At 43.0% G+C, this 288,358-nt stretch overlaps 1 protein-coding gene across 1 annotated transcript; it reads left to right on the top strand.

Annotated features, from left to right (window-relative positions):
* The first annotated feature begins 145,137 nt into the window (after window positions 1–145,137).
* LOC126298400 (regucalcin-like) lies at window positions 145,138–283,352 on the top strand. Its single transcript, XM_049989713.1, has 6 exons — window positions 145,138–145,206; window positions 208,328–208,527; window positions 212,561–212,764; window positions 257,828–258,049; window positions 269,076–269,188; window positions 283,091–283,352. Exons 1-6 carry the CDS (start codon window positions 145,154–145,156, stop codon window positions 283,331–283,333), a joined length of 1,035 nt encoding a protein of 344 aa, XP_049845670.1. The 5' UTR covers window positions 145,138–145,153; the 3' UTR covers window positions 283,334–283,352.
* The last annotated feature ends 5,006 nt before the right edge of the window (window positions 283,353–288,358 follow it).

Here is a 288,358-nt window from a genome sequence, read left to right as displayed (position 1 = left end):
AGGCACGTTCTTTAAACATACTTAGTTAGTACCTTAATATTTGAGGCACAAAAATGTTTTAGAGCGGTGTAATCCTTAACAGTAATATTACGACAAATGATATCGTAACTGAACTTATTATAAAATGTCTTGTATTAAATATAACAGTAGAATTGCTAATATGTTATGGGTAACTAAAACATCAAAACATATTTCGTTTACTAGACGCATATCGAATATAAAATTCAGAATATTAATAAAAATATCCGAGGTTACTGACCAGCTGCCCACTAAGGCGAAAGTCCGCCTAAAATCCCTGAAAATATTTAGAATGTTAAAAATGTTGAGTCAACTGGAATCTGGAAATAATCTGTTGGCGGTCTTCACTGAAATGTATAATTAAGATTTATCTCAAGCAGTCTGTAAGTGTCACAGATGTACAAGCGTGAAGGGAAAATAGCTGAAACCAATTAATCCCAAATAAATCAAACAGCATTACAAAAATTATTGTTATTGCCAGTCGATTAAATCTGGAGTTGCCTTATCTGCAACTACAGCAAACAACAGGCTGTATCGATCATACGACTTCTCAATAGCTCTGAACAACATTTCAAGGACAGCTGTCTTTTCCACGTGCAGAACAGTGGGCAAAAACTGTTTGCATTATGTGCAACATATGACTACAGGACAGTGTGCACTAGTATCCGAAGTTCAGCATAATCGGGAAAAGAGGTAAACACGAAAAAAAATCTGTGCCGTTACTCTAAACAACTGTCGAGATTTCGTTATCTATAAAGAAGATGATACTTTCAGCTGAGAATAGGTACGTTCTCTACGGGTTAAAAGAAATGGTAAGTTGCACAAGTCACACCAATATTCTAGAAAGGTAATAGGAGTAATCCGCTAAATTACAGGCCCATATCATTCGATTCGATATGCAGGAGGATTTTGGAACATTATGCATTACCTCGAAGAGAACAGTCTATTGACACATAATCAACACGGATTTAGAAAACATCGTTATTGTGTAACACAACTAGCTCTTTACTCACAAGAAATGTTGAGTGCTATTGACAAGGGATTTCAAATTGATTCCATATTTCTAGATTTCCAAAAGGCTTTTGACACCGTACTACACAAGCGGCTTGCAGTGAAATTACGTGCTTATGGAATATCGTCTCAGTTATGTGACTGAATTTGCGATTTTCCGTCATAGAGATCACAGTTCGTAGTAACTGACGGAAAGTTATAGAGTAAAACAGAAGTGATTTCTGGTGTTCCCCAAGGTAGTGTTATAGGCCCTCTGCTGCTCCTTGCGTATATAAATGATTTAGGAGACGACCTGAGCAGTCGTCTTAGGTTGTCTGCAGATGATACTGTCGTTTATCGTGTAGTAAACTTATCAGAAGAGCAAAACAAACTGAAAAATGACTTAGAAAAGATACTTGAATGATGCGATAATTGGCAATTGACCCTAAGTAATGAAAAATGTGAGATCATCCATATGAGTGCTAAAAGGACTCCCTTAAACTTCGGTTACGCGATAAATCAGTCTAAACTAAAGGCCATAAATTCAACTAAATGCCTAGAAATTACAGCTACGAACAGTTTAAATTGGAAAGAACACATAGAAAATTTTGTGGCGGAAGGCAAAGCAAAGACTGAGTTTTATTGGCAGAACATTTAGAAAATGTAACAGATCTACTAAAGAGACTGCGTACATTACGCTTGTCCCTCATCTTTTCGAATACTGCTTCGCGGTCTGGAATCATTACCAGATAGGATTAACGGAGTACATCGGGAAAGTGCAACGAAGAGCAACACGTTCTGTATTATCGCGGAGTAGGGGAGAGTGTGTCAGGGACATGACACGGGATTTGGGACGGACACCATTAAAACAAAGACGTTTTTCGTTGTGGCGGAATCTTCTCACGAACTTTAAATCAACAGTTTTCTTCTCCGAATGTGAATATATTTTGTTGACGCCGGCCTATATAGGGAGGAACGATGATAATAATAAAATAAGGGAAATCTGAGCTCTCACGGAAAGATGCAGGTGTTTGTAGATATAAATGCAAAAATGTAATACGACAAAATGAAACGCACGTCTCCGCGCTTTCGTTGTGAACGAAGTGTATTCTCTTGGTGAAGTTACAATGCGTATCATAACCACAACATTTGGACCTTCTTTTACTGGGGTATCATGTAGATGGTATATGCTCCACAGATAGTTGCAATTTGTCCACATAGTCTTGCATTGGATCGACGTCGGCAGCTGGCAGAGGTTCAGCAGAAGGCAGATGGGAGAAGTAATCAACTGAGCGCTTGGAGAGCAGTGTGAGAAGAGCGCAAGCGGTGTGATGCAGTCAGCGGTATGGTGGCTAACCTACGTGATGTCGATGACTAACGAGGGAACGCTTCAGACACGGCCAACTGATTCGGCTAATGTTTGGCAGGTCGCTTTCGTACCACCTAAAATGAAGCACTCTGAAAAAATCATCCCCGAAGTTCATGACCCGCAACCAATTCCAAACTCACAGGGTCGATATAATTGAAAACTGAGCATTTTTCGTCATCATACAGGGTGTTACAAAAAGGTGCTGCCAAACTTTCAGGAAACATTTCTCACACACAAATAAAGAAAAGATGTTATGTGGACATGTGTCCGGAAACGCTTGATTTCCATGTTGGAGCTCATTTTAGTTTCGTCCACCTACGCTCAATGGAGCACTTTATCATGATTTCATACGGGATCTGCTAGAACATATGCCTTTACAAGTACGACACAACTTGTGGTTCATGTACGATGGAGCTCCTGCACATTTCAGTCGAAGTGTTCGTACACTTCTCAACAACAGATCCGGTGACCGATGGATTGGTAGAGGCGGACCAATGCCATGGCCTCCATGCTCTCCTGACCTCAACCCTCTTGACTTTCATTTATGGGGGCGTTTGAAAGCTCTTGTCTACGCAACCCCGGTACCAAATGTAGACGGCTGTGATACAATACGCCATTCTCCAGGGCTGCATCAGCGCATCAGGGATTCCATGCGACGGAGGGTCGTTGCATGTATCCTCGCTAACGGAGGACATTTTGAACATTTCCTGTAACAAAGTGTTTGAAGTCACGCTGGTACGTTTTGTTGCTGTGTGTTTCCATTCCATGATTAATGTGATTTGAAGAGAAGTAATAAAATGAGCTCTAACATGGAAAGTATGCGTTTCCGGACACATGTCAACATAACATATTTCTTTCTTTGTGTGTGAGGATTGATTGCTGAAAGTTTGGCCGTACCTTTTTGTAACACCCTGTATATGGGGGCCAAAAACACGTTTTCCGAGAAATCGGAAAGAGGACCATTCACGAGTCTTGCTTGTATACCCATCTTGTTAACGTCTTTCAACGATAGCGGTTCTAACCGAGTGACCATCCAATAGGTTGGAAAGCAGAGGACCTGTGTTCAATTCCTACATGCAGTCTACAATTACTTTTTCATTTGTGTTTTTCTCCGTATCTAAATTGATAGGAATATGTGGCTAATAAATTAAATAAATCAATAAGCAGGTGAACAAATATCTCAAACAAACTGGATTACAGAAGAAATAATTTTTACCCTTGGTCGTTTTACAGTCGTTATTATACTCGTTCTGAAACATATCGTCTTACTTCTCAGAACACAGAACAACTAGATGTACAGTACTTATCATATAAAAATTCGAAGGAAATCCAGAGCCTGACAATAAGTGAAACGCGCGGAAGGGCAGTAGGAAACTTCACAAGCATAGAGGGCGTGTGGTGTTATTTCAGTAAATTCAAGAACGAGTCAAATTTACAAAGAACTCAGGAGTATGAGGACACTTATCAGGATGACATTACACCCCATCTGGCCAGGATGTAAGCACTTTTTCTCTTGGGAAGAGTGTCACGGATCCGTTGCATCATCTCCTGAGGCAAGCTGTCCTGCAACTGTCGTAACTGATCCATGATATCTTCGATATTGGCACTGAAAAAGTTGATGACAGAGTTGGTATCGCAGATGTTCTATTTCGCACAGATCTGAGAATCTTACTGTCCAAGGGAGTACTTCGTCATCCACTCAGTTTACAGAGACACATGCCGTGTGTGGACGAGCAGTGTCCTGTTGAAATATTACACCACGATACTGTTGCATGTGGGGTAACACACGAGGACGCAGAATGTCCGTGACGTACTGTTATGCCGGCAGATTTCCCTCAGTAACTGTCACCCGTGACCTGAAGTAACACTCGATGGATACTAAAACCATGAACTAGGCAAGGGACAGTTTAGTTTCCTTCATTGTCATCGGAGCTTTATTAACATACTAGCTGAGTACCTGGCGTTACTCAGATACGTATTTATTCTGTTCTTTCATTAGACCATCTCAACCTTCTCCTCTTTCTGTCCATCTCCCCCTTCACCTCTTCTCTGTCGAACACCACCCCTCTCTCTGTCCGCCAACTTCACCCCCATTCTCTGTCTGTCTTCTCCTGCCACTGTCTCCGTTCATCACCTCCTCCCCTAATTTCTGTCAATGCACTCCTCCCAGCTCTGTTCATCTGCTCTTCTTCCCCTCTGTCTGTCTCCTCCTCCACCTCCACCTCCTCCTCCTCCTCCCTCTAATTCTACCTCCTCCTCCCCCTCTCTCTGTCCATCTCCTCTTCCCCCCTCTCTGTCCTTCTCCTACCACCATCTCTCCCTGTTCATCTCCTCCCCTTTCCTTTCTGTATCCATATCCTCCTCTTCCCTCTCTATGTCCATTTCCTCCTCTTCCCTTCCTCTGTCCATTTCCTTCTCCTACTCTGTCTGTTCATCTCCTCCTACCCCCTCTCTGTACATATCTGTTCCTCCCCATGTCTCTCTCGATCTCTTCCTCTTCCCTTCCTCTGCCAATCTCCTTCTGTTTCCAATTTTTCCGTCTTCTCCTCTCCTGTCTCTCCGTCCTTTTTCTCTTTCCCTATCTGTCCATCTCCTCCTCCTCCTTCGTTGTCTATCCATCTTCTCCTTCCTCCTTCTCTCTCCACATTATCACGCTTACCTCGATAGGAGGCTGGTGGTTCCTACCCCTATAGTATTTCTTTCCAGCTTGTAACTAAAATGTGTACCAAATTTGACTGAAATCGTTCCAGGAGCTTGAGCATTTTACCCGTGGTTTGCCCACGCACAAACATGTCAAATATATTTCACATATATTTAACATATTTCATACATATTTTATAAGTTCCCTGTTCGGTGCGTTTTTCCTTTCGTGTTAGTGAGTGGTCTGGGGTTCGGCAGTGGTAAGTGCTAGTTGCTTGCCATACTTGCCATCTCCTCACATCGTGGTTAATATTAAGCCTATAACACCATGAAACACACTGGCAATGAAAGATCACTCACTCTACTCTGTGCATTTGCAGGTGACGATAAATTACCCAACATAAAATAATTATTATGTCAAACTCCTCCCACGCGGGAATGTTGCTAATTACGGCATCCGTTTTACAAGGAAAAACATCGCCAAAGTAAGACCTGAGTTGAAATAACAGAAATGTACTGACGTTACTTTTTAGTTACCCGGTCACCTCACCAGTTAGTAGCAAGGGAGAAAAGATGAAACTAAAGCCATTCATATTTAATTAAAATATTTAAGCCCTCAACGCACGTAAGTTGGCTACGAGATAAACATTAATAGACACACATGTATGAAAGAATTGTTGACGCCTGTTAGTAGTATGAGGTTATTCAGGGCTACTGATTATCTTTATGTATTCTGAAGGCACCTGATTTCCATGTGGAAGACTGGTGCAGGATAAATCAAACGAGTAGTGTAAGTCTGAACAGATCACAAATGCTACTAAACGGGGGGAAGATTGATTCCCAATTCCTCTATTAAAATTTCTCTACGATGAATAAGAAAACAACTCCAGTTGCTAAATAATTACGCAATCTGTGATCTGTGCAGAACATAAACCAGCGCAAAGCATAAATGCCACACTTACTCAAAATAACCACACCGAAAGTACTCCAGGCTGCAGCTGAACGCCTCTGGATCTCTGTGTGTTAACTCAGCACAACGTCCTGCAGTGGCGACCACTGAAGCTAAGTGCTAGGCACTGAGTGTGTCGCACACTTAAGTTCAATACCAAAGACAGGCAAATACATACGTCCGTACGCCTCGTACGTCGAATGTCAAAGACACATGTCTCTCTCACTCCGTTCCACTCGTAAACGCTATACCACAGAGGGCAGGACTTGCAAGTTTTGCCTCACTGACAATTAAGAATTTCTCCGTTCCCTTCCAAATACTGGGAAAATAACGCAGAATTTTCTCAATAAGTTTCTGTATTTTATTCGTAAACTCACTAGGGTTTGACACTGTACAAGACTTTAGCCATCACTGGCTAATAATTTTTATGAGATAGGAGGCAGTTACACTGAAGAGCCGAAGAAACCGGCACACCTGCCTAATATCGTGTAGGGCCCCCGCAACCACGCAGAAGCGCCGCAACACGACGTGGCATGGACTAGAAATTGAAATTTGTGGTAAGTTTTTATGGGACAAAACTGCTCAGGTCATCGGTCCCTAGGCTTACACGCTAACTTAAACTAACTTACGCTATGGACAACAAACACACACCCATTCCCGAGGGAGGACTCGAACCTCCGACGGGAGCGAGCCACGCGAACCATGGCGAGGCACCCATAGATGGCGCGACTACCCCGCGTGGCCGCATGGACTCGACTGATGTCTAAACTAGTGCTGGAGGGAATTAACACCGTGAATCCTGCAGGGTGTGCATAAATCCGTAAGAGTACGAGGGGGTGGAGATCTCTTCTCATCAGAACGTTGCAATGTATCCCAGATATGCTCAATAATGGTCATGTCTGGGGAGTTTGGTGGCCAGCGGAAGTGTTTACACTCAGAAGAGTGTTCCTGGAGCCACCCTGTAGCAATTCTGGACCTGTGGGGCTTCGCATCGTCATTCTGGAATTGTCCAAGTCCATCGGAATGCACAATGGACCTGAATCGATGCAGGCAATCAGACAGGATGCTTACGTACGCATTACCTGTCAGATACGTATCTAGACGTGTCAGGGATCCAATATCACCCCAACTACGCACGCCCCATAGCATTACAGAGACTCCACCGGCTTGAACAGTACCCTGCTCACATGCAGGTCCATGGATTCATGAGGCTGTTTCCATACCCGTACTCGTCCATCCTCCCTATAAAATTTGAAACGAGACACGCCCGACCAGGCAACATGTTTTCAGTCATCAACAGTCCAATGTCGGTCTTGACGGGCCCAGGCGAAGCGTAAAGCTTTGTGTCGTGCAGTCACCAAGGGTACACGAGTGGGCCTTCGGCTCCGAAAGCCAATATCGATGATGTTTCGTTGTTGACGGCCCAGCATTAGAATATGCAGCAATTTGCGGAAGGGTTGCGCTTCTGTCACTTTGAACGATTCCCTTTAGTCTTCGTTGGTCCCGTTCTTGCAGGATCTTTCTCTTGACACAGCCATGTCGGAAATTTGGTGTTATACCGGATTCCAGATATTCAAGGTACACTCGTGAAGTGGTCGTACGGGAAAATCCCCATTTCATCTCTACCACGGAGATGCTGTTTCCCATCGCTCGTGCGCCGACTATAACACCACGTTCAAACTCATTTAACTGTTGATAAACTGCCTTTGTTGCTGTAGTAACCGCTCTAACAACTGTGCCAGACACTTGTTGTCTTATATAGGCGTTGTCGACCGCAGCGCCGTGTTCTACCTCTTTAAATATCTCTGTAATTGAACACGCATCCCTATACCAGTTTCTTTGGCGCATCAGTGTATTTTCCCAAGCTGTTTACGGAAAATGGACGGAGTTTCTAATATGCGTGCTCCAGAGGGGAAGTCTGTGGGCTATTCCAGCTTCACTCAGGGCCCCTTCATACCTCATTACTTATGAACGCCGCCACCTGAAAAATGCCCATTCAGGTTTTGCGGCCACGGAAACACGGGTGTCCTTTCTCTTAATCCTTACTGTGTGCGCGCACTGCCCACAGGCCTGCTGCCAGCTATTTCAACGTCGCGCCAAAAGCGGAAAAAATATTCTCTCTCTTCCAAGCTTCACAGACAGTGTGCCTTTCCTCAGGAAAGTTACACATAATACTACAGCACTCAATTTACATGCTGTCACTGTCGCTAAACGCATTCTCTGAAAATTATTTCGATTTCATGAGCCGACTCGAATAGTAAACGGTTGTGAAAAAACACTTGACTTCTTAACAACAAATATTGCTGAGCTAATAACGAGCATGAAAAGCATACAGGTGTTACTGAACACAGGATTGTCGTAGCGAGACTGAATACGGCAGCTCACAAATCCACCAAAAAATAATCGAAATCTATATCTGCTCAAAACAGCAGATCAAAATTCGCTTGATGCCTTCCTGAGAGACAGTTGCCACTCCTTCCACATAAACAATGTACGTGTAGACGAGATGTGGCTTTGAATTCAAAGAAACAGCATCGACAGAAATTGAAAGATTTGTACCAAATAAACTAACAAACGCCAGCAAACAAAAGACGTCCGACCACTGTCGTAGAAACAACGAAAAAAACATGTCAAATTTAAACGAACACATAATCGACAGGATTGGCGAGCTTTTGCAGAAGCTCGAAATTTTGCGTGGACTTCAACGCGTGACGCTTATAATACGCACATCAAAAACAATTTTGCATCACCCTTGTTCCCAGAACTCCTGAAGATAGACGATATCTGCGGATATTGCATCGCAGACACAGTCCTTTTGACTGTTCAGAGATGTCACTAAACACACCCAAAGATGTAAACAACCATACATGAGCAACGCCTATTAGACGGAGGGGGTCTGACAGCTGATCAGTTGCACTCATTCCACCAGGAAGGAGGTACACGGCTCGTGTTGTCTGTAGTTCAACCATGCCTAGACGGACAATACCGCGGTCCGACCGCGTCCGCATTGTAACTTTGTGCCAAGAAGGGCTTTCAACAAGGGAAGTGTCCAGGCGTCTCGGAGTGAACCAAAGCGATGTTGTTCGGACATGGAGATACAGAGAGACAGGAACTATCGATGACATGGCTCGCTCAGGCCGCCCAAGGGCTACTACTGCAGTGGATGACTGCCACCTACGGATTATGACTCAGAGGAACCCTGACAGCAACGCCAACATGTTGAATAATGCTTATCGTGCAGCCACTGGACGCCGTGTTACGACTCAAACTGTGCGCAATAGGCTGCAGGACGCGCAACTTCACTCACGACGTCCATGGCGAGGTCCATCTTTGCAACCACGACCCCTTGCAACGCAGTACATATGGGCCCAACAACATGCCGAATGAACCGCTCAGGATTGGCATCACGTTCTCTTCACCGATGAGTGTCACATATGCCTTCCACCAGACAAGGCAACCCGGTCAGGCTGAACGCCTTACACACACTTTCCAGCGAGTGTAGCAAGGTAGCGGTTCCCTGCTGATTTGGGGTGGCATTATATGGGGCCGACGTACGCTGCTGGTGGTCATGGAAGGCGCCATAACGGCTGTATGATACGTGAACGTCATCCCCCGACCGACAGGGCAACCATATCGACAGCATATTGGCCAGGCATTCGTCTTCATGGAGGACAATTCGCACCCACATCGTGCACATCTTGTAAATGTCTTCCTTAGGATAAACGACATCGCTCGACTAGAGTTGCCAGCATGTTCTCCAGACATGAACGCTATCGAAAATGCCTGGGATAAATTGAAAAGGGCTGTTTATGGACGACATGACCCACCAACCACTCTGAGGGATCTACGCCGAATCGCCATTGAAGAGTGGGACAATTTGGACTAACAGTGCCTTGGTGAACTCGTGGATAGTAGGACACGACGAATACAGGCTTGCATCAATGCAAGAGGACATGCTACTGCGGTATTAGAGGTACCGGTGTGTACAGCAATGTGGAACACCACCTCTGAAGGTCTCGCTGTATGGTGATACAACATGCAATATGTGACTTTCATGAGCAATAAAAAGCGTGGAAATGCTGTTTATGTTGATCTCTATTCCAGTTTTCTGTACAGGTTCCGGAACTCTCGGAAGCGAGATGATGCAAAACTTTTTTTGGTGTGTGTAGTTCCCACATCCAAACTTTGTCTCGAAACCTGGCAGAAAATCCAACGGAATTCTAGTCCTACATACAGTATGCTAGTGGCAAGTCACAATCAATGCCTTATCTGCGCAATGTCTATGGAAATACTATCGATGACCATGCTGCTGAAGCAGAGTTACTAAACATAGCCTTCCGATATTACCTCACCAAAGAAGACGTATTAAATATTCCAGAATTCGATTCAGGAACAGCTGCCAACGTGAGTAACTCAGACGCAGATATCCTAGATGTCGTGAAGCAACCTAAATCACTTAATAGAAGCTATCTTCCAGTACAGATTGTATATCAATTAGGTTCCTTTCAGAATATGCTGATACAATAGCTTCGCTCGCTCGACGAGAGATGTATACCCAACGCCTCGGAAATTGCACAGGTTACACCAATATTCAAGAACGATAGTAGGAATAGTTCACCAACTTACGGACCCATCTCATTAGCGTTGATATGCAGCAGGATTTTGTAACATATATTGTGCTCAAAAATTATTAATTACCTAGAAGAGAACGATCTATTGACACATAGTCGACACGGGTTTAGAAAACGTCGTTCTTGTGAAATACAGCTAGCTCTTTACCTACACGAAGTACTGAGTGCTATCGACAAAGGATTTCAAATTGATGCCGTATTTCTAGATTTCCAGAAGGCTTTTGGCACAATACGTCATACGCGACTTCTAATCAAATTGCGTGCTTATGGAAAATCGTCTCAGTTATTTCACTGGATTTCATGTGAGAAAGGTCACAGTTCGTAGTAATTGCCGGAAAGTCATCGCGTAAATCAGAATTGATTTCTGGCGTTCCTCATGGCGGTGTCAAAGGCTCTGCTGTTCCTTATCTATATAAACGATTTAGGAGTCAATGTGAGCAGCTGTCTTACGTTATTTGCAGATGATCCTGCAGTTTATCGTCTAGTAAAGTCATCAGAAGATCAAAACCGATTGCAAAACGATTTAGATAAGATATCTGTATGCTGCGAAAACTGCCAGCTGACCGTAAATAACGAAAAGTGTGAGGTCATACACATGATTGCTAAAAAGAATCCGTTGAACTTCGGTTACGTTATAAATCAATCAAATCTGAAGGCCGTAGATTCAGCTAAATACCTACAATTACGAGCAACTTAAATTGGAAAGAACACTCAGCAGATGTGGGGAAGGCGAATCAAAGACTGCGTTTTATTGGCAGAACACTTAGAAAATGCAGCATCTACTAAAGAGACTGTCTACGCTACGCTTGTCCGTCCTCTTTTTGAGTACTGCTGCTCGGTGTGGGATGCTTAACAGATAGGATTAACGAAGTAGAGAGAGGTCAAAGAGGGCAGCACGTTTTGTATTATCGAGAAATAGTGGAGAGAGTGTCACGGACGTGATACAGGATTTGGGGTGGACACCATCAAAACATAGACGTTTCTAGTTGCGGCGGTCTCTTCTCACGAAATTTCAATCACAACCTTCCTTCTTCAAATGCGAAAATATTTTGTTGACGCCGACCTACATAGAGAGAAACGATCATCATAATAAAATATGGGAAATCAGAGCTCTCACGGAAAGATATATGTGTTCGTTTTTTGTCGCATGCCGTTCGAGAGTGGAATAATAGAGAATTAGTGTGAAGGCGATTCGATGAACCCTCTGCCAGGCACTTAAGTGTGATTTGCAGAGTAGCCTTGTATATTTAGCTGTAGATGTGACTAAACAGTCATGGCACAATTTCACCTGCATGTCTAGCGAATTTTGCCCTGCAGTTTCATTTTCGCGCTGCAAACGTCGTACATGATGCTATAATTTTTTACGTGGGTCAGTATTTGACCTCATATCTCCTGAACTATGTGTCATGCAATGACGTATTTGTGTCTGTACAATCAGCAACATTTGAAGACACTGTCTGCGAAATGTTTTGCATACATGATGACACAATTTTTCATGCATATCAGTATTTAACCTTAAATCTCCTGAACTATGTGTAGTACAATAATATGTTTTTATAGGTACATTCAGCGGCAGCTGTGGATACTTTCTGCTAAAAGTGTTGTGAACAGAGTTTGTAGCAACGAAGTAATAAATTTAAACGTGTGCCTTGATGCGGTAATTTTGCACGCATCCCAGTGTTTATGACGTATCTCCTGAACTATGTCCTGTACAATACTATAATTTTGCAGGCGAATCCAGTGATATATGCATTTACTGTCTACAAAATGTGTTGTGAATAGAGATTGTAGTAAACAAGTAATAAATTAAAACGTCATGCTTCACACGGCAGTTTTACTGCATAAAGATCGAAAATGTAGTAAGCGATAAACTTTCTCCTTTCATAATTTTGTTGGGGTCGTAGCGATAAGAGCTTTGTTCAAGGTTTAAAGCTATGTGTAAAGTTTGTCGTAAGTCTCTAAGTTTTCTCATTATTAAATACTGACTGAATAAGCTATAGATATTCGCACGTCGTGGGCTACACTTCTTTTTTACCCCCACCCCTTTCACAAGTGGGGTGTCCTCACCTCACAGCGATTCTTTCCAGACAATAAGTGAAATGTGTAACAAGTTTGACAGAAATCGGTCCCGTGATGTAGAAGGAGATATACGTACATACGCATGTACATACATACTTTTTTATAATTTGTATGGATTCTCCAGACGACGATACATTTCGCACTTTTCGTACGTAAGTGAACGTCCGCAGGTCCCTGTGTTCCTGATTTTGTGGCGAGTCCACTGCAGTATCATACATTCTCAAGAGGCCGAATCAACACTGATAGCTACGTCATTCGCGGACTTGGAATGTAATGTTTTTTTTACGATTTAGATCAAATCTGTTTCTCTGCTGATAAGCATTTGTGTCGGACGTGCTTGTAAGTTACTGAAACTGCTTCCAAGCCGAGACTGTTAAGAAAGAGCGAAGTATTCGGCATATGAAATGAAATAATTGTTCCGAACAACTTACATATCATTGTCAGGCACTAGTCAAAGTTTTGTGCTTGACGACCTGCGTTTGCGTCGTTGTCATTAGGCAGTCCGAAAGTGTAATTCTTAATAACAATGGGCTATTAGTGGATAAAGGTTACGAAAACAGGAAGATGTTGGGTATTACTACCTAAAGAGTAACTCTGTATATTCCAAATCGAGCGTTCAGCATCTTTCGAAGTGGTGCATTATCAATTAAAGAACAGTATTAATTTACGAATGACATAACTGAATTATTAAAAGTTCATGAAAATATTGCTTTGTGTGCAAAGCTCTTTGTGCAAAAAACAGATAAATGAATACATGTGACCCCCTTTTATCATTACTTGCATACCAAACGTGAGGATTAGTTGTGATAGTCGAAACTCTACTTAATACACTAACATTTTTCCATATATTATATATCAAGAAAGAATGTCCAAAGAGAATGTAATCCTGTCATATATATATATATATATATATATATATATATATATATATATATACTCCTGGAAATGGAAAAAAAGAACACATTGCCACCGGTGTGTCAGACCCACCATACTCGCTCCGGACACTGCGAGAGGGCTGTACAAGCAATGATCACACGCACGGCACAGCGGTCACACCAGGAACCGCGGTGTTGGCCGTCGAATGGCGCTAGCTGCGCAGCATTTGTGCACCGCCGCCGTCAGTGTCAGCCAGTTTGCCGTGGCATACGGAGCTCCATCGCAGTCTTTAACACTGGTAGCATGCCGCGACAGCGTGGACGTGAACCGTATGTGCAGTTGACGGACTTTGAGCGAGGGCGTATAGTGGGCATGCGGGAGGCCGGGTGGACGTACCGCCGAATTGCTCAACACATGGGGCGTGAGGTCTCCTCAGTACATCTATGTTGTCGCCAGTGGTCGGCGGAAGGTGCACGTGCCCGTCGACCTGGGACCAGACCGCAGCGATGCACGGATGCACGCCAAGACCCATAGGATCCTACGCAGTGCTGTAGGGGACCGCACCGCCACTTCCCAGCAAATTAGGGACGCTGTTGCTCCTGGGGTATCGGCGAGGACCATTCGCAACCGTCTCCATGAAGCTGGGCTACGGTCCCGCTCACCGTTAGGCCGTCTTCCGCTCACGCCCCAACATCGTGCAGCCCGCCTCCAGTGGTGTCGCGACAGGCGTGAATGGAGGGACGAATGGAGACGTGTCGTCTTCAGAGATGAGAGTCGCTTTTGCCTTGGTGCCAATGATGGTCGTATGCGTGTTTGGCGCCGTGCAGGTGAGCGCCACAATCAGGACTGCATACGACCGAGGCACACAGGGCCAACACCCGGCATCATGGTGTGGGGAGCGATCTCCTACACTGGCCGTACACCTCTGGTGATCGTCGAGGGGACACTGAATAGTGCACGGTACATCCAAACCGTCATCGAACCCATCGTTCTACCATTCCTAGACCGGCAAGGGAAGTTGCTGTTCCAACAGGACAATGCACGTCCGCATGTATCCCGTGCCACCCAACGTGCTCTAGAAGGTGTAAGTCAACTACCCTGGCCAGCAAGATCTCCGGATCTGTCCCCCATTGAGCATGTTTGGGACTGGATGAAGCATCGTCTCACGCGGTCTGCACGTCCAGCACGAACGCTGGTCCAACTGATGCGCCAGGTGGAAATGGCATGGCATGACAAGCCGTTCCACAGGACTACGTCCAGCATCTCTACGATCGTCTCCATGGGAGAATAGCAGCCTGCATTGCTGCGAAAGGTGGATATACACTGTACTAGTGCCGACATTGTGCATGCTCTGTTGCCTGTGTCTATGTGCCTGTGGTTCTGTCAGTGTGATCATGTGATGTATCTGACCCCAGGAATTTGTCAATAAAGTTTCCCCTTCCTGGGACAATGAATTCACGGTGTTCTTTTTTCAATTTCCAGGAATATATATATATATATATATATATATATATATATATATATATATATATATATATAACAGTCTACCAATAATTAACATTCCAAGAAACGACGTACATGGAGGTACAGAAATCATCACCGAAAAGATCAGAGTTACGTCTAACACAGCCTGTGAATTGTCGAAGAGGAAACATGAAAGGAAGCGTCGGAATACCTTGTCGACAGGAAGTAACGAACAGCAAAAGAATCTGGAAGGATTTGGTTAAGACGGATAGACGTTTACAGTTAGCCTTCTGCCTCTGATCAGTGTGTCAGCAGTACGCAAGTAGCAGCATTACTGCATTTAATAGGCAAACTTGTATTGTAATAACCGTTTAAATTTTGTGTTGAATTGTTTTTGCTCTCTGTACATTAGTTCAGACGTTCTTTGCATAACAGTATTTAGCATGGATAGGGACTGCGACTACTGTGTTCGGATGAGGACTGAGTTGGCATCCCATCGCTCCCAGCTTCAGGCAGTGTTGGCTGCAGTCACACAGCTTGAGGCTGTTGCCAATAGGCATCACTATGGGGGTCCAGACTGGGGTTTGTTGGGGACGGCCAGCTCTTCCCACGCATCCCCCGATCGGACTACAGCTGTGGCTGCCCGGGATACTGCCCACATTAAGGCTGACCCCTCACCTGTTGTAGAGTGGGAGGTTGTCTCGAGGTGTGGCAGGGGGCGAAAGACATTCCGGAGGGCTGAACGGAAGGCCTCCCCAGTTTAAGTTTGTCTGACGAACCGGTTTCAGGCTCTGTCTCCGGCTGATACTGATCTTCGGCCGGACATGGCTGCTTATCCTGTTCCAGAGGTTATCCCTCAGTCTGCAAGATCCGGGCAGTCGCAGAGCGTCGGCTTACTCGTAGATGGGAGCTTCAACGTCAGGCGCGTAATGGGGTCCCTTAGGGATATGCCTGTAAGGGAGGGTAAGAAAACTAGTGTGCACTACGTATGCATACTGGGGGAGCCATTCTAGATGTGGAAAGGGTCCTTCTGGATGCCATGAAGGGTACAGGGTGCACCCATCTGCAGGTGGTCGCTCATGTCGGCACCAATGATGTGTGTCGCTATGGGTCGGAGGAAATCCTCTCTGACTTCCGGCGGCTATCTCATTAGGTGAAGACTGCCAGTCTCGCTAGCGGAATGGAAGCAGAGCTCACCATTTGCAACGTCGTCGACAGGACCGACTGCGGACCTTTGGTACAGAGCCGAGTGGAGGGTCTGAATCAGAGGCTGAGACGGTTCTGCGACAGTGTGGGCTGCAGATTCCTTGACTTGCGCCATATGGTGGTGGGGTTTCGAGTTTCGCTGGATAGGTCAGGTGTCCACTACACACAGCAGGTGGCTACACGGGTAGCAGGGGTTGTGTGGCGTGGAATGGGCGGTTTTTTTTAGGTTGGATGGCCTCGGATAGGCACAGAAAGGGCAACAGCCTCTAAGCGTGCCGAGCAACGTCAGGACATGCGGGGACCAAGCAGCAATCGGTATTGTAATTGTAAACTGTCGAAGCTGCGTTGGTAAAGTACCGGAACATCAAGCGCTGATAGGAAGCACCAAAGCAGAAATCGTTATAGGTACGGAAAGCTGGCTGAAGCCAGAGATAAATTCTTCCGGAATTTTTGCAAAGGTACAGACGGAGTTTAGAAAGGATAGATTGCATGCAACCGGTGGTGGCGTGTTTGTCGCTGTTAGTAGTAGTTTATCCTGTAGTGAAATAGAAGTGGATAGTTCCTGTGAATTATTATGGGTGGAGGTTATACTCGTCAACCGAGCTAGGTTAATAATTGGCTCCTTTTACCGACCTCCCGACTCAGCAACATTAGTGGCAGAACAACTGAGAGAAAATCTGGAATACATTTCACATAGATTTCCTCAGCATGTTATAGTCCATGTTATAGTCTTAGGTGGAGATTTGAATTCACCAGATGCAGACTGGGACACTCAGATGTTTAGGACAGGTGGTAGGGGCAGAGCATTGAATGACATCTTACTGAGTGCACTATCCGAAAATTACCTCGAGCAATTAAACAGAGAACGGTCTCGTGGAGATAACGTCTTGGACCTACTGATAACAAACAGACTCGAACTTTTCGACTATGTAAGCGCAGAACAGGGAATCAATGATCATAAGGCCGTTGCAGCATCCCTGAATATGAAAGTAAATAGGAATATAAAAAAAGGGAGGAAGGTTTATCTGTTTAACAAGAGTAATAGGAGGCAGATTTCAGACTACCTAACAGCTCAAAACGAAAATTTCTGTTCCGACACTGACAATGTTGAGTGTTTATGGAAAAAGTTGAAGGTAATCGTAAAATGCGTTATAGACAGGTACGTGCCGAGTAAAGCTGTGAGGGACGAGAAAACCCACCGTGGTTCAACAACAAAGTTAGGAAACTACTGCGAAAGTAAAGAGAGCTTCACTGCAAGTTTAAACGCAGCCAAAACCTCTCAGACAGAAGCTAAACGATGTCAATGTTAGCGTAAGGAGGGCTATGCGTGAAGCGCTCAGGGAATTCGAAAGTAAAATTCTATGTACCGACTTGACAGAAAATCCTAGGAAGGTATGGCCTTACGTTAAATCCGTAAGTGGCTCGAAACAGCATATCCAGACACTCCGGGATGATGATGGCATTGAAACAGAAGAAGACACGCTTAAAGCTGAAATACTGAACACCTTTTTCCAAAGCTGTTTCACAGAGGAAGACCGCACTGCAGTTCCTTCTCTAAATCCTCGCACAAACGAAAAAATTGCTCACATCGAAATAAGTGTCCAAGGAATAGAAAAGCAACTGAAATCACTCAACAGAGGAAAGTCCACTGGACCTGACGGAATACCAATTCGATTCTACACAGAGTACGTAAAGAACTTGCCCCCCCTTTTAACAGCCGTGTACCGCAAGTCTCTAGAGGGACGGAAGGTTCCAAATGATTGGAAAAGAGCACAGGTAGTCCCAGTCTTCAAGAAGGGTCGTCGGGCAGATGCGCAAAACTGTAGACCTATATCTCTGATGTCGATCTGTTGTAGAATTTTTTGCTCGCGTATCATGTCATTTTTGGAAACCCAGAATCTACTCTGTAGGAACAACATGGATTCCGGAAACAGCGGTCGTGTGAGACCCAACTCGCTTTATTTGTTCATGAGAACCAGAAAATATTATATACAGGCTCCCAGGTAGATGCCATTTTGCTTGACTTCCGGAAGGCGTTCGATACAGTCCCACACTGTCGCCTGATAAACAAAGTAAGAGCCTACGGAATATCAGACCAGCTGTGTGGCTGGATTGAAGAGTTTTTGGCAAAGAGAACACAGCATGTTGTTCTCAATGGAGAGACATCTACAGACGTTAAAGTGACCTCTGGCGTGCCACAGGGGAGTGTTATGGGACCATTGCTTTTCACAATATATAAAAATGACCTAGCATATAGTGTCGGAAGTTCCGTGCTGCTTTTCGTGGATGATGCTGCGGTATACAGAGAAGTTGCAGCATTAGAAAATTGCAGCGAAATGCAGGAAGGTACAAATGGCTCTGAGCACTATGGGACTGAGGTCATCAGTCCCCTAGAACTTAGATCTACTTAAACCTGTGGACATCACACACATCTATGCCCGAGGCAGGGGTCGATCCTGCGACCGTAGCGGTCGCGCGGTTCCAGACTGAAGCGCCTAGAACCGCTAGGCCACTTCCGCCGGCAATGCAGGAAGGTCTGCAGCGGATAGGCACTTGGTGCACGGAGTGGCAACTAACCCTTAAATAGACAAATGTAATGTGTTGCAAATACATAGAAAGAAGGATCCTTTATTGTATGATCATATGATAGCGGAAAAAAACACTGGCAGCAGTTACTTCTGTAAAATATCTGGGAGCACGCGTACGGAACGATTTGAAGTGGAATGATCATATAAAATTAATTGTTGGTAAAGCGGGTGCCAGGTTGAGATTCATTGGAAGAGTCCTTAGAAAATGTAGTCCAGCAACAAAGGAGGTGGCTTACAAAACCCTCGTTCGACCTATACTTGAGTATTGCTCACCAGTGTGGGATCCGTAGCAGGTCGGGTTGACAGAGGAGATAGAGAAGATCCAAAGAAGAGCTGCCCGTTTCGTCACAGGGTTATTTGGTAAGCATGATAGCGTTACGGAGATGTTTAGCAAACTCAAGTGGCAGACTCTGCAAGAGAGGCTCTCTGCATCGCGGTGTAGCCTGCTGTCCAGGCATCGAGAGGGTGCGTTTTTGGATGAGGTAGCGAATATATTGCTTCCCCCTACTTATACCTCCCGAGGAGATCACGAATGTAAAGTTAGAGAGATTCGAGCACGCACGGAGGCTTTCCGGCAGTCGTTCTTCCCGCGAACCAAACGCGACTGGAACAGGAAAGAGAGGTAATGGCAGTGGCACGTAAAGTGCCCTCCGCACACACCGTTGCGTGGCTTGCGGAGTATAAATGTAGATGTAGATATACTGACTGGAAAAATATCGCAGCACCAAAATATAATTAATGTAGAGAAATGAAATTCCGCGAATACATTGCCCAGATAACATATTTAAATGATTAACATTGCAAGGTCACAGGTTGATGTAAGTGCTAGATAATCCATTGCAAATTTGAAATAATGGTACATTAATTACCGATATTACCGCCAGAATGTTTAATTCAAGCACTCAAAAGTGCTGTACAGCTGCTGGATGTCATTTTAAAGATCTGTTGATTGAGCAGGGCTTGCCAACGTGTCGACAATCTATACAGCATGCTGGGTTAGAACAGCAGTATGTGGATGAGCGTTATCCTGCTAGAAAACGACCCCTGGATTGGTGTTCATGAATGGCAGCACAACACCAGACTGACGTACAGATTTTTAGTCAGTGTGCGTGGAATAACTACGAGAGTGCTCCCACTATCTTACGAAATCGCCCTCTTGACCATAACTCCAGGTATGGGTCCAGCGCATGCAGAAAGGTTGGTTGCTGGCCATCGACTAGCCTCCTCCTAATTAACAAACGGCCATCACCGGTGCCGAGACAGAATCACCGCCGGCAGGTGTGGCCGAGCGGTTCTAGGCGCTTCAGTCTGGAACCGCGCGACCGCTACGGTCGCAGTTTCGAATCCTCCCGTGGGCATGAATGTGTGTGATGTCCTTAGGTTAGTTAGGTTTAAGTAGTTCTAAGTTCTAGGGGACTGATGACCTCAGGTGTTAAGTCCCATTGTGCTCAGAGCCATTTGAACCATTTGAATAGAATCACCTTTCATCAGAAACACAACATAACTCCACCCTGCCGTCCAATGAGCTCACGCTTGACATCAGTGAAGTGGAAATTACAGTGATTGGTATCAGTGGAATTCACGCTACAGGATATCTGGTTCGGAGCTGTCCTTGAAATAACCGATTAGTAACAGTTCATTGTGTCACTGTGATGACAATTTCTGCTCAGACTGCTGCTGCAAATGAAGTACGATTCGCCAGAGCCACACGCCGAACACGATGATCTACCTTCTTTGTACTGCTACGTGTCCATTCGGAGTCCAGTCTTCTTGCGACAGTACGTTCTAGTGACCACCGCTGCCAGCAATCATGCACAGTGACTACATTCCTGCCAATATTTCTGCAGTGTCGCAGAAGGAACATCCAGTTTCTCATAGCCCTCGTACACGACCTCTTTCAAACTCAGTGAGGTGTTGATACTGTCGCCTTTGTCGCCTTAAAGGCATTCTTGACTAACATCAACTCTCCACGACCAATCTCAACAACGCTCTCGACCGTTACAGCACTTATGTAAAGCAAAACACACACAGTGACACTACTAGAGCCATTTTTATGCGACTGGTGCGAAAACTGAATAGACATCGTTTCTTAGATGTTGAAGTACGCCTACTCTTTGTTGGTGTTGCGATTCTTTTTTCCATCAGTGTATATTGAGCGTTTGTACCGCTCCCTGAAACTGATCAATTGCACTAGGCATCCAAAATCGCATTCGACTAATGCAGGTTAACACTACAAAGAGTAGACCTACGATAGGTATTTTTGGAAATAGTCAGGAAGCTGACATTGGACGTGGTATACATACAGGAGCTGCGCATGAGGAATAGAGTAATTTATTACTCCCCTGTAACAGCTACTTTGGTCCATGGGCAAGGTGATATTAAGATCGTGACAGTTGCGCTCAGCAGGAAAATAGTTACTGTAAATGTGACAAACATGTAATTATTATGGAGTAATAAGCACTAATTGTAAGGTGGGCAGTTATATTTATTTATAGGTAATTTTCATTTAGTGTCTTCATATAATTAAATAAACTGAACGGAATCGCCGCAATATTTGGAGTTGGCCATGTAATACATAACTTGAAGGCTATTCTACGGCATAAACGAGTGGCGAAGTTCAAATGTTCAAATGGCTCTGAGCACTATGCGACTTAACCTCCGAGGTTATCAGTCGCCTAGAACTTAGAACTAATGAAACCTAACTAACCTAAGGACATTACACACATCCATGCCCAGGCAGGATTCGAACCTACGACCGTAGCGGTCGCTCGGTTCCAGACTGTAGCGCCTAGAACCGCACGGCCACTCCGGCCGGCGAGTGACGAAGTACATGGCCTGATGTCACAAGATGTGATAGCAGTACTAGGCCACCACTATCGTAACACAGGCAAATATATCGGCCATGGAGAAGGTTCATTGATGAAATGTAAACCAGAATGTCACCGCAAGTGATCACAGTGCTATTACATTTGATGTAGGAATTTGTTACGTTAATAGCACCGAACACACATCAGGGGCAGGTCTTTTTTGTCTGAGATCTGCTTGTTGTTCGCGTAATAAAGGCATTTTTATTGCATTTCGACGAAAACAGTATCTGTTGCAGAGGTTATGCATTATGCGTAAAAAGTAGGAGCACTTATTAAGAGGTATTCAGGTATTTTAGAAAGATCGCTAAAAAAGTAACTATTCTATTTAACAGCGCCGGCCTCTGTGGCCGAGCGGTTCTAGGCGCTTCAGTCCGGAACCGCGCTGCTGCTACGGTCGCAGGTTAGAATCCTGCCTCGTGCATGGATGTGTGTGATGTCCTTAGGTTAGTTAGGTTTAAGTAGTTCTAAGTCAAGGTAATTGATGACCTCAGATGTTAAGTCCCATAGTGCTTAGAGCCATGTGCCATGTTTGACAACGATGCGTTCCGCGCTGAAAATTTGAAGGTGAACATTTGTTAGTGGAGACGTTCGGTTAAGTGAATAACAGTCGCTTAAATGAGGAGTGTGAAGAAGGAATTATCCTTGTCAACAAAGGTTACCACTACAAATTAGCATATGAGGACAGACACAAAGAGTGCTTTTAAAAAAGAATCATAAGAATCATCAGTAGTTATTTCAATTCTACGAAGAGTTGACGGAGACATGAATAGGGGCTCAAGGGGGACAGCGAAGAACATTATCTGTAACATCACTGCTGAAGTTGTCTTAGCCATCTCTGAGTTGAAAAATGGGAGATTTCCATGTCCTGACAATCTTTATCGAAATGTGTTACTGAAGTTCGCTCCGAACTCATTTTAGATAACGTTCTGGAATTCTCGAAAACAGCAAAACCTGTTATTATTAGAGATGGCGACAGAAAGACTTCAGATTCAAAGAGGCAGAGGATCGCATTATCATCAATACTCAGGCCAAAGTACACAAGAGGTTTTCCCTTTGACTGGTGAAATCAGCCATTTATAACGTGTGCGACCATTCGGACTTAGTACGAACGTCTTGACCATTAAGTATTTTATTTACGACTCGTTTCGAGTAATCATCGTCAAATAGCTGTAGGAAAATCTGTACAAAAGACAACTTGGAAAACCTTGTATATAAATATTACAAGGTCAGTGTGACATCAGGAATGAAAGTGTAAATTGAGTACAAATACGAGGGTTGGAACTTAAACAGTGCAACTATTTATTCACAACCGATACACAAGAGTTACATGTTAGCACCTGTTACTGTCCTTCAAGGTAGTCACCAGTGTTGTGTAAAACCTGTTGCCAGCGATGTGGAAGGCGTAGTATACCGTTAGCAGAGCCAGTTCTGTTGATGGTGCAAATGGAGCGGTCTACTACCTCTCGAATCTCTGGAACAGTTCTGAAGCGAATGCCACGAAGTCGTTACCTCAACTTCGGAATCAAGTCAAAGTCACAAGAACTTAAGTACGGGGAGTACGTCGCAGTCCCATCGACCGAACACAGCAGCCACAGCTTGCGCTGTATGCGCCCTCGCATTGTCGTGCAAAATGATGGGTTGGGTTGCGCAGAAACTGTGGCCGCTTCTTTCACAAAGGTGGCTGCAGGTGATGCTCCAAAAACGAACAGTAATACGACTTAAGCTATCACTGAACGTAATGAAAACAAACAGCATGAACTTCTATTTGAAGAGGGGGAATATAATAATGTTACATTAAATGTCGATAATAATTCCATAAATTGTGCTACAAACACTATTTTTCTAGGGATGAATACTAATTGTCAGTTGAAGTGGAATGAGTACACGAATAAACTAGCAAAGTGAATGCCATCACATATTATACCCTGAGAGACCTGTCATCAATGTATCACAGCAAGTGCATTGTAGTTACATATTATGCATATACACACTCAGTCTTTATTGGTGATCAAATGCACAAAAATATAGATACAATATTGAGACGTGGAAGTGATATGGGTGTCCACTGTACCCTCTCATTGTACTCCTCGTCTCATTACTGGCTAAACTACGATAATTGAAGAAGAACTAAGCAAATATAACTGTATCTGGCTGAATAGAGAATTTTATTAGAATAACGGTGTTGAAAACCGCAACGTAATCACAACGTGATCACGAGAGCTGGTCGATCTTCACGAATGGCCGATGCGAGCAGGCTCCGCCATGGCCGCAGAGTGGGGCGGTACTGGTCGGAAAACGGAACTCATCGAGGCGACGGTGAAGGTACGTCTTCTAGAAGTTTCGAAGGCTGGTTGATGGATGCAAAATCTGTTTTAAACAAAAGTACTGCGTAGTTTGCAGCAGCGGACAAGTAACTTATTTTGCGTATCAGTAGTTTCGAATCGAGAGGCAACAGTTACATTTGAGAGTGTACTGTGAATTCTGATCGAAGCACCTGGAAACGTTGTGCCAATGCTGTACTCTGTCGTAAGGAGAAGTGGTTTCACAAACATTTTCTGCTCGTTATCAAATTTAAGTGAACACGTAACTCAGATGTGATTTGTGAGTTTATCAGTGCGATTGAAGTCTATTGGTCTGCACTATGCTTTTGTAGCGAACAGATAACTTGTTCGTGAAGTTATTCGAGCTTAAACAGTGTATACTAGAGATGAAAAAGTGGACTGGATTTTAATTGTGGCGGTTTCCGTCCAACTTTTAGAATAGCACTGCGGGTGCATGCTGAAAGGTATGCTGATCGTACCAAGCCTTTGCATCCAGCTTTTAAAACATAGAGGAATTGGAATTGTGAAGAATAAAATACGTCAGCAGAAAGGAACTGAGAGAAATGCAACTAATATTTTAGGAACGATAACACATAACCCACATGTAAGTACGAAGCAGCTTGTATGTGGGAGTGGAATCAGCCAACGGAGTGTTCTGTGTATGCTACATTCTGAGGAATTTCATTCTTTCCTCATTTAGAGGCATTGACAACTTCATAACAATGACTCACAAAATCAGTTTGCAAGTCACCGAATGATATCTACGAAAACTGCGAAGTAATGGGTTTCTATCCAGATTTTCTTTACGAATGGGGCGTTGTTTACATCGTGGTTAGTTAGAAATACGCGCTTGGTAAGAGAAGCGGATATACAATTTCGTTGGTGAATCGACGAGTGCTGCGAGTTTTTCAAGTATCGCGTCGTTGGTCTCTGGCTTATTGATGGAACCGTAATTTGCCACAAGTATCTAAAGTTTCTAACAGATATCCTTCCACACTACTGGAAGAAATCATACCGGACACATGGCAGTTAATTTAGTGCCAGCATAGTGGATGTCGCACTCATTACACGCAGTTAATTACAGACCATCTTACATAACATTTGGAGATCGATGGACCGGTCGTTCGTGAAACACAGTCTGGGCTGCAGGCTCACAGGGTATTACATCTCTGCATTTTTATCTGTGAGCGAAAATAAAAACAAGACATCTACTACGGAACACCGACGACTCTTGAAGACATGAAACACCGTGTAAAGCGAGTTCGTTCTGCGGTAAGTCCAGATGGAATTCAACGTCCGCTTCGAGTATATGTGCTCAAGGTCAACATATTGAAGACTTGATATGAAAATTATAATAATAAAAACACGAAGCTTATCTGCGATACTTGTTTGCTTACATAAGGTGCAGGAGAGTATATGTTTTCGGGATCTGTTCCACTGACGGCAAGACAGTGTTTTTCGTCGCCGTTATCTTGTTACTAAAGTATTTAAGTAAGTTGTACGTATATTGTGTAATTGAATTCATCTTTGAAGGCTCTTTCCAATGCCACAGAAGAAGTATATAGTTCTGTTAAAAAAAGAAACGATATTGGTTTCATAAGACGCCTATTACAAATTTAATAAGCTACTAGCATTTATCGGAAAATTCGTCGCATGGTCCGCTATAATTTAGAGAAAAACCGCATCACGATATATTTTACTCAGTCTGGACAAAATCTGAGTGGCCCGTCTCCCCTTCTCTCTAAATCGCACTACCACAAATGAAATAGTGAAATTCAGATTTGTTGTAAGGAGTAATTACATTATTAATTAACAAAATTTATGAATTTTAACTTTCTTTACTCACTGCATAATATCAGTTTCATTCAAAAGTTGGCACTTAAAATTCAGCTGGACCACAAATTTTATGATCACTGGCAATTTTTTTTTGTTACAGTACATGAAAATATGTTTGTGTTTGACTTAATATATGAAAATTTATATTACAGGAGATAATGGAAACACATGGAATTATAAGAGCTTATCAGTTAATACTGCAAAATACCACATTATTAGCCTACATAATTTCCATAAAGGAATAGGCATCAAACAACAGAAACCAGAGTTAAACCACTTCCAACGATCTTCATAACCGTTGCACTTATATATCAGTATTACTTATAGTGCTTTTGAGTAATTCAAATTACTTGACACTCGTGTGTTTGTGCGTGTGTGTGTGTGTGTGTGTGTGTGTGAGAGAGAGAGAGAGAGAGAGAGAGAGAGAGAGAGAGAGAGATAGAGAGAGAGAGAGATAGAGAGAGAGAGAGAGGGAGAGAGGGAGAGAGGGAGAGATTTCTCATATAGCGTAGTATAAATCGCCTTAATTAAAAATGAAAGATAGATCTAAAGAAAATCATGAAAATGGTCCAAATGTTACCATATTTTTAGCTGCGAGGGTGTATTGTGTATTACATTTGTAAGCTAACTACAATAAGAGATCGCAATTATGGTCGATGTAACATGCAAATAATCAAAACTAAATTAACGTATAGCATGAGTGTAGCAAACCTATAATTGCTATTAGGCTTACAGACCAGGATGGTGGCTTACTAAAAAAGAGGTGGAAAAAAACTGTAAAGCGTGTTGTGAATTATGCAGTGATGAAACACAAGCAAACTCACCTACCTCATGCTGAGTCAAAACAAAGTTTGTGGATACACACTTTAAATTTGACATGATATACATTTACAAGAACGTCGTTTACTTCATTTCTTCAGATTCGTGGTATTTTTGTACTCTGATTATCACTAAAACTATATGTCACATAACCAAAGACTGAGGTTAGTAAAGTGCTTGCTTTCGCACCATACAGTAGGCTTCTGAGGGATATAATGCTAATTACTGATACACATTACCTCCAGCCGTGTCTCTCCAATATGATGTCCATAATTTGGTCACATTCCCCTACATTCGAACCATCGGCCGCGGTGCAATCTGCGGTACCTTTATGTCAGTTTCCATCTTGACAACGTAGCTTTTCGCGTCGATATTCCTGAATGAATGCTTCACGGATCTCTTGCCACGTCAGATTTGTAAGAATCAAACGGACAACTGAAATCTCCTGACGATGACGAAAGGGTAAGTCGTCGAAAGCTTGAGACTGAATACAAATTTGACCCGGTAATTATTCTGTGAGACATTTATTCTTCAATTTCCATCTTGCCTTTATAGCAACTGTTCTTTATAGATAACGATCATTATGACAACTATTATAGCACTGAGATGTGATCGGACATCTACTAACGTCTATAACGCAGTGCAATTGGCTTATAATATACCGCGATCTTAAGGGATCAGTAGCTTATTTCTTGGATTTCCTGCATACTCTTTATAGGGTTTATTACATCAAAGTTGACAAAATGAAGCTATTTTTACAACATATTCTCATTTTGCATCGTAGGCCTTACTTTGAGCTTGATTTGTAACAAAGAAGTTTTTGTGGTACTTTAAGACATGTTATTTAGTATTATGTATATACTAGCAAAATGTCATTCATCTGCGCTCAGCGCCCGTCATTCAAACACAATTGTATTTCCCTGGGTGACTTTCGAACGTGCGGGATATGGTATGTCGACTCTCGTATTTTCGGCTCAGAAGTGGAGAGCAGTTGAGTTAAACTTCGTATTTGATTTGAACGTTAGTGAAGGCTTATAAATATGCTATAAATAAGTTCTATTTCATAAAATGTATTGTTTTCCTTTACATTTAGCTAGACAACATCATGAAAATAAAGAAAAAACTGGGTACATGATGGTTGGCCATATGAAGCAGCAATGGATGAGAAGGGCCTGAATATAGGGTTTGATGTTATGTGGACGGCTTGTTGTTTGCAAAACTATGAGAATAGGGCATTGGTCAGGTAGAACACAAGAAAACTAAATTGTAATGCTATACTCACTCAGTTCACTCAGCTAGTAATGAGAGACCTGAAAATTTCGTTGACTAGGAATCACGGTGCGATTTTTGAAGAACATGTCTCGTGTCATTGTTTGTGGAAACCAATTTCACTTGTCCTTGCAGCCAGCCATAACATCTGATAAGCTGGATGAAGGCAACAGAGTAAATCTTGATAATTTATGATTGTGTGCGGCATTTAATTACCGTTATCGTGTTTCAAATCACACCATATCATATTATTTCGGTACACTTGACCGTACACCACTTCAGATGAGGACAATGTACGCATGAACCGTGATGGGGTGCATCCTAACAAAACAATGCACATCGAATGACATTTCTAATTAACTAAAAGTAACCACTAATGTGGTATTTCAGTATAATCATTGTCTTAATTTTCCTTCCCCTAATCCCCATAATTTTTGTCGCTTAGTTCCCGTAATTTTTGCCAGGTCTGCGAAGACTTCCACATTGCAGAGACACAGTATCAACTACGGTTATGTTGATATGACCTTGTCTCTTGTACTTTCCGGTCAATCAGTATTTTCTGTTTACATACGCTTGAAGCGTGAACCTGAAGCAGCCGTGGAACATCAACTCAGTTTGACCATTAGTGGTTAAGGGAAACTACTTAAAACGATATTCAATGTGACACACATGACGTGGCGTCGGCCATTACTTCATATTGAATCCCCTACAAATCATAATTTGAACACCTTCATGATGCATCCGCTCCAGTCCAGAAAATACACTCCTGGAAATTGAAATAAGAACACCGTGAATTCATTGTCCCAGGAAGGGGAAACTTTATTGACACATTCCTGGGGTCAGATACATCACATGATCACACTGACAGAACCACAGGCACATAGACACAGGCAACAGAGCATGCACAATGTCGGCACTAGTACAGTGTATATCCACCTTTCGCAGCAATGCAGGCTGCTATTCTCCCATGGAGACGATCGTAGAGATGCTGGATGTAGTCCTGTGGAACGGCTTGCCATGCCATTTCCACATGGCGCCTCAGTTGGACCAGCGTTCGTGCTGGACGTGCAAACCGCGTGAGACGACGCTTCATCCAGTCCCAAACATGCTCAATGGGGGACAGATCCGGAGATCTTGCTGGCCAGGGTAGTTGACTTACACCTTCTAGAGCACGTTGGGTGGCACGGGATACATGCGGACGTGCATTGTCCTGTTGGAACAGCAAGTTCCCTTGCCGGTCTAGGAATAGTAGAACGATGGGTTCGATGACGGTTTGGATGTACCGTGCACTATTCAGTGTCCCCTCGACGATCACCATAGGTGTACGGCCAGTGTAGGAGATCGCTCCCCACACCATGATGCCGGGTGTTGGCCCTGTGTGCCTCGGTCGTATGCAGTCCTGATTGTGGCGCTCACCTGCACGGCGCCAAACACGCGTACGACCATCATTGGCACCAAGGCAGAAGCGACTCTCATCGCTGAAGACGACACGTCTCCATTCGTCCCTCCATTCACGCCTGTCGCGACACCACTGGAGGCGGGCTGCACGATGTTGGGGCGTGAGCGGAAGACGGCCTAACGGTGTGCGGGACCGTAGCCCAGCTTCATGGAGACGGTTGCGAATGGTCCTCGCCGATACCCCACGAGCAACAGTGTCCCTAATTTGCTGGGAAGTGGCGGTGCGGTCCCCTACGGCACTGCGTAGGATCCTATCGTCTTGGTGTGCATCCGTGCGTCGCTGCGGTCCGGTCCCAGGTCGACGGGCACGTGCACCTTCCGCCGACCACTGGCGACAACATCGATGTAATGTGGAGACCTCACGCCCCAAGTGTTGAGCAATTCGGCGGTACGTCCACCCGGCCTCCCGCATGCCCACTATACGCCCTCGCTCAAAGTCCGTCAACTGCACATACGGTTCACGTCCACGCTGTCGCGGCATGCTACCAGTGTTAAAGACTGCGATGGAGCTCCGTATGCCACGGCAAACTGGCTGACACTGACGGCGGCGGTGCACAAATGCTGCTCAGCTAGCGCCATTCGACGGCCAACACCGCGGTTCCTGGTATGTCCGCTGTGCCGTGCGTGTGATCATTGCTTGTACAGCCCTCTCGCAGTGTCCAGAGCAAGTATGGTGGGTCTGACACACCGGTGTCAATGTGTTCTTTTTTCCATTTCCAGGAGTGTACGTGACAAACTTTACTCAAACTTCTCAACCAGCACAGTGAGGGTGCCAGAAAACGGTACCGCAAAACATGATCACAGAGCACTCTTGCCTCTAGCCTCGTGAGAACTGGCCAAGAGGAAACCACAACTATAGATCCCTGCTGATAATGATAATACGTTTGACCGGCCGCATGACTGCTAGGTCCTTAGCGACAGAACATTATTGTTATGAAACGAATGTGACTCAGAGAGATAAACCCATAATATTTTAACAAGAAGTAAAATGTTTTTTGGCCTCTAAAAGCAAATAGCATAAAAAGCACAAAATAAAACATCAACGCATCCGGTTTCATCAGTATGTGAAATGGAAAACTGCTGCCAGACCTTTATGGAGACTGAAGCCAATCCCATAGCTTCCCATATGTCGTATCTCGTAATATTGGTCCGCCCCCGGTAGCTGAGTGGTCAGCGTGACAGACTGTCAATCCTAAGGGCCCGGGTTTGATTCCCGGCTGGGTCGGAGATTTTCTCCCCTCAGAAACTGGATGTTGTGTTGTCCTAATCATCATAATTTCATCCCCATCGACGCACAGGTCGCCGAAGTGGCGTCAAATCGAAAGACCTGCACCACGCGAACGGTCTACCCGACGGGAGGCCCTAGCCACACGACATTTCATTTCATCTCGTTATTTTTAAACTAATAAGCAAATGAATTAGAGACACACATCTCCATTTAGATCTGATGACACGTGGTGGCATACACTCCACAATACGCCGAAAGCACTGGAATCTTCCTGATCAATGACCGTAAAAATGATACGCACAACTCAAGGAGACTAGTTGAAATTTGATCCAAGTTTCGTATATCTTGATTGGTGTCGTCCTAGATGTGCTCAGTGGGATTTGGGGAAGAGGTATAAAAAATTCTCGTGTATGTTGAACATTCTACAAACAAACGGGGTACAATTACGATGCAGTAGGTTGGTACACGGTCATGGTGAAATTACAGTTCACCTGCGGGTGCTGAAGGCGTACGAAGGATCCAGTAGTAGGATTCTCTACCATTAGCTAGTCACAGATGGTAGTAGACGTAAAGGGGCCATTCCATCATATATAAACTCTCCATACACAATGGGAATTATTCTGTTAGCTGACAGAATGTATTATTTCATAGTTATTTCGACGAAAACATACCGTGCCATGAACATATACCAACGTGTATCGTGGATTACCAGTCCACGCTACCTTTCTTATGCCTCGACAGCCTAGTTATGTTGGGAATCCTGCACCCATGTTAACGTAGACTGATGAACCAAAACATTATACCACTGCCCACCACAAGACTGAATGTCGCCAAGTGATGATACTGGCACGTGCCCCGGTAAGTAAAGTATATAAGCGGAACATAGAAGAGTTGAGAAATCATTCTAGCGACGCTGCGGGCCGCTCATGAGGAAATCCACCGACGTAAGTGACTTTGACAAAGGACATATTGTTATAGCACGTCGCTTGGAAGTGGCGCACCTGTTCGTCTGTGAGCATCTGTGGAAAGTGGTTGAAGGACTGTGAAGCAACGAGTAGGAAACAAGCTGTTACACGTCCACGACTCATCACACAATGTGGAGATAAGAGGCTGGCTCATTCTTTAAAGTAGGATAGGCGGAAATCTGTGGCAGATATGAAGACTGTTGGTGCAGGCCCGAGTGTTTTGGACGGTGCCGTTGAGTGCACATTTACATGTCCACGACAATTCTACAATTCACACTTAAGTGCCTAGAGGAGATTTCATGGTGCCACTTTCACTCCATTTCTCAACCGGTCCACTCACGAACAGGCAAACTCTGATTTCTCTTACTTTTTTTACAATGATTACTATTGATAATAGGGTCCTGCAGCAGACGACTTTTACACGTTCTCGTGTTGACCCAACAGGATCATTGAGATTGGGCTGTGTATCAATTGAAATTTGTTACCTCGTCGGATGAATATTTGTTACCTCGTCGGATGAATCACTTTTCTCGTTACAACATATACATGGTCGTGTTCACATACACCATCATCCATGCGATCGACTGCTCGAAACAAGCAGTGCGCTACGGACGCAGGCCTGTGGGGGCAGTTTTATTCTACTGAGGGCAGTGTTATTCTCTTGGGGACATTCATCTGTGCTTCTATGGGTCCTGTGATATAAACGAAAACACGATGGTAGCTGTGGACTACGTCAAAGTTAATGCGGATCACCTGCATTCCTTCATGCTTGACGTCTTTCCAGATGATGACAGCATCATCTATCAAGATAACTGTCCGTGTCAGGAGACCATAATTTTCTGCAGTAGTTTGAGGAGCATGAAAGTAAACTCACGCTGTTGTCTTAGCCACCAAATTCATATGATCTGAAGCCAATACATCTGGGAAGCTGTCGAACAGTAGCTTCAAGCCCAAAAACCACCTACTCTTAATTTAAGAGAATTGCGTGGCCCGCACGCAGACACCTGGCAACACATACCTTAGAGTATTTACCAAGAATCCATGCCATGCAGAATCGCTGCTGTATTGCGTTCTAAAGCAGACTCTTGCGCCATAATACCCATTCCAACGGTAAACTAAATGAATTTGACGGTGGTATCTTACATTTACATGGTTTTCGCAAAAACTGAAATATATATTAACATAATAAAACATTTTCAAAATGGCACATCGTGAGAGCCCTCTTTTCAGTATTTGCATCCATATACTCTTGTAACCAGCGTGACTGGTTGAAGGGGATGGCCTGGGTGACTGTAATAAGTTTCATCCCCAAATTGAGACATTGCTGGAGGATTCTGAAGTGCAGAATGTATCTCTGTTTATTCCCCAGCGTCGTCCTTAGCTTAGGGTTGGAACCATTTCACGAGGCTCCGAACACAGTGACAAGTCACTACGCGCGTCATGGAAATGGGTAGTATATGCCAGATCTGCGTCCGCGATATATCCTACACCAGAATCCGCAGCCACATTTCGGAACTGATCTAGCCTGGTGATTTCCTTGCCGATGAGCCATCGGAACCCTCCAATCGGTAGAGATTGTTGCATGGCCAGTCCGTGTAATTTTTTTTTTTGTATCAAAGTATAGGATGTAACTCAAATCGTCAGATTTTTGTACTCCTCCTCACTCATTTGCGGGTCCTTGGCGTACCCATGCACACGTTGGTAAAGTCCCCTGCTCACCCCATTTCGAAAAAGAGCAGCACGTCAACATCGGCCAACAGTCTGATACTGACATGCGTTCTTTTTAACACTGCACTGCACGAAAGCCATAGCGTGGTGTAATAGAAAACAGAATCCGGTGTGTATGTGCCCATGCATACACTCCAGAATTTCTCAAAAACATCCGTGAGTAGGCGTACAAAAGTGTTCATGTATAATCTAGCATGTTCCCCAAAACTAATGATGTTGAACTCCTAACATACATTCACCTTATGTCCATACGCCTGATCCGTTATGACAGTGCCTCTAAGTTTAATGGTGAGTGTAGGTCTGCTAGGCAGTGTGGTTTTGTTGAGGCTCTCCTTGAAAACCAGGTATTCATGAGGAAAGACCCCCTTCTTTGTCACAAGCTGAATCTTTGCATCATCGGTGTATGCATCTCTGACGTCAGGCTTATCTTCCTGATGCATTGTGTCAGCAAGTTTTTGAAAAGAAGCTTACATGAAATTTGGCGAATGCACGAAGCGGAGCGTTATTCTTATCTTGATTAGTTCGGAAGATGGTGCAATTTTCAACAGTGTCAGGTATGACACTGACCTGATCACCTCCCAAACCGAAATCACTGAAATGTTTCATAAGAAAGTGAGCATCATCCATGCTCAGATTGTGGTAGAAAACGCGTATGTGTCATGGAATTTGTACACTCCTGGAAATGGAAAAAAGAACACATTGACACCGGTGTGTCAGACCCACCATACTTGCTCCGGACACTGCGAGAGGGCTGTACAAGCAATGATCACACGCACGGCACAACGGACACACCAGGAACCGCAGTGTTGGCCGTCGAATGGCGCTAGCTGCGCAGCATTTGTGCACCGCCGCCGTCAGTGTCAGCCAGTTTGCCGTGGCATTCGGAGCTCCATCGCAGTCTTTAACACTGGTAGCATGCCGCGACAGCGTGGACGTGAACCGTATGTGCAGTTGACGGACTTTGAGCGAGGGCGTATAGTGGGCATGCTGGAGGCCAGGTGGACGTACCGCCGAATTGCTCAACAGGTGGAGCGTGAGGTCTCCACAGTACATCGATGTTGTCGCCAGTGGTCGGCGGAAGGTGCACGTGCCCGTCGACCTGGTACTGGACCGCAGCGACGCACGGATGCACACCAAGACCGTAGGATCCTACGCAGTGCCGTAGGGGACCGCACCGCCACTTCCCAGCAAATTAGGGACACTGTTGCTCCTGTGGTATCGGCGAGGACCATTCGCAACCGTCTCCATGAAGCTGGGCTACGGTCCCGCACACCGTTACGCCGTCTTCCGCTCACGCCCCAACATCGTGCAGCCCGCCTCCAATGGTGTCGCGACAGGCGTGAATGGAGGGACGAATGGAGACGTGTCGTCTTCAGCGATGAGAGTCGCTTCTGCCTTGGTGCCAATGATGGTCGTACGCGTGTTTGGCGCCGTGCAGGCGAGCGCCACAATCAGGACTGCATACGACCGAGGCACACAGGGCCAACACCCGGCATCATGGTGTGGGGAGCGATCTCCTACACTGGCCGTACACTTCTGGTGATCGTCGAGGGGACACTGAATAGTGCACGGTACATCCAAACCGTCATCGAACCCATCGTTCTACCATTCCTAGACCGGCAAGGGAAGTTGCTGTTCCAACAGGACAATGCACGTCCGCATGTATCCCGTGCCACCCAACGTGCTCTAGAAGGTGTAAGTCAACTACCCTGGCCAGCAAGATCTCCGGATGTGTCCCCCATTGAGCATGTTTGGGACTGGATGAAGCGTCGTCTCAGGCGGTCTGCACGTCCAGCACGAACGCTGGTCCAACTGAGGCGCCAGGTGGAAATGGCATGGCAAGCCATTCCACAGGACTACATCCAGCATCTCTACGATCGTATCTATGGGAGAATAGCAGCCTGCATTGCTGCGAAAGGTGGATATACACTGTACTAGTGCCGTTATTGTGCATGCTCTGTTGCCTGTGTCTATGTGCCTGTGGTTCTGTCAGTGTGATCATGTGATGTATCTGACCCAAGGAATGTGTCAATAAAGTTTCCCCTTCCTGGGACAATGAATTCACGGTGTTCTTATTTCAATTTCCAGGAGTGTATTTCAGGATTGTGGGCTGCACCGTGGAACTTCTTCATTAGATGACAGGGGACTCTTTCTGGAGTTTTCGCTTTTCTGTCCATTGGTAGACCAGAAATATAACCGTAAACTGCCTGTAAATGTAAGAGATCATTCTCCTGCAAACTGCTCATGGGAAGGTTGTTGTAATAAATGCGATCAACACACAATGCCACTGAAGTTATAATCCTCGCGAACATTCAATGTTTGGTGTTTACTCGCACGCTGTGCATGTTTTAGATAATTTATTCCACATGCTAGAAGCGACCATGCAAAGCAAAGTTCATCTCCCTCACATAGATTCTGGACATTAATACATGCTTCTTTAGCAGCTGTATCCTCTGGAAGAGGGATGAAACTGGACCGGACATATACTGGGTCAAAAATATTCGAGGACACATCGAGGTAGGACACATGGTTGCGTGCCATACTGAACCCCCTCTCCTCAATTTCAGAAAAATGGCCCAGTATGACACGCATGGTAAAAGTTCTGAATCAATCTGCAATTGATATCACACCATTTTTTCCTTAAATGTAAACAATTGCCTTCTGGTTGGAGATGCGAATGATTGCAGTATAGAAATGCACTGCTCTTACTGGCGGGATACTGTAGGTAAGTGACGAGTCTGAGAAGCTCGATTTCCAAAACGGGTAGGCACACATTAAGGAAAGAGGTACAGTCACGGTAGCCCAATTCAGAGTTGTCTATGTGGGTTTTTGAGGTCCAGTCCTCAAAAGCGCCTGCAACCACATAGTATTTCAATGTGGGTGTGCGATTTACTTGGTGTTCATTAAGAGGGGAGGTTTGATGCTGCTGCTAGGTCCAGGCCATTGTCGGGTGTTGGGATGGTCCAGGATGATGCCGAAGTGGTTCAAGGTGTGGTGAACGCATTGGTCATGGGCCGGTGCGCGGTTTTGGTTGGTGTGGCAAATGTATCGTCGACAGGCCAAGCTGAGGAGACAGTATCATCGTCGGGTCGAGTTGTGGTGTTGTTGAGTGCCGCAAATGCGTCGTCAGCGGGTCCAGTCATGGTTTTGTCGACGCAAGCCCGCCTTCGCATGCTTCCATCACTCCTGCAAAGGAAGACAGACGGGATGTGTGTGTGTAAGAGACATATCCTGACGTCTATAATGATAGTAATAATAATGATAATAATAATTTGTGGTACTTATGTATAAAATCGTTGTCGTCTGAAATATTCTATTGGGATCTCATTATTTCTACATCTACATCCATACTCCGCAAGCCACCAGACGGTGCGTGGCGGTGGGTAATTTGAGTACCTCTATCGGTTCTCCCCTCTGTTCCAGTCTCGTATTGTTCTTGGAAAGAAAGATTGTTGGTATGCCTCCGCGTGGGCTCTAATCTCTCTGATTTTATCCTCATGGTCTCTTCGCGAGACATACGTAGGAGGGAGCAATATACTGCTTGACTCCTCGGTGAAGGTATGTTCTCGAAACTTCAACAAAAGCCCGTACCGAGCTACTGAGAGTCTCTCCTGCAAAGTCTTTCAATGGAGTTTATCTATCATCTCTGTAACGCTTCCGCGATTACTAAATGATCCTGTAACGAAGCGCGCTGCTCTCCGCTCGATTTTCTCTCTCTCTTCTATCAACCCTATCTGGTACGGATCCCACACTGGTGAGCAGTATTCAAGCAGTGGGCGAATAAGTGTACTGTAACCTAATCCCTTTGTTTTCGGATTGCATTTACTTAGGATTCTTCCAATGAATCTCAGTCTGGAATCTGCTTTACCGACGATCAATTTTATATGATCATTCCATTTTAAATCACTCCTGATGCCTACACCCAGATAATTTATGGAATTAACTGCTTCCAGTTGCTGACCTGCTATATTGTAGCTAAAAGACAAAGGATCTTTCTTTCTATGTATTCGCAGCACATTACACTTGTCTACATTGAGATACAATTGCTATTCCCTGCACCATGCGTCAATTCGTTGCAGATCCTCCTGCATTTCAGTACAATTTTCCATTGTTACAACAGAATCATCCGCAAAAAGCCTCAGTGAACTTTCGATGTTATCCCCAAGGTCATTTATGTATATTGTGAATAGCAACGGTCCTACGACACTCCCCTGCGGCACACCTGAAATCACTCTTACTTCGGAAGACTTCTCTCCATTGAGAATGACATGCTGCGTTCTGTTATCTAGGAACACTTCCATCCAATCACACAATTGGTCTCATAGTCCATATGCTGTTACTTTGTCCATTAAACAACTGTGGAGAACAGTATCGAAGACCTTGCGGAAGTCAAGAAACACGGCAACATCATAATTTGTTATATTACTTTTTATTGGTTTATCTAGGTCCATGCGGGGATCTACATGCATTTCACACATTGCTATGTTATTATCGAGTATACCTAGAAACAAACAAAAAAATCTCATGATCACTGTATGCAAGTGTGTAAAAATTATCATTATTAATAGTGCAGATGAGAAAGTGAAGTGCTTACGTATTTGTCCCTAGAAAATTAGTGTCATTCCCTCATGAGTTTACGCTGGAGAGTGGCATCATGGAGTGAGATGAACTATTGAATTATATCTTCACAACTGCTGCGTCAACCCATTCCCCCATAGTCATATTTTCGTCGAGTGCAACTAGAAACAAAAAGCCTCGTAAGTAATACATACAAGTGTAAAAACTATTATTTTAGAAGGAAAAGTGAACTGCTACTAGTTATGAATATGCTCCTTGACTATTGGTGTCATTCCCCTGGTGGTGTCATTCCCCATGAGCCCATTTGGTTCGATCTCTGATGCAGATGGACTGGTTGTTGGGTCAACTTCAGTCATAGGTTTCGGCATTGATATACTCAGGGAATAAACAGTCATAGGACTTCATCCATTCCCACTGCTGCAACCTAGTTGCAAAACTCTACAAGAAAGAGAAAATTTATTATGTTAGATAATCATATAATAATAATAATAATAATAATAATAATTATTATTATTTACACACATGGAGAAACAGAGAGAGAGAGAGAGAGGCGAAAAATATAACACAACTTGTACGTGCGGTCATCAAATTCTGCTGTTAAAGCTTCTGGTCCGCATATTTCGAACCATACACCACCTTTTGCAGTGCCAATTAGCCGCATCTGATTCTTAGTGTACCGTCCAGCATTTAGGGTGATGAAATACTCCCACCTGCAACAAAAGAAATTCATTATCAGATTGCAGTTATATACCCAAAGAATATTTAAAAAAAACATATACATACATGGAAAAGCGTCATCTTACACTCGTACTTGTAGTACCACTAGAACCAAAGCGAGGACAGTTATTAGCCTCTGTCGCACCAACATAACCAATCACAGTACGACCCTTCATTTCTGCTGCTATCACTGCTATTGATGCTCCTACTATCAGGTCTCTGACTGAAGTGATTTTTCGCTGCAAAATGTCTTATTTATAGCCTGGAAACAGCTGAAATCCATATTCTGTGAGGGATTTGAACAAACAGGAAACAAGTAGAGTATTTCCTGTCATGTGACCGTCGGCCAGTTCGATCGTGCAGAACCATGACGTGGCGCATATGCGACGCCCGTTGCTACTGTCTAACCACACTTCAGCTGTTGCCGGCGCTGTTGAAATAATACTATATTTTATTTAGCAAAGCATAGGAGCCTGAGCCGACGCATCATGGATCACAGTTTTCGGCATCCTATGATGCTACTGCCACAATAACCATGAGCAAAGCCTGCATCCTGTACGCACTTGCCGGGAGATATCGCATACAGCCGGCGCTGGCCTGTGGCCTGCCTGCGTGTACTGCTGAGTCTAGCTATGACGAAGCAGTGCATCTCCATTAGTGGAAAAAAGGCTGGGACATGCGTGTTAGGCGGTTTTTTGTCGAAAATATGTGCAGTGATGGAGGAGAAGAAGATAGCGTACTTTCCAGATGAGATATGTATCTTAGTTCGCAAATTAAATGGTTGTCGTTTTTATGTATACAGAGCTGCTTGGATAGGGCCTTGGCAACAGAAAGGCGTGAGTCACTGCCATTTTCATTGCTTTATAGAAGAGGCGTCTAAAATTATATCTCCAACCCTTGACGAACTGCATAGGCAGCATGTGATAAACACTTACCTAAAAACCTTTCAGAGGTAGACTGGTGATGTTGAATTAGTTCCAAGTTTTTAAAAAGACAATATCATTTATTATTAACCCACCTTAAAAGTATTCGTGCATTTTCCAAAGCACACATAAAACCATTTCTGTCTTCATCATACATCTGGTTGAGTCGTTGAATAGCTGGACAATTGCATTCTTCAACATTCCAAATAGAAGTGCTCTTGAAGATTTAGTACAGCGACGACACTTTATCACTGCGTTTGATATAAATGACGTTGTCTGTGTGGTCACAGTTTCGAAGGGATGGTATCATATTTTTGTATGCCATCCCAAAAGCACACTAGCATTTTATGTGATGGGAAGGAATTAACCGTGCTACAGTTTTCGAGTCTTGGTTATACTGTTTTAAATGGTTTTGATGAAGTGATGATTGCTCTGTGTCTGCTCTGCAATCTCGTTGTATCGACCAACAAGGGCTCCCACTGTCACCACCACTCCAAAAGAGTTTCCTCAAGCTTCCCAACCGCCTACTGAAGGAAGAGAGTGTTGGGAATAATGTATTAAACCACTGCAATAACATCTGGAAATCATTTACGGTAAAATGTGGTGATGGCACAGCTTAAAACAGTATAAATCTGAAACCACTTAATGCACTCAAATGGTATATGTTGGTACGATCATTAGAACGCAAGGATGAATGGACATACACAATATCTAGTGTTGAAACGCTAAACTAACAGAAAACGCCCTTTAAGCTGGTGACACCTACAAGTAATCTTTGTTTTTGTTGTAGTCTTCAGCCTGAAGGCAGATTTAATGCAGCTCCTCATGCAAGTCTATCCTCTTCAAGCGTTTTCATCTCTGCATAACTACTGCAACGTACTTCCATTTGAATCTGCTTACTGTATTCAAGGTTTGGTCTCACTTTACAGTTTTTACCCCCCCCCCCCCCCCCATACTTCCTTCTATTATCCAATTAACACTTCCTTGATGCCTCTGGATCTGTCCGATCAACCGAACCTTCTTTTAATCAAGTTGTCTCATAAATTTCTTTTCTTCACAGTTTTATTCATTACCTGATTTGTTTTTCTGTCTATCCGTCCAATCTTCAGCGTTCTGACATAACACCACATTTAAAGATCTTCTGTTCTTTTCTTGTCTGAACTGATTATCGTCCACATTTCACTCCATACCGGGTTACACTCCAAACAAATACCTCCAGAAAATACATCATAACACTAAAGTTTATATTCGATGTTAACAAATTCCTCTTTTTCAGAAATGCTTTTCTTGCTACTGCCAGTCTGCATTTTTTAAATATCTTTCCTACTTCAGCCATCGTTAGTTATTTTGCCGCCCAAATAACAAAAGTCATCTATATTTTTTGGTGTCTTATTTTGTAATATAATTCCCTCAGCAACATCTGATTTACTGCAACTACCTTCCATTACCCGTGTTTTACATTTACTGATGTTAATTTTATCTCTTCTCAACACACCATCCATTCCGTTCAACTGCTGTTCCAAGGCCATAATCGTCTCTGAGAGAATTACAATGTCATTGACAAACCGCAAAGTTTTTATTTCGTCTATCTGAACTTTAATCTCTTTCCAAATTTCTCCTTGGTTTCCTTCACAGCTTGCTCAGTGTAGGAACTGAATAACACTGGGGATAGACTACAACTCTGTCTCACTCCCTCCTTAACCAAGACTTCACTTTCAGGTCATGCGACTCTTACAGCGGTAGTGTGGTTTCCGTGCAACCTGCAAATAACCTTTGGCTTCCTATATTTTTTCCCCTCTACCTTCAAAATTTCAAAGAATGTGGTTCATTCCACACTGACAGAAATTTCCTCTAAAACTACAAGTGCTCTGAACGTAGGATTGCCTTTCTTCAACCAATCTTCCAAGATCAGTCGTAGGGTCAGTACTGCCTCATGTGTTCGCACATAACCCCGGAATCCAAACTTATCTTCCCCAAGGTCGGCCTCTGCTAGTTTTTCATTCTTATGTAAATAGTTCGTGTCAATGATTTTTAATCAAGACTTATTAAACTGATGGTTCGGTGGTATTCACACCTGTCAGTGTCACCCTTGTTTGAAACTGCAGTTGTTACATTGTTCTGGATGTCTGATGGTATTTCTCCCGTCTCATGTCTTTCACACCAGGTGGAATCATTTTATCATGGTTGGCTCTCCCAAGGATCTCCATAATTCTCAGAGAATGTAGTCTAGTCCAGGGTCTTAGTTTCTACGTAGATGATTCACTGTTGTGTCAAATTATTTTCGCAGTATCGTATCGCATATCATGTTCACTTATGTCATCTTCTCTTCCTATAATATTGTTCTCAAGTTTTGTTTCGTTTTCATAGCCCCTCTACCTATTCCTTCCACCTTTCAGCTTTGCCTTCTTTATTTAGGACTGTGTCATATGAGCTCTCGATATTCATACAGTTGCTTCTTTTTCCTCCTCAGTTCCCTTTAATCTTCCTATAGGCAGCTTTCTGCAGGTATGCATGCTTCTACAGCTTTTCGTTTCTTATCTACTCTTTCTTGATCGCCATTTTGTACTTTCTGTCAATCTCATTTATCAGAGGCTTGTATTTCCTTTCCCCTACTTCTTTTGCACAATTTTTATATGTTCTCCTTTTGTCAGTTAAATTCAATGTCCCCTTTATTATCAAAGGAATCTTGTTAGACCTGGCCTTTTTACCACTGTGATCCTCTTGCGTTCCCTATTTCATCTCTCAAAGTAATCCATTCAATTTCTTTTCCATTCCTTTCCCCTGTTTCATTCCAGCGCTGCCTAATGATAGCTTGGCAACTCTCAAAAATCTCTGGTTCCTTCAATTTATCCAGGTACCATCTCCTTAATTTCTTACCTTTCCGCAAGTCCTTCAGTGTTAATGTCTACTGCCTCACAGTTTAAAATCTGATTTAGAAATCTCTGCTACACAGTCCAGCCACATTAATGTGATCAACGCCTATGTTCGGAGTCAACGTGCAATAACCATCACAGACGACAGGTGACAGCACACGCTTGATATTCCCATATAAAGGGTATTAGGGGGACGCGGAAAACAGTGCAGTTGTTGTCGTAATGCGGAAATGCAGCGATTTAGCTGACGTCCAAAAGGACATGCTTATTGGCTTTCGAGCCAAGGGTGGAATCACTTCCGAAACGGCTAAGTAAGTAAACTGTTGGCGTGCCGCCGTGGTCAAAGTGTACTGTGCATACTAAAATGACAATATCCATAACTGGCGCTGAAGCAACTGTCGTGCTCCATGGACCACCGACGACAGAGTTGAACGACAGCTGCGGAGACGTGTGCGGGCGAACAGACGTGCAACTGTTGAGCAAGTGACCGCCCGTATGAAACAATGGGCTACCAACAGTGTCTCATCAGAGGTGCAGGGTTCCATCCAGGCACGTTAGTTTTAATAGCTTTAAACAAACGTTCATATGTTTCTTGCTTTTTATTTGGCAGCAAAGCACAAACAACTGAAATTGTGCTTGTTTTCTCCAAAGATCTGTGACGGCACAGAGTAGTACGGGTTCTAAGTTATAAAATTTTTAACGGAGTTCAACCACCTCGACGTAAGATAGACTGGTTACGCCATGATTAGCGGCGGATTAGGAAGCGCGGTGACGCAAGACAGACTTTGCCGCTCAGCAAATGTTGCTGTATATGGTCCTCCGCAGCAGGTGCCTGGCTCATGCACCCATGCTGAATACTGTTCATCAGCGACGAACCCTGGAATTTGCACGCCAATACCGCATACCACAATTGGACGTTACAGGTGGCCTTTTTAGATGAATCACGTTTTATGCTCCATCGAACAGATGGCCGTTTGCGTGGAGTGTGTAACCCTTGCACGGAGTGACACTTGTACGGAGGAGAAATGTGTTGACATGCGTACGGAGCCCAACACACTGGAGGTAATGGACAGGATGTCACAGAAATAGGATACACCTGCTGTTCGGGATTAGCCGAGCGGTCTGAGGCGCTGCAGTCATGGAGTGTGTGGCTGGTCCCGGTGGAGGTTCGAGTCCTCCCTCGGGCATAGGTGTGTGTGTTTGTCCTTAGGATAATTTAGGTTAAGTAGTGTGTACGCTTAGGGACTAATGACCTTAGCTGTTAAGTCCCATAACATTTCACACACATTTGAACAAATAGGATACACCGAACTGTCCGGCGCTGTCTGCGACGTATTCTGGCCAAGGCGAAAGCTTATTTCGTGCACAAAATTCCCTGGCCCCACACCATTTCGTAGTGTACGTGGCTTTCTCCCAGAGTTCAGTTTTGCAGTTGACCTCTGACTCGCAATCGAACTAGAAGTGACTTACTGGCGTTGTGTAAACTTTAAAAAGAAGAGATGCAAAGGAAGGATATCGACAAACTGTAACACATTTAAGAGAAGGTAGATATGTTTTTATTCCGGATGAAGCAGCAGATGGAATTCGAAAACATTTTGTCAGAACAAAGGAGCGGGCGAAAGAAACAGATGGTACAGTTTCATCAGGGCAGCTCTTCAATCGAGGCTACGACTTAATAATCTTGTTACCATCACACAGAAGTGTGGAACAATCGTTACATCCCATTAAGGGAAAATAAATGGGAACTACACACGAAGCCACCGATTCTGGAGGAATATTCTTCCAAGAAAATAGTTTACTGATGAATGATGGTAGCAATATTTTACTTGCAGATGATGACAGGGAATCGAATGACAGAATACTGGTATTTGCCGGTGAAAAGCGTGTTTATCAAACATTGAATCACTCTTTGTGGATGAAACGTTCAAGAGTTTGAGAAAGCAGTTTCGATAGTTATTTGTTCTCCACGCCAACCTTTATAGTTCTACAGAGCGGCTGAGCGGATGACGCCTCTGCACTATGTCAGGAATCGCCTGGAAGCGCCCGTGGCGCTAATAAAACATGATTATTCAGTGAATCGTTTATTGTGACAACTTTACAAAGGGTGGTGCACTGTTGGCCGTAGTTGCCTCCTGTCCTGGTCACGGATAGACTCTCTGTGTCGGACGCTGCGCCAGTCCTTGCACCTGCGTCCTAGGGAGACGTCGTTCCTCTTGCGTCGATACGGATGCTTAGCCCAGCCTGGTATAGCATGGATATCTGCTACCGGCTGAGGGAATGTACTCGATACCACTCCGTGCCTCTTCTTCCTGGGCCACCCCATCCGCGGTGTGGTGTAGGCGGCAGGCGTTGAACCCAGTACTGTCGGCCTGGTCGTCGTCTTCCGTTCCACATTCAGAGAGTACAGTACCTGATACTGCACTGCAGCTGGTAGTTCATCAGTTCTCCCATCACTAGTGGTTGATGAGACACAGCATGAAGTTCATCAGTGGAATTCAGCTCTGCGTCACTACACGGCTTGCTGGTACTGCTCTGGTTGATCTGAGAAAAGACTTACTAAAACAACATGGTCATGGACCGGAATGTCGTCGACACGTGCTCCATCGTTCCCACTGACCTGAACCGTTCTCTCCTACTTGGAGCTTGGGCTCCGTTATTTAAAGTGCTCTCCGCAGTTCTGTGAGGTGCGGTTTACTAGCGATGACCGCATGTGGCCTCGTTATTCAGCTACCGTTGCTTTAATTCTCCCTTAGCAGCTAGTTAAATTGGTCTATGAGAGTTTTCTGTAGCGATGGCTATTGCTTCTTGCGGCATTCCGCCGCGCGAACGAGCGGGCGTGTTATTTTGGTTAGTCGCTGTCCGTCCTCCGTTTTCCCGCTGCGTGTGCTCTCTCTCTCTCAGCTACTGCGGAGCTGCAGACTGTGCTGCAAGTCTGTCTTGCGTCACCGCGCTTCCTGATTCGCCGCTAATCATGGCGTAACAAGTCTATCTTACGTCGAGGTGGTTGAACTTCGTTAAAAATTTTATAACTTAGAACCCGTACTACTCTGTGCCGTCACAGATCTTTGGAGAAAACAAGCACAATTTCAGTTGTTTGTGCTTTGCTGCCAAATAAAAAGCAAGAAACATATGAACGTTTGTTTAAAGTTATTAAAACTAACGTGCCTGGATGGAACACCTGCACCTCTGATGATGGACTTCGAAATTGCCATCTTGTAAGCAGCTAACAGTTTTTTTCCTGGAACAGAGATTACTGGTTCCAATTATAATTTTAATCAATGTTTGTGGAAAAAAGTTCATTGGTGCCGTCTGTTTCCAGGCTATAAGGAAAACTAGAAAACAGGTTGTCCCATAAAAATGTGTTCTGCTGTAGCACACCTTACCATGGAAATGGTGGATGATGGTTGGCTGTGTACAAGACGTAATTCGAATACAGCTAAATCGTTTTGAGATCTAATAGTAAACACTCCAAGATGTGAAATAGCCACTAATTTTCTTTTTGAATTGGAGTTTTAGGGTGGAGTCTCCTCTTAAAATAGTAGCTGTGTTTAAAGGGACGAAAAATAGCATGATGGTTGGGTTAGGGACTTCAAAGCAGTCGGACACATCAGCATCAATGGATCAGTGTTTGATAGCGATAGAAATAAAAAATTGTCTTTGGTATCTTTTAGTGTGCCGCAGCCCCTTATGTAGACAGTATCCGAAACATTTCTTAGACGCACTTGTAATTCGAATACAGCCAAATCGCTTTGGGGTCTAAGAGTAAACACTCCAATATGTGAAATAGCCATTACATTTTTTTAAAATGAAGTTTTAGGGTGGAATCTTCCTTTAAAATAATAGCTGTTTTTAAAGGGATGAAAAGTAGCATGACGCTCAGGTTAGGGACCTCAAACCGGTCAGACACATCAACATCAACGGGTCAGTGCACGATAACTAGACTATACAGGGTGTTTCAAAAGTGATGGTCAGTAATTCACACATGCAAAGTACAGAGAAAAAGTAGCTGAAAAGCTCCAACAAGTATGGGTCCACAAATCAGCCGTTGCCGAGGTATCACATTAATTTGAGTTGGGAACCAACTGCAAACGCCTATGGATACCGCTGTATTTACGTTGGTATCTCAGGGTTTGGGATCGACTCTGTTCACACATGCGAAAGTACTTCCCTTTCCCCCTCCGTGCACTGTGCCGTACCGGCCTCACAACCAGTTACAAACGTGGAGGTACCATGGACAGAGGTTACACCAACAAAGAGTACGCTGACAAGCACTTTATGTATGGCTATGCGAATGGCAGTGCCCTTGAGGCTGCATGATTGTATGAAGAAGCTTTCTCTCTCCGCAGGCGGCCCGACGGGCGTACATTTATCCGGTTACATCAACGCCTTAGAGAAACCGGGCGTTTCGCACACCATTTACCAAAGGTCGACCCGGATCCATAACACCCGAGGTTGAGGAAAGGACGTTACGTATTATACACGAATGTTCGAGTACTTCAACAAGGATGATTGCTACCCATGAGCGCGTCTTGAGTCATAGCAGTGTGTGGCGGATTTTACATCGGCAACTACTCTATCCAGCGAGTGCAAGCCCTCAACAATGCAGACTTTCTGCCAATGGATGCAACAACAGTGTACCCTGAATCCCCTGTTTGTAAGCAGTATTCTGTTCACGGATGAAGCTGAATTTACCCGTGACGGTATTTCTAACTACCATAACTGTCACATTCAGGCCGATGTCAATTGTAATGCAACACACGTATCACGACATCAGCAGTGTTATTCGTTGAACGCCTGGACTGGACTGATCGAAGACCACATAGCAGTGCAGCAATACAGCGGTAACCGGACAGCATTACATGCTGTTTGTGCGGAGTGGTTTTCCAGATGTACATGATATTGTCCCACTCAACCAACGCCTGAACATGTGGTTCATGAATGATGGTGCTGCAGCACATTTTCATTTACGAGTGCGCCGGCTTCTAACTCGGACGTATGGTCAACACTGAATAGGTAGAAGAGGGCTTGTGTCATGGCATCCAAGGTCTCCGGGTTTAAATCCCATGGATTTCGTGTCAAATGCCTGGTCACGTCAAACGCCGGTCTACGCTACCGAGGTCAGCTCTTTTGAGGAATTAACGTTTGCGGTTTGATGCAGGCTTCCAGCATTTACAGAATTCCCCAGGACTTCCTCAGGGGATTCGCAACTCATTTCAGAGGTGAGTTCAATGTTGCATTCAGACGCTTGGACGACACTTCGAACACCTACTTTAACGTTTAGAGGTGCCATGTCTTCCTAGACTATAGCAAATGCTCCGTATCGACAACGATGACCAAAACGCCACTGTAGATAGTAAAGCATGCGATGACAACTGCAGAGGAGTACCTACTGACACAGAAACATATGCCAGTATTTCCCAAATGAAAATTGACTCCTTTGAGAACAGATTTGTGATTTAAGCTCAAGCATTCATTATTATACATGGTCTACTCACATTTAAGTGACCATCGCCCATGTGAATTACCAAAAGAGATTAAAGAAATTGCAAAATACACTTATTTAGAAAGGCAGCTAAAAAGTTATGCAATGCATTTTATACATTGAAGGATTACATAGATGATTTGTGGACCCATATTTGCTGCTTTTTAGCTACTTTTGGCCTGTACTTTCTATCTGGGTATTATTGACCACCCAAAATATTTTTTTTTCCTATTTTGGTGCATGGTGCTTAGAGAATTCTAAAAAAAGGCAAGGTTTACTGGGAGTCACTTGTACTGTCAAAACACTGAGGATTTTAACTGCCCCATGTGAATACATTAAATAGTACGTTGTACACATCAGAAATATCATTGGTAAGTACTGCACAAACAGCTCTGTCTATGACCATGCAACAAGAGATAGACTCAACTTACATTTACCAAGAAAAAATAAACATGAAATTCAAAACGGCATTTTCTACCAAGGAAAACTATACAATAAAGTCACTGAAAACTTGTGACACGTAACTGAAGAAAATTTTAATTTTAGCTTAACGTAGATTTTCTTGCTGCATACCCAAATATGTTAACCAACAGAATACATATAACTAAGGCTCTTAATATTCTCATGCTGCACCTAAATAAAGCAGTACGTTTAGAAATACATACCAACCAGATGTCGCTCTTCATTTAGGTTGCCTGCAGTTTCGCTATGTTTCTTAAGTTGATGGCCAGGATAATTCCTATGAAACGGCTACAGCTGATATCGTTCCCCAGTCCTGTCCATCTGAGTTAACGCACAGTTTGTGATGACCTTCATATCGAACTTGAACCTTGCTTTAAGAAACTTGACTCCTATTCAGGTGGATGACGGTATAAATCCTCGTCCCGTCATCCAGTTTTTGGTTTTTCCGTGATTCACCAAAATCATTGGCTCCTTTGAAAGGGCACGGCAGATTTCTTCTCCCAGTCTGAGCCTGTGAAACGCCTCTAATGACTTCGTCGTCGTCGGAACGGTACATTCTAATATTCCTTCAGTCCTAAAACTGATTCACATTCCACTTAGTTTGGTACGAACTAAATGAAATGCGTTTGTGACACAGGACGAATTTTCATTTCGAATTTTATGTATCGGTGGTGAGCTCAGCAGTCTAATTTCCTTATTAACACTCGGTCTTGGTAGCAGTGACACTCTAGGAGTTATCTGACTACTGAATGTCTCTGCAAAAGCATCTGTTTATAGTATACAATCATATCTAATGACAGTCTACAAATTCAGAGCGTTGTGTGGTTCATTACATGAGAAAATGGTCATGCAATGTGATTTTAGTTAAACAACTTACTTCTATATAGTTATACTCTTAATGTGGCTTCGTTTTCTCGTGGCTTCATTACGCTGGCTGAGCACGTTTTCAGCTTCACTGCCACATAGTCTGAGCAAGTGTTGGGTATCTGTGGTCAACAAGATGCTGTCAACTAGCCTAAGAACTTATGTGCCATTTTGAAATGTGAATCATCTGCTAATATTTGTGACATTTCAATGAACGATGCATTAATACATGATTGATACAGTCCTTTGCTTAGCATGTGATTTATTGTAATGCAGTCTACAGAACTGTGTTTCGATCCGCAGTGCCATCGGTGGCCAGTGAGCGCCACGGCAGTTCCCCTTTGGCCAGCAACCCCGCACTGTCGCTGGAGGATGGACCGAAGCCACCTGCGACGACCATACCACACTTTCGGAAATACGCGGCTGATGACTTCCAGTTCCTCAAAGTTTTGGGCAAAGGCAGCTTTGGCAAGGCGAGACTTAATGTGTTTCAAATCCTCCTGAAGGTGCACACACAGACATACCAAGCCACATAGCGTTGTTTGAAAGACTCGCATCTTGTAGCACAGCCGTTCAGTTATCTGTGTCTTATACACACTAAACTGCTACATCACTGCATCTGATCATCTTTTACGGACAAATTCATCGTCTTTTATGGAATAATTCAAAATGGTTCAAATGGCTCTGAGCACTATGGGACTTAACATCTATGGTCATCAGTCCCCTAGAACTTAGAACTACTTAAACCTAACTAACCTAAGGACATCACACAACACCCAGTCATCACGAGGCAGAGAAAATCCCTGACCCCGCCGGGAATCGAACTCTAGAACCCGGGCGTGGGAAGCGAGAACGCTACCGCACGACCACGAGCTGCGGACTGGAATAATTCATCTTGAGCTTCAAGAATAACTGAAATTATCCGAATATATAACAAAATGCTACATTTCAAAAAAAGGGGCACATTATCAGGAATTATCCTTGTGGGTATAACTTCCATACAGTTGTCTCTAAGAATCAAGACCTAAGTTTCACTAATTTCCATTTTTGTCACTACTTTCTCCAAGTACGTACGTACAAGTTTCCACATGTCATTAACAGAGAAATGCGCTCTCAGTGAAATATTTTGGCTAACAAATAAGAGTTGGCAATTTTTGCCTTAAAAGTGTAGCACATACTCAAAGAGAGAAGAGAGACACATATTAGGTTATTCCATAGATAATCTTTTCCTAACCATTTTTTTGTTTTTTTTGTTTAGCGTTTACAGTGATATAGACTTGTAAAATCAGAGTAGTTTCTTTTTCCATGGTGGATTCGAGACCCTTCTTACAGTCATTGTTCCAGATGGCATCATTTGCATTCACTTCTGCGTAGATTTTGGATGATGCAATGAAAAGGAAAATTTAAATGAGATTGTAAAATCGCAATAGATAAAATGGCTGACTAGAACTTACCATCAGGACACAAAATTCCAAATAGTATTCCGACAGATATGATTAAAAGTAGAAAAAATGTACTCAACTTTTGGAACTAGTTCGTTCCTTCCTAGGAAAGGAAAATGGATATTTTTTGGATGGTTGAAAAGGAGAGGGACGTCACGCAGATCCCAGCTGGAGATTGACCTACTTGTTTCTAGCAAGATTGATGGTACGGATGGAGGGGAAGGCGTTAGAAAGAATTTAAAGACACTACATTGGTAAACACTGCTCTAGATTCAGTCCATAGATGCCATCAGAGGGTGAGAAATAAAGGATGATTAAAAAGGAAGAAAATGGATTGTCAGTGCAACTAACTAGGAGAAATGTAGAAAATGAGAGGAGTATAAGGAAAATACGAGAGATAGAAACGGTGGTAGAGGGCAGGTTAAGGAAGATAAAAAGTTATAAAATTAAAGGATTAAATAATTGAATAAAGAGTAAAATTCTTCCAATGTTGGCAGAAAAGGGGATGTTTTTAACAGACGTTAAATCCGGAAGGTGCGAGACGACGATACGTTGGAGAGCAAGTTTCCAGCACAGGATTTCAGGGACTGAGATCCAAATGGCCTGTGTTTTGTAGCGGGCACTCAGATCCCTTGAGTCACACTGTAACGCATGTTAGTAACAGAGCACTGGATGTCACAGAGGGACAATTATTATGTGACTGCTCACACTCTCAACCACGTTACTGGTGGTAATTCCTAAAAATGCTGCTAAACAACATGTAGAGGAAGGCAACGGCGTACTGTATCCAACAGGGCCATGCCAATTAAAGCACTGTGGTATTCAAAACAGTCTTCGGCGTGATGGCTACTTTTAATCAACATGTATGGTTTGTTTTGTTACTCTGCTCTTGGTGTTGTGGGAATTACCAATGGTTTGGCAGTGGGAGAGCGATAGAAGACAACATTGGGTGGCGTGGGAAGCATATCAGATAAAGATTATCTCGTTTCTGGCTCTGACCTGAGAAAGTCGTAGCCTTGATGAAATAGTATAATGAGTGGGTGATACTGGAAGAGAGTGGCAGGACGATTCTGCGTTTTTTGGAAATGGGAGCTGTATTCATCGAAGGGTGACAGGAGGAGGCTGACCAGACGCTATAGTGGACAAGATCAATGGTCCTTCTAGCTACTCTAGACTGAAGTTGAGGCACGACTTAAATAATGTGCTATCTTTCATCTCCTACTTTCCCTGAAGCCTTGCTCTTTATCTACGTTTCCCCTTGACCTCGCCACAGGTTGGTCCTTCTGAATCTTGCGTTTGAGTGACTTTCTCCTCCATTCCCACCTTCCCCACTCAATATTTCTTTCTTTTCTGAGGAAGAAAAACATAAGTTCCGAAAGCCGCATATAGTTGTTTTCTACTTTTAAGTGTGTCTCTTGACAAGTATTTGGAATTAGCCTCTTGAAAGTAAGTAGTTGCATCCTTCCTGTCTTTAAAAAAATTCTTGATTGTAGCCATTAGATAATTATTTCTGTGTGATTCAAAATATTTTGTTCATTTATTATCAATAAATGGTTCACATGGCTCTGAGTACTATGGAACTTAACTGCTGAGGTCATCAGTGCCCTAGAACTTAGAACTACTTAAACCTAACTAACCTAAGGACATCACACACATCATTATCATTAAAACACAGTGCTGTAATAGTATGTACAGGATGCTGAGTGGGAGAGGTGATCATCGAAGGGAGGCAGTGAAATAAAAGAGTTAATTAAATTAGGATATCTTCTCAGTGACAGAACACAGAAAGGAAACGAGTTAGGGGCAGAGGTACAGGTTGACTGCTAGTCTAGGAGCCTGGTCAAAGAAATGTAGAGAATATGAAATGGGAGAGGTGGAGGTTCACGTTCATATGGATGGTGGCCGGTCCTGTGAACACAGCCACTCTGGCTGAAGTCTGGAGTAAAAGAAAGCTTCTGCTGTGCCAAAAATTTGGAAACCAAGAGAGCGAAGCAACAGCGCCTTTCCCTCTAACACCTTCCATCGACCACACATCTGACTCATCTCTCACGTTCCCATTGGTTAAAATGGTGCCGTGGGTATGTCAGTCTGTTCAGCAGAGATACCGAAAAGTGGCGTGATGTTGAAATCAGCATCTTATACAGGATTGAACTATCTATTTCCTGAAAGGATGGCTGGGATGACACGTAAGCGTTGGTGCACTTATACTGAGACAGTGTTTTAAGGACTCCACAGGAGATTTTTAAACAAAAATTTTTTAAACCAATTCCCTAAAATATTCTTAACTGACTGGTCACCCTGTACATCCTACCTGTTCCGACAGTGTTCACAAAAGAGCGCCAGAAACAACTTTGGCAGACGCGTTGGCTAGATAGGGGACCTACAAGAGGAAGCCTCTCTTACAATTGATTTTCTGTAGTGTTATTAAGAGAAAATTGCAAAAAATTCCCTGTTAAATCAAACATTTAAAAATGGACTAATCTTTACTGTGTTTATGGATAGTAACAGTGCAGCAATTAGACATTAATCTGGTCGATGTTCAAAAACGGCTCTGAGCACTATGGGACTCAACTGCTGTGGTCATTAGTCCCCTAGAACTTAGAACTACTTAAACCTAACTAACCTAAGGACATCACATACATCCATGCCCGAGGCAGGATTCGAACCTGCGACCGTAGCAGTTGCACGGTTTCGGACTGCGCGCCTAGAAACGCGAGACCACCGCGGCGGCAGGTGGATGTTCACACTGGAAATAACCGCTAACTGTAAGTAACTTCAAAGTTACTGATCAACACAAACTCGAAATTCGCTGATACTTGTATTATCATATACAAAATTTATACATCATTTCGACTAATACAGTTCTTGTTATACGCTGAAGCTAGACGCACTTGTGTGCTTCATGTGCTATCACATGTAACTTCTAGGAAAGTATTTAAAATGGACCAATCATTTTATACCTGACAACCTACAATTACCCAAATTAGACAAACAGAACAAGTAAACGGTACTCCCTGCACAGATTCTAAAATGTAAAATTAGTATGGTGGTAAAAATAGAAACTGGCCATGTACAAAAGAAAAACTCACTTCCCAACGGCAGAAAGAAAGAAAAGACTCAGTAGCATAGTAGAGGGTAAGAAGTAGACAGAAGTGGACTCAAAATAGTCATGTAGTACCCAAGGGCATTGTCTCTCGAAATCGGCAGAATAGACAATGGGTAACCTCACTGCCTTGGGAGTGTAAGAAACTGTGCTACTGGAAAGTTGTCAGAACTAGGCGTTATCTACCATGGGCAGGAGTACAAAAACATCTAATACAAGTACTTAACAGTCCTTATAACTAATTCACGGGTTACACAATTGCTAAGGGATAACCACAAAAATTTATCCTAACTCACACCAGCTACACTTTTGAAAATAAAGTTGTTGTTGTGGTCTTCAGTCCAGAAACTGGTTTGATGCAGCTCCCCATGCTACTCTATCCTGTGCATGCTTCTTCATCTCCAAGTAACTACTGCACCCTACATCCTTCTGAATCTGTTTAGAGTATTCATCATGAAGTAGTGCCTTATAACGCATCACATAATCTCAGTGTGTTCATGGTGCTGAAACTTCACCTGAATATAGGGGTTAAAATTCAAAGAACTACCTTAAGAAAGAACTGTATTATATCTCGCTTGGGTACATTCCAGTGTAAAAGAATAATTGCAGCCAGTTTAAACACTAGTGAGAAAATATTTTGATCTATAGACATCCAATGATCCTGATCAATTAAGCTCTGGTAACCCACTTGCTAAAAATAAATTGTCTTATTTCAGCATAAGGTCCATTTAAATAACACAACCTTTGTGTAAGGAAATGGTTGAGTGGATGATTTGGGGGAGGGGAGCAACGAGCGAGGCCATCGGTCCCATCGGATTAGGGAAGGATGGCGGAGAATGTTGTCTGTGCCGTTTCAAGGGAATCATCCCAGAAATTGCCTCAGGCGCTTTAGGGAAATCATGTTGTTGTTGTTGTTGTCTTCAGTCCTGAGACTGGTTTGATGCAGCTCTCCATGCTACTCTATCCTGTGCAAGCTGCTTCATCTCCCAGTACCTACTGCAACCTACATCCTTCTGAATCTGCTTAGTGTACTCATCTCTCGGTCTCCCTCTACGATTTTTACCCTCCACGCTGCCCTCCCATGCTAAATTTGTGATCCCTTGATGCCTCAAAACATGTCCTACCAACCGATCCCTTCTTCTAGTCAAGTTGTGCCACAAACATCACTTCTCCCCAATTTTATTCAATACCTCCTCATTAGTTATGTGATCCATCCTACTTATCTTCAGCATTCTTCTGTAGCACCACATTTCGAAAGCTTCTATTCTCTTCTTGTCTGAACTAGTTATTGTCCATGTTTCACTTCCATACATGGCTACACTCCAAACAAATACTTTCAGAAACGACTTCCCGATACATAAATCTATATTCGATGTTAACAAATTTTTCTTCTTCAGACGCGCTTTCCTTGCCATTGCCAGTCTACATTTTATATCCTCTCTACTTCGACCATCATCAGTTATTTTACTTCCTAAATAGCAAAACTCCTTTACTACTTTAAGTGTCTCATTTCCTAATCTAATTCCCTCAGCATCACCCGATTTAATTTGACTACATTCCATTATCCTCGTTTTGCTTTTGTTGATGTTCATCTCATATCCTCCTTTCAAGACACTGTCCATTCCTTTCAACTGCTCTTCCAAGTCCTTTGCCGTCTCTGACAAAATTACAATGTCATCGGCGAACCTCAAAGTTTTTACTTCGTCTCCATAAATTTTAATACCTACTCCAAATTTTTCTTTTGTTTCCTTTACTGCTTGCTCAATATACAGATTGAATAACATCGGGGAGAGGCTACAACCCTGTCTCACTCCTTTCCCAACCACTGCTTCCCTTTCATGCCCCTCGACTCTTATGACTGCCATCTGGTTTCTGTACAAATTATAAATAGCCTTTCGCTCCCTGTATTTTACCCCTGCCACCTTTAGAATTTGAAAAAGAGTATTCCAGTCAACATTGTCAAAAGCTTTCTCTAAGTCTACAAATGCTAGAAACGTAGGTTTGCCTTTTCTTAATCTTTCTTCTAAAATAAGTCGTAAGGTCAGTATTGCCTCACGTGTTCCAACATTTCGACGGAATCCAAACTGATCCTCCCCGAGGTCTGCATCTACCAGTTTTTCCATTCGTCTGTAAAGAATTCGCGTTAGTATTTTGCAGCCGTGGCTTATTAAACTGATAGTTCGGTAATTTCCACATCTGTCAGCACCTGATTTCTTTGGGATTGGAATTATTATATTCTTCTTGAAGTCTGAGGGTATTTCGCCTGTCTCATACATCTTGCTCACCAGCTGGTAGAGTTTTGTCAGGACTGGTTGTCCCAAGGCCGTCAGTAGTTCTAATGGAATGTTGTGTACTCCCGGGGCCTTGTTTCGACTCAGGTCTTTCAGGTCTGTCAAACTCTTCACGCAGTATCGTATCTCCCATTTCATCTTCATCTACATCCTCTTCCATTTCCATAATATTGTCCTCAAGAACATTGCCCCTGTATAGACCCTCTATATACCCCTTCCACCTTTCTGCTTTCCCTTCTTTAGTTATAACTGGATTTACATCTGAGCTCTTGATATTCATGCAAGTGGTTCTCTTTTCTCCAAAGGTCTCTTTAATTTTCCTGTAGGCAGTATCTATCTTACCCCTAGTGAGATAAGCTTCTACATCCTTACATTTGTCCTCTAGCCATCCCTGTTTAGCCATTTTGCACTTCCTGTCGATCTCATTTTTGAGACGTTTGTATTCCTTTTTGCCTGCTTCATTTACTGCATTTTTATATTTTCTCCTTTCATCAATTAAATTCAATATTTCTTCTGTTACCCAAGGATTTCTAACAGCCCTTGTCTTTGTACTTATTTTATCCTCTGCTGCCTTCACTACCACATCCCTCAGAGCTACCCATTCTTCTTCTACTGTATTTCTTTCCCCTATTCCTGTCAATTGTTCCCCTATGCTCTCCCTGAAACTCTATACAACCTCTGGTTCTTTCAGTTTATCCAGGTCCCATCTCCTTAATTTCCCACATTTTTGCAGTTTCTTCAGTTTTAATCTACAGGTCAATACCAATAGATTGTGGTCAGAGTCCCCATCTGCCCCTGGAAATGTCTTACAACTTAAAACCTGGTTCCTAAATCTCTGTCTTACCATTATATAATCTATCTGATACCTTTTAGTATCTCCAGGGTTCTTCCACGTATACAACCTTCCTTCATGGTTCTTAAACCAAGTGTTAGCTATGATTAAGTTGTGCTCTGTGCAAAATTCTACTAGGCGGCTTCCTCTTTCATTTCTTAGCCCCAATCCATATTCACCTACTATGTTTCCTTCTCTCCCTTTTCCTACACTCGAATTCCAGTCACCCATTACTATTAAATTTTCGTCTCCCTTCGCTATCTGAATAATTTCTTTTATTTCATCGTACATTTCTTCAATTTCTTCCTCATCTGCAGAGCTAGTTGGCATATAAACTTGTACTACTGTAGTAGGTGTGGGCTTCGTATCTATCTTGGCCACAATAATGCGTTCACTATGCTGTTTGTAGTAGCTTACCCGCATTCCTATTTTCCTATTCATTATTAAACCTACTCCTGCATTACCCCTATTTGATTTTGTGTTTATAACCCTGTAGTCACCTGACCAGAAGTCTTGTTCCTCCTGCCAGCGAACTTCACTAATTCCCACTATATCTAACTTTAACCTATCCATTTCCCTTTTTAAATTTTCTAACCTATCTGCCCGATTAAGGGATCTGACATTCGACGCTCCGATCCGTAGAACGCCAGTTTTCTTTCTCCTGATAACGACATCCTCCTGAGTAGTCCCCGCCCAGAGATCCGAATGGGGGACTATTTTACCTCCGGAATATTTTACCCAAGAGGATGCCATCATCATTTAATCATACAGTAAAGCTGCATGTCCTCGGGAAAAATTACGGCTGTAGTTTCCCCTTGCTTTCAGCCGTTCGCAGTACCAGCACAGCAAGGCCGTTTTGGTTAATGTTGCAAGGCCAGATCAGTCAATCATCCAGACTGTTGCCCCTGCAACTACTGAAAAGGCTGCTGCCCCTCTTCAGGAACCACACGTTTGTCAGGCCTCTCAACAGATACCCCTCCGTTGTGGTTGCACCTACGGTACGGCCATCTGTATCGCTGAGGCACGCAAGCCTCCCCACCAACGGCAAGGTCCATGGTTCATGGGGGGAGGAGGGAAATCATGGAAAACCTAAATCAGGATGGCTGGACGCGGGATTGAACCGTCGTCCTCCCGAATGCGATTCCGGTGTGCTAACCGCTGCGCCACCTCGCTCGGTGTAAGAAAATGGTTGAACACATCTAATGTAAGAGCTTTCAAGACGTAATTCAATTTTAATTTAAGCTTCTCATCAGTCTGTTGAAAACACCATTCAAGAGGGTATGTAGCAGAATAAAAGAGTTAACTAAAGAAAATTTAGGATTTATTCTCAGTGACAGAGCACAAAGAGAGGTTGCTCTGGGGGCCGCAGAGAGTTCAACGGCCAGTCTAGAAGTTTGGTCGAAGAAATGAATGGAATAGAAAACTGTTGAGGTGGTGGTTCACACTCGTGTGACTGGTGGCTGGTCCTAGTGAACAGATCTAGGGCCACAAAATTATGGATGTAAAAATGAGATAAAAAATCGGGACTGCCAGCAGGCTTTAGCCTACATTATCCTCCTTTTCTAGAAGAAGAATGAAAGGATGACTTCAGCAGCACTCAGAATTATCTTAAGAAAGAACTGTACTGTAACTTGCGTGAGTACATTCGAGTGTAAATGAGTAATCACAGCTGGTGGAAACAGTAGTGCGAAAATGTTTTGATCCATACACATCTAATGATCCTGATGAATTAAGCTCTGTTAAGCCATCTACCCTGGCTGAAGTTTGGAGTGTAAGTGAACTTATGCTCATCCTCAAATCTGGAAACCTAGAGAGCGAAGTAGCTGCGCCCTGCCCTTCAAGAACCTACAGCTGCCAGGTACATGACTCGCCTCCCACGTTGTTTGTTGGTTGAAACGGTGGTGTGGATACGCCAGTCAGTTCAGCAAAGAGTCTGGAAAAGTGGCGTGATGTTGAATTCAACAAGTGCATTCAACTGCCTCTGCCGTGAATGGCAGGCTGTGTTGGCACATAGGCACTGATACAGTTATGCTGGGAGAGAATCTGAAAGATTTAGCTGAAATTTTTGAAATAAAAATTCTTAAACCAATTCCCTGAAATCTCCCAACCACCTAGTCACCTTGGTCAGGTACTTGAATTACAAGTATCCTATTCAAATCCCACAGATACTTGAACTACAAGTGTCCTATTCAAATCCCAGTGACGTTAAGAATTTCCTTGCTGGTATTTTGTTGGTCAATGTACAGTTCCTAATCATTCCCTAATGTGGCAATATCAACGTCTCCACACTGACATTTGGAATTTTTAGATAATTTACTGTATAGTGCATGCTGTAGCTAATTCTGATAGTAGTGATGTATTAGATGTTTTGCAGGTAATACTGACTATGTTCTCATATTTCCTTAGTCAGTCTCAGATGACTTTGTACGTACCTGGTATATCAGACTAGCTGTGATATTTAGATATGGCCCATGCTTCTACTCTGTGCAGTCACGTTAATGTGATCCTCTTTTAACAGCCTGAATAACCACCTTTTCCTGTGTGGACTGCTGAGAGACGTGCAGGAAGAGAAGTAGTGTGGTTCTGGAAGGTAGAGACAGGTATGTGGAGCCAGGTCGACTTCAGTGCCGTGGCCAGATGTGCTAGGTTTCTCGGTTGAGGATACATGGCGCGAACAACCCGATCTAGGTGGTCACACATTTTCTCGATTGGGTTTTAATTCGTGCAGTTTGGTAGGCAAGGAAGTGTGGTAGATACATCCTGGTGCTCTTTGAGCCATGACCATACAAAGCGAGCTGTGTGGCACATAGCACTGTCCTTCTGGTAGATGCCATCAAGCTAAGGGAAAACAAACTGTGTGTGGATGTGGACATGAACATGGTCCCCGAGGATAGATGCATACTTGTGTTGATGCATGCTGCCCTCGAGAATGAAGAGATCACCCAAGGATGTCACGAAAACATTCCCTGGACCATAACGCTCCCTTCTCTGGCTTGGACACTTCCGACGATCCAACGGCCATCTAACCGATAGAGCATAAAAGGTGATTCCCCTGAAAAGGCCACATTTTGCCACTTAGTGGACGTCCAGTGGTATTGGCGTTCAAATTCCAGCCTTCGTCGCCAAAGAACAATATTCAGCATGGGTGCATGGACCAGGTGGCAGATGTGACGGCCAGCACGCAGCAACGTCCGCTGAATGGTCGTTGAGGAGACACAGTTGGTAGCGCCTTTGTTCGTCAAGGCGGTCAGCTGCTCAGCAGGTGGACGTCTACCGCCCGCACACATCACTGCAGCCGTCGTTCACCCCTGTGGTCTATGACCCATTTTGCACCACAGTTGCCTCAGCGGCGGTTTCGGATAGCGCCTTTGTGCCAAGCACGGTATACTTCAACCATGGCAGCAGGCGACAGTTTACAAACTTAGCCGTTTCCGAAATACTTCCACCCTTGCCCCGTAAACCAATGATCATCGCCATTTGATCGTCAGATAAATTGCTCCGTTTCCGCATTGTGACAACGACTGCACAGTTTTCCGCGTCCTCCCGATACGCTTTGTGTAACCTCCACTTCTAGTATTGACACCTGCCATCTGTGAGTGGTTATTGTACTTTGACGTCGAACATGAGCGATGGTCACGTAAATGTGAATATACCACTGTTGTAACCCAACATGCTCTACAACATTTCGACGTGTTGCCTTGGCCTGCTCGATCACCAGATCTGTCATGGAGCACATATAGGAAATCGTCGGACGACAACTCCAGCGTTATCCATAAACAGCATTAACCGTCATTGTATTGACCAACCAAATGCAACAGGTATGAAATTCCATCTCACAAAGTGACGTCCATAATCTGTAAAACAAAATGCATGCATATTTGTATGCTTGTATGTAGTATTTTGGCGGCTACACAGCTTATTAATGTAGCAGAATTTCGCAGTAGCAGTGGCTTATCTCGCGCTTACATTAACCAGTGATCTTGCATTGTTGATCACTTAAATATGTTACCTAGGCAAATGTGATCCCGAAATTTCATTACCCTACATTAATTATTTCTTGGCGTTGCGATTTTTTCCCGTCACTGCAGGTAACTGACACTACGGTGTATTTAATAATGTCAACTCTGTCGGGAGTAGAAGTCTTTCACCATAAATATGAAATAGATAAGAAATTTGAAAGATCAGACCAATATGATATGTATTACTGTATTAAATAAATAGCCTTTATCAATCAAAAGGACACCGAAAATACTTTGAAATGAAATACAATGTAGCAATAACAATATTTTATGAAGAACATGTTATTTGTGTATAATTAAAGAAGAAGAATGTTAGATCGCTGGCAGTGGGAACAAGCACCCCACCTTGTTCGTGCTAGAGTGTTCTTAATGGTGTGTAACTGGATAAACTTTCTGGCATGGGAGAAGTCTTCATTTGGCTATGAAACGGCCTACTACACCTTCTAAGGATTTGCTATATTAGCGCCGTCAGTATTCTGTAAAGGTGTAAAACTGTAAAAGTTTGCAGTTTTGTGTGTTTTTAGCTTGTGTGTGATACATTATAATGTTTGGCCGTGAGAACTACTATTGAACAAATACTGGATTGCGTCTTAAGTGTATGATGGAATGAGTATACTGTTGACTTTATACAGGAAATTGGCTAGCATTATATACGAAACACGCGAGTTTATTGTGCTAGTAATATAAGATGTTGGAGTACTAGAGATAAGTTTGGAAGTACTAACTGCAAGTGAGCAAATTTTCAGTTAGTAAGAAACTCACCATGATGAGAACATTTGAAATGGATAACACTTAATTAAGATACAAGATCGCTAATAGCGTCATTCAGTGTGAAATTCGTTTCCTTATTATGGAGCAGACAAAGTACTTACCAGGCTTCTAATATTACGTTCACAGAGTTATGGAAATAGAGCTGCAAATATTCCGGGATTAGTGCCTTACACTTTCTCTCATGAAGAAGTTATTTGTCTTAGTGTTTTGCTATGTTTTTTAAGAGAAGTTACAGCAAAAGACTTGGAGAAAACACCATTTATGTATTGCTACAGTCTGTGCTATAAATTAGAGTTGCCGCGCGCTGTTGCCGCGTCTCGTCACGGTTCGCGCGGCTCCCCCCTTAGGAGGTTCGAATCCTCCCTCGGGCATGTGTGTGTGTGTGTGTGTGTGTGTGTGTGTGTGTGTTGTCCTTAGTGTAAGTTAGGCTAAGTAGTGGGTAAACTTATGGACTGATGACCTCAGCAGTTTGGGCCCATAAGACATTGCCACAAATTTCCAAAAATTTTCTGAGCAATTTTTTCATTAATAGTGAAAGGAATAATAGTGTTTCTAGAACCAAACGGTATATGGTTACTATAATTTCATTGTATTGTATTGATGACATTTCTCAATAACTGTAATTAATTGTACACTGAACATTTATGCAGTAATGAAATCACGTTTGATTCAGATGTGTTAACTTGGTTGAGTATTTCATGACACGTTCATTTACACGATATATAACTGTGGCACTGGGGTAGCATTTAGGACTACCATGCAGGATGAAGAAAAATTCGCGCACTCGGACTTCGCAGCGCGATTCCTCTCATACTGGCAATACAAAAATGTCTCTCATAACATTTAGTCCTGCGGATATTTCGGGCAGTAAATAGACGTTAAGGACTGGCAGTCTGGCAACACTGTAATTGCTTGTACGGTAAGTACAGTAGTAGTGCTGTCACTTGTTCATCATTTCCAGGGTGCGACTGATTGTTTTTCCTCAATCATTCGCAGAGGTTTCTTCCACGTACCCTGTCTTATATATGTACGTAGTGGAGTAATATTTTGGCAACAGGTGGACTACCATCTGAGAGATATTAGCCAAATAAATAATTCGGAAATAATATGGAGGCGTAAGGGATCGCAGCTGACTCTTTGTTGACAGGATATTTAGGTTTCCTCATGAGACAGTAATGGGTACTGATAATCGGTGACATTATAATACGCCAAGCCAGATGGGATATTTTCTCTCATGGTCCAGATAATATATCCTCCAGTTATTACAACAGCTGACTCCAGCAGAAGACCCTGATTCACCGTCATTTGCAAAAATATGTACTTTGGTAATAGTCTGCTATCGTAAAAATTTGCATAGCATGGCTGTTAGGTTGCGATATCACCAGATGCACAAAAGATTAAATCAGTCCTACACCCTTAAGGGGACTCACAACTCTTTTGTATGTGCATAGAGATCACGGAGCCCCAAGCATTTGTGAGATTTCTCCTCTTCCTATGTAAACAGCTCGTGGTTAGTGTTGCTGACTGGCAGTCACGTGGTCCTGGGTTCGATATCCTGCTGCGTCGCGGATTTTCTCGGCTCGGTACTGAGTGTGTGCGTTTTGTTCATCATCATCAACACGAAAGTCGTCGAAGTGGCGTTAAGTATGTAAAGTTACGCTTATTTACGCGCGCTAATCGGCCGTCCAGTATTGGTATGAGCTGAATTTGTTTGTACTGCTGAGCACTGGTGGACAGCCCCAGAGACGTCAAAGCGCCGCAGCCGCTCCAGAGGCAGCGACCATTGCTGGCTAGCCCAGGTGCGGGCACAGAGAGACTACCGGAAATGGTGCAGATCCCGTTTGGACGATACGTCGATCACTTAGTAGGGCCAGCTATGCTCCGAGCAATGGCGGGCATTGAGACAAGCTGAAAGATGCTTTCTTACAGCTCTTTGAGAGTCTATAATAATTTTCTATGAAATATTACTGCAGATCTTAGTACATCGACGATCCCAGAAAAATGAGGCACAACCAATGGCACAACACAATTTCAATATCTTTAAAACTGCAGAAGTTAATATTTCACAGTGAATAAATAGTTACACAAGGAACCTCTGAATTAACAACTTTTAATCGCTTAATCTGATTTCAACAAACGATATCTTAGGTGATAGCGTTGCATTATAGCTATCACCCCTGAAGGTTACGTATCTGTATCTATTTGATTTATTGATTTATGCTGTATTTTATATTTTTTCACAATGGAAATGTTTGTCAGAATATCTTATTCTCCACATCTACACAGCAAATGAACACAGCATCAGTGTCTCATATTTTGTCACATTTGTGCTTTTATTTAACGAACAGTTAACTGTTTTGCCAGAAACTTTATTTAAATGACGACTGCAAGTGCTATTAAAAACTGTTCTAATTTAAAAGTAGTCAATGGTATTTGTTAGTGGACACCAAGATTGAAAAGAGAACCAAAAGACGCTTCTTACAAGCAGGCCTAAATAATCGTTTAAACAATATTTAACGACAATTTGCGGTCATGTATTGTGAGTCCATTTGTGCAAAGATATTGACTTACTTTTTTATAGACAAACCATTACGTATGTTTATTGTAAATGTTCTGAGTGTAACCGAATGTTTATGACATTTCTTCATTTAAATATTGTTTTAATATATTAGTTTAGTCCGGGAAGTGGTCAACTTGAATCAAATCATGACTTATAGCTTAAGGACGATGTATTTTTGGTGAGGATTGCCTTCAGCCAATGGGAAAGCACTTAGTAGCGAAACACTACACGAATCGAGTGGAGACGGGGACTTCTCGAGTGAAGAGCTCAAGGGAGCGGTTCTGGATACTTTATGTCGAGTACTGGAATGAGGCAGACCTGTTTGCGGTAACGTGCGTGATTCGAACGTATAGCTGAGAGATTCTGGGCGGTGAAGACCCCCTATGAGACTTAGCTTTTGAGGACACTTTTCGGTTAGGTCTTGAAGGACATTTAGTGTCGAATTATCGAAGAAGGCAGACGTGCCTGAGGTAATGTGCGTGATTCGGTCGTAGAGGTGTTTAATACTGAGCGGTGAACGGCCGCTACAATGCTTTAACTTCTGAAGGAACTTCATACTTCGAGAGGTCTGAATGTGCTCCAGAACAGGACTCCAACTTATCTCACTTGTATCACGAAACTGAGGATAGACAGATTACGTGTTAACATTCTCTTCATCGCGTGAGTTACTTTGTGAATCATCATGTTGAACTCTGAACTGTTTTGAGCTGGCGAATCTTTCATCTATTGTGATCACGAAATGGAGTTAGTTTTCGGGAGTCTTTGATGACTATTTAGTTTGGGAATGCTCTCAACATAATTTTACTGCATTTGAATAAACATTATTCAGCATAATTCTTTGTCATATTCGTCAATTACTGACGTTAGAATAGAACCTTTTTTATTAAGTTTTTCGTTTATATTTTATTTTATATTTCTGTGTCTTTTATTAACTCGCTATTCTAGTCAATGTACAGACTATTTGACTGCAGGATCACAACTGTAGTTATTATTTTCTGAGGATTAGCTGCAGGGTATGCAATCCTGAGGTGCGTGGCTCAACCCTATGACTACATCGAGCTATTCTTTTGAAACAGAGCCGTGCATAGCACTAGTACGAGCAATATCAAGCATAGTCGCAACTGGTTTGCTCGTAGGGATGCTGTAAGACAGAGCAAATTCTCCGGAGCAACCCTTAGGACTGCTACAAGTAAAAAGAATTGCACCAGGTGGCCGAACACCCAACCTGGGGTTTCCTGGCTAAAAATGTCATCATACATTTCATTTCCTCTTCCTGTGCCACTGTACTGTTCTGTGACTATTTCATTTTCTTCGACTTAACCTTCAGCGGGCTCCTTATTCGATGTAAACGTGCCGTACTTCCGATTTCTGCTTTCACTTTTCCGTTATTCAACTTCGTCTTTTCTTTACAGTAAATCTTACATCCCTTTCTGTCATTTACAGAGGCTCCTATTACCGGGTTTGACCTCCATACCAGCCTCAAAATTTTGCAGTAGTGCAGAGTGTCCGAGGTATATTGTCCAACACGCAGCGTAGTAGTTAGCCTTTGAGGGAGATGGAAGTAACACTCTGAGTATGCAGGCAGGGAAAGCACTGCTGCTGTATGAGTTTAACCTTCCCATGAACACCGTGGCGTAAGTGCAAATCTTACTTTTCACATGGGGACTCCAGGAAACGGCAAGTGGTTACTGCTTCGGCGAGATGGTGCCCGTGGGAGAGCCCATGCTAGGAGTTGGTGGTCCTATGGGGGATCATTTGCAATTAAGAGATTCAAGCTAAACCACACTGGCCTTATCAGATCGAGCGACTTACTTTAACGCAGAGGGACGTTTCCCACATTTGCTAAGTATGGAGATAAAACCGACCTGTCAAACAAGGAGAGATATATGCCTTAACATCTGATTTGTACTAAGACCGAAGATGAATAATTCATTAATTTTTTTTAGAAATATGTATAGAGGTACAGCGAGGTCACGTCAATAAACAAAATGAGGAGCGGATCAGTAGTGATTAAAACAGTCTCCCCTGATCTGTCACTGGCACTGCTATATTGCGACAGCTAGATGACATTTCTGTCACAATTAATCCCAACAAGAACCCAATTATGGTTGAGGGTGTACACAGGGACCTAGTACATCACATGGAAGAGGAATTATGTGCAAATCTGTCAGGTCCAATGAGGGCCTAAAAATAACAATGTAGACATCGGGGCATTTATCTTGCGCTTTGAGGGTGAGTTCTTACCGGCAAAAGTTAAGATTATGGCTACCGTTGCAATGTAAAATTTGGTCTCATCTCATCTGGCTGTAAAAGTGAACTTCCTGTAGAAATTGACGACGCCGAGTTTGTTCTCTGCGTACAACTGCGTCATTATACAAATTGCGGGGAGGATCACTCCCCCTGTCACCGACGTGCCATGTCGAAAGGGGGATAATAATTTCTAGGATTTCAAGAGCTTTCATTATTTATCACATCAGGAACCCAGTAAGAAGTACAATCGTCCTTACCTTGTTCAAATGACAGTAAGCTGTTCCCATAAAACAGTCCACCCACAATGAGGAAGAATGTTCCTTTTCCTTCCTCATCATAGGGCTCTAGTGGTCATATTAATTCATCCATTGATGTTGTAGAAGCAACTCTTCTTCTTCCCTCTTACCACTAAGTTTATGCTGGGGCCCTCAGCTGATAAAGACTTCTGTCTGATCGACACGCCTAGTGGAGGGTTGCTTTCTCCGGGTCCTACTACGCTAACCACCACAACTTGGCACCCTAGTGACAGCTACCGGCTGCAAGATGTGCGAACAGTGGACTGCAAAAAAGCCCGCTCCTCACCTGTACCAAATTCGTATGTGGATCCTCCTTCTACTGAATCCAAATCATTCAAGGAAAAGAATATGTAGAAAAAGAAGGAAAAAGAAACCAAAGGTGAAGGCTGACCTGGCAGCCCCGATAGCTTTTGATCTCCTCTTCCACCGCTATGAAAATCATGTAAGTATATTTGAAACTTTTTAGTAGACTGAAACTGTGTGCCGGACGGGGACTGAAATCCGGAACATGTGCCTGCATAGCGCACTTGGTAGAGCGTTTGCCCGTGGAAGGCATAGCCTCAAGGTTGGAGTCTCGTCACAGATTCTAATCTTTCAGGAAGTTATAAGCCAGGGCATATATCACTGCAGAGTGAAGAAGAATCCTAATGCAAGTTGATGACAAGCAACAGGTGGTACTAAACATTATTCTACACCTCTCTCTCTCTCTCTCTCTCTCTCTCACACACACACACACACACACACACACACACACACACACACAGAAAATTGCACAGACCTGTGATAATTATTCATTCTTCTGCTACTTAGATGAAATGAAACATATGCTCTTACTTTACTCAGTGGTCTGTATGTCGCTTCAGAGAACACAGTTCCCGACAACATATTCACGGACATTCCGTAACTATTCAGTCAAGTATACGAAATGAACCGACACTAAAAAACCTTGTGGCAGTGTGTTAATGCTGGTCCTTGATACTTTCTCTAGTGACCAAATAACCAATTAATAAGTGGCAGCGGAATGCATAAGAAAGATTATAGAATTTGAAAGAAACGATTGTAGCTCGGTCATAAGTTGCTTTCAGAAGTATTTTTTTTTCTTTTTCTTGATGGTGAACAACAGTTGAGGCACCCTTAGTGCTGCTTTGATCATCACTGCAGGGGCAGTTTACATAGGCTATGGCCTGTATTGGTCACATTTACGGTACGGGTGGTTTGAAATGGACACAGGTGTCCGAAACTAGTCACCTTCAAGAAATTAAAAAAAAAAAGATACTTCTCAGTGCAACTTAGGACAGAGCTACTACCATTTATTTCAATTATAAAACAAGATGCGGACCTATTTTAAACCTGCAGCTTGCTACAAGGTCGTAAATTTAGAGTTTAGCATTTACAACGCCTGTTTTTCTCCTAAGGAAGAGGTGAAACACAGTGGGAACATCTATTTTATCTCACCATTACCTACACCCCCTCCCTAAATGCCCAAAACATTTTATTTAGTAGCTCTAAGAGTATTTCGGTGACAACTTATTAGAGCAGTTGTTCTTAAAACTCGATCCCTATGTACTGAATAAGGAGTCGCCTTTCTCCTTTCCAGCCATCGACTTTCCAGTCTGCAGCGCAATTTTTACCTTCTTATTCAGTGGAAGGTACAAAATCACCTCTGTGAACGTGATCAGTGCCTGATCGTTTTATCCGTCCCAGACTCATACTCAACTGGATGATCTCTAAGTTACGCTATTTTGTCATAAACTGACATTTTGAGCCCGTGGACGTGTACAAAGTATATCTCGACTCTCACGTAGAAGATTACAGCAACCAGCCACTTTTTACAATGCTATTTATTTATTTAAACAGCGCCGTTACCGGTTTCGAACCGACAGGTTCGCCTTCAGGCGGCTAGTTCAAGTTTTACACTTAACTTTCTCCTTTTGTTTCCCCAACTGACGAAATTTCCTTGGGGTGGTGGTGCCCTAAAACGGAAACAAGATGTGAGACAGCGTCTTTTGTAATTGTGCCTCACAACGATTTTAAGTGATGTAGACAAATTATTAAAAGGAAGATCTTTAATAATCCGTGCCATTATGTTCCAGTGTAGACTGCTTATCATCTTGCCAAGTTTCATCACTCGGAGATATGTATATAAAGATAGCGACATTACAACCACAACAATACCAATGACTTCCAGTCTCAGAGATATTTCGTTATGTAGATATATGTGACAGCAGAAATTTACAAATTGCTAATGTTATATTACTTACTACTTACAATGAAAGAGAACTGATTCAAATTAAGATAAACAAATAATGCAGTCAGTGCTGCTGCAGGGTTATTACGTAAATATTACGGTATGCATTGGAACCTAAGTAAATTACAAGGGCCAGATATACGTAAATAAATATTACAGCATACTACATACTACAGCACACATTGAAAGCCCAGTAAATGGTTTGGGATGGATGTGCATATACAAATATTGTCCCATAAGAAGCTCAGTAGCACAGTCACCATGGTGTAGTGGTTGCGATACTAGACTGTTGCATGGAGGGTCGTGAGTTCAAAACTCACCTTAACTGTAAAATATTAATTTCTGTATTCGGTTCGAGTACATTCTAAGAGTATCCATAAATCTCAAGGATAATTGTACTGGAATATTCTGTAACTGTATATATACCGACTCTTCTGGGCGGAGGCAGTTCGCTCTGCGCTCTTGTATGTGCAAGTGCAGAATAAACCTTCGTTAAGTGAAGTTTTTGTTCGTCGTTCATCTAATTATACCATCTTCTACGTGACAACATTACAACTGTGGATAATTCATTGGAGTTTCTTTTTTTATTTTAAAGTGAAAATCAGTTTAATGAAATGTTGAAGAAAGGCTGCATTGGCTAACTCGGTTTGTTCACTGAAGAGATTTTGTGGTGATTTGCTTTTATATACATTTATTTCAATCTCCCAAAGCAAATTCGTGAAGCTACCTTTGTCACCCCCCCCCCCCCCCCCATGAACCATGGACCTTGCCGTTGGTGGGGTGGCTTGCGTGCCTCAGCGATACAGATAGCCGTACCATAGGTACAACCACAACGGAGGGGTATCTGTTGAGAGGCCAGACAAACGTGTGGTTCCTGAAGAGGGGCAGCAGCCTTTTCAGTAGTTGCAAGGGCAACAGTCTGGATGATTGACTGATCTGGCCTTGTAACAATAACCAAAACGGCCTTGGTGTGTTGGTACTGCGAACGGCTGAAAGCAAGGGGAAAGTACGGCCGTAATTTTTCCCGAGGGCATGCAGCTTTACTGTATGATTAAATGATGATGGCGTCCTCTTGGGTAAAATATTCCGGAGGTAAAATTGTCCCCCATTCGGATCTCCGGGCGGGGACTACTCAAGAGGATGTCGTTATCAGGAGAAAGAAAACTGGCTTTCTACGGATCGGAGCGTGGAATGTCAGATCCCTTAATCGGGCAGGTAGGTTAGAAAATTTAAAAAGGGAAATGGATAGGTTAAAGTTAGATATAGTGGGAATTAGTGAAGTTCGGTGGCAGGAGGAACAAGACTTTTGGTCAGGTGAATACAGGGTTATAAACACAAAATCAAATAGGGGTAATGGAGGAGTAGGTTTAATAATGAATAGGAAAATAGGAATGCGGGTAAGCTACTACAAACAGCATAGTGAACGCATTATTGTGGCCAAGATAGATACGAAGCCCACACCTACTACAGTAGTACAAGTTTATATGCCAACTAGCTCTGCAGATGAGGAAGAAATTGAAGAAATGTATGATGAAATAAAAGAAATTATTCAGGTAGTGAAGGGAGACGAAAATTTAATAGTCATGGGCGACTGGAATTCGAGTGTAGGAAAAGGGAGAGAAGGAAACGTAGTAGGTGAATATGGATTGGGGCTAAGAAATGAAAGAGGAAGCCGTCTCGTAGAATTTTGCACAGAGCACAACTTAGTCATAGCTAAACTTGGTTTAAGAACCATAAAAGAAGGTTGTATACATGGAAGAAGCCTGGAGATACTAAAAGGTATCAGATAGATAACTTAATGGTAAGACAGAGATTTAGGAACCAGACTTTAAATTGTAGGACATATCCAGGGGCAGATGTGGACTCTGACCACAATCTATTGGTTATGACCCGTAGATTAAAACTGAAGAAACTGCAAAAAGGTGGGAATTTAAGGAGATGGGATCTGGACAAAGTGAAAGAACCAGTGGTTGTACAGAGTTTCAGGGAGAGCATAAGGGAACAACTGACAGGAATGGGGGAAAGAAATACAGTAGAAGAAGAATGGGTAGCTCTGAAGGATGAAGTAGTGAAGGCAGCAGAGGATCAAGTAGGTAAAAAGACGAGGGCTAGTAGAAATCCTTGGGTAACAGAAGAAATACTGAATTTAATTGATGAAAGGAGAAAATATAAAAATGCAGTAAATGAAGCAGGCAAAAAGGAATACAAACGTCTCAAAAATGAGATCGACAGGAAACGCAAAATGGCTAAGCAGGGATGGCTAGAGGACAAATGTAAGGATGTAGAGGCTTATCTCACTAGGGGTAAGATAGATACTGCCTACAGGAAAATTAAAGAGACCTTTGGAGATAAGAGAACCACTTGTATGAACATTCAGAGCTCATATGGAAACCCAGTTCTAAGCAAAGAAGGGAAAGCAGAAAGGTGGAAGGAGTATATAGAGGGTCTATACAAGGGTGATGTACTTGAGGACAATATTATGGAAATGTATGAGAGAGGCGAAACACCCTCAGACTTCAAGAAGAATATAACAATTCCAATCCCAAAGAAAGCAGGTGTTGACATATGTGAAAATTACCGAACTATCAGTTTAATAAGTCACAGCTGCAAAATACTAACACGAATTCTTTACAGACGAATGGAAAAACTGGTAGAAGCCGACATCGGGGAAGATCAGTTTGGATTCCGTAGAAATATTGGAACACTTGAGGCAATACTGACCTTACGACTTATCTTAGAAGAAAGATTAAGAAAAGGCAAACCTACTTTTGTAGCATTTGTAGACTTAGAGAAAGCTTTTGACAATGTTGACTGGAATACCCTCTTCCAAATTCTAAAGGTGGTAGGGGTAAAATACAGGGAACGAAAGGCTGTTTACAATTTGTACAGGAACCAGATGGCCGTTATAAGAGTCGAGGGGCATGAGTGGGAAGCAGTGGTTGGGAAGGGAGTGAGACAGGGTTGTAGCCTATCCCCGATGTTATTCAATCTTTATATTGAGCAAGCAGTGAAAGAAACAAAAGAAAAATTCGGTGTGGGTATTAAATCCATGGAAAAGAAATAAAAACTTTGAGGTTCGCCGATGACATTGTAATTCTGTCAGAGACAGCAAAAGACTTGGAAGAGCAGTTGAAGGGAATGGACAGTGTCTTGAAAGGAGGATATATGACGAACACCAACAAAAGCAAAACAAGGATAATGGAATGTAGTCGAATTAAGTCGGGTGATGCTGAGGGAATTAGATTAGGAAATGAGACAGTTAAAGTAGTAAAAGAGTTGTGCTATTTGGGGAGCAAAATAACTGATGATAGTCGAAGTAGAGAAGATATAAAATGTAGACTGGCAATGGCAAAGAAAGCGTTTCTGAAGAAGAGAAATTTGTTAACATCGAGTATAGATTTATGTGTCAGGAAGTCGTTTCTGAAAGTATTTGTATGGAGTGTAGCCATGTGTGGAAGTGAAACATGGACGATAAATAGTTCGGACAGGAGGAGAATAGAAGCTTTCGAGATGTGGTGCTACAGAAGAATGCTGAAGATTAGATGGGTAGATCACATAACTAATGAGGAGGTATTGAATAGAATTGGGGAGAAGAGGAGTTTGTGGCACAGCTTGACGAGAGAAGGGACCGGTTGGTAGGACATGTTCTGAGTCATCAAGGGATGACAAATTTAGCATTGGAGGGCAGCGTGGAGGGTAAAAATCGTAGAGGGAGACCATGAAATGAATACACTAAGCAGATTCAGAAGGATGTAGGTTGCAGTAGGTACTGGGAGATGAAGAAACTTGCACAGGATAGGGTTGCATAGAGAGCTGCATCAAATCAGCCTCAGGACTGAAGACCACAACAACACCTGTTGCACAAGGTGATCTGAGTAATGAAAGTATGTGTTACTAAAGTTAGTAATGTCTTCAACAAGTTTTTTAGTCATTGCATAATCTATCCTGGTAGAACTAGAATCTAAGACTCTGGTATCTATGCTGATATATTTCTAAGATTGCATGAAGTTAATACATCTACAAGTTTCATGTTAGTAATGCTGTTGGAGTTAGCATCAGTGTTAAGGTCTCCAAGTAGAGCAAGGTCATTGGGACCAGTTTGCCTAATTATGGTACTGAAGCTGTTGAGAAAATGGATTGCATCTTTTACTTTATGTTTCACTACATTGACCTATCCTCCTTTAGTCGAATTGCAATACATCTACATTTACATCTACATCCATACTCCGCAAGTCACCTGACGGTGTGTGGCGGAGGGTACCTTGAGTACCTCTATCGGTTCTCCATTCTTTTCCAGTCTCGTATTGTTCGTGGAAAGAAGGATTGTCGGTATGCCTCTGTGTGGGCTCTAATCTCTCTGATTTTATCCTCATGGTCTCTTCGCGAGATATACGTAGGAGGGAGCAATATACTGCTTGACTCCTCGGTGAAGGTATGTTCTCGAAACTTCAACAAAAGCCCGTACCGAGCTACTGAGCGTCTCTCCTGCAGAGTCTTCCACTGGAGTTTATCTCTCATCTCCGTAACGCTTTCGCGATTACTAAATGATCCTGTAACGAAGCGCGCTGTTCTCCGTTGGATCTTCTCTCTCTCTTCTATCAACCGTATCTGGTACGGATCCTACACTGGTGAGCAGTATTCAAGCAGTGGGCGAACAAGTGTACTGTAACCTACTTCCTTTGTTTTCGGATGGCATTTCCTTAGGATTCTTCCAATGAACCTCAGTCTGGCATCTGCTTTACCGACGATCAGCTTTACATGATCATTCTATTTTAAATCACTCTTAATGCGTACTCCCAGATAATTTATGGAATTAACTGCTTCCAGCGCTGACGTGCTATATTGTAGCTAAATGATAAAGTATCTTTCTTTCTATGTATTAAGAGCACATTACACTTGTCTACCACTTACTATTAATCCCCTCTGTTATGTTCTTCCCACTAGTCTAATTAGGGTGCCTAGGAAAGCTGCTTTCTCGGATCGCTAGACAAAAATTCAAGCAAATCGTATTAATGGAGTTCATTACAAAAGGAAATGACTGCCATGCTTTGAGAGATATGGACGTGTCGCAAGCAAGGAGTGACATACACGAATAAGAAAGCTCTTTAGTATGTACACTTCGTGAAACAATTGAATCATTACAGTTTCTAGGTCACTGCGATAGTGTTCGTAGGTCGGCTCGACTTCTACTCGTGCTGCGGCCAGGCCGTGCGGCGCTTATATTCTCTTCGTGTAGAGGCCTCTCCTGCCTGTCTCGGTGTCGTTCTAAAGAGGAGTCTGTCGGCGTACTACTGGCTGACGTCGTCTCACAGCCCTCTCTGCTCTAACGTTCCTGGCCGACATGCCGGCGGGCGCTTGACGTTACTCCGGAAAATTCCTCCCCCCCCCTCACCCCAAAGCGAGGTACAGTTGTCGTTTAGGGAGCGCGGCAACGGCGGGGGAGACAGGAGTGTGGACATTGCGCTGGACTGGAAGCTGTGGCTGCAGGGGACGTCAGGCTTCCGGTCATACTCCGCCACCCGGCCTTTGTTCTGGCCGAAACGTCCCCCAGAAAACGACCAGAAGGGTATGCGTCCACCTCCTGCCGCCATGAACCAGACGAAGGCGGTGACTGCTGCGGTGTGGACGGGTCCAGCTTCATCGGTAGCACTAGAGAAGGCGGAGGAGGCGAAGGCTCCGTCTCCATGGGGTCGTCTCGCGGTGTCGTGATGACACCTTCTGGCAGCTGCTGTGGCCACGCTGTCTGCTGGACGCGTGAATCTGTAGGAAGAGGTGAAGTTGATTTTGACGGCGGTGCTGCAAGCCATCTGGACCTGAAAGGAGATACATGCAAGCGCCAAGTCGACGGACGATCTCGTCTCGAGCCCACCATCAGCTGCCGCTAAAAACCATGTAAAAGACAATATCATGCGGCGCGAAGCGATACTTGCGGCCTGAGGCGGGTGGAGCAGTGTGCGATGGCGGCGTCCGTGAAGCAATTCCGCCGGCGATGGCCCATCTCGTGGGTGCGAATGATGGAGCGAAGTTTGGCCATCTGCTGCTTGGATTTTCTGACAAAACGGTACATTCGTCGTTTGACTGTGCATGGAACGGTGCACTAGTTAGATGCTGTATGACATTGCGTTCGCAGTATGTTTCAGATTCATTTGACGTGAACTGAGGCCCGTTGTCCGACACTATGACTTCAGGTAGACCTTCGAGGCAAAAAATAAAGGACAACACCTGATTTGTGTTACGTGACGTCGTCGAGTTCATTGTCACAGCAAAAGGAAACATACTACACGAGTCAACCATACTCAGCCAACGAGTGTTCCAAAAAGGTCCCGCAAAGTCTATGTGCACACGTTGCAATGGCGATTGCGGCTTAGGCCAAGCAAAGAATTTTCGTGGCAGAGCGGAAATGACAATGTGAGGTCATCTGTTCTATTTGGGTGTCCATACCCTGCCAAGTACAGTTTCGAAGCGCATACTGTTCCGTAGGAACAATTCCCCAGTGTTCTTAGTGGAGTACTTGCAACACTTCGTTGTGCAAAGCTTTAGGGATCAATACACGTGATTGTCCACTGTCATTTTGAAGAAGAATCACACCTTTCTGTATAGCGAGGCTATGCCGACGTGAAAGTATCGGCGCGCTGCAGAGTTCATTATGCTGTGCAAGAACGAGGCCAAGATGTGCGAATGTACTGTAGAAAAATGTTCAAATCTGAATCAGCTTCCGCGGTCTGTGCAATTTTCCTATAGTTCAGCGGAAAAGATTCAAACAATTCAGAATCCTGAGCACTGATGTGACAACCAGATGTAGCAGAAGCGTCAAAGTTTATATGAAGGCCAAACGGAAGACGTGAAAGGGCGTCCGCATTACCATTTTAAGCCGTCGGACGATACGCAATCTCGTACTGGTACTGAGACAACAACAAAGCCCATCTTTGCAATTTTGGGCAGTTCGTACAGGAACCACTTGATACACCATCTGTTGGGGTATTGAAGAGACCATCAGGCATATAACTACCAAGATCTTACACTCATAAGGGGCACTTTTGACTTCGAACGCTCGGAGCCGCATGAAATCACGCATAGAATAACATTCGATAGTAAAAACAACAGTTGTCTGTGTCGTTTACACGCATATCTCCGTACTTGTCTGGTAGCGCCATCAGACGGCGGCATGTTGTAGCTGCACTGACAGGAGCTCGAGGTGTGTAATTGATGTAGCTGCAGTGCAAATGTGTCGGCTGGAGTGTTCGCATGCGGGTTACTGTATAAACTGTGTACAGTGTTATGATGAAGTGAATTAATCCTACTAACGTGGTCCAAATATTCCTATAGCAAACTAATAAGGCGCTATGAGTGCATTAAAAATAAATTAAATTGCAGATTAATTCTAAATTTCGTTTCTTGCAAAAGGCGAGCAGGAGCTAATTTCGAGGGACTGTCGCAATTACAAACTATAATTGAAGCCACGATTGTAATAGTCTTCATAAATGTCTTTTTCCAAAGCTGTTCCACAGAGGAAGACTGCACTGTAGTTCCTTCTCTATATTGTCGCACAGATGGTAGATATCGAAATAGACGACAGAGAGATAGAGAAACAATTAAAATCGCTCAAAAGAGGAAAAGCCGCTGGACCTGATGGGATACCAGTTCGATTTTAACAGAGTACGCGAAGGATCTGGCCCCCTTTCTTGCAGCGGGTACCGTAGGTCTCTAGAAGAGCGTAGCGTTCCAAAGATTGGAAAAGGGCACAGATCAAAAAATGGTTCAAATGGCTCTGAGCACGAACTACTTAAACCTAACTAACCTAAGGACATCACACACATCCATGCCCGAGGCAGGATTCGAACCTGCGACCGTAGCAGTCGCGCGGTTCCAGACTGTAGCGCCTAGAACCGCTCGCCCACTTCGGCCGGCGGCACAGGTCATCCCCGTTTTCAAGAAGGTACGTCGAACAGATGTGCAGAACTATAGACCTATATCTCTAACGTCGATCAGTTGTAGAATTTTGGAACACGTATTATGTTCGAGTATAATGACTTTTCTGGAGACTAGAAATCTACTCTGTAGGAATCAGCATGGGTTTCGAAATAGACGATCGTGTGAAACCCAGCTCGCGCTATTCGTCCACGAGACTCAGAGGTCCATAGACACGGGTTCCCAGGTACATGCCGTGTTTCTTGACTTCCGCAAGGCGTTCGATTCAGTTCCCCACAGCCGTTTAATGAACAAAGTAACAGCATATGGACTGTGAGACCAATTGTGTGATTGGATTGAAGAGTTACTAGATAACAGAACGCAGCATGTCATTCTCAATGGAGAGAAGTCTTCCGAAGTAAGAGTGATTTCAGGTGTGCCGCAGGGGAGTGTCGTATGACCGTTGCTATTCACAATATACATAAATGACCTTATGGATGACATCGGGTGATCCTGTGGTATATCGAGAGGTTGTAACAATGGAAAGTTGTACTGAAATACAGGAGGATCTGCAGCGAATTGACGCATGGTGCAGGGAATGGCAATTGAATCTCAGTGTAGACAAGTGTAATGTGCTGCGAATACATAGAAAGATAGATCCCTTATCATTTAGCTACAAAATAGCAGGTCAGCAACTGGAAGCAGTTAATTCCATAAATTATCTGGGAGTACGCATTAGGAGTGATTTAAAATGGAATGATCATATAAAGTTGATCGTCGGTAAAGCAGATGCCAGACTGAGATTCATTGGAAGAATCCCAAGGAAATGCCATCCGAAAACAAAGGAAGTAGGTTACAATACGCTTGTTCGCTCACTGCTTGAATACTGCTCAGCAGTGTGGGATCCGTACCAGATACGGTTGATAGAAGAGAGAGAGAAGATCCAACGGAGAGCAGCGCGCTTCGTTACAGGATCATTTAGTATTCGCGAAAGCGTTACGGGGATGATAGATAAACTCCAGTGGAAGAGACTGCAGGAGAGACGCTCAGTAGCTCGGTACGGGCTTCTGTTGAAGTTTCGAGAACATACCTTCACCGAGGAGTCAAGCAGTATATTGCTCCCTCCTACGTGTATCTAACGAAGAGACCATGAGGATAAAATCAGAGAGATTAGAGCCCACACAAAGGCATACCTACAATCCTCCTTTCCACGAACAATACGAGACTGGAATAGAAGGGAGAACCGATAGAGGTACTCAAGGTACCCTCCGCCACGGGTGGCTTGCAGAGTATGGATGTAGATGTAAATGTAGATGTAGAAAAGAGCCATTGTGGGCATCAGCAAATGTTGTCACTAGAAGCATCTAAAATGGTTGACTTGGACAATTTCAAAGTTTCGATTTCTTTTATCATCAATCTTAAGGCCGAATATGACATTTTATCCAAGCGTATTACTACATTTGTCACACGTAAAGAAAGACACAGAAGGCGATAATAGTAGACTATATATCAGAAGGCACAACAGTTTGAGGAGGAAGTGAGCATTTTTATGAGAGATCAGTGTAAGGAGAAAGGAATGTTTGGAACAGTGACCAGAGTCAATTCCAGTATCAAATTTCTTCATAATCAACACTGTCTCACAGAGTAGAGAAAACTACAGCTAGTGTGTTGCAGTTTGTACGTATCTCCATCCAAGGCAACACAGTTCATGTGGCTTTATCGGTGACAGGCAGATTAGCAAACAAGTTGTACATCTTTGAGAAATAAAACCTGTTCTACAGTCAAATGGAGTTTAGATCTCTAAAAAAATTATGACTGTGGCTCCATACAAAAGTAAAATCATTTATTTGTACATCTGTTTTAAAGAGGCACAATGAACCTTCGGCCCAAATATTTCAAAGGAACTTGAAATAACCTGCCCACAAAACATTTATATGGAGGCAAGAAAAAGTGAAAAAAGTGACTAAAGAACACATGAAACGCTTTATAATTTCAGCTCTTGACGAACATGTAACATGTGAAAAGAGCTTATTGCAGTGTGATTCCAGGTCAGGTCATACAGATCGTACCCTTCTAGATGCATGTTTTCCAAAGAAAAGTGTTACACTGAAAATATTGCCACCGAAAACAACATAATGCCAACCCCTTGATATTTACTTCCTTCGGGGATATATCTGAAGGACTGCTGATTTTGTAAGACTACATTGTACCAAACCACAAGTGAAGATACACTGTCGTTATCTCATCATCAAACTTCACTCTGTGATTCGCAATCTGTTATCTGCACCAAAGTATACTCCTATGTTGCAATATGCTTGGCGGGTTATGACATTGACATACCCATGTTATCATGTGAAAATGTAGTATGCGTGGCTTTTGATATTGGACTCCTTGTGCGAAAATGATTTTGAATGTCAAAACATGGCTTTAGTGAGGTGCATTACGTTGTTCTCTTCTACTTTGTTTTAATTACTTTATCGAAATCCCGCCTCTGCAATATGAGGACTAATATAAACACTATCACGTATATAGGATATGTGTGTTTTACACTGATATATATACTTTAGGCAGAGGTTGGATGGTTGGTTGTTTTGGGGAAGGAGACCAGACAGCGAGGTCATCGGTCTCATTGGAGTAGGGAAGGACGGGGAAGGAAGTCGGCCGTGCCCTTTGAAAGGAACCATCCCGGCATTTGCCTGGAGCGATTTAGGGAAATCACGGAAAACGTAAATCAGGATGGCCGGACGCGGGATTGAACCGTCGTCCTCCCGAATGCGAGTCCAGTGTCTAACCACTGCGACACCTCGCTCGGTTTTTGGCAGAGGGTTTTTGGCACTGTTGATTCAAAATAGAAAGATACACTGACGTCATTGAATTGCATATAATATCCATCTTACGGTATTGGTATCTTGTTACTTTGTTTCTCTCTACTAAAATGGAACTTGAGGTAGAATGCAAATTTTTGCATGGAAATGACACAGGCCACTGTTTTTTAATGATCGAGTGTTATTCTAAGCATAGCTCCGTGCGGTTCCAAACTTTCTAAGTCAAAGATGTCCCTCGTCATGAGAACTAGGGATACCGTTTACTTCTCAATCTTCTGGTTGGAGGTCTGTCCCATGTTGGACGCAGGAGATGGTAGAAGAAAGGCACGACAACAATGTAAGCGCTATCCGTCTAAAGACACTTATCAACTTTAAATACCTCCGAGCCACAACCCACTTTCTTACAAAAACACAAAAGAAAGAACATTGGGAAAGATTCGCGTCCACCTTCAGAACTCATAGCTCTCCTTCATATTATGGTGCATTTTCCGGTCAAAAAAAGCGACTGTTATCCCTGGTGTCTGATTGGGTAGCGTTGTGAAATCTGACCGTACTGTATTCAGGGACTATCTGGTGATGCACTTTTGGCCGAGCATCGGCCTGTGACAACTATCTCCAGAGTTTGATCTTCATAAAAGGGGACCAGAGAGTGTCACCTTGTCTTTCATCACATAACGTATGGATCTCTATGACACCGATTTTTCTGAGGTCGAACTCCTCAGCGTACTGAAAATGCTAGTAGTATATCTGTGCGGCTTCTGGCCCAATATTCGTCTCTCAATAGCAGCCCCATACTTTTCCATCTGTTAGAAACGGAACATTAAATCAGTATGTACTCGACTGAGCCGGCGGTCTTGGTCTGTATACCACACTTGGCTCCCAAACACGACTGTGCTTCGATATTTGCCTCCACTATGATGCATTGCGCAATGTATCTTCAATTTAAGTGCCACAATGTTATTTTAAAGTGTAAATCGTCTGTATTGTTGCTCTATAACAATACTAAAAACATTTGGCTCACTGTATTGACACTACAGTTGTAACTTACAGGATAAGGTACATTCGGTGAGGACTGTGGTTCGATTGCTGCACCCCACCTTGTGCAAGACACAATAGATACTCATATTAAGTGCCACAATGTTATTTCCAGATACAAGACCTTGGTGGCTAAGCATACATAGCCTTCTTAGCGCAGTTCCCCTTGTGTCACATGCTCACCCCTTTCACCTCCTTCTTCACTGTATGTGTGTGAAATTAGTGGACTGTACTAAAATGTGTACGAATGCTAAGCCAGTGAGGTCTCAGGAAAGTCGAGACTTGTTGACGTGTTCAGACTTTCCCGTGTCTTATTTCTCATTTTACAGAGTTGCAGACTGGTTGTTACAAGAGGGAGGCATCTGTGTACCAGTGGACTGTCAAGAATATTTAGAGAATGTTAAAGTAAGAAATGTGTGGTATATTTAACTGTTGTATGATTTCTAAATTCTCTTGGACGAACTGCCTGGGATATTGCAGCAAATTCGTTTAGATGATTATTATCTTATGGACCTGGATATAATGAAACATTTTTTGAGATTTTTACCAAATGAAGATAAATGATTATTTAATATCAAACCATGATTTCTGTATGCAAGAACACTAGCAAGAAAAGGCCAATAGTATTGTGAACAACGATAAAACATTGGGAACAGACAGTTTAATGTGGATGACCTCCTGCTGTAGAATTTTTTAATCGTATGGTTTTACAAGTACACAGAAGTGTCTACATTCAAATGAAAATGTCCAAATGTGACAACCAGACCAGAGTACTTGGATCCACTGAGTGTAGAATCCTCAGGTCACCGTCAAATGTTCACACTGGGCACTCCTCAACAACGTGTTCTATTGTTTGCTCCTCCTCTCTGCAGTCACAGTCAGCTCACGAACGAAAACTCTACTTCTTTAAACTGTAACCACATCTCCCTTGTCCCGTCCTAACGCGCTTCAGCCTCGACCAGGTTTGGCGCAGTTGTTGGGATCTCCCAATCTTCCTTGTTGGATCTGGAACCAGATGAGCGTTGCTGGGTGGATATTCATTCCAGCGTTGTCGTCACGTGGAGGTCACGTCGAAAGAACAGATAATTTATGAGTCAATCCAAGGTGGTTTACGTGATTTCAGACGAGTTGTTGGTGGAACTTGTAGGACGCCGTACAAGGGAGATTTCTTATGAGATTTGATCTTCTTGAGCAAGTTTGTCCTAGCCGCTTTCCTCCTCAAATATTGTGGAACAATATTAGGCACGACAGATAACTACTGAATGGGGTTAGATCTAACAGTCCCAACGATAACTCTCATAGCTTCATGAAGCTACACATCGATCTTCGTTGTGTGAGTGCTGTTTTCCCACACAGGAGTGCAATATTCACCAGCAGAATACACAAGAGCGAGTGCAGCAGATCGTTCAGTATTGGCCTCTGCACCAAACTGCATCTGGCAGTAGATCCACTCTTCAGCAGAGTTTCTTAGCTAAGTTGATGCTCTGTTGTTTGAATGTCAAGGACAGATGCAGAGTGATTCCTAGATATATTGGGTTGTAATTATGCGACACTCTGATTCCATCAGAATTCACGTGGAGGTCACGTCGAAGGAACAGATAATTTATGAATCAATCCAAGGTGGTTTACGAGATTTCAGACGAGTTGTTGGTGGAACTTGTAGGACGTCGTACAAGGGAGATTTCTTTGAGCTTCCTTAATATCCTCAGTTTTATTTGGGTTTGGATGATGTCTCCATTTACGGACGTAATCATGCATTTCGTTAAGATCACTTGTCATCACATTCTCACAGTACGTAAGATCTTCACTCTGGATGACTAATGCTAGATCATCTGCTGGATTCACATGGAGTCCATGTCTGTCGTTTCGTGGATATACAAGTTAAACATAATGGTCGTGAAAACCCATCCGTGAGATAGACCATTGTTTAGAGTCCTCCATCTCCTAGATTTTCCATCCCAGAACACCTCGTAATCATCGAATCATAAAAGATCCCCAGGAAAAAAGAAAAAAACGTTTAAATATTAATATTTGCTGTAAGCCCTGTAACTTAGGGTTCGATCAGAGCAATAGTATCTGGTACATTCGTGGTTCGTGGTCTGTAGTACCAGGCATTAATGCTTATACCCGAATCTTAATTAGGTTACAGGCCGGAATGGCCATTTTTTCTGGCAATTGATTGTAAGACTCATCTGTGTTTTACGCTTCCTGAAGTGCTAAAGTAGTGTCAGTGTTCTTCTGCATGTTCCTTTGCAAGCGAGCCAAGAAGCAATAAAAAGCAGAGCAGCAAGCCAGTCCAGAGCCTCGTGTCCCTGTTGTAACGATATCTACCTCCTTAGCCTAGCATCCCAGCCTTTCTGTATTTTCTCCAACCACAGAGACCTGAAAATCCTCAGGCTGACCCGTCGCCGTTTCTCTCTCGAACGCAGCCGCTCGTGTACCAGGGAGCCGATGGCCAAAAATTTCGCTTCACTTCTGATCTGAACGTGAGTTCCTCAGTAAGAATATCGCGACCTACTTCGTGTTAAGAGATATGAAACTGGTGTCAGATGTTGAATCCAGACTTCAATTCCTGGCTGAGTATATTTACTAAGGACTAGCAACCCTCGTCTTAGGATGAACTGGCAAGAGCTCTCGAGGTAGATCAGGTACAGTGCACAGGCACAGCAGTCCTTTTCACTGCACAACAGGAGAGAAGCAATTAGGAAGAAAGAATTCACCGTCCCTTGTCGAAGAACTACGATACTGCAACGAGTAGCCCGCAGCAGCAAATGCCTTCACAGCAGTTACGAGAATCGTGGTCGGGCCACCGACATCCGAGTCAGCTGCACTAGCATGCTGACCACACTGACTTCCATCCTTATGCCTGCACGAGACGTCAACACAACGCCGGTGCCTGACTGACAAACGTCCTGAGTGATTCACAACGTAGCGTGGAAACGAGGTCTGCAGCTATCCGAAAGGATGAAGAAACATCTAATATTAATCTGGAAGGTAGTGAGGTCCCCGCTCATCATTAAGTCTTGTCTGAAGCATTTAAGTTAATTCCGAGAACTTTTGATGGAAATAAAGAAGAACTTACAGAATTCGTAGACACGTTTGAATTATCATTCTAGCTAGCGCCAGTCCATAGTCATAGTTCGCTATTAGAATTTGTTAACGCTAGTATTGTGGTGCAGCTCGATGTAAAATACTCTTACGCCATTTGACAGCAGCTTGGGAAGATGTGAAGGGAATTTTGTTGGAGAACTACGATTCAACACGGACTCTGGGTTACCATGTGTGTTCTTTATTCTCTAGTAAGCACAACGGGGCCGAAAGTGGCCGAAAGGGTGAATAGTGTAGACACACTGCAGCTCTAATTTCGACAAGCTGTCCAGGGAGTGATGGGAGTCCAGGTAGCCATGCTCTAATTGGAAAATTGGCACGAACAATGTTCATAGAGGGAATGGGGTATGAGGGGATTGAAACAGCTATGAGAGCAAGCGGAGAAGATTTAACGTTAACACGAACAGTATGCGACGGGTCAGGCTCTTATCGCGCAGTTTCCTTTCCCTGAAAGAAAATCCACCTACCTCGTTTCTTAGGTAGTTGCTGCACTCGCCTCTCCTGATAGCAGCTACTGGAAAAATTGCAGAAAAGCAGTGTTGAAGAAACTGCAATTTAATAGCCGCTCACCGGAGGCCGCGATACATGTTTGCTGAAATACAATCTATGAGCAATCTTCCTAAATAAATTGAGTTATTGGAATGGTAGTAATTGTTTACTCAAACGAGAACGCGAAGTTGGTAATTCTATTTAAGCTCTTTATTGTCTTTAAGCCTGATCATCAGCCCGCTAATCTACGTTTGAAGAAAGTTCAGTTCACAATTCTATCCACACTCAAACCCCGCCAGAATTAGCTTTCAAAGTTACGGAATTTACTTAACTGCAACACAGACGATTTTCTAACATACACGTTTGCAGTCGATGTTCAATAATAGTTCGTTTTTTAACGTTAATGCTCGCCATAAGCACTTAGTAAAAGTTTACGAAGTACCGCCACGCTTTTAATTATTAAAGTTACTCGCGTCTTTCGCGGAACGAAAAGTCACAACTCGCTCAAACTCACACTACGCGTTACTGGACTCTTCCAGTCTCAAATCGCACAGTACCGAACCGATGAAGCCGTTTTATGACTTCATTTTACACATTATTCGCGAGGACACATCAAGCATGTCTCTTCTCGATCACAGTTCCTTCGCGACTCCTCATCCACTCGCGACTCACTCTCCTAGTCTGCTAACCGTCCTCGCATCTCATTGGCTCACACATCACACAGCCAATCAGAATTCACTCTTTGGGTGCGCCTCGCGCCAAAATCTAGCACGCACCAGTCATGACTTCTGAATCATTTACGTCATGATTTCTTGTTACACAAAATTTACTGTATAATTTAACAAACCGAAAGGAAAACTAGACTTTACTTTATTTCCAGAAATTATTTAAATACTCGCGAACGTTCTGGCTGCTTGTACAATACCATACACTCTTGGACATCCGACATTCACTAAGATGGGGAACCACTGGCGACTCTGTTCCCACGGTTACATCGTCTGAACACTTGCGAGTTCCAACCTAGATTTTATACACTTGCAAAGAATGGCGAATGTCCCTCTTTCATTCACTCAGGCACACTCATTCACTCTCACCTACTCATATAAAATAACTGTTCACAAAAATTCAAAACATTTATGGTTTTAACAAAGTTATAGGTGAATTTCTAAAAGTAAAATTCTCAAAATAAATACAAAAGCACGGAAGGTGATTTTGTTTCATAGTTGGATGGTCACTGAAGGTGATCTATACATAATGGTATTTATTTAGACTCGAAAATTGTAGAAATTTGCGTTTTCTGTAAGATTTTTCTAATTTCCAAAATATGCAGGTTTCAAAGCTCAAATTTGGATGACTTATTTTTATTCATAACAGAAACTAGTATATTAACTTTTAATTTCCTCAGGTTCCTCAGTTAGAAGTTATTAAAGATGAAAGTTCCACGTTATACACGCGGCTAGTTAGCGCACAGGTCTTACATTCTCACGGTACAGACATGCCATATGGTCGTGACGTCAGACGAACGGACACCGGTAATCTGCCCGCTACAGCACATATGCTAATCTGATGGCTACTTTACAGTCTGTCTACATTTCACAGTAAATATTTGATAGAAAACTGTGCGCTCGCACTAGTTGCGACGCCACAAGTAGATCTAGTATTGTGAGAAGAAGAGACCATCGCCTCTTGTAAAGAAAAGTTCGGTGAATCCAGTCGACAGAGAGACTGTCGTCTTAGATGTAAGAGAGGAGGCTGTCATGCAGGGAACTGCACTATGGAAAGTGCGCTCTCTGTCCTCTCCTGGCGTCAACTTCAGGCTGCCTGCTACGAATTAATTACTGGATAAGGACTTACATTTCTCGTATAGCTGTTGCTGTGACCGTGTGTCGCCACGCCACAGGTGCATATCGTAGCATACCAGTATTTACGTCAGCTGTAATCTCGGTCACAGATAACACTCACGTTGGTGATACGAATAACATTTGTTGAAATGTCACTCCGATATCAATTGTAACTGACTTTCAAGTCGACAGAAATCCACCAAAGTGAGAATAAGACCGGATAAATGGATAAAGTCTTCAACAACGCCTAACTGCCGTTAATAATTCTACTCGGTCCACTTGGCGTAACTCACGAGCTCTGAATTCACAATCATTGTAATAACGTTCATTACCTTTCCTCTAATCAGTATTGAACTGGTTAAATAAGCTTATTAGAGTTCAGTAAGTGTTGAATACTGAAGTGCAAAACAATCAGGCTTAATCTTCGCAATTGAACTGTCTTAATATATCTTCGCAGAACTTATGACGTACAAATCAATCACAAACGCGTACAGATCTGATGTATCACAACATTTTAATGTGAACAGTCGGACATCAGATACAGAAGTGAATACAATTTTATGTTCATTTATTAGCAAGACATTTTTAATAATTAAATTCAGTGGCGACAGCGTCTTCCACGTAGTCTGCCGTCCGCTGACCGTCGTTTGGACCCCAATGGCGCCCGGTGCACCCGCCTCCGCGTCGTCAGAACAACACTGGAATATCTTTCCGAACTCGATTTTGAGTCATGAAACAAATACAAAACAAATATCTTCAGTACATTAACTCATAAAAAATCTATAACACAAAACTATAAGATATATTTCTACTTGTCTGGCGTCGCTCAGCGGAACCTAGCAGTGTTTCTGTATGTCCATCATTTTAGCGATGATCGTGGGACTTGGCAGTCCGATTGATTATGTCAAATGAAACACCTTTCAGCCCTCAATTTTCAAACTTATTTTATCAGGCAACCAGTTTCGGTGCTTTATTACGCTATATTCAGGCCCCTGACCGATGTGTAGGAATAATCTACCTCGCTTGTGATCGAAGGGGCCAGCAATACTGATGTTAGTAGGTACACTATGTGATCAAAATTATCCGTACACCCCCCCCCCCCCCAAACATACGTTTTTCATATTTGGTGCATTGTGCTGCCACCTACTGGCAGGTACTCCATACCAGCGACCTCATTTGCACATCGTGAGAGAGCAGACTGAGGCGACCCGCGCAACTTACGGACTTCGAACGTGGCCAGGTGACTCGGTGTCACTTGTGTCATACGTCCGTATGCAAGATTTCCACACTCCTAAGCATTCCTAGTCCACTGTTTCCGATGTGATAGTGAAGTGGAAACAAGAAGGGAGACGTACAGCACAAAAGCGTACAGGCCGACCTCGCCTGTTGGCTGACACAGACAGCCGACAGCTGAAGAGGGTCGTAATGTGTAATAGGCAGACATCCTTCCAGACCATCACACTGGAATTCCAAACTGCATCAGGATCCACTGCAAGTACTGTGACAGTTAGGCTGGAGGTGAGAAAATGTGGATTTTATGGTCGAGTGGCTGCTCATTAGCCACAAATCACGCCTGTAAATGCCAAACGACGCCTCGCTTGGTGTAAGGAGCGTAAGCGTTGGACAATTGAACAGTGGAAAACGTTGTGTGAAGAATCACGGTACACAATGTGACGATCCGTTGGCAGGATGTGGGTATGGCGAATGCCCGGTGAACGTCATCTACCAGTGTGTGTAGTGCCAACAGTAAAATTCGGAGGCGGGGGTGTTATGGTGTGGTCGTGTTTTTCATGGAGGGGGCTTGCACCCATTGTTGGTTTGCGTGGCACTATCACAGCACGGGCCTACACTGATGTTTTAAGCACCTTCTTGGTTCCCACTGTTGAAGAACAATTTGCGGATGGCGACTGCATCTTTCAACACTATCGATCATTTTTTCATAATGCACGAGCTGTGGCGGAGTGGTTAATACTACAATAACACCCCTCTAATGCACTGGCCTGCACAGAGTTCTGACCTGAACCCAGTAGAACACTTTTGGGATGTTTTGGAACGCAGACTTCATGCCACGCCTCACAGACCGACATCGATACCTCTCCTCAGTGCAGCACTCCGTGAAGAATGGGCTGCCATTCCTTAAGAAACCTTCCAGCACCTGATTGAACGTATGCCTGCTAGATTGGAAGCTACCACAAAGGCTAAGGGTGGGCCAACACCATATTGAATTGCAGCATTACCGATGGAGGGTGTCCGGATACTTTTGATCACGTAGTGCATCTGCTTGCTACAGTGACCACTTCAGACATCACCCGCTGACTCACTCGTGGTGTTTGAAGTGGTCACAGTAGCAAGTAGATATCTAATAATACCAGTATTGAAAGATTATTCCTACACGTCAGTCAGGGGCCTGAAGACTGCGTAATAAAGCGCCGAAACTGGTTGCCTAGTAAAATAAGGGTGAAAATTGACGGCTGGAAGGTGTTTAATTTGACATGATCGGTCAGTGTTTGCTCGGTAAATCGAGTAGCCCGAGAAACTACTGTTTACGGTGTAAGAGAGGAGGCCATCTAGAAAGAAATCGCACTATGGAAAGACACGTCAGGAAAATAGACGCCATACAACCGAGTTACAGTGCAGCAGAGAAATAGACACACTATCCTCCACCACCATGAAGAAGGATAGAGGAATCTATATGCAGAGATCGTGATAGGGAAATTGGAAACATGAGCCCGACTCTGTGTCACCGGTGCGATTTTCAATGACTTCCAGGTCTGTGTGACAAGGCGACCCCCGTGATTTGTTACGTTTGTAAAGGACCAGAACATTTAGCCCGACAGTGTAGTGCCGATGCTAGGCTAGCAAATACGGAGACTCGGAAACCGGGAAACGAAAGAAAGGCAAAGTTGTACTCAATAGACTGCACAGACGGAAATGATTTCGTATAATTAAAATGCATGGGAACCACTGTATTCATACTAGATAGTGCCGCCCACGTGAGTTTAACAAAAAAATTAGCACTAAAGGACATGGTGGGCAATAATAATGGCGAAACGTAAAGGGATCACTAAAGAAGTAATGGAGACGCGCGAAGCTACGATGTTAACGCTGAGAACAGATGATGTGTGTGTGTGTGTATGGGGGGGGGGGGGACACTCGTTTCATATAGTGGGGAATGTATTAGATGTCCTGTATAAAGAAATTTTAGAGGTATCAGTAGGAATTCATGTAGGATCGGGCATAGAGCCAAGAGAGAATAGAGACCTCCAAAGCGAGGAGCTAGAAGAGATAAAAAGCGATAGGGCGCTGCATCTAAGGAAAACAAGGAACAAAGATAAGCAGCAGACGGAAAGGAAAGAAAATCTGTGTAACGTTATACGATTAGGCCCACGAGAAGAAAAGATTTTGAGGATTAAACTTCAGAGCACAGATCTGATCGAAGGAATAATGGAGAAGCAGCAGTTGCAAACAAGAGTTTATTAACCTGCAGCCTTGGTGACTGCGCAGAGAGGCACTTGTATCACGAGTATTCTGAATACCACGGAAGAGGAAGTTGTAATGGGATGTCCCAAAGTAAAGACAGAAGCGGTACCCTACATGGAAGGATGTACGGGACGCCACATACCTAGTACAGTTTCAGTGGACCTAGAAGGAAGGTCGCGAATTATCAGATTAAAGGGAAAGGTTCGGGTGGATCACTTAAACAAAGAAGAAATGACTTCGATTATTGAACTGTGTTGTACATATTATGATATATTTCATCTGTCCGGAGATAAAGTACACAAAAACGGTGAAGAATGTAATTAAGTTGGAACGAGAGGCTCAAGGTAAAGTGATAAATATCCGGCTTAACTGACTACCAGAGGCTCAAAAGAAAGCTCTCCGATACCAGATAGATGCGATGTTAAGAGAGGATATCATTACGCCATGCACAAGTGGATGGAATTTCCCGTTATTGATGATTCTGAAGAATATAGACGCTTCAGGAAAACAGAAATGGAGAACAGTGGGGGATTATTGGAGATTAAATGACATCTGCATTAGCACTTAATTTCCTTTATCCAATACTGATGAGACTAGATAGCGTAGGAAAAGCTAAGTGCTTCACCACTTTAGACTGTGGAAAGGATTACCATCAGAGACTGTTGAATGGGGACGATAGAGAAAAAACAAGCCTTCTGTGCTCCAGAAGGACACTATGAATACAAAAGATCATCGGTAGAATAATAGATAGTGGAGCCACTTTTCAGAGTGGCGAACATTGTAATAAACGGACTTCATTGGCAAAAGATGTTCCTGTATTTAGATGATGTGGTCGTGTTCGAAGCTACGTTAGAAGAGCATAATGTCAGACTAGGAGAAATGTTTGAGAGGAACCATCGCACAACTTAAAATTGCAGGCTTACAAGTGTGAGTTCGTAACTTACTAAGGGCACACAATAAAAGAGTATCCGAGACTCAGAACCATGAATGAGCTAAAGAGATTTCTAGGGATTGTGTCATTTAATCGTCCTCTTCTTAAGGACTTCATTGGGATAGAAAAACCATTACATGAATTAGTGAAGAAAGGAACAGAGTGGTCCGCACATCAGGAAGCAGCTTTCCAGGAATTGAAAGACAAAACAGTTAGCCCCCAATCTTACAGTATTCTGATTTTACAAAGCAATTCATTGTTAGAACGGAACGCTAGCAAGCAGACGATCTTGGTAAAGTGCACCGAGAGAGGATATAGTATACAATTGAAAGAAAACAGCCCTCGGTCACTATTTATTAACGAATTATCAGGGTTTCAACACTGCTAGGAGTGTGTTCCACAGAATGGTCTATAACATGGTCACAGAATTATGACTAAAAACGTATGTTACAGAGTATAAGTACAGAATCATCGTGAAAGACTGACAGTACTTATATGTCATTTATAAAATAATAAATATGGCAAAAGGGCATTAGTCACAAAGATATTTAAGATAAAAATTGTGATGGCGAGCCACTAAGGGCTGCTCGTTACTTGCGCTGTTACAGGTTGAAAACGGACAGGCATCTATGTATGTACCTGGAGAACCAATGTAAGCTGTATAAGGAAGATGTTTAAAATTAGTGTTTAAGATTTAAGGGCAAATCTTTCCTCGATAAGGAAGGTGTAATGATGGAATCATGAATTACTCCCAGAAAAGAAAAACAAATTATCTAGGTATTAACACGAAAGGCGTCCAATAAGTAATGCAACAGAAAGCAGATTGGCTTTACTCAGAATCCCAGTACACCATATCATTCCCCACTCTTTTAGCCTTTACACCACTTTGCTGGAAGGGCCTGCACGCTCGCATGGTACCACTGTACTGGACGACGTCGGAGCCAACGTCTTGCTTTATCAATCACCTCCGCATCGTCCAGGTACTGCTTCCCGCAGAGTGTATCCTTCACTGCGCCAAACAGGCGGAAAACGGTAGGTTCAGGATGTAGACTGTAGGATGAACGACGAAGAACAGTCGAAGTGAGCTCCTCTCAGGCGGGCAGACTTGTGGGAACCTTGAATTGTCATGGAGAAGGAGAAGATCATTTGCATTTTCGTGGCGATGAACACTCTGACGTCGTTTATTCCAATTCCCTGGGGTAGCACAACAAACTTCAGAGTTGATCGTTCCATCACAAGAGAGGACATCAAACAAAGTAAGCCTTTCAGGGTCCCAGAATGCCGTAGCCATGACCTTACCACCTGAGGGTGCGGGTTTGAACTTTTTCTTCAGATTAGAGGCGGTGTGGTGCTACTACATGGATTGTCGTTTTTTCCCGGTTCGAAGTGACGAACGTCATGATGAGCCTACCCCCTCAGTGCTCAAGTGGATCCGTACAGATGGTCCGTCGTTGCTCTTTCTGGTCTTCTGTTAGGCGGCGAGGAATCTAGCGGGCACCACACCTTTGAGTACACCAACTGGTGGACCAGTGGTTCAGTAGCACGAACAGATACGTCCAGTTGTGCGGCGATGTGTTTGATCGTGATTCGTCGATTACTTCGAATGAGTGTGTCCGACGTTCCAACATTGCAGGAGTCACTGTTGTATGTGGGCGGCCGCCAGGCGGGAGATCGGACAGATTTTGAACGACCTAGTTGCGATGATAACAGACGCCTTGCCCAACGATTCGCCTGCGACGCCTTCGCTGACATTCTTTAAGCGCTTATGAATATCTTCGGTGCTTTGATTTGTTGCAACAAAGAAACTTAATGACAGCCTTCTGCTTCGAACGCACATCCGTTATAGCCGCCACTTTGAAGGATGCCTACTGGAACTTCAGGAAACTACAGGTGCTGAAGCGGGAACATTCCACGATGTCCCACAACAAATTCTGCATTTTTGCAGCCGAAATTGGCCGAGAAAAAAAGTCTGTATTATTTATTGAACGCCCCTTGTATTAGCTGTAAACGTTGTAACTAATGTAGAGGTGCACTGTGAAAGCCGCTTTCGTCGTTTAAGATGTAATAACATTAAGAAACCGCTGATTTCACTCTCACTGATTGTGAATTGGAGGTAAAAAAACGACGTAGTCGCGTTCAATCTATAAGCAAATAGTTTGAAAGGCCGTGCATAGTGTTTCTTTAACGCCAAGCAAGGCAGAGTTTAAGAGTTCGAGCGAAAAGAGGAGTTCCAGCGACTGTAGCGTCGAATCAACAAACCCACAGCAAGACTATGTGAGTGAGCAATAAACTCTTTTAATCTGTTACACTAAGAAGGACTTGCAAAAGCTTGCCTATACGTACCTCTGGACTAGAATTATCAGTTTCTATCGTACATTTGTCTACAATGTACCTGTGTCTGTATCTACTTGCATTGTGACGAGTACTTGAATCTAAGGGTTCGATTAGAGCTATAGAATCTGGCACTTCCTTGGTTCGTGGTCTGCAGTTCAAGGTGCTACTGCATATACCCGAATCATAATAAAGTTATAGACCGGTTCACTGGCTAATCCTCCCAATCGTTGCTGTAACACAGCAAACGTGGTCACTAAAAACTATTGTCTTTGCTCTTCGGCATGCTCATTGCAAATACTCGAAGAAGCAATAAAAAGCAGACTAGTAAACCAAGCCAGAATCTTATTTCCCCTACTTCCATAATCTAACATCCAAGTCTTTCTGTACTGTCTACAACCACAAAGACCTAAATGATTTCAGCTTGACCCTGTCGCGGTTTCACTCCTGTACGAACCGCTCGTGTACCAAGAAACGGATGACCAAAAATCCCGCTTAACTTCTGATTTGAGCGTGAGCTCCTGAGTAAGTATTTCGCGACCTTCGTCGGGTGACGACAACCTTAAAGCGCCTGTCAGAGAGCATCTTTTTACTAGAAACGACAGTTTTTACATGGAGAGATTTCATGGAACCTTCACATCAATCGCTGCCTCCACACAGTGTCACAAGCTGCGTAAAGTCCACAAAAACTGCTACTGTTGTGAGATCTCGTTGAAATCCAGATTCCACTTGAGTAGTCAATGTTAAGACCTTGTCGCAATATATCCGGTGTTTCCTAAAGTGACCTTGTTCGAGAGGATGACTTCATCAATGGCCTCTTGAATACGATCTACAATAACATTTTCTATTAGCCTATAGGCCAAAGTGAGTAGCAATACAGCTCGATAGTGATAAGCATCGGTTCCGTCTTTGCCAGGTTTGAGGATGGCAATTATCTTAACCTGTTTTAAAAGCTTTGGTAATTTTCCAGTTCTCAGTATCTCCTTGAAAAATTCAATGAGGCACAGCTTTAAGAAACTCTGGATATACGCCATCAAAGCCAATACCTTAATTTACCTGTAGTGTATTCAAGGATATTTCAGGTTCCTTAATGTAAAACTCACATAAGGAGTCTGGATATGATTTTAGATGGGACTTTTTCATGTACGAATCATATTTCACAGTTCGTGTGTGTGCCTTGTCTATTTTACATTTAGAATTCTTCATTAGTCTGGCTGCAACAGAACTGGCACTCATATGTGTGACTGCTTGACAACCTTAGATCTGTACAAGATTTTCTAATAAGATTCTAAGCTTTCCGACTAAAATCTGTAAATTTGAGTGCTGCAGTTGTTTTATGTCATTTTCCTCTACTGTACTTATTGAGAAGTCTCAAGAGGACATCAGCTGTTGTTTCCGTATGAAATTATTGATATTTAGCATATAACTTATCGCATTCTTGACACCATGTAGAACCCATGTGGAATATGTTTCCTGACATTAATTTTAATTTCATCCACAAATCATTCTTAATTGGATGGAACTGGGGGATCCAGTGTGCGGCATTATCAAGACCCTTGTGAAACGGTTTCCAGTTTGCAAGTTGAATATTCCATCGAGGTTGAGGAACGGACATGACTGATAGAATTTCAGTTCCGTAATGAATTATGACTGGCCTATGCTGGCTTTGACGGGAAGTCTTGTTGACCTTTTGTTGTTTCATGTTATCTCTAGAGTTAGATATGATGCCCAAATCAACAGAATAATCCTCTAGTCATCAATCGTATCGAAACATTCCTGGATCCTTAGCGTTATACACAAGCTGAAGACTTCATTTAAAATAGCTCCATTGCTGTCTTCTTCCTGATACCCCCAGACATCACTATGGCTGTTGAAAACGCCAACATACACAACTAGGTGATTGAAGGGCCTTATAGATGGATTGGCTAGCTAACTTACAGAGGTTTGTAAATATTTTCAGTAGTGATGCCAGCAATCTCTACAGCCAAACAAAGAAATCTGCTGTTCTGTCTTGATAAGTTACTTTGTAGTTAGCGTGATGGGATCTGACATATGTTTCAATGCCGTGTTGTTCATCATGTATGGCCTCAACCAGAACATCTATATATACTTTGTCTTGTGAGAAGGTCTGTGTCATCCTTGGTGTGGGTCCAAACACAATCGATTCAGTGTTTAGGTGACATATCCGTATGTTGATACAAATGGGTGCTGATGAGTCCTGCATACTTGGCTGGTCCTGAAAAGGACTATTCATAGATAAAAATCTCTTACTCGTTGCTGTATAGCAACACCTTCATGCAAGAATTAACCGGTATTAAGCTGTTGCCCAGGGATTGCCCAATTTCAATAACCACAATCTTCGGGGAGGCTTCTTCCTTGATCCCTACCTGAAGGACTGACTGGAGAGACGTTCTAAGACCACTGAACAAAATACACTCCTGGAAATGGAAAAAAGAACACATTGACACCGGTGTGTCAGACCCACCATACTTGCTCCGGACACTGCGAGAGGGCTGTACAAGCAATGATCACACGCACGGCACAGCGGACACACCAGGAAACGAGGTGTTGGCCGTCGAATGGCGCTAGCTGCGCAGCATTTGTACACCGCCGCCGTCAGTGTCAGCCAGTTTGCCGTGGCATACGGAGCTCCATCGCAGTCTTTAACACTGGTAGCATGCCGCGACAGCGAGGACGTGAACCGTATGTGCAGTTGACGGACTTTGAGCGAGGGCGTATAGTGGGCACGCGGGAGGCCGGGTTGACGTACCGCCGAATTGCTCAACACGTGGGGCGTGAGGTCTCCACAGTCCATCGATGTTGTCGCCAGTGGTCGGCGGAAGGTGCACGTGCCCGTAGACCTGGGACCGGACCGCAGCGACGCACGGATGCACGCCAAGACCGTAGGATCCTACACAGTGCCGAAGGGGACCGCACCGCCACTTCCTAGCAAATTAGGGACACTGTTGCTCCTGGGGTACCGGCGAGGACCATTCGCAACCGTCTCCATGAAGCTGGGCTACGGTCCCGCACACCGTTAGGCCGTATTCCGCTCACGCCCCAACATCGTGCAGCCCGCCTCCAGTGGTGTAGCGACAGGTGTGAATGGAGGGACGAATGCAGACGTGTCGTCTTCAGCGATGAGAGTCGCTTCTGCCTTGGTGCCAATGATGGTCGTATGCGTGTTTGGCGCCGTGCAGGTGAGCGCCACAATCAGGACTGCATACGACCGAGGCACACAGGGACAACACCCGGCATCATGGTGTGGGGAGCGATCTCCTACACTGGCCGTACACCTCTGGTGATCGTCGAGGGGACACTGAATAGTGTACGGTACATCCAAACCGTCATCGAACCCATCGTTCTACCATTCCTAGACCGGCAAGGGAACTTGCTGTTCCAACAGGACAATGCACGTCCGCATGTATCCCTTGGCACCCAACGTGCTCTAGAAGGTGTAAGTCAACTACCCTGGCCAGCAAGATCTCCGGATCTGTCCTGCATTGCTGCGAAAGGTGGATATACACTGTACTAGTGCCGACATTGTGCATGCTCTGTTGCCTGTGTCTATGTGCCTGTGGTTCTGTCAGTGTGATCATGTGATGTATCTGACCCCAAGAATGTGTCAATAAAGTTTCCCCTTCCTGGGACAATGAATTCACGGTGTTCTTATTTCAATTTCCAGGAGTGTATTTGAGGAGAGGCGAAAAAAGTTATAACTGGAGATGGTTTTGCTGTATCAACGTAATTTTTCTCATCACTTATGAATTGTTCACTTTTATATCCCCTGCACGTTTGATACACTTGGAGTGAATAATTTAAGAGAATATGATTACTATATAGTCATGGGCTTGGGTTGTTTTTCAATGCACGTTAAAAAATAGACATTGGTGAAAGAAAAATTATTTTAATTAGATTTTTTCACATCCTAACACGGTTTATGGCAGGCTCGTCCAACCTGCGCCCCTGGGGCGCTAGCGCCCGCGATAGCCCGCGGCCAGCGCCCCGGGCGAATTCGTATGTTGTCACAGTGACCGAGCCGTGCCGCTTAGCTGGCCGTACGGACCTCCCGAACGCCAGCCGATAGATATATTTGTTCGCCCGTTTTCCCTTCGGACAGAGGACGTCTCACAAGTGCTTCGATTGACCTACAGTGCCATATCCGCCTGAAGGACCGCTGTCTTCCACGAGAGAAATATCCTCTTTTGCACAAGCACGCGGCCAAAGTTCTCTCAATGTTTGGTTCCACTTATATTTGTGAGCGCTTTTTCTCTCTTTTAAAGCTTGCTAAAACTAAGAACCCTTCATTCCTTGGTGATAAAAATTTGACCAATTCTTTGAGGTTAGCAGTCTCACTGAATATTGTACCTAGCCTAGACAAAATCGTTTCCTCGAAGAAGAAAAACGTGTAAAATGTTGTCTTCTTTAACAATGTTGACTGTAAGAATTATATAGCTTTATAACCTTAATTCCATTTTAATACGTTTTCTAAGTTGGTCAGTTAAAAATATAACGTACAAAACAGCAAACTGAGGATCCGATTTCTAAACTCTGAATAGGTATACAAAAAATTGTAGCACGAAGTATAACAAAAAATACTTACTTGTAACTACTAACAGTGAGAATGAGACTCTATATCCGTTACATAAGATTAATTCTAAAATAGAATATTTTGTTTAGGTTAGATCTGACCTCGGAACAGTCCAGCGCAGAGCAGCGCTGTTCGCTCTCACACTCGTTGCGCAGCTCTCTCTCTCTCTCTCTCTCTCTCTCTCTCTCTCTCTCTCCTATGGCGACACTAGCGACACACGGTCGCGGACGGGGCGCTGAACTACACTGCCTTGAGCCCGCGGGGCACGGGCGCGCCCGCCGGGCGCAATTCTTGGATGAGCCTGGTTTAGGGCATTGAATATATGAATAAAACATCATAATCTTTCGAAATAAAAAATGTAATGTCTACATTTTTTTCTATAATGAAAAATAATTTATTTTTCTTTCACCGTGTTGTTTCTTCTTTTTCTCCTGATTTCATTGCTGTTACTTTGGGTTGGGAATATCTTGTCAGTGATGAATAAAAGGCTGTACCCTCTGGTGATGAGTATTTTACCAGACGTCTCAGATCCTCTGGCTTTTCTGGTTTGATGGGCAGTGTATTTGCGTACAATGGTAGAGTGCTAAAGTGATCTGCTGGGAACGATCTTTCAAGGAATTATTATGAAGTCTGTTCCTTCCTCTGTTCCTGCAATTACAATTTTCCCGAATATTTGTGTGTGTATTTAACTATTTTATACGTACCAGGAAAGTACTTGGGCTCGAACAAACACAAATACACCAAAATCGTGTGATAAATAAAGTAAATGTCTCTTATTGCACTAGTGATACTCCCGCATCTGCAAAACTCTGCAGTCGTCCGTTAGAGGCCTCTGCGTATGCCATGCCGCATTGCATACTGACCTGCTGGTACGCCAGTCGGGACCAGTAGGGACGGTGCAGTGTGCCTGTGAAGTTGCGTTTTGTGACATTATTTGTGTATTGAAGCGTCAGATTGCTCGGTGATTGGCAATCAATCCTGCTAATGTATTGCGATTGGTTGAGATGAAGTTACGAAGATCCCTTCTTCGTGAAGATGGTATTGGTGTAGAAGACGAATCATTCGCATGTTTTCTGGTATCTATAAATAGTGCAGAAATATGAGGATAAGTTAGAAAAAGATACTGTTGTAACACTAACACATAATTATGATGACAGGGATGATATTGACGAACAAATCATTGCAAACGGTAGTGCTACGGCAAGTGCGGGAAGAGGCGATGGAAGCAGTGACAGTGAATACCAACCGTCTCCCAAGAAGAAGGTTAAAGCTGTAAGTATCATCACGGCTTTTGATGACAACACACTGGAGAACATGTACGATGATTATTACGTAAGAGGTTTCGACACATACGACAAGCTTCAGAAAAGATACACCAAACTGAAGTCTAAAAGCAATATTAAAAAGATATTGGATTACGTGGCAAAGGAAAGAGAAGGAAATACAGTTTTCAAAGGAAATCGTACACTGCTGTTCAAGACCATCAAGGAGCGTGTAATGGCGAAATCCGCCGAAGCGCGAGAATGCGGTTCCGCCGTACATTATTGGCATTTACAACATTGTGCATTGGACGTAGCCAGAAATCTCGGGTGTACAAACTTTACAGCCTCACTAGAATTTATTACTAATTTGAAAAAGGAGTTTAGGATAACATCACGCCGTATCACTATGCTCCAAGCACGAAAAGATAAGGACAACGAAGAGGAGCTGATTGAAAGAGCTCAAACGTTTGTTGCTGACGTATGAGCATATCATGAGAGAAAACATCGATATTAGTTCTGTATGGAACTGTGATCAGAGTCAGTTCAACTATGAACTTTCTTGTGACAGAACACTATCCATGAAAGGGGAGAGAAACAGTGTCGCGATATTGCAATCAGTTAACTGTGCAACACATAGTTACACGATCGATGTTGCTACTTCAATGGACGGACGATTGGCACACAAACACTATATTTACTTCCAAGAATCCGGTGGAAAACTTGGACCGCGTGTGTCAAGGGAAAAAGAAACGCGGTGCCCTCCAAATGTCGTCGTCGATGCAAGTGTGAGTGTGAAGATGACGAAACAACATCTGAAGACGTTTTTTCTGTCAGTTTTGAATCCACATTTGTCGAGAAAGTCAATAGTAATTTGTGACTCCTGCTCTGGGCATAAGGATGAACGAGTACTACTGGAAGCATCTGACGGAAAGCATGTAGATTTAAAAATCATTCCGCCTAAAACTACAAAATATGCAAAACCTCTGGATGTGTATTTCTTCAGGCAATGTAAAATGTATGCCAAGAGAATAACAGACTTCATTAAACTATGTTCCAGTAATATGCAGCCGGTCCGCAGCTCATGGTCGTGCGGTAGCGTTCTCGCTTCCCAAGCTCGAATTCCCGAGTTCGATTCCCGGCGGGGCCAGGGATTTTTCTATGCCTCCTGATGACTGGGTGTTGTGTGCTGTCCTTAGGTTAGTTAGGTTTAAGTAGTCCTAAGTTCTATGGCACTGATGACCATAGATGTTAAGTCCCATAGTGCTCAGAGCCATTTGAACCAATATGCAGCCCAAATTGCATGACAGATTCTTTATCATGAATATGCATTCTGTCATTTACAATCAGTTATCTGCGGGAGTATACAGACCAATGCTTCGTTACGCGTGGCAGAACGCTGGCTACGATATTGGTGAACCAGTGAACAACTTCAAAAGTGTCATTGACGTGGCGTTCAACATTGATATTATAGAATGTGCAAATACGCTACAGTCCGGAACCGCACGACCGCTACGGTCCCAGGTTCGAATCCTGCCTCGGGCATGGATGTGTGTGATGTCCTTAGGTTAGTTAGGTTTAAGTAGTTCCACGTTCTTGGGGACTGATGACCTCAGAAGTTAAGTCCCATAGTGCTCAGAGACATTTGAACCATTTTTTGCAAATACGCCATGCGATCAACTTACATTTCTTGTTTTGCAGTCATTCGCATTGCTCGGAGCATTTTATTGACATTCCGCATTTACATTTATAGTTAAGATAGTTGCATTGCGTATGGCGTCTACAATTACATCTACAGTGATATCTAGAGCATGACTGCAGAGTTCTGCAGAAAAACGACACCCACCAGCACATTCAGAGGTACATAATGGTCCTGTAACCAAACGTTCATACAGATCTGTTTGTTCGAGCCCAAGTACTTTGCTGGTTAGAAACAGAAAGTTCATGACCTCTGCTTCTTACTGACATTTTGTAATACTGACTTAAACGTCGTTTGTATTCCTGGAAGTCACCCTTGTCAACCATACCAATTGAAATTTGCCTCATTCTTTACAATATCTTCCCATCTCTAGGAGTTTCTACCTTTTCTTTCTTTATTTTGATTTTTTCTATTTTTGTAAAGTTGGCGTTACATGGAAGGAAGCTGTGGTGTCTCGTGGGAAATTCATGACTGATTCAACTGAATCTTCCTGAAGCAACTAAAGTTGTTAGATAATAACCATTGCCATAGTTTTGTTCTGGCCAATGCAGCTGTCGGAGAACAAGTAAAGTATGTCAACTTGTTCTGATAATGTACATGTAACGTTGCTGTTTAACACCCTTATGGCCCTAGGTTTCGTCACACATAAACATATTACTTTTTGTTGTTTTACCATTGTGAATACAAAAGTTGAATTCCCAAAGCTGACGAAGGTAGAATATTTCATTTACGGGGAGTAAAAGGCACGGCAGATTCTTTTGGGAGTTAAAACAGAGAATATTCACACTATCCTTTTTCCTGGCAAGAATTGTGATTTTTTTCTTTTTGTCGTAGAAGACAGAAGCTTTTCGTTTGTGAACTGCGAATTTTAATGTCATTTTAATGTCATTTGCTTGAAATTTCAATTTGTTCTCTAACTCAGAACATGAGTTACATACGTCTTTAGCAGGACGATCAAACCCATGATTAAAACTGTCTTTGTAGTATTTATGAACCACTGGTATTTCACTTCTGCATTCACTTTTTCGGGTGAAGTACCACTTTTGATTTTTAAATAATGTTCCGTTTCTTCAGATAGAGAGAGTATATTTTCGTAATACTCAGCTCTGATGACAAATATAGCTTCTTTCATTCATCCCATAGTGCCTCATTTTATAAGGAAAAGATCGTGTGTGTTCATGAACCTGTTGGATTTGATAAAGGAAAAAAATTACTAGATGCAGACCTGCACTAACTATATGATGAAATCATGAAAATTAATAATCCAAAGAAAAAAATACATAATACTTTACTTATGGTTTCTCGAGTTTTTATATGGGTTCTGTTAAAATGTACACCTCTTTTATCAGTAGGAGATTTCCCCACTGCGGTTAGTGTTGTCAGCTGTTTCACTCTCTCTTCTCCGATGCCATGAAGACTGCAAAATTCCATGCGGCAAACAAGATGACTAGTTGTTGAAATGGTTACCTAAAATAATATGTTCTATTACATGCCTAGTAATGATTAATTTTCCAGAAAAAAGTGGCTAAGAATACAGGAAGGAGAGAAAGAAAAGTGTTTCATAAATCTGCATAATATACGGAACTATTTGAGGCAAGGTTATGTGAAGAGGAAGGTGCTTTACGTCAAAGAACTCGTCTAGAGGTTGCACGTGAACCGGCCAGACTATTTTTACTTGCTGCTAAATGCTGCAAGGCTTGAGATCGCGTGGTCTACGTTTACTGATTTCCCACTTTTTTGACAGAGCAGAATTCTTCCATCACTTGTAAAGAAGCCATTGAATGCAGCATCATATTGTTGTTCGCGAGAGCGAAAATGTGGCTGTATTTCCGGCATTATATAGTGAATTACTTCACTTTAGATACCGTGCTGTATAAATGGTTCAAATGGCTCTGAGCACTATGGGACTCAACTTCTGAGGTCATTAGTCCCCTAGAACTTAGAACTAGTTAAACCTAACTAACCTAAGGACATCACACATATCCATGCCCGAGGCACAGTCTGCTTTGCACATTGCGTCGACCGTCCACATCATAAATGAGGGATTCCGCTTTCAGTTAGCGAGGCAGCACATATAGTGAAGGCCACTCACGAATTATCACATCTACTAATGACGTTCATTCAAACTGCGTACTCATAATGTAGTGGCTAGGAAGCCTGCATACTCTGTTCTCTAGACAAACAATCAAACAAGTCGTATTAATGATTTCTAATTACAATAAGAAAATAACAATACTTTGGCAATTACACAGAAGTGTCGCAAGCAAATGGTAACATGCGAAATGCTGATCTCTAATGCTTATGTCCTGTCCACATAGGGGCCGCTGCTCTCGTGTTGTCATCCTAGAAGGGAGGTCGGACAGCTTAGGATTGGCTGACTTCTTCTCACAGTCTTCTCTTCTCTATCGTTCCCGACTGGAGTGCCGGCGCTTGACTTTACGTCGTAACACGTGATATACACTACCGGCCATTAAAATTGCTACACCAAGAAGAAATGCAGATGATAAACGGGTATTCATTGAACAAATACAGGGTGTTTCAAAAATGACCGGTATATCTGAAACGGCAATACAAACTAAACGAGCAGCGATAGAAATACACCGTTTGTTGCAATATGCTTGGGACAACAGTACTTTTTCAGGCAGGCAAACTTTCGAAATTACAGTAGTTACAATTGTCAACAACAGATGGCGCTGCGGTCTGGGAACTCTATAGTACGATATTTTCCACACATCCACCATGCGTAGCAATAATATGGCGTAGTCTCTGAATGAAATTACCCGAAACCTTTGACAACGTGTCTGGCGGAATGGCTTCACATGCAGATAAGATATACTGCTTCAGCTGTTCAATTGTTTCTGGATTCTGGCAGTACACCTGGTCTTTCAAGTGTCCCCACAGAAAGAAGTCACAGGCGTTCATGTCTGGCGAATAGGGAGGCCAATCCACGCCGCCTCCTGTATGTTTCGGATAGCCCAAAGCAATCACACAATCATCGAAATATTCATTCAGGAAATTAAAGACGTCGGCCGTGCGATGTGGCCGGGCACCATCTTGCATAAACCACGAGGTGTTCGCAGTGTCGTCTAAGGCAGTTTGTACCGCCAAAAATTCACGAAGAATGTCCAGATAGCGTGATGCAGTAATCGTTTCGGATCTGAAAAATGGGCCAATGATTCCTTTGGAAGAAATGGCGGCCCAGACCAGTACTTTTTGAGGATGCAGGGACGATGGGACTGCAACATGGGGCTTTTGGGTTCCCCATATGCGCCAGTTCTGTTTATTGACGAAGCCGTCCAGGTAAAAATAAGCTTCGTCAGTAAACCAAATGCTGCCCACATGCATATCGCCGTCATCAATCCTGTGCACTATATCGTTAGCGAATGTCTCTCGTGCAGCTATGGTAGCGGCGCTGAGGAGTTGCTGTGTTTGAATTTTGTATGGATAAAGGTGTAAACTCTGGCGCATGAGACGATACATGGACGTTGGCGTCATTTGGACCGCAGCTGCAACACGGCGAACGGAAACCCGAGGCCACTGTTGGATCACCTGCTGCACTAGCTGCGCGTTGCCCTCTGTGGTTGCCGTACGCGGTCGCCCTACCTTTCCAGCACGTTCATCCGTCACGTTCCCAGTCCGTTGAAATTTTTCAAACAGATCCTTTATTGTATCGCTTTTCGGTCCTTTGGTTACATTAAACCTCCGTTGAAAACTTCGTCTTGTTGCAACAACACTGTGTTCTAGGTGGTGGAATTCCAACACCAAAAAAATCCTCTGTTCTAAGGAATAAACCATGTTGTCCACAGCACACTTGCACGTTGTGAACAGCACACGCTTACAGCAGAAAGACGACGTACAGAATGGCGCACCCACAGACTGCGTTGTCTTCTATATCTTTCACATCATTTGCAGCGCCATCTGTTGTTGAAAATTGTAACTACTGTAATTTCGAAAGTTTGTCCGCCTGAAAATGTACTGTTGTCCCAAGCATATTGCAACAAACGGTGTATTTCTATCGCTGCAGGTTTAGTTTTTATTGCCGTTTCAAATATACCGGTCATTTATGAAACACCCTGTATATTATACTAGAACTGACATGTGATTACATTTTCAAGCAATTTGGGTGCATAGATCCTGAGAAATCAGTACCCACAACAACCACCTCTAGCCGTAATAACGGCCTTGATACGCCTGGGCATTGAGTCAAACAGAGCTTGGTTGGCGTGTACAGGTACATGTGCCCATGCAGCTTCAACACGATTCCACAGTTCATCAAGAGTAGTGACTGGCGTATTGTGACGAGCCAGTTGCTCGGCCACCATTGACCAGACGTTTTCAATTGGTGAGAGATTTGGAGAATGTGCTGACGAGGGCAACAGTCGAATATTGTCTGTATCCAGAAAGGCCCATACAGGACCTGCAACATGCGGTCGTGCATCATCCTGCTGAAATGAAGGGTTTCGCGGGGATCGAATGAAGGGTAGAACCACGGGTCTTAACACATCTGAAATGTAACGTCCACTGTTCAAAGTGCGAACAAGAGGTGACCGAGACGTGTAACCAAAGGCAACCCATACCACGCCGGGTGATACGCCAGTATGGCGATGACGAATACACGCTTCCAATGTGCGTTCACCACGATGTCGCCAAACACGGATGGACGTTTCTCCATTCGTTCACCCAGGTTTGTCGTTGAGTACACCATCGCAGGTGCTCTTGTCTGTGATGTAGCGTCAAGGGTAACCGCAGCCATGGTCTCCGAGTTGATAGTCCATGCTGCTGCAAACGTCGTCGAACTGTTCGTGCAGATGATTGTTGTCTTGCAAACGTCCCCATCTGTTGACTCAGGGATCGAGACGTGGTTGCACGATCCCTTACAGCCATGCGGGTAAGATGCGTCATCTCGACTGCTAGTGATACGAGGCCGTTGGGATCGAGCACGGTGTTCCGTATTACCCTCTTGAACCCACCGATTCCATATTCTGCTTAAAGTCATTGGATCTCGACCAACGCGAGCAGCAATGTCACGATACGATAAACCGCTATCGCGATGGGCTACAATCCGACCTTTATCAAAGTTGGAAACGTGATGGTACGCATTTCTCCTCCTTACACGAGGCATCACAACAACGTTTAACCATGCAACGCCGGTCAACTGCTGTTTGTGTATGAGAAATCGGTTGGAAACTTTCCTAATGTCAGCACGTTGTTGGGGTCGCCACCGGCACCAACCATGTGTGAATGCTCTGAAAAGCTAATCATTTGCAAATCACAGCATCTTCTTCCTGTCGGTTAAATTTAGCGTCTGTAGCACGTTTTCTTCGTGGTGTAGCAATTTGAATGGCCAGTAGTTGTACAATGCACGAGAGTTATTTTTACATTTAAAAATTATAACAACGAAAAGTGAAAAATTAAGTATTTTAGCTAAATTATTTAAAATGTTTATTTACATAAAGTACTAGAAAAATATGTATTTTTATGTGAAACAGAATTTCATATACACTTTAAGTGTGGTGTTTCGGGAATTTCTGTCTTATTTACAGCTTTTTATCCATATAAAAGAATTATATACATAAAAATCCGTTCTTTACTCATCAGTGTTAAACATCTTATATGCATTCATTAAACTGCAACAAGTGGGGCATGGATGCGCAGAATGCGACTGACACATAGCTCTAAAATTACCTAATCTTTCATTAGAAAAAGAGCCCTGATACGGTACAAGCATCTGAACTCTCTCGAGGAGTCGTAAGCAGACTAGCAGCCAGAAGCAACACAGGTGGGTAGATCACGCGGATCATTATATGATGTATCAAAAGGTAATCATAACAACAGTTTTACTGCTGCTGAGACTAACGAGGAGAGCACGGCAAGTGACGTTACCCGATTTCGCGGGAACTTCCCTCAGTGAAAGAGGGGTCAAAATAAGCGAGCACATGTCTTGGCTTATCAGTCGATAACCTTAGTTTCTGAGAAAACGACATTCAAAGTTCTCGAGGGGATTTATATAGTTTCTAGCGGTTCAAATGGCTCTGAGCACTATGGGACTTAACATATCAGGTCATCAGTTCCATTGAAGTTAGAAGTACTTAAACCTAACTAACCTGAGACATCACACACATCCATGCCCGAGGCAGGATTCGAACGTGCAACCGTAGCAGTCACGCGGTTTCGTACTGAAGCGCCTAGAACCGCTCGGCCAAGCGGCCGGCTAGTTTCTAGCGCCTGAGGAGTTTAACCAAAGCTGTGACACAGTGTATAACGTCGCGGCTTCACACTTTTGTGTTCGGTGTTCGAAACCAGTTCATTGGTTTTATTTTTGTTTTTCATTTATTCATTCAATTCCGATGAAGTGTGCTACACGATTGTTTTTCAGTGTATGCTGAAACAACATTGCCCTTATTTGTCTACTAATTGTTTGTGTGGTGAATCAATTAAAAAACAGCAAATGAATGAGAAAATTATTTGAAATTGTTTTCCGTGAAATTTCTGCTGTGTGTCTTGATTCATAATCAACTGCTAGCGTCAGCTTTCAGAAAAGTGATCCATTATGCGTGGTTTTTCGAAAAATTACTGCCAACACGTAAAATATTCAATAATATTGACGACGTTTGTTTCCCGATTGAGAGTCATACGAAGTGGCAATGTCACTGTGGCAGTATTTCCTACGATCGATATATTCCAAGGAAATACACCAGATCTTTCTCGAGCGTGAATATAAGATTAAAATGTAACAATTAATGTGAGAATTGATATAAGGATGAAATATATGAATGTGAGAATTTAAGAGACTGTAACCCCTCAAAATACTGTACACACAGTATATTGTGAAATAAATGTTTGACAGTTATTGTGAAACGCAGTTGTAAGTTTAAAATTTATATAAAGCCATTGTACCTACTAATGCGATAAGCAACGTTCGTGTAGTAATCTATGGACATGGTTAGCCCGCATCAGGTGGTCGTGCGGTAGCGTTCTCGCTTCCCACGCCCGGGTTCCCGGGTTCGATTCCCGGCGGGGTCAGGGATTTTCTCTACCTCGTGATGACTGGGTGTTGTGTGATGTCCTTAGGTTAGTTAGGTTTAAGTAGTTCTAAGTTCTAGGGGACTGATGACCATAGATGTTAAATCCCATAGTGCTCAGAGCCATTTGGACATGGTTAGATAAACAAAAACAATATAAAAAGTGAAAACAATAATCAGGTTTTGAACACGGGGTGCAAAATTTCCGCTGAACTTATCGCGTGCTAGAAGATATATAAATCACGGCGGAAACTATAACCGTCGTTTTCTCATAAACGGTCGAGTATCTACGGATAATCTGAGACAAGGGTTCGCTTATTTTGACCCCTCTTCCACTGGGCAAAGTTTCTGGAAAATCGAGTGATGCCACTTGCTATGTTCCCCTCGTATGCACAAACCAAAATTAGCGCAGCCGCCACAGCGTCAAACGGCAACACCGCTGCCAGACAGGACGCGCCGAAGGCAGCCAGCGATACCTTCTCTCCATGCGGGACATGCAGTTTCTTCCTACATGCAACGTTTCGTTTCGCACATACATAAACGCTGTAACCAGAAAGTAATCTACCAGTGTTTTAGCAGTAAAGGCCGTTTAGCAGTTGTTTGAAGCAGCAAGCCGACGCAGTCACACTCACAAGGAACCCCTTGAGTGCGAGGTCGTAAAAGGCCAATGATGTTTACTGTATTCGATGCCCCACATAATGTCAACCATGAAACCACAATATTGGCTGCTAGTCGCAACACGGGGCGGGACTGGAGGTGTCCAGTGGTGAGCACAACACGAGGCTGCGGAGCGTATTTGAACTGCTTAGTCCGAGTAACTCACAACAGAGCCACAGTGCTAGTGGTGTTGGTACAAAGCAGAGCAATGGCAACAATAAACAAAGCAAACATTACATTACCTCGATAACAACTGTTACTGAAGATAACATTTCGTCAGAAAGGAAGGCAAGGAACTTCACAGATTGAGAAAGTAGTGGCAGGTGAAATATTAACGTTTAAGCAAGATGTGTCACTGAGAATTTATCGTGTCGTATACGCTCGACTGTGCCAGCAATGTACTTGAGGAGTAGAATGATGGCGATATGTGCTTCACAAGTGAAAGTGATAGTGAAACAGGTGTAGAGCCATTTAGTTCATCATTCCTGTCGGATAGGGAGTCGCAAATTCCGTCTCCAGTGAAACGTAGTAGAGGACGATCGTTGTCCAAGGGGCGTGTACTAAACGCAATTACGTACATGGAAGATCATCCGCAGCATAATAATTAAAACAAAAATGAACAGATTTCGAATAAGTCCGCAGCAATATGGCAGTGTAGTACACAAGAAAAACAACGGATATTCAAGGAAGGACAAGGCGCACTTGTTACAAAAACAGGTGTTTGCGCTTTTCAAGGATGATCGATACAATTCACAGGATGAGCAAGACAGTGACCTACTACGTTATGCGCATTAAATCGCGTGCGAGTTATATTTCAGTGACTTTAAGGGAAGCAGTGGATGGTTGCATAACTTCAAACAGTGCTGCAGAACTGGAAGAGCTACGATAACGAAATCTGAAACAAAACATCAACTTGACGATGCACAGGCCGGCCGGTGTGGCCGAGCGGTTCTACGCGCTTCAGTCAGGAACCGCACGACCGCTACGGTCGCAGGTTCGAATCCTGCCTCGGGCATGAATGTGTGTGATGTCCTTAGGTTAGTTAGGTGTAAGTAGTTCTAAGTTCTAGGGGACTGATGGCCGCAGATGTTAAGTCCCATAGTGCTGAGAGCCATTTGAACCATTTTTGAACGATGCACAGCCGGCCGCGGTGGTCTCGCGGTTCTAGGCGCGCAGTCCGGAACCGTGCGACTGCTACGGTCGCAGGTTCGAATCCTGCCTCGGCCATGGGTGTGTGTGATGTCCTTAGGTTAGTTAGGTTTAAGTCGTTCTAAGTTCTAGGGGACTGATGACCACAGCAGTTGAGTCCCATAGTGCTCAGAGCCATTTTTTGAACGATGCACAGAAAACTTCGGAATTGGCCCGAAGAATTTGTAGATGAGATAGTTAAACTTATCTCATCGTTCAGTAACGAACTTGTTTCCAACTCTGATAAATCTGGATTTGAAGAGGAAATGCATATGAAAGAAACCCTGGAAATTAGGGGTTCCAAGAGAGTTGTATCAAGATCAAGTAACATCAATGCCTTAGCACAAGGCCAGCCATTGCGTGCCAAAATTATGCGTGCAACATGTGCGAGTCAAGTCTCGGCCTGTCACTCGGATTTGCTTGGTCATCCTAGGAAGCACCAGCACTGCGATGCGGCACTTTTCGCTCGGCACAACTCTCTGAGTTCAGCAGCAGCGTGATGTCAACGCTGTTTACTCTTCGCTAGTTTTTCGTGCTACGAAGGACGTTCTCAGGTCCAATGGCATTCTAGCGTTCTATCGTCACAATCCTTTAAAATGAATGCTAATTACAGAATAGAGGGACGAGAATCCTCAGTTTGCGTAAGTGACGGGTACTGCATATTTGCTATGAAACGACATTACAATACGGTAAAAAAATATTTAAAGATTTAGTTGACAATGAAAGAGCAAAAAATTACAACGGGATTCATTGCTCTGTATACCGAGAAGCACTTTGCGCTAAATTTGCAATCGTGTAGCACGTGAAGAAGTTGGTGATACGAATGGGAAAACTTCTGAAACCGCACGAATTATTCCACTGTCAGATGCCACAGTTTTCACTGGAACTGAACGAAGAGTATCAGGGCTTCATATTTCCTGCAAAGTACGTCGGTTAAGTCAAGGAGCATACCTAGAACGATTTTTCGATTTCAAAAAATGGTTGAAATGGCTCTGAGCACTATGGAAGTTAACATCTGTGGTCATCAGTCCCCTAGAACGTAGAACTACTTATACCTAACTAACCTAAGGACATCACACACATCCATGCCCGAGGCAGGATTCGAACCTGCGACCGTAGCAGCCCTGCGGTTTCGGACTGAGCGCCTGAACCGCTAGACCAACGCGGACGGCTTTTTCGATTTAAAACTCGCTATTGTTGAGTTTATGAACGAAAAAGGAATGCAGGAACGAAAATAAGAACATCCAGAATGGATTGCAGACTTCGGGATTTAAAATTGGAATCTACTGTACGCTACCCACAGCAAGACATTGGAAGGTATCTTCTTTGTGCTTTGATGAGGATGCATTTAGAAAGAAAATCGCGTTGTAGAAAGAAAACATTCTGACAAAGACAGTCCAGTTCCCTAAGGTCACTGACGTCAAATAAAACGCAAGGTTTGAGGAATTCATGGTGACTTTGAAAGAAATACAAGGACAGTTTTATAAAGATTTTGAGGACACTGTCGCTCTTGCTCACTCTTGCGTCCGTTTTCGAGCTGTTTTCGAGAGCGTTTGTCGGTTTAGTTGACAGCGCCCCTGTGCATGTGCAGATGCAACTGATGACCTCTAAGGTAATTCTAGTTCACATGACAAATAGTTTTACGTTAAACTGTCCAGGACATCTACTTTGTGTTCCACAGGTAGAGTATCCAAAACTCCATAATAAGGTTGCAAAAGAGCTACAACATTTCGATCGACATATTTGTGTGAAAAACCTATTTTTGATTATGAAACTAAATAAGTCAGGATTACGTGGCACATTAAGTGCGAAAATCTGTGAATTATCCGTGTCTGTCTGTATGCCGACGGTTCTTACCAGATACAAATTATATCATATCTTCAGCGGGCCAAAAATAATTAAATAATACTAAAAATTCGTTTTGTTTGTGATCTATGGCGTTGAGAAATGTGAAATACAAAACCAAGTCCTATGCAGTGCGACTGCACTTCCATTCAAATGATCCTCGTTTGAAGCTTTTCCCTCTTCCACCTCCTCACTCTCAGTGGGGAGTGGCGGTGGAGTAAATGTGCAACTAGGCTGAACTCTTTGGTATTCATGCCCGGGCCTGTCCCACAAGCCGAAATCTTGGCCATCTCTGCTGTAACGTATTCGTATACAACTGTGCCGACGTATAATCTGGATGGTAAATTGGCTGGAAAGTTATTTATTGTGCTGCGAGAAGTTGGAGGTGCTCTGCCCCTACGATTCTTTCTCTTGGGCGTGGCCTTGCAAGGGCGATAGGGAATATGTATGGCACAGCAGGCAAGAGTGGGAAAATAAGCGTAAGAGAACTACAACTATGGTATGAGCACTGCTTTTGGCCAATAGCTAGTCAAAACAACTTGCTTTTTGTTGATTCCTGATCTAAGTATAAATATCGTACTCCTTTCGAGCAATCTATCTCTCCTTAAAACTGTGTGATACTGTAGATCGTATCACCTGGAACCAATGGATAAATTCAGCCTCTGGTTGTTTGCTTATTCTGTGCCTATGAAACATTGTCACACTATCTGCAGTTATGTCTTAAAGGATACCCAGTTCCATGATAAGTGCTATGACAGACTGATTTGCATTCGGTTGCATGCCATCAGATTCCATCAGTTATCATCAATTTATTACACCAATACGATTCTATATGCATTCTTCAAGAGTAGATACCTAGCGGAACGTCCTGCATGGTTTGTAACTTCCAAGGTGTTCGTCTTCGATCTTGATGCTGCGACCCTTTGTGATCACTGTGACGCGCCATTTTTCATTCTGTATTCATGGTGCAAGTTAATGGTTTGTTTTGCACATTTCTTGAATGTCGACGATGTCGATTTGGTGAAGTGTAATACGTACATCCCATAGACGTTTGATTTTCTGTCGCCCTCGTGATGCACATTGTGAGTCATTATTAGTTAATATTGTTCCTGTCATAGTTGTTAACACAAACATTTTCAAATCAGCCTTACTAAAGATTGAACTTGTGCTCTCTCACTCAAGAGGTTCCGTGTCAGAAAATTAGTCTGCCAAAAGCGATGTTAGTTTTAAGTAGTTCTAAGGTCTAGGGGACTGATGACCTCAGAAGTTAAGTCCCATAGTGCTCAGAACCATTTTTTTAGTCCAGCTTTTCTGTCTCTTTAGACAAACAGTTCTCCAAAATTTATGAAAATTATAACATCCAGACTGATATACGTGACTTAAACGAAATTCATACCAGAAATCATATGCGCAAGAATACGCAAGCTATGACCTTTACGAAACTGTTTATGATCTCTGACTTTGAAGATGAAGTATGCTATGCTGTAATCGGAGCATCTAATTTCAGTGGCATGGAATCATTGGTGGCCTGGATCTGTTCCTGCGGAACATCCTCCAAGTAGTCTGTCTGCCAGCTCTCAAAGCTTCAACCGTGAGTGCTGAAGGAGAATGGCGGGTAAGTTCCTGACCTACGTATCTGAAATGTTTGGTGGGCGAAACGTAATGAAAAAAACAACGCAATCGCAGCTGATTGGCTTGGAACCGAGCTCGTGCTACCTTTTTCACGATCAAGGTTGATTGATTAAGGACGGAAGAGGATAGCATAACTACACTGAGATGAGAAAAAAAGACATAGCGCCAACAATGATAAATACACTGAGGTGACAAAACTCATGGGATAGCATTATGCTCTTATACAGATGGCAGTAGTATCACGTATACAAGGTACAGAAGAGCAGTGCATGGCGGAACTGTCCTTTGTTCTCAGGTGATTCATGTGAAAACGGTTCCGTCGTCATTATGGCCGCACGTCGGGAATTAACAGACTTCGATCACGGAATGACAGTTGGAGCTAGACGCGTGGGACATTCCATTTCGCAAATAGTTGCAATATTCAATATTCCGAAGTTCACAGTGTCAGGCGTTACCTCTCACCACAGACAAAACAGGGGCCGACGGACTTCACTTAACGATCAAGAGCAGCGGCGTTTGTGTAGAGCTGTCAGTGCTACTACACAAGCTACACTGCGTGAAATAACTGCAGGAGTCAATGTGGGACGTACGACGAACGTATCCGTTAGCACAGGCGTTAATGGGCTGTGTCAGCAGAGGATCGACGCAAGTGCACGAAATCGCCTGCAGCGCCTCTCTTGGGCTCGTGACAATACTGGTTGAACCCTACACGATTGGGAAACCGTAGTCCAGAGTCCCCATTTCAGTCGCTAAAAACTGATGGTAGGGATCGAGTGCGGCGCAGACCCCACGAAGCCATGGACCTCATTTGTCAACAAAGCATTGTGCAAGCTGGTGGTGGCTCCATAATGGTGTAGACAAGTTTACATGCAATAGACTGGGCCGTCTGGTCCAACTGAAACGATCATTGACTGGAAATCGTTACATTTGGCTACTTCATTTTCAGCCATTCATGCACTTCATGTTCCCAAACAAGGATGGGATTTTCATGGATGACAATGCGCCATGTCACCGGATCACCCAGATTAGAATGTTTGAAGAACATTCTGGAGAAACTGAGTGAATGATTTGACATGAATCCCTTGCAACATTTATGTGTCGTAATCGAGAGGTCAGTTCGTACACTGCATCCTTCATCGGCAGCACTTTCGCTATAATGGACAGCTGTAGAGGCATCACAACGCAGTATTTCTTCAGAGGATTTCCAAAGACTTGTTGAGCCCATGCCACAGCGAGTTACTGCACGTCGCCAGGCAAAAAGAGGTCCTGTATGATATTAGCAGGTATTTCATGACTTTTGTCATATCGACGTATTTCAATAAGTGTCGTCGACTGTCTGGAGTTAAATGTATGTGGTACATAAATATCGACAAAAATTCCAACAACGAAGCGCACAATTTGAGCAGGGTACAAAGTTACTGAAATAGGTGGCAAAAGCGCCTCGACACAGGTAAGTTCTTACTAAACCCGTTGAGAACGCTCGATCAATCAAGAGAAACATCTACGTAAGTAATCAGAGGACACAAAATAAAGAAATAAAGCACTTAGCTGTGGGCGAGCAAGAGAAGTGCCGTCTAACGATGGTAAGAGGCAATACAAGGTGGTAGATATCGGCAGCAGCGGCATTGAGGTGTCAGCGGTCGAGATGTGATCATAACTGCGAGTTACCATCATAAATCCGGATAATCTGATTGCCGCAACTAGCAGTCAAGAAGACCATTTACTGTTTCTCCGACTAATCGGCAATCTCTTAACGACCCTTCCGGAGCCTGTACACTCAGCTAAACTGTCTCAACATCGCGCCGAAACGATATAACCATGTGGGCCGGAAACTGAATCGGCCACAAAAAACGCGTCTTGACGGCAGAAGAACTTCAGTCCCAGTGAGGCAGAGCTCTTGCTGTCGGGCTTACGCAACATCTCGGGTTTCGAAGAAAACAGCTGACTACGCAGACGGTACTAGTTTTTCTTAACCAAATGTGCTCATTGGGTAAGTTGCTAAGTCACGCTGTATTGCCAGGCACTGACTTCTTCTAAAGGACAGAACCGTTTCTCGAACGCCTATCTGGTGTATTCATGCTCGAAGGTCCGTTGAAATCTAGCGCAATGCGCTCCCTTAAAACGGAAAATCCCATCTTATCGAAAACAACTAATTTTGACCTGCACAAGTTATGGGTAATACACTTACACCGGGACACAATTACGGCCTATTTGGTATCTTTCGTTCGCCTTCACGTATACAACATGTAAAACCATGAATGAAACTGTACTAAAAATTAATTAATATCACCTTTCGCATGTTGTAGCTTTTCGTATTTTCGTCCTTGCTACGAAAAACTGGAGAGGAATTACTCCTTAAGCTAGACACGGTTTTATAGTTTTGTTTTTACCCAGACATGTTTTAGCACGTGCTAACTTCAAGGGGATTATTTGTTTATTTTGTTCCTGAAAAATTATTGCTACTTAAAAACCTCTTGTATTATTAGGAGTCAGTTATAACAAATAAACAAACCTATTTCAGATCATTACTACACAGATTGAACAGGTCACCCACAGGCAGACATGACTACACAGAAGAACTAAACACAATAAAGCAAACTGCACAAGAGAATGGGCGCGATGCAAAGATAGTAGATAAAATAAACAAAAAATAAGTACAAAAACAGATAACACATGATCAGGAAACACACACACACAAACACACACACACACACACACACACACACACACACACATACATACACACACACACACACACACACACACACACACACACACACAGATTCATTAAAATACACAAAAAATCAGCAGACATTAAGCAACAAATGGCAAATAATGACTCTCAATAACAAAGTTACACATAGGGTAGGGAACACTGAAGAGAGGAGGATTCAACATAGATCATTGAACTAATAACACAACATAGAACAGATTTGGAAGACATACCACCAACAATGATAAATACACTGAGGTGATAAAATTCAAGGGATAACGATATGCACATGGTGACAGTACAGCGTACACAAGGTATAAAAGGGCAGTGCATTGGCGGAAGTCATTTGTACTCAGGTGATTCATGTAAAAAGGTTTCCGACGTGATTATGGCCGCATGACTGGAATTAACAGACTTTGAACACGGAATGGTAGTTGGAGCTGGACGCATGGGACATTCAATTTCGGAAATCGTTCATGAACATTCCGAAGCTCACAGTATTAAGAGAGTGCCGACAATACTACATTTCAAGCATCACTTCTCACCACGGACAACGCAGTGGCCAACGGCCTTCACTCAACGACCGAGAGTAGTGGCGTCTGCGTAGAGTTGTCAGTGCTAACAGACAAGCAACACTGCGTGAAATAACTGCAGAAATCCATGTGAGACGTAATGCGAAAATATCAGTTGGAACAGTGAGGCGGGATTTGGCGTTAATGGGCTATGGCATCTGACGACCGACACGAGTGCCCTTGGTAATGGTACGACATCTCCTGTTGGGCCTCTCCTGGGCTCGTGACAATGTCGATTAGACCCTAGACGACTGGGAAGCAGACGAGTCCCGATTTAGGTTGGTAAGAGCTGATGGTAGTGTTCGAGTGTGGCGCAGACCCCACGAAGCCATGGATCCACGTTGTCAACAAGGCACTGTGCAAGCTGGTGGTGGCTCCATAATGGTGTGGGCTGTATTTACATGGTATGTACTGGTTCGTCTGGTCCAACTGAATCAATCATTGACTGTAAATGGTTATGTTCGGGTCCCTGGATACCGTTTGCAGTTATTCATGGATTTCATTTTCCCAAACATCAAAGCGTCACGTCACTTTGACACAATTGTTCGTGGTTTGTTTGAAGAAAATTCTGGACAATTCGAGCGAATGGTTGAGACATAATCGAGAGGTCAGTTCGTTCACAAAACCCTGCTCCGGCAACACTTTTGCAATTATGAATAGTTATAGAGGCAGCTTGGCTCAGTATTTCTGCAGGGGACTTCCAACGACTTGTTGTCTCCATGCCACGTCGAGTTTCTGCATTACACCAGGCAAAAGGAGGTCCGACGTGATATTAAGAGGCATGCCGTGACTTTGTTCACGTCACTGTGTAGCCAGTCTGGTATACAGTAGTTAACTTGCAATTGCTCTTAGTATGTATAGTGGGCCAGAAAAGTAGAAGTTTTAGAACGAGATATACAGACCATCTCAGAGCATCGAAAATTAATAGGTCCAACTCAACATTTCCTTTTCACCTAGTAGCTCAGAATCAGCACCCAACGAACATAGAAACTGATTTACAAGTTCTAAACACTAGTAACAGCCTGTACCAAAAATTAACAATAGAAGAAAATTATAACATCCAAAAATCAGTAGCGCAAGGAAAGAAAGCATTGGAGGAATACACCTCACTAAGCAAAAAAAAATTCTGTTTGCCACAATGAAAGACCTATATAAATAATCCCTCCTTTCTCAAAACTGCATAAGGGGTCGGCACACACACACACACACACACACACACACACACACACACACACACAAACATACGCTCGGGCGCTTGCACGTACCGACAGACAGACACACAGATAGTCATAAGCTAATCATCTCAAACGTCAACAACAAACGCACACCACACCACAATCAACTACGAAACGAAAGAAATAAATACCACATATCCATAACAACTCATGAAACGATGACAGAAACTCTGTACTATGATGATAACTATACAAAATGCGTGCGTAACAACAACAGCACAAGGAATAATTGTTTTGTTTTAACACGACACAAGCAAGAGAATCAACACGATAACATCGAAAACCGTAAGTAACACGCTAAAAGCGCGATATTTAGCGAATCCTAGTCGGAAACAAGTAATAAACAGAAAACGTTTTGTTGCTTGCAGATGTAGAATGCATGGTAGAGTTAAAAAGCTTCCCTATACGCAAATGATAGCATCATGTGAGGTATGCAAGCAAATCTATACATTCAAATTATTTTCAAATTTGGTATAAAACTAAAATCTTTAAATAAATGGTAAATGAACAACTTATGATGTCTCAACTCAATGACAAACGTCTCAACTTTGTACTGTATGCAAATTAATGTAAAATATTTGACTCCTAATAATTGCCCCTTTTGCAGATGTTAATTGTTCTGAAGCAAACGTTGATACAACTTATACAAGAGTTTAAAAAGTAGCAGTTTTTCAGGAATAAAATAAACGAACAATCCCACTGAAGACAGCACTTAGACTGCTGAAACATGTCTCGGTAAAAGCAAAACTGTAAAACTTTGTCTTGCATAAGGCAGAACTCCTCTCTAGTTTTAATTAATATCATTGCTAGTCAAGTTGTTTGTTAATATCTGCTTAATCTAATTATGATCTGGCAATAATAATTTCCTTCCCTGGAGAGGTTGACAACACAATCTCGAGCAAACGTGCAGGCAAGACAGCAGTGGTACCTCTTGTTCTTCGATAGAAGTGTACTATTTTCTCGACAAATGTCCACTGGCATTATACTGCTGAAATATGGTATGTGTAGTTGCCTTTACGAGGATAGTACCCCGGAATGTGTGGATCCTGGAGACCGTGATCCTCGTTAGATTACAACCGAGGTCATGTGTTGTATCGAATACTATCTCAGATCACCAGCGTTAGCGTTTGTTCCCTACGACTTTGAACTACCAACTTTGCCGGAATGCGGTCACCTTGGTAACGTCAAAGACCAGTACGAGTAGGAAAAACTGAAAAGGGACTCGTATTTAAACACCAGATATTGCCTCTCAGCAAGCGAGCAGCGGCGTAAGCGTACCCGTTGCATTCTGATATATCTGAGGCTTTTGCACATTGGAAGCCGACACCATGGATCCATTGCCGCAGGAGAAGCCGTCGAACAATCGGCGCAGACAGGTCCACATCCGTTTTAGTGACCCAACATCGGAACAGTGCTGTGGATGAAGATGCAAACACGATGGCGAGAAGCTGGTGATAAGGTCTCTTCACAGGAACCAGTACCATCTAGTCGTGCGATCGTCTTGTATCCGCTGGTTTGTTAAATGCATCATTGTCGTCTTTACAAGCTTTGTTCAAACTGAAATGTGACAGTATGACAGCTTCCATTTTTATAGTTTGATTATTGAAATGGCGATATGTACAAAGATTGTTGGTTGATTGATTTCGGGGCGGGGACCAAACAGCGAAGTCATCGGCGCCATAGGATTAGGGAAGGATGGGGATGGAAATAGGTCGTGCCCTATTAAAGGAGCTATCCCGGAATTTGCCTGAAGAGATTTAGGAAAATCACGGAAAATCTAAATCGATATGGCCGGACGCGAGTTTGAACCGATACGTACATAGAAGTTCATGAACTACTCGGCCACTTGCTCTCCAGTTTCCACTTTGCTTGACAGCTCTTCACTACCTGAGATTGACGTTTCCTATCACACAAGGATGAGCACTGCTGGGGATAGGTATACGTCGTATCCCTTTGATCTTCACCATTTATTAATTTTAAAACGTCCTATACATTTTTGAGCTGTTACTCATTGAAGCTATTCATTCTGCGTATTACATTTTTGGTAAGCTTAACACCTCCCGACCGTCCTCTACTGTGAGATAGCGAAGGCTGTGATGCCACCTGTTTCCGCTTACAGCCGTGCTCTTCCTTCCGCGCTTTAACCACTGCTTCCTGGACGACATCCTCTTGTTGATAGTGCAAATCTGATCGTACACTGCGTTTTGACTAGTCACTGTGGACTTTCACCTAGACTCTAATCACATCTACGCTTGCTGCCACTCACACCGGTCACCTCTTCCTCAGCACTTCGCACTACGCGAAGATTTCCTTAGATACAGCCCTGTACTTCCTAATCAACAGATTGTATATGGAGGGTCTTTGGCTATTTCCTGAACGTCACTGGAGTATCTTCTGTAGTGAATACTGTTGCAGTAGGATACAAAACAGGGCATTTTGTCCTTAATTTAGTATGTAACATACCATTGGAGATATAATAATGGTCATTAATTAATCCACAACTATAAATACTGACTTCCTTTGAATAAATTGTGGAGTAGTAACCTTTACGATGGTTTAGTAGGAACGTAACATCCCCCCCCCCCCCTCTTTAGTGTTATAGGTTAAAGATGATTTCCATTATAGTAGCCAACTAAAAGAATGTGTTGAATGTGTAAGTAGTATTATATGTAATAAATCTCGTCACAGAGATCTGTACTGCGGGATTACGTGAAGGGGAACTCGCAAAGGTCGAATGATAGTCACCGAGTATTGCTTCACAGGGCCATGCTCAAGACGGCAATCCGCGTTTTGCTCATTTTCGCCACTGCTCATATACCGAGAGTGAAAACCCTGTTTACCATGACTTTGACAAGAACATCCAGTCACTGTAAAAAGGCAAAACGAAAGTTTGAGGTGATGATTATTCCTTATCTATAATACATAATCGCAAAACATTCGTACTGAAGAAAAATCGTAATAATCGCCAAATTTTAGTAAGTTAAAAGCAATCGGCAACCCACAAAAACTATTCGGAGTCTAATTTTATTTCAATTTTTGTGACTGTCTGTGAATAAATTACTGGGCTAATGTCAACCATGTGTATTCGCACAATTAGGAAGAAACTTAAACACAAAAGTTTTGCCTTAAAGTATTATCAATATTACTGATGGGCAAAATATCCTCCTCCTGCAGGTAAGCGTCGAATCTTATAGTTGGAAAAATTGATCGTGTACTGAACAATCAAACTGATGTTAACATCGCATCAACAACAGGGTCTACCAAAAAGCAATCATTGACCTCAATAACAAACACAAATGTCTTGGGGTGTTACAAGCGGTACACGGGCTTCATTCAGCTATATATGGCGTAACATGTACGAGGGTTGGAATTTTAATAGTGGCAACTATTCATTTACAGCTCGTACAAAATAGATACGTGTTTCAAAATTTTACTGACCTTCAAAGTAGTCGCCAGCATTGTGTATAACCCGTTGCCAGTGATGTGGAAGTCATAGGGTACTCTTAGCAGTGCTAGTTGTGTTGACAGTTCGAGCGGCACGATCTATTCCCCGACGAATTTGTAGCAGGTTCTGAAGCGAATGCCGTTAAGTGTTTCCTTCAGTTTAGAAATCGAGTTGAACTTACGAGGGCTTAAGTCAGGGAGTGAAGTAGGTGGTACAGCACTTAGCAAACCCATCAGTCAGACAAATCAGTAACAGCTTGCACCGTACGTGCTTGAGCATTGTCCTGCAAAATGATGGTCAGATCCTACAGAAAGTGTCATCACTTCTGTCTCTAAGCTGGTCGTAGGTTGTGTTCCAAAAATGAACTGCATAGAGACAGAAGTGATGACACTTTCTGAAGGACCGGACCATCATTTTGCAGGACAATGCTGAAGCACATACAGTGCTAGCTGTTACTGATTTGTTTGACTGATGGGGCTGCTAAGTGCTATACCACCTACTACACTCACCTGACTTCAACTCCATTTCTAAACTGAAGGAAACACTAAACGGCATTCGCTTCAGAACTGCTACAAATTCGTCGGGCAATAGACCGCGCCGCTTGAACTGTCAACACAACTGGAACTGCTAAGAGTATCCTACGACTTCCACATTGCTGGCAACGGGTATACACAATGCTGGTGACTACTTTGAAGGTCAGTAAAGCTTTGATACACATATCTGTTTTGTACGAGCTGTAAATAAACAGTTGCCACTACTAAAGTTCCAACCCTCGTATATCTGGTCAATGCAGGTCATGATATGAGGCGAGACTACAAAACATTCAGAAATAACTGGCGAGGCGGACGACTTTTATGCCTCAGGGATCATGAAAATCCACATATTCTGTTCTACGACAAATAAAAGAGCAGTCATTCAAAAATGTCGATACATTTACTAAGTGGTTTTCTGAACAAGTACTCTTATGTCTAAATATACTTTTAGAATGGTGTAATAATTAATTGGTAGAAAGAAGGAACGTGAAATTTCCAGTGGCTAGGAACAGACATTTCACACTTGGTGTGAGGTACTAAAAGCGCTTCAAAGGCCAATGCACCGAAGATAATTTAACAGCACCGAATTGAGCTGTGTGCGTAAAAAAAAAAAATCGTTGACAATACTACACTCAATTCCAACGCTAACGCGAGGTATTGGTCCAGTAACGGTCAGGCGACGAGTGAGTGTGCCAGGAATCTAAAATCTGTCTTCACTAAAATGAAATTGGATAGAGGAATTACACGTACACACAACAAGAAAACGAGAACTCAAGTGCAGAAAACTATGTTTCAAAAACAATTTTGGTTTCGAACGCCAGAACAGTACAAGTATACACACTCATGGAAACCGAAATGTTATCATACAAAAATCCATGGTATACTGAGAATCATCTACAATATTATGATCGAAACACATATAGAAATTTTTTAATTACGTTGGTATTTCACAAAAGACGTGGCATGACATTTAAGATCAAAAGATCATGGAAGCACATCTAACGAATATCGCCGTTGACGACACAAAAACTCAAATATACAATAACGACTACTGTTAGTGTACATAATCTAGTACCAAGTCACTAAAGAAGAAAAGTATTTATAATTTCAAAATTTTATTTAATTTGCTTCTTTTTAAGTGATCTGTTTGACATTATGTAAGCTTTAAAATGTTTGGTTAGTTCTAACAGCAAACAGTCACTTTAAGTAGCATTTATTCCTATTATTGTCGGTTTTGAGTGTCAAAATTCATTTTTAAATGGTGTACAGGGTTAATTATGCAACTGAATTCGGGGTTAGTCGGGACTGATTGTGAGATGCCAACTAACAATTCAGTGCACATTCAACCATTCCCAGGTACAAAAGGTGCTTCAGACCTTCACTCATTGTTGAAATAGGAAAGTATTACAGAATATGTCTGATACAGATATATGCGTGTAGTGCGTTTTGATTGATTAAGGACGGAATAGGATAGCATAACTACACTGAGTTGAGAAAAAAAGACATAGCGCCAACAATGATAAATACACTGAGGTGACAAAACTCATGGGATAGCATTATGCTCTTATACAGATGGCAGTAGTATCACACATACAAGGTACAGAAGAGCAGTGCACTGGCGGAGCTGTCCTTTGTTCTCAGGTGATTCATGTGGAAACGGTTCCGACATCATTATGGCCGCACGTCGGGAATTAACAGACTTCGATCGCGGAATGACATTTTTTTTTCAATGACACGCATAAATAATATACAACCTGATGGGAGAAAAATCTGAGAAGCGTTAATAACCCTTTGTAAAAATTGTCTGCGGCTTGATGTAATTGTTATGTGTTGTCCCATGGTGTCAGTAAACACAATACAGCAAGAAAATGTCCGAAATTAACGTTCTCACCGTGTTCTGTGGGAAACGTACCTCTTTCCGTTTGTTGTGCAACGTAAGTAGAAATAGTACACATCTATTTACAGAATTTTAATAACTTCGTACTGTTAAACACGTAAATAAAACACGCTCTGTAATATTTTTGTATTTCAACGAAAGATTGTGAGCATACACTGAAATATTTCTTTTCTCGAAACCACAACAAATAAAATTGATTTATGCAGGAATACACGCTGTCTAGTACGTTTTGTTTCAATTGTCTTATGCATTCCCTTCTAAATTAAGGTCGAAGAATGCATAAATATCAATTTCCTTATACATACATATATTTAAAAGCAAATTGTGTGGTTACCAAAGAAAATATTTCGTAGACAAGCTTCCAAGAAAAAAATATAATGGGCCTCAGTGGTTTCTGTAAACATTTGAATGCGTTTGGCGTCCAGCTAATGGGCGGTTATTATGGTTTCGTTTTGTTTGACGCTACTGAATTTGGATTTTTACACGTCACGTAATAAATTAGCGTAAAAATCCGAAATTTGCCATAGCAAAATGATTTGCGCGTAGGTGGATCTTTAAACGAAAAACATGTAAATGTTCGATACATCATCATAATAAAATAAGGGAAATCAGAGGTCGCGCTGAAATATGTAGGTGTTCGTTTTTTCCGCGCGCTGTTCGAGACTGGAGTAATAGGGAATTACTGTGCACGTGGTTTGATGAAACCTCTTCCAGATACTTAAGTGTGATTTACAGTGTAGCCATGTAGATGTAGAAGACTGTAACACCAACTTCGCGGTAATTGTTTCACAATCGTGGTTGTTTATTACAAAGCCATGTGGGAAGACATGAGAACATTAAATGAGTTCGTTTCCAGTTACTAGGCTTTGTTACGGACTGTGAACTGTTATATGATGAAGCACTGGACCTACTATATGTGACTGTGTCACGAAACAGTTTATAGATAAACGTGGAGTCAATACAGTGAAACGCTTAACTGAGCATGAGGATGGTCTGTAAAAAAATAATATATTAGATGTGAACTTTATACAGTTCTAAATCAGCATTCCAAAAGACAGTTTTACTCCACAACGCTATCAGAGTATGTTTTAAGAGTCCGTGTAAACCTTGATGTTCTGTTGATGATTACCTACAAGATACGAAAATATCTAATTTTAAAAAACGGTTTACAGTCAGGCTGATTTGATAGGCAAGAACTAATGTCATCTCCTCATCAGATACGCTTAATGTATTATCTCATCATCACGACCGTAGTTATTAACTTATTTGTGACGCGAAGAGATTGTCAGCTGCAAGATCATGCACTGTCATACTCAAGATAAGACAGTCTGGTTTCTAAGGAATTACCTCCTCTCATAATTCGTTTCAAGAGCCATTGCCCCTCGAAAATTGACGCACGTCAAGTCTTTATTAGCTCAGGAAGTCCCATCCGTATTAGTCGTCATATCTTGTGGAAAACCACTGCTTAGAAGTGTTGGCTGCGGCCTACCAAAGTTAGCAGTACAGCACATTACACAAAGAAACGTTGGTCAGACGTTTGAGAGGTTATAAGATAAATATCAACCAAAGTAAAACGAAGGTAATGGAATGTAGTCGAATTAAATAAGTCAACACTCAGGGAATTAGATTAATAAATGAGACGCTAAACGCAGTGGATGAGTTTTGTTATGTGCGCAGCAAAAAACTGACGGTGGCCGAAGTAGAGAGATATCAAATGCAGATTCGCAATAGCAAAAATATCGTTTCTGAAAAAGAAAATATATTAAATCGAATAACAATATAAGTCTTAGGAACTCTTTTCTGAAGATTCTTGTTTTGTGTGTAGCCTTATACGGAAACGAAGTGCGGGCGACAAACAACAATGGCAAGAAGAGAATAGAAGCCATTGAAATGTGGTGCTACAGAAGAATGTTGAAGATCAGATAGGTAGATCGGATTAGCAATGACGAAGCACTGAAGGAAGCTGAAGAGAAAAGAAATTTATGACAAAACATAAATAAAAGAAGGAATCTGTTGACACAGAACATATGTACAATCATTAAGGAATAGTCACTTTGGCCCTAGTGGGAACTATGGGAAGGGAGGTTGGGGGGGGGGGGGCGGGGGAGGGAAACTGTACATGACTGAATAGAGTAAATAGGTAGAAATGGATGTTGATCGCAGTAGTTTTGCAGAGATGAAGAGGCTTTTACAGTATAGACTAGGCTGAAGAGCTGCATCAGAAAAGACTTTGATTTGACGAGCACAACACTAACAGAAATAAGAGCGTTTATAAATCACAGCTTGTGGTGGAATTGTGCTGCGTAAGCTTTGTATGGCTCTCTTAATACCCTAGTAAATAATGAATGCAAAATTTGTTGAAACAGTGTAACGGCCAAACGATTTCCTGATGTGTCCAACTAGGAACTCAATAAGACTTTCAAATCTGTCGCCTGTTTACCATTGCCAGATGTTACCTTCGGAAGTAGTCATGCACACAAGATACCTAAAAGTAGTGTTCTGTTTTGTTTCCGGCGAGTCTATGGGTCGTTTATTATCGTGATGACAAGGGACTAGTCAGTTCATATGCTACTTAATAAATTTGATATTTAGTCATGGCTGTATGCTGCCCAATGAAATACGTGTTTATAAGTGAATGGTTCAAATGGCTCTGAACACTATGGGACTTAACTTCTGAGGTCATCAGTTCCCTATAGCTTAGAACTACTTAAACCTAACTAACCAACGGACATCATACACATCCATGCCCGAGGTGGGATTCGAACCTGCGACCAGAGTGGTCACGCGGTTCCAAACTGAAGCGCTTAGAACAGCGCGGCCACACCGGCTGGCGTTTATAAGTGGAAACGAAACGTTGCACACTGCAGCCCTTTACTAAACATGGTGCTACTGATTGTGAGAAGTCGTTGCTCTCCTCTGACCTGTGAAATGGCTTTTCCAAAAATGGCTCTGAGCACTATGGGACTTAGCATCTGAGGTCATCAGTTCCCTAGACTTAGAACTACTTAAACCTAACTAACCTACGGACATCACACACATCCATGCCCGAGGCTGGATTCGAACCTGTGACTGTAGCGGTCGCGCGGTTCCAGACTGTAGCGCCTAGAACGGCTAGGCTGGCTTTTCCAACTAGCTGTTTGGCGATATGCGGTCGGATAGCAGTAATACTACTGAATTTAATAACATAAGCAATTAATAACTATTTTTCCGACATAAGTCACGGGTTTTGAATTAAAGTTCGTCTGTGGAATAAGGAACGTGTCAGATATAACGAGGAAACTTAACAGTATCTACTAAAGGAATTCGCGCTTGCAAACATACTGGTCAGCAATCAAGAAGCACAGTTTACCTGAATTTCCACTCAGACGCTAGTTTTGGCATGCAGAAGAAGGCAAGTTGCGCAGTCGAATGGATTACACTTAAATCTGTAGGTCCCTACACAACAGTTAACAGGACGAAGGAAGGCAAGGACTTTGTATCTGAAAAAAGATCATATCTAGTAATTCACTCTGACGAACAAACTAACACTTGGATAACAATGGTCTTACTTACATGAGAAGCAAACAGCTTTAATCAAGTGCAAGGAACACATTAGACGGTAAAATGCCCACCATTTGCATGACCCTACATTTGTTATCTGGAAAGGCTCAGAAATTTGTAGATAAACATATCGGCCTGGTATTTAAATGTCATTGTGAGGGAGTTTTACATCTAAATATATATTATAAGATACAAAATTAGTAAAAGTAAGTAACATAACAAGCATTTCTACAAGCGCTGTCCAAAATTGATGAAATGATGAATGAAGAACGATGATTCGTAAGCAGTGTTCCTGAATCGAAGCAATATATGAAGACTCGACATCAGTCATCGAGTGTAAACTATTAATTCGGCCTGAACCTAGTTCTCCACTTTTTTTCCTCGGATATCCGATTGAATTCATACTTTATTCTGTAAGTGCCCACTATTCATTGCAAACAAATATATACAACGTAATTTGCGTTTCACTAATATTTAGACATTTTTTAACAGATTATAGCACCATATAGAATAACACAATGGAACTGGTCTCTCAGGATGGCACGGTATAAGATAATTATTATGTAGGTACTCCAGCACGTTGTCGGGTGAAAGAACATGTTCCGAGTTTCCTGTACATACAGGTCTGCAGCTGCACCGATGAAAGGTTCATCAAAGTGTGCGAGTGAAACTGGCTGGAAACTGGAAACGTACTCCAAACTAAATGCAATGTCGCATCCACCCGTAGGGAAAGGGTGGCAGCGGTTTGACAAAGGGCGCGCAGATGTGGGGGATGCTGACCGGGAAGGAAGATACCGACTAAAAGACCAGGCAATCGAGGAAGAACATCTGCGGGAAACAGATTGTCCAAAAGTGAGGACATTCACACAGTGGTTCTCAAATTTCTCTGTGACCAAGGATTTCTATCGTCGACGAACTGAACAAGTGGCAGAACGTTCCGACTGTTGTTTACAGAGACTTGGTGGCTATGTAGGAAAACGGTGGCATGTATTTGTGTAACTGTGAAGTGTAGTGCAGCCTTCAGTAAAAGTTAATTGGCCCGCCGTAGTGATATGTAACTTGCTTTTTGAAGTCTCTTCATACATTGCACTTCAGAATTCACGGGTTGGAAAAGGAAGAACTGAACAGTATCTAGGAATAAATGTGAACACATGCAAGCTATACAATAATGTACGCTGAGGAGCTAACGAGCAAATGAATGTCAGTGTTGAACTTTGTGCACGCGCGCTTTCTCGCTCGTGTGTGTGTGTGTTTGTGTGTGTGTGTGAGAGAGAGAGAGAGAGAGAGACAGAGAGAGAGAAGAGAAGAGAAGAGAAGAGAAGAGAAGAGAAGAGAAGAGAAGAGAAGAGAAGAGAAGAGAAGAGAAGAGAGAAGAGAGTTTTTGTGGCTCAGGCGGATCGGATACTTGATTTGGTAGGTGATGATGTTGTCTTTCGAACTGTCGACAGGATATGACATAACTGCTAATCTTATCTCGGCAAGACCATCGAGTGCAGATGCTTGCAATGCTGTGCAGTTGTGACGTTTTCCGGTAACATTACTCGTTTTCTTCATGTCATAGTTTTCATATTTGATCCATCGTACAACTGACGTGAAGGTATCGCGTGTATCTTAGTGTACTCCGTAGCGTTGGCGACCTTTCACAAGGTCGCGAGGTGGTAGGTCTGCCTTCTGGCACATTCACACGAAGATAAGATATGAAAGTAACTTCTGCTACGTGAACAGCTAAACGGGTATAATTCACAGGTCTCGATGTACAACTATTTATGAAGGAGATCCATATACTAACCATATTACTCGTTATGGTAACTGGGGACGATCTCCTGCAAGTACGTTTGGGAAAACACGTTAATTTTCTTTGGTGTATTTTATCAATGATCACAGACTGAGTTTCTGTGATAAGCATCTGTGTGGTTTGGAACTGTCTTCATTAAGCACAGTCTTAGAAGGATAGTCGTTAAGGCTATAGGCAATCGCACAGATGTTGGGAATTGACGGATTACTCTGTCAATAGTCTAATGAGCATCCCGAATTAAATGAAGGATAATTCCAAAATGCATGGCAAAATTAGTCATTTTTTAAATCTGTTTTCCACAGTGGATTCACGGTATAAAGTGCAACAAATCACTCACCATTTCAACAATGAGAACCAGATTCTCAATCTGATGCACATATGTCAGGCACAGATCTCCTATGAAATTTGTGGTAACAACAGGTCGTGTACGCAGAGCCTAGCATCCATGCTTGAAACCGTTATGTTATTGTTCGCTCAAAGTTAGAAGACAGATCGTCTGAACCAATTAGTTTCTTACTGATCTGTCCGTTCGAAATGAGTTGGCAGTTAGCTCAAGGATGTGAAAGCGATTGTCTATTCCCAGAGGTCATCTGTCTTCAGTCCTATATAACTCACCAGGGATAATATACAAAAAGATTTTCGAACACTGGACTTGGTATGATCAATTTTCGTGAGCTGTAGGAGTCTATTGAGTAACCACGAATCAGCGTGGATCCTCAAGGCTCCTGAAATATTGTGGAGTCTATTCGATGCCATTCGTTGCTGTCATATTTTGAAATGAAATGCTACAAGCAACAAAGCAGACGTCTCTGTTTCGTTTCTTCATGAGCGTAAAATAATGAATGTCGAATGTGTTCTGCATGCATTTTGTGTAGCATTTGTCTGTTCTTTGCCAGTGAACATAGTAGAGCATTAAGCATTACAAGACCTCCACTCGAAGTTGCTGTACTCCAGGGACTGCCTTAGGGAGAAATACGCTGCAACAGGCCACCTATGCATAAACCTATCCTCTATAAATACTGTTCACAGATACTTTCATGAACATGTTTCCTGTGCTTGGAAAGCAGTAGTATCTCAGTCAGTAAGTAGTATGACAGAGGGAAGTGTTTACAATGAGCTTCAGTATTCATAAACTGGTCCAACGAGCAGCGGCAAAGAGCCCTCTTCATAGAGATGCAGTGAGTATTCTCAGACGTCTACACAGACGTTACTATCTTGAAAATGCCCCGGATGCAGATGGAAGTGATCTTAGTGGGGGTTGCGACGCAGTCCGGAGGACGTACAGAACTTGGGATCAGCGCTTATATGGATAACATCTTGGATTTTCGTGCTAAGGAAAGAAAGGAAAATGAGGAACACAAGCTTTGATAAGACAAAAGATGGTACGAAATCGCCTATGTATTAAAAAAAAGTTGGAACCCACCTTAATCGATTTCGGGAAACTACGGAAAGCCTAGCATTTACTTACCAGAAGAGATGAATACCAGTCCGTTGGGTAAAACTGTAACAACTGGATATCTATCGATGGAACGTTATCTTAGGACATTCGCGAAAGGGTTAAGAGGAGACATCAATCTCCATGACCGTAATGACCACACACTTAATGGGCATAATATGTGAATTTTGAAGTGGTGACTAAGGTCCCAGATCTTAGTTCCACCGATCTGTTGTGATATGTCTGTCGCCGACCACTGGCTAGCCTTAATATATTTTGCAAGAACTGCCAAGTGCCCAACTAAAATGTAGTAGGCAAATACCAATAAAGGTGATTGCACACTTATTGACGACATTATCGTTATTTGAAGCTAGTATTAATGTTTGGGATGGTTCCGTTCCCTACTAAAATGAGATTTCTTTTTTATGTGTTTAATGCTTTTAGCCATAAGAATTTATCTCTCTGAAATACTTTGATGTTGTTTCCGTATTAACGTTGATTCAGTTTAGTATCAAATCATGTACATTCGAATCACATATTTTTTAAGAATTTTATTACATAATCTTTACTAGGTGGTTTATGGTGCATATAGTAAACATCATTCCTCAAGCTCTGGCTCTGTGCTATTGTAATATGAGTCCTTTGTGACGTGTAGCTGTTTCAGTCATCATGTGTTAATTTTTATTTAGGTTTGGTCCATTAACGGGTGGTTGGTGGATTTGGGGGAGGGGACCAAGCAGCGAGGTCATCGGTCTCATTGGATTAGGGAAGAATGGGAAGGAAGTCGGCGGTGCCCTTTCAAAGGAACCCCCCCCCCTGCATTTGCCACAGGCAATTTAGGGAAAACACGGAAAACCTAAATCAGGATGCCATGACGCGGGTTTGAACCGTCGCCTTCCCAAATGCGAGTCCACTGTGCTAAGCACTGCTCCACCTTGTTCGGTTTAGCGGTTGGTACTTTTCCAGGTAAAGCAAAGTGATTCTAATGCAAAGGTTATGCAAATACGAAATAAAAAATACATTGTTCTAATAAATGTTCAGAACACTAAAAAATTAAAGGAAATTCGAGGGTTATTTGTTAGCTTTCAGGGCCCCGTATTAAAAAATTAATATCAAGAAGACTTCGGTGCCTGTGGCTCAACATTCAGACAGTAATTTTCTTAGTCGACAGAACAGGAATCCTGTCGCAGTAGCGCAAACTTCTTAGTTGCGCGGAGACGTAGGCCAAAAAATTACCTCCACGTGTATAAGCTCTTGGCAGTCATAGTTTTTTCGCGTTAATGGAGACTGAAAATAAAAATTCGTCCTACATTCACTTCAGTTCTTCACACTTCCAATTAAACTAGGAAAAAGCAATTAACATGAAAGATGAATTTTTATAATGTTTCAATCAGTATGTGGCAGACAACGGCAAGTTTGAGTGCCGAATTGGCAGTTTGTGAGTTTGTGCCGTAATAGAGAGAGAGAGTGAGAGAGAGAGAAGGTTGGAGCATACTGTTTGGTTGAATGAGGCCGATGTATCATTTACCGAACGAACAGGTTTAGCATTTAAGAAATTCAGAAAAGAATGGCCAAGTGATATGAGGTGCACCAATGGCGGATCTCTTGAGCACGTGTAGGGACAGAACTGCGACCTTCTCCTGGCTAGGGTCTCAGCCTACGGCTGACACCGGAAGAGTTATATCATCAATTACTGGGCGCAGAAGGCGTCACGAACATGGTGTGGATACAAGATTTCCAGTCGCGTGTGTACCGCTCTGAAGGAGCGTTTGCAATAACCAAGCCAACGTGTACGCAAGACTGAGAACCAATGGAATACTATTCTATTGCTTTTTAAGTCATGCTCTGGTTCACGAGGTAATAACAGTCGTTTCTACATTGCAGAGAAACTGAAGAAAGTTATTGCCCATCATATATATGTGAATACAGTTACTTGTCATTTCAGGTAGGAACGTGAGTGCTCATGTCTGTAGGGACGGAACCTTAATGATCATGTTCTTCCTTATTGATGGAATATGTACCAAATGCGTTATATAAGACAATAATGGTCGACAGCACAGAGCATGTCTTGTGGACGAATATCTTGAAAAATAAACAGTGTATTTCCTTGAGTGGGCAGTTGGCTCTTCCAACCTGAACACTACAGCGCATGCGCTCTGGGAAGGCGTGCTTTGAGTCGTCCTGTTCAGAACCTCTATATTTTCGTAGAAGGATGTCATTCACTTCCTACGGAGTTTATAGGCAATGTCGTCCATACTTGTTATGTGCTCTATTGCTGTTCGGGGCAGTGCACTCGAAATGAATGTGTTTGTACCACATAAGAATGCCACCCATTTTGTTGATTACAAACCGACTGTAAGCTCAAACGCAGTTTTTTTTCTTTTAGGTAAAAATGAAACATGCTAACCAGGTAGAAAGTGCCAAGAGCAACAGAATACTACGTGCTAGTAGATTGTGCAGCGCATTAAAAAAGGAAACATCCGATTTTACAAGGCTATATCTTCCACATAAATGAAGGTAGAAACTTGAGGAAGTTTCAACTTACGCACCGAAGCTAAAAGTTCAGCTCCGATAGCATAGCGCGCTGAGCGCGCTTCTTCCAGGATTCTGGGAGGCGAGCCTGATCCGGGTAGAATCGACGGCTGGTGAGTCGCCCAGTCTGTAGGTGGTTTTTAGACGTTTTTCACATCTCATTGGGTAAATGCCGGGCTGGTACCGAAGTCCCGTCTCACATACACGGTACGCAAACATTTACAAAACGGTCTCACACTTGCACATAGGATGAACTTTAGACGCAGACAGATTGGGTACACGGGTTCCGTCTTGAGGGGTGAATAAGAAAGTGATGACTGTAAATCTTTAGTCTCTTCAAACCCTGCATCAGCAAAAGCAGCAGTTACCTGTAAAGGTCTCCCTGGTGCAATTAACGCATCTGCATTAACTTTCATTACCCACCGGGTTATCCTGGTGCTGTTTGCCAAGATGCACTGATGATATGTTGATGATTTTATACATGTTACTCATAATTTACAATTATGGTTGTTTGGAAATGTTCTTGTTTTATTATGGTTCAATACTTACGATGAAGGCGATGGTTTGATTGTGGATTTCGTGTCCTATACTAGTCACCGCAAACAGTGGGCATTTCTCACTTCCGCGAATTTAAATTTACATTTCTTCTACTAATTTCTCTGCAAATACACCTTCAGTTTATATCAGTATCCAGAGATGAGATGATGCTTCATTTTATTTTTCAAGACTTCCTTAAGTTATATGTCAGCTAAATTTCAAATTATTAGTTCCATAACTGCTTGTGATGTTTCTTTTTTTTCTTCTTGATATATTATATGAGATCTAGAAGTTCATCTGGAGGTTGTTAGTTACTCAGACAAGGGATTGCTGGTAGACCAATTGATAATTGCATTGCCACCTGTTAATAGTTTTATTTTATTTTATTAATTTCACTTTTAAGTAATTATTAATTTCATTTTCATTTTATTCGTTTTATTTTTTATTTTAACATAGTATTAAGCAGTGACATATTCTCTATTAGGAATTTGTAGGTTGCAGGAATTGTTCATAATGTTATGTAAAATATTCAAAATATTCTCCGTTTTACACGAGAGACTTTCTGGTCAAAATCGATTACTCGAAATACGTGCGTCTTTCGTGTCTGTGTGTAAATCAGGAGCAACCCACGTCACGAGTGTATCTATGGCGTCAATAATCTATAGATTGCGCCGAGTGTGGAGTTCTAAATTTCTGAGTATGCTTCGCACTGCGCATGCTCAGAAACAGGGGACTTTAACGAAATCTGCTAATATCGGAAGTTAACCTATTTTCACCGAGGTCACTCCTATTATAGAATCTTTATTGTGTTGCTTGCTTTGTTTTCGTGACACATTGATAAATTTTCATGAGGTCCTAGTATTTTTCCCACTAGAGTAATAATATTTTACACAGAAGTCTACATTTAAACTATGCGCTAATAAAAAAGTAACAGGATAAACGCTTTTAATGAAAATTAGTGCAGTAGCGGTGAGGTCAGAACTCTTTCACGAAAAATAATTTTCATTGGCATCTGCCACTTAACAAGCATACTGGATACAGAAGATAAAGTAAAAATGGGCTATTCAATGTGCTCTAAATATTTTTGACGTGTTTGCACTTATATATTTTCTCGAACAAATGAATGTCTATGTTTTGAAATGTTTGGACGACACTTCCCTATTATTTCAGTTATCAGGAGTGTAGAGAATTTAAAATGCGTCGTCTGAAAAAAAAACATTTACTATGAATTTTACTTTGGACATTAATAAACTATGTTATCCCTGCTTCTTCCAACACTGTGTCACTATATTTCGATTTCTAAGCAAAACGATAGTCCCTCATAACCTCAATTCCGCCACTGTGGTGCCAATCTGCACGGCAGCCATCTCTCACAACACACTCAACTTAGGCACTGATCGTAAATTACCGCTCGAGACAGACGAGACTCTCTACAGGAATGAAGCGCCGGGGGAGCTGCAGTAGACTCACTTGTCTCGAATCGTCAACTGGGACAAAAAAATCGATTGTGTAAAACTAGTTTAATGGAAATGTGTTGATCACTGTAGCACCGGTAGAAGCGAACCTCTTCCGAAAAATTTCCTTTTGCCATTCACCGCCTACAGTGTTAAAGCAAGGAGCTTCACACGCCTATTACAGCTTGATTCGTTTGTGGTTTCTGGAACATATAAGGTGATATGGTGGCATGAAAGCCAGCATTCGAGACTGCAACAGACGACGTCGATCATCGACACATACATGACCATTTCAGTGACCTGGCGCTCTGCCACAATAGTTCATGATGTGTGATCTGCTACGATCATGAGGACAGAAAAGTGAACATTTATTGCTATGGTCTTATGACATGGTACTTTAGCAGCTTGCTGTTGCTTTCAATTCTCTTGTATCCACTAATTCCACAAACGCTTCACAGCTTCTGCAGCACGCCTCAACCCATGTTTTGGGTAAAGATTATTTTACCCCGTTCGAATTGATCTTTATGCGAGTACACATGCTAATATTACGCCCTTTGACTTCGACAAGGCATAATGTTAGTTGCTAAAATTTCCTGTCAGACACTTTTCTGGCCTCTGTACATGTCATGTCTCTGTAATCTTAATCATTCATTGCGAATAGATTGTTCTGCATGTTCACAGACTTTCGATTCACCCTGGCTGTTCTTTCGGCGTGTTAGAGTAACTGAGACACGGATCATTTTGCAACATACCGGTATGTTACCTGAGATCTTTCCTTGCTTTGGCGTGATTTAAAACCCCCGACGTTTGTTCAGGTATAGGGTCGGAAATGGACCGATGAGCTATCCATCCCGATTTATACTTCAGTATTTCCATTCTAGTGAGATCATTTGGTTCAGTTTCATCCTTACGTATGCTTATTTTCATTAAAGGAAAAGGCTACTCCTGCAGTTAAACAATAATGTGAGTACATGGCGACTATAGGATGCCCCTAACGTTAATGTAGCACAATGAGATCACAATATAGCATACCCAGTAGATATTCAAAAATGGTTCAAATGGCTGTAAGCACTATGGGACTTGACAGCTGAGGTCATCAGTCCCCTAGACTTACAACTACACTCCTGGAAATTGAAATAAGAACACCGTGAATTCATTGTCCCAGGAAGGGGAAACTTTATTGACACATTCCTGGGGTCAGATACATCACATGATCACACTGACAGAACCACAGGCACATAGACACAGGCAACAGAGCATGCACAATGTCGGCACTAGTACAGTGTATATCCACCTTTCGCAGCAATGCAGGCTGCTATTCTCCCATGGAGACGATCGTAGAGATGCTGGATGTAGTCCTGTGGAACGGCTTGCCATGCCATTTCCACCTGGCGCCTCAGTTGGACCAGCGTTCGTGCTGGACGTGCAGACCGCTTGAGACGACGCTTCATCCAGTCCCAAACATGCTCAATGGGGGACAGATCCGGAGATCTTGCTGGCCAGGGTAGTTGACTTACACCTTCTAGAGCACGTTGGGTGGCACGGGATACATGCGGACGTGCATTGTCCTGTTGGAACAGCAAGTTCCCTTGCCGGTCTAGGAATGGTAGAACGATGGGTTCGATGACGGTTTGGATGTACCGTACACTATTCAGTGTCCCCTCGACGATCACCAGAGGTGTACGGCCAGTGTAGGAGATCGCTCCCCACACCATGATGCCGGGTGTTGTGCCTGTGTGCCTCGGTCGTATGCAGTCCTGATTGTGGCGCTCACCTGCACGGCGCCAAACACGCATACGACCATCATTGGCACCAAGGCAGAAGCGACTCTCATCGCTGAAGACGACACGTCTGCATTCGTCCCTCCATTCACACCTGTCGCGACACCACTGGAGGCGGGCTGCACAATGTTGGGGCGTGAGCGGAATACGGCCTAACGGTGTGCGGGACCGTAGCCCAGCTTCATGGAGACGGTTGCGAATGGTCCTCGCCGGTACCCCAGGAGCAACAGTGTCCCTAATTTGCTAGGAAGTGGCGGTGCGGTCCCCTTCGGCACTGTGTAGGATCCTACGGTCTTGGCGTGCATCCGTGCGTCGCTGCGGTCCGGTCCCAGGTCTACGGGCACGTGCACCTTCCGCCGACCACTGGCGACAACATCGATGGACTGTGGAGACCTCACGCCCCACGTGTTGAGCAATTCGGCGGTACGTCCACCCGGCCTCCCGCATGCCCACTATACGCCCTCGCTCAAAGTCCGTCAACTGCACATACGGTTCACGTCCACGCTGTCGCGGCATGCTACCAGTGTTAAAGACTGCGATGGAGCTCCGTATGCGACGGAAAACTGGCTGACACTGACGGCGGCGGTGCACAAATGCTGCGCAGCTAGCGCCATTCGACGGCCAACACCGCGGTTCCTGGTGTGTCCGCTGTGCCGTGCGTGTGATCATTGCTTGTACAGTCCTCTCTCAGTGTCCGGAGCAAGTATGGTGGGTCTCACACACCGGTGTCAATGTGTTCTTTTTTCCATTTCCAGGAGTGTACTTAAACCTAACTAACCTAAGGACAGCACACAACACCCAGCCACCACGAGGCAGAGAAAATCCCTGACCCCGCCGGCAAATTGAACCCGGGAACCCGAGCGTGGGAAGCGATAACACTACCACACGATCACGAGATGCGGGCGGTTCATTGTCAGGAGGTACATGGGAGCATCATACCGATATATATATATATATATATATATATATATATATATATATATATATATATATATATATAGGGTGGTTCATTGATCGTGACCGGGCCAAATATCTCACGAAATAAGTGTCAAACAAAAAAACTAAAAAAAAAAGAATCTTGTCAAGCTTGAAGGGGGAAACCAGATGGCTCTATGGTTGGCCCGCTAGATGGCGCTGCCATAGGTCAAACGGATATCAACTGCGTTTTTTTTAAAAAATAGGAACCCCATTTTTATTACATATTCGTGAAGTACGTAAAGAAATATGAAGTTTTAGTTGGACCACTTTCTTTCACTTTGTGATAGATTGCGCTGTAATAGTCATAAACATATGGCTCACAATTTTAGACGAACACCTGGTAACAGGTAGGTTTTTTAAATTAAAATACAGAACGTAGGTACGTTGAAAATTTTATTTTGGTTGTTCCAATGTGATATATGTACGTTTGTGAACTTATCATTTCTGACAACGCATGCTGTTACGGTGTGATTACCTGTAAATAACACATTAATGCAATAAATGCTCAAAATGATGTCCGTTAACCTCAATACATTTGGCAATACGCGTAACGACATTCCTCTCAACAGCGAGTAGTTCGCCTTCCATATTGATCGCACATGCATTAACAATGGGCTGAAGCATGTTGTCGGTGGATCACGATATCAAATGTCCTTCAACTTTCACCACAGAAAGAAATCCGTGGACATCAGATCCGGTGAACGTGCGAGCCATGGTATGGTGCTTCGACGACCAATCCACCTGTCATGAAATATGCTATTCAATACCGCTTCAACCGCAAGCGAGCTATGTGCCGGACATCCATCATATTGGAAGTACATCGCGATTCTGTCATGCAGTGAAACATTTTGTAGTAACATCGGTAGAACTTTACGTATGAAATCAGCATACATTGCACCATTTAGATTGCCATCGATTAAATGGGGGCCAATTATCCTTCCTCCCATAATGCCGCACCATAGATTAACCCGTTAAGGTTACTGATGTTCTATTTGTCGCAGCCTTCGTAGATTTTCCGTTGCCAAATAGTGCATATTATGCCGGTTTACGTTACCGCTGTTGGTAAATGACGCTTCGTCGCTAAATAGAACGCGTACAAAAAATCTGTCATCGTCCCCTAATTTCTCTTGTGCCCAATAGCAGACTGTACACGACGTTCAAAGTCGTCGCCATGCAATTCCTCGTGCATAGAAATATGGTACGGGTGCAATTGATGTTGATGAAGCATTCTCAACACCGACGTTTTTGAGATTCCAGATTCTCGCGCAGTTTGTCTGCTACTGATGTGCGGATTAGCCGCGACAGCAGCTAAAACACCTACTTGGGCATCATCATTTGTTGCAGGTCGTGGTTGACGTTTCACATGTTCAAATGGCTCTGAGCACTATGGGACTTAACATCTATCAGTCCCCCAGAAATTAGAACTACTTAAACCTAACTAACCTAAGGACATCACACAACACCCAGTCATCACGAGGCAGAGAAAATCCCTGACCCCGCCGGGAATAGAACCCGGGAACCCGGGTGCGGGAAGCGAGAACGCTACCGCACGACCACGAGCTGCGGACGTTTCACATGTGGCTGAACACTTCCAATTTCCTTAAATAACGTAACTATTCGGCGAACGGTCCGGACACTTGGATGATGTCGTCCAGGATACCGAGCAACATATACAGAACACGCCCGTTATGCATTTTGATCACAATAACCATACATCAACACGATATCGACCTTTTCCGCAATTGGTAAACGGTCCATTTTAACACGGGTAATGTTGTTGTTGTTGTCTTCAGTCCTGAGACTGGTTTGATGCAGCTCTCCATGCTACTCTATCCTGTGCAAGCTGCTTCATCTCCCAGTACCTACTGCAACCTACATCCTTCTGAATCTGTTTAGTGTACTCATCTCTCGGTCTCCCTCTACGATTTTTACCCTCCACGCTGCCCTCCAATGCTAAATTTGTGATCCCTTGATGCCTCAAAACATGTCCTACCAACCGATCCCTTCTTCTTGTCAAGTTGTGCCACAAACTTCTCTTCTCCCCAATCCTATTCAATACCTCCTCATTAGTTACGTGATCTATCCACCTTATCTTCAGTATTCTTCTGTAGCACCACATTTCGAAAGCTTCTATTCTCTTCTTGTCCAAACTAGTTATCGTCCATGTTTCACTTCCATACATGGCTACACTCCAAACAAATACTTTCAGAAACGACTTCCTAATACATAAATCTATATTCGATGTTAACAAATTTCTCTTCTTCAGAAACGCTTTCCTTGCCATTGCCAGTCTACATTTTATATCCTCTCTACTTCGACCATCATCAGTTATTTTACTTCCTAAATAGCAAAACTCCTTTACTACTTTAAGTGTCTCATTTCCTAATCTAATTCCCTCAGCATCACCCGATTTAATTTGACTACATTCCATTATCCTCGTTTTGCTTTTGTTAATGTTCATCTTATATCCTCCTTTCAAGACACAGTCCATTCCGTTCAACTGCTCTTCCAAGTCCTTTGCCGTCTCTGACAGAATTACAATGTCATCGGCGAACCTCAAAGTTTTTACTTCGTCTCCATGAATTTTAATACCTACTCCAAATTTTTCTTTTGTTTCCTTTACTGCTTGCTCAATATACAGATTGAATAACATCGGGGAGAGGCTACAACCCTGTCTCACTCCTTTCCCAACCACTGCTTCCCTTTCATGCCCCTCGACTCTTATTACTGCCATCTGGTTTCTGTACAAATTATAAATAGTCTTTCGCTCCCTGTATTTTACCCCTGCCACCTTTAGAATTTGAAAAAGACTATTCCAGTCAACATTGTCAAAAGCTTTCTCTAAGTCTACAAATGCTAGAAACGTAGGTTTGCCTTTTCTTAATCTTTCTTCTAAGATAAGTCGTAAGGTCAGTATTGCCTCACGTGTTCCAACATTTCGACGGAATCCAAACTGATCCTCCCCGAGGTCTGCATCTACCAGTTTTTCCATTCGTCTGTAAAGAATTCGCGTTAGTATTTTGCAGCCGTGGCTTATTAAACTGATAGTAATGTATCACGAAGCAAATACCGTGCGCACTGGCGGAATGTTACGTGATACCACGTACTTACACGTTTGTGACTATTACAGCGCCATCTATCACAAAGCGAAAAAGTGGTCCAACTAAAACATTCATATTTCTTTACTTACTACGCGAATATGTAATAAAAATGGTGGTTCCTATTTTTAAAAAAACGCAGTAGATAACCGTTTGACCTATGGCAGCGCCATCTAGCGGGGCAACTATAGCGCCCTCTTGTTTCCCCCTTCAAGCTAGAAGAGTTTCGTTCTTTTTAGTTTTTTTCGTTTGATGCGTATTTCGTGAGATATTTGGCCCGGTCACTATCAATGGACCATCCTGTATATATGAGGACATAGAATTTGCTGAGCTGTCATTTGTACTCAGGTGATTTAGACTATGTGAAATAGTTTCCGATGAGATTGTGGCCGCACGACGGGGATTAACAGACTTTGAACACGGAATGGTAGTCCATTTAGGAAATCGTTAGGGAATTCAATATTCCGAGATTCACAGTGCCAAAAATGTACCGACATTAGCAAATTTCAGGCATTACCTCTCAGCATGGACAACGCACTGGGCGACGGCCTTCACTTAACGACCAAGAGCAGTTGGTAGAGTTGTCAATGCTAAAAGACAAGCAACGCAGCGTGAAATAACAGCAGAAGTCAATATGGTACGTACGACGTATCCGTTAGGACTATGCGGCAAAATTTGGCGTTAACGGGCTATGGCAGTAATAGACCAACGCTAGTGTCTTTGCCAACAACACGACATCTTCTGCAGCACCTCACCTGTGCTCGTGACCATATCGCTTGGACCCTAGACGACAGGGAAACCGTGACCTGATCAGATGAGTTCCGATTTTAGTCGCTAAAAACTGATGGTAGGGTTCGAGTGCAGCGCAGACCACGCGAGGCCATGGACCCAAGTTGTCAACAAAGCCCTGTGCAAGCCGGTGGTGGCTCCATAATGGTATGGGCTGTGTTTACGTGGAATGGATTGGGTCGTCTGGTTCAACTGAACCCATCATTGACTGGAAAAGGTTATGTTCGGCTACTTGGAGATGATTTGCAGGCATTCATGGACTTCATGTTCCCAAACAACGATGGAATTTTAATGGGTCGCAATGCGCCATGTTACCGGACCACAATTGTTCGCCATCAGTTTGAAGACCATTGTGTATAATTCGAGCAAATGATTTGGCCACCCATCGAACATTTGTGGGACATAATCGAGAGGTCATTTCGTACACAAAATCTTGCACTGTCAACACTTTCAGAATCATGGCCGGCTATAGAGGCAGAATAGCTCAATATATCTGCAGCGCACTTCCAACGACTTGTAGAGGCCATGCCACGTCGAGCTGCTGCACTAATCGGCAAAAAGAGGTCCGACACAAATATCCCATGACATTTGCTACCTTAGTGTACATGTTTGGCGTATAAGTGCAGATATTCTTATTAGTGAGTGAGGACAGTGTACCGAACAATATTTCATCAATATTTACATCACTCTCAGCGTAATAATTATAGGTGTTAGGAGTAGTATGCTTTTAGGTTGGTTAGTACCTCCAGCCAAGAACAAGCCAGTAAAGGTTTATTCCTCTGGGCAGCAGGTCGGTCGTTGAAGTATGGACGCTAAACGGTCGATCTATACTGACAGATAAGTAGTAAGTTCCTATGGGACCAAACTGCTGATGTAATCGGTTCCTAGACTTAAACATTACTTACTCTAACTTAAACTAACTCATGCTTAGGACAACGCCCGCACTTATGCCCGAGGGACTCGAATCTTCAACGGGGGGAGCCGCGCGAACCGTGGCAAGGAGCCCAAGATCGCGCGGTCGCGGCTACCCCGTGCGGCTACTGACAGGTGTAGTCCGCTTATTGGGGCACAATACTGCAGTACAGAAAAAATCGTAACATAAATTATGTGACGCCTCTGTGAGAAGGCTGTTAGATACAAAGAAAAAACAACTAACACGCTGAAGTGGGTACATATTAAGGTACCAATGCTTACAATATCTGCGCTTATCACATAGTTAAAGAAAAAAAAGAAACCATACGAATCAGTATAGGTCAGATAATGAGGTAAGATATACACTATACACACTACAGTCAAACAGCACGCTGAAGATATGAGCCACTGGGAGTCTTATCCAAAGACATTGTGGATGTCTTTAATTGCAGCTCCATTGAAAAATTACACAATTACCTGCAGCTCAACTGGGACATAGACCTGCGTTCTGTGGTGTCCACTGATGAGTCTCAATTCTGTTTGCGGCGGTCAGATAGACGCAATCGTGTCCTTAGCCGACATTGTGAAAGGTAATAGGAAACAGTGATTTTCGAGACTCATACCTTTTCAACGCCTGGAATCGTGATGTGGGGAGCTCCTTAATGAGCCAACAGGACTAATTTAGTAATTGCTGAATTGACTTTGATTCTTCGCCAGTAAGTGGCAACGACGATAAATCTGGTTATCATACCCTTCATGACCAGGGTACCAAATGACATAGTCCAACATGATGATGATCGTATGGCATTGTTGGCTGGGAGGCCCCATGCGAGGAAGTTCGACCGCCGTATCGCAAGTTCTTTTTGGTCGTCACCACAGCGGCGACTTGCGAGTCAACGATGATGATGGACACTCAACACCCAGTCATCACGAGGCAGAGAAAATCCCTAGCCCCGCGGGGAATCGAACCCGGGATCCCGCGCGCAGGAAGCGAGAACGCTACCACAAGACCACGAACTGTGGACATAGTCAAACAGGATAATGCGAGACTGTACATTGCCTTAAGGAAAGTACGGATCCTTTACTGGCGTACCCAGCCCCTTGCCCTGTCACTCGTAGAGTATTTCTGAGATTCGAGAAGCAGATGTATACACTACTGGCCATTAAAATTGCTACACCACGAAGATGACGTGCCACAGACGCGAAATTTAACCGACAGGAAGAAGATGCTGTAATATGCAAATGATTAGCTTTTCAGAGCATTCACACAAGGTTGGCGCCGGTGGCGACACCTACCACATGCTGACATGAGGAAAGTTTTCAACATATTTCTCATACACAAACAGCAGTTGACCGGTGTTGCCTGGTGAAACTTTGTTGTAATGCCTCGTGTAAGGAGGAGAAATGCGTACCATCACGTTTCCGACTTTGATAAGGGTCGGATTGTAGCCTACCGCGATTGCGGTTTATCGTATCGCGACATTGCTGCTCGCGTTGGTCGAGATCCAATGACTGTTAGCAGAATATGGAATCGGTGGGTTCAGGAGGGTAATACGGAAAGCCGTGCTGGATCCCAACGGCCTCGTATCACTAGCAGTGGACATGACAGACATCTTATCCGCATGGCTGTAACGGATCGTGCAGCCACATCTCGATCTCTGAGTCAACAGATGGGGACGTTTTCAAGACAACAACCATCTACACGAACAGTTCGACAACGTTTGCAGCAGCATGGACTATCAGCTCGGAGAACATGGCTGCGACTACCCTTGAAGCTGCATCACAGACAGGAGCGCCTGTGATGGTGTACTCAACGACGAACCTGGGTGAACGAATGGCAAAACGTCCATCCGTGTTTGGCGACATCGTGGTGAATGCACATTGGAAGCGTGTATTCGTCATCGCCATACTGGCGTATCACCCGGCGTGATGGTATGGGGTGCCATTGGTTACACGTCTCGGTCACCTCTTGTTCGCATTGACGTCACTTTGAACAGCGGACGTTACATTTCAGATGTGTTACGACCCGTGGCTCTACCATTCATTCGATTCCTGTGAAACCCTACATTTCAGCAGGATAATGCACGACCGCATGTTGCAGGTCCTGTACGGGCCTTTCTGGATACAGGAAATGTTTGACTGCTGCCCTGGCCAGCTTATTCTCCAAATCTCTCACCAATTGAAAAAGTCTGGTCAATGGTGGCCGAGCAACTGGCTCCTCACGATACGCCAGTCACTACTCTTGCTGAACTGTGGTATCGTGTTGAAGCTGCATTGGCAGCTGTACCTGTACACATCATCCAAGCTCTGTTTGACTCAATCCCAAGGCGTATCAGGGCCGTTATTACGGCCAGAAGTGGTTGTTCTGTGTACTGATTTCGCAGGAGCTATGCACCCAAATTGCGTGAAAATTTAATCACATGTCAGTTGTAGTATAATATATTTGTCCAATGAATACCCGTTTATCATCTACATTTCTTCTTGGTGTAGCAATTTTAATGGCCAGTAGTGTACTTTGATACCTGTTTCCAGCAAGCAATCTTCATGAACTGACTCAGCACGAGATTCAGTCATGGCTGAATATTTGTGAAGATGACATTCGGTGTGTCTGCTTTCACGTCAACAAATTCAAGAGTTGTATTGGTGTCCATAGGATTTGCCCTAACACTGACTTTATTGGTCGACATAAGTTACGAATGGAATGAAAGTTTAATAATTTAATACCCGTTACGGGATGGATGTCTCCGCAGTGGTTGACAATTATCAGATTGGTGCTTCACGTGTAACACTTCCCATTTCCGCCAGTGTGTATGTGATATACTCGTACTCGGAATAACATGAACGGTAATGGACTGCACACACTTACTGAGTACGCGCGGAATCAGTGCAAGCTGCTGCAATGTTTTGTATAGCAGAGCCCTTCAGACTGTCAGCATGATCCGCAGCTGCTACGGCTGTGGGCTGCGCTGTGCTGGCGCGGCGTGACGGTGGCGCGGAGAGCGTATATAAGCTGCGATCCGCCGGCGCTCGCCACTATCGGTCTGCAACCGCGACATGGACAAAGCGCAGCTGGCTCTTCTTATCCTCGCGCTCGTCGCAGTAGCCGGGTGAGTTCTCCGTACAGTCTCTGCAACCCACTACTCTTCTCCGATCCCTTTCCTTTCCACTTGCAATCAGCAATAAAGTAATTAGAGGCGGTCCCGCAAACCAGGGGAGGTGTTCCTTACGTAAAAGTCTTATACTTGACTCACCTAAGTTGAATATAACAAGACACTAATAACATGAAATCAATATGCAGACATTTAGATAGTAAACTGACGTTTTATCTTTTGTCTCGTCTCTGTGGCAAGTTAGTCTGTTCTCTTATTGTTATACGTAAAGAAACATTCAGGGGTTGCCATAATGCTTATTCACTACCCCCCAGATATTCCTGAATGTCTTTAGAGCATGTAAATTATAACAATTGAGTTAAAATATTTTTCATTTCGTAAAGTTTCATTTATTAAATTATCTCCGAGATGGCGGAATTCCCAAGTTATCTTATCAGAAACAGGCGAATACTCAACTAGCTGTCAAATGTAATTATTGAACGCTACTATTCAACACAGTGGCATTCTAATTCTCAGAAGCACTGTAGAAACTCCCCGTGAACAGTAACGTCGCTAGGAGAATGAGATAGAAAGCTGAGAGTTAAACGTTCAGTCGAGGTGGAAGTCATGGGAGACGGAGCACAAGCTACCTTTGAACAAGGACGGACGAAGGAACCAGTCGCGGACTTCCTGAAAAAACCATCCCGGAAATCGATGGAACGAGTTTCGGAAACCGTGAGAAACCTAAATCACGACGGATTGAAAGAGTCACTCCAGAATACGGGTCCAGTATGAATTGGGAGGACCGTTACAAGATTATTTGGTAGCTGGACAACCAGTTTAATTTAGGGGTGCAATAATCATACGAAACAAAGAAATACATTTTACGAGGTTGAAAGAGTCACTCCAGAATACGGGTCCAGTATGAATTGGGAGGACCGTTACAAGATTATTTGGTAGCTGGACAACCAGTTCAATTTAGGGGTGCAATAATCATACGAAACAATGAAATACATTTTACGAGAACTTACTACTGCTTTTTGTGCTTTCATCGCAATCTAATACGCTAAACAAAGTTAACTACATAAGAAATTACTTCTCACTTTCTCTACCTTGTAAAATTAGTCGTCTCCGCTGCATTGATATAACCTTTTATTATCAAAATTCTACCGAAAGTAAGTTTCATAATTTTTATCAGCTGTTGCCCATGTGCTATTCGTAAGTGATCCACAGCTTCATAAACTTGTGAAGTAAGAATAATTTGTATACGCTGATGTGAGGTATCATTTGTAAATTAGGCGACCTGTGAACCTGTAACTTATTCCAGTGTCATTGTAAGTTTAATTATTGAATACGCAAGTTAACTTATTATCACATGTACACTTTATCGATAACGATAGTCTTAAAAGTTAAGCCATAGGTAAATACCGAAGCACGTGGAACTGTAAAGTAGCTATCGAAAAGAATGCATTATATCACCAGACAACAGATTATCACTCAAGTACTCCGTCTAGTCAAGTTTCATATTGACGTATGTTTTATCAGGTAAAATCTCCGACAGCGAAACAAAGTTCCTCTGGCCTAGCTTCCGACAACAACGGCAGATAACTCAGAACCGTAACTCTAAACTAATAAAAACTGGAGAGAAATATAATGCTGATTCGAATTGTGATTTTTATCAAATATACATTCCTACGATAAACCTTTACAGGCAAAAGCTGGAAGATTGCTTACACGAATGTTTCACTTATTATACCCCGATAGTTACCAAATGAAATATGTGTTTGCCTGGTAAGTAACACGTCCACTCGTATATATTCACCTAGTAGACTGGCTTATTGGCGGAGGGTGACAGTCAGGCTATTTACATTTCGTTATGTGTAGGTCATATGAAATGTTACGCCCAGATCACTTTAAAATCAACACTAAGTTTAAAAAATCAATTCTGAATTTGCTATTGACTTTAAATCCATGAAAACAACAAATTAATTTTATAGCCGAGTGCAGTAAATTAAAGAAAATCTTTTTATTCAAACCGAAACAATGCGCTATTGTTTGCTTTAAATGGAAAAATTTTAGCTGAATCTAAAGTGTCAGACGATATTAACAGCAATTCATTTGTCTTCATGTAGCGTATGATCGACGCTGAAGCCATTGGTGCCATGGTAGTAACGTATATCTTCAAAGAAAGAATTTCCAAAGATTTGTTAACAGGCTTTTGCAAATTCAGCTGGAGTGGTAAATTCTTTTTTCCACATTCAAGCGTAGCATCACAGTCGTTATTTAGTTGTTAAATATTTTACAGATTATCTGTGGCATTGTGTTATGGATAGTCGTCAGGCAGTAGTAAGATTTTCCAAGACGAGGTATTTTTCTGTGTGTTATCGCTTTGAGCAACGAATGTGTCGTAAAGAGATAACACTTCCGGATGTATATTAATCGATGATGTGCTAAAACGCTGATATGGATATGTAGCTGTTGAGTTGCTGAGGTAATAAACAGTCACTGTTCGCTGATCGTGTAATTTTTTTTGAATTATGATTTGTTGAGTGGTTCACGTCACTTATGTTCGGAAAATTAACATGTTCTCATCATGTTTCTCAGTGCGTCCCTGGAGAGTAAATATGTGTATCTTGTTCAAGTTCTGAAATAAAGAAAACTGGTGAATATAGTATTGATATGAGTAGAATTTTTGACACACAGTTTGAGATCGGATAACTTTTAAATTTTCGCGATGTAAAATGTGAACTATGCACGAAGACTCATCTAAGGCATACAGGTCTTATAAGTTTCTAATTGACGCCTACTATAATTACGCCTTACGCCAACAACTCTTGGATTAGAACTTTTAATCTAATGCGGCAGTAATATCGATCGAACTCGTAAAATCAATCTATATTACTCGATAATCCTGATGAACTGAATATAGCAGTAACTTGACCAGTTAGGTAGGTGATTGGAAAACTGTAGCGGGATAAATGAACATTTTATGCGATCTCGCCTTTAGTGATGCATTTACCAACACTGTTGTTGGCTATGGAATGTAATTGGGTTTGATATAGTTGGTTTATGAGTCGAGTATCCCAGAGAGTTGGTAGACCAGTTTTTCAATAGTGACGTTTGTAGGCGTCAGTACTGATGTGTTCTTGTGGCGTTTGCCTACATGCACCATGATTTGAAAATATGAGCAAAAAGTCAAAATTTTTGACACAGAGGCGAACATATTTTCAAATTCCATATGGTGTGTTACTTGCGGCTATTTTCCTAAGCGTGATTCGGCAACGGTAGTATTGCAGTATGATCGAACCCTAAAAAGGTGTTACTTAAGTGTTCTCTTATCTAGAAAGGTCTCTATCATGCATAAAATTTAGTTTCATTGTTCGAAAATGAATAATGTATTCTTAAAAAAGCAGAAGTAAAGCCGAAACGTGTCCAAGCAGGAGATACGACAGGTTTCACTGTAATAGATAGTAGATGCACTTATGCTGCTTATGAGACAAAGTGCAGAAATGCGAGAGGTACACTAGTAGTGTAACTATGTCGTTTATGCAGACAAACATTATGAAATCTCTATACAAGTATGTATTTGTTGAACATATGTCGATACGTGATCTCAGCACTGAAAGTTGATTATATCTGAAAGTACGCTCAGTTACTGGCACATCGGAGGTCAAAAAAATAGAGAATCTTCGGGCAGAAACAATACGCGTGAAAAGTGAGTTGCTATTCGTAAATAGGTAAACCTGTCATCAACCAGAAAGTTAATTTTATACAACAGTGCTTTACTTAACACGTATTATATGGGATGTTGTGTGCCTTCACCTTCCTGCAATATGATAATCGGCACACCTACTTAGTTTTGGTGGATTTTATAACTTATCTTCGAACCTGAACCATACTGCAATATGATTTATACGTTAACTGAAAGATTTTCCAGGGACGAAAATCATGTTAGGTGTTTAAAGAAATCCTCAGACCATTCCAAAATAGAACCGGGAACTTCTGGAATCACACTTGGCGCGCAAGTAGGATGCTATTCTTCCTGTTCTCAAACATCTATAAATAATTACGCACTAAACTTGTTCTCACAGAAAGATATGAAGAGAAAAACATAGTGAAACCCTTCTCTGGTATTTTAAGGGAGAGGCTCCTGAATCTCAGTGAACAAACAAAAACAGCAATACCAGTATTTCAATGTGTATCGTACAATCATATTTTAGGTTTTGTCGATTATCATTTCTGCGCAATTATCGCTATTACCCTGGGAGGTATGCTGTCGAGCATCCTGGTTTCTTATTTATTGGAGTCCTTTTATTTCTTTATATTATTGGGATTAAATGTTAGTTCAGTGAAGCGAACATTTAATGTGACTAAAATGTTTTGAGCAAATGAAGTTGTCTTATAAAGCGAAGACACTATTGTGGCGTTCGCGATTGTCGGCTCGTATTGGAGTTGTGAGCTTCTCATTACGAGTTGATTGTTTTCGACATTCACCACATCGCAACGTAATACATTTGCAGAATACCGTAACTGACGACTAGAATATACCGTAGTTATTGACTATAATGATCAAAAAAAATATTTTTTTTCTAAATATGTCCCACGTACCGCCACCACTGTGCGGGATACTATCAAATAATGGCCAAATATGTTGGCGTGCACATGATTGTAGAATTACTATACCTAAGGTTCCTTAGCTCTGGGTCTGTCATCAGAGAAACGTAGCCTCGGAAACGTTTTAACAGGACAACTCCTACATCGCTTCAGACAGAAAATGTAGTTCTCCAAACGTATTTTGAGTGAATGAGTGACCTAATCACTCATTTTTGTTAGTAATTAATTTTGAGCTAAGCCCTTATCACTGATGCCATCATTTGATTGCTTAGGATTGCGAAACAAATGGTAATGACTGGATATTATGCAAAATCATTTACAAAAAAAATGGCTCTGAGCACTATGGGACTTAACATCTGATGTCATCAGTCCACTAGAGCTTAGAACTACCTAAACCTAACTAACCTAAGGACATCACAAACATCCGTAGCGGTCACGCGGTTCCAGACTGAAGCGCCTAGAAGCGCTCGGCCACATCGGCCGGCAAAATCATTTACATTTTTGGCGGTACAGATTACATAGGCATAGTCATCCAGCCTATTGCTTATTCCTGGTTAGGAACGATACTGGTTTTCAAAAAAAGTAATTAAAAAATTGAAAATATTCAGTCTCAAGATCAGCACACGCTGTTTCTGGAAGATAATTCGTCCTTGAAACCAGATCTAACTTCGGAATTTCTGTATCGGCCTCAAGTTCCACGTGATACTAAGTTTTTGTAAATGCTTACGTCAGTCTATGTATTATAGCATTTTATGTGTCTGGCAGAAGGAGAACAAAAAGATCTATGTCAATACACAAATTAATCAAAGAAATGAGCAACATGAGAGTAAAGTAAAGTGAATCAACATACGTAATAATATATTCTTTCTGATTTCCTGTCATACTTTGCCTCAGGAACGTCTTTTCGTAGAGCCCAGTAGTAGTTGGACAACATTGCAGTAAATCAGTATATTGCACAATTTTCTTTGTTTTAGAGGTGATTCTAGGTAATTTTGGTACACGGTAATAACAGTCGCTTGAGTGACCCGTTGGTTCCCGCCAAATCATGGTGACACCAACGGACATGTGATGTGATCCTTTTAACCAGCCTGTCAGGAGCGTGACACATGGGAGACAGCACATGTGGGACCCCATTTTTTCCGTTGGTTGCAAACTTTGCACCCAAAATAAAGATCATAGGATATTTTTACAAGGTGATTAAGTTTTAGTTTTTACGATTTCGGGATTAACTTACCACATTATATATATATATATATATATATATATATATATATATATATATATATATATATATATATAATTTGGGTTATTTATACAGTTTTTATACAGTTAAGATGAATTTCTCCTTCTACATTCAGACAAAACACAGGCTTTCATTATCATAAGGCAATTCACTTCACAAGCTCATAGCTCTCTCACTACTGAGATTGATGCAAACAAACACAATGCGAACCGATTTAACGTGAACAAGACTCATCAGCGTCCTTCGCATCCTGGCGGTGATTGTCGGAACTGAGAATCATGTATGGATTTTCTTGTATATATTTAGACTGTTTAACAACAATTACATCCACAAAAATATATAAAAGTAAATTAATTAAGGCATATCAAATAACCAATACGCAAAATTTTCAAGTTGTTAAATATGGGGTACAGTATCACGAAAACTGAGCACGATATGCGGAAACGGATTTCATTTTCGAATTCAGTAACGACTACTTAGCTAAGGACACCCTTCAAATTCTTTGTGACAAGAATGCTGTTGACTAGCGTTAGTGGACCGCAGTAGTGGAGTACAAAATGTCTGCTAATCGATGAGCCACTTATGTATGGAGATTTTATATAATGTAATCCGGTGCTCCCACTTGACATAGCTCTGCAGTTGGCATCAGGAGGGTTAGTGGACGCTGCCGTCATTATCAAGTTCCCGGAATCGAGCGTAGATATTCCTGGTTGCAGTCGGACATGTAGCCGACTATGCAAAACATACGGACTGTTTTTACGCGAAAAATTATAAATTAAAATTTAATCATTTCATAATTTACAGCAGCACATCTCCGGTCTGCTACAGACGTCTCCAGATGTCCATTGAGGAGCTTGAGTATAATATATAATTCCTGAAAACGCTCGCCAAGCTTTTACATTTTCCGCTTTGCAGTCAGATCCGCAAATAAAACGACTTTTAAAAAGCAACACTTTCGGTTATTCATTTCTCAGAAACTACCTTCATTTTTAAATCTATGTATGGCTTTCCATTAAATTCATTTAAGTGGTTAACACAATAATGCAAAGAACTCTAAAAAGCTTTTAAAATATTATTTATATGCCGCGCTTTATTGCTGGTTATAAATATACGCCGTTCTTCTTCACGTTGACAAAGTCTCTTTCCAAACTGTTTTACAAAAAAATGACTCTGAGCACTATGGGACTTAACATCTATGGTCATCAGTCCCCTAGAACTTAGAACTACTTAAACCTATCTAACCTAAGGACATCACACAACACCCAGCCATCACGAGGCAGAGAAAATCCCTGACCCCGCCGGGAATCGAACCTAGGAACCCGGGCGTGGGAAGCGAGAACGCTACCACACGGCCACGAGATGCGGGCTAAACTGTTTTACAGCCCTTTAATTTCCGGTAAAGCCTAAATTTCTTTGTTACGTTCGTATCCCTTCGAGAGAGACGCTATAGGAGTGCAGCTGACAGTTTCACTGTTGAGCGAAATTTTCCTGTGGGTCATATCGACAGCGAGACAGTTACAGAATAGGGTAATTTTCACAAGGAAAGGGAAAGAAATCGTGCAGATCGTGCTTTTTTTTTTATATATATATATATATATATATATATATATATATATATATATATATATATATCTGCATATGCAAAAAGTACAAACTGAACCATAAATTAGGACTATCTAACCTGGGAATACAACCAGATTCTACTAGGTACAATCCGAACGTGGTAGGTCGCTTCTCTCAAAAATAAATTATTATGTCTAATTAATAAAATTAAGGGCTGGAGGAACGAAAGATGTTACTCAGTATTTGAAACCGTTCACCGTACAAGTAGTGTCGGACTTCAACAGTTGTCAACCAGAATCAAATTATATATGAAACATTATCTGTTTGTGGTCTACAGCTTCAATGGTAGTTTTGTGTTGTCCTCTGCATTCAGTTTTTCATTATGTAGGCGTCAGCCTGATAAGGAATTGTATCTACTCTGTGTCTCACGATGATGATTTAATTGTTCACAGTAAAAAATAAATGAAAGTGCTGAGAGGCTATATTGCTACGTTCTGCGAACGGAATAACAAATCTGCGCCGGCCGATGTGGCCGAGCGGCTCTAGGCGGCCCAGTCTGGAACCGCGTGACCGCTACGGTAGCAGGTTCGAATCCTGCCTCGGGCATGGATGTGTGTGACGTCCTTAGGTTAGTTAGGTTTGAATAGTTCTAACTTCTAGGGGACTGATGACCTCAGATATTAAGTCCCATAGTGCTCAGAGCCATTTGAACAAATCTGTGTGTCCTGGTTCGCTACAGCGAAATTGGAAGTTTTATGTGCGATCTACAGTCGTCGTCAAACTACATTACGAAATGCGGAGCCCTATGTTTTCCTCAGTATGTTAAGCCAGTCGCATCAAATGACGAGCTGTAATCACATGCAATTGCTAAGGCATTTAAAGTGAATGACAAGCTCAGCTCGCAAATACGCATTGCATTATGTGAATACGTGCACTTCAATTTTTAGCTAATAGATGACTCTTAAGTTATTCTAAATCGTGTATCACAAGATCAGTGGAATGAAAAAGATCTGCTACACCGACGTCAGGACCAACGCTAAATATGGGAAGACGACATTTAAAACCCTGTCCGGCCATCCAGATTTAAGTTTTCCTTGATTTTCCTATATCGCCTGAGGGGGTTAGGACGTCAAACGGGCCGACTTGGAGCAGGAGAGGCACCACAGGACATTTTAATTTACACTGTCTATACTAAATTCATAAAACTTTGTCAGCATGACCAGGAAGGATTCAGGATTCACACTCATAGCAGTGGAAGTTCAAAAACATAACAAAATAATTTTTACATAACTAATTTCATCATTTTTTCATTTACTATTGGCTGTGTTTGTTGCTACAGGTACATTTTTCTTCATAAGTAAGAGAGCTTCTTTGATGAATTTTGCACAGCATGCAAAACATACTTACAGGTGTATGAAACTCTGGAATTTATTTAATTTATGCACAAATGAATGAGCTGTTACATTTTAAACTTCATGTTTAGAAAAAAACTCAAATTTTATAGTTAATCATCTCAATTTTTTTACCATAGTTTTTAATAGATTTGGAAAATTCTAGCCGCGCCGAGTGGCTCCATGTCACTGGCTACGCGGCCCCTCCCGCCGGAGGTTGCAGTCCTCCCTTGGGCTTTGGTGTGTGTGTTGTTCTTAGCATAAGTTAGTTTAAGTAGTGTGTAAGTCTAGGGACCGATGACCTCAGCAATTTGGTCCCTTAGAAATTCACACAAATTTGAACATTTGAAATTTCTAGAGTTTCATACACCTGTAGTCCGCCCCTGGTAGCTGATAGGTCAGCGCAACGGAATGTCATACCTAACGGCCCGGGTTCAATTCCTGGCTTGGGCGGAGATTTTCTCCGCTAAGGAACTGGGTGTTGTGTTGTCCTTATCATCATCATTTCATCCCCATAGACACGCAAGTCGTCGAAGTGGCGTCAACTCAAAAGACTTGTACTAGAAGAACGGTCTACCCGACGGGAGGCCCTAGCCACACGGCATTTCCATTTCAGTACGTCGGTAAGTGTGGTTTGTATACTGTGCAAAATTCATCGATGAAGCTCTATTACTTATGAAGAAAAGTGTACGTATAGCATCAAATGCAGCCAATAGTACATGAAAAAAATTAAATTTCACATGTAAAAAAATATTATTTTGTTATGTTTTTGAACTTCCACTGCGATGAGTGTGAATCCTGAATCCTTTCTCGTCATGCTGACAAAGTTTTATGAATTTATTTTTAAAAGTGTAGACAGTAGAAAATTAAAATGTTCTGTTGTGCCTCTCCTGATCCAAGTCGGCATGTTTGAAGTCATACTCTCCGTAATGCAAATGACGGGGTAGTTCACGACCGATTTCCTTTCACGTCCTTCTGTAATTTGAGCTTGTGCTCCGTCTCTAATGACGTCCTTGTCGACAAGACGTTAAATTCTAATCTTCCTTAATTTTTCTGAGAATAACGTCCCTATTAGACATCAGGCAAAAAACATATGCTTATTTCACGGTGCACATACCCCGGACTGGGAAGGGAGAAAGATCACGAATGTTGTGCTCTGTGTTGATAAAGAGGAAAAAGAAGTAAAAGTACATAACAGTGCAAAACGGGAGGTTTTTCTCCACAGTTAGAAGACTGGTTTGTGGTCTGTCATACCCAAAATTTATACTGACTGATATGTAAAACAAACATATTAGCTGACACGTATTGAATCTGATTTCACAACAACCAGAAGGGTATTTAAATACGATATCACTGGGTTCAATCAGTTCGATTGTAGAACTGTTTGAGAATCATAAAGAAAGTTTGTTTACCCTGGCGCGCACGGTTGCTGAGATACAAAACCATAAGTTCGTAAAAAGGTCTTAAGTGTTGCGGGGCTGTTGAAAAGGACAGCAGTTTCAGAGTCCCATTTCCCGTCATAACCAATGTTATCAGTGACTGAGCAGTTGAGTGGGCTGTGATATCTGCTCGACTCGCGTGCGGGGCCACCATAGCATAGCCTTGCTCGCTCCATCAGAAAATTTCAGTAAACGACTGAGACCTTCGAACGACATTCTATCGTAGTCAAACGATGAAATAGTAATTCTACAGTTAGGTAAAAATTTTCAAACTGTCCATAACTTAAGATTACTCGTGAAAGATGAAATACACTCCTGGAAATTGAAATAAGAACACCGTGAATTCATTGTCCCAGGAAGGGGAAACTTTATTGACACATTCCTGGGGTCAGATACATCACATGATCACACTGACAGAACCACAGGCACATAGACACAGGCAACAGAGCATGCACAATGTCGGCACTAGTACAGTGTTTATCCAACTTTCGCAGCAATGCAGGCTGCTATTCTCCCATGGAGACGATCGTAGAGATGCTGGATGTAGTCCTGTGAAACGGCTTGCCATGCCATTTCCACCTGGCGCCTCAGTTGGACCAGCGTTCGTGCTGGACGTGCAGACCGCGTGAGACGACGCTTCATCCAGTCCCAAACATGCTCAATGGGGGACAGATCCGGAGATCTTGCTCGCCAAGGTAGTTGACTTACACCTTCTAGAGCACGTTGGGTGGCACGGGATACATGCGGACGTGCATTGTCCTGTTGGAACAGCAAGTTCCCTTGCCGGTCTAGGAATGGTAGAACGATGGGTTCGATGACGGTTTGGATGTACCGTGCACTATTCAGTGTCCCCTCGACGATCACCAGAGGTGTACGGCCAGTGTAGGAGATCGCTCCCCACACCATGATGCCGGGTGTTGACCGTGTGTGCCTCGGTCGTATGCAGTCCTGATTGTGGCGCTCACCTGCACGGCGCCAAACACGCATACGACCATCATGGGCACCAAGGCAGAAGCGACTCTCATCGCTGAAGACGACACGTCTCCATTCGTCCCTCCATTCACGCCTGTTGCGACACCACTGGAGGCGGGCAGCACGATGTTGGGGCGTGAGCGGAAGACGACCTAACAGTGTGAGGGACTGTAGCTCAGCTTCATGGAGACGGTTGCGAATGGTCCTCGCCGATACCCCAGGAGCAACAGTGTCCCTAATTTGATGGGAAGTGGCGGTGCGGTCCCCTACGGCACTGCATAGGATCCTACGGTCTTGGCGTGCATCCGTGCGTCACTGCGGTCCGGTCCCAAGTCGACGGGCACGTGCACCTTCCACCAACTACTGGCGACAACATCGATGTACTGTGGAGCCCTCACGCCCTACGTGTTGAGCAATGCGGCGGTACGTCCACCCGGCCTCCCGCATGCCCACTATACGCCATCGCTCAAAGTCCGTCAACTGCACATACGGTTCACGTCCACGCTGTCGCGGCATGCTACCAGTGTTCAAGACTGCGATGGAGCTCCGTATGCCACGGCAAACTGGCTGACACTGACGGCGGCGGTGCACAAATGCTGCGCAGCTAGCGCCATTCGACGGCCAACACCGCGGTTCCTGGTGTGTCCACTGTGCCGTGCGTGTGATCATTGCTTGTACAGCCCTCTCGCAGTGTCCGGAGCAAGTATGGTGGGTCTGACACACAGGTGTCAATGTGTTCTTTTTTCCATTTCCAGGAGTGTAGTTCCTCTAAAGAGATAATGGCTGTCACCATTCACATTCGTTTCGAAACGGACCCGAACTCCACGTTCACCGACTTTACTGTCGTCTCGATTATGGTGCTAAAGAAAACAAGAGGTATTAAATTAATCAGCTCGTTGGTCATAATCATTTGTGGGTTTACTTTGCCGAAGGTAGAGAAAGAGTGAGACAAAAAAGGAAAACAAGAGTGGTATTTAAGATATTATTGACAACAAGATCAGCAGAAGCGTAGCACGAGCTCAGTTGGAATATTTTAGGGAAGAAAATTTGTCATTGGGAAACGAAGATAACCTAAAACATAAAGCTAAGACAGGACATTAAATTCACAATTACTGAGCAATTTATTGCGTGCATCACAAAACGAAGAATAATTGAGAACATGTGTAAATTTGTTTTAGAAGATGCATAATAAGTACAACAGAATTTTACTGAAAATTCATTCCGGTTTTCATAGCAGATGATATGACTGTTCATGGGACCGACCCACGTGCTGCTGTTGTTAAGATCGTGGGATCCTGCTCTTGAGAAGCTGGGATCAAATCCCAGTTGTGCTAACTATATAGCTTCCGACAGTACCTTAATGTGAATGCGTGGATGGTTCCTTCTGTCTATTTTTATTTTTGCATCTGTACGCAACAAACCATCGTACGGAATGCTGCAGCTGGCACACTGGGTATGATTCTGAGACTTCCAGTTCAGTTTTACAATCGCATTTGGGAAGGACGACTAACGAAGCGTACTACCGTAAGACAAAATTTTATGAATTTAACGTAATGATCAACAAGCTGAATATTTCCCTGTGAGAGTTTTAATAGTTAACACGTGTGAGCGTTTGTCCTTTAGCTACGTGCGGTAGTTATTGTTGAGCATGTCTGCAACAGTCTTGCTCCAGCCGCATAATCCTACCACGAATCGTGCAGCTCTTCTTTGAATGTCTTTTCTGTTCATCTAACTTTGTAATAGCCTCCGAGTGACGAACATTACTCAAAACCCAGTCATAAGAGATTATTTTAAGCGACCACCTTACCGGAGGAGCTACATTTACTAAGAATTCCTTCACTGAATAGGTTTGGCATCTGTCTACCTACAGGTTGATTTAACAATTAGTTTCACTAGCTGGAATATTTTATAGTTTGAGCCGGCCTCTGTGGCCGAGCGGTTCTAGGCGCTTCAGTCCGGAACCACGTGGCTGCTACGGTCGCAGGTTCGAATCCTGCCTCGGGCATGTATGTGTGTAATGTCCTCATGTTAGTTAGGTTTAAGTAATTCTAAGTCTAGGGGACTGATGACCTTAGATGTTAAGTCTCATAGTGCTTAGAGCCATTTTTTATAGTTTTAACTGATTCTTATTATCGATCGATGGTGATGTAATGAAACAACATCATGATAGTTCCCTAATTATGCACGATTGTTATGTGGGAACTCTGCTGACAGCTCTTACGCCAGGAGTTCATCACCAGGAGGTCTTCCTACGTTTCACAGCAATTCTTCTATACTGTGGTATCACTCTTCCCTTGTGGTTCATACACCACTACCTTCGCTTTTATGTCTGTTCATTGATAGCTATATACCAAGGTCTGTTAGATAATTGAAACACAAACCTAATGTGATGCTCAGTAAGCACATGTTTACAGGGTGGCAGACTGAACTGTTCGAATGATTTCAGGAATTCAAGAAACATGGCATGAACTTGAGCCCTACTGTTTACTGACTTGGATTTTGTGCAGAGTAAGACAGTGAGAGACTCTGTCGGATGTCTTTGTCTAATTGAGATAATCGGACATGTTTAATAAGCTGTTTGTTGACTGGAAGTTAACTCTAATCTTTTTCCCATACGCGACCACAGTAAGCGCACGTGTTCGATATCTTGTTACATGTTCGTGTGGTTTTAGCTGAAGTATCTATGTCGTGTGCATTACGTAGAAGACCCTTTCCGTCTGCTGCAATAATTGTCGTCACTGCAGTGAGTTCCAGGAGAACTGAAGGCTATGCAAACAGATACGTGGAACCAGAGACCTTATTGTTCGTTGTGCATTACAAAATCTGTGTCTTCAGAATTCATTCAGTGTGCGGTAGTAGTTACGTTCTTTACGTGATCGCTATGATGATCATATTGCAGAGAAATTCCTAGGAACTGTGCGGACCATCCCCTGGGCTACCTGGAACACTGGGAATATCGCTGTGGTTACACATACTCTCTACGCTTATCCAGTGATAGTGTTTTGATAGTCTGTTACAAGATGCAACTAGTGGTCAGTGATAAAATGGAACTAGCCATTGTTAACATGCGAGGCACGGAGTAATATTGGCAATGAAAGCGACCACTCCATTTGCAAAGGAACTATCCTGCCTATAGCCTTAATCGATTTAAAAAAAACTGTGTATTATATCAGTGTGGATGGCAGGACAGGATTTGAACCCCTGCCCTTCGTAATTCGAGCCCAGTGTTTTAACCACTGTGCCACCGTGGTCGGTAGCGGCGTTAAAACTACGTTCTGCTATTCTCAATAGATTTTTCGTGGTTTCTCTAAATAGAGGATACCTTCTAAGCCCCACGTGTCATTAATTCTGCGTTGATTCTCTGTACTACATGAGCAGCATCTAACAGGATGTCATTTATACACGGACCAAGGTAAGTGTGCGCACCCGGCCGTTAGAGCAGCACGGCGCTGCGAAGCAAAAATGAAAGTAATGCAGAATTCACACTAAATTAAGTAAAAGTACAACCTATTACTGTGCTTGTTTTTATTATTTGTGGACATATGAAACCGATGAATAAGAAATCTAGACATTGTACACATCTTAAACGTCTAGTAGTTGTAAATTTCAATTTATGAACAACAGCCACACTTAACCACAGTGCGACGAAATGGTTAAGCCATCTGTTTACCATGATCTTACCTTACAGAGGTGAACAATCGACAGCATCAATTACGAAAGATCAAGAACAGATATGTGAGGTAGACCAGGATGAATCTTTTTTTCGCCGGCCGCTGTAACCGAGCGGTTCTAGGCGCTTCAGTCTGGAACCACGCTGCTGCTGCGGTCGCAGGTTCGAATCCTGCCTGGGGCATGGATGTGTGTGATGCCCTTAGGTTAGTTAGGTTTAAGTAATTCTAAATCTAGGGGATTGATGACCTCACATGTTAAGTCCCATAGTGCTTAGAGTCATTTTTTAACCTTTTTTTCCTTCTTCGAACACGAATATGCTTTCAGGTGTAGGTACTGTAGGTACTCTCCCTCCTCCAAACGTTCTAATGTAGGACTAAAGCGTCTCATAATATAGAAGTTGTAAATTGAATTACTTGTGTCAGCGATTTGTTATTCAAAACTGACACAATAAATATTGTTTTTAAATATAGCCCAGATCGCTTTATTTCTTGACAGACGTTACGTGTTACGTCTTGACTTAGCTATTATCAGACGTTTTGTCTGATTAAAACGCAATGTGTCGTTCAAGTTAAAAGAGTAATGAGCGACATTTATGTAAGATATAAAGCAATTCGGAATGTATTTTAACAAAATATTTTGTTAGTAAGAAACGCTATATATTCCTCTAGGCCCATTGTCTAACGTTGTTGTTATTATTGCCTTCAAGCTTAGATTACATGATTAATGAAGGGGACAGTAAAAAAATTTCAACATTATTGGATCAGCTGCTTACCGTTTCAGTCGTCACTAAAAGTGCCTGGGGGATCTAAAAATCATGGAAAAACCAAAAATTAATGATCTCTGAAGTATTGAAAATAGTACGAAATAGTTTTCATATAAACGTGTAGAAACACACAATGGAGCTAATTTTTACACAATTGTTACTTCTTCATCCACTGGTTAGGCTTCAGTTTAATCTTATGCTTATACAGCATTGTATTATAGTTTGTAGTTGCGTGCACTTATACAATAAATAAGAGTTACGTTTCGCTTGATTGCCAAAATAACATTTTACAGCGAGTACTCACTGTTTTCCGTTTGTATCAGATGGGAAACAAGTTTAACGAAGGCAGCCATTCCAGGGCGTCTATTATGGAAGCTGTTGGTGAAAAACGTGGCTATTCTGGCACTGTAGTTCTACCATAATTTTTTTAATGCATGTTTTCTTCCAGTTTTCTCATAAACTACGGGGCACTAGTACCTACACTTTACAAATGATTTATTTTCAGCTTTGGTAGAAGTTTCTTATCTCCCAGTACCTTTGACAACCTCAGGTCCGTGACAGGTCCAGAATAAGATCGAAAGTTTCACTACCATTGCTTTGCGTTTATTTTAATGTGACCTGCGATCATGTTTCATTAGCTTGTAACAGGAAATTAGCATTTTTTGTGTCTGTTATCCTGGAGAAAGCTTATAACCGTGTATGGCACTCCGGTCTTCTCCTTATACTCCAAACATGAGTGCTTCAAACTATGTCTGTCTTACTGCATCCTTGCTAATTTGTCACCTATCTTTTAAAACTTTACCATTACCAGTTTCCTTTCTTTTGTCCCACTGCAGGTGCACCCCAAGATTTTGTTCCCTCTCCTTTACATTCTCTACAGTCTCCACCATTGATATGCTTAAACCATCTCTTTCTGTTAACCTCGTACTGTACTACGAAGACTAATTCTCTAGAGCACGCTACAGAAGACCCTAAGACTACTTCATTTCTGTCTTAACCACCTGCCTCCGGAAGAAGCCGATGGCTCGTCATGGAAAATGCTTCCAGTATCCAAGCAATAACTTTAGGACGAACCAGTACCAGTATCCACCACCATGACTTCTAACTAAACATTTCTGATCGTCGTATCCAGTTAACTAACACACAGAATACATTGGCGTATCTAACTGAACATGAAGATCATCTCCATTCTCCACCTTTCACACCTACAAAGCACGGATATCCCCTTACCCAGTATACAACAGTCCCTCCGACTCATGTAATTCATCGCCGTCCTCATTCACAAGTAACATCACTCTATAGCCCATACGTCCAGCAAATTTGACTCCAACAACGACCGCATCCTCCTCCACCCCACTCCCCTCCCCCCTCCCAGAGTTACCAATTCTGGCGCGCCAAGCTAATATCATTTATATCATTTACTCTGTACCAACCCACACTTTATATCCTCTGCCAAGGCAATTTAGTCAATAGCTCCTCCTCCTTCCCCCAGACAGCGTAATCAGCCCTGACATTTATTGTAGCCATCAGAGCTTACTCATTCTGCATTATGCTTTTCTTCATCAGGATCCCCTCATCTCCCATCCCATCTTCTTCTGTCCTCTCCATATCCATGACATGTCAACCATTCTAGTCATCCCAATTGCAAATATTTGGAAGGATGGTGCAAATCCCCTTCAGTCATCCATATTTAGATTTACCGTGTGTTGTGTAAATCACTGAAGATAATTGACATGGTTAACTTCTTTCTCACGCTTCACCAGTTTCAGCTTGTGCTCCAGATTTAATTCCCTCGTCATCGAGAGAAGACAGTAATCTTTTTATTCTTCCAATCACACGTCTCCCGCCACCAACTCTCACACATCACACATCCTCATATACTAGAGGAATAATTCCATTCCACCCAACTCCATACAAAAGCACTTAAACCACCTATTCCCTATTCGTTCTGCCATGTAAGTCATACAACTTAGTGCAGTGCAGTGAAGTGGTTCGTTTATATTATAAAATTTGTCATCAATATTTGTGGTTTGGAAAACAATTTTGAAATATCTTCAGTGTATAAACTGCATTTGAATAATTTAGAAAGGCATAATTTTCTATCACTTTGATATTTAAAATTATGATTTTAAATTTGATAAAATCCGTAGGATGAAGAACTGCCACTAAACCGTAGCTATGATACCTGTGGGCAAGGGAATGAAATAATAACAGAGTAAACATTAGAAAATATCATCTTCCATTCAGCCAGCCTTAAACAGCTGAAGTTCAATGATTTCTCCGAATAACATTCTACTGTGTTCGTTGGACAGAGTCCATTATGTTCAATTCAAATATGCTCTACGAATTAAATTTTGATGCATTTTAAGTATACGAGCACACACAGAATAACGGCACAAAAGTTGCCAAACTGGAGACAATAGTCGAACCCGCGACCACCGCATTACGAGAGAGTGATCAAACCCCGACATCTCGGAGCTCACAAATTTCCAGTAACGTTCCGTAGTATCTACTGTTTAGACATGGTACCCACTGGTGCAACGTCAATTTCGAGAACATTAGAACCTGTCGTTCTTTTCGTGAGCCAGTGCTAACGAATCATCAGTGTCTATACTATTGAGCTGCAAAAGTAATTTATGACAATTGAGCTACTAGAAACATTTCGGAAGGTAAAAATTTGTTTTCTAATACGAATCGGTTAGTTATTCTAGATGAGGCGATCTGGCATGAACCCAAGGGCTGCGATTTCGCTCTGTCCAGGGAATGAAGGAAAGAAAGCTCTGTAGTAACCACAGGTGTAAATTTTGAAATGTACGTCTACCGTAAGTGATATTTCTTGGTTTGTTTCTGGTGGTTGCCATTTACAATATCGACGCCACTGCCGTTGTAGCCCACAGACGTCGTTGAAATGAAAAAGAGAGAGAGAGAGAGAGAGAGAGAGAGAGAGAGAGAGAGAGAGATTCCCCCGCACAAAATAAGATAAGACGAAGAATAATAATTATGAACTTGGAAGTCGTTGTGTTGTCCACAGTGTGTATGTGAAATCTTATGGGACCTAACTGCTAAGGCCATCAGTCCCTAAGCTTACACACTACTTAACCTAAATTATCGTAAGGACAAACACACACACCCATGCCCGAGGGAGGACTCGAACCTCCGCCGGGATCAGCCGCACTGTCCATGTGACTGCAGCGCCTTACACCGCTCGGCTAATTCCGCGCGGCTGACCACAATGCTGCAGTGAGGCAGTTGTTTCCTGTTGCGGGGATTCACACGGCAGCGGCAATGTTTCAATCACACTCACTGGCTTCCACATGGCGTCGCGGAGTAGCAGGTCCAAGACTGGCTGCAAGACTTTAGCTTTTAATAATGACGTTACCGTGTAAGACGTCTACAGCTGTAATACTTAGGTATATGTTTTGTTTGTATTAGCTGATAATGATATCATCGGAGGCCCTAATTTGTCACACCCGGTTAGCTAAGTACGTGTTATGTGCGTTTTATCCACGGGTTGTGAATACAAAATTGAATGCTAAGTAACCTGTCCTGCCGTCAAGTACCTATTCTCTTTTAGCAACCAAATAAGAATATATACGAATAAATACACTGTTAAGCCAAAACATTATTAACACTGCGCACCGACAGGTTGTATACTGCCTGATGGTACTGAGGGCACGTGACGCGGTAAGAGAAGTATATGAGCGGAGCAGAGACGAATGGGGAATCATTCGAGCGACGATAAGTCGGGCAAAAGCGGAAATCCGCCTACTTAATTCACTCTGACAAAAGTCAGATTGTTGTGGCTCAGTAACGGTGAGCGAGCATCTCGAAAACGGGGAAGTTGCTCGGCTGTTCGCGTGATACTGTCTTCAACATCAATCGAAAGTGATTGAAGAATGATGAAACCACGAGTAGGCGACAAGAAATTGGACGTTCATACCTCATCACAAAACATAGGGATTGAAGGCCTGCTCGCTCTCTAAAGTAGGATAGGCGGTGATCTGTGGCAGATATGACGACAGAGTACAGTGCTGGTGCAGGTACAAGTGTTTTGGAGTGCACCATTCAGTGCACACTATTACACATGGTATTCCACAGCAGAGGACCGCTACGTGAGTAGTAAGGTGAGGGGGGCCATGAGTGCAATTTTGATATAAAATTAATATGCAAATTATTTAAACTGATCAATTAATTTCCCTCCCCCCACCATCACCACCCCCACCCCCACCCCTGTGTGACCTCATGTGTTTTTCTCAGCCTGCACGTGTCTTCGCACCCTCCCCCTCCACGTCACTGTCCCCTCCCTCACCCCTCTATTGGCAGGAGTTTCGAATTTTGGTGGGAGTTTAAAAAATGATGGGAATTTCGAATTTTGGTGGGAATTTCATTGTCCCAGAGCTGTGCTGACTTCCCACCCCACCCACCACCCGGGAATTAGCGGAATGTTAAAATTGGCGGTGCCCTTTCTCAGACTTGAACCCAGAAAAGTGCACCCATCAACATACGTACACAGATCAGATGTAGAAGAGTAGGTTAGGTTAGTATACTTTATTTATTTTGGTTGGGAAACTGAAGTAAAGATCGGTCCTAATTACGTAATCAGTCATACAGATCGGTTCTAATTACACAACAATATGCTCAGCGCTACACAAGGACTGCCTAAAATTGTAATACAGCTCAAAAATTGACAACGCCATACAACAGATGTCATCCTGCTGGGAAAAATTTCACAGCACCACTCGAAACTAGTAGGAGATGCACTCTACCCTTCACCTACGAGCTGGCAGGAAAAAGGCTGGGGTGTAAAGTACTATATTTATTTATTTGGGTGGAAATATATTCAACTAACAAGATGCTAGTGTTGGGCAGAGAGGAGCTGTGGTCCAATGCTCGATCTTAACACCCAGTATTTGTTTTTTGTTCGATGTATCGAAAGAGAGAGACGTGGTAAAATCTTACAGCAGATTCTATTACAAGCAGTGATATAACTGGTTAAAGTTTGGATGCAGATAGTTCTCTCAAAACTATACCGATTTTGCTCATAAAATTAATGAAATCGGAGTATCTATTCTCGTGGAATCATGACCGCTTTTATTGTGATCGTCACGGCTGCATGATTAAAAAATAGGTGTTGAAGCAAGTCCTGTGTTATTTTATACTTCATAACCTCTAATTATAAAGTAGGTTCCGCCATGAATTGTGGAACATAGAAATGATACTTCAACCCTCTCTTGTGATCGATAATTTGTTGGATATGGCCTTCCTCCAGTACAGTCGACAAAACTTTACGCAGATCTGTGCAGCTAACTTTGAGCACTGGCCACGTACTCGAATGGAACAATATGTGTATATGTAATATGTTCGATTCAACATGGAGACGGTATTTGTTTTTCTCGATATATTGGAAGAGAGAGATGCGGTAAATTATTATAGGAGGTTCTCTTATAAGACAGGCTCTCTCAATTTGTTTCGTAAATGCAGGTCTCATACAGCTGCACATTATTAAATCGGGACTTCCCATAGCTTACAGAGCAGCAGTTGCCTCTTGAGTTATAGCTTCTTGTTGTCGAACGTAAAATGGTTGTTTTTCTCACATGTCTGCCAATAGCGTGAAAGATTGTATTCTCTAACGTTATTTTACGTGTCTGAAATGTATGTAATACACACTCGCATCACTGTTTATTTACAGACAGTGTTTTGAACGAAAGACACGCTCTCAGGTCGAGTGATTTATCTATCAAGCTGAAAGAAATTGCTTAAGACAGATGTTTCTTCTTTGGAATTTAAATTTTCCCTCTTTCTTTGCTTCGATTAATTGATCAATTTAATTAATTTGCATATCAATTAGATATCGAAATTGCACTCGTGCCCCCTTACTGTACTATTTACGTGTTCCCATGGTGACTCAACAACATCGTCAGTTATGGTTACAGTGGGTACGAGATCATCGAGATTGGACCGCGGATCAATGGAATTGTGTCGCCTGATCGGATGAATCCCATTTATTGTTAAATGAGGTCGATGGTCATGTCCAGATATACTGTCATCCAGGCGAATGGTTACTCGAAACAGGCAGCGTGTCACGTATGCTCGCCGGTGGAGCACTATTATGTTATGGGGGGCATTCACCTGGGCTTCCATGGGACCTGCAAAGTATTTGAAGGCTGCATGACAGCAGTGGACTACGTGGATATTATTAGGGACCACCTGTAACCCCTTATGCTTGATGCCGTCCCCAACAGCGATGACATTTTCCAGCTAGATAACTGTCCGTGTCACAAAGCCAGAATCGTGCAGCAACGGTTTGAGGAGCATGATAATGAACTCACGTTGATGTCTTGGCCATCAAAGTCCGCTTATCTGAATCCGACGAAACCCATCAGGGACGCCATCGGGCGCGAGTTCCGCACCCACAAAACAACCGCCCGTAAATTATGGGAAATGTGTGACGTGTGCATAGGCATTTGGTACTACAAACCTCTGGAAACCTATCAAGTATTTGTCGAATCCAAGGCACGCAGAATCACTGCTGAACTGCGTTCCAGAGGTGGACCAACATGCTTTTTAGCAGATGCTCACAATGTTTTGGCTCATCAGTGTAAATAAAGTTTATGTACACAGTGATGAGACGAAACATTATGACCACTTGGTTTATAGCGTGTTCGTACGCCACCGAAATGCAAAACAGCAGCAATTACGTGCGGCATTGATTCGAAACGTCATTGGTAGATTTCCGAATGTGTGGCACCAGATATCTACGCACAGATCATACAAATCCTGTAAATTTTGTTCCGGTGGTTCCTGGTGGCCGAAAGCCCACAGATGTGTTCTGATGGGTTCAGGTCACACATTTTTAGTGTCCATGATATCAACGTGAGGTCACTACCATACTCCTGAAGCCACTTAGCACAGTTCTGACCTTGTAAGTTGGCAATTATCCTGCTGAAAGGTCCCGTTACCATCGGGGGAAACATCAAGCATAGTCGGATGCAGGTGGTCCACAATAATTTTCACATGTGTGATTACATTATATAGTCAGTAGAAGTAGGAGGTGGTCTTCTCTGTCTGAGGATCTAGCATCCTTTCAGAACACTTTATTACCGAGATAGTAAGTTCTGTTTCACAGATAACAAGTTTCAGCCAGTTCAATGGCCAGCTTCACATCTGTAAAGGTCTACATCGAAATACAGTACAATACATCCTTATCCAAACCAAAAATGTTGTAACATAATTAAGAAGAGTATATGAACTTTATGGTAATATCAATGCTGTTAAGTAACTAATCTCATGTTTGTGTACAGCACATACAAAATATAACTTACGGGACTTAAACGAAGTCATCATTAGAATCATACCATTGTGCTATATGTACATAACCTATCCATAACCTCAGAACTTGCAACAAATTAGACACTGTATAGAATACTGAGTCCTTTCACATAGTAAAAAGACTTGGCAGAATCCCGTGTGTATGATTGTCTTACACTTTCTGAATTAATAACCTTAAGCAATATTGTCGCAGAAGAGGCTGAGTAGCATCGTCACTGTGGTATAGCGGTTATGATTCTTGACTTTTGCATGGAGTGACGTGAGATCAAAACTCACCTGAACTGTAAAATTTCAATTTCTATATTCGGTTCGAGGATATTCTAGAAGTATCCACAAATATCAAGAATCATTGTACTGGAATGTTCTGTAACTATATGTATACCGTATGTGCTCTGGCCGGAGGCAGTTCACTCCGCGCTCTTATATGTGCAAGTGCTGAATAAACCTTCGTTAAGTGAAGTTAGTGTTCGTCATTCATCTAATTACACCTTCTTCTACGTGACAATATAACACGCCATCCTACATGGCATGGGAACCAGTTGGAGATGTCCGCTGACGGAAAGAGGCAAACTAACTGCCGCTGATCATTTGGATCTTAAGTCGTAGTTAGTATCACCAGGTGGCAGTACAGTATGATAAATACATCCTCTGAAGTTACACTCCATATTCCACCAGTTACCTAATATCTATTAGTAACCATTAAATAATATGTGATACATAAGAGTATATAATAGAATATAATGGAACTTGCTACCTACGTTTAAAAAATATTACCCAATTAGTTACTGTATGTCAGGGTGTTTGAATGTAGTACTTTTACAGTGCTACCATAGTATAACATTTAAACAATGAAAGTATCGCATTGTGTATTATTATTCTCACAATTGCTTATTGTCCATCAAGGACCCCATACGCTTTGCTTTAAACTGAATGGGAAGGCATAGTCTTAAGAGAAGTCGTATTTGTACCTGTTCTGGTTGCGTACTATAATATTGAACGTAGGAATAATATCTATTGCTCTATTGATATAGTATGTTCCGGCGTGTGGTCAGTAGCGAAAGGTGTTTTAGAAAAAAAATTCTAGGATCTTAATACGTCTCACGTACCTGTTCTGTTAATGAATCGTAATGTACTAGTTGTCAAAGGTTCCTACACATTTAGTTAATGGATGTCAGGTTGTTTATATGAACTTATTGCGCTGGTACTACTCTGCCTCATGGCGTTTTCATGTAACAAATTTGATAAAACGAGCTTGAATATCGTACCTTAAAGATCTGTTGCAGCTTGTATGTTTTAAGTATTATAACATATTTTTGGAAGTCAGGTTGTTTATGTACATGTATTACACTCGTGCTATTTTATCCCATGACGTTTTAAAAAAAATTAATAAACGAGCTTGAATCTCGTACCTTCAATATCTGTGCAACTTAAGTTATATGTATTTAAACGTAGGTAAAAGGTTCCATTACGTTTATTTTTATTCTTATGTATGACATGTAATCGAATGACTACTAACAGATTTTAGGTAACTGGGGTATTTTGTTTAATTTATAACGGAATATGCTGTAGAGTAGCTTCACATGTTGGTAGTATTGTACTGTACTGCCACCTTGTGACAATTACTGTGACTTGCGTTCTGAATTATCTGCGGCAGTTAGTTTGCCTGTTTGCGTCAGCAGGGCATCTCCAATTGGTTCCATGTCATTCTTGTTATATTGCTTAAGGTTATTATTTCAGAAAGTATAAGATAATCATAAACATGGGATTCAGCCACATTTTTGTTCTTTTTTAGTACGTGGGAGTGCAATGTTTAATATGTTGCAAGTTCTGGGATTATGGTTAGGCAATGTACATATTGCACAATGATGTAATGTTAATGATGACTTCTGATTAGTTTCGCAAATTATTATAGTCTGTAAGTGATGTACACAAACATGCGATTAGTTATTTAAAAGTATTGATGTTACCGTATAGATTATATACACTACTTAATTGTATTACAACGTTTTTGTTTTGTATAATGATGCGTTGACGTATATTTCGTTGTAAACCATTACAGATACACTATGTGATCAAAAGTATCAGGACACCAGCAAAAATGTACGTTTATGATATTAGGTGCATTGTGCTGCCACCTACTGCCAGGTACTCCATTTCAGCGACCTCGGTAGCCATTGGACATCGTGAGAGAGCAGAATGGGGCGCTCCGCAGAACTCATGGACTTCGAACGTGGTCAAGTGATTGGGTGTCACTTGTCTCATTCGTCTGTACGCGGGATTTCCACTGTCCTAAACACCTCTAGGTCTACTGTTTCCGATGTGATTATGAAGTGGAAACGTGAACAGACACGTACAGCACGAAAGCGTACAGGCCGACCTCGTCTGTTGACTGACATACCGCCGACAGTTGAAGAGGGTCGTATTATGTAATAGGCATACATCTACCCTGAACATCACGCAGGAATTCCAAACAGAGTCAGCACCCACTGCAAGTACTATTACAGTTAGGCGGGAGGTGAGACGACTTGGATTTCATGGTCGAGCGGCTGCTCATAAGCCACAAATCACGCCAGTGAACCCAAACGACGCCTCGCTTGGTGAAAGGAGCGTAAACATTGGACGATTGAACAGTGGAAAAACGTTGTGTGGAGTAAAGAATCACGGTACACAATGTGGCCATCCGATGGTGGGGTGTGGGTACGGTGAATGCCCGGTGAACGTCATCTGGCAACGCATGTAGTGCCAACAGTAAAATTTCAGAGGGGGTGGTGTTATAGTGTAGTCGTGTTTTTCATGTAGGGGTTCAAAAATGGCTCTGAGCGCTATGGGACAAAACTTCTAAGGTCATCAGTCGGCTAGAACTTAGAACTACTTAAACCTAACTAACCTAAGGACATCACACACATCCATGCCCTAGGCGGGATTCGAAACTGCGACCGTAGCGGTCGCGCGGTTCCAGACTGTATCGCCTAGAACCGCTCGGCCACCGCGGCAGTCCATGCAAACCAACACGGGGTGTAAGCCCCTGATGACCTCAGAAGTTAAGTCCCATAGTGCTCAGAGCCATTTGAACTATTTGTTTTGCGTGGCACTATCACAGCACAGGCCTACATTGATGTTTTAAGAACCTTCTTGCCTCCCATTGTGAAGAGCATTTCGGGGATGGCGACTGCATCTTTCAACATGATCGAGCACCTATTCATAATGCACGGCCTGTGGCGGAGTGGTTACACGACGATAACATCCCTGTAATGGACTGGCCTGCATAGAGTCTGACATGAATCCTATAGAACACCTTTGGGATGTTTTGGAACGCCGACTTCGTGCCAGGCGTCACTGACCGACATCGATACCTCTCCTCAGTGCAGCACACCGTGGAAAATGGTCTGCCATTCCCCAAAAAACCTTCCAGCACCTGACTGAACGTATGCCTTTCGAGAGTGGAAGCTGTCATCAGTGCTAAGGGTGGACCAACACCGTATTGAATTCCAGCATTACCGATGGAGGGCGACGCGAACTTATGAATCATTTGCAGCCAGGCGTCCGGATACTTTGATCACATAGTGTATGAAGATTTCCATTGAATTGGCTGAAAATGGTTATCTGTGAAATAAAACTATTGATATAGCCAATTAAATGTTCTAAAAGGATGGTAGGTTCTCAGATTTTCACATAGAATACATCTGTCTTGGTGCCCTCGATTAGAATCGCAGTCCACACGGAAGTCCAGGCCTGCGACCGTTTCGCATGTTTCGACCTGCCATCAGCCTTAATGATGAGATATCACGTCACGACCATCGACTTGGTGTAACAAGTGACGTGATTCATCCCACCAGGTGACACGTTTCCATCGAACAGCGGTTCAGTTTCAGTCTCGATGATCCTATGTCCACTGTAGTCGTAACTAACGATGTCGTTGGGTCTACCTTGGAGCACGCAGCGTCGTCTGCAGTAGAGTCGCATGTTCATCAATGTGCACCAAACAGTGTGCTGCGAAACCAATGTGCCCGAATCTGCACTGTACTCTCCAGTCAGATGTGCGGCAGATTACCGTCTATCCTGCTTTTCAGAGCGGGGAAGCCTCCCATGTCCACGTACTGTGATGAGGTGTGGACGTCCAATACCTTCTCGCCAACTCCTAGTCACCGTTGTTCAACCGCTTTCCATAGATAATCATGACAGTAGCACGCAAACGTCCGAACAGCTTCACAGTCTCGGAGATTCACCTTCCCAGATGTCGGGTCATAAGTATCGAGCAGATATAAAATACAATACAAACTGGTATCGAAAGATACGAAATATGTTACATTTTCACCATTAATTATGGTTCAAATGGCTCTGAGCACTATGGGACTCAACTGCTGTGGTCATTAGTCCCCTGGAACTTAGAACTACTTAAACCTAACTAACCTAAGGACATCACACACGTCCATGCCCGAGGCAGGATTCGAACCTGCGACCGTAGCAGACCATTAATTAGAGACATAGTATAGTGAGTAGAGGATGGGTTTTAGTTAATCAAATACTATGTCCTTATGTGAACCACAGGTAACTGTCAAAAGAATACGGTGTATCTGGTCAACATTCATAAACAAGAGGTAAGTGCAAACTGCTATTAAGGAACAAGATTGAAACCAAGTAGACTAAGCCGCTAGGCGGCGCTAGATACGTGGTGCACGATGTATTTCTTTGTTCCCAAATAAGTACTCAATCTACTATACTATTTATCTAGAAAATGGTGAAAATGTAACATTTTTCATATCTTCTGATGCCAGTTTTGTATTTTATTTCACAGCCTTTGTAAATGACGGAATGTCGAAACACGTAAGGCGATTTTGGAAAAAATAAAAAGTGAGGTGAAGAAACCCGAAAGTAATATCATGTAAATTTTATCTCTAAATTTTAGTCTCTTCCTCTCTCCCTGGATTCAGACATCCTTACTTCACAGTCCAGAATCGTCCTTTCCACCTAACTGAAACAGTAAAATGTCTTGGACTAACACTCGATAAAAAGCAAACTTGGAACCTCCACCTAAAAAGGATCAGCTACTAACCGGCCGAAGATGGGAAGTAACACCACGACTGCCAATCGTACCTGGAAGATCCACATCCATCCCACCCTCGCATATGCAAATTGTGCATAGATCTCTGCCTCACCTAATATTTACACTCCAAATTAAATTCGTGAACTGCACGCACTCCACATCAGCTTACCCTTCTCCCAACCCATATCCTCTATCAGCAGAAGGTAAAATTCTCACATTTCTTCAGACACTCGGAATTCTTTCACCAGTCCTACGACTGTCGCAAAATCTAATCCCATTTGACATTGTATCCCAAACTCTTGATAACCTCGGTCTGCCACTGCACCTATATCACCACATCCTACCCTCTATGTATGTCTATACACTACACGTTCTTCCCCAGATAATTTCAACAGCCTTCCTCTCTCCAACTATGAAATCATTTCTGACGTACTCCCATCCTTACCCGAGCGAGATGGCGCAGTAGTAGGGCATTTGACTCGCAGTCGGGAGAACAGAAGTTAAACTACCCATTAGGTCAGCCAGGTTTCCCTTAGAAATAGCTAGAGGCATATACAGGGATATTTTATTTATTTGAAAAGCACAAGGTTACACGGTTGATTTCCTTTCCATCCTTCTCCGACAAGAGCTTCTGCTGCCTCTCTAGTGACCTCGTCGTCGAAGGAACGTTAATACGTCTTCTTCTTGTCTTTTATCCATCCTGTGAACTATAACCTACCAAACGAATACTCCTTTCTCGGCGTAGAGTAATTAGAGTAATGAAATTTTGCAAATACATTGGTCTGTGTAACATATTTATGTAATAAACATTGCAAGATCGCATATTAATTGAAGAGCGAGGTAAGCCACTGGAAATGTGAAATGCTGGTACAATAATAACCCGTGTAACCGCCAGAATGTTGAGCGCAAGCATACAAACGTGCATGCATTGCGTTGTATAGCTTCCGGGTGTTAGTTTGTGGGATGGAGTTCTATGCCTGTAGTAGCACTTGGTCGGTCAACACACGGTCGGTTAATGCTGTTTGTGGATGACGCTAGAGTTGTCGTCCGATGATGTCCCATATGTACTCGACTAGAGGTACAGTAGATCTGTTAATCGAGCAGGCCAATATAACATATCCTTACTCGGTAGAGCACGTTTGGTTACAACAGCGGGATGTGGGCGAGAATTATCAAGTGGTTCAAATGGCCCTGATCACTATGGGACTCAACTGCTGTGGTCATCAGTCCCCTAGAACTTAGAACTACTTAAACCTAACTAACCTAAGGACATCACACACATCCATGCCCGAGGCAGGATTCGAACCTGCGACCGTAGCAGTCGCACGGTTCCGGACTGCGCGCCTAGAACCGCGAGACCACCGCGGCCGGCCCGAGAATTATCCTCCCGTATAATACCCCATGGAATGTTGTTCATGAATGGCAGCACAATAGATCGAATCATCAGACTGACGTAAAAATGTGCATTCATAGTGCGTGTTGTGATAATCACGAGAATGCTCTTTCTGTCATACGAAATCGTACCCCAGACCATAACTCCAGGTGTATGTACAGTGCATATAGCACGCAGACAGGTTGATTGCAAGTCCCCAACTGTCCTCCTTCTAAGAAACACGCAGCCGTTACTGGCACCAAGATAGAGCCAGCTTACGTCAGAAAAAACAACAGACCTCCACTCTGCCCTCCACTGGGCTCTCGCTTGACACCACTGAAGTCGCAAATGGCTGTCGTTTGGTGTCAGCAGAATGCACGCTACAGGGCACCTGGCTCGGAGCTGTCCTTGAAGTAACCGGTTTGTAACAGTTCACTGGGTTACTGTTGTTACAACTGTTGCTGAAATTGGTGCCGCAGATGCAGTACGATGCGCCAGAGCCATATGCCGAACACAGTGGTCTTCCCTCTCGTGGTCGTTTAGACCTTGATCTTCTTGCAGCCGTACATTCTCGTAACCACGGCTGCCAGCAGTCATGTACAATGACTACATTTCTGTCATATCTATCTGCAGTACCGCAATAGGAACATCGAACTTATCGCAGCCCTATTATACGACCTCGTTCAGACTCACTGAAGTGTTGATAATGGAGTCTTTGTCCCCTTAAAGGCATTACGTGCTTCCACCTCTCGCTTCATGAGGATACGCCCAGAATCAATACTCAGAGTAAAACTCCTATCATCCTCGATGGTCTAGTCTCAGTGTCCTTGACGCCATGGTAAATGGTACTGCCGATGTGCGGTTGTCAACGGAAAACAACGCTCTGGTTGTCGGGCAAAGAGACCACGCCCATGCAGTAGCCGTATCATTGAGAAGAGTGAGGCTGTGTGTCTTGTGGTCCTGTTAAATGTGGTTGCAATTGCACCCGATGTTTGACATGGGTCCCTCCTTGTCCACTGCACAATGTTGCCTTCATTTACTGCAGTTGACCACATCCACTCGTTTGGGCAACAGTGTCTGTGTTTCGGACGTCAAACAACGATCTGAGTAATACCAATTTCCTGAGCTTCTTCCTTCTTCCAGTTTCCCGGTGATTCTTCTCCATGTGAAATTATTCAGATGTTTTCTCTGGGAGATATTTTAATGAAGAACACCACCACAGTGCACCGTAACTGCTCGCTGATGACGCACACTTTCTTTTCCCCTTCCTTCAACTGCCTCGTGTTGTGGGGACAGCCTCATTTGGCGCTATAGGCACGCTGACCTCAAGCCATGTGATGCCCAGTTCTCTATGCATGAATGGGACACCAGTGGCAAAATACCCCACAATTTCATTCATTTCCATCGAGTAGTTAGTATGTTACTGTATCTATCTCGTCTTTATGTTCTGCAGAGCATGTGTTTAGGGACGATGAATACGACGACTGTATGGCCTACAGAATTAATAAACAGAAGAGTAAAAATGGCTGGAGTACATTTATTATATGTAGATGGTATTAGATAATGTGCAGAAGTAACACAGTACGTATAGCTGGAGGCTGCAATGCTTGGAAAAGGAGGCCTTTATTCAATAGTGCGAGTCAAATGCTAATTATACAGCGTAATTAAACATAAAACACAGGGCCGTGTTTGTGTTGTTTATGATGATGGATGATGATAATGATGATGACGAAAATGATGATGAGGAAGCATAGGGTAAAACTCGATGCCGAGTAATAGCCCATTCCCCCCGAATTGCGTTATGAAGAACAAGAGGCCATCCACAGTGCTAAAAGGAATCCGTTAACCTTCGCTTACACGATAAATCAGTCAAATGGTGCACATGGCTCTGAGCACTACGGGACTTAACATCTTAGGTCATCAGTCCCCTATTACTTAGAACTACTTAAACTTAACTAACCTAAGGACACCACAAACATCCATGCCCGAGGCAGGATTCGAACCTGCGACTGTAGCAGTCCCGCGCTTCCGGACTGAAGCGCCTAGAACCGCACGGCCACCGTGGCCGGCAAATCAGTCAAATATAATGATCGAAAATACATAGTAATTAGAATTACGAACTACTTAAATTGGAAAGAGCACGTAGAAAATGTTGTAGGGAAGGCATACCAAAGACTGCGTTTTATTGACAGAACACTTAGAAAATGTAACAGATCTGTCTACACTACACTTGTCGGTCCTCTTTGGGAGCACTGCTGCGTGGTCTGGGGTCCTTACCAGATACATCGAGAAAGTTCAAAGAGGAGCAGCTCGTTATGTATTATCGCGAAATAGGGGAGAGAGTGTCTCTGACATGATACAAGATTTTGGGAGGGCATCATTTTCGTTGCGGTAGAATCTTCTCACGAAATTTCAATCACCAAATTACTCCTCTGAATGCGAAAATATTTTGCTGACGCCGACCTGCATAGGGAGAAACGATCATCATAATAAAATAAGAGAAATCAGAGCTAGCACGGAAAGTTGTAGGTGTTCGTTTCCACTTATCGCTGTTCGAGATTGGAATAATAGAGAATTATTGCGAAGGTGCTTCGATGAACCCTCTTCCAGGCACTTAAGTGTGATTTGTAGAGTATCCACGTTGATGTAGATGTAGATGAACGAGCTTAACAACCTCACTAGACGCAGGAACCACCCTCAAACGTTTTACATGCCATGATTTCACGCAAAACTTATGAGAGGTTTGGAATTTACCCTGAGACACTGGTCCGCAGACAGTACCTCATCCGCTCTCCTAGCGCTCCCGGCCAATAGCAAGATAGACAGTCTCTGAAACGGAAAATCTCTGAGGTGAACACCACAACACTAGCATGTAATTGCTGTCGTTCGGCTGTGCTCACTACTGAAACTTCGTACCAAAAAGAATCCATTTTGTAATTCATAGTAAGATATGGATATTGATAGTTATGCTCTAGGGGCCAAAACATTATGACCACAGCCGATGGCGAGACTGAATTCCGTTTCGGGCTCTCGTGAAACGGTTAAAGAAAGAAAGAAAATAAGCGGAGCACAGACGAAGGGGGAATCATTCTAGCGACGATCTTGTTCCTTAATAGCAGTTTGCACTTACCTCTTGTTTATGAATGTTGACCAGATACACCGTATTCTTTTGACAGTTACCTGTGGTTCACATAAGGACATAGTGTTTGATTAACTAAAACCCATCCTCTACTCACTATACTATGTCTCTAATTAATGGTCTGCTACGGTCGCAGGTTCGAATCCTGCCTCGGGCATGGACGTGTGTGATGTCCTTAGGTTAGTTAGGTTTAAGTAGTTCTAAGTTCCAGGGGACTAATGACCACAGCAGTTGAGTCCCATAGTGCTCAGAGCCATTTGAACCATAATTAATGGTGAAAATGTAACATATTTCGTATCTTTCGATACCAGTTTGTATTATATTTTATAGTCTTTGAAAATGACAGAATGTTGAAACGAGTGGTCGATTTTGGAAATAATAAAAATTGTGGTCAAGGCATCAGGATCCTGTGATCGCTTCGTCTCATAGCCTTTTCATGCACATTGTATCTCCAATTATTAAGTGCACACAACAGAAAAAAATGACGTTGGAGTTCAAAAACTGACCCTCGTTTATACTAACGCAAATATTTTTGACGCAAGGGAAGTCCCGATGCTGCCAATAAGACAGTAGATAACTTTATCGACATCTCGCAATAGCGGGGCGCCACACCTTGTGGTTGTTGTAACATTGACCGCTAGATGGCAGGAAGCTCTCTGCCCTGAGCGCGAACTGGCAAGCACGGATCGTCGTACTATGCATTCCCTATAACGCAACATGGATTTTTGCACTTCAGAGGAAAAATTGCACTCGTGCTTTTATGTATTTACTAGTTTACGAAAGAAGAAAGGAAAAAGTGAACGGAGAAAGTGCCGTTAATTCTTTTTTTTTAATTTTTTTTTATTTACCTGTAGTGCGTTATGTACACGTCGTGAAACAGGAGGTAAGGAAAAGATGCAGCACGGCAGCAACAATTTAATTTGCTTTATTACTCTGGTTGCACAAAATACTGTGATGAGGGAGTCTTTCCGATGAACTTTCTTTGTTGTTTCCGGAAAAAAATTAGCTATTCATAAATCTAGAAATTCAGAGCGACAAAATTGTCTATAATGGGATATATGCACATCTGTCCCAAGAACAGCGGACATCGATTAGGATACCGAATTACTGTCTACTACTGATAGCTCAGAACCTATCAGAAGTAGACCCGTAAAGCATATAATTACTATAAGAATCTAAAGAGAGTTGGCAAAATTAATTCTACAAAAATTGTATGGACGTTATCTCTTGAAACTATAACGTTAGGACATCTACATTTCTACACAACGGTGGTTAGTGGCAGGTGGAGTGATCGTGGATAGTCTTGTACATTATTTTAATTTGAAGTGCATGTCCTGTACAGGTGCACGTTAACAAAGGGCATAATGGGAACTTACGCTACTCCTGGGTACAGAAATTTATCGTGCCGTAGTAATAAAAGGTAATCGCACAGGGCAACAAGTTATAATACCGTGTCATCATGGGCTTTAAATGGGAGATTATCATGGTGCAGCTACATGTTAATTACTAAAATACTACAGAAAAATGTAAATAATTATTTATTTCTAAAAAGGAAAGCACAACCCGGTTTCAACTGAGTTTATGCATCCTTTGTGGACTCACATTTTAATGTATGTACAGGTTTTTTTCTAAGAATTTCTGCTGGTTCTGTTTAGCTTTGATTATCTTAATCGTGTGGTCAGGTATTATTATTGATTTATAATTTTCCAGATCCACCTGAAGATGGGATGCATCTGCTGAAACTAAGAAGTTTTATAATCGTAGCAGATTTTGTCATCGATGATGAAATGTAAAAATGTTGACTGTATGTCGCTCACTGTGCATTTACACTCATCGATGGACGTTTACCTAAAGCTATAGAAGATCGGGTGACTTTTAAGCTCGATCCAACATTTAGCTGCAATTTACTATATATTTTAGATGGTTCAGTTCCCAGCAGGGGCAAATGTATGTACAGTACGCAGGTCTATCACACTGAACGGATACAATAAAGAGCAGCGCGTATGGTCGCAGGTTCCAAAATTCTTTCCGGGAAACTTGACGTCTTTCTTCATGTGTATGCTCATTCTGTTCTTTTAGCATATGTATGAAGCTCTTCCGTACATCTAAGAAAGAGTAACTTGCAGAGCTTGAACAAATCAGCCAATGAGTTGCAAAGAAAGGTTTATTTCAACCTTGACCTACGTTTCTACAGTTTTAAAATTGTCTTCTTCAGGAGGTGTAATGGACCTTGCAACATCACATGTTGGATAAGTACACTGAAAAAGCCAAACGGCTTCTGAAGGAGACAGTTTTAAAATTGTCGAAACCTAGGTCAATGGTTACAGTAAAATTTTCTTTGCAACTGGTTGTCTGACTTTTTTCAAGCTCTCCAAGTCATAGCTTTCTCTGATTTACAGAAAAGCTCCATGGAGATGCTAAAAGAAGCAAACTGGCAAAGACGTCAAGATTTTCGCAAAAGTCTACTTACTTATTACCAAGAATTAGTATTAAAAAGGGATCTAGGAACACACTATGCCCCCTACTTTCACTTTCGTTGAGTTCGCAATTATAAGATTAGGCTGATTACAGAGTTTTTTAAGCAATCATGCTTCCCGCGCTTCAGGCGCAAATACAATGCGAAAAAAAACGCTATTATGGGTTACGATGGGAAGTACTCTCCGCCACCTACTTCCCTGTGAGTTGCAGAGTCCGATGTAGACGTAGAATCGAGTTACAGACAGGTACGCAAAACGGAGCGATTCCTGCGCAACACTGATTTCTGCCTTCAATCTAGATGGCTGTCGCGGCTAATGAGATGCTGCGGTCACGAGAAAATCCGCATGGATGATTTTTACCTTGTGTACTAGATGGCTCTGGCAGCAAACGGGAGTCTGCCGTCACGAGATATTGCGCATGAGTGATTTCCACCTTCTGTACCAGATGGCTCTCGCAGCGAACGGGAGGCTGCAACCACGAGGCATTACGGAGGGCGCGTGCGCCACACCTAGTGGGAAAAAAAATGGTTCAAATGGCTCTGAGCACTATGGAACTCAACTGCTGTGGTCATCAGTCCCCTAGAACTTAGAACTACTTAAACCTAACTAACCTAAGGACAACACACACACATCTATGCCCGAGGCAGGATTCGAACCGGCGACCGTAGCAGTTGTACGGTTCCGGACTGCGCGCCTAGAACCGCGAGACCACCGCGGCCGGCACCTAGTGGAAAAGATAGTACCTGTAGCATATGGTTTCCACCTTCTGTACCAGATGGCTCTCACAGCGAACGGGAGGATGCAGTCACGAGGCATTACGGAGGGCGCATGCGCCACACCTAGTGAAAAAGAGAGCACCTGTAGCATATGTTTAACATTAAAATAAGGAGGGAAACCTATCGATATTATTATGGCTCCAGTAATTAGAATTAGTTTTCTTATAATCACGAGGTGGCACAGGCAACAAACACGATACTCGAGACGTCGTGGTTCCCGCACATAACAGTTGTGGGCATTTGTTTCATGTCTTTGTCTCTAATATTTCCAATTTTTGTGTAAGCCACGAACTTACTGTGAAAGTGAGAGAAGGAGTTGCAGTAATACCAGTGTTTTCCAATCCAATTACTCATGAAGGTCGATCATAAATCTGTATTTTGCAACCAAACATAATTTTTAAATAACTAAAACTAGCAAGTTTTTAATAACAGTACATCCATACATATTATAAAAAACGGATGTGTGTGTGTCTGTGTGTGTTTGTGTGTGTTCCACATCTCCTCCTAAACCAAAGGAAGATTTCAGCCAAACTCGGTACACATAGTCCTTACTGTCAGGTAACAATCACTGTAGGGATAAGAACCACCTACATATCGAAGTTCAGGAGATATGATGTCAAAATATGAGATGCATAAGAAACTGCCACGTCACACATGACGTTTAAATGTATTACTTCTGTGCTACCAACTCTAAATTTCGCAGACAGTATTCACATGTGCGGCTACATGCACGTACCTAATTACATCATAGTACCACTCATAGCTCAGGAGATGCGACGTCATAAATACTGAGATGCGTAAAAAGCCACCGCATCATGCGTGATGTTTTAATACATTTATTCTTTACTAATAAGACACTGCTAAAACCTAGTCAACTTAAAGAAATCCGTGACGCCTGGCAGCTCTTTTGACAGCTTTCAACTGCGAACCGTAAATGACTGTAGGCGAAAACTAGCTGTATATTGAGCTATGAATAGGCGTTGTCATAGAGACGTTTACAAAAACGTGTTGTAGCTCCTGGAGATATGACTAGATATTCTGTTTATAATCACGTTCTGAGTTAAATCAGTATTACAGAGAATTTGTTTTTTGCGTAGTATGTTTCTTAATATGGATACTGTAATTATACATTTGTACATAAAGCATATTTCTTTGTGCAATAGTTGCAAAGTGTCAAAGGCGTTTTCACAAATACACGGAAATGAGACTTTTTCCGTGTTACACTAAACAACAGTTCTTTTTTTGTTTGCGTTCCTGACAGGAAATTAGTAAAATGAATAGCCCGGCAGTGCCGGTTTTGTCATCTAGTACGGTAATAACAAATACGTACAGTGATCAGCGAAAACATGACCACCTATTTAACAGCATGTTAAATCAAATTCTGGAAAGCGAAACAGCAACGATTGATGAGCATTCTGTTAGTAAAAGTCTGAATGGCCTTTCAGACCATGATGCACAATTTTTAACACTAAAAGGCTTTTGTACTCAAACAAATGTTACATTTGATTACAAACTATGTAGGAAAGTTAATCCAACAGCAATAGAGAGTTTTTTTAAAGAGTGGCAGGATGTTTATAGTGCTAATAACAAAGATGATAAACATAATGCTTTTCGTAACACGTTTCTCATGCTCTTTGAGACTTGCTTTCCATTAGAACGTTCTAAACGGATTACTAGCAGTATTAGGCAGCCCAGGTGGCTGACTAGTGGGGTCATGTAGAACAAAGTGGGAATTATCTCAAAATGTAGTCACAATCAAGCTACAGAATCTCATTACAAAGAGCATTGTTAGGTGCTAAAAAATGTTATTAGGAAGGCAAAGAGGATGTGGTGTGCAAATGGAATATCTAATTCACAGGATAAAATTAAAATCATATGGTCAGTTGTGAAGGAAGAGTCTGGTCAGCAGCACAAGGTCGACGATATTAAGTCAGTTCGTAGTAAAAGTATTTCTGTTACTGATAAATCAGGTACATGTACAGTATTTAACTATCATTTTCTGGACATTGCTCGTGAATTAAATATAAATTTAGTTTCTACAGGGAATCATATAACTTTCTTGGCAAATGCCTTTCCGAAATCGATGTCTGAAATACTCCTCTATGATACGGGCAAGGGGGAGAATGAGTCAATAATTAAATAATTGAAGACTAAGGACTCTCATAGATATGATGGTGTGCCTAGCAGAATATTAAAGTACTGTGCTGCACATGATAGCTCTGTATTTAGCCATATATGTAATTTTTGCTTTAGGAATGGTCACTTTCCTGCACGATTAAAGTACTCAGTAGTAACGCCGATTTATAAAAAGGGGGAAAAAGATAATGTAGACAATTTTAGGCCTATTTCTATGCCATCAGTGTTTGCTAAAGTTATTGAAAAGGCTGTGCATGTAACGATAATCGATCATTTTATATCACACGATTTGCTATCAAATGTACAGTTCGGCTTTAGAAGTCGTTTAACAACTGAAATTCTGTATTCTCTTTTCTCTGTGAGGTACTGGATGGGTTAAACAAAAGTTTCGAACGCTAGGTATATTTTTTATTTAGCTAAGGCGTTTGATTGTGTGGATCAAAAAATTTTGCTCCAGAAATTGGACCATTGCGGAATATGGGGAGTGCGTCACAATTGGTTCACCTCTTACTTTAGCAACAGACAGCAAAAGGGCATTATTCACAATGTTGAGAATGGCTGTGATGTGGGGTCTGAGTGGGGCACAGTCAAGTGGGGGGTGCCCCAGGGATCAGTGTTGGGGCCACTCCTGTTCCTTATTTATGTAAATGATATGTCCCCTAGTATTATGGGTACTCTAAAATATTTCTTTTTGCTGATGACTCTAGCTTGGTAGTAAAGAAAGTTGTTTGCAACATTGGCCCAGTTTCAAATAATGCAGTTAAAGACCTAAGTTCACGGCTTGTAGAAAATAAACTGACGCTAAATCACAGTAAGAATCAGTTTTTACAGTTTCTAACACAAGTCAACAAAACCTGGCGTTTTAATTTCGCAGAATGTACAAATGATTGGTGAAACTGAACAGTTCACATTTCTAGGTGTTCAGATATATAGTAAACTGTCGTGGTAAGCCCACGTTCAGGACCTTGTTCAAAGACTTAAAGCTGCCATATTTGCTATTCGAACGGTATCTGAAGTGAGTGATTGTTCGACACGAAAATGAGTCTACTTTGCTTATTTTCATTCCCTTATGCCGTATGGGATTATATTTTGGGGTAATTATTCCGATTCTAAAAGGATATTTGTGGCTCAGAATCTGGCGGTTCGGGCAATAAGTGGTGTAAGTTCGCGAGCCTCTTGTCGACCCCGTTTCACGAGTCTGGGTATTTTGACGTTGGCCTCTCATTATATATATTCGTTACTATCATTTCTTGTTAGAAATATTAGCTTATTCGAAAGGATAAGCAGCGTTCACTCAGTTAATACTCGGCAGAAATCCAACCTGCATTTGGATCGGACTTCCTTAACGTTTGTGCAGAAAGATGTGCAGTATACTGCTGCATCCATTTTCAATAAGCTACGACTCGAATTCAAAATTCTTAGCAGTAATTCACGCTTTATCAAATCGAAGCTGAAGAGTTTCCTCACGGGTCACTCCCTCTATTCTATTGAGGAGTTCCTTGAAAAAATAAGCGGATTCTTATGTTATATTGTTGACTGCGCTTACTTAAACTTATGGCTTGACTTTTTTTGGCTTCATAAATACTTCATTTTTATCTGTTATCACTTTTATGTTGTAATATCATGTACTGACACGTTCCATGACCTTGGAAATTTGCTCCTCAGTTTGGTCCTACGGAACTTGAAGTGTAAATAAATAAAATAAATAAATTCATATGTGTCTGAAGGTATGGGTCCCAGATATCTATGCATAACTCACGAAATTCTCGTAAATTACATACTTGTGGTTTGTGGCCGAACAGTAGTGCCACAAATGTATTCCATCACGTCCGTATCAGATGAATTTTGTGGTCAAGACATCAAAGTGAGTTCACTATCATGATCCTCAAACCACTGTAGCGTGAGTGTGGCCTTATGACGTGGACGGTGTTATCCTGTTGGAGGATGCCATCCCCGTCAGAGTAGACATCAAGCATTAAAGGATACAGGTGGCCCGCAATAATTTTCACATAGGCTACAGCTATCACGGTGCCTTCGACTACTACCGCAGGTCACATGGAAGCCCAGATGAAAGTCCGAGGCACAGTACATGTTTTGAGGAACCATTCGCTTGGGAGACGGCGTATGTGCACCAAACACGAATATAGTGGTGTAACAAGAAACAAGGCGATACTTTTCCTTTGATCCAAGGTCAAATTTCGGTGATCCTCTGCCTACAGCGATCGTAATTGAAGATACCGTTGGATCATGTAGAGAGCACCTACCGTGTAGCCACATGCTAAACAATGTGTGCTGAACTGTGTGCCCCGAATCACTTGTATCTCCACCAGCAATGTACTTTGCAGTCACATCTGCCACAGATTGCTGTCTGTCTTGTTTTAAAGGACGGGCAAGCCTCCGACCCGCGTTTCCTGTGATGAGACGTCAACGTCCATCACCTTATTACCGACTAGCGGTCACCATCGTTCAACCACATTCCATAGGTGCTCACGACAGCAGCACCCGAGTAGACAATTAGATCCGCCGTTACCTGGATGCTCGTTCCCAAGTGTCAGCCAGTCACGATCTGCTCTGTGAAAGTCGCTTAAATCAGTGGACTTTCCCATTTGTGGCCCTTATCGTCGGTAGAAGGATTCCCCATTCATCGCTGCTCAGCTTATATACTTTCCTTACCGCGTCACGTGCCCGCAATGTCACCAACGGCAATTAGTCTCGCGATGGAAAGTGCTCAGAATGATTTGGCGCGTCAGTATAAACTGACGAGAAAAGAATTGCCACTCCAAAAAATAATTACTGTAGATTAATAAAATTTCGGGAATACATTTGTCCGGGTAAGTGATCACAGGTTAATACAGGGTGTTACAAAAAGGTACGGCCAAACTTTCAGGAAACATTCCACACACACAAATAAAGAAAAGATGTTATGTGGACATGTGTCCGGAAACGCTTATTTTCCATGTTAGAGCTCATTTTAGTTTCGACAGTATGTACTGCACTTCCGCGATTCACCGCCAGTCGGCCCAATTGAAGGAAGGTAATGTTGACTTCGGTGCTTGTGTTGACATGCGACTCATTGCTTTACAGTACTAGCATCAACAGGTTAGTGTTCTTCACGAACGTGGTTTTGCAGTCAGTGCAGTCAGATGCCCATTTGATGTATGGATTAGCACGGGGCAATAGTCGTGGCGCGGTACGTTTGTATCGAGACAGATTTCCAGAACGAAGGTGTCCCGACAGGAGGCGTTCGAAGCAATTGATCGGCGTCTAAGGGAGCACGGAACATTCCAGCGTATGACTCGCGACTGGGGAAAACCTAGAACGACGAGGACACCTGCAATGCGTCAGCACCACTGCACTCCCTGTAAAAGAATCTTAATACTAACTAAATTTAGTGGAAGAGGTTCAAGGCTTTCCTATTTTTAGTTAGCTGGTAAAATAACGTCGAAAAAGCAGTTAAGTTTACCATTGGAAATTTTATTCTACTCACAAAACATTGTTTATAAATTGCACTGTTGATAAAAGGAAGTGTTTTAATACAGGATGGTAAAAACCAACTGCGTTCAACAAAAATGTGAACGAATATTCCCTGAATGGGTTTCCAAGTTCTGCAATGGATCGAAGGATGACCCATGCCATATCACATCTATAATCTAGGTTTAAATTAAGTTTCACAAAAGAGCAAACTATCAAAATGGTCTACAGTGACCCTCAATTATCTTTAATTACTTATCTAACTTGTCGTAAATTACAGTGGCTGATGTGGCTTCTCCATAACCATATAACAGAAAAATCCTCGCGTTTCAGATTTTTTCTGCAGTTCTGAGTGAAGCCTTAAGCGCTCAAAAATGCAGCATCGCGTGTATTCATTACCTTGTCGGTGTTTAGGCACCGTCAGGGCGGCGGCGGGCAGCACAGCTCCGCTCACCTCGCCATCTCGGAAGCAACTAACTTCTCCTAACTTCTCCTTACTACCATTTACAGAAGTTGGTTTAAAAAAACTATCTGGCTGTGTTTTCATCTGACCAGTCAGGGTCTCAATGTTAACCTTAAGCTCCACCTACAAAAATTCTGTCTATCCAACGAGAAACGTTATACTTTTCGTGGTGGGGCAATGTTTTTAAAGTTTGCAACGTAACAGAGACGCGAAAAAGGCTCATGCTAAAAGCTGCAGCTGGTGTGGTCCTTTTAGCGTTATCGTAAGATCTATACTGTTCTTCTGGAGGGCTCTATCTTTTAACATGGGCTGAGGGGTGGTCCTAACGTAACAGAGACGCGAAAAAGTCTCACGCTAAAACTTGCGGGTGGTGTGGCCGTTTTTGTGTTATCGTATGATCTATACTGTTTTTCTGGAGGCCTCTAGCTTTTAACATGGGCTGGGGGGTGGTCCTTGACGTAACAGAGACGCAAAAAAGTCTCACGCTAAAACTTGCAACTGGCGTTGTCCTAGTGGTTAACTGGCGACGTGGGTGTCCAGTCCGTCCCTTATCGTAGGGCCTTCTAGCTTAACACGGTTCTGCTCTCGGCTTCTGTTCTCGTTTCTCCCCTCGAAACTGCGTCTGCCTCATGGTGGGAAGGTATGACATGCATTCAGGCATTCTTGTGTTAGTCTGTGGTATTCCATTTGCTCACTCGTTACTCGTATTACTTTGGTTAATTTAATGTCACGATTTATTCGGAGCTATGTGACATACTACTGGATTTGCTTATCATGTCAGGGTTTTCATGGAAGGTGTTGGATTTGCCTGACACCTTACAAGGACATCACACACATCCATGCCCAAGGTAGGGTTCGAACCTGCGACAGTAGCGGCCGCGCGCTTACAGACTGTAGCGCCTAGAACAGCTCGGCCACTCCGGCCAGCTAGTGAGTAATAAATAAGTAATAAATTAAAGCGTCACTCTTAATCCGGTAGATTTACCGCAGAACAGCGGAACTGGAGTAAGCGATATACTTTTTCCTTTCATCACTTTGTGGGGGTCTTCAGCGTTGAAGAGTTTCGGGACTCAACTTGATAGGTCGGGGATGTACTACAGAAAGGACGCAGCTTCTCGGGTAGCAGAGTACTTGAGGAGTCTATATGGGTTCTTTTTGCTAAGGGGTAGTTCGAGGTCCTCTGACGTACGTCTGCAAGTCGATAAGCAGCCCGCGTGCAAAGGAAACACACTTCTACGGTCGAAATTTTAACAGCAAATTGTCGAAGTAATGGTAACAATGAGCCTGAATTTACTGCACTCCAGAAAAATTGTCACGCTCAAATTATTCTCAGAACCGATAGCTGGCTGAAACCTGAAGCAAAAATCTCTGAAATATTTAGCGAGGATTGATACTTTTATCGAAAAGACAGAACAGACGGCGTAAGATCGAAATTGAGTCTAACTGTGAGGTCATCTGGCCGCGAGTAACAGGCTTAGGTGAACTCAAGTTAGTTATCGGATCTTTTCACCGGCCAACCGATTTCGCAGTGACAGTTTCAGAATCCTTCAAAGAAAGCCTACGCTGGGTAGTGCGGAAATCCCCTTAGCATGCAATATTAGTTGGAGGCAACGTGAACGTATACTGGGACGTCTATGGACTCGGTGCAGGCGGTACAGACAAACGGTCTTGTGAAGTAGTTTTGAACACGTCTTCCGAAAACTATTTTGAGTAAATACACTCCTGGAAATGGAAAAAAGAACACATTGACACCAGTGTGTCAGACCCACCATACTTGCTCCGGACACTGCGAGAGGGCTGTACAAGCAATGATCACACGCACGGCACAGCGGACACACCAGGAACCGCGGTGTTGGCCGTCGAATGGCGCTAGCTGCGCAGCATTTGTGCACCGCCGCCGTCAGTGTCAGCCAGTTTGCCGTGGCATACGGAGCTCCATCGCAGTCTTTAACACTGGTAGCATGCCGCGACAGCGTGGACGTGAACCGTATGTGCAGTTGACGGACTTTGAGCGAGGGCGTATAGTGGGCATGCGGGAGGCCGGGTGGACGTACCGCCGAATTGCTCAACACGTGGGGCGTGAGGTCTCCACAGTACATCGATGTTGTCGCCAGTGATCGACGGAAGCTGCATGTGCCCGTCGACCTGGGATCGGACCGCAGCGACGCACGGATGCACGCCAAGACCGTAGGATCCTACGCAGTGCCGTAGGGGACCGCACCGCCACTTCCCAGCAAATTAGGGACACGTGTCGTCTTCAGCGATGAGAGTCGCTTCTGCCTTGGTGCCAATGATGGTCGTATGCGTGTTTGGCGCCGTTCAGGTGAGCGCCACAATCAGGACTGCATACGACCGAGGCACACAGGGCCAACACCCGGCATCATGGTGTGGGGAGCGATCTCCTACACTGGCCGTACACCTCTGGTGATCGTCGAGGGGACACTGAATAGTGCACGGTACATCCAAACCGTCGTCGAACCCATCGTTCTACCATTCCTAGACCGGCAAGGGAACTTGCTGTTCCAACAGGACAATGCACGTCCGCATGTATCCCGTGCCACCCAGCGTGCTCCAGAAGGTGTACGTCAAGTACCCTGGCCAGCAAGATCTCCGGATCTGTCCCCCATTGAGCATGTTTGGGACTGGATGAAGCGTCGTCTCACGCGGTCTGCACGTTCAGCACGAACGCTGGTCCAACTGAGGCGCCAGGTGGAAATGGCATGGCATGCCGTTCCACAGGACTACATCCAGCATCTCTACGATCGTCTCCATGGGAGAATAGCAGCCTGCATTGCTGCGAAAGGTGGATATACACTGTACTAGTGCCGACAATGTGCATGCTCTGTTGCCTGTGTCTATGTGCCTGTGGTTCTGTCAGTGTGATCATGTGATGTATCTGACCCCAGGAATGTGTCAATAAAGTTTCCCCTTCCTGGGACAATGAATTCACGGTGTTCTTATTTCAATTTCCAGGAGTGTATTTCGACAGCCTACACACACTGGAAATATTTTCGATCTTCTAGCTACAAATACGACTGATGTTATCAGCCGTGTCAGTATAGAGACAGGGATTGGTGATCATGATGAAATCATAGCGACGGCCGTTGATGACGATAATATAGTCATCAAGTTGGTAAGGGGAGCATTTTCGGTGGAAAGAGCAGGTAAGCAGTTGTTGGCATCCCTCTTAGACAATAAACTGACATAATTCAGTTCCAGTATGATTTACACAGAGGAATTGTGGACAAAGTTCGAACTGATTGTAAATCATACTTTGGAGAAGGATGTACAAGTCATGTGGATTAAGAATGCGAAAGACCCGTCGTGTTTTAATAACAAAATTCGAAACATGCAGAGAAAGTAAAGAATTCTGAACTCTCGGTTCAAAAAAAGAACGCGAAAATGACGACAGGCAAAAGATAATAGAAATTCGAGCGTCAGTAAAAAGATCCGTGCGCGAACTTCCACCGTCACACCTTCTTGCCAAGAAGCCGTGAAAATTCTAATCCTATATAGAATCGCTTATCGGTTCGAACGCTTCTATCTGGTCACTCACTGACTTATCAGGTGAGGCAACAGAAGGGTGCAAAATGAAAGCTCACGTTTTAAATTTCACGTTTAAGAAATCATTCACGCATAAGGACTGTACAAACATATCATCGTTTGACTGTTGCATATACTCCCGTATGGAGGACGTATTAATAGGCAATCTGGAGCAGAGAAGCAGCTGAGAGAGTTCATAGCAAGCATGTCACCAGATCAGGATGGATCCCAGTTCGGTTTTACAGAGGCCTCTTACTGAGGCTGCATTTATCGCGAGTCTTTCGTCCAGTCCGAAGTCGCAAGGCACTGGAAAAAAGCGCGGGTGACTTCCACACATAAGACGGTAAAAGAACGTACACGCATAATTACGTACCTACATCCTCAACATCGGTTTGCTACAGAGTTATTGAACATATGCTGAGTTGGACTATAATAAATTTTCTTGTGGCAGAAGAGCTGCTGCAACAAATCAGCACGGATTTAGGAAGCACCGATCGTGCGAGCCTCAGCTTACCCTTTATTTCCATTAAACCGTGAGAACTATGGATGAAAGACATAAGGCATGTACCATATTCCTAAATTTCCGAAAAGCGTTTGACTTGGTGCCCTACAGCAGGCAGTTAATAAAGGACCTCCTAAGTAATAGCAGTACGTTTGACTCGACTTAGAGTGTTCATCAGAGACTTGGAGTGTTCAAATAACTTACGGGTTTGCTGCCGATATTTCGACGGGAGCACACCCTGCCATTCTCAAGGCACAACTGCAAGGAGGAAGCAAACCCTAAGTTATCTGAACATTCAATTCGCCGGGAAAAGTTAAGGTCTCACAGAGACTACGAGTGTTCCTGGAAAGTGTGATAGGACGCTGTTATACTCTGTATAACCACTTGTGTGCCCTTGATGACTGTACGACACAAATCTTTACGCCTCACCTGGGCCCGTCAACACCCACATTGGACAGTTGATTACTGGAATCATGTTGCCTGGTCGGTCGAGTCTCGTTTCAGATTGTATCGAGCAGATGGATGTGTACGGGTATGGAGACAATCTCTTGATCCCATCGATCCTGCATGTCAGCAGGGGACTGTTCAAACTAGTGGAAGCTCTGTAATGGTGTGGGGCGTGTGCAGTTGGAGTGCTATGGGACCCCTGACAGTCTAGATACGACTCTCACAGGTAACACGTACGTAAGCATCCTGTCTGATCATCTGCATCCATTCATGTCCATTGTGCATTTCGGCGGACTTGGGCAATTCCAGCAGGACAATGAGACATCCCACACGCCCAGGATTGCTACAGAGTATCTCCAGGAACATTCTTCTGAGTTTAAACACTTCCGCTGGCGAGCAAACTCTCCAGTCGTGAACACATTTGAGCACATCTGCGATGCTTTGCAACGTGCTGTTCAGAAGAGATCTCCACTCCCTCGTACTCTTACGGATTTAAGGACAGCCCTGTAGGATTCATGGTGTCAATTCCCTCCAGCACTACTTTAGACATTAGTCGAGTCCATGCCACGTCGTGTTGCGGCACTTCTGCGTGCTCACGGGGGCCCTACACGATATTAGGCAGGTGTACCAGTTTGTTTGGCTCTTCAGTGTATATGTAGACATAAATAGATAAATCAACCACCGGAATGCATTAGTGCTGTTCGTTTTTAATGTTGTTACCAGGTCTGATACAGTATGTAAGGGGCATGAATTCGTCAGATATTGAGTGACCACTGCGAAGGACATAGAAATGTCGCGTACTTGGGATAGACAGCCCTATGATCACCGGAGAGAATTTGAAAGGGGCTTTAGTGTAGGTTTCCATTTCATCGTGTGGTCGAATCGTGCAATATCCAAATTTGAGGGGCATTCGGATGTGGCGGTGGCTCGATATTGGACTGCATAGGAATGTAAGGACATGCATACACATCGTCAAGGTTCTGTCTGGCCATTTCTGACCACAACAAGGGAGGGTCGCCGTCTCAACCCGTGAAGCTTCATTTCGTTTCCTGCTCCCTCTCTGGGTGCTTCAATTTTTTATCAGGTACAGCATATTTCAATTGGAATAAGGGGTTGCTGCTATTGACCTCTTGTTACAGCCATTTTTATTCCTATAGCACATTGTTACCGTTGATAAATGAGACTAAATATAGAACCATACCATTTCTGATCTTCCAGTACGAATGTTCTCCTTTGAGATTAATGTGGCCTGTTTACTCTTTTCTCCGATTGCGGCATATAATTCCTCGTCGAGTCTCTGGAGTGGCTCCTCCAACCTAGGAAAACCAGCAAATATATGCAGGTTGTATCCTACCAGTCTAGTGCTGCTTAAAAGGCAGAGGGAGGAGGAGGAGGATGGGGAAGGAAATCGGCCGTGCCCTTTCAAGGGAACCATCCCGGCATTTGCCTGAAGCGATTTTAGGGAAATCACAAAAGGCAGAGGGAGTGAGCAAGCCAGCCGCAGTGGCCAAGCGGTTCTAGGCGCTACAAAAAAATGGCTCTGAGCACTATGGGACTTAACATCTATGGTCATCAGTCCCCTAGAAGTTAGAACTACGTAAACCTAACTAACTTAAGGACATCACACACATCCATGCCCGAGGCAGGATTCGAACCTGCGACCGTAGCAGTCTCACGGTTCCGGACTGCGCGCCTAGAACCGCGAGACCACCGCGGCCGGCTTAGGCGCTACAGTCTGGAACCACGTGACCGCTACGGTCGCAGGTTCGAATCCTGCCTCGGGCATGGATGTGTGAGATGTCCTTAGTTTAGTTACGTTTAAGTAGTTCTATGTTATAGGGGACTGAAGTTAAGTCCCATAGTGCTCAGAGCCATTTGAACCATTTTTGGAGTGAGCAAACGCTGGTGTGCTTCGCTGAAATGGAACGGCGCAGTATCAGCATGTGAATCACAAAGTGTCAATGTATCGGTGTCCACTAAAACACTTTGTAATTTCATTGGATTTCGGCTCGTGCAGGATATTATCGGTCTCCACTACAACACTTTGCAATTGCATTGGATTTCGGCTCATGCAGGATACTATGTTAAAGTATGTTTTAACAAACTGATTAAATTGACTGTACACAATTACCAAAGGTTACTGGACCACGCAGTATGAAAGCACAACGGTATGATGCCGTTCTGAGTTACTGCTTCCTGCTCTGCTCGATCGCCTAACGTGTCTCATCTCGAACATTTCTCGGATATGTTTGATCGACAACGTTCGAGCCACCGTCATCCAAAAAGCACATTTCATGTATTGTGGAATCGCGTGAAAACCATGGGGATTGAGATGTGTCAGAACTGTATAGAGGCTTTCTTAGATTCCAAGTGATAACATACTGATTCTTTATAGGAGGTAGGTGTTTCCCCATAAATTGGTGTTACCCATAAATTCTAAGGTTAGAAATCACGTTCGACTGTGTAATCCCCATCGTTTAAGTGTAGTTACATACCTAATTGAAGCTATAAAGTTCATTATAGTTGTATGTAGAACAAGTTGTAAAGCAAAAATGTTTTCAGTTTCTTCTTACTAATACATTTATTACTTATGGATACCTTCAGTTCACTTGGCGGATTTTCAACGCTTGTATATTTGCCTAGATTGCCTCTTCTAATGTGACAGTCAGATGAAGCCGTGAATAATGGAGCCAATTTTTATTTTTTCAGTCACAGAGGATTTTACAAAGTTCCTCTCACAAAAATATTGGTATGGATGGCAACATATTCTCCGAAATGAACCGAGCTATGTAATCAAACAAGTGAAATAATATGTTCAGCTCTCGAGCGTCTGTTGGAAGGAAGAGCGTCTGAAATTTACCGTGACTCTAATAATTACTACATATGTAACCACCTAAATAACGTAGTAACAATTACCTTTGCCAGAGTACAAAAGAAACGCATTTTACGAAGCACTGCATGCATTCGACGTTTATTCGTCCATTGATGGTCCTCATAAAGCTGCTCTTCTATAACGTGGTTAACACGTCCTGCAAGGCTGTAAGGACGATTACAAAGCACTATAGTTATGAACGCTAACTTTGTTTTCAAATTGTGACTGGTATTTCGTCCTTCGACTACCCGTTTGTGAGGCACTTACTTGACTGATCGTATGAGTATATGCGTTGTGGTCATACTGGCTAATCAGTGTCCTACGGCAAAGTGCCAGTCAGCTACGTATTTGCGTCTAAGCAGCCTTCGTCTCTGAAACCTTAGTTTAGAAGGGTGCTCAGCTGTAAATTAACTTCGTTCGTAAAATTAATGTTGGTAGGTAATACTCACTTGCGTGAAACGCTTCATTTATTTAATGACGTGAAGTATAAGAGGTCTTATATCAGGAAGCGGTAGCTTTGCAAGTAAGAATTCCGTGGCGGTGATTTGAACGCTTTCGCCTATAATCATCAGCAATTGTTTCCCCGAATTGGCAGGTCAAGGAGGAGCTGAAGCGAGCAGTCTCGATACTTTCTCCACGAATTACTGTTCCTTGTTTTCAAGCCGAAAACGTCCGGCAAACACTTCTAAAGAGCATCTTCAAGGGATTATTGCTGAAGGCTACCGCTGACGTTAATTAAGTTCCCGGAAATCTGGTGTGATATTATTTAGCCTCCCGTCATCCATAAGCTACCTCTTCCGTCCTACGCACATTTCCTTCATGAAATCGCAGACAGTTTTCTGTGATTTATGAGGGACAGCCGTTTGCTTAAGTATGACTAAATATAAAAACCGGACAAGTAAGTGTGAACAGCAGTTATCACATTGAATGGCAGGAGAAATCACGCATACGCAGTCACGTACGAATCCACTTTTAGCGTGCTCAGAGTCCTTTTGCCATGGGACTACGTTATTAACTATAAACAATGGTAGCGTGAATCATTTTGTTAGTCATGGGGGCTGTTTTTTACAACCGATTGTTCGCCGCCGTAGCCTCCACCTACTGCTGTCAGGGCCAGGGGCGCTGCTGGCTCGAGGAGGTGGCTCGGTGGCCGGTGTGTGTGTGTGTGTGTGTGTGTGTGTGTGTGTGTGTGTGTGTGTCTGTGTGTGCAGTACTGTTATTGGTAACTGCCTACCTCCTCGCGACGTCTGCTTCCCTGGCCCTGGCAGCAGCAGCACACTGACGTCGAGGTAGATTAAAATGATATTTAATTAGGTTAAAATGGTTTTTAATTAATGGACATCATTACACCTTTTCACTTAAACGGAATGCAAACAGTCGCAAAAATTTGACATGTATCCTTTCTTCTTCGCGTAGCCCAAAGAGAACTTTTATGCTTGCTCAGTTTTGCAATCCCAACGAAGCTTTATTAGTTACATGTTGTCGATTGTAACTGGAACATGTTAATGCGCAACAGCTTATTTATAAGTTTGAAATGGTGAAAGGAAGAATAAGTCTTTTTTGAACATAATTAATTTAATATCTATGTTGCTTATTTTAACTTTGGCGTATCCACTGCAATGTCTTCACATACACCTGTGTGGTTGGGGTTACCATTCTCGGGGTACTTGCACCGTAGTTTATATTTATTGCTTTGCTGCACCTGATGAAGGTACTACAGAATTGTTTCAGTCAGAAAAATAACTGGATAACATAATTAGCTAAACTAATAAACAGTGGTTTCAGTTGAATGAACGATTGAATGCATGCTTCATGACGGAAAATCTAAATACTCATTTCACTTGAAAAAACAAGAATGAATAATTCATCCAGTACGCAAAATACCATCGGATTGTGTTTTACGTGAAAGAAGTGAATGAATAATAATCCAACCGATACGTGAAGCTACAACCGAATGAGACCATTGTTTTACAACAACCGACTGAATCGATTGTTTTCACTCAGTTGTTTCAATCACTAGTGAACAACCTTAGCACGCCACATGCATCCACCTCCTACTCCGCAGCGAGCGTATGCACCGACGCAGCTTTGCCTGTGCGGTGGCCAAACTCCGATCTCGATAACTTTACTGATCCCATTTCACATGGAAATTAATCGACACTTCACCGAAAGTGCCTGACAGACTGCAGTTGTGTCCGCATATTAGTGCTTTTTTTTAAAAAAAAAAACAGACATTGCTACTACCAATCGAGCTATCAAGCATCGCATCACTGTGTTAATCAATCATACCTTCAATTAGCCGCACAGCATCTTTGTTCATACTTCACTGTCTTCTCAGATACCTGCATGGAGTTAAATCCGAAATTTGCTACATAAGATCCAGTTTTCAACTGCTAATCTACATTTGGATAGATCAACCATTTAATCTCGTAACGTCGTTTAAATTCAACGATTTCTGTAACTCATCGTTAAGATCCTCAGTTCCTCTTCAGCTTTGATGTAATATATGTATGTACGTTTATCTCTTAATTTTTTTAAAAAAATTATTCTTCCTCAGATCAAGAGTCAATGGCTAACGGTTGTTTCATTTTTAATTTACTTGAAAATACTAAAATCTGTTTCTATAAATATACCTGTCTCTAAAGTGAAAGGCTTATTGTGTGAGTATCTCTGTTTGATTTCCATACCATTCTTGGTATGTGTGATTAATAGCATCCCATTTATAGTATCTCAGTTTAATTTTTTCGCCTCCCGTTTAGGAAGTTCATTTTATTAAGGTATAATAGTTGTCCTTTGCGCTCGGTAACAATGCAGCGCCGCAGTTTTTGACACTCTGGTCATTCAATTATCTTACTGCCTACGGAGACGGAGAAATCCCATAGAACAGGTGTGCTCAACCTGTCGATCGCGATCGACTGGTCGATCGTCATGGCTTTATGAGTCGATCTTTCAAAACGTCCGTCCGAGATAAGCTGCTCTGTAAAATAGCAGCTTGTAGATAATGAGTGTTTCGAATGGTATTTGTAGGCGGTAAATCTTCTTCGTCTGCTTCGTCTCCATCTGCATTTCACCGCTTTAACGTTCGTACCAAGCAACAATCGACGGCCGCTTTGGCCGGAACCACGCCACTGCTACGGTCGCAGGTTCGAATCCTGCCTCGGACATGGATGTGTGTGATGTTCTTAGGTTAGTTAGGTTTAAGTAGTTCTAAGTTCTAGGGGACTGACGAACCAGATGTTAAGTCCCATAGTGCTCAGAGCCACTTGAACCATTTTTGAGCAACAATCTTTTTCCCTTCAGAATACAGATTCATCGCAGACAGGGGCGGCTGTGTGCATTTTCTGGCGCACTTGACAGAAGCGACACGGGGCAGTTCTGTCGCACCCCGCTACACTTGCTAGTTCCTAATCAGATTTCGGCCGCTTCCGCACTGTGTCAGCAGTCAGCTGCCAGCGACTCCTGCCTGTGTAATCCGCTTACCACTGAACGCCGCAGCCATTCGCTGTGCCATATGCAGCAACGGCAAGCCACGTTCTGTCTGATCAGGTCTTTATAGTTCGCACATAGTGACGTGTTTGTGAAAAACGAGTGCAACTAAATACAGGAAAACACCACTTCCATGGTGAGTGGGAAGAACGGTATTTTGTTATACAGCAGAGTCCCGCTAATCCGAACCCCGGTAATCCCAATGTTCAGTTAATCCGAGCATGAAAAATGTTAGTCTAAGTATGGAAAACTGCGCGGTAGAGAGCTGTACATAAACACTATTTTAATTTACACAGTACAGTAAACATGTATAAGAAAAATTTTTCAAGAAAACTTTAGGTTTAAACAATGCATAGCAATGAAATAAAAGCTGTCAAACTTACTAAAATACAGGGGACATTTTATCCCTACTTTTTAGATGACAAAAACTCAGTCATTATTTTTTGGCGTAATGAAGACAGTCTGAAAATGTTCAAATGTGTGTGAAATCTTATGGGACTTAACTGCTAAGGCCATCAGTCCCTAAATTATCCTAAGGACAGACACACACACCGATGCCCGAGGGAGGACTCGAACCTCCGCCGGGATCAGTCGCACAGTTCACGACTGCAGCGCCTTAGACTGCTCGAATTTTTTTTTTTGTAATTTCATTTTGTTCGTTTTCGTTCGTTGTATCTGCTCGGGGCGGACGCCGAAAGACACCCATGTCAGTTCGTTGTTGATCCATTAACTCAGTTTTTTTATTAAGAGTGCAGCTAGCCCTCTGACCAAACACGCTGAGCTACCGTGCCGGCTGTCTAAACCTGCGCGGTGAAGACAGTCTGTTATATCACGCATAGTTGCGCCATCGTCTCACAAATATCAAATCAGCAGGTGTAGCAGCGGACCGTTGCTCCAAATAACGTATGTCACTTCCCCTTAAACATCCCAACAACCATCACCACCACCAAATAACGTAGTGCGAAGCCAAGGGCATCTGCTGCGTCACTGTGTGGCACCAGCTCTCCTTTGTCGCTTTCAGGCTCATTGTCATTTACGTCACAGCAGTCCACTTCTTCCTAGTCTTGAGTCACAGCAGCAACTAAATCAGCGTCAGTAAGCATCTCCGCACGCGCCCCATCCGCTGCCATCGTTCATCTACGTCTCCTTCACTATCTTCTTCACATCCAGGGATTGTCTGTGTCATTTGTAGTAGATTTTCCTCTTCATTTTCAACTAGGCTGTCCTGAAATTTAAGAGATGTTCACAGCTTACTCCACGATTTTCTGAAATATTCTGCCATGCCTCAGCGACCCAATAAACAACATCCTTCACATTAGTCTTTTTTATTTTGTCCATTATCATCTTGGATCAGCATTCTTAAAAACTGTTTTCTGTAAATCACTTTTAATGTTTGCAGTACGCCCTGGTCCGTTGGCTGTAGAAGTGGTGTAACATTCGGCGCCAAAAACTTCGCCACAATTTCTCCATCATTCCTCAGTGCTGGGGTGAGATGGCGCGTTATCAGTCAAAAGGATTGCACTGGGAGACAAATGATTTTCCTTAGAAAATCGTCCAACAGAGGGAACAAACCGACCGTAAAACCATTCTTTGCACAGCTTACCATCCATCCGTGCTTTTTTCTGGTTGTCGTAATATAAGGGCAGGGACTTCATGTTGTACTTTTTAAAAGCTCTGGGCCCAACAGATTTGCCGATCAGCATGAAAGACAGCTTGTGATTACCAGCAGCACGCTAATAAAGTCAAATGATATTTGCACATTTTAAAACTAGGAGCATGGTCTTTGCTTTTGATGCCAAGCCTTTTGTTGGCAATGCCCTAAAATTAAGGCCAGTCTCGTGTCAGCGCTATAAATTTGTTGGGGAGAAAACTTTCCCTCTCTTATCACTTTTTCAAACTCACCCAAGTATTCCTTCGCTGCATCACGGTCAGAAGAAAGCTTCTCTCCAGTAATGGTTAGCTGACAGATTCCATGACTTTTTTGAATCTGTCCAACCAGCCCGTACTCGCACTAAAAGACTCATCACCTTCATTAACTTGTTCAGATAAACAGCCTTCTCCTGAACCAGTGTTCCAGTTCCCCTTTTTCTTGCCCGCGTAAACCAAAGGAATAGAGCTTCATCCACGTCATCGTACTGGAACTGTTTAAAAGTCTGCCGAATTTTGATTGTTTTTCTCGAAGACGTTGCACAGGACTGTTCAAGCTTCCCTCGGTTCTTCCTCGAATCACAAATGGTTGCTTTACCAACACTCAGTTCCGTTGCCAGTTTAGATACATTCTCACCATTGTCTGTCAGCTTCAAAGCATTCAGTTTTTCTTTGAGAGTTAACGTTGTATGTTTCCGTTTACTCATGACGAAAATACGTACACCACTACACTTGAACGAATACAATACAACTGTTACGTGTGCCAGCGATTGATAACTAACATAACTAAGCACTTTGCGAGCCAACTGGCAGTGTATCTCAGACACTATAAAGATCTCAACAGTGCAGGCAGGGAGTGTGAGCGAGCCATTGTTCCCACACTTGTTCCCATGTGCTACCATGGTGTAACTACTTATCTGCATGGTATACTTCATCCTAGAAACTCGTCACCGTAATTCCGGCTAATCCCAACAAATCGGTAATACGAACAAGGTCCGGTCCCAATTAGTTCGGATTAACGGGGCTGTACTATAACACGTAAGGGTAATTGTATAATGATGTTTGATGTAACGCTACATTAGCCATGCCTAAAAAGGGAGATATAGAACACCGTTTTAGAACAGTTCATAAAGGCTTCGAATGGGAAGCAGCTGTTGGCATAGAGTTGGGGAGGAAGAAACTTTCAAATCTTGAAAGTAAATTACGGTCACAGCAGCCGTTTTTTGTAAAGCTTTTACAAAACGTATGTCATCAAAGGTAGTGTCATTTCCTGTATCTGAAGTACTGATGAAACATGCAAAACCATTTGACGGTGGCACAGCTGTTAAGGAGCGCTTTCTGGCAGCTAGTGAGTCCTTGTTTTACACATTCAAAAACAAGTCAGAGATTATATCAGCCATCGGAGACATGCGTCTGTCAAGATCTACTACAGGAAGAAAATTTCAATTCATGGCAGAAAATAAAAAAAATACGATATTTCAGTACCTATGTTGTTCGGAATTACGGTGCAATGTTCCTTCAGACATGCATGCATACATGCGTCCATGCTGTACGAGTACAGGCGGTAGGCACATGGCTAACGACGTATGGAAGTTTGGGTGGGGCCGTGATTCGAGCACGGATAGCGGAAAATCTGGGTGTTAGTTCCGATCCGGCACAAATTTTCACTGTCTTTACTCCATTTTACAGCTGATGGTTATCCATATTCGCAATTGCGAATACGTTTAATGTATGGAAATATAAAAGGTCAAATGATAACAGATTTGCAATTCTCTTTGTGTTCCTCACTGCTGTTACACGAGTCAAAGTTACGTTTTTTCTAAGAATGATATTTTCGGATTTCTGTGTAGAAGAAGACTTGCTTACAATTTTGGCTTTGAAAGACACTGCACTAGGCGAAGATATTTGCAATGCATTCAAATCCTTCATTTCTGAGTATGGTGTGCCAATTCAGAAACACGTGTATTACTACTGACTGAGCGCCACGCATCGTAGGAAAATACAAGGGTTTCTTACCTTCTGTGCGAACGATGAATCTTTCCTACTTTATATAAGTATTATTGCATTAGCAAGTGCTCTCTGGACATATTTTGAAGATGGCACATGTTATTAGTGTTATCACAAAAACTGTGAATTCAATTCGCTCACAATCACTACAGAGAAGAATGTTTAGAGTGCTATCAGAAGAACTAGACAGCCAGTAAGGAGATCTGATATTCCATACTGAATTTCGGTGGGTGAGTAAAGGTATGGTCCTCAATAGATTTAGAAACTTTCTGCCAGTGATAAAATCTTTTGTGTCTGAAAACTCGAAACTGCAGTATTTGAGTTGGTGTTGGATCTGGAATTTGTAGCCGACAGTTAAACTAAATGAGTTAAACAAAGAACTCCAAACTGACATGACTCCTATATCTTCTATGACGTGTTGCTTGGAAAAACGCGTTTTAAGGACGTTTTAACAATTTGATACCTGGAACTGAAGTTGACTTAAAGACGTGAATTGCAATGCTATTGTGCTTTCTCGCCACTATATCGTAGCTCAGATTCTACTTTATTTGCGATTTTTTGGAAACGGAATGAAAAGTGACAGCCAACAATATTTTTTTACGTTTTGTGTTGCACTTATTCATAATATCGAATCACTGCTCTAATAACTCACGTGACAATGACACAGTTGACGGCACCGAAGTGTCACGAAGAAACAACGCATTTGGAACTATAAAATTGTTACAGTAAATACCGTAAGGGATTTGCATCACCTGCCTGTTCATTATTGTCTTTAATTATTCTTTATTTACCCTTCTGCTTTTTATAGACAAGTAAAATATCTATAACATTTTTCAGCAATTTTACATAAAAGTAAAACCATATGCTGTACACAAAAAATAAAAAAATAGAAGAGTGACAGTCGTATTCTGGAGTAATAAAGGGAGTGAGAGCCAACAATTGTTTTTCTTTTTCTTTAAGTTTTCTGCTGCACTGACATGTATTATGGAATCTGTTCTAATTAATGAAGTTACAAGGAGACAGTGTAGGAAACTGTCTCATGCAGAAATACTTAGACACACACAAGTGTTTGAGACTGGCAGTTTACCCAAATATAATTGCAAATTTATGTAGCACTTGTCTCGAAAACACATGGCCATAAATTCGCAGAAATTATTTCTACAATACAAGACTTTATAATACAGTGTATTGATATTTTCCAACATGTAAAGCGCTTCATATTAATGTGACATTTACAATTATATGCTTGTTGTACACATCTATGAAAAGTAACTGGTCCTCTTTTTACGTCCATAGCAGCGACAGTACTGCTTCATAGCTGTAACTAATGTTCAAACGTGCAGAAATGAATTTAAAACAAAGCGAATACGTGTAATTTTCAAGTTCCGCTATTACTGCAAATTGCAGGCAAGCAGCGTCGTTCCAAAATCACATTACTTTTTCCGATTTAATGGTGAGAATATACGCAGTGGGCTATGCCCAGACCATAGATATATATGCTTTATGGACAGTACCAGAAGTGATAGTTGTCGTTCATCTGCTAATTGTATTGGACGCATTTACGAGAAACTTCGGCATCTAGGCCATTAGCCAACATCACCATCGGCATCATTATTCGAGTATCATTAATGTACGAGTGCGTGTGTGACCTTGCAGTAACTGAAGGACGCAAATAATAACAGCAAAAAGGAAAATTAAACTCTTCTTTTGTTGATTATTTATCTGAACTAATCACCTAGAATTCTTCTTTATCAGAGCAAACTTATAAGCAGAAACGGAAGTAAAGAGCTATGTTCTAGTGTTTCTGCACATTTAAGAGACTACACGGTAATCGACGAGCAATATAAATTAACTCGCCACATAAACTACAATTATAATAATAGTAAGTATTTCACTGACTCTTGCGAAGGAACATTAGACATTCGACAACTGTTAGTTGAAGTGTCAGCCGTACCAGCCTGTCATCGCTTCCTAACGCTCTTCAGCTTTTTGGTCCCTACATCGAATATGCTGTAGTCATTCATGAACGCCAAGTATTTTCCTTTCCTTACCCGGAAAATCCTCAAAAGCTTATTGCATATGGAGGAGAATGGATCAGCCGTAGCTTATTTGTTCTCTCAAATGGTTCAAATGGCTCTGAGCTCTATGGGACTTAACATCTGAGGTCATCAGTTCCCTAGATCTTAGAACTACTTAAACCTAACTAACCTAAGAACATCACACACATCCATGCCCGAGGCAGGATTCGAACCTGCGACCGTAGCGGCCGCGCGGTTTCAGGCTGAAGCACCTAGAACCGCTCGGCCCCACCGACCGCCTTTGTTGTTTCCATAACGAGTATTTCTTTCTGTACAGACACTACGCTGTTATTAAATTTTTCAACAGATTAAAAACTGTACCGATCCGTCACGCGAACACTAATATTGGAAAAGTTTCAGGTTTGAGTTTCGTTCTGTATGAAGTTTTTTTGTTTTGTTAGAGCGAACTGTCAGTCTTAGTGGGAAGCATTTATTCTTTTACAGGGACCTGGAGCCCTGGAGCCATGTGGGTTGTATCGTACCTCAAGTTTGCTTGTGGCTACATCACCACTGCGCGGCAGATACGCAGATAGGTTAAAATCCTGGGAATGACTGGGACTGGAGAAGTACGATGATATTTTATTCGTTCGCTTGTAGTAATCTTTGATGACACATTAAATTTCTCAAAATTTTGCTCACATGAACCCGGAAAAGTACGTTGCTCGACGTCAACGTGCAACAACCACTCACAGACGGCAGGCGGCAGCACTAGCAGTCGAGGGTGAATAAAATGTGTTGTAGGGGACACGAAACACAGTGCAATCGTTGTCGTAATATGGAAACGGAGCGACTTATCTGATGATCAGAACGGCATGATCATTGGCTTTCGGGCCAAGGGTGGAAGCATTTCCAAAACGGCTAGATTTGTAAAATGTTCGTGCTGTACACAGCAAAACAGCGTTATCCAAAACCAGCGTCGAGGCAACTGTAGTACACCCCGGGCCATAGGTGACTGGGGCGAACAGCGGCTGCGGAGTTGCGTACGGGTGAATAGACGTGCAACTGTTGAGTAAGTGATCGTCCAGATGAACCAAGGGTCTACCAACAGTGCTCCTCAACAACTCTTCAGCGAACATTGCTGCATATATGCCACCGCAACTTACGTGTTGTTCCTGCATCCATATTGTCTGCAGTTCATCGGCGACGAATGTTGGAATTTGCACGCCAGTACAGCAACTGGACGTCCACTGAGTGGCGACAGGTGGGTTTTCAGACGAACGACGTTTTATGCTCTTGAACTATCTGTAAGCAAACACCCTGTAATAATCGTCGAAAGGCTCTAGGCCGGAGGAGGGAGCGTTATGGTCTGCGGCATGTTTTGTGCCATTCCCTGGGTGATATCGTTATTCTGGAAGGCGCAATCGATCAACACAAGTACGCATGTATCTCTGGGGACCATGTTCACTGCTATACGCAACTTGTTTTCTCTCGGGACGATAGCGCCTACCGGGAGGGAACTGGAATGTGTCACAGAAGTCGCAGGGCACGTGCGTGGTTCGAAAAGCACCAGGACGAGTTTATAATACTCCCTGGAATTAAACCCAATCGATAATCTGTGGAACGGCCTCGACCGGGCTGTATGCGTAATGGATTCTCAATCGAGAAACCTAGCGCAGCTGCCCACGGCGTTAGAGTCGGCATGGCGACAAATCCCTGGCGGTACCTCCCAGAACCTCCTTAACTCTCTTTCCGCACGTGCTGCAGCGGTCTGCGCTGCAAAGGCGGTTATTCGTGCTTTAGACATATGGTCACATTAGTGTGACTGGACTTTGTATATGCAGCATTATATTCTATGTGTACACCTTCATGAATTCTGTGCAAAACACTGAAGTGCCTGACAGAGGCACTACCCATTCTACAACCTACTGGCTCCTTCCAGTTCCATTTGCGTATTAACTGCAGGAAGAATGACTATTTAAATACCTCTGTGGAAGCTGTAATTAGTCTGATATTGTCTTGGCGGTCTCTACGGGAGCGATTCGTAGGAGTTCTTAATATACTCCTGGATTCCTTTCTTAATTCTCGACCTTGAACTTATTAGTACACTTTCCCGGGAAAGTTGACTTTTGTCTTAAAATCCCTATCACTTAAGGTTTTTCCCAATTTGATGACGCTCTCTAGTGTGTCGAGCAAACGAGTGACCATTCGTGAAGCTTATCAACCAATTTTCAGTTGAGTCATAAATTTCGTTCGGTATCACACATGACTGTACTTCTATGAATAAGACTAGCTGAGAGTCCGACGTTGCCCGGGATGTACACTACTGGCCATTAAAAATGCTACACCACGAAGATGACGTGCTACAGACACGAAATTTAACCTACACGAAGAAGATGCAGTGATATGCAAATGATTACCTTTTCAGAGCATTCACACAAGGTTGGCGCCGGTGGCGACATTTACAACGTGCTGACATGAGGAAAGTTCCCTCTCATACACAAACAGCAGTTGACTGGCGTTGCCTGGTGAAACGTTGTTGTGATGCCTCGTGTAAGGATAAGGAATGCGTACCATCACGTTTCCAGCTTTGATAAAGATCGGATATTAGCCTATCGCGTTTGCGGTTTATCGTATCGCGACATTGCTGCTCGCGTTGGTCGAGATCCAATGACTGTTAGCAGAACATGGAATCGGTGGGTTCAGGAGGCTAATACGGAACGCCGTGCTGGATCCCAACGGCCTCGTATCACTAGCAGTCGAGATGACAGGCATCTTATCCGCATGGCTGTAACGGATCGTGAAGTCACGTCTCGATCCCTGAGTCAACAGATGGGGACGTTTACAAGACAACATCCATCTGCATGGACAGTTCGACGACGTTTGCAGCAGCACGGACTATCAGCTCGGAGACCATAGCTGCGGTTACCCTTGACGCAGCATCACAGACAGGAGCACCTGTGATGGTGCTCTCAACGACGAACCCGGGTGCACGAAAGGCAGAACGTCATTTTTTCGGATGAATCCAGGTTCTGTTTACAGCATCATGACGGTCGCATCCGTGTTTGGCGACATCGCTGTGAAAGCACATTGGAAGCGTGGTTTCGTCATCGCTATACTGGTGTATCACCAGGTGTGATGGTATGGGGTGCAATTGGCTACACGTCTCGGTCACCTCTTGTTCGCATTTTGAACAGTGGACGTTACATTTCAGATGTGTTACGACCCGTGGCTCTACACTTCATTCGATCCCTGCGAAACCCTACATTTCAGCAGGATAATGCACGATCGCATGTTGCAGGTCCTGTACGGGCCTTTCTGGATACAGAAAATGTTCGACTACTGTCTTGGCCAGCACATTCTCCAGATCTCTCACCAATTGAAAACGTCTTGTCAATGGTGGCCGAGCAACTGGCTCGTCACAATACGCCAGTCACTACTCTTGATGAACTGTGGTATGGTGTTGAAGCTGCATGTGTAGCTGTACCTGTACACACCATCCAATCTCTGTTTGACTCAATGCCCAGGCGTATCAAGGCCGTTATTACGGCCAGAGGTGGTTGTTCTGGGTACTGATTTCTCAGGATCTGTGCACCTAAATTGCGTGAAAATGTAATCACATGTCAGTTCTAGTATAATATATTTCTCCATTTATCATCTGCATTTCTTCTTGGTGTAGGAATTTTAATGGCCAATAGTGTATTTATGCCAGTCTTCTATTAACTCATCTCCCCCTTCCCGTCCCCTCTATATGACCACCTATACCTTGAACCCCTCTCTGCCCATCTCCTCCACCCCGTCTCTCTGTCGAATTCCTCCACATCTTCCACTCTCTCCGCCTCTCCTCCTCTCCCCTCTCCCTATCCATCTCCTCTGCTTTCCTTTCTCTGTCCATTTCCTCCTCTCCCCTTCTCTGCCCATCTCCTTCTCTTCCCTTTCTCTGTACATTTCCTGCTGCCCTTCTGTCTGTTCATCTCCTTCTCCTCCTCTCTTTGCCTGTAATTCCTCCCATTGAGGCTGTCCATCTCCTCTTCATTCCTTTCTCTGTCTATCTTCTCCTCTGCCTCCTCTCTGTCCATCTGTCCATCTCTTTCTGTCTTCACTCTGACTATTCTTTCCTCCCTACATTTTGTGCACATCTCGCCCTTCTCCCTCGCTGTCTGTCCATTTACTCCTCCATCTTCTTTCTCCACGTTATCACTCTCACCCCAATAGGAGGCCCCAATAGGAGGCTGGTGATTTTTACCCCCACAGCATTTTTTTCCAGACTGTAAATAATATGTGTACCAACTTTGGTTGAAGGCGGTCCATTGGTTTAGGAGGTAACGTGGAACATACGGACATACTTACATATATACTCACATCCATTTTTATAATGTGTATGGATTCATAAACAAATTAACCGAAAGTGATGGAAAGTCAATGGAATCCTATATAAAATACTGAAGAATATAACGCCCTTCGCGATTAAGCTTTCAGCCACTGACTGCAGCCTAAGAAGCTGAAGAAAATGGCAGTAAAATTTCTAAAATAAATATAGAAGGATTTTATGAGCACAAGATAATGTAATGTAATGGTTGATACCCATGTGTATTAAGACCGAAACACACTAGGCGTAATTTCATTTTCGGTTGCACAGGTGTTTGGGGCCTTTGTTGTTCATGTTGTATATTAAAGACCTTAGTTACGTGTGAAATACTTTTTTGTGTGACTGAATGACGGGAAAGTGACGATGAGAACCACTTTGTGTACGCAGGGCCCACGGGCGGCGCGTCAAGGGTGGACGCAGAGGGGGAGCGCCGGCTATCCGGCTGACCGCCGTGACACCGCCCGTCATCCACGGTGAAGGACCGCACTACGACGACGAGAGCGCCGCCCTCTACTACGTCGACATCATGGGCAACTACGTCAACAGATTCGACACCACCACCAACGTCACAACGAAAGTACAGCTGCGTAAGTGTCTCATGCTCTGCTGGTAGGTGTAATCCACAGTCCTACGGCTTATACCTGCCAGTGCATATGCAAGCCACCTGCCGCAAGCAGAGTAGCGCGGTATATCAGGTGACACACACGACCGACCTCTGTCCGACAATTCGGAAGTTCCATGAGGATTTTTGCTGATGACGCTGTTCTACGCAGAGAAGTCGAAGGATGGAAAACTATAGCGAAATGCAAGAGGGCCTGCAGAGTATCGACGCTCGATGCACGGAGTGGAAATTGACCTTAACATAAACAAATGCAACGTATTACGAATACATAGACAAAAACACCCTTTATTGCGTGGCAACACGATTGCAGAACAAAAGGGGGAAGTGTCACAGGTACACAAAACACCTTTTCGACGCACCGAAATGTGACTTGCGGAGTGTAGATGCAGACCCGTAGGCTGTTACTAGCACCTCAACAATGACGACTGCGTTTGGAGTGATGCCGTGATCAGTAGGCATGAACTGCTGATGAAATGCGTCGCACTTCCTTCACTCATGAATCGCGGTTCGGCACTACCACGGATTACCATTGTCTGTGAGAACGATGGCGACCTACTAAGAGGTCCTATTATTCCAGTGTTTCGGAGAACCACAGCGGTGTTGTATGTTAACCGGGGACCTAGAAACGACGGAGAGGCTCCGTCCCCGCCGTAGCCGCAGTGGTCCACAACCCCACGACGACTGCCGCAGTCCACTTCACCCCTCCGCCGCCCCATACCGAACACAGGGCTTTTGTGCGGTTCGGCCCCCGGTGAACCCCCCCCCCCCTCCCCCCTCCCCCCCAGGGAACGTCTCACAGCAGACGAGTGTAACCCCTATGTTTGCGTGGTAGAGTAATGGTGGTGTTCGCGTACGTGGGGAACTTGTTTGCGGAGCAATCGCCAACATAGTGTAGCTGATGCGGAATAAGGGGAACCAGCCCGCATTCGCCGAGGCAGATGGAAAACCGCCTAAAAATTATGCACAGACTGGCCGGCTCACCGGACCTCGACCCAAGTCGTGCAGGGGGTCCAAATGCTCCTTCCCGCTCCAGAAAGCCGTGCGTTAGACAGCTCGGCTAACCGGGCGAGCCAGTGGTGTTACTCCTGGCGTCATAATGTTAGAAATCATCGGGTATGACGTCATGTCACGGCTGGTACTGACTGCGGGAACTGTGATCGCACAGTGGTACGTCACAGACATCCTAAATTCTCATCTGTGCGATTTTTCAACAGGACGATGCTCGTCTAAAGACGGCACGTGTCTCCATGAACTGCCTGTGTGATGCTGAGGTACTATCGTGGCCAGTAAGTTCCCCATATCTGTCCCCGTTGAAACATGTGTGGGAGATGCTTGGATGTCAATTCCGTCCTAGTGCCAGCATCCATGCTATCGAGGACAATGTACGAGAGTTGTGGGCCAGTTTGCCCTAGGAGAGGAGGTAACTGCTTTATGACAGCCTTCCCAACCGAATCAGTGCATACATCCAGGGCAAAGGGGGGTGGAACGTCATACTGGTAAGTAGGCTCAATTGCCAGCTCAATTGCAGCGTGGATGCATGCCCGAAATTTAATACAAAAACACCACCTAATCTTTCAACCTGTAAAGTTTTATTTCGCTTCCTTCTCCCCTTCTGGGTGCTTCAACTCTTGTTTGTCAGCCAGTAAGACAGGCAGGTGCCAGGCCCACTTCCTACGTACTTAGAGTATTAGCCGTTAAGTCTGGACGCCTGACAAGGTAGCATTAGTAGATCCAAGGGAGATCTGCGAGGTCAGTTGCTGGATTGTTTAGGTGACGCGAATAATACAGAAATCTTCATTCAGATCGAGCAGCAGCTTTTGGGACAGAGTCGTTGTTCGTCATGTATGATTTATTGTTAAAAGACCGAGTGTGTATGTTCCACAAAAAATAAAGGAACAAATTACTTTTCTAAATTACAGTATGATTTTTACCAATGTGGAAGGCGACCGCCGTGTCAATACCAGGCAGTTGGCCGGCCAATACAGGGTAACCCAGACGACCGTGTGGAACATTCTTCATAACAATTGTTACTACCCTTATCACTTGCAGCGTGTGCAGGGCTTACTAGCGATGGGCTTTCCTCATCGGGAGCAGTTTTGTCACTGGTTCCTTCACTAGACAACCACGGTCCGGGATTTGTGTTATCCATCCTATTCATAGATGAGGCGATCTTTACGTGGAGTAGTATCTGCAACTGTCGAAACAGTCATCTGTGGGACAATATGCAGAAACCCCATGGTATGATGACAGCGAATCATCAGCATCGGAGCAGCCGGAATGTGGGGGCCAGGATAATTGGTGAACATATTTTAGCACCAGACTTCCTTCCACGTCACCTAACAGGCCAGAACTATAGGCGTTTCTTGCTGGTGACTTTGCTGGAAGAAGTGCCATTGATGATTCGAAGGGTTACGTGGCCACTCCATGATGGTGCTCAAGCCCACTACGCCGTTAACATTCGGACGTTTCTTAATCGTGTCTTTTCTGGTCGATGGCTTGGACGAGGGTGTCCAGTTGCATGGCCTGCTCATTCACCGGATATCAACACGTGCGATTTAGAGTTATGGGGCCATCTCACACTGGAGCAGCGTATTCATACTGCCTTTGACACTGCTCGGATGCAGCCTGGCCGATGTGAACGTGTGAGACAAAGCATGCTACGTCGATTACATACATGCGCTGAGACACATGCAAACCATTTTCAACACATGCTGTAACTGTGGCTGCATGGTTCAGCGCGTATTAGAGCGCAGTCTCTGTAACAATGTGTGATTGGATAAACAGTGTCTAGCATGGAAACCATGAATTTCCGGACATATGTTCATTACACCTACATCGGTCAATCCCTAGAGTTTGCACATGGTGGAAAAAATCATCACCCTTATATCTCCTGAAACGACCTTGATGGTAGTATCAGCAAAATTATTCTACAAGGATCTACCAACTGTCGTTCTTCCCGCGCGTCACCTGCAGCTGAGACACTAGAGTAGAAAACTATCCGAGGGAGGTGGCGCAGTGGTTAGCACTCTGGGTCGCATTCGGGAAGACGACTGTTTAAACCCGCGTCCGGCCAGCCTGATTTAGCTTTTACGTGATTTCTGTAAACGGCTTCAGGCAAATGCCGAGAACGTTCCTTTGAAAGGGCGCTGCCGATTTTTCTCCCCATCCTTCCCTAATCCGAGCTTATGCGCCGTCTCTAATGACCTTGTTGTCGATGGGACGTTAAACACTAATCTCCTCCTCCACCAAAACGACATTGATTTTCGATATAGTCTTCACCGAACACCGTATTGTATGCAGTACTGCTTGAAAATGGTTGTCTCCATAAACTAAGCGTGGAGTAAATATAATAAGGAAGGTACAGAACAGACAAAATGCAATAGTTGTGGAATCCTCTCATAACTGTAAAGGGGTCTGAAAAATGTAAATGTAGATACAGTAAGTGCTTTAGAGATTCGTGTGCATTGAGGAATCTCGTAACACAACAACTGAACAGTTCTGTTGGATTTTTTATGCTATTCGATGTCTAATTGAGTTACGAATGATGATATGAAATTTGTTACAGTCTGGGTATGTCAACAACTGAATATTGTTTAATTGTACACAACTACTTGTGCTGTACCTTCCACATTCCTCTGTGTGAAATCTACCTAAGGCAGCTTTATACATCATAGTTACCCAAGGGTAAAGTCTGTACATATTCCGCAGTAAGAGACCTATCAAAAAAAAAAAAATGCGTTGTATATCCTGATGTAGTTTCATCATCACCTCAGATCATGACCTACCAACTTCATAGCTTACTGCTTGCCAATTTTTTTCCCTTTAATAAAATGAATATATTTGCTACCTGTATAAAAATGGAAACGTAAGTGAACGTTGTTGAAAACTATGTACAGACTCCAGATAAGGTGAATTACTTGTGTATAGATAGCTTAGATAAAAGTCATGCTGATTCTGTATGCAAGTTGTCGTAACAAAGATGCATCATTTTCTTGCAGCGACGAACGTGACACTAGTGGTCCCAGTGAAGAACACCAACAATCAATTTGTGGTGGGCATCGGGCGCAATCTGTCGCTACTGACGTGGGACGGTCAGGATGGCACGTACTCCAGTCTGCAAACCATCGTCAGTGTTGAGAGCGACAAGCCAGACAATCGCTTCAATGACGGCAAAGCGGACAGCACTGGTCGCCTGCTTGCCGGTAAGTTCAGCTCCTCACCTGCTTGCCTGTTGTAGTACAGAGTTGCTGCACAAACACAAGACACTTATTTTAGAGGATGTCACCTTATTGGAGTGTCTCTGTAATCACGCCATACGCTGGTTGCGGTGTAGTAAGAGGCCATGTCAGTTACTTTATATTCCCACTAAATGCGAGACCGTGCTCTGTTCTTAATTTTATCGGCATTTTAACTCACATCGTTTGACACAGATAAGACGAAGGGCGGTGTCAAGGCCACAGAAGTACGTAGTATTCAGCTAAGCTCTATAATAAGACAGTCTTAAGATTTCGAACACCGCTGTTCTTCAGCAACTCTGCTGTACCTATTAACAAATATTACAACATTTGTGTGTAGAACAGATACGGTATCATTATGCTAAACGAAATTGCGGGAAATATTTACAATTAATTTTAGTGAAGCATATTTCCTTATATCACATATTATCTGTATCCGATGTGGGAGTAGTTGACTCTGTCTAGTGCATGTTGGTGTCATCCCTTAATCATCTCTTACAATACGCGATTTAAAAGTGATAGCTCTCTACTGTAGAGATTTATCTTAAAACTTTTTAAAATATTTCACATTTGACAATGGATTCAACTACGCGTAGTGTGCCACTTTAAAGACTTGTATGTATATGACATTCAAATATAAAACGTGGCATCGGATCCTACAGAGCGTAGGTATGGAATGTACACAGCTACTGATATGCACCGACTGCCTGACTTGTCTTACGACGCCACTGGTAGGTGGCACTCCTGTGCACCCTGTATGCATGTAGCTGCAATGAGTAGCTTGTGTGATTTCACACATAGTGATTACTAGAATTAACATATTAACAAGAAAGTTGAAAGGGAAGAGGGGGAGGGGTTAACAAATGGGGTATTAATGTCCCATGGCTTATAAAGAGCCCTCAGGCTGAGGTAAACATAGCAAACTCTTTACAGTATCACAAAAAGCACGAAAAACCATTTTGCGTGAGTACGTTGCTGTAACAAGCATGAGTGTCAGAGCAAAAACGCTTCAAGGAAATATTATCAGTGTATAATAGGCCCAATACATGTGTATTAAGTTAACCCATGACATGGAGGAACACTGTAAAAGGACACACTGTGGCGGCGAAACTGCAAATATTGAATGAAAAATGCAAGTTGTAGACAGATAAACGACTCAGAGGGGAAGGGGGAACGTAAATCATCAGTTGTGAAGCATAATGCTCAAAGGGAGGGGTCTTACTGATAAGCATGTTTCGTCATCCATAGTTAAGCGGATGTCCAATGTTTTAGTAATGAACCACTTTAGACCCATACTATCCCTTTGTTATTTTGAATGTGTGTTATTCTGCCTATAAGTGATCCTCACGGTTGAAGGTCGCCTCTCCGGTGAACAAAAAATACGCAGCGTAAACGGCTGCGTGGCGCAACGCTGCAAAACCCACTGCCCGAACTCCATATGCGAACTAAAATCATGGGCCGTCTGCGCCTGTGGCTTTTGAAAATAGAATGGATGCTTTCCCTCCACATACATCACCCTCCTATACTATGTGGTTCCCTTGCAATGCGTGTGCCACAGCGTGAATGCTTGTGAATGGGTGTGCGTCAAATCTCTCTGATACATCCTCTTTAAATCGTGGCGTGAGTACGCTTCGCACGCGACCCCCGCTGTTTTGACGGCCTCTGAAACCAACTGTTTCACCCAAACTCTAATGAATAGCTGCAAACGTAGAATGGCATGGCTGACGCGTATTTGGTTGTCTTTGCCCGTAGAAATGGTTCTGAGCACTATGGGACGTAACATCTAAGGTCATCAGTCCCCTAGAACTTAGAACTACTTAAACCTAACTAACCTAAGGACATCACACACATCCATTTCGGAGGGAGGATTCGAACCTGCGACCGTAGCGGTCGTGCAGTTCCAGACTGAAGCACCTAGAACCGCTCGGCCACCTCGGCCAGCTTGCCCGTAGACGCGTGAAGCTGAGTGCCCATTTCATCTTGTCTCACGATAAACGAAATGCAGATCGCTCTGCTCGGACCAGATGAAGTTCTCCAAGACTCGGCAAAACAGCACGCGACAAACTACGAATGAGCACCGAGTTTGTGCTGTGTATCTTTGTTTTCCCCTTTGCCGCCACTGCCATTAGATGTCTCTTCAGTGTTGTTGTGACAGGCACTATCTAACGCCCAGAATGATTTCAGGCCTATTGCGAGATCTCCCGCCTACAGTTCGTCGGCATACCAAGTCACATTTTCCTGCCGTATGTGTGGCCTAGCGGCAGGCGCCAGCGCCAATAACTTCGACGCTCTGCAGCTTCGTCCGATGACGTTTCCGAACACAGGTTCCTATTCTCAATTTGTTCCTCAAGATTCCCCTTAAAATATCTCGACGTTTGTCAGTATCGTTTCGTAACAACTTATGTATGGCTAACTTAACAATTGTTGAGGAGGAAGATCTATCACCTGCAATGTATCCTGTAACAAAGACACAGAAGTACCATTGTGAACCATTGCGTCGTTCATTCGTGACAACTATTACTTCAGCGCAGCTATCTTCAATGACTCAACAAATATTCTATATAAATTAAGGGAAGCTACATCCAGTTTTGAAATAAGTCTTTCAGAATATCTTTTCCTGTAGGAAAAAATATCAACAGCTGTTCATTTTGGTTGTTTTTCTTTTGGTATGAAACGTTTCTCAGTCGATGTTTCAAAAACTATTCTGTCAAAATGGATGCTTTATGGCACACATCGTAGCTTCAGGGTGAACCGATTACCGCATCATTATTAATCATAGTAATAATGATGTATCCAGATTAATTGACCAATCATACATAACTTTAAGATTTTGAAACGTAAAAAGTTCTTGCTTGATGCTTTAAATTTGCTGCATATGCAATATAGCTGATACTTCGAAATTATTTTTAAACTTGGAAGGGAAGCCGCATCTCCCTACTTACTAGTAAATCGACTTACCAACAGGAAGTACATCACACTCAATAAAACCATTCTTGTTATTTTGTGTCACAGGTCTCACACAAATATGCTTTATAGGATTACATACAGTAACAATGAAAGTTTCAATTACATTGAAAGTCACCTCGTGTTTAGAAGTCAATGTCAAACAGATCTGGTGTCTTATTTACCCACGTGCAAAACATTTTATTTTTGCAGTGCAGTTTTTCATCAATAGAAACCACGTCGTATAAAAATTAAATGCTTTGTTAAATGGCCTGCAGTTATCTCGAGATTATTGTTCTCTCAATATTTCTCTTGATTAATAAGAGAAAATTGTTTGCCGGTGTCCCTGAAATGTTGCGACAGACTTCGAGATGTTGTAGAGGGTATCCTCAGGAAGAAATAGAGGATAGAAACCCGTCTCCGGAAACAAAGTCAAACGATGCTACAGAGCGTCTTAAGTTACAGGCACCGATGCCTGCCACTGGGCCACCTCGTAGGCGGCAAACGTGAATTTGTACGCTGAAGCATTGTAGGCGGAACATCTTGTAATATTATTCTTTATTCAGTGATCACGACTGATTGCCACGATTGCCAGCGGAGAAGACGGTGCTAGATGCTGCGTATATAGGCTTTGTCCCCTATGAATGCGACGCTCTGTTGCCTTGATGGATGACTGTTTCGGACACGGGTTCCCCTTGACAGTTACTTTTTCTCCTGTATATAGAAAACAGTGGAATTTTAGAGGTTTCCAGAGGAAAAATAAACGCGGATGGAAACCCGAGTACGAAACCGTTATCCACCGAGGCATTAGAGTATCGCATTCATAGGAGACAAGACCTTTCTACACAGCAGCTAGTTACATCTTCTCCACTAGCGATCATGCCAGTCAGTCGCTATCACCCAATAACAAGCAACGCTGCTAGACGTTCCGCTTATGGAGACCTACAGTTCCGCGTAGCATCTGAACTAGGGTGCTACCTCGCATGCTTCACGCAAACATAAACGTGTCAGAAGGTATGGCACACCACGCGTCAGAAAAAAAATGGCTACAGAGGGGCCCTATGCCCCTGCACCTGTTGCACTGTTGCTCATAAAAACACTATGAAGGCGCCGTGCCATGAACAACATATTAGCATGATTTGCTTCGATAGGCAAATGATTAGCATTTCAGCGTAACTACATGAAGTAATTAGGAGTGACGTTATCTACATACTGTATACACTGAGGTGTGAGCAGTCATGCGATACCACCTAATGTCGTGTCGCACCTCCTTTGCCGGGAATAGTGCAGCAGCTCGACGTGGCATGCACTCAACAAGTCGTTGGAAGTCTCCTGCAGAAATATTGAGCCATGCTGCCCCTGCAGCCGTCCATCATTGCGGAAGTATTACCGGTGCGGTATTTTGTGCACGAACTGACCTCTTGATTATGTCCCGCAAACGATCGATGGAATAGATGTCGGGCGATCTGGGTCGCCAAATCATTCGCTCGACCTGTCCAGAATGTTCTTCAAACCAATCGCGAACAATTGTGGCCGGTGGTATGGCGCATTGTCATCCATAAAAATTCCATCGTTGTTTGGGAACATGAAGTCCATGAATGGCTACAAATGGTCTCCAAGTAGTCGAATATAACCATTTACAATCAATGATCGGTTTGCTTGGACCAGAATACCCAGTCCATTCCACACCATTAGGGTGCCACCACCAACTTGCACAGTGGCTTGTTGACAACTTGGGTCCATGGTTCGTGGGGTTTGCTCCACACTCGAAACCTACCCTCAGTTCCTGCCAAGTGTAATCGGACTCATCTGACCAGATCACGGTTTTTCAGTTGTCGAAGGTTCAACTGATATGGCCACGAGACCAAAACAGGCGTTGCAGGTGATGTCGTGCTGTTAGCAAAGGCACTCGCGTCTGTCGTCTGCTGCCGTAGCTCAGTGACGCCAAATTTCGACCCACTGCCCTAACGGATACTTTCGTCGTACGTCCCACATTGATTTCTGCTGTTATTTCAAGCATTTTTGCTTGTCTGTCAGCCCTGACAACTCTACGCAAACTGCGCTGTCAGCCACTGCACTGTCCGTGGTGAGAGTTAATGCCTGAAACTCTTGACACTGTGGATCTCGGAATATCGAATTTCCTAACGCTTTCCGAAATGGAATGTCCTATGCGTCTTGCTCCAACTACCATTCCGCGTTCAAAGTCTGTTAATTCCCATCGTGCTGCCATAATCATGTCGGGAACCTTTTCACATGGGTAAAAATGAGAACTCCACCAATGCACTGATCTTTTATCACTTCTTTACGCGGTATTACCGCCATCTGTATATGCGCATATCGCTATCTCATGACTGTTGTCACATCATTATATAAGGAAAGATTATACGGCGGCTTTCTCATTCAGAAATCGTGTTTAAAACAGGTCATTCGCTTGTGTTAGGCCTCGTGTCAGAGGAGAAACGTCTACCAGCACGTCTCAGAATCTGAGAGCAACAAGATCGCGGCTATCGAGAGTGAGCTTTATTGTTCCTCAATATTGCTGCTCGTGTTGGCCGAGATCCCACGACTGGCACTGGAATATGAAATCTATGGGTTCAGGAGGGCCATACATAACACCGTGCAGGATCTCAATGGCCCCACGCACGACAGATATAATGTTCGCAGGGGACGTGCGAGATAATACAGGCATTATTTACCTTGAGTCAGGAAATGAACTTGTTTCCATCAAAACAGCTATCCACAGTACGACAACGTCTGAGGTACTATGGGCTGTCATTACCGCGACCATTGTTACGGCTTCTTTCGACGTCGCAGCGGACACACGAGTACCAAAAACGTTCCACCGAACGACAAAATTTCACACACGAGTGCCACCACAGTGGTTTTTCATGCAGAATTCTGGCTCCTGCGTACAGCATCTCTGTGGAGGCATCCGTGTGTGGAGGCTCCGTGGACGACGAATGTTGCCAGACGGCATCCGTCATCATCATACAGACCCAGCACCTTGCATGGTGCTTGGGTTTTCATTGGGAACACAACAGTATCGTCTCTGTTTCCTAAAGCTGGTAATTTCGACATGTGCTGTTATATTTCTGACGTATTAGGAGCAATGGAAGTACCCGTCTTCGAGGCCCATGTGACGTTATTTTTGCCGGCCTGTGTGGCCGCGTGGTTCTAGGTACTTCAGTCTGGAACCGCGTGACCGCTACGGTCGCAGGTTCGAATCCTGCCTCGGGCATGGATGTGTGTGATGTCCTTAGGTTAGTTAGGTTTAATTTGTTCTAAGTTCTAGGCGACTGATGACCTCAGAAAGTTAAATCGCATAGTGCTCAGAGCCACTTGAACCACTTGACGTTATTTTTCAACAAGATAACGAGAGACAACATGTTGTGCACGGTGTCCTGACATACCTACATGCAAAGGGTGTTCAAATGTTGCTCTAACCAGGACGTTATCTAGATTTCACCCATTGAAAACACGTAGTCAGTGGTTGCCGACCGACTGGCACACCACACGTGCCAGCTATTACGACTGACAAATACTGGAATGGAATGACATACGCGTCTCTGGCATCAAAGGTCACTTCTAATCTGTGACAGGCCGGATTGGAGCCATTGCTACTGCCAGAGGTGGCAGATCTACGTACTAAATTCTGCACTCTGTATACGCAGAAATCACCTAAAAATTAAATGATGTGTTCTTCTTATAATAACGAATAGGTGCTGTAACTAAAAGTTACTAATTTCCATCTTCCCTGGCGTTGCAGTGTTAAAATCCAGCAATGCAGATGCAAGAAGTTGATGAAAGGACGTCTTGACTTCTGCGTCATATAAACGTCAGGGAAAGACAAGCTCGGCTTGGGCAACTGTGAGAGAGGGAAGCGGATGACTTTTTTCCGAAGGGACAATATCGGAAATCGCCTGAAATGATCAAAGAAAACTCTGAAAAATCTAAATTGGGCCAATCGGCTTTTCAAACTTAATTCCGCCAGATTGAGGGTTCAGTGTCTTAAACCCTGTGCCGATTCGTTCGGTAGGTACAAGGAGTAGTAAACTGGCTGTCATGTACAGTGTATAGTGATAGCCTTGTAAAGTGCACTAAATTCTTTCGTGAGGTGATATATCCTTTCGTAGCACAGTGAGCCAAGATCAACCCATGACCTCAAGAAGAGACGAAATAAAAATAATAGTTATTGTCCGAACTGTTAGACTTTTGCGGCAGATCCAACAGTCACATGGCTAGTGATAGTGATGCAATGTCCATTTAACTTAGTAATTCCGCAAGGAGTCGCAAGCTATCAATGAGAATTTAGGAAAGGGAAAACTACACTCCTGGATATGGAAAAAAGAACACATTGACACCGGTGAGTCAGACCCACCATACTTGCTCCGGACACTGCGAGAGGGCTGTACAAGCAATGATCACACGCACGGCACAGCGGACACACCAGGAACCGAGGTGTTGGCCGTCGAATGGCGCTAGCTGCGCAGCATTTGTACACCGCCGCCGTCAGTGTCAGCCAGTTTGCCGTGGCATACGGAGCTCCATCGCAGTCTTTAACACTGGTAGCATGCCGCGACAGCGTGGACGTGAACCGTATGTGCAGTTGACGGACTTTGAGCGAGGGCGTATAGTGGGCATGCGGGAGGCCGGGTGGACGTACCGCCGAATTGCTCAACACGTGGGGCGTGAGGTCTCTACAGTACATCGATGTTGTCGCCAGTGGTCGACGGAAGGTGCACGTGCCCGTCGACCTGGGACCGGACCGCAGCGACGCACGGATGCACGCCAAGACCGTAGTATCCTACGCAGTGCCGTAGGGGACCGCACCGCCACTTCCCAGCAAATCAGGGACACTGTTGCTCCTGGGGTATCGGCGAGGACCATTCGCAACCGTCTCCATGAAGCTGGGCTACGGTCCCGCACATCGTTAGGCCGTCTTCCGCTCACGCCCCAACATCGTGCAGCCCGCCTCCAGTGGTGTCGCGACAGGCGTGAATGGAGGGACGAATGGAGACGTGTTGTCTTCAGCGATGAGAGTCGCTTCTGCCTTGGTGTCAATGATGGTCGTATGCGTGTTTGGCGCCGTGCAGGTGAGCGCCACAATCAGGACTGCATACGCCCGAGGCACACAGGGCCAACACCCGGCATCATGGTGTGGGGAGCGATCTCCTACACTGGCCGTACACCTCTGGTGATCGTCGAGGGGACAGTGAATAGTGCACGGTACATCCAAACCGTCATCGAGCCCATCGTTCTACCATTCCTAGACCGGCAAGGGAACTTGCTGTTCCAACAGGACAATGCACGTCCGCATGTATCCCGTGCCACCCAACGTGCTCTAGAAGGTGTAAGTCAACTACCCTGGCCAGCAAGATCTCCGGATCTGTCCCCCATTGAGCATGTTTGGGACTGGATGAAGCGTCGTCTCACGCGGTCTGCACGTCCAACACGAACGCTGCTCCAACTGAGGCGCCAGGTGGAAATAGCATGGCAAGCCGTTCCACAGGACTACATCCAGCATCTCTACGATCGTCTCCATGGGAGAATAGCAGCCTGCATTGCTGCGAAAGGTGGATATACACTGTATTAGTGCCGACATTGTGCATGCTCTGTTGCCTATGTCTATGTGCCTGTGGTTCTGTCAGTGTGATCATGTGATGTATCTGACCCCAGGAATGTGTCAATAAAGTTTCCCCTTCCTGGGACAATGAATTCACGGTGTTCTTATTTCAATTTCCAGGAGTGTATGATCATCATATTAGACTAATGGGGAACCTTACTAATAGGTGGAACAACGTTCACGAACTTTCGTAAATGACAAGATAAAATAAGTTTACGATGGTTGCTTTCAAAACGTGAGATGATTTGCTTCCATACTGGTCATGATCTTTAACCTCCATATGCTGGACAGAGGAAAAACATACGGAAGTTAATGAATGTGATGTTTTTGGAGGCACCAAGTAAATTTCGTGTGCCCAATGTAGACCCAGGTGGCGTCTTTTGGGGTGGTTGGCACTGATAAGCAGAAATGTAAGTAACTGATGGAAACAGGTAAAAGCACATCACATGTATTCGAATTTGCGAATGTGGACAGTCATCCGCTGTACTATGGAATGACGACAATGAAAATTTGTGCCGAACCCGAATTTCTCGCTTATCGCGAGCGGTCGTCTTACCATTAGGCTGATCGAGCACGACTCACAGCCGGACCCAAACCTCCATATGTCGTCAGCCATGTGTCTACAACCTGTACTCGTACATTCATTATGAATATCCCCGTACAGGGGAGACATTTTAATTGAAGATCGGTTGCCCGGTGTCGGCGGTTAAACACGATATTGAAGTGGCTGCGTTGTTCACGAGTACAACGCAACGTTCCTTCGAACATGGATGCTGTCCTGCTCAAATTATCACTATCGTCAATCCATTATACAGCTGATAGTTGTCCATATTCGCAACTGTGAATGCATTTCATGTAAAATGCTCGATGGAGTTCTTGCTAGCGAAAGCCAAAGGTCCCTAGTTCGAGTCTCTGTCCGGATCACAGTTTTAATCTGCCAGGAAGTTTCATATCGGCTGTAATCTTACCCTCCCACACATCACCATTAAAGTTATCATTCTTTGCACAAATTTTGAAAACTTCGAGAGGAGTAAGATTACAAAAGAACAACTTTTTTACTTATCTAGATTATCTTGTTGCTGGCTCAAAATTTTGTTCCTAGGAGTACATTCTTCCTGCTGAGAATTTTGACTTAACGTTGCGGGTTCTTGAAGACTAAGTAGCTGATGAAGAGTCGCCTGTTTCTATGAATACCATTTTATTTTATCCCATTCTTCAAAATCACATCTACTTTATAATCTTCACATTTAGAAAAACCAATAATTACATAGTTGGTGACAAATTTATAAAAACGTTTACTTCCATCTGAGGCATGCCCACTACTACTTACATTCTGCAGTACTCACAATTTCCAAAGAGTTTACAAAGCAAAAGAGTTTCCAAACTTTCTTGAGAGGAGAAGAATATTTACCGAATGATATCATTATTTCATGAATAAATCCGGAAACAGATTTAATAATTAGCATTTGATTGCGCAATTAATAATATGAATTTTAAGTGTTCCAGAAATTTTGTAATTTTAATTATTCTTAAAAGAAGAGTAACTTTAACTGTTAGTACATATCGATGGTAACACATTACTTTCTGTTTTATACATTTTAGCCTGAAATATAAAATATCGTATACAAAATCCTATGAATTCTTTTAGTGAAACAGCTGAGATAATTTTAACCGATGCAAGAATCGATAGTATACATGTATCGATTATCTCTATAAAAAAAAAGGAATTTTAGAGGTGGATGATTCATTATACAGCGCACACTCCGCTGTAGAGTGAAAATTTCATTCTGAACATTTCTTGCCTTTCATAATGGCTATGGTCACTGTAGTGTCTGTACCTTCGGAAATGCAAGCATGTCCGAATGAATATTGCGTACTCTTTCTGAACAACACCGGCACTGCAGAATTGTAAAGTTTGTTTTATTTAAAAAGCTTCAAGAGTTTTCACATTCGGAGGCATTAATTTTTAGCACGCCCTCGTAGATTCAGAAGGTGTCATACTCAACGCTATGCGGGATCTCAGATGCCATATCTGAAGTGACGCGGAATGTCACACGACGACTGTTTTTGCGGCTTCCCTTAACGCAGAGTTTGCCAAACTGTGTTACGTGGAACGTTGGTGGTTCGCGGAAAATGAATAAGTGCTCCGCTGAAAATATTAACGACATGACGTTTTTTCGATGTTTTGACGATGCTAATTAGTCTTTAAAATTTTTATTATGGTTTCCGAGTTATTAATTACGATTTGGAAGTGGAGTGATCACTGAATAAGACAAGTTTTTTTCATTTTAAAATTTTATTAATCCTCAAAATAAAAGACGTGTTCTATCAAAGTACCTTGATTTTCAGAGTGTTCCGTTAGAGGGAAAGTTTGGGAACCTTTGCCTTAACGCAGCAGGAGAGACAAGCTCGCCTGCAGAGGGGCACAAAATTACAACTACGCTAGAAGACAATCATCACGTCGTCTTTTCAGACGAGTCCCGAAATTTCGTAGAGCTTCACGATGTACGTATAAGTCTGTGGAGCATTGCAGGAGAACGAACACCGGCATACTGCATTCGTCATCGTCTCACGAGCGCAGCAGCCCTCCAGTCCTCTGGCTCTCATGACCGGTAACTTGGACAGAAGGCGGTAGATTTCTTCCGTGTCATGGCCGGAAACTGTTGCGTATATTGGAGGACTCTGTGGCGTTATCTTTCAGCAAGATAATAGAAGAGGACATATTGTCAGTGTTGCCCTCACCTATCTCAGAGGTGGTGGTCCAGACTGCTGTACACATCGGTACCTCTAATACCGAGTAGCTCGTCCTCATTCATTTATGCATGCCTGTATTCGTCGTGGCATACTATCCAAAAGTTCATCAGGGCCCTGTTGGCCCAGATTGTCCCACTCCTCAACGGCGATTCGGCGTAGATCCCCCAGAGTGGTTTGTGGGTCACGTCGTCCATAAACAGCCATTTTCAATCTATCCCAGGCTTGTTCGATAGGGTTCAAGTCTGGAAAACATGCTGGCAACTCTAGTCGAGCAATGTCATTATCCTGAAGGAAGTCATTCACAAGATGTGCACCATAGGGGTGCGAATTGTCGTCCATGAAGACGAATGCCTCGCCAGTATGCTGCCGATATGGTTGCACTATCGGCCGGAGGATGGCATTCATGTATCGTACAGCCGTTACGTCGCCTTCCATGACCACCAGCGGCGTACGTCGGCCCCACATAATGCCAACCCAAAACAGCAGGGAACCTCCTTGCTGCATAAGCTGGACAGTGTGCCTAAGGCGTTCAGCTTTGCTTTTGCGCAGATAACAGTCAGTGGTTCAAGTGCCCGAAAGGCCATCCTGACTGATGTTTTCCGTTATCTCATTAAATCGATTAAGACAAAGGCTGCGATATTTCCTTTGAAATGGCACAGTCGAATTCCTTCCCCATTCTTCACAACCCTAGCCTCTGGTTCTATCTAATGTCCTCGTCGTCGGTGGGACGTTTAAAGATATTATTCTTTCTTTCTTTCTTTCTTCCTCGCCATTCTTCTCTGAATGCAAGTTTCACACAAAATTTAAATTGCCCCAGTCCTTCAAATATGCCAACAAAAATCAGTGGACCATAGTGGTGAACCATGAAAACGACGTTCATTAAACCCACATGACCATTTTTTTAAGCACCCCCATTCTCCTCATACATACAGCACCTCAGCAGTTCAAATGGTAAACCATAGTTTATGTTGAAATTTCCGTACCCTACCACTTACCCAGTTCGTACAAACGGCCATTATGTGATTATCAACGTACGCATAGGGTAGCCAAGGCTGTGGGTGGATTGCGATTCAGACGAACAAGGAGATGTACATTTTGAACAGGCTGTAATTCACCTCTGAGGCGTCAGAGTTATAACCCAGTCTGCATCAAAGTTTATTATGATATAACCATACGCTAACCATGTGTGGAGTTCGGTGATTTTTTCGAATGATTCTATCTTCGTACGTTCGAGGTCTGTATTCGATGCGCACTTTCAACAATCATTTGTAACAAGCATCAAGAGAGCTTCTTCACCAATTGAACAACGTAGGTTTGTATCGTTGTTCGAAACCCACATTACACATGAAGTCCTTTGTTGTGGATTGAGTCATGGGAGAGGCGGGAGTCGCAGCTAATACTGTAGATTCTCTGTCACCAGTAAGTTTCCCTATACCAGAAATTTTATTTGATAACGAACCAGACGTAACGTAAAGTCACAGAGCACTTATATCTTATTGTATTTAAACTTGTGATGTACCGTGCGACTGCTACGGTCGCAGGTTCAAATCCTGCCTCGGGCATGGATGTGTGTGATGTCTTTAGGTTAGTTAGGTTTAAGTAGTTCTAAGTTCTAGGGGACTGATGACCACAGCTGTTAAATCCCATAGTGCTCGGAGCCAAACTTGTGATGTTGAACATATTGGTGCTAATTCCGGATGTGAACTCAGATTTCTCCTTTCGGGGATGTGAATCGTTAGAGACGATACATTTCCTGAGTTTAGTTGTGTGCCAAGCTCCTCATGGCTCCACGAAAGTCACCTTTAGAATCCTGGTACGACCCAAAAATTTTCAGTATGTTATTTCAAGCTATAGCACGCACACACCAAACTATAAATGAAAAAAATAGTTATTTGAAGTGACTCCGCGTATTCTGAACAACAACGATTGGTGCCAGTTTCGACTCCCAGTCATTAGAACTTTTCATCATGTCGTTCCGAGTTCAAACATTCCATCGAATGGTGGAAAATAGTTCGTAAGTTAATGTGTCTTCGTGAGTAGTCAATAACGATGATATTTGTGGGTTTGACTCCAAGTCAGGACTATTCGTGACATTATTTCCACCTCAGTAATACGCAAATCTTGCTGCTGATGAAACACAACGATGTTTAACGTTTGTTTGTGGCTAGATAACAGTGTCAGTATGTGCTGGATTCGATACCGGTACGGCAAACTTTATCGTCTTGTCATTTCAGTTTCAGCCATCGCACAACTAGCACAAAATTTCGATGCCTGACGTTTGACTGTGCTTAGTTAAAAATCGATTAGATGTTGATTTCGAACCCTCGTCCAGCTCAAAACTTTAATGCGGGATATTACCTTTCTAAAAGTGTGCAGCCTGCGTTATTTGCATCTGAAACTATATTGGAGATTTTAGTTGATTTTTTAACAGGGACAATAGCTTACAAGCGTGACATGCTGTGTCGTCTCAATTAACGTGTTATCTAATATTTTCATTACCGTAATAATAATTTACGCCTGGACTGATTATTATGCAAAGCAAAGTTCTCTAGTGGAAATGTACATTTTGTTATCTACCTGAGGTGGACGGTAGCATCAATTTCAACTTTCCTTAGCTTTCTGTTGCTCGTAATGAACTCGAGAAAGAGAGTGATGTAGTAAACGGTGGTAACACGGACGAACTTTGTGTCTAATGAAGGATATCCTTGATGTTACAATCGTTGGTTTAATAAAAACTAAAGTTGACCTTCCTTTGGAATGAAGTTCTTGAGTTATGGCTAATGAGAAATATATCAATTTTAGATGTTCTGTATCTTATAAACACACCAAACAAAAAATTGGTCACCAGGAGATATTATGTTAATACCGTGTAACACCGTTTCTTGCCTTCATAATGGTCTCATTTAGGCGTGGAAGAGAGCTCACAATTTTTTTTCAGCTGAAGCCACTGATCGATGATTTTCTAGTGGATAAAAATAAGATGATTTTGCAGGCCAGTCGAAGTGCGACAGGCCGTCTAAATGCTCGTCAAACCAGGAACGTTTGCATGCAGTCTTGCCGACAAGGCTGTTGTCATTTTGGAAGACGGTAGTTTCCACAGCATACGGGTCATGGAGATGTAGAAGAAAGGGCAACTCATGCTCACTGGTTCATGTTCACGGTAACTTGAATGAGTAAGCCGGCTCATGGTATGAAAAACAGACGAAAACGTCACAGAACAACTGAAACCCACCTCACACTGCGAGTTAAGCGTTCCATTTCGCCATCGGTGAACCTGACGTCTTGCATTAGTTGAAAGAGGCAAAACCATAATTTGGTGGAGAACACTACCCGACCCCATTCAGGCGCTGCCTCGTGTCTGTATTGTTTGAGCCACTGAAAACGTGTAGCTTTATTTATCATCGTGAGTAATTGACTTTTGCGTGGTACCTGACTACAATTATCTGTTTCATGTATTTCCCTGCTCACTGTTCGCTCTGAAACTGTTACAGAAGGACTTGCATTCATTGACATCAGCAATTCCTGTCGGATTTAAATCGCTTGTCATTGACAACCCACTAATTGTTCTTATACCCTTTACATGACTGTTTGTAGACCCGTTGGATCCTCTGCTTTGGTATATCAACAAATCAAGCATCTTTATATTCAGCGTGGGTCAGACCATGTCCAGGCGAGATACATGCTTTCTGGCGTTCTGTCACTTCTTCAAGTCGATCCATCTTTCTGATCAGGTTCCATACAGTTGACTGGCATAAAATCACCATTTCGCTGCCATATCTTACTTCAACAGTGTGTTGTCACAGGGCTGTCAGTTACTAGTTCTACACCATCTATTTTATTCCATAGCGACCACTGAGGTCTTTTAAGGAACGTCTAATTTTTATTCCAATGAACGTATTTTCTTTCTTCTCATTTCTGCATGTTGGCAATTCCTTTTTTGGTGCATACGCACTGATGAGCCTTAACGCTATGACCACCTGCTTAAAAGCATGTTGGGCCACCTTTGGAAGCAAATACAACAGCGATTCCACGTGGCATGGACTCGAAAAGTCCTTCGTAGGTTTCTGGAGGTATTTGTCATTAGATGTCTACGCGCGGATTACACTCGTAGATTGCACACCGGTGATTTGTCGCCGGGGCACTGGCGGCCGATAGCGCCCCTGATGTGTTCCATCGGGCTCAGATTAAGGGAATTCGGTGGACAAGACATCAACATGAGTTCACTATCTTGTTCCTCAAACCACTATAGTATGATTCTAGCATTTTTACGTCGACAGTTATCCTGTTGGAAGAAGCCATCCACTTGGGAGATGACATCAAGCAAGAAGTGATGTAAGTGGGCCGCAATAATGTTCACATACTCAACAGCTATCTAATGCTTCCGTTATTGCTCAGATCCCATGGAGCCCCTATGAACGTTCCTGATAGCGTAATAATGCCTCCACCGGCCTGTGTCCCTGGCGCAGTGCGTGTTTCGAGCAGTCATTAGCCTAGATAACGGCCAACTCGGCCACGACCGTCGATCTAGTGTGACATGAAACGTGATTCACCCGTCCAAGCGACACGATTTCATTGCTCCACGATTCAGTCTCGATGATCCAGTGCCCACTGCAATCATAATTCACGATGTCGCTGGGTCAACATGGGAACACGATGTGATCGCTGCTGTAGAGCTCCATTTTTAACAATGTGCGCTGAACGGTGTGCTCTAAAGCATTTGTGCCTGAACGGTCATTTTACTCCGTCGTCTTTCAGCGCATAAATGCTCACGACAGTAGCTTGTGAACAACCGACCAAATTCGCCGTTTCTGAATTGCTCGTTCCCAGGCGTCAAGCCATAATAATCCATCCTTCGTCAACGTCCCTTATGTCAGATGATTTTCCCGATTTGCTACCCATAAAGCAGTTAGCACTTATGTCTGGTCCGCTTACATACTTTCCTTACAGGGTCACGTCCTCGCAGCGCCACCAGGTAGCATTAAATCTTGCGGTGGGAAGTGGTTATAATGTTTTGGCTCGTCAGTTACATCACACGTTAAAAGCTATTTGGTTGCTGCGCAAAGAAATATTCCCCATATATACCTGTCGTGTAGTTGACTGCTGTGTTTTGCACTAATGTTTTTTTCGCTGTCTAAACGGCCAATACATGTGGAAACTTCCAAATATTTGAACTTACTTAACGACTGACTATAAATTTTATGGAAAATTGTGTTTCCATCCTTGACGAAAAGCTCAGCGGAGATAAATATTAGCACTGAGACTGCGGCCTGCTTAGAGCAACTTCCGGTGAAACGGAAAGGCAAAACTATGTTTTCGTAGCTGCGAGAATTTCTTTCAACGTGCTACCTGAAACGCGTGCGAGACCGCACTCCCCACTCACACAATGCAAACATACCAGACCGTTTTCGCAGGGTGCAAATGAAACAGTGCCGCTGCGAAGCCAAAAAACAAATTTGCAACATTATGATGTACTTGGAAAACATAAACTGGAGAGAGCACGGATATGCCAACTACGCGACGTTTCGTTACGAACAAGCAGCTGGAAATCGTCTTCTTGCCTTCCTGCTTCTATATCAATTGCTGACAATGAGAAAGGCCATACATACTACGACAGTAATCTCACTAATGGAGACTTCGCTACCTACAATGACTGAAACACGATTTCTGTTTTATGTTATATAGTATTATTTCGTTTCTTCTGCTGCAATATATTTCGTTCAAATTACATAATCTGTATTTTTGTCCCATTCCCTGTCTCCGAAACATTAAAATTTATATGTGTATACGTTTGATTACTGTGGAAAGAAAGAAACCCAATACAATCCAATAAGGTCAAAACTATTTACAAATGATAAAACACAGCAATAAGTCACCCTTTCTTGCAGGTTTTATTCGGCAAATATAGATTTCGGCTAGTGCCTAGCCATTGTCAAGGGAACAATGCACTTCAGTCTCCTGACGTTCGTGCGTCTGTCACAGTTCTTTCACAGGTATGGGGCGGGACGCACTGAAACGCACGGTGCATTTGATTAAATATACCGTATATTTACATGAAAGACAGACGAAGTTGGGTGAAGACATACCAGTTTTTTAGTTTCTTTGAGGGGTATTCTTTCACATATTTCATTATTTGTGTTTTCTTATTTTACTATAAATAGATTTGATGATTACCATTCGTGATTGGTCAGTATCTCATTTAGAACACCGATCGCCCCAGAACAGAAACTTATTGTTACTTTCATAACAGCTTTTAGTATAGCAAATTGCAGTACCTAAACGAAGTTTACGATAATGATAGTACATTACCTGGTATTTGGTAGTCATTTATCTATAATTGAAAGTGTCTGACAGTTGATCCCCAGTGTTTGCTATGTTAAGATCGTGTATTTTAACCACTCTGTGAGTGTTACCTATTGAAACTACCAATGAAGTAGTATCACAAAACTCAGCTTCATATCTAATCTGCCATTAACATTATCATTATCAAGATGGACGTAACGCTGACACCCACACCACATTGATACAAGTTTACATGCCTACGTTCACCACATATGATGAACAGATTGAAACAATGTAAGGTAAAAGGAATTAGTCACATAGTTAAGCGAGACAAACATTTAAAATGTGATGAGAGAACAGAATTCGGTAGCAGGTATAGGAAGAGAAAATAGTAAGAAAACATAGGCTTGGGGGAAGGGATGAAAGGGGAAACCATCTGATAGAATTTTGCACAGAGCACCATTTAATCTTCGCCAATACCTAGCTTAAGAACAATGAAAGAAGGATACATTTTTGGAACAGAGTTTTCGAACCTAGATTTTGAATTGTAAGACATTTTCCGGTGCAGATGCAGACCGACGATAATTTATTGGTTATGAACTTCAGTTTACAACAAAAGAGATAATAAACGGTAGCAAATTAAGAAGATGGAATCTGAATAAGTTAAGACCCAGAGTTTTTTGATAATCTTAAAAGGACTACGAGGCAAAGACTGGCTGAAAAAGAGGAAGCAATCCACTACAATACGAACGGATATCTTTGAGAGAAGAAGTTGTGAAGGCAGCAGAGAATGCAAATGGGAAAAAGGTACAGCAGACAATAGGGGAAAATATAAAACTGTGTGTGAAATCTTGTGGGACTTAACTGCTAAGGTCATCAGTCCCTAAGCCTACACACTACTTAACCCAAATTATTCTAGGGCAAACACACCCACCCATGCCCGAGGGAAGACTCGAACCTCCACCGGGAAAATATAAAAATGCGGCAAGTAAAGTAGGGAAGAGAGACGCCTAAAAATGACATTGACAGATAGTCCAAAATTGCATCTGCAATTTTGCACTTGGAAAACATAGATGCCTAAATTAAATAAGAAAAAGGGGAAACAAAACTTTGCTCAAAAGAGAAGCGACTGCCAAGAGCTCATTTGCCAAGCCAGAACCAAGCAAAGAAGGTGAAAGGAATACGTAGAGAGGACAGAGGGAGGGGCTATACAAACTAATTTGAGCACAATGTTACATTACTGTGAAATGTCTGAACACGCGAGGTAGTATTGATCCATATAACATAGTAGACAGATTGAAGAAAGGCTAACCATTGTTTATAGCATTTGCATATTTAGCGAAAGGTTTTGACCATCTTAACTGGAAGATATTCTTTGAAGCTCTGGAGGTATTAGCGATAAAACACAGGAACACAAGATTGTCTACAACTTGTACAGAAACCGAACTGCAGTTGTAACAATTCAACGACTTGAAAGCGAAGCAGTAATTGAGACGGCTGAAGTAGAGAGGATATAAATGGAGACTGCCAACATTAAGAAAAGCGTTTCTGGAAAAGAAAATTTGTTGACGTCGAAGATCAATTTAAATGGTTGGGTAGCATTTCATAAAGGTGTTTGTGTGGAGTGTAGCCTTCTATGTAAGTGAAACGTGGATGATAAACAGTTCTCTTTCAAAAGGTGGTGATAAAGAAGAATGATGAATATAAGTATTTAGATCGTATAATTAAAGAAGAGGTAATGAATTAAATTGTGGAGGAAAAGGAAATTATGGCACAATTTGTCTAAAAGAGGTGATTAGTTGACAAGCCATGTTATGAGACATCAATGAATCGTCAGTTTGGCAATGGTGCCTAAATTATAGAGAGAGGCCAAGGCTTGCCAACGGTAAGCAGATTCGAATGGACGTGGTACGCAGTAGTCACGCTGAGATGAAGAGGCCTACACTGGATAGACTACTCTGGAGCACTGTATCGACAAGACCACAGCAAACAAATAGTGAGACGAACTGTATTTATTGTTAATGCAACCCAGCAGCAAAATAGCATCACCATTGATTAGGTAAGTCAGTTACGTATTTATTGCCAGAATATTTGTTTAATATAGCCTCTACCACATAAACATGTGATGTATTGGTGGATGCATTCTGCAAACAGCCTTATGTTAGGGAAAACTTACAACTTCAATGCAGTTTTCTTGTGGCAGCTATCAGTAAATGATAAAGGTTGAATTACTGTTTTTGCCACTATGCCATTTGTGGCATTTTCCATAAGACATGTACTCCTTCATGAACCATAACCAATGACTGGTTACGTATTACCCACGACATTCGAATGCACTGGCAGTTCTGAAACTCTATAGAAGTCATCGATGGCAAACGTATCGTAATGCAGTTCTTCATACGTTTTTTGTGCAGTGGAGGCTTTTCCGCCGACTTCAAATATTATCTGACCATTGTCAGGCATTTTCAAGAATGCAAAAACGTCGTATGAAACGGTTTGCGAGCGGAAAGTAAGTTAATCAAAATACAAATATGGCATTTTGGCGACCAAATATGGAATCGGCAAATGGATGTTAACAGCTGATGTGGTAACTGTGAAACCAATTAGAGTGGCCGGTTCTTCATAACTACTTGCAAGACTGGGATCAGTGAGACTTTATGGATATAGAAGACGATTTGCAGAATATTACATTTGGTACTTTATGCCAACGTGTTTGACACAAAGATTCGATCAGGGATGTGAAATAGTTAGGTAAAAGAAAACGACTTATCCGAGACCGACTGCACTGACTGCAAAGACTATTTTAGTGATGCTGGAAAGAGCAATTGGAAGTCTGGTGTTATTACATCTAATTATAAAGTATTCTAAACGTAGCAAATAAACAAATGTCTGTAGGCAAAACGAAATAATTAATAACAAGTTTGTTTACGTGACCATCACACGATCAGCAAACACAGAAATATTCGTTCTATAAAGAACAAACGACTTTTTCTTGCTGTTAAGTATATTATTTGTTCCAGACGCGTTGCCCGCCGAAGTAGCCGTGCGGTTCTAGGCGCTACAGTCTGGAAACGTGAGACCGCTATGGTCGCAGGTTCGAATCCTGCCTCGGGCAGGATGTCCTTAGGTTAGTTAGGTTTAACTAGTTCTAAGTTCTAGGGGACTAATCACCTCAGAAGTTGAGTCCCATAGTGCTCAGAGCCATTTTGAACCAGACGCGTTTTGCATTTACAGTGGCATCTTTACCATATTTGTAGATTATGAAACAGTTCACGTCTTATTTATCTCCGTGAATAACTGATGACTTGCTGTTAATCGAGTTTTTGGCTGACATCTGCGTTTTCTCTCACCTGGTCGCAGGCTGTAAGTCGCACTGTAATTCATTTCGAGACATAAGCACATTTTCATGGTACAAACTTCTTTCTTCATAATTTTCATGTTCTTTACGCTAATTTACGCGGGGCGCAATTATTCTTCTGCCACTAGCTACAGATATTTTACCAAAAACTGATTTAAAGTCGTAACTAATGCGTGTTTAATTTATATCTTTCCTTATTTGGTTTGTTTATATACATGTTCACAACCGAAGGAAGTATATGCTGAAAACTAAAGTCTGTTCATTTCTGTTCTCTTTATATCTGTTTATATGTGTGTGTGTGTGTGTGTGTGTGTGTGTGTGTAATTAGTTAGAGTGAGTTGTAGAAAGTTGAAAGTGAATCTAATAGTTGATATATAGTAGTTGAAAGTTTTCGTGTTCAGTTGATTCGAGTTTTGGTTTAAATGTTTTATGGAGGAGTTCATGTGAGAGTGAGAACAAAGGGTTGACTGCTAATATTCTGATAATAATCATATAATGAAGCTTTATTATACTATTTTACCTATTAAGGTAAGCAGTGAGTTTACTATTGCATGAAGCCCTACACAAAATGTTTAAAGCAAAACTCAAATCAGCTGAACACCAGAACTTTCAATCGGTCTATGACAGCTATTGCATTCACATTCAACTTTTTATAACTCGCACTGAATAGCCACACAGACACATGCAGATATCAGGAGAACATAAATGAACAGACGTTAGTTTTCATCATATAATTCGTTAGGTTGGCAATATGTACACAAATGAATAAAATAGGAAGAGAAATAAAGTGAACACACTGTAGTTGCGGCTTTAAATCACAGTTTTCAGTAAAATGTCTACAGTAGTGACAGAAAAATAATAGTGCTCCACACCAATTAGTGTAAAGAACACGAAAATTGTGAAGCGAAAAGTGTGTGAGGTAACGGGCGAGTTGTGGCGCTCTGAAAATATTCTGAGTTTGGAGATGGGGAGGCCACACGGGACGCTCGGCAAGCTCGTCAGCAACCGCGTGGTGCCGAACATTAGCCGGAGCAAGAGTGGCAGCCCCAGCGCGTGGTCCACGCCGACCGCGTGGCTGGGAATTCCATGTTGACGCTGTGTCGAGGATTGCGCTTTGTGTCGATGAAGGAGATTTGTATGCCGGGAGTGCCAAAGATGGTGGACTTCGTGAAACCACAATGGCAGGCATTTCACAGTTCATGTAAAAATTAATAATAGCCAGAGGAATCATGATACCTTAAAAAGAAACATGTACCGTACCATTATTTGCACGATGATTCTGATGGTGTAATCAGATTTTCAATATCTTTATTAGTCGAAAGTTTAGTATCTGATTGTAAATTATACAAGTAACACCGAGCAAAGAATTTCCAAAATCTAAACGGTTCATCCGATTTTGTCGATCAACATGTCTTCAGATAGCTATTAGTGTAAAAATAAATTGGTGTGAATTATGGGCATGTAACTTTAATAGTACATGAGTTATAGGAGGTCAAAGTGGCCGATTACTATTGATCGCATCAGGTCATAAGTACTCCACAGTTACAAGAAAAAACGGTAAAACCATGCTTATAAATATATGTATTCGTCTATGTCTTTGTTTATATCCGATATATACTATTCATGAAGAAATTGGTCAAATATTTACTGTGCTTCGAAAGCACAGAGACATTAGGCTACTGGCCTACTTTTGTTTCTATCCTTTGATATATGTTTATTTAATTTGAGCGTGTTTATGGTCCAGCCGCAGGAATATTTATTTAATTTTAAGTTATTTACATGTAAATCCAGTATTTCGTATGTGTTTCAATATGTTTGTGAGTGTGTGTTTGCTTGGAGTCATGGCGGGAGCGCTTTAGCCAATCACAGCGCTCGTTACTACGGTAGGCGACTACTGAAGTCAATGGAGAGACTGAATGGATGTGGGGGAGGAACATAGGGTGGCACAGGACATGTGGGAGTGCTGGACGGGGAGGCGCAACGGGAGGTCGCATGAAATACTTGGAGAGTGTTGGGAAGTTTGCGCGTGGTCACGGGAGATAGAAATATTTTGTAGTGCCGACTTTTGAGACTTCTGTGGCGTCTGCTGTGAAGACGTAATATGCGTTTAGAAGTGAATATCTCGCGATGTTGTTCGTAACTAATTATGTGAAGTAGGAATCTTATTGTTTCCCTGTTACTCATCTTATATTTTATTTAATTACTGGGCCATGGACACCAATAAATGTTTTGCAGAAATAAACGGCATTCTTAAAAGTACTTCTGCTATTGTACTCATCATTTAAAGTCGTTAAAATAGGACCTGCAGATTTTATTTAATTGCAATCTTTCATTTACAAATTTCTATGTTATATTCAAAATTCGCAATTGCCGAGTGATAGGAACCTTCGACCATTCGATTCATGTGCATATTCATATTGTATACTGTAGACTCAGCAGTATTTGGCATGAAATGCGGCAACTACACTCCTGGAAATGGAAAAAAGAACACATTGACACCGATGTGTCAGACCCACCATACTTGCTCCGGACACTGCGAGAGGGCTGTACAAGCAATGATCACACGCACGGCACAGCGGACACACCAGGAACCGCGGGGTTGGCCGTCGAATGGCGCTAGCTGCGCAGCATTTGTGCACCGCCGCCGTCAGTGTCAGCCAGTTTGCCGTGGCATACGGAGCTCCATCGCAGTCTTTAACACTGCTAGCATGACGCGACAGCGTGGACTTGACCCGTATGTACAGTTGACGGACTTTGAGCGAGGGCGTATAGTGGGCATGCGGGAGGCCGGGTGGACGTACCGCCGAATTGCTCAACACGTGGGGCGTGAGGTCTCCACAGTACATCGATGTTGTCGCCAGTGGTCGGCGGAAGGTGCACGTGCCCGTCGACCTGGGACCGGACCGGAGCGACGCACGGATGCACGCCAAGACCGTAGGATCCTACGCAGTGTCGTAGGGGACCGCACCGCCACTTCCCAGCAAATTAGGGACACTGTTGCTCCTGGGGTATCGGCGAGGACCATTCGCAACCGTCTCCATGAAGCTGGGCTACGGTCCCGCACACCGTTAGGCCGTCTTCCGCTCACGCCCCAACATCGTGCAGCCCGCCTCCAGTGGTGTCGCGACAGGCGTGAATGGAGGGACGAATGGAGACGTGTCGTCTTCAGCGATGAGAATCGCTTCTGCCTTGGTGCCAATGATGGTCGTATGCGTGTTTGGCGCCGTGCAGGTGAGCGCCACAATCAGGACTGCATACGACCGAGGCACACAGGGCCAACACCCGGCATCATGGTGTGGGGAGCGATCTCCTACACTGGCCGTACACTTCTGGTGATCGTCGAGGGGACACTGAATAGTGCACGGTACATCCAAACTGTCATCGAACCCATCGTTCTACGATTCCTAGACCGGCAAGGAAAATGCACGTCCGCATGTATCCCGTGCCACCCAACGTGCTCTAGAAAGTGTAAGTCAACTACCCTGGCCAGCAAGATCTCTGGATCTGTCCCCCATTGAGCATGTTTGGGACTGGATGAAGCGTCGTCTCACGCGGTCTGCACGTCCAGCACGAACGATATTCCAACTGAGGCGCCAGGTGGAAATGGCATGGCAAGCCGTTCCACAGGACTACATCCAGCATCTCTACGATCGTCTCCATGGGAGAATAGCAGCCTGCATTGCTGCGAAAGGTGGATATACACTGTACTAGTGCCGATATTGTGCATGCTCTGTTGCCTGTGTCTATGTGCCAGTGGTTCTGTCAGTGTGATCATGTGATGTATCTGACCCCAGGAATGTGTCAATAAAGTTTCCCCTTCCTGGGACAATGAATTCACGGTGTTCTTATTTCAATTTCCAGGAGTGTACATATCCCACCCCCTAGACGACGAAACCAGCCAAAACTTTTCATATTTCAACTCTGAGTCTGAGGGTACTAGTTGAGGGCCACCATTTTTTTTAAAGCCTGGAAGTGCGAACTTGAAAATGTGCTTATGTTACGTTAGTTAAGTTTCAGTGCGAGTTTCAGTATGTGACTAGATGAGAGAAAACGCAGATGTCAGCCAAAAACTCGATTATCTGTAAGTAGTCACTTATTTACGCAAAAAAATAAGATATGAAATGTTTCATACTCCACAAATATCACATATCAACACAAAATTGAATCATTCTAGATTCCACTGAAGATGTCTTAAAGTAAAAAGCGAAACGCGTCTTGAACAAATAAAATACATTGCTGCAAGAAAAACGGGATGTTACTTACAAAACGAAATAATCAATAGCCGTAGATACTTAGCAAATTACATCTTATGACATACCAGTAAATTAGATTTGGTTTAACTTTCGTAGGTCTATATAGAATACCGTAAATATTAATATGTTCCGTGTCACTGTAATTTTCATTTCGCATGCTACGAAATGCCGTTTAAAAAAGTTCGTCGATCCATTGTGAAAAACTGTCGTTACTTTCATATCTCGATAGGTAAACAGATTTTGCATACTTATCACGCGACAAAACACGTGACTCCTTACGTTCTATCATTTGCAAAAAGCAGCGTTTCGATTTCTTTAACCGTTTACGAAACTTGGAGCTGATACAACGTAATGACTTACGACGAGCAGGGCGAAGTATCGTTCGCATCACGAGCTACACGCGTGGTCACCGCTCGGCCCATCCGCAGACATGTCATTCAGTATCCGTGAACGGTGATAGCTATAGTTCTGCTCTCGACTTTAAAACCAATTTCAATATGTTGACTACTCGTAAATTTCATACGCAATAATGTGTTACTTAAAATGAACTATACGCAAAGTCTACGCAATGCGTTTTTACCTCTGCACACTCAATAAAATTTCGCACAGTGTTTTACAAAAAAGTGATACAGCACGTAATCACGATGAAAACCAAAATAAATTCAGTCATTTATCGAATGAAGATATCAGGCTGTAAGATACAGAAGAATCAAATTTTTTCACCAGAAAGTTTCTTTGAAATCGGGTGACAAGAATTTCATAGCTGCCGTGCCTGCGCCAGCGCTGCGGCGAAAGTTCGTCTAGCCGCGGATTGTGTGGCTGACGTGACGCCCAGCGGCGCGGACATTCCAGCGCGGCACGTGGCAGCGGTCGCTGTTCGACAGGGGCAAACCGCGGCACAGAGCCGCGCCGCTGACGGCAAACAAGGCGCTGGCGCGTAGTTTTGCCGCGCGGCAGCCGTAGTGAGAACTAGTTTTAACAAGCAGTCCCTCGCGGCGCCTTGGAACTTGCGTCGCGCTACGGACCACACAATACTGCTCTCGTCGAGGAGAAACTGCAGCACCCACCTACTTCCAACAAACTGTAAAAATATATTCAAAGCTTTCTGAGATTTTTCTCGCTTTCACCTCCTACAAAAAATGTAAAGGGAAAAAAACTGTCGCTTGCTATATTTCAGTTGTTGGTTTGGTGAAAGTTCCGCGTCAGATACGAGAATTTAATTTATTACTTCATTATTACTGATTCAATTGACCAGAACGTTTAAGATGTTATGACGTATACTAATGAAGGTAACTATAAAATTATGTTGTGGTACAACACATAATTTAGGAAATATAGCGTGTGATAAATATTGAGTAGCGTGAAAAATCAATTTTTCTTAAAAACTTAAATATTTCTCTATTCCACTAGCACATAATTTTCTTGAAATAAAAAAAGGTGTCAGAAGGTAATTTCCGTGTCACTCTATTATGTACAGTTTCCACGTTATAATAAATCACTACTTTCATTTTTTGCGTTCTGACGAGCACGGACCAGCACTTGTGAAAAAGTTTCACGCAGCGTGCTGCGTCTCGCATCGGACTGCGGAAAACGCAAGCGTTTTCCCCAGCACGCTGCGATAAATTTCCGTGCCGGCCGAGGAAGCAGAGCGGTTCTAGGCGCTACAGTCTTGGACCACGCGACCGCTATTGGCGCAGGCTCGAATCCTTCCTCGGGCATGGATATGTGTGATGTCCTTAGGTTAGTTAGGTTTAAGTCGTTCTAAGTTCTAGGGGACTGATGACCTCAGAAGTTAAATCCCATAGTGCTCAGAGCCATTTGAACCATGTTTTTGATCAATTTCCGTACGTAGGGAAACTTAGCTTAACCCGTCCTGAAGGCTCACACACACGCTGACTTTCTGAACAGGAGGGACCTGTGAGTCATTGAGAGAAAAACAGTTAGTCCAGCTTCCCGAATAAGACACCGAAAGAATAGACAGGGTGATCAGTCCTTAATGCAAACGCCTGGTGGACATTTTTTCCCTCTTCTTTTTAGCTGCAAGGCCTTTGTTTGTGTAGAATTCTTGCACCGGTAGCACGTGTTTGTTGGGCTACGGAATACAGTGTATTGAGTAAAAGTGTTTCAAGCGAAATAGCGAAATGGTCCCTATTTTTTCCAGGAAACAGTTAACAGCGGAGTGGTTCTAGACGCTTCAGTCTAGAACCACGCGACCGCTACGCTCGCAGGTTCGAATCCTGCCTCGGGCATGGATATGTGTGATGTCCTTAGGTTAGTTAGGTTTCAGTAGTTGTAAGTTCTAGGGGACTGATGACCTCAGATGTTAAGTCCCATAGTGCCCAGAGCCATTTGAACCATTTGAGTTAACAGCGAGAGAGACGTCCAAAACATCTTGTAACCTTTTTTGGCCTACTAACTGAGAGCGAACATGTTTTCGTGACCTTTCAGTAGGACACTGTGATGGCACATACAGGCTATTTCTCTTTATAGGAAATTCATGACGTGTTTCAAGATACAGCTATCACAACGACATGTGGCTTCCTCGTTCCCCTAATTTAGTCCTCTGCGATTTTTATTTCGGGGGGCGGCATTAAAAGGGAAAGTGTACAAATCCGATCCTTACACTTAAGATGAACATAAAATTAACATTCGTCAACAAATTACTCTCATTCCTCTGAAAGAACTGCAGAGAGTAATTAGCAATTTTCTATGGAAGTGGCAGAACTGATTGAACAACGGTGGGAGGCAGTTTCAGCATCTCCTTGCTTTATAAACGTGAGTAGTTTACTTTTCTTTTGAAGTGTTTATGTTATGTATGTTAGAACTGGCTTATGTGACAAACTGTAGTATACTTACTGCGGACCTCTTGCCACCCGCGCCAAGGTCACAGCAGCCGGCCTCCCTATCTGGCCGCGCGATTGATCGCCCTAAGCGTTCTTCCGTGAATTCAATGATCTACAAGTTTTGCCCTCGTTACACAGCTCTTCCAGAGAGAAGTACAGTGATATCAGCATGTCAGTTTTGGAGTGAAATATGGTATCCTCTAATTTGCAAACAGTTATAAGCAAGTTAGCGATCAGACCACTTTATTTTGTCCCGTATCTCTATCACTCGATATACTACTCCGAGACGGTTCAACGTAATGGCATCATTTTCAACGCACGTATGCCTACAGTGTCCCTTTGGTGCTTGTTGAGATCAGTCTTAGCAAATCAGCAGGCTACTACATCCGCCCAACGTCTTTGCTCTACATGTTCTCAAGGAAATTGGTGATTCCGTATCTATTCGAACTGTTTTCCAATATACTGAAGTGTGGGCTTACTGCACCAAACCGTTCGCTGCAGCGAAGATATTCAGTGTGTCCTTCAATCATAACAATAAGCCTCCTGTGCCTGTCATGTTATAATTCATTTGGGTGTGGTAATATATACCTCGTTCGATCTGCACCAGGCAGCTTTCAACAACGGTGCAGGAATGGTCATTACTCTGAACTGGTATCAATGTGCTAAACCATCGAGTTAACTGCCGTTACTCTTCCGTTACTCACAGACACGAAGATCAATACATTATTGCACTGAGACCTAACGGAGGGTATCAATCAGCGGAATGCACAACGAGGGCTTCCTAATGTATATTTCGTCAACGTGCAGTGACCTTAAAATGGTTCCGCAAAATATTCCGCTCTCAAGGCGTGAAGAAAGTTGAAAGAGTAGCGACCCGAATTCTTTTCGCCATTGGATGGCTCTTCTGTGCCTCTTGCATACCTTCAGAAACGTTCAGGAGTGGCATGCACAGCTCTTCCTGTTTGACAACAGATTCCTTCAATCATGCTTCTGGCACCGAATCCTCAATGTGGCTGACACAGACTCGCGTCAAGACAGTCAACTGCCCTTCTACGACCTTAAACAAAGACCTTACATTTTGTAGACATTCTTCAACGCTGTAATTAGGTATTTGCAGCAATGTCACGTAACAGTTCAGTGTTTTCCCTTAAATAGTGTCTTTGGCTTGTTACCTTCCACCAACCTTCAGCAATTTTCTCGCATAAGCCGACTAATATAGCGCTGTTGCATGTCTATTTGGAAAATACCACTTAGAGGACTCTTCTGTCAGCAACTTATTGTCGCTACATCACTGCAAATCTTGTAGAGGTAGACAAATATTCTTCCGAAAATGTCCTCTGTCAATGAAGTCAGGTTCTGTATGCCCAGTAGGCAAAAGCCACACACAAACAATGCTCTACACAGAGGTGAGATAAGTCGTGGGGTACCTCCAAATATAGTGTCGGACCTCCTTTTGCAGAAATATTGAGCCATGCTGTGTCTATAGCTGTCCATAATTACGAAACTGTTGCCGGTGCAGGATGTTGTGCACGAACTGACCTCTCGATTATGTCCCATTAACTTTTTTCGGTATTCTTGTCGGGAGATGTGTGTGGCCAAATCATTCGTTAAAATTTCGCATCATTGTTTGGGAGCATGAAGTCCATGAATGGAGCAAATGGTCTCCAAGTAGTCGGACATAACAATTTGCAATCAATGATAAGTTCAGTTGAACCAGAGGGCCCAGTCCATTCCATGTAAACGCAGCCTACACCATTATAGAGCCACAACCAGATTGCACAGTACCTTGTTGACAACTTGGATCTGTGCCTTCGTGGGGCCTGCACCACACTCGAACCTAAACTTTAGCTCTTACGCACTGAAGTCGGGACTCATCCCACCAGGCCACGGTTTTCCAGTCGTCTGGGGTTCAAACGATATGGTTACCAGCCCAGGAGAGGCGCTGTAGGCGATGTCGTACTGTTGCTATACCCCATTAACGCCAGATTTCGCCGCTACGGTCTCAGGTTCGAATCCTGCCTCTGGCATGGATGTGTGTGATGTCCTTAGGTTAGCTAGGTTTAATTAGTTCTAAGTTCTAGGCAACTGATGACCTCAGAAGTTAAGTCGCATAGTGCTCAGAGCCATTTTTTTAAAAAAACACGCCTTCCAAAAAGTAAAAAAAAAAGGCTCTGAGCACTATGGGACTTATTCCCGGGTTCGATTCCCGGCGGGGTCAGGGATTTTGTCTGCCTCGTGATGGCTGGGTGTTGTGTGATGTCCTTAGGTTAGTTAGGTTTAAGTAGTTCTAAGTTCTAGGGGACTGATGACCACAGCAGTTGAGTCCCATAGTGCGCAGAGCCATTTGAACCATAATTAATGGTGAAAATGTAACGATACACAGCGACTTCATAAGAAATACCAGCACCATGTAACCAGAGGCTATCAGCGATGTGTCGTGTTGTATTCTGCTATTAGTGTGTTCCTTGGCGACAATGTGTCCTGTACTGAATGCTTCTGATTAGGACACGGTGTTGGCTTTCACAGACGACTGCTGTCGGATTCCTTCAATCTAATATAACGAATAGCTACGTCCTTAGCGGGATGTGGGTAAAAAAAAAACTGTGTGAGTTATATTTACGGGAAGCGGGTTTGCCGGCGGGGGGGGGGGGGGGGGGGGGGGGGGGGTCGGCCGCGGTGGTCTAGCGGTTCTAGGCGCGCAGTCAGGAACTTCTACGGTCGCAGGTTCGAATCCTGCCTCAGGCATGGATGTGTGTGGTGTCCTTAGGTTAGTTAGGTTTAATTAGTTCTAAGTTCTAGGCGACTGATGACCTCAGATGTTAAGTCCCATAGTGCTCAGAGCCCTTTGAACCACTATGGTACTTAACTTCTAAGGTCATCAGTCCCCTAGAACATAGAACTACTTAAACTACTTAAACCTAACCAACCTAAGGACATCACACACATCCATGCCCGAGACAGGATTCGAACCTGCGACCGTAGCGGTCGCGCGGCTACAGACTGAAGCGCTTAGAACCGCTCGGTCACACCGGCCGGCATGCCTTCCAGCTTGCGTTTACGTCGCGCAACTCCTTCTCAGCACTGTGATTTTTTTCCGTCAGTGTATATGACCGTCACCAGAATTTACCGCCCCCGAAATTCAAATCCGTTTTAGTAGTTAGCTCCAACACATCGATTTCAGACCTGCAAGCGTCCTCTGTACTCCGTCACCAAGCTGCTACTGTCACTGGACCCCTCCCAGTCCGACAAAGACATGCGCTCTGTTATGGCCCTGTGCGCACCGGCCCACCCGCCACCACCCTCGTATCAGCCCCGCTATCCCTGACAGCCAACCAGCTGGCCACAACCGGCATTCCTCGCACTGACCCCTTCGTCAGGTGCGGGCTCACTTGCTGCCTCTCCCCCCTCCCCCCCCTAACCCCCTTCCCCCCGGCACACCCGCTTCCCGTAAATATAACTCACACAGTTCTTTTTTACCCACATCCCGCTAAGGACGTAGCTATTCGTTATATTAGATTGAAGGAATCCGACAGCAGTCGTCTGTGAAAGCCAACACCGTGTCCTAATCAGAAGCATTCAGTACAGGACACATTGTCGCCAAGGAACACACTAATAGCAGAATACAAAACGACACATCGCTGATAGCCTCTGGTTACATGGTGCTGGTGTTTCTTATGAAGTCGCTGTGTATCGTCAGATATCAGATGAAGGAATAAAGGGTAGGATCAGTGACGATGCATTGATTAATAACAAATACAGCGACCGACGAGTGCAACTGCAGCTGGCCTGAGTGGACAGTTGCCGCCCGTGAGCGCCTGGAGGGCATCGCGCATGCGTTTGCTGTGAGACGCGGAATGCGGTGCGACTGCGGGCCATTCTCGGAGTGCAAGCAAACCGTTCCCTCACACCCTACCCCAACACCACCACGTTGCTGCCTACAGCCTCTGGCAAACCTCGCGTGGCTGTGAGCTCTACGCTAAGCTTTTCCTGCAGAAACTACCAGCCCACTGTCCGAAAGACTTGAAATATCCATCGTTGGAATGCAATACTGACAGCATAACCGATCACCCAGTTATAGCTACAGAGAATTCTCAACTTATATAATCATAATTTACCACCCCCGAAGGTAAAAATCTCCTCTTTAACGATTTTTCTGAGAAGACAGAGACCTGTAGCTCAATGGGTGGAACCCGGAGACGTGTTGATTTATTGCATGCAACCAGACTCCAGCTCCTCTAGCCGTATGGCTATGTATCAGAAGCGAACGAGAGACTCAGATTTCTTTCGAGAACACACTGCAATGTCTACGGTAGGAAAAGACACTGGCGATCGTATTGTGACGGCAGACTGCTTCCTGAAAAGTTCAGCGCCGCGGCAGATGCAGAATTATACTGCACTTTATTGGTCACACAAAATTTCTAATTACATTTATTCCGGCTTTTCCCGGAAAATTACACATGCTTCTCTTGGTATCGTTCTGCGAGTCGTAATGTCATCTTGTACCTAGCTTTAGCGGTCGCACGAAGAGTCTAATTAAAAAAAAAATATTCGAAGGAAGCGAGTATGGAAAATTGGGGTTAAACGTCCCAACGGCAAATGTGTCATTAGAGACGAAATACAAGCTTGGAATGCTTCAAGGATAAGGAAGGAAATCTGCAATGCTCTTTTAATGGAATCACGCTGGCATTTGCCTGTAGAGATTCACAGGAATCTCGGAAAACCTAAATCGGGTGATGGATTTGTGGATAACATTTTTCATATCAGAGATGCAAAAATTACTGGAAGGGATCCAGCAAATATTAAATAATCATTAAACCTCCTGAAATCAGCAATAGAGCCCATGTGACTGTGAGAACTTCTGACAATGCTTACCTGTGTAAAATCTGCTTGCCGGAAGAAGTGAGGCTACTATTCCGTACATGCAAACATACTGCAGCTTGCGTTACACGTGGACCTCCCATTTCCTCAGGTGTTGTGTGTCAGACACCTGTTTTGGTCTCAGTAAGAGCATTTGTGACGAAAATAGCAAATTTGTAGGAAATAATAATGTTTTGTTATATATTCTTTTATACATTCTTGGTATGCCTTGTGGAAAATAAATCACATTATTAAAATATATTCTTTTTTGTTTTTCCCGCATCTCTCACTCTTAGGTCAACTCTTAATATTGTAAATATCATTACTCTGTGATCTGAAAGCATTGAGGAATCGTGATTGAAACGTAGACCTTACAGCCAATACCACCATTATGTCAACACATGGGGTGTTGAAAACATCATTTTCGTTACACAGTTCCAGTAATTTGAGAGGAAGTACCCCTGTGTGGCGTGTGCAGACCAACCAGGTGAAAGGAATCACATCTTAGTGGGTTGGTGGTATGTATGTTGACCAGTCAGGTGAAAGAAGAATTCATCGGCCTTCATTCAAATCAGTAGCGGATCTAACAGGTCCCGACTTATTTCAACTGTATGAGTTGGATTCTGCGATGTTAAGATCACTTGAGATTTCACATGATAGTCAGCACATGTAGGATTCAGGGAACAAGTAGCACGCGATCGCTGCCATTTTCAAAGACACATAGAAGCCATGCCCAACATTATATCACGGTCTATGGAGGCTGTAGTGCTGGTTAGAGTTGTCCGACATCGAACTTCGGTTTAATTTGTTATTTCACCATGTAGCATTTCCCTGCCATAGTTTTTGACTTGCTTCCCCATCCTTCCCTAATCCGATGAGACCGAAGACCTTGCAGTTTGGTCTCCTCCCCTCCCGCCCCCCCCCCCCCCACCCCTGCCACAAATTAACCCTGACCCTAATGCCATCAGAGTGTGTCTTTCTCTTTTTCAGGCTCCACCATCAAGGACAAATCAACAAGAATAGTAAGATCTATTCTCTTCCCAATAGGAACCGCAGGAATGACAAATTTTTGTCCAGACTGCACCATCTTGAGCTGAGGATAGGCTCGTCTTTTCAGCGTCAGCGTCAACCCTCTGCCATAGTTATACGTTTGGCCCTTGTAGCTTGAATATTAGTACCCCTCTACTGACAGACTTGAACAAGTGTTGAACTCCTCCTGCGACATGAGGCATATTCCGTATCAAACTTTTTACAGTTCAGCTTTCAGTTGCCTGCAATGTTGTAAACGGAGAGACATTGCACTTGTCACACATTTCTCCAATTTAGAAAAGGGAATTAGCATCCGAAAAAGTGATATGACTTAGGTATGGAGAAATAAAAAAGAGTGTAACATATGCACTAATGAGCCAAAGCAACAGTATAATCGTCTATTAGTCCATTTGTTTTGAGGCGTTAGCAATAAGAAGTTTCACTTCACATGCTATCCAGTTTCAGATGCTGATAAGCTAGGTCTACTGACGCTGTTTCACAGCTTAGTTTGCATGTCAAATCCTGTGATTATGGGGTAACTACTGTAGATCATAGTATGTTTTAGATAATGTGTAAAATTAAAATTGATAGGGTATTGAAATATATTTGGCTCAGGAATGTTTCCGACTAATCAGGAAATTGATCACTAGAAACTACATACATGTTACATAAATAATCATTCTATCAAAATGTTCCCTAACTGTTCCATAATCTGTAACAAAATACCTCTCCACCCCCCCCCACCCCCACCCCCAAACTGCAACAAAATGTCAGCTACATTTAAAACTCATATTTGAAACAAAAATTATTTTGTGGTGAAATATTATTTTGTTATACATCATACATCTGGCAGAGTACATCATCTTTCACTGATACAGTATTTTACAAGTAATTGTTTCTTATACACTATAAAATCGAACTGTATGCCATGACACATATAGGGGCAATAAAAAAACTTAAGTATTTAAACCGTGAATTCAGCATGTAAGCAGTTAATATTTATATGTGAATCATGTACAGATGCATGATCTTATACAGTGCTCTAAATCGTTCACATATACACTGTACTCATGTACATAACACACAGCAGCTTTAATGTAAGCTGTAATGCTATCAGTTTGTGAAACACAACTGATAACGCACCACCTACGTCACATAAGTTCGGAAGACTTGAATGGCACAGATAGATGGATGAGTCTCCAGTATTGCATTCCCATACATCTGTATGGTGGCAACTTTAATGCTAAGTAGGACTCTGTCTGGGGGAGGGAGATGAGATGGATCATACACTGTTACCATCTGAACACTGATGTCCAGCATTGCACGACATACCTCATCCCACTGACCCTCCGTAAACTGCACTTTAAACCTTGTTCAAGCTTCTGGATTTCTATTATTGGTATAATTCACTGTCTGCTTTTATACACGTTTCCACCTGTTGGCAGCCACATTATATGTTGTGGCAAACAGAAGTTAACTACTTAACTGTCATTTGATGTCCTATTGTGTGTCCTGTGCAGACACATCTTGTAGCCTGTATGTGCATTGTTGTGGCTTGACAAGTGATGGTGCTTATGATAGAAGTCTTATCAGTAGCATGTCCTGCTCCGATACCTCAGTGGGGAGTAACACCCTTGAAATAAGAATAAAAGACCATAAATATTTAAAGCAGCACATAGAATATGAGAGGGCAAGTGTAAAGATGTATAAATGTATGACTGTAACAATTATTATGATGTGTGGGTTAGTACTTACATGCAGATTTTTTCTTCTTATTGTGCCTGGGGGCGTTAGATGCCAGAGCTCAAAGCTGGGGTGAGGTTGATCAGATAAATGTGTAGGCTGTCTGTGAACTGCTGTGGCTCTACAAGTGGCTGTTTATCTGACAGATGTGTGTCCTGCTCCAACATGGAAGCTAGTGTCACATCAGAAGGCTGCTACTACTGTGCTGCTGAAAAGAAGAAAAAAACCAATGAAAAGTGAGAGGAGATGGCTAATAATAATTATAATAACACAGTATTAACATTCATTCATATTATTCTTGTTCTTATTCCACTCAGCTGACCTCTGCTCACACTTCATGATCCTTCCATTACAGCAACTGAACACAGGTGATTCAGTTGGCAGGTAACTGCAGCAATTTGTCGAATGGTCGTGGTAAGCAACTGCAGTGCCAGCGACCGTCTGATGTGACAGTCCGCCGTCTTGTCAGCCACGGTCCACCACAGCATGCCACAGTCCATCATCTTGTCTCCCATCTTGTCCACCATCTGGTGTGATGTTATTGTATGCTACCATCTGCTCTTTCTTCCGTGTAATGTTAGTGCCGTAAAAAACTTAAAAAACGGCTTTTGATTGTTTGTAAATAACCATACTTTTCTCTTTTTTAATACCATTTTCAGCAGGATAATACCCGATGTGAAACTTTTTGGTTATTGATGTTTTCTCGTATACAGCCTCAAATTATAGCAATTCAGACATATGTAATCGTTTTTCGATGATGACGTAGTTGAGTTATTTTAAACTTTTATATTTATTACTCTTTCCTGATTAAATTCCTTCTATGGCTTCCTACGACAGCAATTTCAATGTATCTGAATAGTCTTCGAAGATCACGTGATTCACAGTTAACACACGTCACCACCTCCAGCAAAATATCACATGAACTTTTTTTCTGAAACGCAGTCGTAATGTGGGTATCGGAAGTGTAATCATATTGTGCCAACCATTACTGGCTGTTGGGTAACACGGTTCCAGCAGGATAACTTTTTCCGCCATCGTCTTGCGTGGCTATAGCCGACAGCCTTGTTTTAATGCTGCGTATGAGGGTCTATAATTTTTACTGGGCACTATTGTCGTGTAAAATGTTTAGTGCTTCACAGAGTGTGAAGCAGTCTAAAGAAATTCAATGTAAGACGTCATTGTGCAGTAAATCACGCAGCAGAGTAAAACGAATATATCGACGACAACACGAAAGGCAATAGTCCTTGAATTGAAAGCCAATTTTTCAAACGAAATAAGTTATTAATCAACAGTAAGTTTTGTTTGTAATATGGTGGTAGTGGAAAGAATAAGACAAAACTTCTGCGTTTCAACAATTACCATGTAAGTTTTGAGTGCTAGTGCTATTGACATTATTTGATACAAAAAACTTCATAATATTTGCAGGGCATTGACCATGCTGTAAGAGACTCTTCTGTGAGAATTATCTACAGAATTTCTCATTAAATAGCTATGCACTTTAAGCCACTTACTGAAGGCGAATTACGTCTTGTAACGGCAGTAGATGAGCTGTGTCCACAACTGGTTCGGCGGCTACAGTCAGTGTCACTTTCTCGAACCGCTGTAACGCGCCGAATTGAAGACTTAGCAGAACATTTGAAGGCTCAGCTGACACGAGTATTAAAGACAACGTTGCGTTTTCTTTGTCTTTGGTTGACTCTCTTGACTTGTCAGACATAGCACAGCTGGTAATATTTGTTAGGACAGAAAAACGAAATACGGGAAGTTCGCGAGGAGATGTTGGATCTCTCCCCATTGAAGGACACAACAACAGGTCAAGACATGTTAGATGCACTTGAAGTGGTTATGGAGAAGTTTGGTCTGCCGTGGGAATTACTAACTTTTGCAGCTCCCGCAATGGCTGGCGAAACCAGTGGCTTAATAGGGCGTGTGCAGAGAAAAATGAAGAATCATGATCGCCTGATTATCTCTATACACTGCCTGATTCATCAACAACATTTGTGTTCCAAAAGCGTAAAATTAAATGAAAAATGAGCTTAGTTGTGAAAACCTCTCATTCTACTCAACTGGCCATTAAAATTGCTACACCACGAAGATGACGTGCTGCAGACGCGAAATTTAACCGACAGGAAGAAGATGCTGTGATACGCAAATGATTAGCTTTTGAGAGCATTCACACAAGGTTGGCGGCGGTGGCGACACCTATAACGTGCTGACATGAGGAAAGTTTCCAACCGATTTCTCATACACAAACAGCAGTTGACCGGCGTTGCCTGGTGAAATGTTGTTGTGATGCCTCGTTTAAGGAGGAGAAATGCGTACCATCACGTTTCCGACTTTCTACATCTACATCCATACTCCGCAAGCCACCTGACGGTGTGGCGGAGGTCGGACTGTAGCCTATCGCGATTGCGGTTTATCGTATCGCGACATTGCTGCTCGCGTTGGTCGAGATCCAATGGCAGTTATCAGAACATGGAATCGATAGGTAATACGGAACGCCGTGGTGGATCCCAACGGCGTCGTATCACTAGCATTCGAGATGACAGGCATCTTAACCGCATGGCTGTAACGGATCGTGCAGCAACGTCTCGATCCCTGAGTCAACAGATGGGGACGTTTGCAAGACAACAACCATCTGCACGAACAGTTCGACGACGTTTGCAGCAGCGTGGACTATCAGCTCGGAGACCATGGCTGCGGTTACCCTTGACACTGCATCACAGAGAGGAGCGCCTGCGATGGTGTACTCAACGACGAACCTGGGTGCACGAATGGCAAAACGTCATTTTTTCAGACGAATCCAGGTTCTGTTTACAGCATCATAATTGTTGCATCCGTGTTTGGCGAGATCGCGGTGAACGCGCATTGGAAGCGTGTATTCTTCATCGCCGTACCGACGTATCACCCAACGTGATGGTATGGGGTGCCATTGGTTACACCTCTCGGTCACTTCTTGTTCACATTGACGGCACTTTGAACAGTGGACGTTACATTTCAGATGTGTTACTACCAGTGGCTCTACCCTTGATTCGATCCCTCCGAAACCCTACATTTTAGCAGGATAATGCACGACCGCATGTTGCAGGTCCTGTACGGGCCTTTCTGGATTCAGAAAATGTTCGACTACTGCCCTGGCCAGCAGATTCTCCAGATCTTTCACCAATTGAAAACGTCTGGTCAATGTTGGCCGATCAACTGGCTCGTCACAATACGCCAGTCACTACTCTTGAAGAACTGTGATGTCGTGTTGAAGGTGCATGGGTAGCTGTATCTGTATTCGCCATCCAAGCTCTGTTTGACTCAGTGCCCAGGCATATCAAGGCCGTTATTACGGCCAGAGGTGGTTCTTCTGGGTACTGATTTCTCAGGATCTATGCAGCCAAATTGCGTGAAAATGTAATCACATGTCAGTTCTAGTATAACATATTTGTCCAGCGAATATCCGTTTATCATCTGCATTTCTTCTTGGTTTAGCATTTTTAATGGCCAGTAGTGTAATTCTAAGAACAAATTCCGAACATATTATCTTATTATCCATTACACATTGTTATTCTTTTTCTTTCGCAAAGATCTTTCCATAAGTTTGTAGGAATAGTGACTGGACTCTCTTGTAGCTCGGGGGACTAAGACAGACGACAGCTGCTAAAGTCACTGCTGGTAAAACTAGTCTTCTCCTCACCTGCTACCTTAGTAGTTCCGTCGGCCTGGTAATCACTTTTGATACCACACGTTACTTATATTGTCTTCAAGTTTGCAAGCTACAATCACTTCCTCGTTCATTCTCCTTTTATGCTCACTTTTCCGATATTCCTGTATCGCAAACGTTTTTGTTTTCCTCCCCCCTCCCCCTCCCCCTTCCTGTCCAGGGGGCTATATTGTCACAAAACTCGTAACAGATAGCTAACCTTCTTAAGATACGCTCATTTGAAAAACGTAATCACCTGTCGTGTTGAAGCTAATAGGAATTTCAGAGGCATACTTAGGCGTGAAAGAGAACGTAAACGATGGGATATGTGTTATGGTTGGAAACAAGCATTTAAGAGTGTCTGTGGAGATGACAAAACTTAATGCCTATGATTTCAGCGAGAGTGACTGAGGAAACGACGCTTATATGAGGGATTGACAAATGTAACAAAGATCATGCTGCAAAGGGTATTGTCTATTTGCAGACATTGTCGCATGATGTATTACTGGGTATCGCAGCGGTGCCAGAAATCCTGATTTACAAGGAACTGATATTGGAACTGAAGCAGGCCGACGATCAAGACGGAATGGTACCTCTGATGGGCGTCCTAGCTAATGATTAAACATCGCTCCATCACTCAGGAGAGATTAGTAAATGACGTCAACGTTCGTCTTCTCCATTCGTTTCCGGTCGAAACCTCCGGACAGGAATGCGTTTTGAGCAATGAAACATGAACTAGATCTTTGATCACACCAAAGTGAGTGAAGAGAAACGAACAACGGACTGTGCCAGGAAACATTTTACACTGTCACATGAAACACGTTTCTGTCTGTGTGTGAATGCTGTTCATCGCTTTTAGGAATCCCTCCAGAGTCTTGCATGCTAGGAGGCCGTTTTATTGTTTAAATATGTTTTAATCACAATAGAGTGTTTTTTAGGCGAAGACAGCTTTTATCTTGGATCAGGATTAGTGTATTAGTTGCTGTATAACCATGTTTTGCTTTTGTCCATTAGCTTAAGGGGAGTTGGGATGCCATATCCGGACAATGTTTAATTTAGTGACTTGGCTGCCTTGTATTTCAGGAACCAATGTAGCCATTGACATGAAACTTTTACAGGACATTAAGCTGTACGTTCTGAGTCTATTGAACTACAATAATTGCATTTTAGCCACTGCTTTCGGAAATACAATTTTTTAATTACACGGTTAAAATTTTGTGCACTTTTTTGTACTTTATCCTCAATAATTTTAATTATACATAGCATTATGTTCATCTTTTAGTTTAGTAGACTCAGGGTATGTATGTTATTACTCCCTGAAAATTTGAATACTCTACTCGAAGTGGTTTTTAGGGGAAAATGGAACAGAAAATGTAAATTTACAGGAACGGCTTCTAAAGTTTCAAAATACTGTAACTCACTTAATATATGCTCAATTTTTTATTTTTCGTCACTCAGAAGCACCCTGCACTATACTGTATATCATCCTCTTGATATTCTTCTTGCCGGCCGCGGTGGTCTCGCGGTTCTAGGCGCTCAGTCCGGAACCGCGCGACTGTTACGGTCGCAGGTTCGAATCCTGCCTCGGGCATGGATGTGTGATGTCCTTAGGTTAGTTAGGTTTAAGTAGTTCTAAGTTCTAGGGGACTGATGACCACAAATGTTAAGTCCCATAGTGCTCAGAGCCATTTGAACCATTTTTGATATTCTTCCAAGTCTTTTCTTCTTTCTGGACTGCTTAGTGGCCAACTGTGCTGCATCCTCTGATTTATCAATGCGAACCTTGTCCATCCGTTCAAGTTCTCTGATGCAGTTTGCTCCAAGATTAATTCCAATATGCTATAGCGCTTTCAGTCCACCAACGTAGACATCATTAAAAGCAATAACAGCATCACTGTCCCCCCACTTTAGTGTCTTCATTCCAACAAAAACAAGCCCATATAAGATTATTGAACGACACATGGGGATTTTGAGTCTGACCACGCAGACTATTCTTCAGTAATTCAGGATTTACCAGGTCTCTGTAAATAGGTTTTATAATATCCATGACTGCTGCTGGGATGGAATGTTTATGACTGTATGGAGTGTTTGAGTACTGGGCATTGCGGTACTTGCACCACGAATCAGGTCCAGGAGAGCAAAGGTGATGTACCGGTTTTTCATCAGTTAACAGCCTGTGGACGAAGGTAGCCCATACTGCCTGATTCATTTTCAACAAATCCTCAGTATTATTTCTAATGGCCATCCCATAATACTGCTTTAGTTCATCAATCATTTTGTCTGTCAGCCTACCTCTTACGGTTTTACTGTCATAAGGATTATTGTCTCTCAAACTTTGTTTTAACTTCCTCAACCTGGTGCCCATCCTTTTCTGGACATGACCTTTATAACACAGAAATCCATAGCCTACTATATAAAAATTACCGATTTTGTTAAATCTTGAAGTGATGCACGTAAAAATTTTAACATTTTCAACCGATGTAGATTATACTTAAAGAAATAAAATAAGATACTTCCCATGACAGGTTATATATATATATATATATATATATATATATATATATATATATAAAATTTTGTTCGGAAAATTGCAAATACTATAATGAGATAAAAATCCAAAAATGTGAAAAAAATTTCCTTTGTAACTCCCCTGAAACCAGATCATTATATTACTAGTACAGCCTTTCAGGATGACAATTCTCACGTCCATTGTGATTAAACCGAATGGATTAACATTAGCAACATTGAGTAACAATGACACACTTGGAATTACATTCAAAGCCAATGGAATTAAATTTAATTGACAATCCCTTAGGTGGTCTCTAACCACACATGAAAAGTCATGAACAGTTCAAACACATTTTGGCAAATCTGCATGAGTTCTGATAAGGGTGGTTGTAGATTTATGTCTTCGGCGTCGAGACACCTATCCTACTCGTATCACAACTTACTCTAGACTCAAGTCGATTTAAGATTCTATTAGGATAAAAGTGACTGCCTTTTTTTTTGGTGATCTTATCACACATTGTTTCTAGATGGAAAATTGTTTATATTTTGATCGTGATTTCCTAAATCTAGTGTAGTGTCCTAACATGGCAAATTTGTCACATTTTATGAAAATCGGTGCAAGTACATTTGTTATTCTTATAGAAACCCTGTCACGATGCGAACAATAGTATGAATATTGTTGTGAACGATTCATTAGCTACATTTATGACAGGCGTGTTCCTTTTCTTTCAGGCTACATATTTTAATATCACTGTACACTGATTCTTGGCCGTATTCAGAATAATCCCCCCCCCCCCCCCCCCCTCTCTGTCAACGAAAAAGGTTTAAAGACTGGATTAGAGAAAGATTAAGGAAGTTTAAAGAGTGGCATCAGTGCTTCAGGTGTTCTACATAGTCTCTCCATTAACATACTACAGCGCACCGAACGTTCATACAACCATCTGAAACAGTTAGTAGTAAAGTTATTCTTTCGGATGTAGTTCAGCTCGCGCCTCACATTGTCTTGAGTGTCGGTTATGTCGTCAAAGCGTTGACCCTACATGTGAATTTTGTGCACTTTGTCGTTTTGTGGTACGTTTGTACTGATAATACCAAATCTGTTCACCTGTAATGATTTTTTCCAGAAAAGAACTGTCCGCGTTTTGCATTTAAATCAAGTCTTGGCAGACGTCAACACGTCGTTGTTTTTGACCGGGAGTCAAAATGGGCGGAACAAACCCTACACACTATGTCCTTTTCTTAAAAGTATTCTGGAGAATGTTGTGAACACTTGACTCCAGTGCCATTTGTGTCACAGCAACGTTGACACACTGCAGCCTCACGTCCACTAATTAACCCTGCATGCTCACAACTCAATAGACCGAATGCATATCTGTTGTTCACATGTTCGTTAGTTCAAACTGCCACCGTAGTTACTTCTCTGACGTCGCTTATATGCTAGGAATAAAATCAGTCTGGGTAATTTTTTTGACGGACGGTGTAGGCACAGTGTGCCTAGGTACGCAATAAAACAATACGCTCCGCGTATTTAATTAACCCAGTTCACTTGAGGAAAAGGATAATAGCATTGAAATAACGATTCGGGGTCTGTTGGCCTGCCGTTAGATAGGAATTAAAACTTTTTTATGGTAAATCCTACACTATGTCAAAATATGTCGATAATGGGAAAAAACACCAGTGTTCCAAAGTGCTACAAAGTGATTTTTTATGAATTGAGATTAAAAATACGTCATCCAACCTGATGACTCTTTCTAAAAAGTAATTGATTGTTGGGCCAGAAAGCACAGGCTGTACAATCGAACACAAAAAACGCTTTGTGCAATTTTTTTTTGAGCTACGAGAAAAGACAGCGAGACACTTCAGTGTTGAACTTCTCGTTAAAGGCTTCTGGCCAGATTTCTATAATGATACTTCTTTTAGAGACGTCCGGTTGAGCACTTCTACTCAACACGTAGCTATAAATCGTGGTTGTGAACACTGGTGATAATGCAATCACCTAGATACAGATGACAGGCGTACGAGACGTTTCCTGGTGCAGTCTAAGTCTGCCGAATTAGGAAGTAGCAGCCACCGACCGATGTTAACGTTAACGTGCAATGTACATGTTACTGAAGGTGCATGTCGTACGTCACAGAAATTACTGTGGCGTTGCCTCCTAATGAAACGAACCAGCACACTTTACTGGGAGTCTTCATCTCAATATTCCTATTTAGTATCAAAGCTGTAAACACTTAATATTAGAGGAAGCAACTCTAAAATCATAAAAGAACGGGCTATATTTCCATTACAAATTAATTTATTATTATAGTATCCCCAGCAACAGCGGGTATCGATAGCAGCGGCAACTCAGAGATGCGGTAAGTCTTTAGTCGAAAAGCCGCCGTGGCTAGCCACAAAAGTTGGGATCGGTGTGTCATGTTGCTGCGCTGCTAACCTGGATATAAGTCGTCCAGCGGACATCCTGACAATTTTTCCGTGCTGTAGCAAGTACATACATAGTTAATCGTCATATCGCTATGTCTACAACAACCCTCGTTTGCTTTTCGACTGCCTTGGTTTCGCTATCGGTACACATCCGGTGTGCACGTCACTACTCTTGCTCTGTATGCGGTTTGCATTTTTGTATGGGGAGTGAACAGAAAAATGATGAGAATCTCCTGGGGAATAAAAATAACTAAAAGGTATCTGTATCCTATCCCTGCTGCAGGCACGCCTTTCTTTTAGCACGTTAAATTGAAAATTCTTCACTCACGTGCATGTATTTAAGTAAGTATAAAATATCATTTAATTCGAACATCACATGTTTACCTGTGGGGTCATTGAACCTGATCATTACGTGTTGTCGTGGCACAAGCTTTGCTGCCTCGTTAACTAGGCAACAACTGAGAAAGTCTCGTCATAAATGATTTATTTGCTGGTTATGTGTACACTATATAAGATTATAATATGTGCTTCATTACTAATATAGCTATGCGTCTATGAAACGCAAACTGACTCTTTCATGTTCGCAGCATGTCTCCACTAAAGATGTCCTGATTGCTAAATTCATGTAGTTTTCAGTTATAAAAAGGACTGTTAAACAAGTAAATATTTGACGTGAACTGTCGTAATACTTATTTGTGAATCTTAGGATTTCGTTGTTACTTTTTCAGGGACCATGGGCAAAGAGCTGGGCGTCGGTCATGTGGATCCATACCAGGGAACTCTGTACAAACTAGACGCTGGATCTAGTAACGCAGTTTGCGTTGCTTCGCCAGTGAGCATCTCCAATGGTATCGCCTGGACAGATGACGAGAGGACTATGTACTATATTGATTCAGGAGCCTCCAATGTTGTCTCTTTCAACTACAATTTGACTGACGGAACCTTTATGGGTATGTTACGTTCTTCAGAATTCTAGCAAAACTTATTTTCTAAGGAACTCATAGATATTGCGTTTTGTTTTTGAGAACAACTAGTAAATGTTCTACTCCTCACTGTAGTAGAATAAGTTGCCGTTTTACGTGGTTTAATTGCAAATGACAGTCGAGAAAGGGAATGAAAGTAAGTTATTTCTATCTCTGAATACAATGACGATGTTCTCTCTGCAGCTGATGAAATCTACAGTGGGATTTTGTCGACGCACAGTAAGCCATACCTACGCGACGTGCAACACTTACTTGAAAGATAATAACAGCGATATTAATACTAAACGACTGAGCTGAGAATATCTGTGGCAACTTTATGAAGTTCAGATCATGTCCGTTTCATAATTTAATATAAGTTTTTATGATGAAGGTGAAGAGAAGGTTTGAGTTTAATGTCTTGTCATTATCGAGATAATTTGAGTGGGGCTAGTGGTTGGTTGATCAACGTATGAGTAAAGAAATGGACGATGACTGTGTTGGAGTCATCCTGAAATTCGCAAGACGTAGTTTAGGGAAAGGATGAACAATTCTCCTCACGATAACGTGTTAAGTGGTATAATAACAACACTGCAGTGTTTGATCGAAAGCTCAGTATCTCTCCACGTTTGTAGCTGATTGCATGCAATACCATATAGTCAGGAACAATTCTGCCATAGTCTGTCGACACATCAAGTAACTAAAATGTAAGATGTTTGCCGCAGGACCTACCTTCATTCCATCTTCATCTGTGGCGTATTATCTTCGTCATCTTTTACGCAGACAGTCTCAGTTATGCCAAATCTAATATTTGTGACTGTGATTGAAAGTGCATAATTAATGTTGCATGTGCTGCCCCGCGAAAAAGTTCAGCGCGAAATCTGCTAATCAACTAGGCCACTGGGCAGTACTACTGTCTGAGGCTCGAGGTATTCAGTCGCGCAAAAATACTGTCTCCGTCTTGAACCAGAGAGAATGATGGTCTGTTGAATTTCAGAGAAACCACGACTAACATTTTGGATGATGGACTTCTGCAGGCTGCCTGCCTGTTGATCAGCTTGTCAAGTTTTGGCCCGAAGCACGCCATACTCCTTGCGTAGTAGCTGCTGGACTTGGAAACTATATCGATGCTAGAAGCTGCTGTGCAGCCCCAGCCTTCGCCCCATGAGGAACTTCAGCTGATGGACTGCTATCTTTCTACAATCCATCTGGGAAGGCGCGACCTCGCGACAGTCGTAGCTACCTAGATGTGATTGGCCACCATTGTGGTCGAACTCTGGTGGGTGATCCGCTCCACTGGTGCTCGGCATCACCCATCTCGTGTCGGCTATCGAACCCAAGTACATGACATGGGGACCATGTGTAAGTGCTTGGGTACGTAGCTGGGCAAACTCCCAAGGCTCTGAGCGGGCGATGCCCATTTCTTCATTTGCGTACGGGCCACACGCCGTAGCAGTAGCGGCCGCCCATGACCCAGCGCAATGGACGTTATGGGCGACATTGGGACGTCTGTGCATTCCGAAACCGGCTGAGCTTGCACGCATACTGGGCGGCCTGAATATAGCCCTCGCGCTTTCATTGCCGCTCGAAATAAACATTCGTTAATGCTGCCACTACTTCATTATGTGCCCAGGCGTAAATCAGTCCCCCCCCCCCCCCCCACTATATCTTTCACGCATCCTGATATGTAGTCGCCATGAATAGGCTTGGTCGCTTCCGTTGGTGGGAGTCGTCATTACACTTCCCGGCACAGAGTTGTGTTGCGAAGTGTTACTCTCACATCCAAAAGCTACGGTTTGGTGGGAGAAGTGACTGTTGGGTAGCACCTGGCACCCTAATGAATAGTTTAGTGTAGAGTAGTAATCACTGGGTACTCTGGCAATTCCATATGGGCAATGGTACTGAGCATAGCTTATGTTCAAAAGTATCGGATCAGCACAGTGTGGCGCAGTGCATTTCACTTTCTTTATGTTTAGTCTGTTTCTGTTCTCAATCGTTAGATTTAATTTATGTTAGTGTTAGATAGATTACGTTTAAGGCTACATCTGCGGAGCCACATGAACGCGTGGAGTTATTACTATTTAAGGATAATGGTAGACCCGATAATCTAGTACCAGTACGGTGACAGTCTTGCAATCTTACGGGGTACGAGTTTCCGTGCTGTAAGGCTGTAGCAGCCACATGTTTTATGTGTAGTCGTCTTGGTCATTTGGCTCGCAACTTCGGAGTGTAAAAGGGCGATAATTCGAGGAAAAAATTAATTTGTAGTATTTTTTCAGTATTTGGATTCATTAGTTGGTAATGTGTGTCTCTGGGTATTAATCACAGTAGGAGTAAAGTACGCAGAATGGTAGAAACACGTGATGCTACTACTACGAAGTCAGTTGCTGCTCTAACAGAGCAAGTGCGGGTGTTAACAGATGAAAATTGTCACCAAAAGCAGGAGTATGAGGAACTCATTTGCAAATTTGAGGCATTGGAAGCTGTTCAATTCTTCACAGTCTATGTCAGAGGAAACCAATGCAGAGATGAGAGTATCTTCATCTTCTTTTAATCCGGCTGTTGTAGCCGCACTTATCAATCCCTTTTCGGGTAAAACAACGGAAGACGTGTCATTATAGGTACGTTACTGGTATTGCAGCTATTGATGCAACTGGCGGTTGATCAGACGAAGTAATCCTTCGTGTGGCTAACGTGCGTTTTTCAGAGGAAGCTAAAACGTATGTGTTACGTCGTGAGACTCTCTGTAAAGCACAGTCGTCCCAGCAGTTGCTTGCGGGACGATACGAGCGTTACCAAAAACAAAATATGATAAGTTTTTTTTCCTTTATGAGCAGACGTATGTGCCTACCCAGAATGCAGAGAACGATAAGATATTACTGAAGGAAGCAGAAAACAGAGCAGTAGAAGTTTTCTTGTGCAGAATACCCTCAGAAATGTCACAGAAATTTCGTATTGAGCATCCTAGTGTTCTAACAGCAGCTTTTAGAACTCCAGCGCAGTTTGGGGGGGGGGGGAGGAGGAGGAGGGGAGGAGATAGACTTTGGAACGAGGCAACAAATAGATCACCATGTATTCACTTCAGAGGTCAAATGTTGAAAGTGTAGACGTTAGGGCAATATACAGAAACAGCGTCGGCAAACAAAGGGTTACTCGTGTAAGAAAGTGGGCCACCGATCGTTGGATTGTCGGAATAGGAAAAATGGGAAGTTTTGTCAGGATAAGTAGGCATTAAACTAAAACAGATATACTTAAATAACTTACGGGAATGCAGTCGGGCGACATCGTCGTCGACCGCCGATATTTCGATAGGAAATATTTCCTCGGTTTCCAGAGAAACTCCGTAAAGATAACACACCCACACACCCACACCCACCCACCCACACACACACACACACACACACACACACACACACACACACACACACACACCCTGTGAACACTAGCGCAATCACAAGCCAAATATGACAGACGTCAGAAGTTATCGATAGTGAAAGTAATAATCAACGAGTGAGGCAGCATAAACTCTATACTTTTGTTTGACAAGTGAGAGAGCAGAATTCCATGCAGAATTTAAAAAAAAACTTCCATCTCTATTCATATTATTCATAAGGCTACTTGCTAATTTAATTTCAACGGCTTTCTTAATAACACTAACCCAATAGTTAGCTGTAAGTGCATTCCAGAATCTCCATGTTGTTATATTCCATAGGATGACCGATGCCAAGACAATGTTCTTCAATGGCAGACTTGCTCGGCTGTTGCAAGCGTGTGCACCGCTTATACTCAGTGCACCGCTCCTCCACAGTCCTGATAGTCTGACCAATATATACTGAAAGATATCTTTACAATTAAGAGGTATCTTTACAATTAATCTGAATATGGGGGGGGGGGGGGGGTAAAGTATGGTCTCAATAGAACTGTCGCGCAAGCGGAATGCAGTAGAATGTGATGTACATCAGAGCTGGATGAAGCATGGAGTGGAATTTGAGCAGTGAGAGTGTACACAAAAATTCTGGCAAAAGAACATTTATTAGAACTGTGAGTTTAATTTCATACATGAACGTTTATAGTGAGTAAAACTAACCCCAGAACTTTACTTCGGAGTCCCCTGCAAGGTCTATGATCTATGAAAGAGGAATGATCAAAGGATGGTTTGATTACGAATACTTACATTCACACGCACTTCAGAGACTGACAGGAAAGAAAAGAACTAAAAACCTTCACCACAGCACACGTGGGTCGCAAGGGGGCTATTGTACTTATTTCAACATGCGGGATAAATGAACAAAATTTGTATTTGAAGTGAATTGCTATAAAAATGAAGCATAATTGATAATCGTAATTAATCCAGATATTCTACAACGGAAGATTACTATGACCTTGGCACTGTAAACTTTCTCATTAGATCACGATCACGTGGTCATCACAAGCGAAAGTGTGAACGAAGAAAGTTTCCAAGTGAGATGAATTGCACAAAATTGTCATAAAATTACGGAAATCACACGTAATATACATGCTAATTCTAAGCAAAATGAACTGAATCGCAATAAACTCAACACGGCTCGGCGTGTTTGGTTAACACTTGAACTGAACAATAACCTACACCGTCCCTGGATTTTAACGCATTTAACACTCGCGAATTAGCAAGTAAAATTTGTCACACGCGATAATAAACTATGAATGATGAAAGGAATCATTTACTTTGACTAGCTTTGAAAACCTTACATACAACACAACATTAACTTCTCATCGAAAAGGCACACTTACCGCCAGTAGGTCTCACCCACGGAACACGCCGCGAGCATTCGCTCCCCAACCAAAACCGCTCCCCGTACCTACGGAAGTAGCCAGAGGAACCCCTATTGTGGTGCCAACATATACAAAAGATTCGTCCAAGGCAAACACGGACCTCTTTGCTACCTGGTACGTGTTTTCTACAGTTGGCTATTCTGACACAGTGGCAGACTACTACACTCCCACGGATCTACACACTGATATCTTTGCACACTCTCATTCATATATTCAACTGATAGGACAAGAAGAGGAAAGAAAAGATACATTTCAATATGACACTTAAATGTATCAGACATGCGTGTGGGGCTCCGACAAGTACCAATAACCTAATGAAATGTTAAAACGTAATATGGATAGTATACTGTAGCCACCACAAACACACTCAGCTGCTCAGTCTTTTCCCTTTCCTTCTTTACATCTAGGGTACTACACCATTTCCAACAACTATTGATGTGCCAGAGAAACGAATGAAGTTGTGTGGTATGGCAAAATCGTGAAGAGGCTCATGCAGAGATCCCTCAATACAGTATATGATATACTGAGAACTATGGATGGAGGGCAACAGGCAGATTCCATATTTCTAGATTTCCGGAAAGCATTTGAAACGGTACCCCGTTGCAAGCTGTTAACGAAGGTACGAGCATATGGAATAAGTTCGCAGATATGTGAGTGGCTCGAAGACTTCTTAAATAATAGAACCCTGTATGTCGTCCTCGACGAGAGTTCATCAGAGACAAGGGTATCGTCAGGAGTGCCCCAGGGAAGTGTGATAGAACCGCTGTTGTTCTCTACATACATAAATGATTTGGCGGACAGGGTAGGCAGCAATCTGCCGTGGTTTGATGATGATGCCGTGGTGTGCGGTAAGCTGTCGAAGTTGAGTGTCTGTAGGAGGACAAAAGGCGACTTAGATAAAATTTATGGATGGTGTGATGAACGGCAGCTAGCCCTTAATGTGAAAAAAATGTAAGTTAATGCCTATGAGTAGGAATAACAAACATATAATGTTCGCATACAGTATTACTAGTGTCCAGTTTGACACAGTCAAGTCGTCTAAATATCTGGGCGTAATGTTGCACAGAGATATGAGGTGGAACGAGCATGTGAAAACTGTCGTAGGGAAGGCAAATGGTCGACTTCTGTTTATTGGATGAATCCAGGAAAGAGTAGTTCACCTGTAAAGGAGACCGCATACAAGACGCTAGTGCGATCTATTCTTGTGTGCTGCTTGAGTGTTTTGGATCCGTACCAGGTACGATTAAAGGAAGACATCTTAGCAGTTCAGAGGAAGGCTGCTGCATTTGTTACCGGTAGGTTCGAACAAAACGTAAGTGTTACGGAGATGCTTCAGGAACTCAAATGGGAATCCCTGGAGGGAAGGCGGCATTCTTTTCGGGTGACGCTATCAAGAAAATTTAGAGAACCGGAATTTGAAGGTGACTGCTGAACGATTCTACTGCCACCAACATACATTGCGCGTAAGGACCATAAGATAAAATACGAGAATTAGGGTTCATACGGAGGTGTACAGATAGTCGTTTTTCCCTCTCTCTATTTGCGAGTGGAACAGGAAGGGAAATGACAACTAGCGGTACAGTGTACCCTCCGCCAGGCACCTTACAGTGGCCTGCGGAGTATCTATGTAGTTGTAGATGCAGAATATATTACATGTCATAAGTGCAAGGAATACGGTAGACACCAGCCTTACGCAAAACAAGATGGTGGCTGAAAAAAACACCTCACATATTATTTCCGCAAAATGCGACGACTCCTGTTCGAAATTCGCCCTGCTTAAGGCAAAAAGACGGTAGACTTCGGTGCCACCTCGGTATTATCATCACACACCCGATGCACAGAGCGTCGACAGCGCTTCGTCTATCACCGTAGCCATTCTGACAAAAGGTGGCTTCGAGATGGGCCAACTCAGTGGACGAACTCCCAGGGCCCGAGATGACATGAACTAAGGTACGAAGTACCCCTTGACGTTGAACCGGATGGTGAAAACTAACGGCCTGCAAATACAAGTCAGTGTGAGTATGCTCCCTGTAAACGGCATGTCCCAACGTACCATCCACCATCCTCATGACCAGCACATCAAGGCTGGAAAGACTGCCATCTTTTTCCAGCTCCATCGTGAAACGAATATTCGGGTGGATTCAATTCCGGTGTCCTAAAAGGGCGTTAACATTCTCACCTCCATAAAGCCAAACAACAAAATTATCGCCTACATATCAGAAAAAAACACGCAGGTTTCAAAGCCGCAGACTTCAAGGCACGTTCCTTGAAATCTTCCATAAACAGTCATTAACAGGTGACAACGGGATTCCCGTCGCAACTCCATCCGTCTGCTTTTAGTACTGATTCTTGAATAAAAAGTGGAATCAACACATGCCGAAATCGGTTCGTAAATTCAGCACCAAACTTAAACTCAGTCAGCCGTAACGAATCAGACAGAGGAACACAAGTGAAGACAGAGATCACATCAAAACTTGTATCAGAGTCATTCAAAGCTTCCCATGTAATCCACGTAAGAAATCCGCCGAGTTTGATATGGTGCTCACACTGATCTACTAATAGGCTCAGTAGAGTAACAAGATGTTTTGCTACACGAAATGTCGAAGCACCAATCTTACTCACAATCGGACGAAGAGGAACGCCTTCCTTGTGGGCCTTGGGAGTACAATAAGAATTGAGACTCTTGATAGTCTCCTTCGATAAGGAATTTTTCTTCAAGACCCTGTTGATCCCTCTCTCAACACTTTCTGTGGGGTCAGCACAATATGCAATATGCTAAACCTGACAGCAAACACTGCATCTTTGACAAGTAAAATTCTGCTTGTCCACAACACCGGTAACATTACCTTTGTCCGTAGGTAAACTAACAATATCCGGATCAACTCTGAACAGGACTAATGAAATCAACTACGGGCGCCGGCCGTTGTGGCCGAACGGTTCTAGGCGCTTCATTCCGGAACAGCGCTGTTGCTACGGTTGCAGGTTCGAATCCTGGCTCCGGCATGGATGTGTGTGGTGTCCTTAGGCTAGTTAGGTTTAAGTAGTTCTCAGTGTAGGGGACTGATAACCTCAGACGTTAAGTCCCATAGTGCTCAGAGCCATTTCTGAACTACGGGCTTGCAACACCGCCCACGGACGAAGCGCATAGAACAGCTAACGCCACAATACAGTGTGACTAAGAGTGAAGTAACGTCGTATAAGTCGGAGCACATGAGTGCTACCGAAAAGTCACAAGCGGCAAATATGACCGCGCCTAGCCACTCCGCGTTTGGTGTGGATATTCCGTGAGCGAGCCAGGAAGAGCTGACGAGACGTGTAATATGGAACAAATCCACTCGCCACCCCCTTCCTCCCCCACTCCTCCAGTGAGCTGACGTCGGAAGTGTCACAATAATTGTGTAAATAATCGAGCCCGGGGGCTCAAGGTATTCAATTGTGCCGCCATTCTGCCTGCGTCTTGAACCGGAGAGAATGACGGTCTGTTGAGTTTCAGAAAAACCACGACTAACACCTTAGGTGATGAAGATCTGTAAGCTGCGTGGCCACTGATCAGCTTACCAAGTTCCGGCCCAATGCACATAACAACCGTGGCATAACACATACTGGACTTGGAAACTTCACTGATTTGAGAAGCTGGTGTGCGGCCAGCCTCTGCCCTCTGACGGACTTAGGCCGAGGAGTGCAAGCTGTCTTCAATCTGGCTGGGGGAGGTGCGCCCTTGTGGCCTCCTAGCTATCTAGACATCATCAACCACCGTTCTGGTCGACCGATGGTGTGTGACCGGCTCTGTTGTTGCTTGGCATCGAATATCTTTTGTGGCATATCGGTCCCAACTGCACGGCAAGGGAGCACGAGTAAGCGTGTGGGTGTATAGCTGGCCAGACTCAGGAGGCTCTGAGCGAGTCGCGGTAGCAGCAGCCCACGACCCAGGGTAACGGACGTCACAGGCGCCGTCGGGGCACCAGCGCATTCAGCAACAGGCTGCGCTTGAAAGCTCGCTGGACGGCCTACAGAACAGCCGCCGTGCTGTACACTGCTGCTGTAAACAGACACTTGTTAGTACTACCACTGTTTCACTGTATGATTCGGCGTAAGTCTGCCTCCTCCCACACCATTTCTCTCACCCATCCTGATGCGAGGTAGTTCAGGATAGGCCGAGGTGCTACACATGTTCTAACATGTCTTTCAGATTCTGAACATGTTATTTGCCGCAAACATTATTCAGTTTCTCTCTAGCATCAGTGGTAGTATGCCCTCAATACATTTCTTGGTCGGTGGCGCGAATCACAGCTTTCCTCATTTAGCGGGCAGTTGAACAACTGATAACAAGATGTAAGCAAAGAGCTAAACTATTCTAATTCCCGGCCTGGTCGGAGATTTTCTATCTGCTCGGTGGCTGTATGTTGCGTTGTCCTTACGTTTGTATCGTCGTAACTGACAAGGAAACATTCTCCAGTTCACTGTCGTATCGTCTGTTCCTTATTGAGATGGCTGAATGGGCTCGACCCGCAAGACAAAACGTCAAATTAAAAACAAAAAATTATGCGTTCGTATGTGTGTATAAAATAGGACAACCTACCATTAGCCAAGTAAGGGCATTTAAATATCTTGGAAGTACAATAACTGAAGACTTGAGATGCCACCAGGAGGTGAAAAGTCGAATTGCCATAGCGAAGTAGGCATTCAACAGAAAGAGGAGTTGTTATGTGGCAAATTAGATAAATGTCTTAGGAAAAGGCTTGGCAAATGTTTTGTCTGGAGTGTGGCACTATATGGAGCAGCAACATGGACGCTTAGACGAGAGGATGAAGAAAGGTTAGAAGCATTTGAGATGTGGATGTGGAGGACAATGGAGAGAATAAGCTGGATGGAAAGAGTGAGCGATGAAAGAGTATTGGAAAGGGTTGGTGAGAGATGTCTGCTGAAAGTTGTAAGAGAAAGGAAAAAGAATTGGTAGGGACATTCATTGAGAAGGGAGTGCTTGCTAGCGTATGCTTTGGAAGGATTGGTTTGTGGGAGAAGACTGAGAGGAAGAGAGAGATACAAAATGATAGACGACATAAAGGGAAGAGGAAATTATGCAGACCTGAAGAGGATGGCAGAAGACCGGATAGCCTGGAGAACTACCTTGTGAAAACCTGCCTTTTGGCAGAACACTGATGGTGATGATGATGTGTGTATAGCGACACCGTCAGACAGCTGTTTTTAACTCCAGTACAATGATTTTGTCTCAGATATTACTCTTTATACTTCCACTTCATAGCAACATATTTCATGTATGATGTCGACTTTTAATTCAAGAAACGTTAATTTCTGCTTCATTTTCATGCGCCATTGTACACTAGTCTGGCGAGAAAAATTCACAGAAAGAACATTTTACATTGTTATTTATACGCTGATGTATGCTGTCTCAGGAGGCATTCAAAGATCCTAGGCGGATCGTCGTAATTTCATTTGTGATAGAAGATATCTGCTAACCCTTAAGATGAGAAACTCCCCAATTAAAAACAAAAAACTCGTTGATATTAAAGTATTTTAGTAAAGCAATGTACTACAAAACAAGCTACAAGTGAAAACTTGATGTACAGAAATTTATGTCCTTGTTCTTACTGCTGACTTATTATCTCTTTCTTATTTATGTCTTCCAGTAACACTGAAGAGTAAACGGATTTGTTAATGTATACTATGATGCTTACACGTATGTCTCGTAAATGATATTAACATTCAAGTCTTTGGCTTCGACATCAGGTTTGTTGATCTAAAGAAACGTTCAGTTGTTGATTACCGATATAGAATGAATACATCTTTTAACAGAGACACTTAACTACTTTACTCGCTATCGTCAGATTCTTCATAGAGATATTTTCTAATTGAATATGTATTGTAAAAAATTCTTAAGTTTGTATTCCATTTATAGCTTCAGGAACTCAATTTGTGTGCCTGATCATCATTAATCAGGCTGTGAATATTTACCTATAATCAGTATCGCTTCAGCTACATAACCGACTCTCGTAGTATTTAACGTGTTATTTTAGAATGAATGTAGATATGAGTTTAAAGTCCGTTGACAACGTGGTCATCAAAGGAACCGTGACGACATTTGCTAGGCGCCCTTTAGGGAAATCACGGGTAACATAAATATGGATATCCGGAAGGGGTGCGTTACGTGATAATAATGCATTGACTTTCTGTTCTCTTTCCACAGGGGCAAACAAAACTGTTTTCCAGTTGAATTCCACTGGAACAGGTGAGCTTCCTGACGGTATGACAATAGACAACAAAGGAAATCTCTGGATAGCTGTCTTCAAAGGAGGAAGGGTGAGTTCTACCGTTAGAGCGTATATACATTATTTGATCAAAAGTATCCGGACACCACTTTGTAGTACAGAAATGACCACTAAATGTCACCAGAGGTGAACCCATCAGTGTAAAAGGAGGCGGGGAGCTTTGCGTTGTCAGCAGAGAAGCAGCAACAGCAGTAATGACCGGTCAGGAGAGCTGGACGACTTCGAACGTGAAGTAGTCATGGGATGTCAACTGAGTAACAAATCGATCAGGGGCATTTCAACACTTGCAAAGCTGCCCGCGTCCACTGTTCGTGATCCGACTGTGAAGTTGAAACGTGAAGCAGCATTCATAGCTAAACCGAGACCAGGCAGAGCTCATGTAGTGGGGATTAGGCCCGTCGAGAAATGCGGAGGGTGTTTTATCGTATGAAATCAGAGAAAGAAATCACTCTCGAGTTCCAGTGTGCTACCAAACGTCCAGCTGGCACAGTAACTGTTCTTAGGGAGTGGATAAGAATGGGGTACAAAGGTCGAGCTGCCCCACGTAAGCCACACATTTATGTAGTCAGTACTAAGATCGCCCGAGATGGCGTTTAGAGTGATGACTGGAAACAGGTGATTTTAATTTATTAATCACGATATACCCAGTGAAAATATGACGGAGGGGTATGGAGTTAACAGTGAAGTATGGAGGAGGTGGTGTTACTGCAAGCGGGTGTTTTTCGTGGGTAGGATGTGTTGTCCTTATTGTGCTTAAAACGCAAAATGCCAAAGGATATGAACACATTTTACAGCATTGTGTAATGCGTACAGTAGAAGAACAGTTAGCGGACGATGATTGTATCTGCCTGACAGTGCACCCTGTCTATGACGCGCTGGTTTGTGGACAATATATGAGGCAATGGTTTGTGGTCAATATTATTCCCGAAAAGGACTGGCCGCCCAGAGTCCCGATCTGAACGCAATAGAACCCTTTTTGGGATGACATAGAACTTTGACTACGCTCCTGACCCCAGCGTCCAACGTTGCATCGTTCTCTGGTTTCGGTTCTCGAGGGATGACGGGCTACCATTATTCCACACACATTTAGTCACTTCAGTGAAAGCGTCCCCAGCACAGATCAAGCCGTCTGTTTGGTGACCAATGGGGTGCACCCCGTATTAATGTCCATGAATGCGTGTCCGGATACTTTTGTATGTAACAGTCTCCTTACGTGCAAAATTTCCTAAAAGTGGTTGGAAAAGTTAATCACGTAGATTGGTATGAATTTGCTGCTATGGTAGATACAACGAATATGTTTCAGTGTGAAAAAACTGGTAAGTCTGACTTAGTGTTTCCGAAGTCGGACGAATCGTTCACAAACATGTTAACTCTACATGTCATATACTTTTGTAAACCATTCGTAAATACCCACCGTGTGGGCAGAGCAATGGTGTCACAAACGGAAGACACATTTCATTTCATCTAAACATAATACATATTGCAATTCTCCGGTGGAAGTTTATGTGTATCGAGATTGTACGAAATGATATATCATACACAAATGATATATTATACACACAGAGTGTGTATGGTTACTAGATGACAAAAGACTCTTATACACCTCGCTATTTAACAAAACATAGTTTTCTGAAATCTAGTCAGAGTACTGCATGTCTTCTTCTTCAGTTTATGAAACACAACGCTTGTTCCATAAACATTCTACAGAAATTTTCGTCTGATCACTTGTCTTCAGGGTTCTTTGAATCCTCTTCTAAGCGTGAACTTTCTAAAGCTGCTTACGTGACAAATCATAAATAAAGATTTTTGTTATTTAAGTTCTGATTGAAGATCTATATTTTATTGGTGTGATTTTAATTTTTATTTTCTCTTCTACTACGATTTTTAATCAAAGTTTATTCAGTGGTACTTTGTTACAGGTTGCAGAGTTATTATATTACTTGAGTATTAGTTTTGTAGGTAATATAAGAACCCTGCTTTCTCCATTTCATTGTATGGTGTGCAACTGGGCAGTAAAGTGTATATTCGGTTAGATGGAAGTCTAAAGTCATAAGCATTCAGTTTTAGCGTTACCAATACTCAGTGACAAGTTTGCTTTCAACGCTCATGATGAATGCAAAATACAGCCGAAAGTTCCAGCCCATTGTTAGACAGCCATTCGTCAATATGTTCTACAGTAATGAATAATTACATTCTGGCCTAGAGATATGAGTATGCAGTTGAATAAACACATACCTCCTCATCATATTGTAAAATTCTTGTGGGCCGAATGATGGTTCGTTCTAAATCATGAGTGTGAAGAATATACAAGAGAGGGCTTAATTTACATCCTGGGGCAAACACAAGGAGACAAGAAACGGTCTAAGGATGTTTCCTTTGATTCGGACGGAGATTGTTCTTTGAGCGACCAGGTTACTGATACCATTTATCAACCTCGAATGAATTCCAAAATCTGTCAGCTTGTTCAAGAGGATCAGTATGTGCATGTGATCATAAGCCCCCTAACGTAAAAAAAAGACGACCATTTTATTTATTTGAAAGGGTGAGGTGATACACATAGCAAACAAATACAGATTTTCCATAGTTCATTTTTATGCCTAAAGTGCAAGTAATATTAGTAATGTTACAATTATGAATTCCCGGAACACTGTAAGAAACTATGCGTTGCATTAGAATTACGATAAATAAATACTGTTTAGGATTAATCATTTTGTTGTTTTACCGGCGCAGTCACATTGTATAGAGTTAGACGGCAAACAAGTAGTCTGTTGATATGTACTTTGTTTCAAATTAAACATCAAGCTGTGGTGTTCTTTATGAGCCGGCCGCGGTGGTCTAGTGGTTCTAGGCGCGCAGTCCGGAACCGCGGGACTGCTACGGTCGCAGGTTCGAATCCTGCCTCGGGCATGGGTGTGTGTGATGTCCTTAGGTTAGTTAGGTTTAAGTAGTTCTAAGTTCTAGGGGACTGATGACCACAGATGTTAAGTCCCATAGCGCTCAGAGCCATTTGAACCATTTTTTTGTTCTTTATGGGGCTGTATCTTTTTCAGTAAGATCAAAATTCCCAAGGTTCAAGCTTCGATGCCCCTACCAAGCGAGGTGGCGCAGTAGTTAGGGAATGAAGCCGACTTCGGGACAGCTGTCAAGTTCCCGTTCAGCTATCCAGATTTAGATTATCAGTTTTTTAAATCGCATAAGAGAATTTCCAAGAGAGTCCTTTGAAAAGAGTACATACGATTTACTCCCCCATCTTTTCCCAATTGGAGCTTCTGCTCCGTCTCCAGTGATTTCGCCGTCGACGGGTCGTTAAAACTTAATCTTCCTTCCTTTCTTTGCAGTCGTTTCTTGGATCAGTTGACACTTATTTAACCTCTGGCATGATTTTTTAATATGCAAAACAAGGTGTGGCGCTATGGTCTGGAGTCCAGGCTAAACTGTAGCGCATTATAAGTGGCTGGCTAAATCAGCTCAAAAGTCAGGAGAAGGCAAGACCTTACCATATCCAACACGAACGTGCGACGTAAATCACTACGATGCTCAAACAGTCCTTCGGACTGTGGACAGTTTACTATCCCTTTCACATTAGCAGGAGTGTGCGGAGAAGGGAGACCATTACACTGATCACGTATATGAGGAAACCTATTTCGGAAAAGGTCGTATCCTGAAGTACGCGTATTATCATATTGGCACGTAAACGTGATTGCGACTGCGCCTGAAGCTTGTTTATAAGCATTTAGTTGCACTGGTCCGATGCCAAATGGTAAACTGCTTCCGTTGTTTATGTCTCCAGCGGGTAGATGCTGCCTCAATCCCTACCTCGGCACTTGAATTTAGCAAGTAACTGCGTATGTTTGCCAAATTTCACCGCAAACTTTTGCAAATGTTATAGCATTGAAATGACAACGGCCCTGCCGCAGTGCTAACACCAGTTGTCGTCAGATCAGCGAAGTTAAGCGCTGTCGGGCTTGGATAACACTTGGATGGGTGGATAGGTCACCGTTCGCGTCTGCCGAGCGCTGTTGGAATGCGGGGAGCACTCAGCTCTTGTGAGGCCATTTGAGGAGCTACTTGATTGAGGACTTGCGCCTCCGGTCACGCAAACTGTCAACGGCCAGGAGAGCGGTGTGCTGACCACATGACCCTCCATATTCGCATCCAGTGATGCCTATCGTTGGAGGATCACACGGCGGCCGGTCGGTACCATTGGGCCTTCCGAGGCCTTTTCGGACAGAGGTTTCTTTTTTTTTTTCATAGGACTGGAATCTTATTTTCAAAAGGTTTCGAATGCCGTTAAACAAGTAATGCCCTTTTAGACTTTTGCTCTGTGCTTGTTTAATTGTAACTTTGGTATCTGAATCTATGCTGCAGACTGATCTTGCTTGCACGTTCCTACACCTGGTACCCCGTTCTTGCTTGCGCGTTCCTACACCTGATTCCCCGTTACCCTAAGGGTTCTGTACTGATCTGCTCTTTCCATTACGTGAGTGTGTTTGCTCTCCTCCTATGGTCGTACTACGCTCCAGTAATAAACGTGTGTACGGCAAACACAAAAGATCCATTAAAAAGAGCGTAATTGCCTCAATGTATCTGTAGATAATAAAGATACAAGTGTTGCAACTGCGACAAATTGCAACCTATTTGCATACTGTCATTTAGTGTAAATATAATGTGCAGATATAAAAACATTTACAGAAGAAACTAGTTCGCTTAGTCTTCACCTGGTAATCTCTTGTGTACTAGCATTACAAAAATATCTGCAATAGAATTCCGTCCTATGCGTATTTTCGGTAGAAAATGGGCTTGATGAACAATTTGCGAGCACTTTAATCACTGTACTATATCTGGCCTCTAGCTGATGTTCGTCTAACTGATTACACTGGCGATAGCGATAGTGATATGCTCACATACAAATGGCGGCTGTATAAAAGGGCATTGCGTTGGCGGAGCTGTCATTTGTACCCAGCTAATTCACGTGGAAAGGTTTCCAATGTGATTATGGCCGCACAGCAGGAATTAACATACTTTGGAGGTGGATTGACAACTAACGCTGTGTGATATAATCACAGAAATCAATGTGGGACGTACGACGGACGTACCCGTTAGGACAGTGGGGCGAAACCTAGCGGTTATGGGCTTTGGCAGCGAGTGTTTTTGTTAACAGCAAAAAATCGCCTGCAGCGCATCTCCTGGGCTCGTGACCGTATCGATTGGGCACTAGAGGACTGGAAAACCGTGGCTTGGTCTGATGAGTCCCGATTTCACTTCGTAATAGCTGATGGTATGATTCGAGTGGGCGCAGATCTCACGAAGCCATGGACCCAAGTCGTTAACTAGGCGTTGTGCAAGCTGATGGTGGCCTCATAACGGTGTGGACTGTGTTTACATGGAATGGATTGGGTCCTCTGGTCCAACTGAAGCGACGATTGACTGGAAATTGCAGGCCGCTGTGGCCGAGCGGTTCTAGGCGCTTCAGTCTGGAACCGCGATGCAGCTACGGTCGCATGTTCGAATCCTGCCTCGGGCATAGATGTGTGTGAAGTCCTTAGGTTAGTTAGGTTTAAGTAGTTCTAAGTATAGGGGTTTGATGACCTCAGATGTTAAGTCCCATAGTGCTTAGAGCCATTTGAACCATTTTTTGACTGGAAATTGTTATGTTCGGCTACTTGGTGACCCATCGCAGCCACTCATGGACTTCATGTCCCAAACAATGATGGAATTTTTATGGACGACAATGCGCCATGTCACCGGGCCACAATTGTTCGCGATTGGTTTGGAGAACATTCTTGACAATTCGAATGAATGATCTGGCCACGCATATCGCCCGACATGAATCTTATCGAATATTTGTGGGATATGATGGAGAGGTCAGTTCATGCATAAAATCGTACACTGGCAACACTTTGGCAATTATGAACGGCTTTAGAGGCAGCACGGCTCAATATTTCTGCAGGGGACTTCCAACAACTTGCTGAGTCCATGCCACGTTGAGCTGGTGCACTACGTCGGGCAAAAGGTGGGAGGGGGCGACACGATATGAGGAGGTGTCCCACGAGTTCTGTCACCTCAGTGAAAACTAGGTTGCCAGAAAATAGTAATATAGATAGGAACACATACATTTGTTAAATACTTAATACTCATAATTCTTGTGTAAACCAAGTTACTGGATTATATTTTTTAATGGAACGGTATACGTTTGTTAACGGCATTCAAAAACTATTAAAAAGACAAATACTTGTCAATTTTGGCGTTGAAATGTTTCGCAAAAGTCTTTGAGAAATGTGCTACAATTCAGAGGAAAAGCTGCCGGAATCCACTATTGCAGGGCAAACACCACACAGCTACGTTTCATGCAGGAAGAAGACGTTCCAGGGCTACTGAGAAAAATGTAGTTCATTTTGTGTCTTCTTTACACGACGGATCTGCAGGCCAACTAAATTTTTTAAAAACTGTGTGAAATAAATGTAACTCCTCACTTTTAATCTAACAGTTGTTGTGGAAACATTTTCAGCACGAAGTTTTCCATTTAAACCTGTGCCGTGCCGCTGCTTAGTTGTCAGCACTGAAAGAAAAACATCGCCCATCCGTCCTCCGTGAAAATAAACCCTCTGTCTAATGAGAAAAGGAAGGTCTGTTTTTGACCCTGCGTTGTCGAAAAATCATCTGATCACATTTCATAATGTTTTTTAAAGAGTATGGAACTGTTTCTCAAAAAATGGTTCAAATGGCTCTGAGCACTATGGGAATTAACATCTGAGGTCATCAGTTCCCTAGAACTTAGAACTACTTAAACCTAACTAACCTACGGACAGCATACACATCCATGGCCGAGGCAGGATTCGAACCTGCGACCGTAGCGGTCGCGCGGTTCCAGACTGAAGCGCCTACAACCGCTCGGCCACACCGGCAGGTCACGGTTTCTCAGAATACCTCTTGTCGCATAACTGTGATTGCAGATACACTCCTGGAAATGGAAAAAAGAACACATTGACACCGGTGTGTCAGACCCACCATACTTGCTCCGGACACTGCGAGAGGGCTGTACAAGCAATGATCACACGCACGGCACAGCGGACACACCAGGAACCGCGGTGTTGGCCGTCGAATGGCGTTAGCTGCGCAGCATTTGTGCACCGCCGCCGTCAGTGTCAGCCAGTTTGCCGTGGCATACGGAGCTCCATCGCAGTCTTTAACACTGGTAGCATGCCGCGACAGCATGGACGTGAACCGTATGTGCAGTTGACGGACTTTGAGCGAGGGCGTATAGTGGGCATGCGGGAGGCCGGGTGGACGTACCGCCGAATTGCTCAACACGTGGGGCGTGAGGTCTCCACAGTACATCGATGTTGTCGCCAGTGGTCGGCGGAAGGTGCACGTGCCCGTCGACCTGGGACCGGACCGCAGCGACGCACGGATGCACGCCAAGACCGTAGGATCCTACGCAGTGCCGTAGGGGACCGCACCGCCACTTCCCAGCAAATTAGGGACACTGTTGCTCCTGGGGTATCGGCGAGGACCATTCGCAACCGTCTCCATGAAGCTGGGCTACGGTCCCGCACAGCGTTAGGCCGTCTTCCGCTCCCGCCCCAACATCGTGCAGCCCGCCTCCAGTGGTGTCGCGACAGGCGTGAATGGAGGGACGAATGGAGACGTGTCGTCTTCAGCGATGAGAGTCGCTTCTGCCTTGGTGCCAATGATGGTCGTATGCGTGTTTGGCGCCGTGCAGGTGAGCGACACAATCAGGACTGCATACGAAAGAGGCACACAGGGCCAACACCCGGCATCATGGTGTGGTGGAGCGATCTCCTACACTGGCCGTACACCTCTGGTGATCGTCGAGGGGACACTGAATAGTGCACGGTACATCCAAACCGTCATCGAACCCATCGTTCTACCATTCCTAGACCGGCAAGGGAACTTGCTGTTCCAACAGGACAATGCACGTCCGCATGTATCCCGTGCCACCCAATGTGCTCTAGAAGGTGTAAGTCAACTACCCTGGCCAGCAAGATCTCCGGATCTGTCCCCCATTGAGCATGTTTGGGAGTGGATGAAGCGTCGTCTCACGCGGTCTGCACGTCCAGCACGAACGCTGGTCCAACTGAGGCGCCAGGTGGAAATGGCATGGCAAGCCGTTCCACAGGACTGCATCCAGCATCTCTACGATCGTCTCCATGGGAGAATAGCAGCCTGCATTGCTGCGAAAGGTGGATATACACTGTACTAGTGCCGACATTGTGCATGCTCTGTTGCCTGTTTCTATGTGCCTGTGGTTCTGTCAGTGTGATCATGTGATGTATCTGACCCCAGGAATGTGTCAATAAGGTTTCCCCTTCCTGGGACAATGAATTCACGGTGTTCTTATTTCAATTTCCAGGAGTGTACTACTGGAAATTGTAATTAAGTGGCATACGCAAGTCTATGGACAAAACATTTTACTCTTAATGAGCTGGTGACCTACAAAATGAATGATTTCCTTAAAGTAAAGTCGTTTTATGCTTCACCTCAACATATGCTCAAACTATTTCTTATCGATTATTTTCTTGTAATATGAGTTCACAGCTTCTATAAATTTTTAAAGGATTTCATCTTGCCTTGATTTCATCATGCCTTCAGCTGTTAGAATTTTATATGATTACAATCTCGGTATTAAGCCATTTTCAAGAATCTACAAAACAAAATAACATCGTAGTTAGAACAATGTAGAGTGGTACCAACAGTAGGAAAAACCAGTTTTGTAATGTTTTGATATTAACATTAACAAGAGGAGCAGAACAGAAAAAACGAAGTACATACATCTTGTTATGTTGCTATATATGACAGAATAGCCGATAATTTTCGTAAAATTAATGTACTAATCGGATTCCACAGGAAAAACAAAATAGGGACAATAATCAGACACACAACCCACAAAAGAAAATGTTTTACACAGGCAGGATTTTCAAAAATCTGATGTGGTGAATGTGAGTCGGTGTAGGTGGATGATATAGCGGAGTATCCTGCGGCGAAACGTCGGCACATTTCGTTTTGACTAGTTTCGGATTCAGGGGGGAATACATCTTCCAGTGTTCGCCACAAGAAAGAAATCTTTAGGAAGCCGTTTCACGTATAATTTCTTCTAGCAAGTACGGGATTTGTGTTCAGTAAGTCGATGTAAGAGGTCAATGACAGACAGTTTTCTAGATGATACGTGACATACCACTATGCGAACTGATAACTGTCGTAGCCTGACAGGTGGCTCATATGTTATGTCACTTGCAGTTCTCTTCGTTGTCCTCTGACGTTCCAGGTGCCAGCTACCCCATAATGCAGCACTTGCCGGGAGCGTTGGACGGTAGTGATCAGGATCTCGCTCAGTCTAGTTAAGCCCACCTCTGTCAAATTTTGCCCAGAACTGTAGTAAAGCAAGTAGAGATGGACTTCTAACGGTGCCTGCCGTAGGCCGCTGTGTATAATGAAGTTCGTATACACATTTTCTACCATTAATCGTAACAGCTCATGAATTAAAGGACTGTAGATGATATTTTTATAGATACCCCTAGAAACCATATTCTATTTTCTACATAGGCTTTTAAAATTTTTGTTTGTTCAGACATACTGCCTTAAATCTTTCGTAAAGCGTGTTTGTTGTGTTGTAAGCATAAGGCTTCCTTGTAGAGGAACATTATCGTTCAGCCTTCACTCAACATAAAAGTCTTTAAATGTTTGTGATTTTCCTTCTACTGTAGGATATTGTGTTATGTGAGTTTCCTATTATGTGATGAGCAGCAGAGTTCAGTCTATTTTCATTAGTGAAGACACAGTCATTATCCACAGGGAGCTATACGAAATTACATGTGGTGTTTGTGATAAGTTTTATATTGATCCGTCAGGCAGAGATATATTAATTAGGTTGGCTCAAGATGAATGCAGCTGGAGATAGCAGAGTTATGACTTCACATTTTCTGGGCATGTTCAGAATTAGGGCCACAGTCCTGTCTCCTTCACTAAGCAAAGAAAAGCCAAACACTTAATATGTCATAAGCTCTGAAATCATTTTTAATCCTGATTTAACTACTCCAACTCGTCTTAACGTCACTTAATCCTCTTTGTTTTCCAATGCTTCTCAAACTGTGTGCTCTATTCTATTCCTTCAGCTTTGTGCATTTATTTATTTTATTGTGATTGTTTATGTACAGCACGTATTCTGTTGTTTTCTAATATGTACATCTTCCCTACAGTGAGAGAATTCTTCACACAACTGGTAAAAAATTAGCTTATGTATTTTCTGTTGTAATTGTCAATTCTGACTTTTACAGTGTTTGTGTATCACCTTCCATATATACACGGACATGACGCAAGTCATGGGATAGCGATATGCACATATTAAGATGGTGGTAGTGTCGCATACACAAGGTATGCAAGGTCAGTATCTTGGCGGAGCTGTCATTGCTACTCAGGTGATTCATGTGAAAAGGTTTCCGACGTCTTTATGGCCACACGACGGAAATTAACAGACTCTGATCGCCTACTGGTAGTTATAGCTAGACGCATGAGAGATTCTACTTGGGAAATCGTAAGGGAATTCAGTATTCCGAGATCCACAGTCTCAAGAGTGTGCCGAGAATACGAAATTTCCGATATTACCTCTCACCACGGACCACGCAATGGCCGATGGCCTTCACTTAACGACCGAGAGCAATGGCGTTTGCGTAGAGTTGTCAGTGCTAACATACAAGCAACACTGCGTGAAATAACCGCAGAAATCAACGTGCTGCGTACGACGAATTTATTCGTAAGGTCAGAGCGGCGAAATTAGGCGTTAATGGGCTATGGCAGCAAACGACTGACGTGAGGGCTTTTGCTATCACCATATCGCCTGCAGGGCCACTCCACGGCTCGTGAGTATATCGATTGGACCTTAGGCGACTAGGAAAACGTGGCCTGTTCGAGGTTTCAGTTGGTCAGAGCTGATGGTAGATTTTGAGTGTGGCGCAGACCCCACAGTTGTCACTGTGCAAGCTGATGGTGGCTCCAAACTTTTGTGGGCTGTGTTTGTATGGAATATGGGCTGGGTTCTTCGAACGAATGACTTAGCCACCCAGATCGCCAGTCATGAATCCAATCGAACATTCATGGGACATAATCGATAGATCAGTTTGTGGACGAACTCCTGCACCGGTAGCACTTTGGCAATTATGGATGGTTATAGAGGCAGCATGGCTCAATATTTCTGCAGGGGACTTCCAACTACTTGCACAGGGCATGCCATGTCGATTGCCTGCACAACACCGGGCAGGAGGGAGCCCGACACGATATTAGGAGGTATCCCATGACTTTTGTCACCTAAGTGTAATTCTTCTTCACGCTACTAGTCAGTACTCTCTTCTTGTATTAATTTTAGTTATTGTGACTGTTAATTTAATTTACAATGATATATGGCACTGTTTTCTCGAGTTTTTATTTTAACTTAATTTTTTATGTTTTTCCCCTTTATGCTTATTTTCTGTTTGACATTTTTAACTACATAACACTGCACTGTCATAGGTGACAGTCACTCTTGTAATCGTTCCTCATTCTTGGTTTATAACTTATTTTTTAATGCCGTTCACGAATGTTGCGCTCTCTTTGGCGGGAGGTGGTCAGTTAAAAAGTCCGATGGTGGCCTTTTAAGCCTGAAACCGGTTAACGATACAAATTAATATTGTAGAACATACACAGTATTGTGCCTTTCATTTATAATTGTGTAGTTGTTCTACCATGGGGAGGCGGAGAATCAGTTAACATAAAAATAAATTAAGTAAATTTATTTTTTCAAGGTGTTCATTAAAAATTTATCATACCACCGTATATGAATAATTGAGATAATATAAACATACGTAAGTTACCTATGACTCTATTCGTTTCTGCAAAACATAAATTGACTAACAGCACTAAATAGACGCCAGTGTTGTCAATTGTGATATTGATTTGCTTAAATCGTAACCAGCCTTGTTAAGTTTCAACCTCTCTCTAGCGTCCTCGATCCTAGGGGTGTGGCTTTGGAAACTGTTAAACTTCACAAAAATATTCCTCAAAAGGTGGTACTCGTAAGATATCCCCATATGGGACTTGAAGGCTAACGTGAACGTGGAAATTGTCGAGTTTTGTGACGTCACAACCGGAATTCCATGATGTGAAAAATTTGCTAACATGAAAGGAAAAATAAAAACTTGCTTTCTTGCATCGTGGAGGAACGTGGCGAAACAGATCCAAACCGCTTTTGTCCGACGAAAGTAGATGCCATTCTGAATTACATCGCTTGTAGCTTGGGACCTTATTTGTTGGCCCTATGTTACAACTTACGTGATACCTGTACACATTGTTACAAAGCGCCAACACACTGAGGATGTGTCGAAGAGCCTCGATTATATCACGATTAGTAACGATAAAGGTTTGTGAAACGACTCATTGGTGGTTAAAGGCTTCTCGTATTTGTCGTTTCTCGTATTATAAATTGCGTGTCATGGAAGTATGCTATTTCATTGAGCTGGTACACTGAAGATTCATCAACAACTTGGCGTGATTTGTTATAATTGTACAGGGTGATTCAAAAGTAACTGTACACACTTCGCGTGTAATGTATGCATCAAAATAAAGGTAAAATATTCAATAAAGTTTTGTCTGAACTCCTTTATTTCCGAGTTATTATGCATAATGTAATTTGTGGCAGGCATTATATCATGGGCTAGTACAGGCTTTTGGAGTGTCGTGTTCGCCTGCATATCGACTGAAGCTTTGTAGGCGTTACCCCTGCACATTTCAGTCGGGATGCAAGAGAGTATCTCGAAGTTGCTTATGCCGATAAGTAGATAGGTCGTGCAGAACCTGTTGCTTGGCCCGCCACATCTCCTGATCTTACCCCTTGATTCTATCATTAGAGCCGTCTCAAGGAGCTCGTGTATGGTGTTGCAATTAAGAATGTAGCCCAACTACAGCAGCCTGCAACATTCCGAGAGCGGTAAAAAGTCGAGGGTGTCACTATTTTCGTATACATGCACATCGTTTAGAACATGTTCTGGGGTAAACGTAGAATTCTTAGTTGTGCTGAATTTCGGGTCCCTTCGTGTCGTTGCTTTCATAGTGGAATTAATTTCGTGTTGTTTGTGTATCACTTGTGATCCCTACTCTACTGCATAGCTTTGAAATAAAACAGTCTCAGACAAAACTTTATTTAACATTTTACTCTCATTTTGATGCATACATTACACCTACTAAGTGTGTGCAGCTAATTTTTAATCACCCTGTATATCAGTTAATGACACAATGGCGGTTAAAGCGTTCTGGACTTCGTAAGACTAAAGGTACAGACTCAGTTGACATCTGTCAAATGTAGTGTAGTGAGCAGGGTTAATGACTCCAAAGGAACAACAAGGAAAATTTTTAAATTCATGCCGGCCGTGGTGGCCGAGCGGTTCTAGGCACTTCAGTCCGGAACCGCGCGACTGCTATGGTCGCAGGTTCGAATCCTGCCTCGGGCATGGATGTGTGCGATGTCCTTAGGTTAGTTAAGTTTAAGTAGTTCTAAATTCTAGGGGACTGATGACCTCAGAAGTTAAGTCCCATAGTGTTCAGAGCCATTTGAACTATTTTTTTAAATTCGTTGTTCAACCCGTCGACGTATCCACAATCTTCAGCGCGATTTTCGTGCTCATCTTCGAACGAGCGCTAACAGAGCTAATCTAGCTATTTTACGCGCGTCCAATTTCGTAAATAAACTATGTAGTTTGCACGCCAGATATAGCCAACCGCTGTCCACTGCGCGAATTACGTTGAGCAACACGTTCCGTGTGGTGCAACAGCTCGTTTCTGAGTGTACACTAAGCACGTTCTGCGTGCTTGACGATGAGAGACACGTCCCGTGTGAGAGCGAGGTATTTTTGCGTGAAGATTGATGCGTCACGCTTTGTGCACCCAGGTGATCAACGTGGACCCGCGCAGTGGAGCAATTCTGCAGGAGCTAAACATGCCGGCATTGCTGGTGACGTCTGTGGCGTGGGGCGGCCCTGATCTGTCGGACCTGTACGTGACGACTTCGCGCATGGGGCTGACCCAGGAGCAGCTGCAGCAGACGCCTCTAGCCGGCTGCGTCATCCGTGTAACTGGGCTCGGCGTCAGCGGCAAGAAGGCCAACCGCGTTGCCAGCCCTCATCTTCAATAAAACGCTTATAAAACGTTAACATTCTTCTTCTCTTCCTTTACCTCCTTCCTGTTAAAACCAGCTACTATATGTTGAACCCATATCTCATAACATATTCTGTTTGAGCGCCGTCTGATATAAAGAAGATTCATCCAAAAATATTTCACCACAGCTGTGACACCGTAAGGGGGTTCTACTGCGAGAATGGAGCATGAAAAAATAAACACGCTAAATGAATTTTAATTACATATTGTATTGGATGTACTTTCTGTATGTTCATAATGAAAGGACCGTGTTTTGTGAGATCCATTGTCCGGCTTAAAAGATCCTTATTGGTTCTTTATACTTATTCAGACCTGCTGCGCTCTGTTTCAGCAATTAAGTCTCGTTTACGCCCGTGATATTCACTAGGTCTCACTCATGTGTGTAGTCTTCACTACTTTTTTATGCCAGTTGATGGAATTTAAGAAATGCAAATGGCATAAATGGCAAGAAAGATTAATCAGTGAAATGAATTTAGTTCTGTATCGCAACAGATAACGACTTTAGGATTCAATCAAACATATGACAGTCATACAGCATAAAAGGAACATGACGTCATGAGCATTGCAAATTGCGGATAAGAATGTGAAAAGACTAACGTTTCCTTAATGTTTCCGGAGCTCATGTACATATTGTTCTCTTTTCGGGGACTCACAGAAAAGTACTGAGAGAGGGAGACGCTATTGATATGCTGGGTGAGGTTACTAATTCCTAAGATAATTGATTACAAGGTACATCTGTCACATAACGTTACAAAAAGAAACCTTTCTGGTAACTCACCATCGTATGGCACAAGGTTAAGTATAAATCTAATATTTCACACTGGGAAACCCATCCATTAATTCATATAATCCCAGACAAAACAAAGAAACTGGGAGGAATGAGACATAATTAAGTGCAGCCCGTTTTATGCGAATGTGTGGATCAAAACGAGCATCAGCGTCATTCACGCACACGAAACTTCATGTAGGAAACATGTGTCTATTCATGTACAGTGATAGAACTGGCTAGGCGCTCTGTAGGGCCTAGAGGACAGTGGGGAGTACAAGGGAGGTGAGGATAAGTAGGGCCCGAGAATTAATTTCCACCTCACACAGAAGCACGAAATTGTAAAAATTATTGACTGGCAGAATCTTTCCACAAATGTATGTGATAATCTTACTCATCTGAACGACCTCGATATGTCATTGAATCAGGATGCCAAAAGCACAGGGCTGGCCGGGGTGGCCGAGCGGTTCTAGGCGCTACAGTCTGGAACCGCGCGACCGTTACGGACGCAGGTTCGAATCCTGCCTCAGACATGGATGTGTGTGGTGTCCTTAGGTTAGTTAGGTTTAAGTGGTGCTAAGTTCTAGAGGACTGATGACTTCAGGAGTTAAGTCCCATAGTGCTTAGAGCCATTTGAACCAAAAGCACACTTACTCACAATACCACACAGGGCTGATGGACACAAAATCAGTCAGTTAAGTAAGAGTTAACAACCTAGAAATGAACAATTTTGGAACAATTGGATGATTTATTCGAGAAGTAGTGGTTCAAAAATTGAGCAAGTCAGTAACGCGTTGGTTGATGGAGTTGCTGTATGTCCAACAGAGAGATATCGTCCCAAATTATGTTCAGTTGCTGCGTTAGATGATCAAAGTTCCGAGCTGGTTGGAGGGAGCTGCCCATAATGCTCTAAACGTTCTCAATTGGGAGAGATGCGGCGACCGTGTTGGCCAAAGTAGCGTTTGACAAACACGAAGGCAAGCAGTAGAAACTCTCGCCGTGGGCGGCTGTCATTATCTTGCCGAAATGTAAGGTCAGGATGTCTTCGCATGAAAGGCAACAAAACGGGGCGTAGCGGTACGTCGACGTACCGCTGTGCTGTAAGGGTGCCGTAGATGACAACCGAAGGGGTCCTGTAATACTAGGAAACGGTGCGCCAGACAAACACCCATGGCTGTCGGCCCGTACGGCGGGCTATAGTCAGATTGGTAACCCACCGATCTCTGCGTCGTCTCCAAACACGTCTTCGGCCTGGAATCTCATTGACTGGAATAGAACAGTTTTCTGTGATGATTCCTACTTTGAACTGAGCCCCGATGAGCAGTAAAGACCTGTCTGGGGATGCCTTAGACAGAAGTGGGATACCAACCCGACTGTCGCCCGCCTACAATGAGACAGTTTATGAAGCGCTTTCTACTGAATAAATCATCCGTGACACTAAATTTCCATACACATCAAAAACAAGAACAATAAATGGTATGGATGTACAACACCAGAACTAAACGTTTAAGAAAGGTTACATATATGCTTTGAATGTTGATCATCCTGTATAATCCCTCAGTTATGGGTATGTCATTTAATTTAATGGATCTTTTACACACATAACAATAGTAAAAGGAAACACATGACAAGTATGATCAAGGAAAGTGAACATGGAATAACACATAAGTATACTTAGTGAATGGTGAGTACCTTGCGTGCCAGACTCAAAGACGGTCGGTGTTTCATAAATTTGGCAACTAAATTACAAAATAATAATAATGAGACAATGCATCACACTAACTGAACAGTATATATAATATATACATCATGGTAGTAGTGTACACATATGTTTACTGAATAGTAAACATCTCGTAATAAAATTCAGAAATGGACATGCATGTAAGTCGGTATAACGGTTACGTACATAGCAGTAATATAAATAATATTATATTATGCAAATAAGAGAGGATAATATGCCTAATAAACCACATGTATATACCCAGAGTATGGTGAAAAACTTGTACGTATAGTTCGAAAATGTAAAGTGCTCTGCTGTTGCTGTTAATATTCTAACAGCAATAGAATCACTTGCAAAATATCAACGGCTTGAAGAAACATTGCAACACATAGCTGTATATTCCTATGGTGAACAATATCAGCTGCTTGAAACTGTGTGAGAAACTTTATGAAGTGAATGAAGAACGACTGACACGAAAGGTTAAAAAAAAAAAGGGCCCTGGACTAGTCACTGTTTCAATACACCAATAATGATAAAAAACATAGATAAAATAATAAAATATGATAAACAGACATGACGAAGCTCGTACACTCATGAACCTGTGGTTTTTGAGTACATCCAACACACTGGAGATTGCCCGCATCTCGTGGTCGTGCGGTAGCGTTCTCGCTTACCACGCCTGGGTTCCCGGGTTCGATTCCCGGCGGGGTCAGGGATTTTCTCTGCCTCGTGACGGCTGGGTGTTGTGTGATGTCCTTAGGTTAGTTAGGTTTAAGTAGTTCTAAGTTCTAGGGGACTGATGACCTCAGATGTCAAGTCCCATTGTGCCCAGAGCCATTTGAACCACTGGAGATTACCAAAGCAGCGGTAATACGTGTCAGATGGCATTAAGAAAACAAATAAAACAGCAAAAGAAGTCAGAAATGAGTCTTCCACATCAGTCATAACTTCATCAATCTCACGACGTAACAACTCTGCCACGGATCGACCTGCAGCAATAATACCATCAGTCTGTCTACTCCGTTTTTCGCAACGTTCATCAGTTTTCCTATTCTGCTCACAAAAAACTTCCTTGAATCCGTATTAATTTTTGTAAATCCTCAACCTGCTTTCTGTCCTGTTCCTGACTCCAATTTTTATCCCGTTCCTAGTGTTCTAGATTCTTTTTTGGACAATTCTTCAAGAATGCGCAAGTCTGGTGTTAAAGAGACTAGTTTCGGTGTAACGTCAGTTGCCATGCTCGTGACTGTTTCTTGCACGAGATGCTGTTACGATTCTGTTATTACTTCCTCGTTCCAGTAATTAGTGTCGAGGTCGTTGCATACGCCTCTGCATTAATTAATTTCCCACATTGTCTGCTGCTCATTCACCTCGTCTTGCGGTAAACTACTCTCACGTGTATCGAATGTAGTGATCTGACTGTCCTGCATTTCAAGATAACATGCCTCATACCTGATTTCACTCACAGTTCGTCGAACGTTTGACCTGGGCTGTGTGATGATACAAATTCCTGTCAGAATTTTGTCTCCCATGTGGATAAATAATAAGATCTTACTAATATTGCAAAACTACTCCCTGCGTTACTATGTGTATTAAATATCCCAATAAGTAGTAACTCACTCCACATACACACATATTTTACATTGAGAGAAAAATAACGGAAGCCCCCTAAAAGAAATCAGGAACAAAATAACGTACCAAACACTTAGACAACAACATAACGCCGATAAGCAACGCTGATGTCTGGCACATGTGGAAATGTGTGACTTCTGAAAATTAAAAACCAAAATTAATTAACATAGACCTAAAAATGACTGTTTTATGGAAGATCCAAGGAATAGACAAGCGTGTCATGGTCAGCGATATGAAAGGCTCCTGGGGTGTAGCGAGTTCGATTTCCCACTGTAAACTACTCTAATTGAATCTTGATATTTATTCAGACTTGCTGTGCTCTGTTTTAGTAACTAGATCTCGTTCATGTGTGTAGTCTCCACTACTTTTGTCCGCCAGTCGATAAAACTTAAGTAATGAAAAAGGCATAAACAGCTCAAATGAATTTTTACAAAAGTAGATATAATTCTGTTTCTCAACGTATAAAGACATTAGGACTCAAGTAAACATAACAGGTGGTTCTAATTAAACTGACGGTGTTCCGAGTGCTGCAGTCCTGACTGTATACATCGCAGGATGCTGAAACATTCTAGGTATGTTCATCAATGGGTGCGATCGCGGAGTAAGCTGACAAAATGATAGTTCCACTTTCTGGCACCAGGTGAAAATATGGCACTGTTAGCAGTCAGAACGCGATTTTTTTTTTCTGTTTTGACATCAGTGTGCTATTTGTCGGTTGGCGACGAGTGTTCATTTCTTTTGTGAAGTGATTGTTTGTGTTGGGCTACGATGGTTAAAGTTCTCTGTTGAAACGCAACGGCTATTGAGGAAAAAGACCGTGCGCTGCCGGTAAAACTGTTTTATCAGAACGGAGCAATAGCAGCGCTGCATTGCAGGTATATCAC

This window comes from Schistocerca gregaria, chromosome X (assembly GCF_023897955.1).
Source record: "Schistocerca gregaria isolate iqSchGreg1 chromosome X, iqSchGreg1.2, whole genome shotgun sequence".
NCBI lineage: Eukaryota > Metazoa > Arthropoda > Insecta > Orthoptera > Acrididae > Schistocerca > Schistocerca gregaria.
The sequence above is the reverse complement of the archived record's forward strand: the minus strand, read 5'-3'. Positions and strand labels throughout refer to the sequence as shown.

What these genes read in the sequence shown, in the direction of transcription:
- LOC126298400 (XM_049989713.1), top strand. Translation starts at nt 145,154, where the DNA reads ATGGACAAAGCGCAGCTGGCTCTTCTTATCCTCGCGCTCGTCGCAGTA. An exon ending in GCGCTCGTCGCAGTAGCCGG is followed by an intron (nt 145,207 to 208,327) that starts GTGAGTTCTCCG and finishes TTGTGTACGCAG; the next exon opens with GGCCCACGGGCGGCGCGTCA. An exon ending in GACTGACGGAACCTTTATGG is followed by an intron (nt 258,050 to 269,075) that starts GTATGTTACGTT and finishes CTCTTTCCACAG; the next exon opens with GGGCAAACAAAACTGTTTTC.